General features: G+C 54.0%; 2 protein-coding genes and 1 long non-coding RNA gene across 5 annotated transcripts; 1 reads left to right on the top strand and 2 right to left on the bottom strand.

The window, feature by feature from the left end:
• The first annotated feature begins 5,401 nt into the window (after positions 1-5,401).
• On the top strand, positions 5,402-7,210 carry LOC141571376 (uncharacterized). The gene is made up of 2 exons (XR_012496127.1): positions 5,402-5,729; positions 6,726-7,210. It is a non-coding gene; the product is annotated as an uncharacterized LOC141571376 (long non-coding RNA).
• A 30,794-nt stretch (positions 7,211-38,004) lies between these two features.
• On the bottom strand, positions 38,005-87,340 carry ASS1 (argininosuccinate synthase 1). Of its 2 annotated transcripts, XM_019728853.2 has the most exons (16): positions 87,243-87,329; positions 82,346-82,417; positions 80,509-80,616; positions 78,518-78,586; positions 76,353-76,541; positions 70,123-70,179; positions 67,954-68,028; positions 64,662-64,732; positions 64,098-64,128; positions 59,021-59,111; positions 56,495-56,579; positions 55,829-55,893; positions 47,917-48,048; positions 43,187-43,343; positions 39,703-39,768; positions 38,005-38,296 (listed from the first exon to the last, which is right to left on the bottom strand). In XM_019728853.2, exons 1-16 carry the CDS (start codon positions 87,294-87,296, stop codon positions 38,251-38,253), a joined length of 1,368 nt encoding a protein of 455 aa, XP_019584412.2. In that variant the 5' UTR covers positions 87,297-87,329; the 3' UTR covers positions 38,005-38,250. The 2 variants fall into 2 exon arrangements, with proteins under 2 accessions (XP_019584412.2, XP_019584413.2); XM_019728854.2 differs by lacking the exon at positions 82,346-82,417 and having other exon boundaries at positions 87,243-87,340.
• An 8,094-nt stretch (positions 87,341-95,434) lies between these two features.
• Positions 95,435-232,023, bottom strand: HMCN2 (hemicentin 2). Of its 2 annotated transcripts, none has more exons than XM_074331183.1 (96): positions 231,516-232,023; positions 217,635-217,705; positions 216,288-216,446; positions 215,346-215,468; positions 207,532-207,703; positions 206,829-206,935; positions 205,814-205,934; positions 203,536-203,799; positions 200,806-200,950; positions 200,139-200,260; positions 197,949-198,221; positions 196,724-196,865; positions 196,107-196,234; positions 195,275-195,388; positions 193,249-193,398; positions 186,176-186,364; positions 185,431-185,526; positions 185,032-185,159; positions 183,244-183,388; positions 180,986-181,098; positions 180,704-180,863; positions 179,160-179,325; positions 172,426-172,553; positions 170,527-170,781; positions 169,683-169,769; positions 166,497-166,691; positions 165,568-165,698; positions 165,092-165,239; positions 164,557-164,683; positions 163,651-163,805; positions 162,413-162,691; positions 161,050-161,331; positions 160,411-160,519; positions 160,016-160,185; positions 159,020-159,174; positions 158,462-158,558; positions 157,684-157,779; positions 156,638-156,814; positions 155,127-155,284; positions 154,163-154,286; positions 152,965-153,140; positions 151,836-151,932; positions 151,543-151,662; positions 150,368-150,529; positions 149,290-149,571; positions 148,059-148,226; positions 146,815-146,928; positions 146,282-146,368; positions 145,302-145,493; positions 144,018-144,191; positions 143,783-143,899; positions 143,107-143,249; positions 142,597-142,747; positions 141,757-141,975; positions 139,957-140,070; positions 139,376-139,563; positions 138,607-138,703; positions 137,668-137,829; positions 137,403-137,516; positions 136,257-136,459; positions 135,495-135,576; positions 133,935-134,066; positions 131,529-131,672; positions 131,282-131,441; positions 131,068-131,192; positions 130,469-130,652; positions 127,104-127,201; positions 126,352-126,618; positions 125,663-125,853; positions 125,142-125,223; positions 124,910-125,046; positions 124,155-124,296; positions 123,923-124,067; positions 122,929-123,056; positions 122,157-122,313; positions 121,248-121,369; positions 120,248-120,412; positions 118,892-118,999; positions 118,459-118,593; positions 117,991-118,125; positions 116,815-117,005; positions 115,685-115,898; positions 114,661-114,795; positions 113,438-113,628; positions 111,750-111,831; positions 109,452-109,721; positions 106,249-106,398; positions 104,571-104,708; positions 104,351-104,472; positions 103,743-103,980; positions 102,556-102,618; positions 99,972-100,100; positions 99,141-99,461; positions 98,321-98,440; positions 97,279-97,405; positions 95,435-96,282 (listed from the first exon to the last, which is right to left on the bottom strand). In XM_074331183.1, the coding sequence occupies exons 1-96, from the start codon at positions 231,763-231,765 to the stop codon at positions 95,937-95,939; spliced, it is 14,967 nt and encodes a 4,988-aa protein (XP_074187284.1). In that variant the 5' UTR covers positions 231,766-232,023; the 3' UTR covers positions 95,435-95,936. The 2 variants fall into 2 exon arrangements, with proteins under 2 accessions (XP_074187284.1, XP_019584411.2); XM_019728852.2 differs by having other exon boundaries at positions 143,783-143,896.
• Positions 232,024-232,457: the final 434 nt, after the last annotated feature.

The following is a 232,457-nucleotide window of genomic DNA, read 5'->3' as shown; positions in this document are numbered from 1 at the left end:
CTGTTGTGCTTGGCTCAGCTCTGGGCCTGGAGACCAGGGAGAGAAACAATGACTGCTTCACTAGAACAAGGCTGTCGTGAAGCAGGAAAAATGTAAAGCTTCCAAAGAAAATTCCACCCCATGCGGCAGCAGGAAGTAACCTGGCTGCATTTTCACCAAAATGTCACTCCGGGTTAAGGGCATTTTCATCTCCAAGACGATGTCAGTGGCTGATATTGCCCCAGTGCCTGGGACAGGGTCTGATTCCAAGGCCGACTCACAGGCTGCTTTTGTAATGCTCGGATGTGTATTCTAGGCTGAGCAGTGACATGGGCCTTTCTGGTGTTCTGGTTCATTATCAAAGCTCCCAAAGACTCAAGGCTCAAGAAAAGTGTCCTTGACAACAGGCCTGGGCCTTGCAGCCCCTGAGCTGTCTTTCCAAAATCTTGCTGAGAAGAAATGATCGCAGCTCACAGCCCCTCCCACTGGCCAGAGTTGATGAACAGTCTGGCCCAGCTGAGTGGAGAAAAGGTTTTCATGTTTTAGAACCTGAGGGCTGAGGGGTCTTCAGATGAAGAAAGATTGTGGTTTGTTTGCAGAGATAAAATAGCTAAGCCGCAGGGTGAGCAAAGGCAAGCGCACCAAAGGCAAGCGCTCCAGTGGGCTAACTCGGAGGTTGTGAGCTGCAGGCTTTCGGTCCTGAAGCTTGCCCCCCTTCCAGACCTGGGATCCCCCTCCTTCTTCTTTCTCACTAATAGTCGTAAACCGAAGGAGGTGTTACTGAATAAAAAGGACAAGCAGGAGAATGCTGCGATCTGTCTGACCCCTCCATCAAAAAACAAGTCAGATGCACCGCACACATAAACCAGTCAGTTTATTTCAGAGGGTAAGCACACACTCCTGCAAATGCGGAGAAAAACAAGGGAGGTAGATACAGCAAACCGCTAACAGAATCACCCCTGCAGGGTGGGGGAAGGGACCGGAAGGGACGGCAATGGGGGAGCCTGCAGGGCAGGCAGTCAAAAGAGGCTTTAGCCTTACCTATAATGTTAATTTTTAAAAAACAAGTCGTACAGATTTGTGCATTGCTCCTGTCATTAAAAATTAATTTTAAAAAAGAGCTTATTCTTTAGTGCATAGTGAAGATGTCAAACTGGGTGAAAAATGTATTGTAGGTCAGATGAAGGAAGGATAGAAACGAGCATTTGTTGAGTGCCTCTCATTTTGCCCGTCATCTTTATAAGTGATGAGGGTGGTGACCATAGTGTCAGGTAATATTTATGGAGCTAGGCGCACCTGTGTTAATCCCTTTATCTATTATTATCTAACTTAAGCCTTTTAACCTTATGAAGTGGGAACTATTAATTATTCCCATTTTACAGATGAGGAACCTGAGGCTCAGAGAGCTAAAGGGACTTGCCCAAGGTTGGTATGTTGCAGAGCTGGATTTCAAGGCCGTGTCTGTTGGACTTCACAGCCTTAACTTTTAACTACAATGTTATATCACCTGGTAAAAATGTCCCCCTGCTGACTCAGACTCCCTAACCTTCCAAGGATGTGAAGAGTGGTGGGAGTGACGGAGCGAGGAGAAAGGGAGACAAGGCAGAATAAAGAAGGTGCTAGGAGTACTGTGGGGTGAAGCCTCAAGAGCCCGTGGGGTCCTGAGCAGACTCAAGAGCTTCCACCAGTGACACAGTGCCTAGGAGTACACGCTTTGGAGACAGACCTGGCCCCAGTCCCTTGAGCAAGTCCCTTAAGTCTGACTGAGCCAAGGGTCCTCCTCTGGAAAATGGGTGTGTCATAGGGCTACTCGATGGCACTCATGTGGACATGTCCCGGGCGTTGCAGCAAATGACAAGACGCTGCTCAGAAGTGCCTGTTGCTAGGATTAGCGTCTCCAGCGGGACTGAGGGCTGGGTCCCAAGGACTGAGCCACCAAACTGTGAGTAACGCCACTCTGTGGCAGAGACCAAGGTGAGGACAGGGCATGCAGCATGCCACAGGCAGGTGTTTCCATCCCAAGCAGGCCTGCCTCTGTGCCCTGAGCATTCTGAGAGTGAGCAGAAGTGCCTTAGGGCAGATGGGTGCTGGCCAAGGCACAGACAGGTTGACACCGTCCTCCCAGAGAGACAGCAGATTCTGCCAGCCCCTAGCTCTACAGCAGCTTCCCCATCCATCACACAGAGGTGCCAAGGGGCCGAGGAGTTTCCTTTTGGGAGGCCTGGATGGAAGCAGTCTGGGTGGCTGTCATGCGGGGAGGCCTGCAAGGTCTCTGCTCCCGCTCCCCATACAAGAACGCAGGATATGGTGAGGCCAAAAAGGAACACCCACGGAGCCATAGGTAGGGTAGTCATACCACTATGTTCTCTCTGGCGGCACTATACTCTCACTGGAGGCTGGATCCACACTGTCCGCAAACCGCCATCCACACTTGCCAGCCCAGCCACCATCTTCTTGCTAGCCCCCATTTTCTCTCTCTCTTCCTTCTTCTCTTCTCTCTAGCGTAGCCACAGCAGTTATATTAGTGGCCAATGGCTCACTGGTTACAGCTGACGGCCAACTAGCCACAGCTGATGGCCATGCAGTCACAGTTGGCCATTTACTACCTGAGCCAGCACCTGTCTATGTGAGGCTGAGAGCCTGGAAACTGCTTTTTGGGGTTCTGTCCCCACAGTGGCTAAGCCCTGGTGTCTGGCAATTACACCAGGGGTGTCAAATGGCCCACTACACGTTCACCCTTTGGAGGCCATGACGCCTTGCACTGTTAGGACCACACAGCATTGAGGTGACAGGCGGGGACCCGTGGCAGATGAGGGCTAACCTCCCCTCCGTTCCTACAGGCATGACTGTTTCAGTGAGAGACAGCAACAAACTAAGGGGGACAAAGTTCTGTTGACCAGTTTCCCTGCTACAGAATGGCCCCTTTGTCTCTGTTCTGGTTACTCTCACTAAATAACACGTTGCCCCAAATGTTCCCACTTTCGAACAACCATTTTGTTTTGCTCATGATCTGTAGATCATAGACATCTGGGAAACGCTCACCTGATATTCCTGGCTTGGGGGTCTCGCGTGCATGCAGCTGCAGTCAGAAGATGTCAAGCTGAAACAGTGGGAGTGGGAGCGGAAGCCGCTGCTGTGGGTGGGCAGGTCTGGGACCGCTGGGGGCCAGCCGAGCACCCTTTTCTCATCAGGAAGTCTCAGGTCCTCTCCATGGGGTCGCTCCACACCGGCTGCTTTGGGCTTCCTCACAACATGGCAGCCTCAGGGCAGTGGACTGCTCTCACAGTGGCTGATGGCTTCAAGAACAGGTAGGTATTCCAGTGAGGTATACCTGCAAGGTAGACATTGCATCACCTCTTTGACGTCCCCTGGAAAATCACCCCCACCCTTCTCTTTGAGTTGCAATCGTAACAAAAAGCCACTCAGATTCAAAGAGAGGGGATGCAGACGACACTTCTTGATGAGAGGAGTGTCAAAGCCACCTTGTCAAGCACCAGGGGTGGGAGACGTTGTTCCGGCTATCTTTGGAAGATTCAATCGCTCACATCCTGTCATATTCCTAAGCCATAATCTTAACCCCATCTGGGCTGGCCACCTAGCTGCTGTCATTCTCAGGCCAGTGGCCAGCCAGCTGCAGGTGAGATGTGGGACGCAAGACCTGCTAGTGGAGCATCACCAATTTCTTTTGAGGGAGAATGGGGGCTAAGAGGGCTCACTCATAAAAAGCCCCCTCCACAGAGGATTTTCTCCACGCCAGACACTCTGCTACATGCCCCTGACACTTAGTATCTCGTTTAAATCTCATACTAACCCTAGGAGGAGCGACCATTAGTATCCACATATAGATGAGGAAACTGAGGCTTGGAGAGGTTAGGGATTTACACAGTTAGTAAGTAGCTGAGTTGCCCCCAAAATAGACCCTGAAACAGGGATCTGGATGCAAGCATTGTGGGGGATAGGGCACTGAGACCAGGTAGGAGGAGAGCCTATGGAAGATCCCTGAGCAGCTGGGTTCGTGATTTTGAAAATGATCACAAATTTCTAGGAAGACGTGAGGTCTACTTCACTACTTCAGCCAAGAGGAAAGCGGAAGTGACACTATGTGACTTCCGCAGTGAGGTCATAAACGGCAAAGCAGCCTCCTGCCTGGTTCACTGCGACACTTACTTTGGGAGCCCTGAGCTACCGTGTGAGAAGTCTGATCCCGAGACCTCCATGCAATGAGGAAGCCCAAGCAACAGGGAGAGGGCACGTAGGCACTTTAGTGAACAGCGCCAGCTGAGCTGAGGCTTCAGTCACGTCGGCCCAGGGTCAGACACGTGAGTAAACACACTGTGCCAGATGATTCTAATCCCCAGGCATTGACGTTGCCCCCTGGCCTTTCAATATTCGCTGTTCCTTCATTCCATATCTGGAGTCCCAGTGTTATGCAGGGTCTCAGCTCCCGCTCCCCACATAAGAACGCAGGACATGGTGAGGCGAAAAAGGAACACCCACGGAGCCATAGATAGGGGAGTCATATCACTATAGTCTCGCTGGTGGCTGGGTTGGAGGCACAGGAAGCAGGAGCCACACTATCCGCAACCTGCCGTCTGCTTCTCTGCCAACCGACCAAACTTGCTAACTGCAATCCGTGCTTGCTGGTGCAGCCACGGCAGTTACATCAGTGGCCAATGGCTCACTGGTTGCAGCTGATGGCAAACTAGTCACAGCTGATGACCATCCAATCACAGCTGATGGCCATCTACTACCCGAGTCAGCACCTTTCCACGTGAGGCCGAGAGCCTGGAAACTGCTCTCTGGGACTCTGTCCCCACACCCAGACATCATGGGGCCGAGTCAAGCCTTGCCCTGAGAGCTGTGTCTGAATTTCTGATCCATAAATCTAGGCATAATAAAATGGTTATTTTGTACCACTGAGTTTTGGGGGGCTTTGTTCTGCAGCAATAGTAACCGGAAGAGGAGCAACCAGGGCTCGATTTTTCTGGGAATTCTTTGAGCGATTCCGTGGGGCACACCTCAGAATCGCCCTCCCTCCCGCCTCTCATCGGTTTCCGGTTTGCCTCTCCTGTGGGCTGAGTATGCTCTCCCAAGCACGGAGAGGAAGGGAGCCCATGGCCAAGCTTGGGAACTTCTGTGGGTAAGTGTGGAGGTGGCTGCCTGAGTGGGGGCCAGCCAGATAGTGCTGTTAAGTGGTGGAGTTGGGATTTGAGCCCTGCACTCCCTGTCTCCACGGAGCGTTTAGATTCCCGTGGGGACAGTGAGAGGCCCTAGATACAGGCTGGAGTTGTTCTGTGATATTTGCATGTTGCATGTGTGGGAACACACATCAATGAGCAAGGACCAGCCTGTCTGCTGACGCATCCTGGAACTTTCCTCTCTCCACCTTTGTCACTCTGTAACTACTCCAGTTCCTGTTCAGGGTCATGAAAGCAGGAAGCAGACCAAGGTCACATTCCAAGATGTGCTTTGCAAATTCACCTCCACATCTGTCTCCCTAACCAAACCGGAGCCCTGCTGGGCTACAAGCAGGAGTTTCAGTCCCTGCAGCCTTCTTGGTGCCCAGCTTGGGGACCCTGACACTGGCACCTGGTTGGCAGCTGTGTGAGGGCAGGGGCTCTGCCCGTCTTCTTCACCCTGCAGCCATGTGCCTGGAACAGAGCCCAGCACACAGCAAGTGCGCAGTAATTATTTTCAGCGAAGCAAGAAGAGTGGGTGCTCAATTATGTTCACTGTGAATAAATAAAACTGTAAGTAAATAAATGAAGACTTCTCGACAATAGCCCAGTCCACACAGCCTTCTCTCAGGAGGTCTCAGCATTTCCTGCTGACAAAAAGGCAAGTGTGTGAGTCTGTGTTCTGGTTTATCTCAGCAGCCTTGGCTTTGTCTCTGAAGGCAAGGTGCCTCCACAGCAGCGATGGCTTCCATGCGAAAGGGACTATCAATCACCGAAACATTTTAGTTCGCTTTTTTATATCTCCCATGCTTTCTACATAAAAGTACTGAACTTTTTTTTTTTCTGGACGATCAATTCCTGATGTACACACACAGCAAATTATTAGGGCAAGTTAGAAATGGCTGGTGCCAAATCCTGATTTGGGGGAAAATAATACATGGGTGGATGAAAATTGCCACATTTGGATTTGTGTCTTTCGCGTCTATTCAATAGGAGAGCAGTCTGTGGTTTTCCTTTCTGAGCTCACTGTGTTACCACTAAGCAAGGAGGTTGTGCATATTTCATAAGATACATTGGGAAGCTTCCATCCTTTTCTCTGCTGTGGAAGAGTCTGCATTTTGGGGTTAGCTGTCCCATGAATGTCTGAAATAATCCAGACGTAAACCTACTAGGGCCCGGAGACTTTCTTTGGGGAGGGAACTCTTCGAGAGTTAATGTGTTACTTGGTTTTCTACTTGTTTTAAAGTCAATTTCAGTAATAGAATTTCTTGGAAGTTGTAAATCATTCTTTCCATCCAGATTTTCAATTTGATTAGCCTAGATCTCCACATGGAATCCTCTACTAATTTTTAAAACCTTCTCCACAATTGCATTCTGTTTCCCATTCCTATTGTTGTATGTTTGTTCTTTTCTTCCTATTTAGATTTTTTAAAAATAGAACCTGAGTTTTCTTTTTAACCTACAAAGAAGTTAGAATTGTAGTAAAATATACATAACATATAATTTACCATTCTAACTTTTTTTTTTTTTTTTTTTTTTTGGCATAAACAACAATTATATTTCTCCCAGTTCTGGAGACTGGCAAGTCCAAGATCAAGGTGCTGGCTGATTCGATGTCCAGTGAGGACCTGCTTCCTGGGTTACCGATGACCGTCTTCCTGCTGTGTCCTCACATGACGGAAGGACATTCTAGACCATTCTGAAGTGTACCATCCAGAGGCATGAAGGACATTCACATTGTTGTGACACCACCATCCATCTCTAGAGTATTTTCATCTTGCAAAGCTGAAACTCTGTACTCCCTAAACCCTAACTCCCCTTCTTCCTTCCCATCAGCTTCTGGCACCCACCGTTCTACTTTCTGTCTCTATGGATTTGCCTACTCTAGGGACCTCACATAAGTGGAATCATGCAGTATTTGTCCTTTTGTGTCTGGCTTATTTCACTCAGCATAACGTCCTCAAGATTAATCTATATTGTACCAGGTGTCAGAATTTCCTTCCTTTTAATGACTGAATAATATTCCATTGTATGGATACACTACATTTTGTTTATCCATCATCTGTCACTGGACTTTTTCGCTATTGTGAATAATGCTGCTGTGGACACGGGAGCACACACATAGAAGCTCATTTTTGAAGTTCCTGTCATGGGGGTGGGGGGCGCAAACCGAGAACTCCCCCTACTGGCTCCTTGCTGGAGGAATCAGGATTAGGGAACCACAGGTTAGCGAAGACCTTATTACCTCTTCTGCAAGGAGAAAATGAGGCTCAGTGAGGACAAACAACGCACCTGAAGTCGCACAGCCAGGAAGAGAAGGAATCAAGGTTTGAACTCAGAGCACTAAGCACTGCTTCCTGCCGCCTGACACCTTTTGCCCGTCCCTCCCTGCTGGTGCCTGCTCGGTGACAGGCCTGTTGGTGGCCCAAGGTGATCTCGGAGAGGAGAGAGCTGCCCCTCAGTGCTGGGTGAGCCGGCTGTGGGAGTTTTGAAGCCCATTTTGTTCATTACAAATGAAAAGCAGATGTGATTATAAATGCAGTGCTTTGGCTGCCAGCGCCGAGTGGAACAGGGCCCCTGTGAGCAGTCACACCAAATAAAACATATTATTTAGGAGTGATTGGAAGGCAGACAAGCTGAAAACATTGTGCACGGAAGGGCTGCTGCTATCTGCTCATGAGCATCAAAATCACTTTCCCCAGGCTCGAATGTGGATTCACATTTCGGGCAATTTCCCTCATCGTAGCACAGCTCCGTCAGTGGGCTCGGCCTCGTGGACATGCCATTTCCCAGCCAAATGACTTCCAGCCCCGGCACAGAGCACAGGCTTGGTGGGGTTCGGCTTCCCCAGTCAGCCCCACGGCTGCCTGTGGAGACGCCATCTCAGAAGCAGCAGCTCAGCACCTGAGACTCGTCTTCCCAGTTTCTGTTGGGATGAGAATGTGGGAAGAGCCTTGACCACATGCATTGGCTCAGTTCTTACTCTGTGCACCACAACCAGGCTGGGCCTGGGAGCAGCAGAGCTGGAAACTGAGGCTCAGAAAGATTAAGGTGCATGTCCAAAGTCACACAGTCCCCCCAAGGAGCTCCTAAACACTAGGAAGGCAGGACTGGCTGGCAGGTGCAGTCTTGTGTGATACTGGTGCCCCTTGCACAGACGTGTAGAGGGAGAAGGCAGCGTAGCACCCCCAGATTATGGCACATGACCTAAGGAGCTCTCAGGCCCTCTGAAGCCAAATCCTAGGAGAGATCTTTTGACTCCTGCATAAGAGCTCCCAGCCAGGGGTCTGAGGCATGGCTGCACCCTGGTGCATCCTGCAGTGGGTGTTGGCACAGCCTCCTTACACTGTGGGTAGAGGAAGGGCTAAGTCTGCAGCTGAGAGGAAAAGGAAAGCTACGGAGGTTATGAGCCAGCAGCCTGAGGTGTCCCTGACAGGACAGGGAACCCAGGTCTCAGAGACCCAAGGCCGGGAATGGGAACACGGACCCAAACACCAGACACAGGCATTTGACATGGATTTATGAGCACCCAGCATGGACCGGGCCCTTGGAGCTCACTCGAGCAGAACGTTGTTGTGGAACAATGATGATAAATCATTATCCAGGGCTTACTAAGCACCAAGCACTGTGCTGAGCACTTTGGAGAGATTCACGCTTCAGTCCTCGTGAAAGCCTGATGGGGAATGTGTTCATAAGAGCAGGCTAACTACCTTAACAAATAACCCCACAATGAGAACTCATACCTTTTTATATCACAGGCCAGGGGTGTCGGGTGGGGCTCTGCTCCACGCAGCCATTCATGGGCCCAGGTCAGAGAGTGGGAAGCATGGTGCCGGCAGTGTTAGGAGTCAGGCCTAGGAGTTGGCGTCACTTCCTCCTACATTCTATTGGCCAGAACTCAGTCACGGGGTACCTATAGGGGAGCCTGGGAAGAAAAGGGGAACAGTATTTGCCACTGGTAGGAACCATTGGTATCCAGTTTTACATTGAGGAAACCAAAGCTCAGAGTGGTCCTGCTGCCTGGCTGGGAGGGGACAGAGCTGGGACTCAGCTGTAGGCTCTCTGATTCCAGGAAGCCTGTCCCCAACCTTCAGGCTACACTGTCTCTCTGAAAGTAACATTGAATTAAACAAACCAGGGCCCTCGTGGGGGCCATGTGTGTCGAGAGTGACGGCTCTGGCCTCCACTGCCTGGGGTCAGTTCCCTGACTCCACGTCTTACCAGCTGCGTGACTTTGGGCAGATCATGCAACCTCTGGGCCTCAGGTCCTCCTATTCCTGAAGAAGGGTCCTGGCCTTTTCTAGGCCCTTCCCTGCTCTCTCCCAGGGACAGCAGGGGCAGGAGAGAAAGGCCGGACAACACAGGAGAAAATCAACCAGCACCAGGGAACCTGAGTGGACCAAGGAGGAAGAGAGGGGACTGAGAAGTAGGGGCCCAGCCTGCACCTCATCTGCCATGGTCCTCGTCTGGTGACACTGGCCCCAAGGTGGCCTTTTCTCTTTCACACACTGGCTGGGGGGTGTCCCAGAGTGGACATATTGTCACTTGGCTGCCTCAGTTAACAGCGTTCTGTATACCAGGGTGCTCTGTGAGGGCTCTCTGTGGGGGACTAGGAGCTAGTTGACCTGTTTCTTCACCCAACAAACTCTGGTTGTGGCCCACGAGGGGCAGGCCCTGTCCTGGGCCCCAGAACCCACTGATGAGTAAAGCCAGGCCTTAGCCCCCAGAGGGTGTGTGGAAGAGGAAGGGAAAGCAAGGGAATGGGAAAAAAAGAAGTCTAATCCCCTCTGCTCCTTCCTCTGTCACCAGTGTGTGCTTTTTATAAAGCCCATCCCATCCACCCCCTTCTTGCTCAAAATGCTCCCACACCCTTCCCCCCCACACCCCACTACCCTCCACATAATGCCCCAATTCCGCAGGTTCTGGCCCCACTGCACTTCAGCCCCACCCTTTTCAAACTCCAAGCACCCACCTTGCTGAATTACATGTGCTTCTCAGAACCTGTTGTTTCTGGTCTCCACGCATATTAGTTGCCAGGGCTGCTGTAACAAAGTCCCACAGACTGGGTGGCTAAAACAACAGAAATGTATTGTCTCCCAGTTCTGGAGATCAAGGTGTCTGCAGGGTGGCTCCTTCTGAGGGCTGTGGCGGAGAACCTGTCCTGATTGTCCCCGCTGCTGCTGGCTGCTGGCAGTCCGGGCCGCTCTTCGGCTCGTAATACATTGTTCCCATCTCTGCCTCCATCTTCACATGGCCTCTCCCTCTGTGTGTGTCTTTCTAGTCATCTTGCATTAGGGTCCTTTCCTACTCCTGTTTGACCTCATCTTAATTAATTACACCTACAACGATCCTATCTCCAAATAAAGTCATATTCTAAAGTACTTAGGGTTAGGACTTTAACATAGGAATTTGGGGTGGGGAGGGGACACAATTCGACTCACATAGCATCAGCCTTTGCCCATGTTCTTCCCTCAGCCTGGAACTCCCTTCCTCGAGTTGTCCAGCATGCAAACATCCATTTGCTTCCAGAAGTCAACCTCGGTGAAGGCCTCGCAGTAGCTGAGCTAAAAGGGACATTCTCTGCCTTGTCCCCCACTGTCCTTGCACAGCTACTGGCCAGCACGTCAAATGCTTTGTACTAACCTGTCTGCCTCTCGGTCTCCCCGACTCCACTCAATTGTCATCACCTCCAGGACAAGGATGGTGCCTTACTCTTCTTGGTGTGCCCAGCACCCTGGCAGGACCGGGGCATAGGAGGTGGCCCTGGATCGATGCCCATGGAATTAAGGCATGAATTGAGAAAGAAAAAAAGAAAGATGAGGGAAAAGATGGGAAAGATGGAGCAGTGTGAGGAGTGGGGCAAGTCAATGACACTTGCCCTCTCTGGCCTTCCCCTCTACTGGGGAGACATACGTGGTTCTCCTGGTTCTGCTAGAACCTCACGAATCAACACTGTGTCTCAGGGCTGGATTTTCCCTAGTGGATGGTCAGGGTGGGGCGGGGGTCCCTGGGGCTCAGGTGGCAGAGGTGGGGGCGGTGCAGTGGCGAAGAGAAGCTGAAAATTGACAAGGCCAGGCCCCGCCTCCCGCAGGAACAAACCTGAGTCCTTAAACACTCCCCAAACAAATTGATGATATAAATCTGGTTTTGAAATAATAACAACAATGATAAATAAAAAGAGTGATCAGATGCAAGAGCGAGGGAAAGGGGGCTCAGCCAGGCCCCTCCCCTGGGACACCAAGGGGGGAGAGCACATGGAAAAATTGAAATTAGTTGTGACAGCTGAAATTCTCTGCTCTGCAGACGACATTTGACAGGGTACTTAAAAAAATAATAAGAAAAGGGAAAGTGGTTTGGGTCGCCCTCAGAAGGGGGAGGACGGGGGATTTCAAGTGACACAAGACGCATAATTCAAGCTTCTTAGATTGCAAAAGCTCTTCTTACCTAAGGGGCCTGCTGCCTTTATTTTTATCCAAATGGCTCAATTACCGCAAAGCCCCACAGAGAAAATTACGGATGTTTGCCTCTATTTTTCTCCTCTTGTCTCGACAACTGTAGATATTTTGTTTTCCTTCTTTCTCTTGCTCTCTCTCTCTCTCTTTTTTTTTTTTTCTGGTGGTAGGGGGGTAAAGAGAGAAGGGGGGTGTTCAGATGGGCTAAGGGGCTGAAGGCTTTTGAATTGCTGCTCAAAACCCGCATCTCTCTCTTGCACCCCCCCCCACACACACACAATCTTCGGCCATATCACAACTCATCTTGTTGTGTGTGTCCATTTTGACATTTGTCCTTTCTATCTGCTCTTGCTGTCCCTTGACTTCACTCCCCTCCCCCCTCTACTGGGGTCTTCCTCCCACCTGGACCTCCTGCTTGCTACACTGGTGGTGGCAGCTTCTTTGGGCCTCCCAGCTGCCCAGCAGGCAACCCCTCCTTGCATCTCTCCTTTCATCTCAGCTATTTCCGAACCTGCAATAGACACAGGGAGATGCAGAAGTGCTCATTTTCCAACCTTCTTATTGGGTCTCTGGGTGTCATTTTCAGAATTGGCGCTCCGGGGAGCCGGGCCTGCAGGCTGCTGTGTTCATACCCTCCCACCTGCCAGGTGACAGGTCTAAGCCTCAGATTCTGCAGTAGGTTCCAGAAAGATCCCTTTGGGGGGCTCTGGGTCTCCAATGAATGGTGTCTGAGTATCAGGACCATGATGGGTGAGGACAAATGGGGGAGGGACGCCTGTCAATTCATTTTATCTCTACTCACCTGTGGGTTTGTGCCTCTCTCCAGCCCACTTCCCTGACCTTGGTCCGGGCCACCCTCACCACCTGTGCCCTGGACAAGGCCGAAGCCCCCCTTCCCACCCACTTCTCTATCCCCCTCTTGCCCCTGCGGCCAAGCCAGGCCTTTCCCTTTCCTAGAACTCCTTCTGGCTCATTGATCTTGGGATAAAAACCAAATCCCAGGCCTACAAGGCCCTGCAGGTCCAGCCCCACCCTCCCCTCCAGCCTTAGCACAAATTCTCTTCCTTCACTCCCAGCTCCTTCCGCCTGTGGCCTCTGTATCCACCTGGCTTGTTCTTTGCCTCTCTCGCTTCAACCACCTCTCACTCAGCCTCAGGTATCACTGAAATCAGCATCCCTCTCTCAAGGAGCCTTGCAGGTCACTCGACCCCACCCATCAGGCCCGGCCCTGTTCAAAGCACTCGTAGCCCCTGCATGTAGGGTAATATACAAAAACATCGAACAGCTATATGGAATGGGTCCAACCAATCAGAATGGATGCTGGCTGCAGCCCTGCAGCAGGACCCTGCAGGTCTCCCACGCTCGGCAGGCTGTACCCCTGTAGTTGGTGGGCGTGGTGAGGCCCGTGAGGTGGGCCCCAGGTGAGGTAAATGGACACAGAAGTATTCCAATAGATTAACCATCGTTGCTGCCAAGGACAATTGGCTGCCCTGTCCCTGTCCTCCACGGGTCTCCACCCACTAGTGTCGATGGAAGAAATGTCCAAACCTGTAGAAAATTTTTATGAGTTTGTTTGAACCAAACTGATGACATACGCTGGGAGCAAGATTTCAAATGCTCCGGAGAATAACAGCTTTGCAGTTTCTTTTATGTATTTGAAATTAAGGAGGGAATGTAAGGAAGATTAAATGTAGATGGGAGAAGGTGGGGTTGGATTACCGCCTTAGAAGCCTCAGTCTGAAAAGAGGCATTTCAAAGGTGTGTTAACTAGATGCCCAGAGACAATGGACAGGGCTGGCTGGAGGAAGAGATAAGCCTTTTACTAAAGAGGTTATATGCCTGGGGCGTGAACACCCATCAGAACCTGCCCAGCGAGGCATTAAGGATCAGATCACTCAGTGAGGTCGCTTTCCATGGAAGCCCTCCTCCGTCAACACTAGTAAGTCTTGGTGTGATGTACTGATCGCCTCCGCTGGCTGCAAGACCCATGCAGGCAGACTGTGTTTTCTGCTCATTGTTGTATCCACAGGGTGGTGCACATAGTAGGTTCTTATAAAGAGCTGTGGGCAGACTGAAAGGCCCTTGGGACAGGGCCCTTACTGAAGACCCCTGACTTCAGTGCCCATCAGGGCCCTCCTGTCGTAATTTAGCCACGTGCAGGCAGCCAGTGGGGTTTGAGTAAAATCCATGTGGACCATGACATTGGTGGGGCACATGCACACAGTAGGGTTGTACTTCAAAGGCTTCAGGGTCAAAGGGCCTAGATGCAAAGTCCAGCTTCAGTGCTCTCTCTCTCTCTCTCTCTCTCTCTCTCTCTCTATCTCTCGGTGACCTTGAGCCATTTAGGGAGGTCCTCTGAGCCTCAGTGCCCTCACCTGGAAAAGGAGGGAGGGCAAATGCTAATACATGCAAATTACTTGACTCTTTGTGCCTGCATGTAGCATTTTGATTATAGATTTAGCTATTTTTCTTATCCCCTTGCCTTCCATAGTCTAAAGGGACCCCCTGGTTGATCCCTGCTTGTCTTTCCAATCCACTATCCACATCTCCATTTTCTCAACACACACTTTCTGAGTGTTTATTCTTTTCTGAGTATGAGGACACAGCAGTGGACAAATCAGACAAAAGCCTGACCCCTATAGCTATTGCCCGCTGAGCACCTCCGTGGGCTGACAGCTTCACACAGTGTCTCTCTAGCTCCTCCTCGCATCTCTCAGCAGTAGGAACTATGATGGTCCTCCTGTAACAGCTAAAGGAACTGAGGCTTAGAGGACTGAGCAATTCATCCAAGGTCACTCAGTGGCAGAATCTGCACTTGAACTCAGGCCCTTCTGAAGCCAGATCCTGAACTTTCATCTGCTACCGTGTTTCCTGAAAATAAGACCTAGCCACACCATCAGCTCTAAAGCATCTTTTGGAGCAAAAATTAATATGATTGGGTAATATAATATAACACTGGATATAATATAATGCCAGATATAATAGCGGGTATAACATAATATAATACCGGGTCTTATGTTAATTTTTGCTCCAGAAGATGCTTTAGAGCTGATGGTCTGGCTAGGTCTTATTTTGGGGGAAACACGGTAATCAGGCTACTCCTTTGCCTAAATCCTCCTCAGTAGCTTCCACACTCCTGCAAACCCCAGCATCCTGCAAGTCCTGACCCCCACCTTCATCTTCTCCCCCAACTCTCTCCTGTGTCCAAGCCCTTTCACCCAGGCTCGGTGTTTCGCTCCAGCCACACTGATCCTTCTAGTGCCCTGGGACCTCCTAGCCTCTGCACGTGCTGTTCCCTCCACCCAAAACACCCTTCCCCTCCTTTTGGTAAGGTTAACATTCCCTCTTCTCCTGATCTCAGCCAGGCCCAATCTCCTCAGGGGTGCTCTCCTGTCTCCCCCGGCTCTGAGCAACCTCTCTTCATGCCCCCCTCAGGCAGGGCTTGCCCCATCCTGAGGCTGTTATACTAACCACCTAATTCCCCCACTTCCCTGTGAGTGCCCAAGGCCAGCGCCTTCATCTTCCTTTTTCAAAATTACATCCTGGGTGCAGCGCGCAGGGCCTGGCCCACAACAGGAGCTCAACATACATTTGCCGAGTGAACAAATTCACGAAAAATTTCAGAGGTGGCTCGCCTGGCTTCCTCTCTCACCCAAGATGCAAAAGGGAGCTGTAGCCACAGAAACGTAGTGGATGTTTTTCATGACAAATGAAAATGGGCAGCTAAAAGAAGCAGTGATTTTCGTAGAAACTGGCCGTATCTAGGGAACATGACTCAAAATGAACATTCCACTAGAAAAAGTGTTTGAGGGAATTTTTTCCCCATAAAAAGAAAGATGTGAACAACCCAGGGAAGATCAATGAACTCCCTGTGCAAAGAGAACAGTCCATAAAAGCGCCAGCAACCTCATGCTTTGTAGCGAGTTTAGAGCTGTGAGGTCTTGCGCTCCTGGTGAGGGAACACAGTCTCTGATCGTGGTACCCCATGGGGGTGCCTGCTCAGCTTAATCAAATCGGGGCTGCAGAATAATGTGCTCCCCAGTCAGACTTACCGGAACACTGCAAAGCATGCAGCAGCCTGCCTGTGCTGGGGCTGGGGGCGAGTTCCCACAGGGGTGTCAGGATACCTCAGAGGTGCCCTGCACAGCAAAGGGAGAAGAATGTAGAGGTTGTCTCGCAGTGGGGGTGAGAGCAGAGATGTGGGGGGAGGACAGGCTTCTCTGGGAGCCCCCTCAGCCCAGCCACCTCCAGAAAAGGCCACAAACCCCACAGATGCCTGTGTGAGGCGCTCCACAGTGGGAGCTGAGGATGGGACTGGGGCTGCTATTGGACTTGCTGGGAGGGAAAGTGGACGCCACAGGCAGAGCCTGAGGTCGGGAGGGCAGAGGGCCTCATGCTGCCCCAGCTCAGCCTCTAGGGCCTACATCTGGGATTGGAAGTGACTGCCCACAGTCAAGGGCAAGGAGATGCCAGCAGACATCCATCAGATCTCAGAGATGGGGCACACAATTGGGAAGGAGGGACAGCAGGGGTCCCTCCGTGTGGAGCCCCAGATGCTGAGCTTACCAGATTCTCCTACAGAAGCCAGGATGGGCTGGGACCCAGGACAGGGGTCTTGGCCAATCTGTGAATCTCAGCCTGTAGGTCCAATGGGCCCATGGTAGAGTCAGGGGAGTGCCCAAAAGTCTGCTTCTACCTGGTTCCCACCTGTGGACACAGGACAGCAATAACACCAGCTCCTTCCTCTGCCCTTCAGCACAAACTTCATCCTTCCCCTTCCTTAGAAAGGCTTCCTGGTCTACCTGAGGAGTTGGTTGCCACCCCAGTGCACCTGGGAGCACACAAGTGGGAGCTGGGGCTTAGGGGTGGGTGGACAAATACTGGGGAATACGCTTCCCAGGTATTCACAGCTGGGAAGCACTCACTGGGAGGATGGTTGTAAATGTAGGCTCCAGGCCCTGGGTTCAAGTTCTGCCTCTATTGCTTAATCGCTGTGTCTTTGGCCGCTGACCTCATTGCTGAGCCTCAGTTCTTCCATCTATAAAAGGGGTGAATGTGAAGATTCAGTGAGATACTGGGTGTGGGGTGCTTGTCACAGAGGAAGTGCTGGGTCTTGGTCCCGGTGGTAGCTTCTGTGGTCATCACGGTTCTTTTCCCAACCGAGGAGACTGTTTTTGGCAGCCACTACAGGCTCAGGAGCTGACAGCTGCCCTTAAGAGAACTGGCTTAAGGGAACTGAGTAAGGTGATGTCCAGCCTGTGGTCATAAGCATAGATCATGCCCAAGGTCAAGGGCCAGAATTTCCAGACCCAGAGAAGGGAGACACTTTTGCAAGTTACAGGTAGAGCTGGGACAAGGACCGACAGATTCTGACCCCCGGACAAGGACACAGCATCCGAGATAATGCCAGATGCGTAAGAACTGCTGGACACACCCTCTCCAGAGCCTGGGGCAGGGAGGGTGGAAGGTGGGGCTTAGCCAAGATTTTTGAAGAACAAACGAATCATAAAAATTGGTTATGTCACTCCCAGCTGAAAACTGCCCCCAACCTGCAGGAGCGGTTTCAAACATGTTTGCTGCAGAACCCTTCACATGAAATCTTACACCGAAAACCTAAACATACAAGCAATGAAAGCTCAGCTGCCCTGTCTGAGACCAGGGTGGGGGCTGGGAGCAGGGCCTGTGCTGGGGCCACCTCCCTTTGGTTTATTTTCCTCCAGGTTGCCAGGGTGCCCCGAAGGAACCTCCAGAATTCCAGGGAGCTCAGTTTGAATTGTCCGCCTACAGCTCAAGTGGAAAATGCCTGAGCAGAGCGCACAAGGTGTATCATGATGCAGCCAGCTGACCACCCCACGCACCTCACCTCCCAACTTCCCTACTGCAATCCCCAGTCACTCAGCCGAACTGGGTTCTACTGCCCCACCCCCTCTGACTCATACCTTTGGCTCCTCCCATAAACTGTTACCTCTTCTTCCAATGTTTTCCACCATTTTCCACCTGTCTAAATTGTATGCATTCTTTAAAACTTAGTCAAGTATTGCCTCCTCCAGGGAGCCTTCCCAGGACCCTGTGGATGGTTTTACTGTCCTTCCTGTCCTGGGCATACCTTGCTGAGAGCCTTTATCACCTTTTTGTATGACCACTGAGTTGTGCAAGGAGGCAGTCCCCTGTAGGAGCTCAGAGCTGGGGCCCCAGCCTCCAAGTTCTGGGTTCAAATCCTGGTTCTCAGCTCAACCGCTGTGGTTCCTCGGGCGAGCTTCCTAACCTGTCTGAACTCCATTTCCTCATCCACAGAGTGACAGTAATAATGCCCACCTCCCAGGGTTGATGTGAGGCTCCCATGAAGGGTGTGTGCAGAGGGCTTGGCCCAGTGTCCAGCACATGCCGTGCACAGCAGCTGCCCTTCCTGCAAGGGCCTAGAAAGTCCCACTCGGGACCAGTAAATGTTGGGTTTGGGGCTACAAAGAGATAGAAGCTGTGGATCTGCCCTCAAGTTGCAGACAATCCAGGCTAGAGAGCAGAAGCCTAGATGTAGAGCAATTAAATCACACAAGTTAGATGCACGCATACAAGTTAAACACAGGGCAAGTTCATCTGGCTGGGTCACGTGTCTTGGCCGCAACAGACAGATGCTCAGTTATGTTTATTGACAGGACAAGACTAGAGCTCAATGGCAGGACAGAAGACCTGGGCTGTAGAGGTCTAGGAAACACTTGTGGGGAGCCAGAATCTGAGCTGGGGTTTAGCGGTGGGCAGGGTGTGGATGGGTAAGGAAAGGCACCACTGGGGCTGGGGGCGCTGGAGCCGGGGAGTCCAGGCAGTGCTGGGGGCAGGAGGGAAGCACCCAGTTTTGTAAAGGGGGGGCCTCTTTATTCCAGCTCTGCTACAAACTACCTGCCTGGAGGCTGCTTCAAAGTCCATTCATTGTCTTTCTCTTGTCTCCACCTTTCTGATTGTGTGGATGTTTTCTGTAATGAGCATGTGTTCCTTTGAAAATCAGAAAAAGCAATTAAGTTATTTTCATTTGCAAGAATTTCCCCCCCTTTAAATCACATTCACAAAAGACAGTTAAAATAAAGTTTACAAAGAAAGAACAGAGGGGGCATCAGAGGCAACTGATGAAGGGGGAGGTAATTACACCAAGAACCTGGGAAGAATGAGTTATTTTGACCAACGGTTCACTTTGAACTTCCAAAGACAAAGCTCAAAGGGAAGCTGGCAGACGCAGGAGATGGGGTGACAAAAATAGCTCACACCTTGCAGGGCAGAAAGGCGGAGCTAAGGAAGCCGGAATGGTGATAGCAGCTCCAGTACCCTCTCCGTACCCTCTGGGGAGGTGCCAACACTGTCTTCTCCGAGGAGATGACAGAATCCAGGCTCTGAGGGTCTGAGCATCACATTGGAGGCCCAGGAACAGAAAGCGACAGAGGTGGGCTTCAGACCTGACCTGCTCAGACCCCTGAGCCCATGTGTGCCAGCTGTGCCCATGGCTCTCCCACCTGCAGCATGGACCAGCAGACAGAGTTGTCCTCAAGTGCAGGCACAGGAGGGTGAGGACTTGTCACCCTCAGTGCCACCAGCCTGACAGCTGTGACCTGCTGCTGCCTGGGCCTCCCTAATGGAGTCCTGATACAGTGCTCTGGGGTGAGTTGAGCCCAGAGATAGCAGGGTGCATGGGCGCCTGTGTGACAGAAGGGACAGGCCACCGGCAAACCTGTAATACTCTGATTTCTGCAAGGCTGATGTGCTTAACCCCTGCTTCTCCAGGCTGGGCAGCGCCCACACCAGCTGGGCCAGCGAGTGAGGGAGGGGTTCCCAAGAACCAAAGCTTCCAGATCAGGGAATACCCACTTCTCCATCTTTCCATCCGAGGGAGGACTGGTCACTTCTGACACTCAGCCTGTGCCTGTTTGGGTGGTCGGAGCAGTGGACGGAGAGCTCCCTGCTTCTGCTCTCGACCCCCACCCGCCATCTCCTTCTCCACCTGGAAGCAAGAAAGGGGTCTTTGAAAAAGAGAAATCAAGTGAGATGGCCTTGCCCCTCTTATCCTTTCTGCCTTCAGGGAAAAGCCAAGCTCCTACCATGACGCAAGGGTCCTTCTGGCACAGCTCGTGCCATTTCTCCTCTGGGCTCCTTTCTGGTCCTCCAATTCAGCCCCACCCCAGGGCCTTTGCACATACCATTCCTGTCAATTGCAACCCTGTCCTGCTTCTGCCCATGCCCTGTGCTGGCTCTATTCTGATCCTCCAGGCCTCAGCTGCTCCTACTCTGATTCCTGAGAATGGGTCAGGGTGCCTTGCTTTGGGCCCATCCAGTCTCAGCTCTGGAACACTTCATAAGGCAGCCTTTGGGAGCTGGAAGAGACCTTAGAAGCCAGAGTACAAACCACTCATGGGGTGGATGGGGAAACTGAGGCCTAGAGATGGGCAGTGACCTCCCCGTACAGGGTCCCATAGCAATTTGGTGGAGAGCTAGGAGAGAATCCTGCCCTCCTGGCCATTCTCCTCTCCACCCAGGAGTGCCCCCCATCCAGTGACCGCTGCCTCTTCTCTCCTGGGGGAGCCTCCTGGTTCAGAGGCAGGGGAGGGAGGCGGCTCAGTACCCTTCCCCCAGAGTTAGGCTTTGGCGGAGAGCAGAGGGGCTTCTCCTAGAAGTGCAGCCTAAGGGCCAAGTCGGAGGCGGCTCGCCTCCCCTCCCCCAGTCCTGCTGTCAGCTGCTTAGCACAATTAGCCAACAAGTGGCTGTTTTGCGGGGTTACTGCTGATGTGTTTTAAGTGGCTTTCTGAGTGGGAAATATTCGGAAGGAGAGTCAGACAGACAAAGGGGAGCGAGTGCATTAGGTTTTATCGGTCTGTTTTGCACATATCTGACATGGCTCTTTGAAGCCAGTTCCGTTCAGCCCTGGGAAGACGATAAAGAGACAAGAGGGAGAGTGCAGACAGGCAGACACACTCGCTCGCGTGCACGTGCACCATCCAGCCCTCCGAGTGGAAGCATAATGGCCGAAGACACTGGAGCAAACGGTTGGACAGATGGGGCCTGCCCTGCTCCGGAGGGGAGGCTCTGGCGGCAAAGAAAGTCTTCAGGTGAAATAGAATAACTGAATTAGCCCACCATTGTGCAGTGAGAGGGTAATGCGTCTGCCTCTTCCTAATGGCCGCCCAGTTGCCGGAGAATGAAACCTCTTCTGATCACGCAGCCGATCCAAGGACAAAAGTCCGGAGAGAGATGGCAGAGGGAGTGGGGAGGAGGGAGGCCAGAGGAGGGAGCCCCCACCTCGGCTGAGGCTTGGACAAAGGGCTGGGCTCCTCACCAGCCTCAGGCCCCGGGGTGTTGCTCCAGGTTTGGTAAATGGTGAGCAAGGAAGTAGCTACTTCTGGAGTCAATGCTGAGGCAGGGCAGGGGGTCCTGCAAGCCTGGAGGAGTGTGGCCAGCAGGCAACCCACACAAGGGTGGACAGTGGGACATGGCCTGGAGGTAAAGCAGCTTTCCTCAGCCTCAGTTCAATGCAGCCATCTTTGTAAGTTCCCCTTTCTTTCTAGGCCTCAGTTTCCACTTCCTTAAAGGGAGATTTCATTTAACCCATTGTCCATCCATCCACCCACTTCCCATCCAATTATCCATCCATCGAATCATTCACTTAATAAGTTTGTTTTTGTTTAAGAAAGGTTAAACATCTTGATTTGCTGTGCCTAGTGTTTTGAGTCCCTGAAGCTGACACGTACGCGTGCTTTCCTACCTCCACTCCTGTGATCGTAGCGAGCTGGCCCTCTCCTCGGAAACCTCCATTTCTCCATGCTTGCTTTCCTTGCCTGTGGGTCTTGCCAGGGCTTGGTGTTAGGCACCATTAGGGCATGCAGGCTTTACTCTAGGGCATGGCCTCATTCCTGAGGGGGAAACTCTTTGGATATCAAAGCTGGATGCCCATGACATTACTGAGGTTTCCTCACTGGCTGGACCAGAATGCCAATGCCCGCTAGCACTGCGTGACCTCTGGTCTCTGCTCCCCCAGAGCAGCTGCTCTCTGGAAAGACCCAGGCAGTCTTGTCCTGAGGATCCGCAGCCCAGAGCGGGACCCACGGCTTCCTTAAAGACCCACGGCTGTGTAGCTTTCTCTTCTCCAGCTCCAGATTCCAGTTGCTTCCGTAGCATCACATCCTGACCTCTGCCTCCCCAGCTCAGTGGGGTGACTGTTGGGGCAGGGACCCCAGCTCTGATCTGTGCTTGGGAAACTGGCCCCAGACAGAGCTGGGGTGACTGTGGGCTCACCTCACTGGTTTCCTTTCTCTCAGGGATTCTAGTCTTGTGCTGCCTGATGACAGCTGCCTCGTGTACTTTGTCCAGCTTTATGGGTGTTTACGGTGCAAGGGCTAGTTGGGTGCCCATTACTCTACTATTGCCCGTAGCAGATGCTCGCCAGCAGCTTTATTCATTTGCTTCTCAAAAAAATTGTTCTTTTGGAATCATCTAGACCTACAGAGAAGTTGCAATGTTACTCCAGAGAGCTGCTCTTTACCCTTTGTCCACTCTTCCCTGTAGTTAACGTGGAAACATGGCACATTTGTCAAAACTAAGAAATTAACATCGGTATAACATTATTAATTAAACTACAGAGTTTAATCTGATTTCACCAGTTTTTCCATTCATGCCCTTTTACTCTTCTAGAATCCAATCCAGAATCCCACATGCTTGCAGCTCTAGTTTCACAGTCAGAAACCGGGAACTCAAATATCTGTCAACAGAGCATGGGTAAATAAACCATGGTACATTCATGTAATGGAATACTATGCAGCAGGGAAAACAAATTACTGATACAGGCAACAACATAGGTAAATGTCACAGATGCAGCATTGAGTGAAAGGCAAAGAGACACTGTGTAAAGTTCTAACTGATGCTAGAAGTCAGAGAGGAACCCTAGAGTGACCCCCTGGCCTTCACACCCTATGTAATCCCCTCCTCCCGACTGTGGGTGGGTCCAGTGATTTGCTTTTAGTCAACAGAACAGGACAAAGTTTTGCAGATGTAAGTCCCAAATCAGTTTGATTTTGCGTTCATCCAAAGGGTAGGCCAGACTTCATCCTGTGAAAGCCTTGAGAGAGTCTCCTGCTGGCTTGAAGAAGCAAGCTTCTGTGGCCAGAGCTGCTGATGAGAAGGTCACATGGCAAAAGGAACTGAGTAAATTCTGCCAAAAGCCAGGAGATCTTGAAAGATAGCCCTGCACTCCAGAAAGGAAAGCAGCCCAGCTGACACCTGAGCAGAGAAGCCATTAAGCCCAGGCTCCTGACCCAAGACACTGTGAAGTCATAAACCAATGCTGTTTCAAGTTTCTACGTTTGTGGTGATTTGTTATGCAGCCATAGGTAACTAACGCACCATTGGAGGACGAGAGACTAGGAGGCGGAGTCAGCGGGCTCCTGGGACGTTCTACACCTGGATTTGGGCGGTGGTTATGCAGGAGTATTAAGTGGTAAAACTTCATCAAGCTGTATAACTTACTGTAATGCAGGGACTCAGCTCCGGCTCCTCGCATAAGAATGCAAGATATGGTGAGGCGAAAAAGGAACACCCACGGAGCCATGGATAGGGGAGTCATACCACTATATTCTCGCTGGCGGCTGGTCGAGACACAAAAGCAAACATCTGCCAGTACCCCAACGAGGGGTCTTCCTGCACCCCAGTCTCACGATGGCCGGGCAAGACACAGGAAGTAGGATCAACACAACCCACAATCCTCGCAACCCACAATCCGTTTGCTAACAGCACTTGCTAGCTGCAATCTGCACTTGCTAGTGTAGCCACAGCAGTTATATCAGTGGCTAATGACTGGTTACAGTTGATAGCCAACTAGTTACAGCTGACGGCCATCTACTACCTAAGCTAGCACCTTTCCACGTGAGGTTGAGAGCCTGGAAACTGCCTTCTGGGACTTCATCCCTACACTTAAGATGTGTGCAATCGTGTAACTTACACCTAAATTAAACAAAAATTCCAGCGCCGAGCACAGAGGGTCACCAGCCCTGGTTTTCTACACCAGCCTCCCTCCTTCCCCGCCCCCACCACCCTCTCTTATCTATCCAGTCTCTCACCATCACCAAGGCCGCCTTGCTGGTGTCAGACATGCCCTCTCCCTTTCCCGCTGTTATTCATAAAATCTCACTCCGGCAGCATTTGGAGAGCAGGGCCACCAGCTCTTTTCAAGGAACCCTCTTTCCAAAATGTAAATCGTAACATGTCACCCCGTCCTGTCCAAAATCCTCCAGTGGCCTCAGATCCTGTGTGATTGGGGCCCTGCCCAGCCCACAGTCCATCTGCAGCCACCCTCGCCCCAGCCATCTACCTCCCTCTGCTTCTTTCAGGTGGGATCTGTTCTGTTTGTTTCAATGAGTTGCCACATGCTGCTCTGAAGTTACTTCAAATACTTTTTGGACACAGGCAGAGTATCATTCCCTTGCTCTCTGCCTCCCTCCCTCCCTCCCTCCCTTCTTTGTTCATCTCTAGGCTCTTTCTTTAGGGTAAAGATCTCAGAGTGAGCACACGTGTACACAAGTGCACCCTGCTCCTCATTTAACTCTAGGAGGTCCTGGATTCCAGCACTTCTCGAACCTTAATTAATGTGCATATGAACCAGCTGGGGACCTTGTTAAAATGCAGACTATGACCGTGAGTCAGGGGAATGGGCCGCTCTTCTGCCTTTCTAGCAAACTCCCAGGTGACCCTGGTGGTCCATGGGCCCTGCCTGGAGAAGGGAGTTTGTAGAACAGCCTGCTCCTCCTGCTGGCCCAGGGTGGGGTGTGGGCGGGTCCCAAGAGGACAGAGGTAACTTTGGACTCAGGGCCCTCCAGCTCTTGGTAACTGTCATGCAGGGTCTCAGCTCCCACTCCCCACATAGGAATGCAGCACATGGTGAGGCGAAAAAGGAACACCCACGGAGCCATAGATAGGGGAGTCATACCACTATAGTCTCGCTGGGGGCTGGGTTGGAGACACAGGGAGCAGGAGCCACACAATGCACAATCCGCCGTCTGCTTCTCTGCCAACCAATCAACAACTTGCTAGCTCAGCCATGGCAGTTATGTCAGTGGTCAATGGCTAACCGGTAACAGCTGATGGCCATCTAATCAGCGAGCCAGCACCTTTCCATATGTGGCCGAGAGCCTGGAAAGTGCTCTCTGGGACTCTGTGCCTGCAGTAAACTTCCTCCCTAAATAAAGGCTGCTGTTCTTTCTGGGGTTGAAGAGGTCTGAGTGCAGGGTGGCTCCATGCCTCTGGCCTCTGCCCTGCTGTGTGTTCCAGCTGACCCCAAAGATGTCCTGGGATCTGGTTTTGGCTGTACCTGGAGGCAAAGGCAGGGACTTCCACTCTGGTGGCATGTTGGGTCCACAGTGGTGCTGTACGAAGGCTTGGGAGAGGCAAGCTTGGCCTTCAGAGGTGCCAGTGATACCCCAAATACCATGCCTACCACCTTTGCCCGCAGGAGAGCACAGAAGTGCTGAACAGGGAGAGAGTGCGCCCAGGGGAAACTGGGGACCTCTTTGAATTGACTCTGGGACCGTGAGGAGCTCCCCAGTCTCCGTTTCCCCATCTGAACCTAGGTGGCTTGACTTAGTAATCCCAGCTCTTGCAGGCTTATCTCTGACACATTTTGGTGGAGGGTGGACAGCCCAGAGAGGTACTGGGCCCATGTGTGCACGCAGCCCTCAGTTCAGTGCCTGTCACAGTGGGATTCTGGGGGAGGGGGTCCTTTTCTGCTGTCCTAACTGGCCCACCTGGGGCTGCTTTTCATGGCACCATTGATGAGCTAAACCAGGGAGATGCATTACATCTCCTCCTGAGGTCAGGGGTTGGGCAGCCCAGCTGGTAAATCGCCCTCGGGCAGTGTTTTAAATCCCTGCCCTGTGTTTGGGCTCCTTGGGGCCTGGCTTGGGAGCAGCGAGGCTGGGGGGAGGCTGCTGAAGTTTGATATGGCTCTGGGGGCTGGCGGGGGCAAAGGGCTCCAGCCAAGGGAGGGACAAATAGATCGATGGGAAACTGCCATGACCTCATGACCTCAGGGACGGCTTCAAACCATGTTCTTAACATGCCCTAGTAAATCTGGGGGAGGAGGGTGGATCTGCCTTCCCTGGGGGGGCCAGGGCTAAGTGGGAAGTGAGGGTCCATGGCCCAAGAGGCTAGATGCCCAGCATCCCTTGGCCAGCATGGGTTTGCCTGGTCTCCTTTGTCATATGATGGGGACACACACATCACTTTACAGTTTGCACTGAACTCCCCAAGCCTCGTCCCTGCTGAGCAGCCTCTGACAAGGCAGGTGTCATGGACCCACCTAATGGTGGGGAAAGCTAGGTTCAGACTTGGCTCAGGTGGCCCAGCGTATTTATTTATTATTATTTTTTTGGCTTGGCTTTTGAGGTGAGCTTTTGAGGAAACACAAATGGGTTAGTCTGTCTGGGGGGATGAAATTTAAGCGGGTCCAGACAGGTGGGGGCGAGGCCACAGAGGTGGCCAGGGACCAGCTTGGAGCCACAGGTGGGTTCCACAGGTGGGTTTCAGCTCAGGTGAGGGAGGTCGTGACATGATGCCATTTGTGTTCCAGAAAGCTCACACTGGTCACCGTGGGGGCCGGCTTCTGTGGGGCAGTGTGGGCTGGCGTGACAGAGATGACCTTCCCTCCCAGCATCACTCCCCGGCCCCCACCACCTTCCCAGCCATTCACAGGTCCCGGAGTCTGACAGACCTGTGTTCAAATCCTACCTTTGCTCCTGACTTGCCGGTGGATGTGGGCAAGTGACTTCACCTTTCTGAGCCTTTTCCCCATCCTTTCCTCTATGAGTGTTGCGGGTTTAGCAGCACCTGGAGGTCGAGCAGGAAGTATGGCTGCCATTATTTTTCCATTCCCCCTGCCGGCTCTCCCGGCCTCCAGGCTTCTCCATCTGCCTTTTGGGGGGGGGGGGGTGCGCCAGAAGTAAAGACAGCACATATGCCTGGTGCCCAACCCAGATGGGCTGAGGGCACAGATGCAATGCAGGATCTAGGAGCACCTTCCCCTCTGCTTCCCCACTACCCCCACCCTGCGGCATTAACTGTCCTTGTTGGACCCTGCACAGTCCCCTGGGGTGAGGCACATCAGAGGTGGGCTGGCCCGGGGCTGTCCTGGGCTTTGCTATGACTGGCCCTGCATCTAGGGGCTGCCCCGTCTCTCTGGGCCTCAGTCATTTTGTACAGTGATTGGTGTTTTTCAGAAACAACAGGCACACCTGGAGGCCACAAGGTGATTTCAGGTTTTGCATATAATAAACAACATGGGACCCACTGTGATCAACGCCGCTGAATTCTCTTCCTTCCCCTTCTCTGTATGTGGGGAAGACGAGCTGGTGTCACTTTGTCTTTAGTGCCTCTTTGAGCCTCCCCCTAAACTCATTTTCTTTTATGTTTGAACATCAAACATTTTTTTAAATTGTGGTAAAATACACCACAAAATAACATCTTTAACCATTTTTAAGTATACAATTCAGTAGTGTTAATAACTCACTTTTAACAGAGAGCCAAATCCCTTAAAGGAAAAATAGTAAGCGAATAATGATAGTAAATTGGTCCCCTACAGGTGGCAGATGGATGACCAGGTGCTCCTCCTAATGCTTTTTTGGTTAGTAAAGTTACATAGGTTTCAAGTGGACAGTCCTATAGTACACCATCTATATATCACATTGTGTGTTCACCACACAGAGGCAGTTCTCCTGCCATCACCATTGTCATGCAGGGACTCAGCTCCCGCTCCCCGCACAAGAACGCAGGATATGGTGAGGCCAAAAAGGAACACCCACGGAGCCACGGATAGGGGAGTCATACCACTATAGTCTCGCTGGCGGCTGGTCGAGACACAAAGCAAACATCTACCAGTACCCAAATAAGGAGTCTTCCTGTACCCCAATCTCGCTGGCATCTGGGTGAGAACAGGAAGTAGGATCCCCATGACCCGCAACCCACAATCCGCTTGCTAACCACACTTGCTAGCCACAATCCGCCATCCGCTTTTCTGCCAACCAACCAGCCTAGCCATGGCAGTTATGTCAGTGGTCAATGGCCAACCAGTTACAGCTGATGGCCGCCCAGCCACAGTGGATGTCCATCCGATTACAGCTGATGGCCATCTAATAACCAAGCCAGATACTCTGGTTTCTCTTCAGATCGCATAAATCTTTCGCCTTTTAATAACCAAGCCAGCACCTTTCCACATGAGGCCGATAGCCTGGAAACTGCTCTCTGGGACTCTGTCCCCACAACCATATATTTGATTTCTCTCAGTTCTTACATCTTTATGTTCAAAGCCAAGGACAGAGCTGACGTGTCTTTTGCACACACTTGTTGTTGGCAGGTGGGCAGACCCTGTCCAGCTGGGAGCCCTGGCATTCAGGGCCTGGGTTCTAGCATCAGACGTTCCTGGGTTCGAATCCTGGCTCTGCTTCTCACCAACTGGGTGGCTTTAGGCAGCTATTTTAACCTCTTTGGGCCTCTTCATCCTGTAAACCGGTTCTGCCACAATGGGTCAGTGTGGACATTAGAGAGAATCCCCAAGGAGGGGAGGCTGGCAGCATCAACATTAAGCAAGACTAAGAAGGGGTGACAGAGACCCCACGCACCCCGGAAGAGGTTGCTCAGTAAACACTGGCCTTTCTGATATTTCCTCTTTCTGATTCTCTCCAGTCTGCCCAGTGGTGGCTTAGGGTGTAGGTCTTTCTTGAAGCTCCTTTTCATTTGGAAAGCTGCTCTCCTTGACGTTTGTTCCCAGGACCAGAGAAAGGGATTGCAGAGCAGGCCCAGGAGATCGGGTTACAGGTGGTCTGGCCTTACCTGCATCCTTCCTCCCACAGGGCAGGGGCTACACAAAGGGCCATGTCACTGACCACTGCGATTGAGTGGCCAGATTGCAGGGAGGGCGAGGAGGGCGGCTGTGCCTGTGGAGTCCTCTTCCTTCAGGGTGGGGCTTTGATCAACTGCTCCCCCAGGGTAACCTTTTGTCCCTGGCCTCTGTGGCTCTAGGAGTCAGGGCTGTGGCTGCTGCCTGGTCCCGTGTGCCAGCCCTGACCACCCCCTTCCCAGTAATCTGGCTCAGGACACAGATAAAGCCGCCTTTGAGAGCTCCATGCAAGCGGCTGCAGGGGGCCTGGGGAGGAGAGCTGGGATCCTCAGAGCGGCCAGACAAAGCCGCCTTGTTGGGAGGGCTAAGCGGGAGCAGGGACCCCCGCCCTGCTGAGACCATTCCCCTCAGGGGCTCTCAGGGTGCATGGGGCCAGCTGCTCCCAGAACTGGGGCCATTGGCTTCACTGAGCCCCAGACACAGGAGGACAGAGCGTGGGTGAGGCTGAGGGGCCTGGATCCCGAGAGCAGGACTGCTGGGTTTGTGGGTGCCCTAGCTGCCTCTCCTCAACCACAGTTACCAGCAGCTTCCCGATACTCTTAGAATAAACCCAAGGCCTGTGACACCTTGGGTAACCTGGCTGTGCCCGCCTTCCCAGGCCCTCAATTCTCATTCTCTCTCTCTCTCTCTCTGTCTGTCTCTCTCTCTCTCTCTGTCTCTCTCTCTCTCATACCCACTCAGCCTCTTTTGGTTCCTTGAACCTAGCGTCTTACTCATGCTGTTCCCTCTGCCTGGAAAGCCCTCCCAGAGCCTCTCACATGGCTGCCCCCTGCTCACCCTCCCTCACTCCCCTATCCAATGGCCCCCCCACCTCAGATCCCATTTACTTCCTTCAACGTGCCCTCCAGTGCATGGGGGAGCTGTGTGCTTCCTTTACCTCATGTCCCCAGCACCGAGAGCAGTGCTGAGTGCATGGGACCCATGCAATAAATAACTGTCCAATAAGCGTCCCTGATCCCCGAGGGGGAGTCACATGGCCAGGGGAAGTACTGGAGCCCACCTGTGTTTTATTGCAAAGCTTTTCTAGAGCCTCATAATCTCTCTCCCATAGCCGTACAGTGTCACCCTTGGGCCACTCCCACCCCAAGAAATGGTGAAGGGGCCCCATACCCCTACCTCTGTCTCATCCCCCCTCACTCATCCTCAGAGTGGTGCCAAAGGGCTGGGGGCTGCCTCCATCAGAGCCAGGGCCCGGGACATCTGTCTCCATGAATGGGGCCTGGCAGGGGCAGGGCGAGGCCCAGGGGAAGACCCGGGAAGACAAATGGGAGGTGGGGGCAGGGCCTGTGCATGTGTCACATGGATATAAATAAATGATCACACCATGCGCAAACAGCAGGAGTCCACACAGAGATTTCCCAAACCTCAGGCAGGAGTCGGGTCAGCAGGTCCCAGATGGAAAGGCCTCCTGTTTCACAGCCGCTTCATTACTGTCTTAACTGAGTGGCTGGCTGGGTCCCTGTGAGCCCCAGTGGGGGGTGGCTCATGTCACGATTAGTCACAATTGGTGTCTGCCCCCACCCCAAGGTCAGGGTGTGGGGGAGGGATTGGGGAAGAGAGTGCATGGGCTGCTGGCAGAATCTCCATAACCAGCAATAAAAGAACAACAGTTCTCATTTGTGAGCGGTTACCAGGTGCTGGCCCTGCTTTAAGCTCTTTATGCACAGGATTTATTCTTCAGGACAGCCTCCGAAGATAAGTACTAGTATTGGACCATTTTACAGATGAAGAAACTGAGACTCACTTGAAATGATCGGCTTCAAATCCAGGTCTGCCTGAGTTCTAACTGCTGTGCTCCCCAGTGTTACTGTGGCTGGGCAGGGTGCCCTCAAGGATCCCGGCAGCTCTGGCTCTCTTCCCCAGGGAGGCTGGTGAATGTGGCTGGTGTGGCCGAGTCGCAGTCCACATTGCCTGGGTCAAACATGCATGTAGGTCCTTGGCCCGTCCAGGTCCTACCGAGGCAGAGTGGTAACGAGGAACCTTCGTGGGGCCTTTTATCTGACCTCCCCTTCGGTAATCGGCCTCCATCTCTCCTGTGGTTTTCTTCTGTCAGTGGACATCAGAACCAACCAGGTAGCTTATTAAACAGGTGGATTTCTGCGTCCTAGACTCAGGATCTAACCTTTTAATAAGAAACACTCCACCCCAGTGCAGCCACTTCTGGGTTGTTTCGAAAGTCACTTGGGAAGTCAGCCCAGAGTCTTCTCAGATGGGTCTGCCCAAGTGTGCCTGGAACTCAGACAAGTGGGCTGGAACCACGTCTCAAGTTCTGTGGCTTTCCCCACGAGGAAGATGCTGGAGGGGCTTTTGCAGCCTCACAAGTTGTAAAAAGAACATTCGAAAAAGAAAGGGAACCTGAAGGTCGTTGAATCCAAGCACTTTGTTTTACATTTGGGGAAACTAAGGCCCCAAAAGGTGACACAGCAAGTTAGTGGTGAGTCAGTTCAGCAACTTCCCATGATGTCAAGGTGCTTGTGGTAACAGGTGTCTGGGATTCCACCACCAGAGGGTTGGTACTGACTGCCAAGTTCCCAGAAGCACCTAGGAAGGCTTTGTGTTAGCTGGGCTGATGTGTCCCCAGGGCCTGGCATACAGCAGCTGCTCAACAAAGGGTTTTGAAATGTGCCCTAAGCAGTGTCCACAGCAGTGGGAAAGATAGACGCAGCACTTGCTGTCATGGAGTCCATAGCCTGTGGGGCCTCCACGGCCTGTGAGCCAAGATAAGGAAGTCTGGGCCCCACTTCTCCAGGAGAGGAAGCTGGTTCTCTTTCTCTCACCCGACTATGCCAGCACCCCTGTTTTACTGATCCAAGGTCAGATAGGTGACAAAATGAGGGAAGCTGGCTGAGTGTGAGGCATTAGGGAGTGGGAGGGACTGTGGCCAACATGGATGGCATTTGAAATCTAGTGTTTTCAAAAAGCATTGAGCCAGCCAGCAGAAAACCCTTATAGGCCAAGTTTGGCTCATGGCCATGGGTCTGCCACGGCCAGCATCCTGTGTAGGACTGGACGAGGGGTCTGGAGACCAGAATTCAGTTCTGGCTCCCTCCCAAACAAGCGTGTGACCTTGGGCGAATCACTGGCTTCGGTCCCCCAGTATGTGCTCAGAAGGATGGGGTCACAGTCGCCGCTGAGGCTTTGTGCAGGAAGTTGCTGGGAAACCGGGATGGGCGCCAGCAGCCGTGAGGCTGCTGTGGCTTTAAAAGTGCCTCGACAGCCCCAGTGGCAGCGGTGAGCCGCACAGGCCACCTGCAGAGCCCGCCACAGCTGGGAAGATTAGTCTCTTCCACTAGACAACACCCATTACAATGTTCCAATAGCTATCACTTCCGCTAGGAGAGCTGCAGATGAGATATCGATTGTGTGGACCCCAGGCGAGCCCTTTCCCCAGCCTGAGAGGCGTGCAGATCAGCTCTGTGGCTGGCCTGGGCTGCCAGGGCCCCGCAGCCTCCTTCCCACAGATCCAGGTGAAGCCGACAGTGGCCCCAGGAGGTGGGCCGGTTTGGGCTGGCCCAGGCCTGGCCTCTGAACCTTTATTCCGTGTGCTCTTAGCTTTTAAGAAGGGCAGTTAGGGAGAGGGTTATTTCACATGTGTGTGAAGGTGGGAAAGGATGGTCAGCTTAGGGCCTCTCAGTGATATCTAGCCGGGCCATGGGGATGGGGAGAAGCAAGAAGCCTGGCTGCAGTTGGGGGAGGGCAGCCTGATGCCAGCGTTTGGGTGGACAGTAGAAGCTTTGGGGTCAGGAAGTAACAGATCTCAACTCCACCCTTGCCCCCTTAAGACCTTAGCCTCCTCCCCAGTCAGCCTGCCTGCTGGCAGCTCCTAAGGTCTGCTACTTCTCCCTCTATTCAGGCACTGGAGCACTCAAAACGGGAAGACCTGGGCCCTGGGGGCAGGCTCTGTGAGGGCAGAGGCTGTATCTGTCCCCTCCCTGCCCACGCTGCCATGCCGCCCCCAGCCAGGTCTGTGCACATTGCCCATGTGTAAGCCGGATACCTTCGTAGAAATCAACTGACTGAAAGAGCAGAGGCAGGTGCAGCCTCCTCCGTTCCCTTATTCATTCCTCGCTCAGGGAATCGCACAGGTCAGGAAGCAGGCACAGCCCAGCGCTCTCATCAGACAAGCAAGACGCCTTTGCTGGTCGCTGCCATCAGTGCTGTGACGGGGAAAGCCCAGGAAGCTTTGAGCTTCCTTATTTGCCCGACATGCCCCCATCAATTTTTTGAAAGAAGGAAGGTGTTTTCCTTCTCTCTTTTACCTCCATGATTTCAAACACTCTCAGCATGGCACCAGGGAGCCAGCTTTCTGGGGCACTGCAAAGGTTCCTGTCTTTATCTGAGTGGTGGTTACACAGAGGATACACAAGGGAAAATTCATCGAGCTGTCCACCTGAGATTTATGTGTGCACACTGTGTGTGCATACCTGTGTATGCGTGTGCATGTGTGTATGTGTACATGTGTACATGCATGTTTATGTGTACGTATTTTGTGCCTCAACAAAAACCCACTCCATATTCTGCCTTTGAATAGGATTGTTTTACTTCTTCCAAAGAGGCAGGAGGGGCCTGAAAGGAGGGGCCATGATGGCTGGTGGCTAGGGCCCCTCCTTGTCTTCCCAGCCCCAGAAGCTGAGAGGGGCCTGAGTTAACTTGCTCAGCCTGTCCTGCTGACACCCAGCCTCCCAGTGTCTGACTTCTCAGGATCCCGTCCTCCCAGACATGAGAAACCCTGCATCACTCAGACAGGAGCTGGGGAAGAAGGGCATTTAGAAATAGTAATAAAATGATAACCAAGATGGGATGAGAGAGTCTATTCATTCATTCAACATGATTTCATTGCGAGCCTCTTACCTGCCAAGCCCTGTGCTGAATGCCAGGTGGCACAGCTCTCGGAGCGCCTGTAGTCTGGAAAGTAGATGGAACCCATCACACGAATGTCCAGGGCTGGGCGTTTAGGGAAAGCTGGAGGGTGTGGTCCTCCACCTCAAGGGCCAAGAAAGTGGCCCTTGTCATGGCCCAGGGCTCATCAGCTCAGAGACAGGGCTGCCAATAATAAAATATACCCAATTGCCAAATTGTCACTTTATAACAAAAAGTTGAATTGTCACCCAGGCCAAACTTACATCGAGAAAGCATTGTTCCTTTGCAGGCATGTTACACAGGTCGACAAACCATGGTGGGAAGCCAGGAGCCCTGAGGCCCACAGTGGCTGTATAATGAACGGTGCCTGCAAGGTAGGCACTGCTATTATCCTGATTTTATATAATAGCTGAGGACCTTGAGGCCAATCAGAAATACTAAAGACGTCATCCCAGGTCACCAGTTAGGAAGAGGCAAGAATACAACTCAAGGGGCCGGCCCGGTGGCTCAGGCGGTTAGAGCTCCATGCTCCTAACTCCAAAGGCTGCAGGTTCGATTCCCACATGGGCCAGTGGGCTCTCAACCACAAGGTTGCCAGTTCAACTCCTCGAGTCCCGCAAGAGATAGTGGGCAGTGCCCCCTGCAACTAAGATTGAACACGGCACCTTGAGCTGAGCTGCCGCTGAGCTCCCAGATGGCTCACTAAGATTGAAAGGACAACAACTTGACTTGGAGAAAAGTCCTGGAAGTGCACACTGTTCCCCAATAAAGTCCTGTTCCCCTTCCCCAATAAAAAAAAAATCTTAAAAAAAAAAAAAGAATACAACTCAAGTTTGCACAGCCTCACCTGTACAAGAAGGGTTCTTCTGCCCCCTTCTTCCTTCACCATGATGGTTGTGCGGCTCCCCACCTCAGGGAGGGGAAGAAAGGGTCTTGTGAACTGTCCACGCAGGGCACACGTGGAGGGTGTTTTCTTTGCCTGACCAGTTTCTATGACATGCAGTGTCTCTCACGTTGTGGAGTGTCTCTCACGTCGTGCAGCAGTGACTGAGACGTGGCTCTGTCTCTGATGTGCCTCAGTGGGTCCTCCAGTATCCCTGGGAGGAGGGGCCTGTGATGAGTCCATCCTACAAATGGAGATACTCAAGCTCAGGGGAATGAAGTCCTTGCCGAGCTTCTCACAGTGAAGGGGAAGTCGCCAGGGTTTAGGACAGGTAGCCTAAGTCTGGTCCCTACCTGCCATCCCCTTCCCACCTGCCTTCCTTTGCTCCGCTCTGGCTGGATGCCTCCCCCCCCCCCCCGCCTTGCTCCAGCCTCCACCACCCCCTTTCCTAATCCATACTCTTCTCAATTCTTTATTTAATACTGGACATCTCTTTTCCATGCTTACATTAAAAACATTCATCTTAAACAGCTTTATTAAGATATAACTTATGTGTCACACAAGATTCACCCATTTTAAGTGCACAATTCAGGTTCATTATGAAGCCCATCAACAATGTGGAAAATTAATTATGCTATTATGTTAAGTGAAAAAAATGAAACAAACGTGAGGGCACACAGTGTAAACAGATTACATTACACGCATGAAAACAAAGGTGCATATGCAAAAATGACGAGCAGGAAGCATGTAAAAAACATATTAACAGAAATATTTTGGTTAGCATGTTGGATTCAGAAATGAATTTTTCTCCTAAGTTTTTGTAATTTTCAGTATCACTCTGGCTGAGCCCAGGTAACAGTAAGTGGGAGATACCAACACCTGCATCTACACCATGATATCTATTTGCATTTCCTGATTGACTTGAGAGCCGAGAACATGCCTAGAAAAAGACCTCCAATGTTGGCAGTGACCTGATTCAGATATACTCAACCTTCCCTGGTGGTCTGGGGGCAACGTCATGGAAGGCTTAGAGCTTATAGTTAGGGTCTCCCAAGGATAGGATGTACCTGGAGAGAAGGCCGAGTCTGTCCCAAAGAGCTAACACATGCAGTGAGATCTGAGAGCCGGAGGGCAAGGTGGCTCTAGTGGCACCTAGGGGCTGTTGGTTGGAACCATCGCCAACCCAGCTCATCTGGCTACACCCGAATGCCCGGGGGGAGAGGGGCTGTGTGTATGAAAAGCTGAGTTCTAACAGCTCGGTGTCAAAGCAACCCTACAATAGATCCCTTAAGGTGTGGTTTCCTACCCACTTCTCAGTTAGTGGGGTCTTAAGAGCAGGGGCAGTGGCGTGTCAATGTTGTGGGTAGTGGCTGCAGTGATATGACAGGAGTGACAAGGACGTGAGTGAAGGCAGGTACCGAACGGCAGCGAGACTGGATTGTAATGGTTCCTGAGTATTGGTTCATTCCTTGGCCTTCCAGAGCAGGGAGGGGGGGGCCTCTGAATCGGGTTCAACTTCCATGGTGAATTCTATCAAATATTTAGGAAAGAGACATTACCAATCCTGGACAAGGAAAAAACACATCCTTTTCTTACTTTTAATCTTTTAAAAATGATACTTGACTATCTAAAGCAAACATAATAGCAGTGTATTATGGGGTTTTGTAGAAATAATACGCATGACAACAGAAACACAACGTGAAATGGTCTAAGATTGTACTGTTTTAAGAGTCTTATATTACATGTGAGGTAGTGTATTAATTAAAGGTAGACTGTGGTAAGCTAAAAATATGTACTGTAAATCTTACCATGTTTCCCCGAAAATAAGACCTAACTGGACTATCAGCTCTAATGCGTCTTTTGGAGCAAAAATTAATATAAGACCTGGTCTTATATAATATCATAAATATAATACCAGGCCTTATATTAATTTTTGCTCCAAAAGATGCATTAGAGCTGATTGAATGGCTCCAAAAGACGCATTAGAGCTGATTATTTTTGGGGAAACAGGGTAGAGAAACCACTAAAAAGGCAAAGAGAAGGATAGCTAATAAACCAACTCCTGAAAATAACTAAACCAGACAAAAGGCAGGAAAATAATTTAGAATGTGGAAATAATGAAACCTATGACTAGGGAAAGGTTAAGTAAGGGGGTATCAACATAATGGAATATTACGTAGTTGTGGAAAGTGTTTAAGAAGTTTTAATGATGTAGGAAACTTTATGATATGTTAACATTTTAAGAGCAGGGTATGACACCTGGTTCTAAATTAGTTTAACCTAAGAACTCTGCAAAAATATTTGTAAGTATAGAAAAATATGACTGACAAGAAATACACTAAGTACACGCAGTGTTTGTAACTGGGTGGTGAGATGATGGGTGATCATTATTTCTACAGGATTGTTAATTTTAAAGAAAGACGCAGCCTATTGCAATGGCTAAGGACATAAAGACGTGAGATTTTGGGGGTCAGCCAGGCCAGGGTTTGGTCCTTGGCTCTGCCACTTGCTGAGTGACGCTGGTAAATCAATTTCTCTGCATCTCAGTTGCCTCCCCTACAAAATGGAGATAAAAGCGTCTACCTCACAGTATTGTTTTGAAGATTCAATGAGGTAGTTTGAATAGGGCGTAGCCATGTGTCTGGCACAAAGCTAATATTCATTGAGCAATTCATTTTTAACTTTTATAATCAGAGAAAAAGAAGTTTTAAAGACATAACTTTTGAAAGAAACCCTCATTGACAAAGGCAGTGGAGTGGAGGTCAGGAGCAGGGCAGGGACCAGAGCAACCAGCACTCAAGTTTTCCCAGTAAAGATGCTTTGGGCTGCAAGCAGCAGTAACCCTCTCACCAAGCTTAAGCCCTAAATCGTAATTGGTTATGAGAACACCAGGGTGTCTCAGAGAATCCAGGTTAAGAAATGCCATCAGCTTCCATGACACACAGGAGGATGGGAACTGGGATTCCAAACCCTGGATTCATTCTCCCCTCTTGCTTCTTTCTTCTTCCTCTCTGCCTTTCTAGGCACGGGGCATCCCATCATGCCTAAGTTTACCTGTCCTCACGTCTGGCCATTTTTCCAGGTGTAATTCCCGGGAGTGAGATTCTGATGGGCCCAGCTCTGGTCAGGTGTCCAGCCATGGTCCAATCAGATATGCTCAAGGGGGCGGAGTCACAGTACAAACGCGGCCTCTTTGGGCCCAATTTAGTGAAGGAGCGATAGAAGAACCGTGTAGGCCAGGTGGACATCCAAAGTGCCCATTCAATTCTGTCAGCTCTTCCCTCCTCTCTGCTCAGGCTTCTCTCCTTATTGGGGTTCTTGCCCCTCAAGTTAGGCTATTAAGGCCACTCAGCCACGTGGTCAGTCATGGCCACCATTCCTAGGCGTTCACTGTGAGCTGCAGGTAGGGCAGCTCCCACGTATGTCACCTAAACTCTCCTTGGTTTCCCTGGCACATGTCACAGGGCCACAGTTGGTGACAAATGCCAGGTGGCTGCGCTAGGGTTGGACCCAGGTGGGCACTTCTGGATTCCCTCTTTTTTTGCTGGTGGAGAGAGGGGTCGATTCTTCCAGATAAACAGATTCTCTGGCAAAAGGTGGCCTTCGGGAGCACTTAAATTAGAAAACACAAAGGTTGGTCTAAGAAAAGCACGATTGACTACACACACACACACACACACACACACACACACACACACACACTCTTACCCCTGTCTCTGCAGAAATAAAGAAACAAAAGACTCATGTGTCTTTTTTTTTAATTGTCATTTTACAGCTCCCCACTGTATCCACCCCCCCACCCTTCCCTTCACTGACCACTTTTGCAGGCTACAGAGGACCAGAGAATAAAGCTGGGGCCTGGCACCCCCACTACGCCGCCAGCCCCGCCCCGGAGAACAAGTCACAATTACAAATTATCACGACAATTAGGGCCTGTACTTGGAGATGGGCAAAGTGAGGAGGCCCAGCTCCTCATTGTCAGCTGGTCTATTTGCCAGTGACCTTGCTCTGGAGGCGATGATATTCCTTCAGCCTGTAAACCAGAATCAAAACAAAGAAAAATGTAAATTAACAATAACAACATGCAGTCAGTTCAATTAATTCAGGCAGAGCTGGGGTGGCAGGGCAGCTGTTTGTTAAGACGTGTGTGAAGTTGTCTTTCTTTCTCCCTCTATTTCCTCTCCCGCCCTGGCCCCTCCTGCCCTCCAATCAGGATAATGTAATTAATTTATCTTAGGGGGAAAACATTGCTTGTCATTGTTGAAGACAAAGCATTTAACTGGCAATGGGAGAAATGAAGAGGCCATTATGAAAACCCAGTGTGTTTGGAGTCATTTAAAAGGGTTTGTAGTCATACAATACAAACAGAGAGCAAAGCAGGCCGGGAGGTGGAGGTGACTGTCGGAGGGGAGAGTGCCCAGGGAAAAGAGACTGGCTCTGGACGAAGATGGTGGCTGTGTGCCAGGGCAAGTGTCAAGGAGAGGAGAGAGGCTCTCACAACCTTCTTCCCAACCCCAAGCCCCATGAGAAGGAAGCTGGTAATTGAGACCCAGCACTGGGCAGACAGCTTTCTGGACTCAGTGCTGCGGCTTCCTAGCTATTTGACCATGGGCAAGTTACTTACATACTCTGAGCGTGGTTTTGGAGTTGCAAATTTGTGTAAGAATTAAATGAGACAACTTAGGAGATGCCTGGGAGTGGCTTAGTCTACAGTAGCTGCTGGCATAAATGACCGCTTGCTTTTGGTGCATGCCAGCCTCAGGGCCACGCCCAGGCTGAGTATGTGCCACCAGGCACTGTGCTCTACCTGCATGCCAGGGTCTGGGCCATGTGCTTCCTTTCCACAAACTCATATCAAATTGGCCCTGTACCTATGAGGCAGGTATGGTTAACGGCCCCACATGGGATTCTCAGATGTCTGGAAGGGGTCTGAGACCACACGGCAGTCAAAATTTGAACCCCGGTCTGAGTGGCTTCAGATGTGTGCCACCCCAATGGGCCATGGAGATCCACGTGGCTAGGATGGTTTCTAGCTAGACCTGTAGCTCAGGTATATGAAGGCGGGAGCTACCAGGTGGTCATCTGGGATGTCCTTCTACCTCTCCACCATTTCCCTTTCTAAACTGCCCAGGAAAGGTCTCCTCATTGAGACCCTGCAGCTGGAGAGGGTGGCAGTGAATGTCAGAGGCTAAGGGGAGGACCCCAAAACCTGGAGCCCCGGTGGCCAGGATCCTTTTGGCTGTCACAAGTGTGCCTTCTGGTCCCGCTGAGAATGGGAGCAGGCTGGGTCCAAAGCAGGCACGGAGGATGCCACGAGTAGAGGGACTGGAAGGTGGGGCTTGTCTAGGGCAGGGTGGCTCAGAGTGGTCGAGGTCCCAGCAGAGTTTGTTCCCCTAATTTGGGGGGTCTGAGGACCCACCGGGGCCCAGAGTTTCTCACCTCAGGGCATTGATGTTGATGAAACCAGTGGCATCGATTGGCTCGTAATCGCCCTGCACATTCATGCTGCAAGGAGAGAGTAGAAGTTGGTCAGCACTCTGGGCTTTGCCCTTGGCACCCAAGGGCCCTCTGGGGCCAGGAACAGCTGTTGCATGGATGGGCACGTCAGGTTTCAGCCCAGCCAGTGCTCACTGGCTGGTGTCTTCCTATGACCAGAGCATTGCGTAGGTAAACTGAGGACAAACATCTGAGCCATCTCCGCCCTCGGGGCTGTGAGGGCTCCAAGGAGTGGTCAGGAACAGCTGATGATGTCCAGTGGCTGAAGGCCCAGGAGGCCAGGGGGTGCACGTGGGAACAGTCTCGATTTTTGTCCCTCAGGCTACAGAGGGGCCTCCAACATTCACGGCAAGATTTACCCACTGTGTCACCTTTCACCTTGTTTGTCCAACCAGTGAGACCCTGTGAAATTCCTCCTCAAACCCAGGCACTATTACTCACATCATTTATTCGTTCATTCATTCGTTCATTCATTCAGGTATTTATTAAATACCTCCTGCCTGCCAGGTGCTCAGGAAACAAGAGCAAGACAAGAACAGTGCCCACCGGGGGGAGCAGACATAAGCAATCTATCATCCATCTGCCTTCATTAATTACGACTGTGAAAAGCTCTTTGGACAAGTTCAGGGCACTGTGGTCTCAGATCTGACACTACAAGGCCACCGTCCATGCCTCCGGAGGAAAGGGGTTTGCTCCCCCGTTTCTCATGGGCCCCTCCTTGTGCCCAGCCTTGAATCAGCCTCTTGTCCTCATGTCTGACAAACTCCAGCCTCAGGACATAACAGTTTCCAAGGTTCTCATGACAAGGAGGTGGCCTGTCCCCTCAGGAGCCTTCTCCAGAGAGGTGAGACCGGGGACAGGATGGGGCAGGGCAGAGGGAATTTGCTGTTTTTCAGCTACCCCGAGGCTGTGCCTCTGACTGGTTCTTTGTGGATTGTGGACTTTCTACAACAAATGGGGTCTCTACATCCAGCTGCCCCGAAACTTGCTCAGGACTTGGGCTGTTGCCCTCCCCCTCCACGCCCTTACCCTGACCTTCATGGGGCCCTGAAGCTGGTGCATGGTATCCCCACACCCCCACCCCGCCCTCCACTCCCCTCCACCTCACCGGCCCCTCCAGTGCTCAGGTAGGTGAGGCCACCAGCGGCCAACCAGCAAGTTCCCTGAAAAGGGACAAGATGTCCAACTTCAGAGGGACTGCTGCTTGAGCCCTCACCGGTCAGAAGAAAGACTGGGCCAAACTAAAACACCAAATCACTTTTACAGACCTTGTTGGGAGTGACAATCCAAGCTTAACCTGACCCCCGTACACGCACACACAAACCGTGAATCAGCTAAGGACACCGGCCTCTCTCACTGTCTGAATTGCCCGGTCCCCTGTGGAAGGGCCCCAGGGAGAAGACAGGAGCCCCTCCCGCCTGTGCATCTCTCCTTCCGCCTCCATCTCTCACGTGTCAAAAGGAACTCTGCCACCCCCTCCCCAAATGGGCCCTTTTGGACTGGCCCACCAGACTGCAAGGTGAGGCCCATGCTCAGGGACAAACCTGTCCCACGGCTGCCGAAATGTTTCCAGAGGTGTTTCTCAGGAACTGAAAAACCTCTTTTTAAAACAGGTTTGGGGTTGGGGGGGGGGTGGAAAAAGAGTTTACAATGATTTTTTTTTTCTACCTCCCCTGACGGTCTACAGAAAACCTCTGTGCTTTTATTTTTGTTCATTCGAGTGGCTCTGACCTGCTCTATAATTACGTTACTTTCTACCTACTGTGCCGCGGCATTTCCAGTTCTGCTACCTCTCGCGGCTTCCTTGCTGGTCCCTGTGACGCTGTCACTCAAGGGCTTTCAAGTCAGCGATGTAGAAATCAAAAAGAAAAGGGAAATGGTCGGAGACACAGTGAGAATAAATGCTCCTGCTTTTCTCTCTTTTTTTCCCCTTTCCCTTTTTACTTTATTCATTTAATCTCCCTGAGTGAGACTGTAAGGCTTAATGAAGGGTTGGGCAGATTATTAGAGGCTGTTGATTTGGAGGGGGAGGGAAGAAAGAGCCAGAGAGAGAAAGAGAGAAGATAATTTGACATTTACCCCGACTGATCTAAACGGATTCGGTTATATTTATGGCTTATAAAGTGTTTAGAAAGATTGAAGTGGGGAGAAACTCAACACGGCGAAGAGAGGCAAAGAGAAAAATAATATTGACTACCAAACAAAACTTGTACTTTAATTCTCAACTGGCTTCCAGGAGGGGAGAGCTGGCCTCAGCCTGGGACTTGAGTCAGTTGTGGCAGTCTGTCCCACAGGGATCTGTCCCCCACCTCTTGTTTGACCAGGTGACCTCCAAAGAGACGCCTTGCTCCATGGTCAAGGCCACTCTCTCATTCACAATGCAAACATAGGCACAGCTAATAGGCAATTGCTACCTCTGACCCAGCCCACCAGGCCTCTCCTATTCTCCTCGCATCCTTCTCAGTGCCTTGGCCTGGCCCATCAGTGAGGAAGCCCATCAAGGTCCCCATCCTTGGCTCTCTATTCATCTCACTGACTCTCCCCTACAGTCTCCTCTCGACTTCAGAAAACATTGAGATGTCTACCACTGTCCAATGTCCTCAACCCACATTCTCCTCAACTCTAGACTCCTATGTCCAATGAGCTAGTTCTCCTAGCCTACTTCAAAGAAATCCCAACCTCAAGAGCATGAGCTTACCTCAAGAACATTCCCTTGGCTCAGTAATTGACACCAAAGTATACCCAGCCGCTCATGCCAAAAAAATCCAGGTGATTCTGGAGCTTTCTATTTCCCTCTACATCAAGCCCTTTTTAGTCCACCTCCTAAATATTTGCCAAATCCATCAACCTGGTTCAAGCCACCACAAACATGTCCCTGGGAAGCCCTTGTTTCCACCCTTGCCAGCTCCCACCTTGCTCAAACCCATTCTCCAGAGCAGCCAGAAGGACTCTCGAAACACACAGATCCAATCACGTCCTTCCTTTTCAGCTCTGGCTCCAGGACCCTCACACTCTGGCCCTTTGTCCCTCAGGTTCTTGTAGTGCCTGGGGTGTTCTGGATTCTTCCAAGGCTTAGAGCCTCTGCACATGACATACTCTTATCTTTTGGGGATCAGCTCAAAGAAATTTCTCCACACCCCCATTATTATACCCAGCCAGAGTATCCTATACCTCCTCATAGCCCGGTGCCACCCTTCCTAATTCTCCATTCAGTTGATCATTTGATTGGTGCATTTCTCCCATCTAGCCTGAAGGTTCCACAAAGGCAGAGGTGGTATCAACACTCTTCCTGACAGTTCCCCCCACTCCCATGTTCTGCACAGGACCTGACATGTGCTCAGGCACATCCTTGTTGAGAAAGCCAGTCAGAAGAGACACTGGACATGAGGACATGCACCAGCAGTAAGACAGGTGTGGGGGCACCTACCTCACCAGCTCTTCATTGTAGAGGGACAGTGGGGACTCCCGGCCAAGGATGTACACCTGACCCTTGAAGACAGACACCTTCACCTTCCCTTCCACATGCTCCTGTGACTTGGCGATGCAGTAGCGGACATATTCACACTCAGGGCTGTGCCAGAATCCTATGGGGAGAAAAAAGTGAGAGACCTAGGGAGGCCACCATGCTGCTGGCCTTGGGCCGGGGCGTGGGGGGACTGGGGTTCAGGAAGGGCACCAGTGCTACACCCCATCATGGCCTGGATCTGCCTTGTTCACTGCTGAGTTCCGGCACCATGTGCACTTGTAAACAGCCACATCAAGGAACAAGCCCGGGAGCCCCTCCTGTGACCTTGAGGGCTCCTGTGGGTAAGGAGGTGCTCTCCCTTGTCCCTGCCATCCAGTCAACCCCCCAAGGGTCAGGAGGAGGGGCGCTAACTCACTGCTTCAGGCCACAGACATTCAGGGAGCACCACGGACAGGCGCTGGGGACAGTGGTAAAGGGACCCCATCCTTTGTCCACAGGGAGCTCAGTTTTACGAGGGCAGCTTTTCTGGGTGAGGAAGTGAGGCTCGGGAAAGTTTAGCAACTTCTCCAAGATCACACAGACTGCAGTGGGGGGGCCTAGGCCTTCAGTTGGCCCAAGTGGAAACAACTCTGCTTCACATGACCACCTTGGAGCTTTCCTGATTATGTTTGGAACATCCCATCAGTGCATGAGATGCCTGAGAGATGGGGTACCTCCCTACCCCCAGGCCCTGTCCCCAGCACTGGCAGGCTCAGACCTGTGGACAGCCTGCTCCATTCTAGTCTCTGCTGAGGGGCCGGCAGGAAGGCTGGCCGGGTTGGGGGAGGGACAGGGGTGCACAAGGGGTAGGGTTTCTCTGAAATGGAGCTGGGAAGGTGAGCCCACCTGGGCAGCTGTGAGGCCAGATGGCTTGTGATCTCCTGCCCTGATAAAGGGCTGGGTCAGCCCCAGGTCTGTGGCTATTGTTGGAGGCCCAGGCCTCCAGGGGCACCTGCTGAAGCTCTCCGTGGGAAAGGGGAGCAGACCTCTGGGATGGGGGCTGGTGGCTTGCAGAGGTGGGGGAGGGCTGGGCAGGCAGAGAAGAGTTTGGGTCCTGGCTCTCTGGTGACCTGCCATGTGAGTTCACATCCCCCAGTTCTACTTTGACAAGCAACCTCTAGGTGCCTCAGTTCCTCATTTACACAGTGTGATAATATACTAACCACTCGCTGGGGGTTGTGTGCATTCAGTGAGGATGCAAGCTAAGCTCTGAGCATCTCATTTGAGATTTGAACACGGCCTCCATCAGTCCTCACTATATCCAGGGAGACAGACACCCAGAATGGCAAGAGCCTGTCCGAAGCCACACAGCGAGATCTTAAAGTGCGCAGACCCCGTGGGCGGGGACCCTGATGGCCCCACCCCCCACCATGCCCCTTGTCCTGGGCTTGGCCATCTTTCTGACTAAGTAGGGGTAATTACATCATTAAGTTCCCAGGCTGGAAGACAGGCAGTAGATGGAGCCAGAGATAGGGGGACAGAGACCCCTGTGGGAGCACCTGGCCTGGGCTTTATCCCAGGATCTCCCACCTCTATCCCGTGGGGGTCTGGTGCTCAGATTTCTTTTCCAAGCAGACCCAGCTTGGGGTGGCGGACAGTGAGCTTCCTGTGCTGCATGGGGTAGACCCTACGTGTCCCAGGCCTGTGGATGTGCTGTAGGTGGGGCCTGGGCCTGGGCCAACCACTTTCCTAATGGGGATGACAACCCTCTGTGTGAGTTGTACATTACACGCATTTTACTGCCGCAGAAACTGAGGCAAGGGGAGAGCAGGTGAGCTGTGCCCACTAAATGAGATGGGTCCTGAAGTTGTGGTCCTGCCAGGATGACCTTGTATGGGGGGGCAGGGTCTCTCAGGACCTGGAGGTGGGGAGCCTGTACAAACTCCATACAGGTAGACCAGGAAATTTGGGGGTGAGAGGACAGAGGTCACAGTAACCAGGGCATCTAGGACTGGGGCCAAGACAGAAAGGCTTCCTTGCCTCAGTGGTCCTATCTGTGCCCTAAGACCACAGGGGGTCCGAGGAAGCCAGGTGTCACAGCAGAGTGACAGTCTGTATCACTGAGGAGCTAGACAGATCTGGGAAAAGACCAGTGTCCCTTACTTTACAGGAGGGGAAACTGAGGCTCAGGGAGGAGACAGACCTACCCAAGATCATAAACCCAGCCAGAGGCGAGGCCTCTGTCTCCTTCCTCCACGCTTGGAGCCCACACCAGGCATTCGTGGTTATTTAACACAAGCTGGAATGGCGTTTCATGCCAGATACTGTTCTAGACGCTTTACAAATATTCATGCATTCAGTCCTCACTACAAGACAGGCAGGCTTATTATCCCCACTCTTCAGATGAGGAAAGTGAAGCACAGAGAGGTTAAGTAACTTGGCCCAAGCTAACCCGTGATCTATGACATTTATGTGAGAAATCACATCAAACAGCCCCTCTGAGCTGTTGGGGGACGACAGGCTGCTGCCTGAGGCCGATGTTGACATCTACAGGGGCCTGGACGTCAGGGGTCCCTGGGTAAAGTTAGTATTAATAGTAAGTGCACAGGATAAGCCTCCACTGCCCTCGTTTCATCCCTTCTCCTTCACCCTGAGGTTTTATTTCCTTTGAAGCCTCCTAACCACTGTAACTCATTTTTGCATTTAGAGGGCTCGGTGGTTGACAGAGCAAAGCTGCAACCCGGGTGGCCTAGCGTAGAGGCACCGAGTCCATAGCCAGGGTCCAAGCTGTGCTTCAGACACCCGGGGCTCCCCTGTGCATGCTGCCAAGGCCCTTGATCACCCCTTGTAATGGCCCATACGACCTTCCCTGCCCCTAGGATTTTTTAGAGTGGCCGAGAAGTTGGCTTTTGAAGCCGGCCTGTCCTGGGCTCACAGCCACCGCTCGGCAGCTATGAAACCTTGGATAAGTGTCTTCACCTGCTTGGGGCTCAATTTCCTCACCTCTGTGCAGCTGAGATTAGGTAACACCCGCCAGTGCCCCGCTCAGGGCCCCACAGCAGGAGAGGTGGCAGCCATGCTACCGTGGGAGGGAGGCTGGCTGCCTGCCCCCGCTCAGCTTCCTTGGACACCTCGGAGCAGAAGCAGCCCAGCCAGGTGCTGTTTCCCCCATTGCAGCCTGCCATGTCTTAATGACTCTCCCACTTTGTAACCGAAATCCACCTTTCAGCGCTGAAACCCCGTGGAGTAAGAGAGTCCGCAGGAGACAATGGTATTTAAACACCTGTCTGTACCTGGAAAGGGGGGACTCGGTTTCAAAGCTGCCGGAAACAATGGGAGGGAGAAGTGACGCCAGCCAATAACCAAGAGTCCTCTTAAAATCCCAAAGTGAGTTCCCATGATTAGAAGTTTCCAAAGGAAAGAGATCCTCAGGGTGGAGGACAAGGGAACTAGGTGAGGGCAGTGGAGGCCAATCCCGGGGAGTTATTATTAACATTAACTTTCCCGGGTTCCCCTGACGTCCACGCCCCCGACGTCAAGGTCGGCCTCAGGCAGCAGCCTGTTCCCCCAACAGCTCGGAGAGGCTGTTTGATGTGATTTCTCAAATTAGGGAGCTATGAATATTAGAGAGCAGGGTCAGCAAACATTTTCTGGAAAGGCCAGATAGTATTTTAGGCTCTGTGGGTCATGCTGTCTCTCCCATGCGGGGATCGAACTGGCAACCTTGGTGTTATTAGCACTAAGCTCCAACCAACTGAGCCAACCGGCCACCCCCAACGACTAGACTTCTGGGAGCTTAGAAGTAGCCACAGATGACCTGTACTTGAATCGAGCATGACTGTGCCCCCGAAAACCATCTGTGGACACTGAAATTCTTGTAATTTTCATGTCATGAAATGGTATTTTTTAAAAAAATTGCCCCCAACCGTTTGAACATATAGAAATTAGTCTTAGCTCATGGGCTAAATTATAGGCTGAATTTAGAGACCCCTGTTAGACAAGGTGAGGGATGGATTTGGAGTCAGGAGACCTAAATTCCAACTCTGTGATAATAGGAAAGGCACGGAAACTCAGTTTCCTCACGTGTCAAATGGGGAGCCACATACACTGCGTGCTAAGGTCATCCACCAACCATTCCACGCGTGGGCTGGCCATGTGTCTGGCTCATGTTCTGCCCAGGCGTGGGGCTGAGTTCTTGGCCATGGCAGCCTTCCCCCTGCTCGAGGCACTTCACAGAGGTTCTACCTGACCTGGAGTCAAACCCAGTGAGGCCACTTCCCGTTATGTAACTTTGTACAAGCTCCTTCCACGCTGAGCCTGTTTCTTCATCTATAAAAGGAGCTGGCTGCAGCTCTCTTAGGAAAGTTGGGAGGAGCCCCTGGGACGGCTCGTGTCCCCACAGTGCCCGGCACTGGCATGTGCGGGATAAAGGTTGGTTGCCCGGGGGATGACCCGTGATGCGTCCTTGGCCATGCTGCAGTCTTATAGATTGCAGGTGGCGGGCGCAGCGGACCCCTTGGGGGAACGGGCGCGTTTCCCTTGACGTCCTGTGAACAGGGTGGGTCCCAGCATCCCCTCCTCCCTTCCTCATCGCGTCCCCACTTGACCCCATTCAACCTGTATCTTTCGGGCTCTGGCAGTGGGAGGGGTGGAACTGGGGGCGGGTGCTGGTTGGTGAGGGAGGGGCGGGGGCAGCTGCGGGGCCTACACACCAGTGTACACCAGCTCGGCGAATTTCAGGCCCAGGCCTTGTTTGATTTTGCGCACTTCCCGGTCCATGGTGAAGGCCTCGATGTCTAAATGAGCGTGGTAAAGGATGGTCCCCGCTGGGGTCTCGTAGATACCTAGCCATTTTTCCAGGCAGGGGGAAAAGGAGAAAAAAGAGAGAAACGCATGAAACCCAAACTGTCAGCAAATGACAAAAAAAAAAAAATAAAAAAAAAAAATAATGACTCGTTTGACAGGAGACAAGCCGGTGGGACCCATTCACTCCCAGCTTGCTGCAAAATGCATCTGTCATTATGTTCATGCTGGGGCCACGACAGTCCACTCTGCGGCTTGTGGAGAAAATGTCTGGATGCCCCCCTTTGAAGAGGCCTGCAGACGTTAGAAAATGACAGGGTTCGGAGCTGCTCCCCCTCCTTCCCAACACGTGCCCACCGGCCTGCGGCTGAAAACCTGTAATTAAACCGACTACAGTGGAGCCCAGGGCCCCAAATATCCCTTCCTCCCTTCCACTGGGGAGCCGGAGGAGGGGTGGCTATGCATACACATACATACATGTGTACACGTGTGCACACATACGCCGCCTTCACCAATGGGTCCCCTGCAGCCATGCCTCTGCAGAGAAATCCTGACTGTTGAGGTGGAGGGCTTGCAATCACCTGCGCTGACCCCATTATGCAGGTGGGAAAACTGAGGCCATGAGAAGGATGGAACTGGGACCTGAGCCTAGGCCCCGAGTCCCTGACCAGTGCTGTCTGTGGCACTGTGGGTTAGTGGGTGATCGGGTCCCAAATCCATGGTCTTGCTGAATACACCCTCTGTCACCTCAGGTTCAGTTCCTTCATTTGCTAAACAATCTGCCTGGACCAGATGGGAGGAAGCCGACCTGGGAGGAAGGTCCGAATAGTAGCACCACGTGACATTTGAGGCACCAATTGCCATGCGCACACGGCCAGACTCCCTCTTGGCCCAGCAGTGTGGCCTCTTGAATAAAGTTCAGGTGAGCACAGACAGCTGACCTTGAATAAACCTGCTCCATACTCGTGTCCTGATGGAGGAGGGGCAATAACTGTCCCCATCCCCATGAATGCTACATTGAAAGGTTCCTTTCTTCCCACCACGTAATGTGACAGCATTAAAAGGACAAGTTTTCAGTTATCCTTAAAATGGACCACCATCGTCTTTCCACACTGGTTGCTCTTAAAAAAAAACAAACAGAAAAGATCTGCACACCCATGTTCGTGGCCGCATTATTCACAGCTGCCAAAAGGTAGAAGCAACGAAAATGTTCATCAATAGATGAATGGATAAATAAAATGTGATATATACACACCATGGAATATTATTCAGCCTAAAAAACACGGAAGTTCTGACACCTCACCCAGCCTGGAGGACATTATGCTAAGTGAAATAAGCTAGCCAGAAAAGGACCAATACTATATGATGCCACTTCCATGAGGTCCCTGAAGTAGACAAATTCAGACAGAAAGGAGAATGCTGGTTACCAGGGCCTGGGAGAGGGGAATGGGGACAGAGCGTCAGTTTGGGAAGATGACAAAAGTTCTGGACGGAGGTGGGGGATGGCTGCACGGCAGGGTAAATGTACCTATGCCACTGAGCTGTGCACTTTAAAATGGTGAAAACGGTAAACTTAATGTGATCTGTATTTTACCTCAGTTTTAAAGATCCTTTTAAAAAATGCAAAAACCAGAAAGGAGATTGTTTTCAACTTGAAATCCAAAGGGGATGTGGGCAAGACTGAGTTGGTGTGATGGGCCAGAAATTTCATCCTGACAGCTTTCCTCGTCTCTGACCTCTAAGTCTGGGAATCACAGAAATGTCAGAACTTGAAGGCAAGGCCCGTTAGGATCACCCTGGTGCTGTGGTCCCCTAACTTCTGGCTGCAAACCCAGTATTCAGTCTTAGGCAGAAGCCCAGCATATAGAATAGCTAGCTCAGGTCCGACTTGGGGGAGCAGAGGCCCCTCTGTAAACCCTGGGCTCCACCAAGCAGTCCTTAAAAGACTGATCTTGTCCAACATGCCAATTTTACAGATAAGGAGACTGAGGCCCGGGGAGGGAAATGACTTGCCCAAGACGCCCAGGACGAGCATCTGGGTCTCCCATCTCTGTTCCAGGTTGCCCCTTAGGGCCTTTGGCAAAGGGATCAGGGACTCACTGGAGCATGACAGGAAGCATGCAAGTCTGGGGTGCTGTGGCAGGGAGAAGGGGCCTTTTCACTGGGGCTCCGGGGTTCCCTGGTCTCAGGGGACGTATGTGTCAAAGAGACCAGGTGTGGATATGACTAAAATGAGCCACAGAAGAGCCTGTCCCATTTCACTTGTACGGCCGGCCGTGGCTGTCCTGAATCCAGCTGTGATCTTTGGGGGAAATGGCCTGCCCAGCAGGAAAACACACGAATCCCCAAGTGTATGCAAGAGACCCAGCCCTGGACTCCCTAAGAAGTTCCTCAGGCCCTCACTTGGCCTCATCCTTACTCTTGTAAACACAGTTCTAATGGGCTCAGTTTCTGCAGAGAGGCTCAAAGACATAACCCAGGAAAGGGGTGAGAAAGGCTGATGGAGGTGGAGATGAATGGATGTCTGAGAAAAGCCACTGCTGACAGCATGAGGGTGGGGGTGGGGGACATGGAAAACCTGTGAAAACAGACAAGAACTCAGCACCGGAGTTGTTGGGGCCACTCTTTGGGGGGCAGCATGGCACGACAAACAAGTGGCTCCCGATGGTCCTGGGCCACCAAGAGAGGCCCGACCGTTCAGCGGTCTATTTATAAAGACAGGTGTGTGCAGAACATCTAGAAATATCTGCCTCCAAAACGGCAGAAATAACCACAATGCTAAAGGGGTCAGTTTTCAATTATCCTAGAAACTATCACCAAGAATAAAATAATTTCCCAAGAGTCACCTATAGCAAGATCATGGCAAAGGCCTGCTGGTCTTATCCTGGCACATACTAGAAATTCCGTATTTATTGGATGGGAAATGGATTCGTTTTGCCACCTTTTGGAAAAACCCAAAGAAACTTTCAAAGCCCCTCCTTATGTCAACACAGACAGTAGCAACAGCAGCATCCAGGGTAGACCAGTAGTAGGAGCCGCCCACCTCACTTGCAGCCCCAGGGGACCTGGCTGCTTCCCTGCTTTCTTGTCCTTGGCTGGGCCAGCTGTGGGGCTTGGTCCAAACTGCATTTGCAGGGCCGGGGATGGGGACCAGAAGTCCCACACAACTTACACCTTTACAGAGAGTGCCCGGCTTTGCTGTGTGACCTGCGCCTGTCGCAGCCCCTCTCTGAGCCCTGGGCAACCTGTCTGGAAAATGAGAAGATTGCAATTGCCTGCGGCTCGGCCTTCTAACCTCCACCTTCCTGAAGGTAAGCACCCAGACACACTGTCCCCACACTGCGGCATGCAGACTGATGGTTTCGTCTCTAGAACACTGTAGCCCACTCCCAGCATCACCTCCCAATCGTCCAGAGGGAGCAACACCGGTGGTGTGCAGGGTTCGAGGACGACATCTGTACTTTCCAGCGAGGAAAGGCTACGGCTTGCCCAAGGGCCTGCTGCTGTCTCCCCAAACTCCGAGAAGAGCAGAATGCCTGGTGGGCACAGCCAGCTGCCCCTTCCCCCCCAGCCCTCGGAACCAGCCTTGTGGCTATCAGCCATTCAAGGCAGAAATAGGAAGAGTCGTGGCCCAAGAAGAAAAGCTGCAGCCATGAAACACACCAGCACAATTAATATTCCTGCTCCTTTTCTTAGAAGGTGTTAAAAGTTAATTGTGACTGATCAAAAAGCTTGTTTTCAGGTTACTGCTGTCGTGTGTGCGTGTGTGTGTGTGGCATTTTAAAGATCTTCCCTCTCCTTTCCACAGGGGTAGGGAGTACATGATTTCTATGCATTTCTTCTTGGGAAAAAAAAAAAAATGACTTAAAAAAAAAACCAGTGACAGAAACCTGATGCTAAAAGACTAGGGATTTGGAGCTTTTGACAGTCGGCATACAAACTACTGCGCAAAAAGGAGGAGGAAATGACAGTTGAGTCTCAGTGTCACTGTGGAAGAGACAACAGACATCTTCGGAGTGACACACACAGCAGCTCCAAGTGTCTATTTTCATCTCCCTGTGTTTACAGGAAAAAGACAGAGGTGTCAGCAGTTCTCTGTGGAGCAGCTTCAATCACACCATAATTACTGCCAAGGGGAGGGGTGGGGAAGAAGGGCAAGGAACTGGGGGGGGGGGGCGGGGAGAGTGGACCAAACACCAAGAGGTGGGGACCAAACCAGCTGCTGCCGCTGAAATTCTTCTCATGTGTTCCTGAGGCTGTGAGCTGTGAGGTTAGCCTGGATTGAGCAATTTGGCAGAATTGAGTGGGTTCTGCCAACTCAGCCGGGGGTCACGGGGTGGGGGTGGAATGAGGGCACCTGGACCAGAGGCCCTGGTCCTTTGGGAAGGCAGTGTCCAGAAGGAGGGATTTGGAGAGACCGGGGGAAGGGAGGTTGGCTGGAGCCCAAGGGCTCCCCTGTTAGGTACAAGGGCCAAAGAGAGAGGTGGTTGCCATGGTGATGGGGAGGCAAGTGATGGTGGGACACTAACCACCTTCTATGCCCCTGGTGCCCTGCAGGCCCCCGCTGGGAATCAGGGTGGGCCTCTGAGGCTGGCTACCCCAGGCCTCTGGGAGTGTGAATGCTTCTGCTTCACAGGTCTCCCTCCACTTTTCATCTGGAAGGTTCCATCTGTGCAAAGCCTCTGGTGGGTGGGCAGGTGGGTAAGCGGGCAGGCACAGCCCTTGTTCCTTCTTAGCTAGAAAGTAGAGAAGTAAGGAGGAAGTGAGAGAGGAGAGGAGAGTGGGACAGAGTGGAAGAGAGAGTAGAGGAAAGAAGAGGAAGCAGGCTGTGAGGAGGGGGCAGTCAGAGGAGGAAGAGGTGGCCGCAGGGGCAGAGGTGAGTCCTGAGAGGCAGGACTGGGAGGGGAGGACGGAGGGTGAGCGCAGGACGCGGGCTGGCTCCTTCCCTGCTTTCCTCCTGCTTGCCTTGCCCCCCCTTTCCTCCCCACTGATTTCATTTACTTCACTTAATTAGCCCCCCTCCAGAGTTAAAAAGATAATGTGATAATGACAATGTGAACAGCCACAATACAGCGAAAGCTACTCCATCTGCAGCTTCCCCAGCCCCCTGCCCCTCTGACCCCATAGCCTCTAGTGTCACTGAGCCGGCCACCCCAGACCCAGGGCACTAGCACTGCCCAACTCCCTAACCTCCCCCCCCCCCCGAAAAAAAAACAAGCCCTTAACGAATTTCAATTACGGGCTTTGTAAAATCAATACAAATGACATATTCCCTCGTACACTGAGATACGGACGGACAACAGCACCTTCCTGCTCTGGACTCAATATAATTGGCAATTAACAGCTTCTCCCGTTACTGTAGACTTAATAAAAACCTCATTGAGGGGGAATCCATAATGCCCCAATGTATTGTCCCACTCTTTACTTTCTCACTATGAATTATTGGGAATGGAGAAGTAAAAATAAGCTATCACCCTAAAATTAGGAAGCGATTTTTCTTCTCTCATCCCCCAACCCACAGCACCTACTGTGGGTCAAGAGCTCTCCGTGTTTGATCTGCACACAACCCATTTCACAGTGAAGAAGCTGACAACCTCAGAGAGGCCAAGCTGCTCTCCCCGTGGTGATGGAGCCAAAACGGGGACTCAAGCCTGGCACCAAAGCCTGGACCCTCTTCACCAGCTTCTCATGCCTCCCCAGGTCTCCAGGGGCTTGGTCCCCATCAGACCCAACCCACCACCCAACTGGCTATCCGGGGTGCCTCCTACCTTTTTCTACCACTGCTTTTCCCCACAGAGCTCCTGCTTCACCCTCTGTAGTCCACATCCTACCAGTCAAAGCCTATATACTCCTACCAGCACCTCCAGGATGTCTTCCCAGAAGAGCCCAGTCTAGGCTTTTTGTCACTACCTCCTTCAGCTCAAGTTTGCTTGGCTCTCCCCACCAAGCAGGATGCCATTTCACAAAGCGACCTAAGGCCAGTCCTTATCTTTCCAGTAAGGGAAGGCAATTCATTTTCACCGTAAGTGTCACTCCTAATTGATTGGCACTGACTGCCGGCAGCACAGAGACACATCCACAATCAATTCAGAGACACATCCACAGTCAATTCGTGATGTCTGCCACGGGCAAAGGAGGAACAGACAATAAGTGCCTTAGCGGACACCTCTGAGCCTCACTGACAGCTCCCAGAGGGGACAGGCTACCTTTGTCCTTTCAGTATCCCCCTGGGGCCACAGTCATTTATGGGGCACCTCCACGGCACCAGTTCCGGTTATTACACACAGGCTAGCACTGGATCAGCCCACTCCAGACTTAAGCTCTTATCCTCTCTGGGTCTGCGAGTCAGTCCTGGTCCTGCCAGGGACGTGCCTGTGACTTTGAATCTTGGTTTCCCAGTCTGTAAAATGAGGATACTGCTCTCTAGCTCCCCAACGTCCCTCCCATGTCTGCCTTGGATGCTCTACATTGAGCTGGCTCTCAAGGGCAGACTAAGACAAAGGGACATTTAATCAGATGTTAACAAAGGTAAGAGAGGATAAAAAGGAGCAGCTAATTAGTAATATTGTGCTCTACAAGGCCTTCCCCAGAGTTTCAATTAGATTGTTTCCATAATAGCTGTGTTGAGAAGAAACACATGAAAGAGGCCAAGGGCCCGCTTCCTGTTTCTCCTCCGCACACCTTTTGAGATAAATCCAAACAGGTCAGAGCCTGAAGGATCAACTCTGTCCCCCACGCCTACTATAATACATCTGGGAAACTGAGGCCCAGAGATGCTAAGTCCAAGGTCACAGTCAGGGCAGGGCAAACGTGGGGTGAGAACCACAGCATCTTGCCTCCCGCTCCAGCATCCTTTTCCAAAAGCTGAAATCTGGCCATCGGCTCTCTCTGGATTTTGGAATCTTAGTGAAAACACCCTGAAGAATTATACTTTGGCCTGGTTGTGTTTCGTTGTGTTATCTTTGTAAATTGACCCTAAACAAAGTGATTTAAACACCTGTCAAAACAGGGGACCTCAACCCCACCTCCAGTATTTAAAAATTCAAGTGCCCTATTCATGGGCTCTAACTGCTGAAAGCTTGCCCCCTCCCTCTTAGAGGTCCCCACGTAGCATTGCTTTATCACAGAACCACAGGGAGCTGAGATCCCCTGGGTGCAGATGGGGAAACTGAGTCCTGGAGAGGAGTGTGAGGTCAAGATGATTCGGTGAGTGACTGACAAAGGGAATCACAGGGCCCTGTGACTAAGAGAAGACAGAGGCACCTGCTTGGGGACCAACCTCGCCTCTCTCCTGGCCCAGCCAGAGGCAGACACAGGCCTGGCAGCCTAGCCAAGAGGGTAGCCCTTCTACACCCAGGCGGAGTCCTGCCCAGCCCTAGAAAAAGGCCCCCACGCCTTGGGCCATGCCTGACCCTGGAACAGGCCCTCAGGCCCTGGCCACTCACACTGCAGCCCACAGCGCCCACCGCTGGCAGCATTCCCCTGCCAGGCCAGCTCAGCGTGGCCTCCTCAGTGCAGCCCCAATGACCACGACCACAAAACCGGCCCTGCACAGTCTGCCACCAAACCTGGCTGACCCACCCGGGGCACAGCAGAGCATGACCTCCTCTCCTCAGAGCCTCGGGACAGCTCTTCTCATAAACACTCTCGGAAGCCAGTGGCAAAGGGCCGCCCATCCCCACCGCACAGGAGGGAAACTGAGTCTGGCGGGGTGAAAAGATGCCCAAAGTCACTGAGGTAGCACGGGTGTCACAACGCCCGAGTGGCACAGGGACCTCAGGGGGCTTCGGGAGCCAGCACACCTGGGGGGTGAGCACTCACCTCGGGACTTCATCCCAATGAAGCGGTTCTCCACAATATCAATGCGGCCCACGCCGTGCTTGGCCCTGTGGGGAGGACGGGTCACTCGGGGTCAGGCGCTGCCACAGGCCTGGTGTCACATGCCACCCACCCGGCTGCCACAATTTGGGCACATCTGGCCTGTGCCCACCCCGGGACCACATGCAGGACATCAGGCACCATCTCAGGATCCAAGACTTAGAGGACATCTGAGCTAAGTCACCTGGTCCAACCACCCATTGTAAGATGGGGAAACTAAGGCCCAGACAGGGAAAGGATTGCCTGGGTCACACAGCAACTTTAATTTCCAGCTTCCGTTACCTTCATCCTGGGTCCTTTCGTGGGACTCGCCCTAACCACTGCTCCTCTTTCTTTCTATCCTGGTCTTAGGAAGCCAAGCCATCTCTAGGGGGTAGTGGACCCTCTGGGGCTGTTACCTTCCAGGGCTGAGGGCCACCAGGCCTCTCCTAGCAAACTAGGAGACATCACACCTGTGGGATTGTGCCAAGGCTGCCTGTGGGACGCAGGCCTATACTCCTGGCCGCGAGGCCTCAGGCGCGACCATCAGCCGTAATGGGCCGGATCCGTGACAGTGGTTTCTGACTGGACACTGGTTTCCTAGGAGGCAGGCTGGGCTGAGACACTCACCCGATTTCATTCAGGTACACGAAGAGCTCCATGGACGTGCGGTGGGTGGTGCCATCCGTGATGTTGGTCACCTTCACGGGGACCCCTAGGGTGGGAGGAGAGGGCAGTGGGCCTCTGGGCCGGAACTCAGCGGAGGAGCCTGTGCCTGCCACCCCGCCCTCACCCTCCACCCGCAACGCCTTAAATGGATGTGACAGATATGGACTCCAAATGAGTCCCTGAAAAGCCCTGTGCAGGTTGAGGCCTGCTGGGGGGAGAGAAGGGGCGAGAAAGCCCCCCAGAATGAAAGGGAAAATGCAATAAAAACGCTCTCCCCCACCCTTCCTATTCTCTTTGCCCCTTTTGCATTTAGGGGCTGTGAAATTGGAACCAGGCCCTGAACTAATTGAATTTCACGCTCCACCATTGTCTTATGCCGGGAGCACCTTCTGTCCCACCAGTTACCCGGGGGCCGCCCGGCAGAGGTGCGGCTGAGCTCTCACACACACACACACACACACACACACACACACACACTCACTCATGCACACCCAGCCCCCTGCCACGTCTGTCAGGCGGACCCCCGTGCCCCCGACCCTGTACCCCAGACCCGCATGCAGCCATCTGATTAATGGGGGTGAAATGGTGCCCGCTCCATGAATTCTGAGAAGTCGGGTCTGGGGTGGCAGGAGGGCAGGAGGGAGGCGGCCGCTTCGGGAGGAAAGGGCCGAGTCAAGGGGAGGGTGGGGGGGCAGTGGGTGGGTTCGGGGTTGACTTTGAATAGCAAGGGGCACTTTCTCGAGCGGTGTGAAATGAGCAATAAATGTATTAGGGGACTAACAAGAGAGCTGTAACAGTGACAAAGAAAGGCTGTTCAAAGTTGGCGGCTAATCCCCCACCCATCTGCCCAGCTCATTACCATGGAGCCAGCGGATCGGGTGCCAATCAGGGCTCAATAGCGGCTTTCGAGTCTTTATTAGCCAGGCGCCGCTTGGAGGGGCTTCGCTCAAGGTGCTGTCAGCCTCCTCATTCTTAACCCCCATTTCCAGGGGTTTTATAACTTGGTTGTAAATTGCTATTAAATGTAAGTCTGCCCAATAATGAACCATAAGCCCCTCTTGCCACCCCCTGCCTCTCCCCTCCCTTCCTCGCCCGCCCCGGTCCTATTATCGGGCCTGCCCCAGAAAGGGGCTGACATTGTTGGTGCTGCTGCCAGAGAAAGCCTCTTAGCCTTTAAAATAGTTAATAATTAGATTAAAACTTCAAATAAATTAACTAGAGGATGAATGGAGGAGTCAGAGAGGGTTCTTCCCATCCATTTTTTTTCTCCAGACAGTCCTGAAATCATTAAAATGGATCACGTCTCTTCTCTGGCTCAGCCTCAGGGCCACCCTATTCCTGGACCAAAGGCTGCCAGAGCCTGTGTCCAGGACCCGCCATTGCCTCCTGCCCACCTCCCAGCCCTCACTGCTCTCCCGGGCTCCTGGGGGACCTTTGGGGGGAGCTGCTTGGGTCGTCCCATCATCTTCTTAGAGATGATGCCCAAACAGGCCACATGCCTGTGAACCAGGCCTGGCTCAGACAGAATGGGCACAAGAGGGACTTAGTGCTCTAGCTGCCTTTAGGGGCCTGAGACCAAGGACACTTAGGTCCCCAAGTGATGTGAAAGGCAAGGGTTTGAACAGATGGGGAGTGATGAAAATGTCCACTGTCTTGGCCAGGCTGCTGGGAAGAGGCGGGTCATTAAAGTACAAACAGCCTCCATGCCCTCATGCCCAGTACCACTTATTCCAGGAAGCCTCCCTGATTTCTGCAGCCTCCTGGAGAGGTCCTATCCTCGCACACCCCGAGCCTGCTCCTGCTCCTCCCATTACCAGGCATGCCTTGCCTTCCCCTCTACCCTCCAGGGCAAGAGGTGCCCCTGATGCCAGGCTCAAGGCTGAGCACCCAGGCCAGGCCAGCAAACACTCCTTGTTGATAGCAGTGAGAATGAGGAGATCAAGACACAAGCAAGCGTGGTGTGGGGTGCAACATCAAGTAGCCGAGGACTACTGAGGCTTTAGCTGTGGGTTCAGAGGGGCCCCTGAGACCAGCTCTCTAAGTCTCGCCATTTACTGAGCACTTCCTGGGGCTGGGGCCAACACTTCCCATTTAGACCTCATTCTACACCATGAAAGCATGAGGGTGCTGTTTTATCCCAGTTTACAGATGAGAAACCTGAGGCTCAGGCAAGCGGAATGACTCCCACAAAGTGCCAGAGCAGCCGGAAAGTGGCTGCTTGGACTGAAATGCTCAGTCTTTATCTGGGGCCCATGATCTGGCGGGTGGCAGCTGAGGGTGCCTTCCTCCAAGGCCTGGAGGCTTCCAGGGGTCTTGCTTTCTGGGGGAGAGTGTGGTGGGGAACGCTTGGAGCCCCTGCCTGAAGTCTGGCCTCCAGGAATGCAAGAGGGATGCAGACAGCTTGTGTCCAGGCTTCTCGGCAAGGAGGCGAAAGGACTCAGGGCCCCAAGAGTCCACTGCCTTGAGTCCAGATGGGTGGGCACCTACCTTTCTTGAACTCGATCTCCAGAGTGTCAGGGACACTGGGGGCTTTGGCTGGGTCCTGGGTCTTAGTGTAGAGGCCTGGGGGCGCTTGGTTCTGACAAAAGACAGAAAGAGGTTGGAGGCAGGGTGCTTGCTTAGAGCCAAGCAGGGCTATGCCAGTCCCTGGACACCCTGCTCCCCCCCTCCTGCAGAGATCTGCACCCCTCTCCAGAATTGGGGGGCTGCTGGCAGTGCAGGAGGCCTCTCACTCCCCAGCCCATGGCCAGCTCCACTTGCCAGGGGCCTGGGAAACAAAGGGCTAAAGAAATCAGACAATTTTTCCCCTCAACTTGATCTCATCTTTTTCTTTGACGCCCCCACAGCTGGAGGTAGAATAGCAGGAGAGGAACAAGTCAGGCAGGAAAAGTGTGACTTTGGAGGCAGAGAGGCGCAGGCAGCAGCATTTGGAGGGCTTTCCGGGAGTGGGCGCACACGCTCTCGCAGACTCCCAGGATTGGGGTTTATTCTGCATGGACCGCAAAGCTAATGACTACACATGACCCCAGCAGGTGCTCCAGCGAGCCGAGCCGTCCTCGGGGTCCCCAAGGTTAATACTCACAGGGAGAAAAGGGAAGAGCAAAGCAAAAACCCATTTGAAAACACATCAACCTTTATGTATATTTTTTTCTTGGGCGTGTTGGAAAATGGGCCTCTCGTCTGGATGCAGTGGTGGAGGGGCTGCTGGCTGCCTGGAACTCTCCAAGTTCCTGCCCGCCTTTCCAGCCCCCTCCCCACCAGGCTGTGACTTGGCCCCTTGCCACGGTGGGGCCTCTTGGGCCTGACTGCTCAAGTGCCCCCCCCCGCCCCCGCCCCGTAGACACCCCAGGCCCAGCTGTTGTCCACCTGCTGATATCCTGGAAAGTGCAGTCCCTAAATCTTTGCTTTCAAAACCCTGCAAATATTCACATGCCACTTTCCATCTGCAGTTTCTTTTGCATTTTCAGCAGCCCTGTTTGGTAAGAAGGTCAAGTGCTGTTACCCCATCTACAGATGAAGAAATAGAGGCTGAGGGGGAGGGCCTGTAGCTGCAGCTGTGAATTCTGTGCGGGTGTGGACCACTGGACACAGTGCAGGGGACCCGAGGCCCTCAACAAACATGTACTGGATTTCAGAGTCATGGAAAATACCCCAAAGTCAGGCGTCAAGACCTTAGGCTGCGGGGCCTGGGGCAAGCGGCCTCACATCCTTGAGCCTCGGTCTCCTCATTTGTAAAGTGACTATTTACCAGACATGAAAATCACCCACGAAAATGCCAGGGAGGCTGGTGCAGGAGGGAAGGACAGCTGGATGGACTTCTAGGGGTGCCCCTCGGGGACCTGAGGGCTGTCAGAAGTGCCGGGTCCCTCACTTGTGGTCACTTTGCCTGTTGGCTGGATGGAGGGGTGGATGACTATCCCAGTCCCTGCACCCCTGGGCCCACAGGGACAGTTGGTGCTTCTACTGCTGAGCTCAGACAAGGGCTCTGCTGGAGGCCCCCCACACCTCCAAAGTGCTGTGGGACTTGGGGCCAGCCACATCCCTTCATCTGTTTTTGTTTGTGGGGTGGGAATAAGGACCCAGAACCAACCTCAGAGACAGACCCAAGGAGGAGCAGTGTCTTTAAGGAGGACCCCCAGTCTGATGCCTTCATGGACCAGATAGAAAACCAAGGACAAAACAGGGGCTGGTTCAAATCATACTGCCCGACCCCACCAGCATGGGAGCCAGCCCTGGGGACTCTGGACGCCCTGTCCAGCAGTTTTCCAGCCGCTGTAATAAGCTGAGGGCCGAGAAACATCACACACAATGTGATCAGAGACAGCGCAGCATTAACCATGGGACGGGCACTGGGGGGTTTCAGAGAAAGGCCCAGCTCCCCAGCCCCCCGAGCCCTCCCAAACACCACATTCTCTGGGCACACATGGGTCCGGGCGCCATCCTCAGCCAAAAGGCAAAGTCAACCTGAGCTTGGGACTTCTGATGACCGACATGACTTTGCAGCCCCGTCCCTACCTGCCTGGGACTCCTCACTGGTCCCTCAGCCCAGGCTGAGCTCAAACCAGGTGCCAGCGCTGAGCCCCTACACTCGAGCAGGCCTCCCTCCCACCCCCACCTGCGCCGTGCATGACCCTCTGTTTTGAATCTGGTGCTTGTCACTTCTCCTGCCACACTTCTTAAAGAGCCCCAAATGGGATGAGAAGGTTTGCATGTGGAAGAGAGGAGGTGTGAGACCCCGCAGGACAGTGTCCCAGCACTAGGAGGCAGCTGTTGGAGGCTCCCTCCCGATACCCAGACAGCACCGATTAAATAAAATAACTAAATAGAAATAAAGTGACATTTGCTTTGCATTCCAAGATGGCTGGAGCCTGCCTTTTTCACTCTTCCCCATTAAGAGCCCAGTTCAGATGACAAACAGTTTGTTGAGTATCAATACCATCTATTTATCTATCCCCGCAGGAGGGCTCACTTCCAATGTTTTCTGGAGAGGTGTTCGGAAGGGAGGGAAGAGAGAGAGAGAGAGAGAGAGAGAGAGAGAGAGAGAGATACACTGGGGGGGGGGCGGGGGGAGAGGGCGAAAGAAAGCATGAAACAGGCCGAAGAGGAGAAATTGGAAGCAAATGGCCCATGAACTGAACCATGATGTAGAGGCATGATCGATGCTGCAAATGGTTTATTCATCCATCAGATATGGCGGCCGGCACTGAATGGACTCCTTCACTGTGGGCCTATGAACTTAAAGCAAGTAAATTTCTATCTTTCTTCGCATTAGCTGCCTCATTGCCCTTCAATCAGCCCTCACGGAGGCAGAAAAATGGCTCCGCCATCTGCCTTCAAACCCTCCCTTCGGCAGGTCTCGGGGCTTTTTTGGGAGAGGGGGAGGAGGCTTGGTTCCCTTAAGCTCTGTGTCCCCTGCTCCTCGGGGGCTGGGAGGCTCGGGGCTCAGCATTTCTCCTGGGCCCCTAGCCGCTGCCCCCTCGTTCCTGGGCTGGGAGGACAATTGCGCCCCTGGCACACGAGATCCAGAGATGCAAGTGAGGACTCAGAGCTCAGCCTGGGGGAGACCCCAGTCGGCACAGGCACCCCCGCCCTGCAGAGGGCAGGCTGGGAAAGAGCGGCTCGACCCTGGGCTCCTAGGCCTGGCCTTGCAATCCTCAGTGGAAATGAGGTTTTCACCCAGCCTAGCCTTCCCGCAGGATGAGAGGGCACCTTGTCCCCTTCCTCCCAAAGATTCTTAGCAGGCCTGAGGAGGAAGGGCTGGACCCCCAGCTCTATGACTGTGGCCTTGCCTTGTGCCAAGGTCAGGCCAAGTGGCTTTCGATGACCCAAGAGGGAGGTGCCGTGGTTTCCCACTGTGTGCATGAGGAATCGGAGGCTCAGAGAGGTTGGGTGACTTGCCCAAGGTTACAGAGCAATCGAAGCAAAGATGGGACTCAGACCCAGGTTTCCAATCTCTGGGACCCAAGCACTAACCTTCCCGCCTTCATCGGATGGCAGAATCCTTAAAAAGGCACTCTCTAGCACTTACTTATCCACCCATAACCCTCATGAGATAGGAGGCCTGACAGGGCAGGGGACCTGTCACGGTCACACAGGGACCTGTACCCCAGTACTGCCAAGGGGTGATTTCCCCTCTGGCCTCAGCTCTGCTCCCCCAGTCCTGAGATGAGAGCCCATAGGCTGCTTGGAGAGGGATGGGGAAAAGTTTCCCAGCATGCTTGGGGCCTGCAGGCCTGAGTACACCCCACCTTGAAGCTGCTATGCTCTGCTTAGCTTCTCCCGCCCTGCTTGGCGCTGAGTGACTGGCTAATTAGGGGTGGTTGGCCTGAGTGTCTCGGGGTCAGCAGAGCATGAACTGGAAAAACCTGTGGCCAGCAGGCAGCAGCCTCATGGGGCCATCAGCCCCCAGGGGGCAAGGGTGCCGGCTGTCTTGAGTGACACAGTTGGGCTGAGGAGGTGAAGGGAGTGGGGGGGCCATGGGCAGTGGGGGAACCACAGAGACAAGGGATAGCTCCTGCGACGGGGTAACCTGGGCACCAGCCCTACTTCCTTGCCGGGCCTCGGTTTCCTCACCCATAAAATGAGGCTATTCACAGCCAAGAGCCAAGGACGGTAAGCCGGCGAAAATCCTAAGCCCCAGCCTGGCTCCAGAAACGGTCACTGGCACGTGTTATATTATCACCAACACCTACCAAAAGGCCCGGTCCCTGCGAGGAGCCAACCCCAGACCACCGGCAGGGCTGCAGCTCTCCCCACCCTCACCCAAACCACCTGGGCACCCTCCCTCCCCTCCAGCTGGCCTGCTTGGATCCCCCAGGCCCAGCTGCCCAGCACCCATCCCCCAGCACACTGCTTCCCTAAGTCAGACGAGCAGCCCACCCCACCCCCAAACCAGTCACTGACTTGGGTGTGGGGGTGAACCAGGACATGGAGACACATTCCCTCAGGAACAAAGAGATTTTTCTCTTGCCAGGATAGATTTCACCCTGCCTCCCCCATTTCCCACAGTGGGCAGAGGGAGACACAAAGGGAAACCCCCCAGGGAGAGAAATCCTAAACTTCAAAAAGGGCCGAGGCCCAGCCCAGGAGGCTGGGATGGGATGGCCTGCCTTGCAGGCGTGGGGCAGAAACCCAGACAAGTGGGTCCTGAGGCTCTAATCTGTGCTCCCCCCACCCAATTGAGGTGGCAGCCTGAGAGCTGGTGAGCACAGGCTGGGCCCTCCCACAAGTGTCTCATCTGCCTAATTGCTTCTTTATTGTCTCACAATCACACACTCTCTCTCTGCTGCTCTGAAATATTTCCTTCCCCTATTCATCCCAGCAGCAATTAGAAAAAGAGCACAGGGAAGGGGGGGGATTTTAAAATGCAGCAGCAGCAGCAGCATGGAGTGGGCCGGCGGTGGGAGGCCCTGTGGGGAGGGTCCAGGACACAGGCAGGGCTCGGCCCTAGCCCCATGCCCGCCTCCCGTGAAATTTCAAATTAGGCTACAAACACATCAGACAGCATGGGCGCTGAGCAGCTACCACCAAAGGTGGCCGGCTCGGAGGAGGAAACAGAAATTACCTTGGGGTTCTCCAGGATTCCAGCCTCGTAGCTGCAGAAGGAAAGGGAAGACGGGGGTTAGTAAGTTAGTAAGGGAGGGGAAGAGAGACACAGCTGTGCCTTGACACACTCACCCCCCAACACAGTCTAGTCTGCCCTTTTCTCTCTGCCAAAGCAACTGCTGCCAACCCTGCCTGGAACATTCTGGACCCAACAGTTGGCTGTGGGAGCTGCAGGTTGCAAGGAAGAGCCTGGGGCTCCACATCTGGAGGGCCTTTGCACGTGCTGTTCCCTCTGCTTTAAATGCTCTTCCCTGCACCCTGGCTGGTCCCTCCTCATCCTTGAGGTTTTAACCTCAAATGACACTTCCTCAGAGAAGCCCTTCCTGATACCCCAGCCAAAGCCAGGTGCCCATTGTCTGCCCCTAGCCCTCAGCAGAGCTCCAATGAGAGCTGTGAATAAGTTGGGTATGACGTGGTCTGTCCTCCCTGAGGCCCCCACTGCATGAAGGCAGGGACCACTGCATCCTGGCCCCATGCAGGCAGGCGTTCACCAACGTCGGGCAGAACTGTGGACACGTCTCACCTGATGTGCATGAGGTTCTCGTCCATGCTCCATGGGTTCTTGGGGGTGACTGGGATGGGGATTCCGTGTTGCTGCAGGTAAGGAGACACAGAGCAGGCGTGAGGCAGCTTGAAGCAGATGCGAGGGCCAGGCCCAGCTGCCTTGATTTTCCTTCAAGGTAGCAGATAGCCCCCAACTCTGGCCCCCATGCAGACAAGACCCTGGACCACCCCATCTCCTTCTTCTCCCCTGGGCTGCCTGGGGGAGGCAGTGAGGGTCCCATTGCTGCTGGATGTGCCCATGCAGAAACTACAAGACCATGTGTCTGAGATGTGGAGTGACGCTGACCTTGGAGCTTCCTTCTAGAGGATTCTGAGCCTACCCTTCAAGGGCCCCTGAAGCACTTAGAGTCTCCCAGCACCACTTGCGGACGCCCAGGGTGACCCTATGAGCTGCACTGGACTGAACTTCCCCTGTGGATTTCACCCAAGGCATCTGTGCCCGCGTGGGGGCTTAATGTTGACCCAAGGAAAGGAGGCATGCCTGTGAGAGCTTCCAGCTCATGGCACTTATTTACGATATGTGGTGTGGCCCTTTCCAGGAGCCACCCTTCTCCCCTGCCGGGCATAATGGCCACACACATTTCTGCAGCCCTGAAAAGGAACAACCAGGCAGACCCTTCTTCCTCCCTATTGGTTCTGATTCTGTTTTGCTTCCCAAATGGCCCAATCCATTGTTCAGGAGAAAACCCATCCCCACTGAGATGCAGGGCCTGAAAAGCTGCTGGCCGCCACTTGGAAGGCCCACCTTACTCAGCCATTGGGATTAAAGACCAGGCTCGTTCCCTAGGTGACCCCCAGACACCTGCCCCCACCCCCCCGCCCTGGCTGACACCTGGTTGCATCCAGCACATGCATTATATCCTGCTCTCCCTTCCCCGCAGCTTCCCAGCACCGAAGGCAGCTCAGAGGTCCAGCCTGGACCCTTTAAGCCAGCAAGACCGGACACTGCCCCCAAACCCCCTTTTCAGAACCTCGGTGGGTCCCAGAACCTCGGAGCTCCTGGTCCATCTGTCCTGATGGGGCTTCTCCCCAGCTTGGCTCAGCTTAGCTCATTCCTACGAAGGAGCTGCCGTGTTTCCTTCATCAGCACTTTAAAATTTCAAAATAAATTAGACTAAAACCCTCGGGGGTTGTTTTTCAAGCTTCACTAGGAGACAGCCCACATCCAGTCTAGAATTTGTATGCTCTTCAATTTAAACCACACCGGCATATAGGGAGACCTCATTTAGAGGCTGCTCAATGTCAGGGGGCCACTTGTCTCCCCAAAGTTGCCAAGTCAAATCCACACACTCGCCCTGTGCTCTCTCCAGGTAAAGGGGGCCCAGCGTGGGGACCTGTGCAGACCGGGAAGAACCCCGGGGGTCCACACTCCCTCTTCCCTCATTTGGCAGCTGGACTGAGAAACCAGTGGCTGGTCCTGGAGCCTGTGTTGGGGGGGGCGGGTTTGGAAACACTCTTGCCTTCTCTTTCCCACTGGGCCTCTGGCAGAGCCAGAAGAGAAAGGAAGGGAAGGGAAGAAGGAGAAAGCAGGATAGGCAGCCCCGCTCAGCAGGGAGGTACACCCAAAAGCCAAAAATAGCGATAGTCCCTGACCAAAGAGATTTTTGTGTCCCCCTCTCCTCTGTCCTGAGGTCCCTCTTCCTCTGCCCCAAACAGAAAACTCCCCTTGTAATTGAGTACAGAAAATAAAACCATCTTCCACGTGCACACAGGACACTGCCCTGCTTTCTAATGCCCTATCTTATATGCTGGCTTTTTAAAACAAATATTAAGTATAAGGACAGTGATAAAGACGGGGTGATTCTGCGTGTTTTTCCCTTGGACGGTGGACTTGGAGGGAGATGGAAAGTGAAGCGAACGCCTGTTTTTTATGAGGCTCCTACAGCACCTTCTGGCCGCGGCGACAGGCAGGTCTTGAAAGCGGTGGTTTTCAAAGCCTCATTGATTTTTGTCTCAGCTCAATCAGATCCTGCCTGGCTCTGAATTTTGGACAAAGCCTGGCTGCTGCTCAGTGATTCTGGTCATTTCCTGGGTGCAGAAACACCGCCTCGCTCTAGAAAGTGCCAATTCCTTGGAGCTCAAGCCTGATACCAGCCTCCAAGGGAGAGTCAATGGCTGAGGGCCCCGGACTGGTTTTTCCCCGGCAAACTTTCCTGTCCAAAAGGCTATTTGGGACAGAAGCTGCGTGAAGCGCCTTCTCCCCCAAAGCAGGGAAGGACAGACGACACTCCTAAAATTCACCTTTTCTGGGGAGACCAGGAACGGCTTTGTTTGGGAGTTTAACGGATACAAAGGGCAATGTTTGGGTCAGCACTGGCCCTCCCTTGAACCTCGACTGCAGGCGTGAGAATGTCGACAGGGCAGAGGTTCCAATTCATTCTTCTTCAAGATGAAATGGGCTCTATATTCTGTATGATCAGGGAAAGGAAGGGGTGGGGGGAAATAGCCTTGCCAACCCCCTTCTCTTAATAGCTCTGCTATTTGACAATTTGTTTGGCAACATATGGGCTTGCTCTTGTAAACTCCCCTCTTAATAATAAAACAACAGATGGCAGAGGAGTTCTTTCCTCGGAGCACTCCAGGTCTTAATGGGATGCTGGCGGCAGGGCAGGGCTGCGTCCCTGCCGTGTCCCCTGCCACGCGGCACCTTGGCTGCAGCTAGAGCTCACAGCCAGCCCTGGTGACTGCTATTTAAAAACCTGAGCAATTTTCTGGTGTGTGCACCGAGTTGCTTTCCCCCCTCTGATTGATTGAGGCTGTTTGTCAAGGGCTGCCATCGAGTCGCTAAAAAGAAAGGGACCCTGGGGAGAGGCTAAGGATCTTGATGCAAAACTTCTAATATGTTTTATTGCAACTTGTACTTCAAAAGGGCCGGCTCAACACAAGCTTTTGTTGGCCACTGCCCCTCGGTGCGCCTACCTGTTCCTGGGAAAGCACTGGGGACAATTAGCAGCCAGGTAATTGAGGGGCAGAAAACGGACTGCGCATACCCCAGGCTGTCCCCTGAGTGACACGCACAGCAGAGGTAGCAGGAGAATGGGAAGCAGAGGGGCCCGGAGCCCTCTGGCTGAGGCGTGAGGCAGACCGGGGACTGCCCTCGGAGAGGCCCAGGCAACAGGTGCCGTGGTGGGGGGGACAGCCAGGACAGAGGTTCCACCCCCCAGGCATGGCTGCTGGCCCAGACAGCCAAGGAGGGATGTGTCCCCAGGGCAGTAGGCAAGGGCTGGGTGGCGCTGTGGGCTCAGCCTTACCTTCGCGTATTCCATCAGGTCGCTGCGGCCCTGGAACCGGTTGTAGAACTCAGGCATCCTCCAGGGGGCGATGACCTACACACGGGGCGGGGAGTCAGCGCTGGGGGGCCTGCTGCGGCTTCTCCAGGCCCTACCGCTGCAGAGGTGGCCTCGCTTGTAAGGGTCTGGAGACTCCAACGGTTACGTGGAGGAGTCCCCTGCGGCCCCCCCACCCTGAGCGGATGCAGGCCATGGGGGTGGGCAGTGGGACTCCATTAGGCAGCGAAGGACAGGGCCTACCATACCAGGGGTGGCTTGGAGCTCTATGGCAGAATGGCCATGTGTCCCCAGGTGGGTCCCCAACTGAGACCCGAGGGTTTGAACTAGACAAGCTTTAAGTTTCCCACTAGCACCCCTGGTCAGAGGACCAGGACCCCCTATCACTGGGTCCACAGAGCTACAGATGCCCAGCCTGGCCTTGCTCTGGGATGTAAGGCCCAGAGGCCACAGTCATCATCCCCTAACCCACTTTGCTCGTTCATTTCTTCCACGCCCCACAGCTGCTGTAAGTGGGGAAGGGACAGGACCCAGCTCATTCCACCAGCCTGGGTGGGGGTGGGTGTCAGGAACAGGTCCTCAAGATGAAGAGCCCCTACTCACCCCCAGAGCCAACCGGGACTCTGCCTCTAACACAACAGCCCAAATGGGGGTGGGATGTCATACAGATGGAGATGCCGGTGTGATTCTGGGCTGTGTAGCTGATGGGGCTGGGGTAGGGTGGGAGAAGGCCCCCCCAGCCCTAGAATGAGCAGCCCTGGACCAGGGCACTGGGAGTGTCCTCTAGCTTCCTCCCAGCTCCCAAAGACCAACTTGGACCCCTGCCCCCAGCCCCTGGGCTTGGCTTCCTCAGATAAAAACTCAGAAAATGACACCGCCCCCCCATCCCACCCGCCTGCCACAAGTCAATAAGCAGCTACGGTCCCAGCTATGTCCCAGGGCTTCCCAGCCACCCAGCGTTTAGGGTCAAAATGGATCATTAGAGCTCATTACTGCTCACCTCCAGGCCACTCTCACCCCCAAGCAGCCTCTGGCAGGTTAAAGGGGCAGAAAAAGATGGTCCATTTCAGAGAAAAGAAAATGGAAACCTCTTAGAGCTCCTTGGGGGCTTGGGAAGGGACACATCTCCTGTAACTTCAGCCTGAAGCTGCCTCAGAGGAGCTCAGACCCACACCTGTGCTGTCCACTATGGCAGTCACTTGTGGCCACCGAGACCTGAAATGAGGCTGGTCCCAACTGAGATGCACTGCACGTGTAAAGCACTCACCGGATCTTTTTAGTACAAAAAAAGAATGTAAAACATCTCAGTTGTGGTTTTTTTCTTTTTTTACATTGATGAAATGTTGAATAATACCCTTTTGGATACATAGGGTTCAATAAAATATTATTCAAGTAATGTCACCTGTTGCTTTTTATCTTTTTTTTTTTAACGTGGCCACTAGAAAAATTTAAATTACCCTTGGGGCTTGCATTTGTGGTACGAATTATATTTCTACTGTTCAGCCTGTCACTGTGTGCCTGGAGGCTGGAGCATGCGCTCAGTGAATACTGAATGATTGAATGAATGATTGAATGAATGAATGAATGGAAGCAGCGATGAACACAGGCTGGACAAGCCTGACATGTGCTGTCACGCCTGGGTGGCATCCAAGGGCAGAGGTGACAATTCCCCAGGATCCTGGTGATTCCCATCCCAGGAAAAGATCCAAGACACAGGGTGTCAGGGCTCAGGCAGCTGGGAGGAGGCAGGGCCTTAGCTGGGTGGCCCTGGCCAGGCCTGGGAGGGCTGTGGGCAGCCCAGAAATCAGCCGGGCCTGTCCCAGAACTGTCCATGCCTGTACCCAGGAAGCCAGACCCCAGAGCGCCAACGACACTGGCTGAAGGGCAGCGATGTTTTTCTGTCCAGCTCCCTGACCTACCCAGACACCTGGACAGCAACTGTGCAAAGGACAAATGGAAAGGGAGAGAGCTGCGCCCCTGTAGCTGGCGTGAGGGAAGGAGCTGTCCATGGGAAAGAAGGGCACGACCCACCTGGACAAGATTCAGGTGCCACTGTCCCTGTCACTGGAACCTCCCAGAACCCCGTGCCCTGCCCCTAGGGGCCCCCACTGCCTGAGAGGAGCCGCATCTTACCTTAATTTGCGGGGCCAGTGAGTAGCAGGTGAGCTCAAACCGGACCTGGTCATTCCCCTGGAACAAGGAACAGAGGTTGTGAGGAGCCACCGAATGGGGTGGGATGGGGGGTGGGGCAGGGGTCGCGCCCCGCGGTCAACAGGATGACGGCTGCCCAGAGCAGGCCTACTGGATAGTTCTCTTCTCACAACTGTGCTCACCTCCAAGCTCACAACCTTCGGAGGTGGCTACTATTATTAGCCTGTTTTAAAGACGAAAACTGGGCTTTCCTGGGGAAGAAATGCCAGCTCCTTCCCCACAGGTGTAGTCAGGACCCCTGAGTACAGAGCTGAGCTGTGTGGGCAGGCAGGTGTGCAAAACAGGATGCCCACGTGCCCAGCATGTGTGGCAAATGCCATGACTTTTGTGTGTGCACCGGTGTGTGAACGTGTGCATGTGGGCACGTGGCGGGGTGTAAGGGGTGCACTGTTGAAACACAGCAGGGTGGGGTGTGCACACATGTATGTGTGGGCATGTGGCAGGATGGGGGTGTGCTTGTCTGGGAACATGGCGGGCATGCACTTAAGTCATCATGTATGTGCACACGTGTGCAGGGCTGGGGGCCTGGCCCCACTGACTCCAGGCCCTTCTCCAGGCAGCCCGGAGCCACCCACACCTCATCCTCTTCTTGCAGTTTCCCCATCTCCACCTGCCCCAGCCCAGAGATCAAGTTCAAATTTCCGCCCCATGGTGCTGTACACCAACCCAATTACACCAAACTGGGAATCCTGTCTCCTCTGAGTCTCAGTTTCCCCACCTATACAATGGCTGGTTGGAGGGAGGGGGTGGAACCAGGTGACCACTGAGGGCCCTCTGCTCCTCTCTACAGAGAGGGAAACTGAGGCCCAGAGGTAGCAGGGACTAGTCCAAGGGCACAGAGCCCGGTCCAAGCCCAGGTACTGGGCTCCTTGCCCCACCACCCTGTGTGGGTCGCCCTGCCACTCTGCTCCCGTGTCCTCTGCAGTAAAACGACACCCCCGTCAGCTGTGGACATCACCCTAGAGACTGCCGATGATGATGGGGAGGAGGCGGCCCCAGCGCTGGCCTCAGCCACACAGCCCAGACCCTGAGAGACAATGGCTGCCAGCATCCTGCCTGCTTCCCATCAGCTCGGCGGCTCGGAGGGAGACTGAGCGCTGTGGAAATAACAGAGGGACCTTTCGCCTACTGTGAAAACTGCATGGGCACAGCGAGCCAGCGGTGGGAATAACATGTTATTTTCCAAAGTCTTGTCAGGCGACGTGGAAATACAGGTTTCAGCCCCTCTCCGCAGGGTCAGGAACTGAGGGGAGGAGGCAGCTCCTCTCCGATATCTTCCGGGGCCACAGGCTGCACCGGATCAACCACCCCACTCACCCTCCATCTAATCCCTTTAGTGAGCACCTACTATGCACTGGCTGTCACGCAGGAGAGCCACCGGGGGCAAGTAGGATTTTTAAACCTATTTTGCAAATGAGGGAAGTGAGGCTCAGAGAGGTGAAGTCACTTGCCCAGGGTCACACAGCCAGGAGGCAACACACTAATCCTAATAGCTCACATTCACTCAATAGCTCTGTACAAAACGAACTCATTGAATCCTTACGGCAGGCCCCTGAGGTAGGTTCTACTATCACCCCAGCTTATGGACGGGGAAACTGAGGCACAGGTAACACCTGCCCAAGGGCCCATGGCCAGCACAGTCCCTAGCGCAGTGGCAGCTATAATAAAAAGCAGGCTCATTCTGTAAGGCACATGATCTAGTGTTGCATATCCTGGCGATTTCTCCCTACGGCTTCACGTTTCCCCAGAACAATGGCAGTTTGTGCCTCCTCAGACAGGCACCCTTGGCTGGTGTCTGCCCATCCGGACCCACCACGGGGACATCCATCTGTTCCAGAGCCAGAGACCCTCGCAGAAGCCAAACAGGTTCCTTTGGTTCAAACTGTGTCCCAGCCAAGGACCGAGGCCTGTCTGGTCCTTTTACTCCCAAATCTCAGGACCCCGGGTCCAGGGCCGCCCCTGGCAGTACCCTAGGGTGCCGGGGAGGGGACAGAGCTGTCACTCACACCGTGTGCATCCACGTGCTAATATGTGTGTAAGTGTGGGTGCGGCACGGCCAGGACTGGGAGGGGTGGCAGGGGGTCGCCCATCTGTTCCCAGGCTAGCCATACAGATGGCGCCATTTACAAAACTCCTGCTCCTGTGCCCCTGCCGGAGTCTCAGGCTCGTATTTCCCAGCCCCTCCTTCAAAACTGGTGGGAAGGAGGAGGCCCCAGGAGGGCCACCCCAGCTTCTGTGCAGCTCTCTGGTAGGGAAAGGTCAGGGTTTCAGCAGGGCATGGAGCAGTGGACCTCACCTTGAGCTCTGTCAGAGGCCCCCGAGGCTGGGCCTTGGGAGGGAAACTGCCTCTCCGCTCCAGGCCTTTGCACAGGCTGTTCCTGCAGCCTGCTGTACCCTTCCCCCTTGGTGCCACTGGCGAACTCTTGATCCCCCGATGTCTCCGTGTCACCTATCCCTCACTTCTGCTGGGTCAGAGCTTCCAAGTCCCTGAGTCCATCCCCCGCCCAGCTGGACCGCGTCCGCATGCAGAGGAAAGCAAATGCTGGACAAATTACTTGGAACATGGACTGAATGAACAAATGCATGAAGGTGACATCTGTGAGGCCGGAACAAGGACTCCCGAGGACCTGCTTGCCTTCATGCCCAACTCAGGAGCCAGAAGCTGGGAGAGGCCAGTGGCTGACTTATTCAGACGTCACAAACTCAGGACTGGCCTTGGAGATCCGTGGCTGTGGGGGCCCCCTGCTGTCTGCTTACACCCCAGCTTTCTCTTCTTTGTGAACCCCTAGAGCAAGTTCTGCCACGTGTCCCACTGGGATCTCCCTCTGGGATTGCCAGCCTCCCACAGGCCCAGCCCCACACAGCCCTGGTTCTGCCTTCTGGGGTCACAGGGCCTCATTTGCTTGCTCAACGCACTCACCTTCAGTTATGTAGTCACTGATGCCAGCGCCCAGCCAGCGAGACCACCAACCCCTCCCTCCCTGCCACCTCCCTGCCTCAGACTTGACGATTCTCTGGACCACACCGCAGGCCTTTCTCGTCCTCCCCACTCAAACCCTCAGTTCTGGAAAATTGTCTCCAGAAGCTGTTGGGGGCTTCCTTGGATTCTGTAAATAGGTGGAAACTGAGGCACAGAAGGGGAAACAGAGGTACAGGTGTATGCCTTGCCCATCAGCCCCAAGAAGAGATGGCAGTTCCCAGGGAGCACTGCCTCCACTCCGCTGTGGCACCACCGCTGCTCTTAGAGGACCCCAGTGATGTTTCAAGTCTGACTGCTCCTCTTTTGGACACTGAGTATTAACTGCAGGGACATCCCCACGTCCCAAGGGGCCAAACAACCGCCGCAGAGGGTGTTGTGCTCAGAACCACAGCCCTGCAGGAACAGGGAGGGGAACAGAGGACGCTGGGTGGCCATCTCCTTCTCCAGCTGCTTCCTCCAGGGTCAGCCCACGAAGATTTCAAACACAAGCCTCTAGTACCCTCTGGTGGCCAAATGGAGCAGCGCACACGGCTGCTGTGGCTGTTACCGCAGCACACAGGCTCTTCTCTCCGTGGACCCCAAGAGCTATTCAAGCCAGGGCCAGACCTAACATACACCCACCCAGTCACTCTACCAGCCCTGAATGCTACCCATCCTCAGTCCTGACGGTACCCTTGGAGGGATCTTCTTCAGGCAGGAGCCATTCCAGAATCCTGATCTCCTGGTCTCGGCTTAAATACCTCCTGGAACGGGGAGCTCACTGCTCAGCTCATTTCATCATGGATAGATGAGATGGCTCAGAAGCTTCCTTATTCTGTGCTGACATTGATTCTTACTGACCTTCCTCTACGGGCAGGAGCCCTCAGTACAGGTCTGATAATCGCACAATTCGGGCACTAACCTCTCATTGAGCGTTCACTACATATCAGTCCCATGCTGAGCTCTTTATTGGAATTATCGTACTCATTACTTCTAACTGCGCCATGAGCTGGTTCTATTTTACGCCCATTATACAGATGAGGAAATGGAGACGCACGGCGGGTGAAGTAATACCACGTGAAAGGGGGAGAAGCCAGGATCTGAAGCAGCTGTGTGGGCCCCAAACCTCTGGCTTCTCCTGCCCCCTCTCCTACGATCCTCAAGCAGAAGGCTGCACACACATCTCTGCCCAAACAGCCCAGGTTTGCCCATCTCTCCCATCTGATTTCTCGTCACCCTGCTCAAAATGTGCTCACGACTGGGGTGTTAGTGGAAACACCCAGCAGTCCGCTTCCATCATAGAAGCCCACCATTTCAGTCCAGAACAATCCCCAACACGCCACTGGGGGCGTTGCTGGCCACCCCCATCCAGCCGAGCCCTCCTAATCTATCGCCCTCAGGAGGAAGCCAAACCCTTAGCCTGGCCGCGGCCCAGCCCTGATCCTGCTGCTTCTCTCCAGGCGATGGCTCTTGATTCATGCCCCTTGTGTCTCGGCCTTTGCATAGGCGGTTCCCTCGGCCTGGCACACTCTTCCTGTAGCCCGTTTTTCATTCACCTAAACTCATCCTCAGGGCTGTGCTCTGTAAGGCAGCCTTCCCACAGCCCCCTGCCCGCTGCCCCCACAGCTCCCCTGGCATGGACACTTCCCTGCCTTACTATGTACCCATTTTCCTAACCCTTGCTAGGACACAGGTTCTCTGCGGGCAAAGAATAGGCCCAAGAAATTCAATAGTTGCCATACCCAGCACGCGCTCCACCGCTTGCAGAAACCAGTACACGCTTGCTGACCTAGCACCCAAGTGAATGAAAGAACGCGTGAGCTTTCAAAGACCCGAACCACTGCTTCCTTGGTCATGGCTGTTTGCAAGGCCACCCTCAAATCGTGTCTCCATCATACTTAGCTGCAAGTGGCGCTATGGCACAGTGAGCCAGGGCCTGCTCCCCCTACCACTGCATCGACCAGCCCGGGGCGGGGCGGGGGGGGCAGGGTACGGTTAGCACATGTGTGCTGGCGAGGTAGTGAGTTCCCCGTCACTGGGAGGTTCAGAGTTTTCTGACTGCGGGGTTGTTAAGTAGCCATATCCTTTACCAGTGCCCATCTCCTGACTTTGAAAGCTCATGACTCAAAAGTCTTTATAACATCGCCTGACAGTTGCCAACATTGTAGGAATCTCATTTCCTCAGCACTGCCACCCGTGGGACAGCGTGCTGAGGGCTTTCCTGCCTTCTACCTCACAGTCTCTTCCTTCAGCCTGCACTGGTACACGCAAGGGTGTGTTGTAGGGTGAAGTGTGTCCCCACAAAAGTAAAGTTGAAGTCCCAGTTCCCAGTACCTGAGAATGTGGCCATATTGGAGACAGGGTCTCACAGAGGTAATAAGTTAAGACGAGGCCATCAGGGTGGGCCCTGATCTAGCCTCACTGGTGTCCTTATAAAAAGGAAAATTTGGACACATAACCAGACATGCACAGAGGGAAGGTGACATGAAGGGGCAGGGAGAATGCCATGCGATGACTAGGGACTGGAGGATCGGAGTGCTACCTCTACAGGGGACACCGGAGCTACCGGAAGCCAGGAATGGTGCAGACAGGCCTGCAACGGTTCCTTCCCTGGAGGCTTCAGAGGGAGCGCGGCCCTGCTGACACCTTGGTTTTGGAGTTCTGGCCTCCAGAGCTGACAGCACATCTCCGTTGCTGAAGCTGCCCAGTTTGTGGTGCTTTGTTACAGCAGCCCGGGGAAACTGAGGCTCAGGGAGGGGAAGGGCTTGCCCAAGGCCACACAGCTGGGATTCAAACCCGGTCTGTTTCTGACCCTTGCCACTACATTGCATGGGCAACACGCTCTGTGATCTTGGCAGTGGCGATGTCCCCAAGGCCCAGCCTCAAATTTGCCAGGTGGGGTGACATCGTTCCCACTGCACGTGGAACACACACATGGAAGTCACTGCTCATGGAGCTCAGGGCGTAGCTGTCACTACACCCAGATATTCACTAAAACGTACCACTAATATGCCTCTTATTCAGACCACACAGGCCAGTCTCTCTGCTGTGTACCTGACTGTTCTGGGGGGGAACTTACACCTGCTCAGGGGCCGTCTGTCCATCACTCGGCTGCTTGTGTCCCCCTTCACAGCCCCTGCCTCCTTCTCCCTCCATCCCCCCCCCCCCCCGCACTGTCCACCCTTTGCCTCACCTTTCCTGTGGCACCGTGGGACACATACTTGGCTCCCTCCCGCTTGGCGATCTCCACTTGTTTACGGGCGATGCAGGGCCTGGCCAGAGAGGTGCCCAGAAGGTAGCGGTCTTCGTACCGTGCACTGGACTGAACGGCAGGCCAGATGAACTCCTCCAGAAACTCCTTGCTGACGTCCTCGATGAACACCTATGGGGAGAGGAGCTCATGGGAGGGAGGCTCAGCAAGGCCAGGCCCAATCAGAAGGCAGAGCCCGAGGGGCCTCAAATGGCCAGTGTCTAAGGCAGGCACTGCTAATGGACCCTGGCAAGCTGTGCCCTCCACTCTTACTCCTGCATCTGTAGTAGACATCGCTAATCAATCCCAGCACATACAACGCTGGACAACTAAGTTCGCGAACTCATCCTAGGAAACGTGCTACATACGTCATTGCTGAATATCACTAGTCACCTTCAAAGTACTCCCCTTGGGAAGCTATGCACCGACACCAGCACTCAGTCCACCCTTCAAAGCAATTTTAGAACTCTTTTTCTGGAATGGCCACCAGAGCTGTCATCATATTACCCTTGATGTCCTGAAGGTCATCAAAATGTCTTCCTTTCAATATTTCCTTTATCTTTGGGTAAAGAAAGAACGTCTTTGGGGGCCAGATCAGGTGATTAGGGAGGGTGTTCCAATACAGTTATTTGTTTACTGGCTAAAAACTCCCTCACAGACAGTGTTGTGTGAGCTGGTGCGTTATAGTGATGCAAGAACCATGAATTGTTGGTGAAAAGTTCAAGTCGTCTAACTTTTTTTATGCAGCCTTTTCAGCACTTACAAATAGTAAAATTGGTTAAGTGTTTGTCCAGTTGGTACAGATTCATAATGAATAATCCCTCTGATATCAAAAAAGGTTAGCAACAGCATTGCAACAAGTTCACGAACTTAATTGTCCGACCTCGTATAATTCCATTACTCTCCCTCCTGCACTCAGGGCAGACATCACTAATCAATTGCTAAAACAATCAGCTAAAACTAGATGTGTTTGTTTGTTTGTTTTTTAATTGGGGAACAGTGTGTTTTTCCAGGACCCTTCAGCCCCAAGTCGAGTCGTTGTTCTCAATCTAGTTGTGGAGGGCACAGCTCACTGGCCCATGTGGGAATTGAACTGGCAATGTTGGTGTTATGAGCACTGCACTCTAACCAACTGAGCCAACTGGCCACCCTAGCTGTGGTCTTTAAGTCCCTCCCAGCACAGCATTCTGGGCCTGAGATGAAACTTAGTTGCCACCCTGGGCCTGAGATAAAACTTAATTGCCACTTAAGTTCTAGAGAGGCAGATAGATTTCATCTGTAAAAGTCAGGGGTGATTTTTTTCCCCAGGGCACAGCTGGCAATATCTGAAGATATTTTTCGGTTTCACAACTGGTGGGTTGGGTGAGGGTTCTGGCATCTACTGGGTAGAGGCCAGAGATGCTGCTAAACATCCTACAATGTGCAGGACAGCCAGCTGCATGTCAGTCAACAGTGCCGAAGGTGAGAAACCCTGATCTAGAAGAATGGTTCTCAAAATGTAGACCCCAGGGGTCCCCAAGACCCATTCCGGGAGTCTCTGAGTGAAAACTTTCTTTTACAATGATACATTCATTATACACAAAAGCAACAATGGGTGAAAAAGTGCTGGCACTTTAGCACAAATGAGCTGTTGTTCTTCATGCCTTGGCCCAGCACCCAGCACAGGGATTCTCACCACAGGATTAGATGCTCAGTCATTGCAAGAACTCAGCTGGACTTTCCTGATTCTGTTGAATCGGTGAAAGGATGGGTGGATGGACACAGAGATAAAAGAGGGATAAACGGGTAGGTGGGTGGGTGGGTGGATGGATGGATGCATGAGTGAGTGTGTCAGTGGATGGACAGAGAGATAAATGAGGGATAGACCCGTGGATGGGTGGATGGATGGATGCATGAGGAAGAGATGAATGGGGAGGAGGTTGAGTGGCTGGGGAGGCAGGAAGTCGATGGCACTTACACTGAAGGAATTGCTTTCATACTCTTGGAAGCAAGAGGGCCAGTTGGAAGGGACGCATGGGACAAGGAACTTGGGGACAGGAAGGCCCACTGCTGCCTCCACCACATCAAAACCGCGCTTCCAGCCCCAAACCCCGCCCCCCGTCGGTTACCTTCTTGGCCCCAAGCTTCAGTGCCTTCTTCCTGGCCTCCTCAAAGTCCTCCACTTGTCCGATGTTGGCCTGAGGAGCAGAAGCAGAGGCCCAACCAGTCAAGGGGCGGAAAGAAGAGGGTGAGGAGACTGCCACCCTCCCGGGGGGAGCCAGCGCAAGTGCTGTCCACACACACAGCAACCCTCAAATGAGGAGGGGGGGTCCATTTGATAGCCCAGGTCACAGTAAGGAGAAAGGGCACAGCCCGATGTCTGGAGAAGATGGCGTGTTTCCAGGAGCTAACACTTGGTGCTGCTGGGAAGCAAGCTCAGTGAGTTGAAGAACCAGCTACGTCTGGCCCCGTGAGCGGGCCTGCGGGGCCACACATGCGCTGTCACGGCCTTGAAGGCCGAGCCATTCCCTTGAGCCATCTGTCACTTCCTGCAAACTCCCCAAAGGCCAGGACAAAGGTTGGCTTGTCAGAAAGTGCCCACCCCCAGCTTGCTTCCCGAGCCAAGTACAGCCACTTGACATCTGAGCAGGCAGGAGGCAGAGTCCCCCGCCCGGCCCTCCCGGCTGCCTGGCGCTGCAGCCCAACCTCGGGTTCCGAGAGCCCCTGTCTAGACACTGATGTGTTTTCTGCTGGCTGCACCCTGGCCTGCTGCCCAGACCTGGGCCTTGCATCCTGCCCGCCAGACGCTGGAATCCTCCCAGAGCCCAGCTGCCAGTGCTCTTCTGAGGTCACTCGGCTTTTACACCTGCCTGGAAGTAGCCTAGGGTCTGGACTGTCCCATTGTGCTGCTGACAAGATGATCACCTGTGGCTCTCTGCATCCACACACAGCAGTGCCTCGCACTCCCCAGGTGACTGAGCAAGGTGCTGCCCCTCCCTTGGCCTCACGCTCCCCTACCTGAATGACACGGGGACTGGATGCTGTTAGGTATGGTGTATTAGCTTTAACTTTAAACAAACCACTCTTGGCAACAGCTGAACTTCCACCTGTGCCGAGTACCATCATTACTTCTTCTGGGAACAGAACCTTCTTTCCTGGGACCTCTTTCCATAAGGTTGGAGGGGAACAAATCATATCTCTTTCTCACTGCAGGGGTGGGCCCATGACCCAAGACTAGCCAATCAGAGCCCGCCAAAACACAGCCGTAGTGACCAATGCATGATAGGCCAGTGCGACTACCCCTGGGCTCTGCTGTCAGAGCCTCTGGGGAAGCTCTCCTTTCTCTGGGAAAGCTAGATTCTGATGGTGTGCATCTTGCCTGCTCTGTGGAGAGGCCAAGGCTGAAGCCAAGTACAGATGGAGACAGAGCTGGATAAGCACCTGGCTCTAGCTTTGCCTGAAGCCATCCTACCCCTGGACTTCTCAGTTACATGAGCCAAGAACTGTCTGGTTTTTTTTGTTTTTTTTTCCTTCAGCTACTTTGAGTGGGATTTCTAAAGTTTGCAGCCAGGAGTCCTGAATAGCACAGCCACACGGAGAAAGCTTCTGAGGCTCTGTCCAGCTTCATCAAAACTAGAGCTGTTTTGATTAGGGATGTCTGTCATGGACCCTGGGTGGGAGAGTGGCTTGATACATAACTTGTGGCCTGTGGCCTGTGGCCTGCTTGTCATTCCATAGCTAGGTGATCTCCAAGGGCTCTGCCAGCTCAGCTGCTGTAGGATTCTACAATCTGCTGAATTACTGGGGGCTGACCAGGACTCTGGAAAGGTGAAGACTGCTTTCGCATGGTCTCCAGCAGGCCGGAGCCCACGGTCCCTGTCCAGGCAGGGACAAGCTTGCTTCTGGTGTCCCCTTCCTGTCACCCGCAGGACAGCTGGTCTACTCCATAATCTGGGGGACATCCAGGGTGCTCATTTTACAGAAGAAAGTGAGGCAGTGCAATGAGCAGCATTTTGCTACAGTTCAAGACAGGCTTGGGAGAGTGACAGTAAGCAGATGGGCAGGCTGGGCGGGCAGCAGGGAAAAAGACAGACCAGTGCCCTGGTGGGCACCTGCTCACCAGGTAGGCAATGACGTCATAGCCTTGTTCCTTCAGCCACACGAGAATGCAGGAGGTGTCCAGGCCACCACTGTAGGCCAGAACCACGGCACCTTTGCTGGACATTGTCTGGAGGGAGTCGGGGAAGAATGTGAGTGACAGGGCCAGCCCATCCCCACCTGCCAGCCTGTGCAAACAGCTCCCTCCTGGCCTGGCCCCCAGCCCCCACCTCAGCCTTGGGTAGCCTTATCCCCTGGACAAGCTGCCACTGGGGACTGGAAACAGGCTGTTCACCATCATCAGAGCCAGCTGAGGAGCTGTTCCTCCCTTCAGCCATACCCCTTCCACCCCACTGCACCTGGGGACCCCGATCATGAATATTGTGCGTGCGCACACACACATACGCACACGCCACGCTGGGGCCTGGGAACGCTGACAGCAGTTTAGAGCTGCCAGCGGGAGGCATGTCTTGGAGCCAGTCCCCCACCAGCTAGAGAAGGCACCTGAGGCTGAGCTGTTTGGCCAAGGCCAGGATGCAAAGGACACAAAGCAGGGCCCTTGGCCCTGAGCCTCCAGCAGCCCACACACCCCAGTCAGAACTGCTCCTTGCTAAGCTCGGACGGTGCCAGGCAAGGTCCTGGAGGCCTTACCTGGGTCACTCTGCACCCCTGCTCTAACTCCATGAAGTGGGTGTTGTCAAGCCCGTTGGGGAGGCAGAGACAGGGGCTCAGAGAAGTCAGTGGCAGCTCAAGGTCAGAACACATGTCTGTGTCTGGCTCCAAAACCTGGGCTTTTCCCAGAATGCAGTGCTGCTTAGGTAGACTAGGAGGTGGGGGCAGAACCCCTGCCCCTATGTACCTCTCTCTCCCAGCTGGGGCCCCAGAATATCTTCACACATTGGGATTTGAGGATCTTTTACAATGCAAGCACCTCTGAGAGGGGAAACAGAGCTGAGCACCTCAGTGAACTCAGCTCTGAACAGGACCAGGTAGGAGGAACTCAAAGACCAAGCTCCCCGTGTGTGGAGGGAGAAACCAAGGCCCAGAGAAGGAAGGAGATGGCAGACGCACAGCGCCTCACTGTGACCTGCTACAGACGACAGATCTGTCCCTCGGCAGCAGATGTGCCATTTCCCACTCTGTCCCTCTCCTCGGCCACAATGAAGCACTTGCTTGAGGTCATATGGTCAGCAGGTGGCAGGGCCAGATTTGGACCCAGGCCATCTGGATGGGGCCCCAGCATCCCACATTTCCAGGGGATGTGCTTGTGTCTGGTGGGAACATTTAACTGCAGTCTGACCAAGGTCAGGGTCCTCACTGGACACTATTGGGAAAGGCTGTGGATACCTCTCCACAGATCCACGAGAGCCCAGGAGCGGCACCCCGCCATCACTACCACCATGATGCCGGTGCTTGTATACTGACAACTTTCCATGTGCCCAGAGATTCAGAGAGGTGAGACCCAGTGGCCCAGCTCTGTGAAGCAGAGCCTGGACAGAGCCCGGCCATGTGACCAGAATACACGTCCTCTGTGCAGTCACTGACATTTCACAGGCCCACCCTCAGGGTCCACACACCCCGACTGCCGTTGGACTTGGAGGGAAACAGCTCATGGGACAGTGAGGTTGATGGGGGGTGGGGTGGTTCTGATCAGTGGCCACATTCTCCCCTCCACTGGCCATTCAACCACCTGCCTCCACCAGGCCATTCAAGGACCTGTCACTGATGCTGGGCTGCTGGTGACTCACCAGACCCTGACCCTGGGACCAGCTGACAATGCCCACGGCAACCACAGCCAGGCAACAGGATGAAGGGAAGGAGGTGGGAGGAAGGCAGGAAGGAGTCAAGGTGGGAAGTACCTGGCGTTGGTTGGAGGTGTGTGTTCCTGGTTTCCGGAATCTGAATCTGTCTTCACTGCTCAACGAACCACTCTGCGGAATCAAAAGCTGCTTAGCTTCCTGGCACAGCAGCACCAGCCTGGTGGTTGGGGGGGTGGGGGGTGGGGTGCCAGAGGCCCTAACCAGCCTATGCAGCTGCTGGAATCCCCTCTGAGCAGGCTGGCTGAGCGGGGAGGTTTGGGGAGGTGTAGTTGGGGGCGGAGCGTGTATCCTGTGGCATATTTTTAAAATAGCTCTATTAAGGTATAATTGACACACAATAAACTGCACGTATTGAGGGTGTCCGATTTACTGAGTTTCAGCATATGTCTATACTCATGACACCAAAACCACAATCAAGATAACGAATACGTCCATGGTAAGCTGTCTTCCATTTGTGTTGTCCCCATTTTAGGGACAGGGAATCTGAGGCTCGGGTTAAGGAACTTGCTCAAAGCCTTGCTTGGCTGATAAGTGGTAGAGCCAGGATTGAAACCCAGATCGGCTGGGCTCCCAAGTACAAGGCGACCCCTGTCTAGGAAAGCGCAGGGAAGGGAAGCGCTAGGGCCAGGTGTGGTCTGCGAGACGCAGGTGGTTCCGACACCCTGGGGTGGCTGGGGTGGGCTGGAGACAGCGAGAGATGATGCGGGCCCGAGGTTCACCCAGCTCTTAGAGTCACCCCTGCTCTGTCACCTCCTAAAGGCACCTGGAGCCAAGAGGGTGGGCACCCGCGTTGGGGAGGGGTAGCTCCAGGGAGACAGATGCACTACAGACGTCCCACCTGCTTCAGTGATCCCACCGTACCTCATATGTGGCCCATCATAACACATGTCACACTGCATTCTAACTCCCCCGCCCACTGGCCCAGAGCTCTGGAGACAGGTAGTGCCTGGCACGTGGCAGGCACTCAGCACAACACTGCCCAGTCTACTGTCTGGAGGCCAGCTCTTCATCTACAAAAAGTGAGAGTTAAAATTCCCTCAAAGCCTGGAGTTGCATGCATGCTCTTGTCCAGAAACTAGTGAGGCCTCCTGCTGCAGGCTGTGTGCTTGCGTGGGCACGCAGGACCTCAGCCTCCGGGTCTGAGCAGTATGAAAGAATGCACGCACCTGGGAGTGTGTACCTGAGGGTGAACGTGTGTGTGCATACCTGCACGTGTGTGTGCACGCATGTAGCATGTTTTGGCCTGTGTGCATGCACAGAGATTAGCTGGGCGGGTGGCCTGGGAAAATGATGCAATCTGACACTGGCATCGCTCCTGCCCTCCCAGCACCTGGTGAAGCTCCTCCCCCAGCCAGCAAGGCCCCTGCTGCAGAAAGCAAAAGAAGGAGGTAGACGGGGAGAAGAAGGGACATCAGCCCCAGTCCACTATGGGTAAAGCACAGTGCCTGGGTCCTCCAGACCTGGGTTCAACTTACTTGAGCTGCTCATCGGCAAAACAGGGGTGAGAACAGCCCATTCCCCACAGGACTGAGGACTCAGCGAGATGCTGGGGGAAGGAGCCCAGAGCTGGGTCCAAAGCCTGTGCCCACTGAACTCTCCTGCTACTGCCATAGTTGACCTTTGGCAAACCCCTCCCTTGCTCTCCAGGACTCAATCTCACCATCCACACAACAACCTGAAAACCCTTCTGGTTCTGACACTGGGCTGCCTGTCTAGGGGAGGTGTCTAGCATATCCTGGCCGGACTCAGCTTCCCCCATCCCAGACTTGCCCCGACCCCACCCTCCATGAAGGGGCCAGGGCAGGTTTCCTGAGGTCCCAGTGCCAACTCAGACGTCCTTCACTGAAAGAGGGTTTCTGGGAGGAGGGAAGAAGGTGGCCCCATGCCAAGGTGCCTGTCAGCCGGGCCTGAGTTGGCAAGGCAGGGGGCATTCTCCATGGCCCCAGCCAGAGCCATCCCACCAGCTTCCAGTGGACGTGCCAGGCCTGGGCACTTGCTCAATGCTAAGAAAACGCATGCACTCTAAAACGTCAAAGTGGGGACGATGAGAAAACCAGATACTATGTTCGGAGCCACACATGCGAGACTATAATTACCACTTGAGGCTCAGAAAAGTTAAGTGACTTGCCTAGGCCACAAGCCAGTGGATGGCAGTGCTAGAACTGACGCCCGTGAAACCCAGGCTAACAGCAGAGCACCGGCTCTTTACTGCGGTGTAGCCTATACCTCTGACCTCTAGGAGACCACAGATCATCTCCTCCTCACTTTACACATCTTCCAGAAAACAAAATTCCCAACGAATCATTACAAATCAGTATTCTGTATGTCTATACGTCTGAGCTACAGCCTGGTGAATGCTCTTCTGGAACCCCTCCTTGACACAGTAACTCAGCTGAGCTAGGTTCATTATAGTTCTTAAAAACCCTAGCTCTACCTAGGCCACAAGAATTCTGGACTTTGGGGTTCCCCCATTCTAGGATTGCAGCTCCTATCACTTTCCCTGCCCTCTTTCGTGTCTGGCACAGCTGGGCTGCAATTCCAACTTTGGCCAGGAGGTGCCACTGTCAGGATTCAGCCTGAGCATTTGCATGACAGACCACACTCATTTCATCTGCAGGTTCTTGGTGAGTCACAGACAGGGGAGGGGTTTTCTTCCCAAATGACAGGTGAGGAAGCTGAGAGCAGGAGGCTTGCCTTAGGCTCCACACTGAGCCAGCTTTCAGCTGTGATTCCTGGGGCCTGAGAATGAAATCAGGAACACTGGGCTCTCATAAGGCCACCAGCACTCCAGAAAGCCCCCTCCACGCAAGGTTGAGGGTCAATTGGGGGTCTGCCTTGGCTTAGGAAGGTTGAGTCTCCAGTTTCAATGAAAACGCCCTGAGGTAGGTGGTAGGAAGACTAAGTAGATCTCACCAGGCCCTGGTGAGACACGCAAACCCTCTCCTAAGAGCCCTTGCTTATGGGGAGAAGAGTGCATTCATTCAATGTTATTCTAATAACATTGAAACACCTATGGATGCCTGGCCTATCCCAAGTCTGGGGAGGGATCCCACCCAAAGGAAGGAGGCAGCCAAGGCCTGGAAGATCAACTTTGCCCAAGGTGTTACAGCAGCAATCAGAGTCTCAGGCCCTGAATTCCCCCAGGTTATTTAGTTCCACGTAAGTGCCCACAGGCAAGAAACTGTCTCAGGGGCTTGTGCTCAGAGGAAGGCATCCAGCTGTCCTGGAGCCTCCCAGGACCCGAGGGGCAAAGATAAGATGGGCCAGGGGCAAGTGCCTGCACAGCAGGTGAGTGCGGGCCTGGTCCCCACCAGAGTCGGGTTCCTGGGGCTCTGGGCCCGGGAAAAGGGCTATCATCAGAGCCAACTTACTGCACAAGCCCAGAGCGGGCAGGCAGCTGATGGGGTTGCATGTGAGGATGCAGGAGAGCTCAGTGGTGAGTAGGGGCCGCCCGGGGTCTAGGGGCTCGGCAGGCAGGATGCATCATTCATTCACTAGCAGTTAGGAGAACCAGAATGACTTCTCAGCATAGCACACAGGTGGCTCTACCTGGGACAGCCCCCCACCCACACGTGGAGGATGGAAGGGGAGGGAGTTTAGAATGGAGATTCCTCCGGTTCCAGTCCATCACCAAAGTTCCCATCCCCTGTGTGGCAGCTTCTGCCTCTACCATCTCCCTCCCTCCCCAGAACCTAAGGTAAGAGCGCAGGGAACCTGTCTCCTCTTCCTGCCCCAGCCTGGCACCACCAGGCTAGCAGCTCCCCAGACTCAGTAAGTGAATGGACCCAAACACTGCTCACAACAGTCTGCAGAGACCTTCCCCTGAGCCGCAAGCCTGTGTCAACTCTGACAGATGGAGAAACTGAGGCTTGGGAAGCTGGGAGGCTGACCCAAGGCCTCACCCAGTGTGCCCACCTTCTGCTGGCCTCCAGAACCTGCCCTCCCTGTCACCCTCTTCAGGCGTGGGCTGGGAGGGAGGGGTCAAAGTCCAGGACCTATTTGATCCATCCCTGGGGGGAGGACACGTTTGTTCCTGCCCAGATGTGCAGCCAGACCGCGAGGCTCCAAAGGAGACGCCCCACTTCGCAGAGGTGTACACTGAGGTGGCGGGGTCGCGGCGCCTCCTCAGGAAAAGCCCAGGCAGGATGGGAGAGGAGTTTCCTCCATTTCACAATGACCCTCCCTCCCTGCAAGGCGCAGCCGCCCTAGGGGCCAAGGGCAACAGCCACCCGGACCGCGAACATTTCCTGAGGAGCGGCCCCTCCCACAGCCCCGAGCCCAGCGCCAGCCGGAAACCTGGCACCGCTGCGGGGCGAGGTCACTGGCCCCACCTGGACAGGAACGCAAATCCCTTTCAGGAGGCAGAAGGCGACTGACGCCCCCTGCAGGGGAAGGAGCCCTGTCACAGCCCAGGCACTGGGCGGGCAGCCCCGGTCTAGGAGCCGGTCTGCCCGGCGTAAACTGAGGCTCGGGGCTGTGCGAAGAGCCACGGTGCACAAGCCCCGAGGCAGAGGTGGGTGGGACTGTGGTTTCATCCAGAGAAAAAGGCAGACAGCGCCAGAGGAGGAGAAAGAGGCGAGAGAATCGGGAATACGCAAATCCAACTGCCAAGGTCTCCATTTGGGGGTTTCGCGCCATAGCGGAAGCTGGATCAGAGAAGGGAAATCCAGAAAGGACCTCGGTCCGCGAAGGGGACAAATAACCCGACCTGCTCCCCAGACCTGGGGCTCGGGCCCGGGACCCATCCCCGTGTCCCAAGGTACCCAGGAATCCAGCCGCCAGACATTTGAGCAACAGGAGCCCGGGCGTCGCACCGCTTCCCTCCCGTTCACAGAACTCAGCTGCGAGCCCCGGTCCCCTCCGCTTCCTCGGTTCGCTCTCGGTGGGATTGGGGAGAGGGTGACCTAGGCTAGGAGGTGGGAAGGGGACTCCTTACCGGAGCCCAGGCAGCGGTGGCAGGTGGTGGAGCAGGGCCGACTGCGGCGCGCATCCCGGGTTATAAGCACAGGGCCGGGGGCAGGGCTCGTGACCCGGGACACGTGGAGGTACGCGCGCGGCAGGCCCCGCCCCCGGGCCCGGCCCCCTAGAGGAGCCGCTCAGCGTTCGGGGCCACCGGCGGGTGGGCAGAGCCGGCCTCTCCCTCCCTCCTTGCTCCGCGCCCTTTTCCCCTCCTTTCCCCCATCCCACGGGTTACACCCCCCTCCAACGCTTTCCTCTCACTGCTGGCACACCCTTCCGAAGGCGCTAGCGGCGCGGGTCTCCCCACCCTGGCCCGGGGGACAGGCGGCTCCTGAGGGCGCCGCAGGGGCTGGAACCCACACAACTGTCAGGATGACCGCAGCGGTCCAGCCAGAGACTTGCAGCTGGGCCTGTGGGGAGCATGCAATCGCTGGGAGGCAGGAGTACCGAGTCCCGTACGCCCGTGTGTTTCATGCCCACTTTTGCTCCGTGCTGGTCTTTCTGCAGACCTTGAGCCCCTCCCTTACCCCCACACCTGCCCCCTGGGAGGATGGAGCCGGAGCCCAGTGTATGGGTGGGCACACCAGGGTGGAGGTCTGGGTTTCATCCCAGTACAGGGCTGGCTCCTGGCTGTCTCCCCAGAGCCTGGCACCTGACCAAACTCCTGAGGGCACCCAGTAAATACTGACAGACTGGCTGGCTGTGAACCCACTGGGCATCAGGGAAAGTTGGGGTTCACAGAGGTGAAGCTTCTTGTTTCAGAAAGAAACGGGGAGTTGTGACCTGGGGCTGGCCTTCAGAAAGTTTTGTGAGTTGGAAGTTTCCCAGCCTGGTTTACAGGCCGCAGAGTACCAATCACTGCAACCACAGCCCAGTAAAACCACAGGCCCTGACCGGTCCAAGGCAGTGCCACAGTTCTCACTGCCTCCTACTCCCCAGCTTCCCAAGTCTTCCCAGCCCTGAACCCCTGGGAGGTGGGATCCCTAAGGACGCACTGCTGGGTTTGCCATTCAGCTATCTTGGAAAAAAGTGTGAGGATAGGTGCTGCTAAGGAGGCAGCCCTGTCTCAGGCCCCTTCCTGCAACCAGGAGGCAACTGAAGATAGGGAACGAGGCTGCTGGCTGTGGGAACCTTTACTCCCTGCTGCAGAAATGGCTCCAACCCAGGGGACTGTCGCTTCCTGACACACAGCCACTGGTGACATGAGGGGTAACGAGATCCCAGCTCTCCTGAGAGGAAAACAGGGGCCCAACTGCCAGCAGGGGCCCTGCCCACTGGGCACCGGGGTGGATGTTTGCCCAGAGGCAGAGATCAAGGTGAGAGTAGACTGGCAGCTCCTGGATGATCCATTTTCCACCTCACCCCTCCATGTGCCAGGTGGACATCCGCATGCCCCCAGCCCTCACCCCGCAGAGCAGTTCCTGGGTCTAGGGCTGGGGCGAGACCAGAGGGAATCCCCTACCTGGGGCTCAGCCGCCATGGCTTTGCCTTTTACTCACACCTAGGGCAGGGCTTTTCAAGGAGCCTATCCACCTCCCAGGTAAGTGACCTTGGGTGGCACCTCAAAAAGCACCGCAGACCCTGGCTTGAGCAGGTGAAGAAACTGAGGCACTGGAGTCTGAGATGTCCATGTCTTCGAAATAGATCCAGTCTGCCCCTTTCCCTCCACCTCCACGTCTTCGGACGCACGTCTGACACCCTCTTATTCAGAGAAACCTCAATAACCTGCTTCTCCTGTTTCCCCCTCCCATCCTTTCTCCCACCGACAGCCAAAACGTTCTTAAAAACGTGAATCAGAAGAAGTCACTCCTCTTAAAACCCTTTGATGGATCATTTCCCCCCCCCATATCGATTCCCAGTTGTTCTAGCACCATTAGTTGAAGATTTTCCTTTCCCCACTGAATTACGTTGGCATGTTTGTTGAAAATTCATTGACCATATAAATGTGGTCTATTTCCAGTCTTTCTCTTCTGTTCCATTGATCTCTTTATTTATCCTTATGCCAACATCACACTGTCTTGAATACCACAGCTTTATAGGAAGTCTTGAAGCCAGATGATGTCTACCTTCCAACTTTGTTCAGTCTCAAAACTGTTTTGGCTATTCTAGGTCCTTTCATTTCCAAATAAATAGTAGAAGGCTTATCAGTTTATATAAAAAGGCTGTTGAGATTGGGGACAGTAACAAGTCTGTGTGTCAGCTTGGGACAGAATGGATATATTAATAATAGTGACTTTTTCAATCCATGACATTGGTATATCTCACCATTTATTTATCTTTTAAATTTTTGTAGCATTAAAAAGACACTTAAAACGGTTTATTCGAAAGTATTAATTGCTATTTACTTGAGCAATGGGAAAGAAACCCAAACAGTTGGGTCAATCTTGAATGATCTTCATTTGTGGTGAATTCAGTTTTTCTCTCTAAGATAATGTTGAAATATATGCCCCTGAGTGTCATAAAACAGCTCCTTTATTTGTTGTGAAATCCCAGGTAAGACTCTTTTAAGGATATAGGCTCGCAGAACCCAGAGCAAAAGAGCTGGAGTTCCATTAGGTCCCTGCAGGCGATGAGGGCTTTTAAATGTAGTAGGTGGGGACAGACATGCTCCAACTGAGGAAGAATGTGTGGCTGATATGGGAAAGCCCTGGAGTCTGGCATCAGTGTGAACAAGGTGACCTTTCATGCTGGAAGAGATGGGGCTTCTTAGGGTAACAGATATGGCTGCTCCAGAGCCCAGCTTTGAGATGGATATTTTATTGGACACCTTGGATGAATTGGCAGGTGGAGGCCTATTCTCGAGCAAAGGCCTGAGTCTTCTATCTAGAGAAGAGGAAAGAGGAAGAGCTGGCAGTTTGGGGCGTCTTTGATGAGTAGTACAAGTCTTCAATTTCAATAGGAGTGCTGAAAGTTCCATCTTGGCTCAGATGTCTGAGCCATGTTTTATAGTGTGCAGTGTATAGGTCTCGCCTATCTTTCGTTAAATTTATTTCTAAGTATTTTAAGCTTTTTTGATACTATTGTAAATGATATTTAAATTTTTTATTTCCCAATTGTTTGTTTCTAGTATATAGATCTATAATTGATTTTTGTATATTGGCCTTCTGTTCTGCAACCTTGCTAAATTTACTGATTAATTCTAGTAGGTTTTTGTAAATACTTTTGGATTTTCTAGGCTATTTCTAGACAGTTGTCCGTGAACAGAGAAAGCTTTCCTTTTCTTTTATTATCTTTGTGCGCTTTTTTCCTTGTCTTACTGCAAAGGCAAGGGCCCCCAGCACAAAATTGGTGAGAGTGGATGGATATCCTTGCTTTGTTCAGGATCTTAGGGGAAGTCATTCATTCAGTCTTTCAGCATTAAGTACGATGTTACTTGTAGGTTTTACATAGATGCTTCTCATCAGGTAAAGAAGTTCATTTTTATTCTTAGTTTGTTGGAGTTCTTATCAGAAGTAGGGGCTGAATTTTGTCAAATGCTTTTTCTGCATGTATTGAGATGATCTTATGATTTTCTCCTTTATTTTATAAATGTGGTGAATTACATCAATCTTCAGGTGTTGAACTGGCCTTGCATTCCTGGAATCATTATATCTCAATAAAGTTGATTTTTCAATTTGTAAGAAAAAAATGAGGAACTTTGAGTTGAAAGACACACAATCAGTCACAATGTGTTGACCTTATTTGGATCCTGAGTTTTTTTTAAGTGTAAAGGAAATGTCATCTTTATGAGCAGTTGGAAGTTTGAACACTGAAAGGATATTTAACAATCAAAGGAATTGCTGTTGATTTTTTAAATGGGTAATATGGTATTGTAGGTACGTTTTTTAAAAAAGATTTTTAAAGTTTAGAGATATATTCTGAAATATTCATGAATTAAAATGATTTTTAAAAAGACTCTATTGGTCGCCCATCACTCTTAGGATCAAACCTGTGGAAGGAAGCCGCTGCCCTCACCCACTGCTCTCCAGCTGCACCGGCCTGCTTGTAGTTTCTTCAATGTGTTGAGCTTTCTTGCCTTACAGTCCTTGCACATACTGTTCCTTGGAGAGACTGCTCTGACCCCTTCCCTTCCTCTACCAGATGAGTCCCTTATCATATCCTCTCTCTCATGCTGGCACGAGATGGTAGATGCCTGAAGTTTCCAACAAGAAAGTGGAGGAATATGATGGTTTTTGTCCCTTCTCCCTCTCCCCACTGCTGTTGTCTTAGCTTAGACCACCATCACCTCTCACCTGTCTCTCTGCAGGATACACCTCACCTGTCTCCTTACCTAGGCTCACCAACCCCTTCAACCCACCCTCCACATTGCAGCCAGGGTGGCTTTTTGAATGGCTGGCTCCGACTTTTGTGGCCACTTGTCTGAACTACTGCAGGGGACACTCAATGGATGTGATCTCGTTAAATCCCCCAGCAACCTACAGACATAGCTACAGCCTGTGCATCTAACCATGGAGGAGGCCCCTCTTATCTCCCCTGCCACTCGAGGCCTGTACACCTGCAGATTGTGGAGGAGCATAGGTGTGTAGAGACCCCAAACACCTCGCCATCTCATGGTTGGCACCAGAAGCCACTTTGCCACTGCCCAGGCCTGGGCTCTGGCCCCAGGAACAGAGAGTGTCCTCTAGGCTGGACCCCAGGTTGCCAGTCCCCACCCAGTGGGAACACAGAGTCCAGTTGTTGGGTTCTTGGAAAAGCTGCACCACAGAGTTTAATGAGTGACCCGCAGGCTTGTTTTCCACCTCTGATGGTTCAGAACAGCCTCGGAGGTCAGGTGGCACCAGGGGGCTGGGCGGTTGGACAGGGCCCTGGCCAATAAAGATTGGCAGCTGGAAAAACAGAAATGGGAACACCCCTTGGAGCTAGCTCCTGTACTGGATGACCATCCCTGTGGATGTGGGTGGGGTTGGGGGAGCACCAGACTGGGTTCCAGCAGCCTGGATTCAAGGCCAAGTCTGCAACTGGCTTGCTTGCTGCAGGACTTTGAGCAATCACTCCTTTCACAGCCTCTGTATCAAAGCTTCAAAGGGGGAATTTAGGAGAAGGTGGGGGAGGAGGGAGGCCAGACTGAACAGACACTCCCTTGGCCACGCCTCAGTTCTCCAATCTCCATGGTCCCTCCTCTTCATCCTGTTCCTGGCACTCCCTCTCTGCCCCATCCTTCTTGCTGAGTGCAGACAGGGCAGTCCAGAGCTTAGAGCCCCTGGACTATGGAGTCCTACAGGCCTGGGTTGAGTAATTCCCCCCCCCGGGCTGTGTGACCTTGGACAAGTGTCTCACCTTCTCTGAGCCCCGTTCCCTTATCTTTGAAATGAGCATACTATTATTTTTTGCCTCTGGAACTACTGGGGCTCCAGTATGAAATAAATAAACTCAGGTCCATAAAGTACCAGACATTTAACAAACGATTGTGTTATAAACACAAAGGGCCAGCGCGAGACTGAGGAGAAGAAGGCAGGAAAGAGCAAGGGTGAAAGAGATGTCAGCCCCTCCACTCTGGAGGTCTCACCTCTGCAGTACCTCAGCTGACCTTCTCTGAGGCTGCAAAGTCCTTGGCTCCATAAAAAATTAACAGCCTAGCAAAGGGCAGGGTTCGTAGGTCACGACATGAGTCCTATGGCCCCTAAGGCTGCACAAAGGGGGGGGGGGCATTCAGTCCAAGGAAGAGCCTCACAGTTGGGCCCTGGAGGAATGGGTGGGAAGGCCTGGGAAGCCCTGTCCCTACTTCTTCCCTCCTGCCCAAATCTCTCCTCCACTCAGCCGAAATTACGCCATTAGTGACTTCTATGGTTTAAACCACCTGTTTTCATAAAACCTGCAAACTAAGAATAGTTTCTGCATTTGTAAATGGTTGGGGAAAAATCAAAAGACTATTCCATGACCCGTGAACATTATATGAACTTGAAATATAAGCGTTCCTGGAGTTTTTTGGAACACAGCCTCGCATATCCTTTCATGTGTTGACCTGTGGCTCTGGGGCTGTACTCGCGAGGGGAGCAGTCTCCACAGCGACTGTCCTACGAAGCCCTAAATGGTCAGTGTCTGGCCCCATACAGAAAACGTGTGCAGACCCCAGATGAAAAGAAACTGGCTTTGAACTCAGCCATAAAAAAGAATGAAATTTTACCATTTGAGATCTCATGGATGGACCTAGAGGACATTATACTCAGTGGAAAAAGTCAGAGAGAGAAAGACAAATACCATATGATCTCACTTATATGTGGAATCTAAAGAACTAAATAAACAAAACAACCAAACAGAAATAGGCTCATAGATACAGAGAACAAGCTGATGATTACCAGATGGGAAGAGGGGTGGGGAGGGTGGGTGAAAAGGGGGAAGGGATTAAGAAGTACAAATTGGCAGTTACAAAATAGTCATGGGGATATAAAGTACAGCACTGAGAATATATTCAATAATATTGCAATAACTATGTATAGTGCCGGATGGGTTCCAGACTAACCAGGGGGATCACTGCATAAATTATATAAATGTCTAACCACTACCTGAAACTAATATAAAATAATATTGAATATCAACTGTAACTGAAAAAATACAAATAATAAAAATAGAAAAAAACCAGCTTTGAAAGTGGAAGCGCACTGGGGAAGATTCAGTTGGGGCTGTTAGAGTGGAGTCAGGCAAGTGACAAGGTCAGGTCCCTTCTCTGAACCTCCCTTTCTCCATCTGTAAAATGGGCCCAGCGATTTCTTCTCTGTTTACCACAGCGTTGCTGGGACACTCTGATTATCATTTACCCTGAAGGGGAAATAACTCTGACAGCAGTCTTTGTCATCACCCAATGAGAGAATGGGGATGCTAAGGGGGCGGTGACAGTGTCACACTGAGCAGGGAGGCAGGGAGAAAGTATCCCTCCTCTCCAAAACCACATGCAAAAGAGAGCTTCTTCCTGCCAGAGGCTGTGTCCAGGGGCAACTGGCAAGAGGGCAGTCAGTCGCTGAGGCAGGGGCTGCTGCCAGCCCAGGAGGGCAGGGCAAGAGGAGTGGGAAAAGCAGTGCTGAGCTTCTGCTGAGTCTGAGACTTGGACCCTATCCCAGCACCCTGATGACACGCCAGCACACATGGAGATGTTCTAATCTTGTCCCTCCCCAGCTTACTTCTGTCAAAGCCAAAGGCCCACAGGATCTGCCCTAACCCCCTTACCTTTCTCATCACACCTCCCTCTTCTTCCCCCCCTGCACCCCCACCCTCCCACCCCCGCTTCCCCCACTCCCACATCTCCACCTGCAGTAGCCACCCTCCCTCCACCCCAAGCACCCTCCTACCAGAAGGCCCTGGTATTTGCTGTTTCCTCTGCTGGGAAGGGAATTCTTCGTTCAGATGTCTGCATGGATTCTCCCTCACTTTCTTCAGGTCTTGGCTGAAATACCACCTTTTCGTGAGGCCTCCCGTGACTGGCCTACTAAAACTCGGCCCCAATTATATTGCGATAGCGTGATACAGTTTCAAACAGTTGCTGGACTTATTACGGTGATCACTTCTTTAGCACAGGGAATACAATCAATAATGTAATAACTCTGTATAGTGCCAGGTGGGTACTGTTGAATAATTATGATGTACCCCTGAAACTAATATAATATTGTATGTTAGCTGTATTTTAATAAAAATCCTTTTTTAAAAAAGGCCCCTAACCCCTGTTCCCCACCTTCCCCACTTGATTTTTCTCCCTTGAACCCCTCACTAACTGCCAGGTACACATTTCACTGTTCCTTTTCTGTTTATAACACTTTGCCATGAGAATGTGAGGTCCTGAGCACGGGATTTTCTGTTCACTGCCTGGCACATAAGTAGGACTTAATAAATCTTTGGGGGATGAGTAAATGAATGAATTTAATTAATTCATTAAAAAAATTTAAGAAATGTTCTTAATGAAGAATGACCTTTGCTACTATGTATTGCTATTGATGTAATGCATTTCATTCTCATTTAATTCTCCCCAAGACTCTATTGGGGGGTGCTATTGTCATATTCATATTTTTGGATGAAGAAATTGAGCCCAGAGAGGTACCTGGGCCACCCTACTCACACGAAGCCAGACTGCTTGTCCCCTACTCCAGTGCTCGTGAACCACTGGGGTGGGGTGGGGGGTGGGGGGGGTGATGTCCCAGCTACAGCCCCTCCTTACCAAAGCAAAGAATTGGATGAAGAAAATTGAGCTGGTCAAAAGAAACATTTTTATGGTATACATACACACACCGGGTCCAGGATGATAGAGCAGGTGTGGGCAGGTGGCAGCTCCTGCTGTCCCCACAGGGTCTGCCCCTCCCCTTGGGTGTCCTGGGACTCTGTGTCCCAGCCCAGGTCCCTCTGGGGCTTGGAGCAAGCCTGGAGGAGCTGGTCAGACATGCAGGCTTCTTCCCAGCGCTGCCTCCCAGCTTTGTCACCTATGGGCAGCCTTTGTCACCTGCCCACAGGGAATAGGGGGAGTAGGGTCAAGGCTACGCGCCGAGTCGTGTTTGCTGAAGTCCGGATGACGCACGGAGGTGGGAGAAGATGACGTCCCTTGCCACAGCAGTTGGCGTAAGCAAGGGCAACCCTGTCCCACCAGCAGCCTGGCCTGGGCGATGAAGGGTTAGTTCGGCTCCTTTCCGACCCGCCCTCCCCCCTCCCCCCAGGTCGCTGGCCCAAAAGCTGCTGCCAATGACCTTGCCTCTCAGTAGGGGTAGGGGGACACGGAGATGAGCAGGACGAAGACACTTTGGTGGCGCGGCGCCATGGCGCGCACAGTGAGCCGATAGAGGCCGGCGCGGGTGAGCGCGCGGCGGGTATAGACCGCGCCTTGGCCCGTGCGCAGAGGCCGCAGAGCGAACGGGCTGCGTGGGTCAGGCTCGAGCACGCTGAGTTTGGTGTGGTTGGTGGGTACGCCGGCCTCGGAGAAGGCAGTCAGGCGGGCCACATCGTGGTGGGCGCGCACGCCCAGGGGCAGCGGCAGCAGCCTGTACTGCAGCGTGGAGGGACCGCCCGTGCTGCAGTCCTGCGAGCAGCGCCGGAAGCACGTCCTGCAGGAGGGACGGATGCACCACTCGGGTTGCCATCCCGCGCTGCCCCGCGTGGCAGAAACCGGAATTCACCCCCCAACCCCCGCAGTTCTCCCACCTGCCTTTGTCTCCTAGCTCCCCCAAATGCCTTCTCTACAAGCGCCGCTGTTAGCCCATTTTAGAGATGAGCAAAGTAAGGCCTAAAGAAGCCACAGACGTGCACTTTCCCATTGGAGCAGATCCCCACAGCAGCCTTTCCCAGCCCACCCCCCAGGACAGGGAGCACACGCAAGGCAGCATAAAACCTGGAGCCTTCCAGGTGACCCCAGAACCTCAGGGCTGAGTCACCTGCTCTGGATTTGCACGCGCTGGGGGTGTGGGGGAGAAGAGCAAAGGGGGCTCAAAGACATATGGGTGCCCCACCCCCACCCACCGCAAAGCCCAGGGCCCAGGATACCCTCCCTAAGCGCTACAGGCCTAGCTCCTCACCAATGTCCCCACGTCTGCATCTTTATGAGGGTCTGTGGCCACAGTGAGTGGTGCGGTGGAAATGTGTTTCTTGTTTATCTGTCTGTGCATGTCTGAGTCCTGGGTTCTGTGTGTTTCTGGGTGGCATTTACGTATCTGTGTGTGTGTTCCTCTGTCCAGGGTTTTGTGTGTATTCATGTGTCCCCATATGTGTACATCTTCCACACCCCAATCCTCTCCCAGGTCTGGCCTCTCTAGGCCCCCAATGCTCCATGCTTCTGCTGACCTATCTCCATGCAGGAAACCATAGTGCCCAGGCAAGCTTATACCCAAGTGGCTGCGTGCAGGTACTCTTCATGAGGGCACACTGCCCTGTGGGCATAGAGGCCCTCGCCTGGACATGGCAGAGTGGGCCCCACTGGTCTTAGGAGGGCTTCTGCCTGAGACATGGACTGGAGGAGGGGTCCAGACACACATGAGCCAGAGTGTAAGCTGCCCAGCTCCCCAAGACAACATGCCACCCTCCCCCAGCCCCAACTCCGCCCTTACCCTGGGCTGGAGCCCTGCCGGTAGGTGGCAGGACATGGTGTATCCACACACTGGTAGCTGCCTCGGGTGTTGAAGCACATCTGGCCGGGCCCACACTCGATGCCATCCTCCTCACACTCGTTGATGTCTGCGAGGGCGAGGTTGGCGAAGAGAAGGGGGGATGTAAAGATGGAACAAAGGGGAAGTGGCGAAGGCAGGACTCAGCGAAGGCATGGCGGTGGGATTACGTGGGAGAGAAATGCCTTCTGAGGATCAGGGAGGTTGGCAGCCCCTCTCCGCTTGTCCCCAGCCAGCCTGACCCATGATGGTCCAGCCAGCAGGCCCCTAGCGCCCCCCTCCCCAGGGTGTGGTGTTGGGCCCCCTGGAGACCTGTGTGCCTGAGCTGGGTGGAGAGCCTGGGAGAGCTGAGGGCTGCCCTTGGAGCCAGAATGCCCATTGCCCGTGGGCAGAATGCCCTCATGCTTGTCTGCCCCAGTGGATAGCCCACTCTTTTCAGAGGACATTCACTGACCCCCACGGCACAGAGTGAGGGATGGAGACAAGCAAGGCGGGCCTGACTCCCACCATCCAGCAGGGGAAGCAGCATGGCCTGCCCAGCCTGGGAACACGTTAGGGAACGCGTGTGTGCTGACTTGTGAGTTAAAAGACTTCACTACCACTACAGCCGCCTTGCTGTGAGCGCTGGCTCTGTGCCCACCCTCCACATGTCTCAGCCGGCAGTTTAGGGGAGGACTATGTTAACTGCATTTCACCAGGAGGCTGAGGCTCACAGAGGTGAAGTGAGTTGCCCAGGGACACACAGCAGAGCGACGGTCAAGCTGCCCACGCAATCTCTTAGCTCCTGCTCGGAATGCGGGGCCCAGTCTGACTGTGGGCATGGGGGTGGGGGTGGGGGTGGTGGTTACTTCACCCCTCTGAGCTCCTCTTCCTGCCCCTCCCTCACAGGAGACGGTGGAGAAAGGACGGGAGAGAGTGGCCTGGGTGAGGGATGCTGCTGCCCGCAAAGCCCTGCCCTGGCCCCTCCAGTGTATGCGCAGCTCACCCTGGCAGTTCTTCCCACTGGGGAGGAGGCGGTAGCCGGTGGGGCAGAGGCACTGGTAGCTGCCCTTGGTGTTCCGGCAGGCATGCTGGCACAGGCTCCGCACGCGGCACTCGTCCAGGTCTGGTCCCGGGCATTTGTGGGGGAGGGGGTGATGGAGACAGAGATACATGCTGAGTCACAGATGCCCAGGTGGCCAGACGCCTGCCTGTGGGGCTCAGGACAGGCCCAGGAAGTCCCTGATTTGAGGGAGCCACCCCTTCTTCCTGCCCTGCCCCACTCAACCCTGGATTTGGGGGTCAGGAGAGTCCTGGGGCTTGGAGAGAGTAGGGAACTCCGCTCTGCTTACTTCACACTCACCAAGGCCTTGGGGGAGACCCTGCTCCCAGCACAGAGCGCACTGTCCAGGCGGGAATGCTGAAGCATGTCAGCCCTTGAGCCTATCGCCCCTTCACCTCTCTGCAGCCAGAGGGCTGTCCACAGGGTCTGGAGTCTGTCCCTAGCCCATCGGCCCCATCCCCACCAGTCTCTGTTCCGCCTCATGTCAACCTGGAACAGACTCCTTCCCTCCTGAAAATCTCCCTCACTCCTGCTTCACCTCTGGGCAGTGTCTGAAGTCAAATGGTTCGGAAAACACTCCATCCCCCTCTTGGAAGCCCCTTGCCCATGTACCAAGACTCCGTGTATCAAGGAAGCAACGCCCACCCTGCCTGCGAGCCCCGGATTTCTGAACACCGAGCGCGGTGCCCACATATCCAGCCCAGGAGCCCGAGACAACATAGTGGGATGTGTCCCCAGTGGGTTGGTGGGGGCTCAGCCTTACCCGTGCAGACTCCGTTCTGCCGGATGAAGCCAGTGGGGCACCAGGCCCGGCTCATGCTGCTCAGGGCTCTGGGGCCCGGTCGGAGGGAGACCCAGGCATGGTAGGAGCCATTGGGGACGGGGGCGCGGGGCTGCAGCCAAGGCACCCAGGGGCCCCGGTGGCTGACAGTGGTCACATTTGGTCCTCTCTGCTCCAGCGGGGTACAGGCCTTGCCATCTCGGAGGAGGGTGTGGCCGGGCGGGCACAGACAGCGGTAGCTGCCCTGGAGGTTGTGGCATTGGTAGGCGCAGGGCCTGGGCAGCTGCAGGCACTCGTTAATATCTGGAAGGAGCAGGGGCCAGGCGGCATGTCGAGGGCTCGCTGCAGCTGGCCGCCTTCCCCAGAATCCAGCTGCCTCACCCGCTGCACGCAGACCTGCCTCCAAGCCTTCCCTCTCCCGGCACACCCCAGCCTCCTCTCCCACTCCAAACTCTATTGCTCAAAGAGGCCTCACCCCCACCCCCAACCCAGCTCAGAGCCTCATCCCAGACCTCAACTGTCCCTCAGACCCCTCCCTTCAGGGTCCTAGTGGGGCTCATCCTACCTCCCAAGCTTCTCTGAGACCCACCCACTTCTCTCCGCCCTCCTTTTGGGCTCCTTGGGAAGGTGACCTTGCAGGGTAGGGGTGAGGTTTGGAGCGGGCAGAGCATGGATCCAGGCCCATGGTGAGCATGCAGTCAGCGCTGGCTGCCCTTTGGTTATTCACAGAATATTGCCCTTGTCATAAACACTCCCTGCCCCTGAGCCAGGGGTGCTGACCAGGGTTCCAACTAGGGGTGGGTGCCCCCATACCTAGGCAGGGCAGGCTGGGGCCCTGGCTCCAGTACCCCCTGGGGCAGCCGCAGTGGTGTCCGCCTGGGGTGTTCTCACAGATCTGGTTGTAGTGACATTCATCCAACTGCTCCAGACACTCATCCACATCTGGGGAGACAGGGGCATGGGCAGGGGCAGGGCTGAGCTCAGAGCCCCTCCCCCAAGGTGCCTCTCCACCTCTGAGCCTCATCCTGCCCCCTTCTCTGATGTCAGTGCCACCAGGTGGAACGCCAATGTTTGCACCACCCCTCCCAATTCTACCAGCTTTGCAGGGTAAAAAGGTTTTGGGTCCAAAAGAAGGAAGGGGCTTTGGAGGCAGAGTCCCAGGTATGGACCGAGCTCTGCCACATCTCTTGGTCCTTGAGCAAGTAACTCTATCTCTCAGCCTCAGTTTCCTCATCTGTAAAGAGGGCTCAGGATGGGATCTTTTCATGGGGTTGTGTTGAGAAAATTGGGTCCCTCATGTAAAGGGTCTAGGAGCCTGGTACATGGGAAGAGCTAAAAAAAACACCAATGAGGATGGAAGGGAGGAGAGAAGGAAGGCAGCAGGCGGGAGAGCCCTCGAGTCAGGAGAGCCCTCGAGTCAGGAGGGCCCTGCAGCCACTAAAGCAGCATGATTGCCTGTCCTGAGCTCAAGTGCCACAATGCGTTTCCCCCTCCACGCATGGCCTCTCTCGGAGGAGTCAGGAAGACCCACGATTGTGAAACCATAGAATATTGGAGCAGGAAGGACCCTACAGGTCACCTATCCAGCGTGGCACCTACCGTGTTCCCCCGAAAATAATACCTAGCCGGTCAAGCAGCTCTAATGCATCTTTCGGAGCAAAAATTAATGTAAGACCCAGTATTATATTATATTATATTATATTATATTATATTATATTATATTATTATATTATATTATATTATATTATATTATATTATATTATATTATATATTATATTATAAAGACCTGATCTTACATTATAGTAAAATAAGACCGGGTCTTACTTATATTAATTTTTGCTCCAAAGCATGCATTAGAGCTGATGGTCTGGCTAGGTCTTATTTCCAGGGAAACACGTAGATTTCATCTCACAGGTCAGCTGCAACCGATTCACAGCGGCTGCTGTGTTGAGAAGGATTCAGGGGCTGTCTCCAGGCTGGGCCACGGCCCAGGAGGGGAAACAAGAGAAGTGGCAGATGTAGCATATGGTTGCCATCCCTGACCTGGTCCACCTGCATCAGACAGACGCCATGCCTGAGGCCCAGAAAGGAGACCCTCGTCAGAGGGACTAAGCTGCCAGCAGCCAGGCCACCAGGGCTCAGACCTCTTGAGGCCAGCGCAGATTCTCTCCCTGGCCTCACTGCACTCCTTCTGTCAAGAGAGTGCCCATTTCCCTGAAGGCCTAGCGTCCTAGTGATGCACAGCACCCCCTCTGCTGAATCCTGCCAACAGCTGGGTTCCCAGGAGTCTGGGCAAGCCCACACTGTGCCCCTGTCACCTTCACAACCAGCCCCATCAGTGGCCACTTGGAAGCCAGGCCCACAGTCAGGGGGGCAGCGAGAGGACCCAAGCAGGTTCACACAGTGCTGTCCCACTGGGCAAAGGCCGTATCCCAGGCACACTCGTCCACATCTGGGGACGACGGGGACAGGGGCTACATGAACGCATGCCCCGAAGCGCCCTCGCCACCTGACACTGGCCCAGCCTCCCCACATGGGTTTTGTCCCTAGGGCCCACCCCTTCTGCTAGCTCTGTCCACCATCTTGGGACCCCCAGAAACACAGAGTCCACCCCAAGGGAGCCGAGGGTGGTATCTAATGTGAGGTTGCAGACAATGACCCATGGGCTCCCAACAGGCGTGGCAGTACCAGGTCCCACTGGTGGGAGTGGAGGGATGCTGACGGGGAGGGGTGGTCAGTGTCTGGACAGTGCCCCAGGGCCAGATTTGTTGTCTAGCAACTCCACTGAGGGGACGTGTAGACCAGTGGGGGCACATGGGTGTCAGCTCACTTCCAACCCCAGTTGACTAGAAATGGCCGCTGAGTGTAGGGAAAGCTTCTGAGGCTGTGCCTGGGCTCGGCGGCTACGCGTGCCATGAGTACATGATGGTCACGCGTATGTCTTTGGAGGTCCCCATCACCCCTCAGTACTTGACCTTTCCCTTCTGTGGCCCTCGTAACAGGAAGTTCCCAGTTGGAACAGGGCATCAGAACCCCCAGGCTGGCATCCAGTGCCCTCAGGAACAGACCGTTCCCTGAGTGTATGTCCCCCATCCAGGGTCCTGCACACACCTGGGCCAGGCCAATGTGTCCCCTCCACTGGGCCCTCCCCCGCCCCCCGCAGTTCCTGTTGTCCCTGGCCAGGACAAAGCCAGCTGGACAGGAGCAGAAGCGGCCAGGTGTGTTATGGCAGGAGTGGGAGCAGGGGCCGGGGCCGCCCGAGCACTCGTCCCTGTCTGGGGGGTGGGGAGAGCTGGTGGTCTGCACGCACAGGACCCTGCCAGCTGGCCTGACAGCTCGTCCATCCCAGGCTGAGAGGCCTCCCTTGTCTATGCCAGGGTGGGGAGAGGGTGCTCACCCAAACAAAACTCTCCCTGGGCGTCCAGCTCGAAGCCTTCCGGGCAGCTGCCTTCATTCTCTTCTGCAAGGCAAAGACAGGCCCTAAGGTCAGAAGACGCCCGGGGACGAAGAGCAGCCCTGGCCATCACCCAGGCTCATCGCTCCTTCCCGCCAGCTTGGCCAGGCTGAGGTCCCCTCCACCACGTGCGCAGCCCCTGTCCTGAGCCTGGCTGGTGCCCAGTGAGTCAGTGAGTCCATTCCCACCCAGCCCAGTGTGTCAGAGGCATTGGCTGTGGGTCACGCCATGAGGGGCTCATGGTGGGCTAGCCAGACCATGGATGGTAGACAGGAGAAATCATAGTGACAAGTACAAAGCAGGGGGACCACACATGTAAAACTGCGCTTCTGAGGATCCAGAGAAGTAAACGTGGCCACCAGCTATGGGTAAAGTGAGGGCATCTGACGGGGGCAGCAAGCCCAAGCCAGGGTGGGGGCAGACTGTTCTGGAGACAGAAAGGTAGTCAGACTGCCTGAATTATCGGAAGGATGGCACCCTTAATAAAGCAGTCACTGGGTGCAGGTTGAGGGTTTCAAAGACAGCACCCTACTCATAACACCCTGTAAGGCAGGCCATGCCATGCCCATATCAGATGGGCACATGGAGGCTCGAGAGGGCCAGGGCTTTGCCCCCAAGGTCTCACGGCCAGGAAGTGGGGCAGCTGGGTTTGAACCAGGGTCTGCCTGACTGCAAAGCTGTGCTTTTACCACTGTCCCATGTTCAATGTTAAAAACATGTTGGCACCTCAAATAACGATAACAGGCATATTTTTAGCACCCATTGGTTGAAAATATATGGCTTGTTCATGCGAGTCTCTAGGGGTTCCAAGAGTGGCTGCCATCCCCCTAGGTGGGGACTCTGGTGCAGGTAACCTTGGGAAGAGGGGGGGTATGAGTCGTCTTGAACATCAGCCTGGGGGACAGGGGTGGAACCTCCCTTTGGGAACCTGCGGAAAAGCTCTGGAGGGTTTGAAGAGGAGTGGCCCAAAGAGCCATGTCCCACTTGGGGTATGGATGCACGGACGGGAGCAAGGAGGTGAGCTGTCTCAGTCCCGAGTCTCCGATCCATGATCAGGGGATGCAGGGGTGGGCTGTCACCTGGGCTTTCAGCGGGGGCAGTGCGGGGTGGAGACAGGAGGGGGCCCTCACCGGCTTGCAGGGCTGTGGTGAGCTGGAAGCGCAGGGCCTCAGCCTCGGGGTCGAAGGCCGAGCTGATAGCGGAGGCCCGCAGGTGCTGCACCAGCTGGGGCTGGGGGCCCCGGGCTGCATCGTACTGGATGCTGTGGTTGCAGCGCAGGGACACCGGAAGGCCGTCTTGCAGGAAGCGCTGCGTGGAGCCCACAAAGAGCCGGCCGGGCCCTGTCTGCACATAGCGCTCCTGGAAATCCTAGAGGACGAGAAGGAGGGGAGAACATCGGGGATGTCAACTTCCCAGTGACCTGGGACTTGGGACCCTCACCCATAGGATGCTGGGGGGTGCGGAGGGAGACCTGGGGGGCCTCTCAGCTCTTCCTCCAGCCAGCTGGGCGGCCTTGGACGGGTCACTGCCCTTTGGCGTTCTCACCTATGGAGTGCGGAGGACAGGTGTCCCCGAGAGGCTGGGCCCAGAGGATCTTCCCACTAATTCTCCCCTAAGTCCAAGGACAAGCCTGCCCCAGCCCCTGCTGGGGTGCCAGGAAGGAAAGTGGGCCTGGCTCCTAAGGGATCGTTGTCGGCAGGACGTCCCAGTCTCTGTCACCCCAGGGCTCACCCCACACCTGCGCTTGAAGATCTGCCTCAGCTAGGCTCTCGGGGACGACGCCATTGATCTCCACGTCGAGGAGCAGGAGGCCATTGGGATCCAGGCCCTGGGCCACCTGGGTCATCGTGAGCAGCTCCCCTGCAATCCATCCCCGTCCAGCCTGGAGTCACCACCAGGGAGAGGCCCTGGGCTCAGGCCCGCCCCACCTGGCCCACCTTGGGGGAGACCCCACTCACCTGTGGCAAACTCCATGTGTGACTCCTGCCGGAAGCTGCCACCCGTCAGCGAGTAGCCGTTCAAGGCGTCTCCACTCTCTCCGGCCAGTGCCCAGTAGATTGGGGCGATGGTGACCACGAGGACCCGCATAAGAGGCCCTGGAGAGGGTGGGGCACAGAGGAGAGGGCGGGGCACAGAGGAGAGGGCGGGGCACAGAGGCCAGGTGAGGGCCGGACGCTGAGGCCGCCAGTCTCCTGCTGAAGGTCCCTCTGTGGCTCCCTGTTACCCCCAGGAGAGCTCAGCCCTTTCCCTCCTCACCCATACTCAGTGCCGAGATTACCTGGACCGGCTATTGGATCAGAACCTGCGAAGTGGTAAAGGCCACTATCTACTTCTTGGAGGAGTTGTGAAAATTAGCAAAATGTGTTTATACAAAGAAATGCATGTAACTTGTTGATATCCAACTCAATTCCACAAATATTGCGGGCTACTGGGCCACTACAGAGCCTGGGACGCAAAGACTGTCACTATATACTCATATGCTGGACCGAGTTGAAAATTAACCAAGTCTCCTGCCTTGCAGACCCCTTCCAGAAGAGCATGGGAGAAGGAGGATTGTTCTAAAACACTGACTTTGAAATAAAGAACTCCAAGTTGCCTTGGACATGGATATTTCAGAATGTCACACAATGCCCAGCCCTCCTCCTGGGGCGGGTGGGCATTGGACTAGGGAAAGGGAAACCCCACTCGCTTGGGGTCCTGACAGTTGAGCTTCTCAGCTCAACTGCGGGCTCTCAGAAGAGAGATGTCGGAGAACTGAGGTTCAGGGGAGCCAGCTGGGCCCCACACATGGGAGCAGAACCTTCTCAACCTCTCCGCGCCTGTTTCCACTAGGCACAGCCTGGCCCACCTGGCTTGGGGCCAGACATTTGTCCACGGTTTCAGCTCCTGCCGCTGGAAGAGGGGGCCACATCTGGGCAGCTTCTTGCTTCATTCACTCTCTGCTGACAGCCAGCTCTGAGTGACCCCCCAGCCCCAGCCAAAGACCCCACACTCTTCACACAGGTCTGTGGTCCAGGACAGCCTTGGAGGAGCTGCTTTTAGGAAAGACCCTGTCAGCACTGCCCTCTCCCTGCTCTGGACCCCCACCAAAGGAAGCAGGGTGCCTTGGGAATGACGAGGCAGCAGGCTCCATTACGACAGGGTCTGCAACATCCCTCCAGAACATTTCATCTGCTTAGGACATGCTATTTTGTGAATCTGTCTGCAAGCGGACATTTCTTGGTTCTCTGGGCCTTGCAGCTCATTTTACTTTCTCTGTCTCTCCCTTCCGTCCCCTCGTGCCCACATCCCTTAATCATTACTGGTGATGCCTTCACTTTTCTAACGGTGGAAGAAAACCTCACATAGCAGCCTGTGGCTTCAAGTTCATGACCTGACCTACGTTCACACAGTCTGATCATTTCACATGCTCTTGGTCTGACTTTCATGCAGTCATTTTGCTTTGTTAGGGGGTGTGGGGTGGGGAGGAAGTGGCCTGTCCCCAAATTCACTTTGGCTTGGACTTTGCTCTTAGAGGCGGTCGGATTTCCTCTGGGAATCAGGCCAGGAGCAAGCCTCAGAACACAGGTTTTGTCTCCTCCTGGCTCTAGCACGGGTCGGAGGGTCTCCAGAGACAGGAGACTCTGGTCCACTTACCCACGCTCGCAGGGATGTGGCTGATACTGCTTTCGATGGTGGTGACCCCAGAACGTGCCTCCTGTTGCACACTGGTGTTGAGGGTGGCCATGCCAAGTTCCTGGCCATTGATGACCCCAATCACGCTCCCCCGGCTCCCCCGGGGCTCCTCTGGGAGGAAGGAAGAGAACAACAGTGATACTATCCACCTCCTTGCCCTCAGTATAAGCAGGTACTGTCACCCATTTCACAAAGGAGTAATCTGAGGCTCAGAAAGGCGAAGTAACTTGCCCAAGGGCACACAGCTAATGGGTGATGGCACCAGCTTCTAATTCTGGCCCTGCCATCGCCTTCTTGGAAACTTGGGCGAGTCAGGCCCCCAAACCACACTTGAGTTGGCTTATCTATAAAACAAAGAGGTGGGATCACAGGTACGCCAAAAACCTGTTGCGTTCTAAGACACCAGGAGCCCATGATGGCGGGGGCTGCTGGGAGGATGAGGGTTGAGGGGCAGGGCACCAAGCCAGGAATTGAATGCCACCAGCTGAACGACCCCCTTTCCAGCAGTGGCCCTGGGTCCCGCCGCCCTGCAGCTGTCCTGGCTGGGGTGGGCTGGATTTCCAGGAGCCGCCAGGCAGTCTGCAAGCACATGCTCTTGGGCACTAATCAAATGGAGGGCATGGGCTTGGGGGTTGCTTCCTCTGGCTAATGGGCCAGCTGTCTCATTTGGACAGATGGCATTCCAGGGGGCAAGAGACAGAAGCTAGCCTGCCTCTCCGTTCACTGGCTCTCAGGGGAAATTAGCAACAAACTGCCCAGGATCTGTTGAGAAAAATAACATAAAACATTGTACTGCCAGGACCCTAAGTGGGTAAATCAGGGGGCTGGTTAATTTTGGATTCCAGGAAGCAATGTCATTTCCTACAGCCCATAACTGGGGTGTGATGAAATTTGATGCCCATCTGGGATGTCTCTTGTCAATATCTGATGATCTGGGTTTATGGCAGGGACAGGAAAAGGCCACTGAACCTGCCCCTGGCTTTGTAATAAAGGAATGAGAAAGGAATTGGGAGCTGCAGATAAGAAGGCAGCAGCATGGCCCCTGGCAACTTAAGAAGGGGACAAAAAATTGGAGGCCAGGAATGACAAGCCACTGTTGACTTTCTCAGACATGGGGTGACTTGTTTCCCACCAGGTCAGGATGCCCCACCACCAAGGCTGAAGGTAAAGAAGGGCAAGAGATAAGTCCATAGTTAGGGGGCCTCAAAACCTTTACACACCTTCTACCTGGCAGTGCACCTGGAAGGAATTTACCCTACAGAAATATTCAGGCCAGCACACAAAGATATGTGCTACAGCATGGTTTTGGAGCGGGAAGTGGAAAAAACCCTGTTGCATATTTTACAAATCCAACAACAATTAAGTTTTAAAAATGTTCCTATGGAGTGATATGAAACCATTAAAGAAGTATGGACTAGGTTTATTGTCATGGAATGTTGTCTGAGACAGAGTAAGTAAGAATGGCAGGTTGTAAAGACAACCTATACATTCGATCTCATTTGTAAAAAGAAAAATGTGTACCTCTTTACACTAAAAAAAAAAAGTGTAGAAAGATATACCACAAATCATAATTGCCAAAGCTATTTCTGATAATTGAATCATGGGAAATAATTGATAATTAGTTTTTCTTCACAGATTTTTCTAAATGATCTGGCCTTTCTACAATTAACATGCATGAAGTAAAAAATAATTATTTCCATTTAAAAAGTAAGAAGGCCGCTAATGTTTTTAGAGGTGTCCCCCTAAAAAGAGATGCAGAAGCCCTAATCCCTGGACCACAGAATATGATCTTATTTGAAGATTGGGTCTGTACAGAGGTAACTAAGGTACGTGAGGTCAGGAGGGTGGGCCCTAAGCTAATATGATGGGTGTCCTAAAAAGGGGGGAGTTTGGACACACACATGCACACAGGGAATGCCACATGAACATGAAGACAGAGATGAGAGATGACTTTGTAAGCCAAGGAACACCAAACAGCAAACCACCAAAAGCGAGGGGAGAAGCATGGAATCGATTCTCTACCACAGACCTCAGAAGGAACCGACCCTGCCGACACCTTGATCTTAGATTTCCAGCCTCCAGAACCATGAGACAATAAATTGCTGTTGCTTAAGCCACCCAGTCTGTGGTACTTGTTATGGCAGCCACAGGAAATGAACACAGCGGCCATGTTCAGAGCTCTGTGGTTTGGGTTGGGGGCTTTTCAATGGAAGAGGGTAAGAAGTGGTGCCAAGCTCTGCAATGAAGGGAGGATCTACTCAGACCTGCTCCAGAGACAGCATCTGTGGTGGGTGTCAGAGGACCACTGAAGTTCCAGAGTTGCATGTGTTCGTGTTCTAGCCCTGCCTACAGGACAGGAGGAGACGAGGGGCCAGAAAGGGACCCACAGTTGGTTGGCAGTGCATTTCAAATGGGGTTTCAAGTGGCAGAGTGTCAAGTCCCAGTTCTAATTAGTCTCAAGCTGCTGCCTGGAAAAGGGTTCTATGGAGAAGGAATCTGATGTGTGCGGTGATAGATTAGTGACGTCTGCCGTGGACAGGGATGGAGACACAAAGCCACAAATATGGAATATTTACTTCATAGAGGCACAGAAATAATATTCAGTGACTTTCCATTAGTCAGTGTGAGTCACTTTACTGTGGTTTCTCAGGATAATCGTTTTCTCAATTTTAATGTTCGGTCTGACCCAAGGGAGAAGGGAACTGATTGAGGAGACCCGAGATGACAGGGGTTAGTAACAGTAATTAGCACCCACCACAGCCAGGAAAGCTTGGGACAAGCACTAAGCCACAGACTTTTCATAGCAACCTCATGGAGTCCCCTGTTTCACTCTGCCTACTTCACAGGGCTGTGGAGTGTCCAAAGGGAGGACACATATCTGTGCCAGGTAAGCTGGAAGAGCCAGGGTCCCCTGTCCAACACAAGCTGCAAACACTTAGCATCTCAGAGCCTCAGATTCCCAGTGGTATAGAGCAGGGTCAATAAGATGATGATGAATAAGGCCCTCCCAGCTCGTTCATTTGAAGTTTGCGACTCTAAGTAAAGAGAAGACTCAAGGAGCTGGCAGGGCAGTGGGCCAGGTCCCACGCAAACAACACACAAATCCCCATTTTGCAAATGATCCTGCCTCCGTCCAGAAAGGTCTGGGCAGAGCTGCCCCGTACCTCTCACAGCCAGGAAAGCCCGGGCTGTGGCAGAGCCCAGGAGGTTGTGAGCGACGCATTCATATGTGCCTGCGTCCCTAGTCTCCACTCGCTGCAACCACAGGCTCCCATCTGGCAGGGTCTGGAGCCGCCGGCTGGCCTGCAAGGGCTGGCCCGCACGCAGCCATTCCACCGTGGGCACTGGCCGTCCAGTGGCCTGGCACCGCAGGGACACGTCATCCCCGGATCTCACGGTCACATCCTGGGGCTTCACCTGGAACACCGGGCCACCTGTGGGAAGCCCCAGGGCAGTTTTTAGGAACATTTTATTATTTTTATATATTTAAGTGGTACATATTCACTTAGACAAATTACAAAATATAGAGGCAGAAAGGAGATATGTTTGCATGTTCACCAACAGACATGCATAAGAATGTCACCGCATACCTTCCCCTCACTGGAGACTAACCTACCGCGGAATATATAAATACATTTTGGTATAATCTGCATAGTGGAAAAGCACATGGCCACACGCATGAGTAAATGAATTCCACGTACAATCTCCCAAACAATGACATGCACCAGGAGCCTGACACAGAGCATGTATGACAGGATTCCATTTAAGTCCAAGTCAAAGATCATTCGGCCATGCTGAGTGAGTCAAGAGTCAGCAAGGCAGCTTCCCTCAAAAAACAAGCACGACAATTGACAACATTGTCAAAACCAACAGTCCTGGGGCTCTAGAAATCAACTAAAGGGAAACAAATTGAGAACCATTTAACCATGAAGACTTCTGGAAATTTGGGTAAGAGTGGGGTCTTCCTCCCGGGGCTGCTCCGCTCGCCCACCCCACCCCACCTTGGTCATCACAGCAGTTTTGCTCTCACAAGGGACCGACTGGATTTGCAGGAGCGGATGGAAGTGTGTACTCTGAGAAACCAGGGTGTTGTCAGGGAAAGGAGCAGGACCAGTTGGAAGCACACGGGGAACTGGCACCTCTGCCGGCTTGAGGGGGTGGCCCTGGCTGAGGAGACCAGGGGGCCCCCCAGAAACTGAATGAGAACCTGAAAATGAGGGAGCTGTGCACGACCTGAAAATTGCCTGAACTTTTTTTTTTTTTTTTAACATCGAGCATACCTCAAAAAAGTGGTTTGAAAAGCCAATCTTAATGAATATTAAAAGTTTGAAAACAATAATAATTGGTGGCATTTATTGATTGCTTACTACCGTGTTTCCCTTATTTTACTATAAGATCGGGTCTTATAATATAATGTAATATAATATAATATAATATAATATAATATAATATAATATAATATAATATAATATAATATAATAATACTGGGTCTTATATTAATTTTTGCTCCAAAAGACGCATTAGAGCTGATTGTCCGGCTAGGTCTTATTTTCGGGGAAATACGGTATGTGCCAGGCACCGTGTACTAAGCATTTAAGCCTCACAACTTCTTATGACACCTGTTCTATCATTAGGCCTATGATAAAGATAAGAAAACTTAAGTACTACAGAAAAGAATTAAATGATTTGCCTAAGTTCACAGAGCAGATGGCCGATGCAATAACAGTCCCAAGTGGACTGAGTCCGGAACCTGCCCCCTTAACCACAAGGATTGAAGCAAGTGTGGCTCCTTGCTGTGTCAGAGCCTTTGCATTTGCTATTCTTCCTGCTTCAAACAAATTCACCCAGATTGTCACCCGGATGCCTCCTTCTCATCAGTCAGACCTCAACTTAAATGTCACCCCATCAGCAAGGCCTTTCCTGATCACCCCCAAAATTGCCTGAACTGTGAATTACAATCTTGTTTTCTTTGTCTTTAATTTTCAGTGAGTTTCATTGTGATGTGTCTGGGTGCAGACTTCTTGCAGTTTATCTCAGCTGTTTCAGTTTTGCTCAGCTTCTTGAATTTGTAGGCTTATGTCTTTTGTGAAATATTTGGCTAGTCTGAGTCTCAGAGAGTGCTTTGTAAACTATAAGCTGCTGGGCAGATCCAAGAGCTGTTACTATGATCCCAAGGATAGGTTTGAGTTTTGAATAAATGGTCCCCCCAGGCCTGGCTGTTGGCTCCCAGGTGGTCATTAGCCCCGAGCTGACTCCCTTTATACCCTAGGAAACATTGCACAGGACTTCAATTCTGTGTTCTGAATATGTATTTGCAAAAGGATTCCAAGTCCCCACCCCGCCCTGCCTCACTGCCCTCTGTTCTTATCAGATAGCCTGGGTGGCTGCAGCCACAGCTCTCCCCTAAGGGCCCACTTCACACTGTCCCCACGCAGGACCAGGGAGAGGGGAGGGAGACTTACTCTGCAGCATGACCACCAGCACTTTTTCCACTGTACCCAGCTCATTCTCTGCCAGGCACTGGTACTGTCCCGCATCGTCCATCTGCAGGTAGGCATAGGAGGGGGAACTCAGTGCTCAGGAGAGGAGAACGAAGGGGAAGGGAGCAGCTCGGGACAGCTGGACAGAAGGGCGGCTGGAGCAAGACCCAATTCACAGGAAGTGCTCAGAGCCTAAAGCAGCTGGGGGCTCGTGGCCTCCTCACAGGGCTCATCAGAAGGGCCTCCGTGGCCACTTGTCAGCACACGTCCAGAGAGAATTCAGCCCCTTTCACACCAGGAACCTGGAGGTGGGGGCGACTAAGGGCATGGACTCGCTGCCCTATGTGGAGTTGTACACTGCTAAAGCATGATTTAGACCTGGCTCTTCCGAACTGTGCACATTGAGTTGTTATCCCTCTAAGGCACCTTATTCGGGAGTCCTTGAAATAAGCGTTCTTGATTGAAATGCGTGAGAAACACCGAGGTAGACAGCAGGTATCTGAATGGCACACTTTCTCAGGCCTTTTACTGGGCCTGTGTGCACTGCCAGTCTCCGGAGGGGAGGCGGTTTGCAGCATTTCCCCAGCCTAGTGAGAGGCAAGCTGTTTCCCCAGGCTATCCACGACGTGGACAGTCACAGGTCTCAGGAGGAACACTGGCTCAGACTCACTTCTGAGGGGCAGCACTGCCATGAGCTGGAGCTGGGGGCAGCCTGAGGCCACCACCATCCACACCCAGATGACATCCTGGAAGCCGCTCCCAAGGGACCCTCAGGGGGCAGCAGCATGCCATTAAGAGTGTAGATTTGGGGGTCAGACCAATATAACACTGAATCTCGGTCCACTGTTTACCGTACTGAACCCACTACTAGGACATCATCATGTTTCTGGAGCCTCAGTTTCCCCATCTCTAAAATGGGGACAATAACTGCTAGGATTGTTGTAAGCATCACATGAAATCATACTCATTAAGTGTGAGGCCCAGAGGCTGGTCCACGGTAAATCCTCAGGTCACAGCTGCCATTATTATTGCTGCTATTACTACCAGTCCTATGATTCTTACTATCTAGAGACAGGCTCCCAAACGGGCAAGGTCAAGGACACCTAACACGAGCTTGATAGCACCGAATTGTGGATGTCTGTATGACCAGTGGGACTTGGGACATAGAAAGGCAGGTGAGTGGGGGCTGCCGCAGTGCCCAAGGAAAGCGCATAAAGCGGGAGTCAAGAGAGCTGGGGTGCAGTCCTGCCTGGGGTGCTTACTGGTTGTGGGCCTCTCTGAGCTTCAGTGTCTTCCACTATAAAATGGGCCACTCTTACCTTTCCACCTTGCCCTTGGGATTGTTATTAAAAACATTGATTGGCATTACCCAGGGGCCAGTTACTCTTAAATACCTGGTATGGGGTCGTCTCACTGATTTCTCACTGTAAACTAGTGAGGCAGAAACAATCAGTAGCCTCACTGAATGCATGGTGTAATTGAGGCAGAGAGAAGTTAGGTCACTGGCTGGAGGTCACCCTAGTTAGTGCAGGGAGTCTCTGGGTAACAGGCAGGAAAGTGCTCTGCAGACTGTGGAGGGTGGTGCCAACCTAAAGAACCCTCTTGAGCAATCACAAGAAGCTTAGGGTTGTCCCAGATGGCCCCACCCAAGGTGCCAGGCCCCTCCTTGCCTCTGTCCTGCGGATGGTCAGCGAGCCATTCTGCAGCCGGTGCCGGAGACGGCTGCCCTGCAGTGGGAGGCCATCTTTGATCCAGCGGATGTTGGGCACTGGGTCTCCATGGACCACACAGTCCAGTCGGATGCTGCCCCCCACAGGTCCCACCAGGTAGGAGAAGGCTTCTCCTTGTAGGACAGGAGCCTCTGTACAAGGTGACATCAGATAAGGGGTCAGAAAGGAAGTTCCCTTCAGGCTCAGCCTCCCGTAATCCTGTCACCAAAGGCCTGCCTGCCAGACCCCAGGGGCCTACAGAGGCTCCTGCTGGCTCAGCATGGCTGTGTATAGTCAATGCATCATGGATGGCAAATAGCTGTCATGTCGTGGGTCAAGTGAAACAGACTGGCAGCCCCTGCCAGGAATACTGTGCTGAGAAGGATTTGAAGCTGAGTGGGAATAGTGCTGTGATTGATTAGTGATGCCTGAGACAGGCACAGGAGGGAAAGCTGTGTTCTGAGTGTCATACACCCGCTCTCATAGATTATTTAGCTGCAGAGTACTTGCCGGGGACTTTGGATAACAAGGAATACGTGATCATTAGAACACGTCCGTTGTACACAGCAACCCTAAGATGTCCCTGATCCTCACATCATGCAAAGCTTAAACACTCTTGGATGCCTGTACCAGTTTCTAGCCTTCCTGCTTTCCTGAGGCTGACTCTACAAACAGCTGCAGTGGTGTCCTGGTGCCTTTGGCTGCTCATTGCCCTCCATCAAACCCCACCCCACCCATCCTGAAGTCAAGCAAACTAAGTCATGGTGTCATCCATCGAGGGTTACTGTGCTGCTCCTGGCTGAGCAGGGGACAATGGGTAGGCTGGCAAGCTTCATACATTTTTCTGTCAGAATGCCCTGGCCCTCATGCCCACCTCCCACACTGGCACCGTCCAGAAGACAGTAGAGCTGTAAGATGATCGGTCAGATCTCAATTCTACCTGTCGCTGGGTCATGGGGGAGTGTAAAAAAATACTGATGCTGGGGCTCCACCTCAGAGAAGCAGGTTTACTGAGTCAGGGTAGAACCTGGGCCTCAGTATTTTAGAAAGTCCCAGAAGATTCTAACGCGAAGCCAGGGTGGAGAAGTACTGGTTCAGAGATCAGGAGGCCAGTTTCACAGACTTTCAAAGAAAACCCAATAGATTGAGTTCACAAGAGAAAGGCCACATGGCTCACGCCCTACCCTTCACATGGACAAAGCTGACGGCCTGCACGCGGCCCACTCTGTTCTCGGCCCAGCAGGCGTAGGTCCCACTGTCTTCTCTGGTGACTGACTCCCGCTGCAGCGTGCTGCCCCCGTCCTGTTCAGACACCCCGTCTGTGGCAGAGAAAGAGACATCCCAGGCGGCTCTGGGCCCAGAGTGCTAGGGACCTCCTGCCCGGAGTACATAGCAGGTGCTAAGTACTCAGGTGCTGAGTACTCAGACCTGAGTACCCAGCAGGTGTTTAACAAAGACACAGAAACACAGGTGGCTCTTCCCCCTAGTGAAAGCCTGACCCAGGGGAGGCACAGGCCACATTGGAGGGTGTGGTTGAAGACCCTGTCCTTTTTCATTTTCAGGTCCACATCGTGAATCTGATGAGTGGACAAGGTTGGTTTGGGGGGCCTGTTAACACGCACGTCCTAATGAAAGCATCCTGCCCATAGGACCCCTGTTATCTCCATTTTAAGATGAAGAAGCTGGGCTCAGAGAAGCTGAGTCACCCACACTCCCTCCCCACGAAATGCTGGGAAAAGCCTTCTCATGGCTTCAGGAGGGCCTGAAAAGATCATTTTGCAGTGATTTTTTAGTTTAGTGATTCAGCAGACATTTATTGAGCACCTACTATATACCCTGCAGGTCCTCTGCCTCCCTAAATATTATCTGGGGCCCAGGTGGAGAGACAGAGCCCCCAGGAAAGGAGTTTGCTAAGGGGCCCACAATGGGAACAGCAGGGCTGGGCCGGAATTCAGGCCCCTCTCCTGGTCCTGATGTCTCCAGGGTTGAGTCTTTTTTGCAGGTGGCTTCTTACCTGGTCTGATATATGACTGGTCACATTACGGCCACATGTGGGTTTACATAGGGCCAAGCCTGGAGACCCAGAACCCAGTGCACCGACTAAGACCCACTTCCTCTCCACCAGGTTGGGGGGTCTCCACCGGCCTACTCTCCTCTACCTCTCAGGGTCCCAGATCCCCATCCACCGGCCTTCCAGCAGTCCCACACCTGTGACTGGCCAGTCATTGACAGTCCAGCCAATGCGGGGGGTAGGGCTGCCCCGAGCAGCACAGCGAAGCCACAGCCTATCCCCGAGGCTCAGGCTGCGGTCCCCAGGCAGGGTGGTGAAGACAGGCAGTGCCAGGATGGTGAGGTGTACACGGCGGCGGGCGCGGCCCACAGGGTTCTCGGCTGTGCAGGTGTAGGTACCAGCATCCTGGCTCTGCAAGCAAAGGGAGGGGTCAGCCTGAAAATTGCCCCTACCCCCAGCATGGACCAGAATGCTCCCGGGGACCCATTCTCCTGTAGGTTCCCATGGAGCAGCCAGCCCAGGGAGGGGAAGCGACTCGCCCAAGGTCACACAGCTAGCATACAGCCTGGCTTCACCACTGTACCACTGCACCTCCCACAGCCTTCCTGTGGCTCTGCAGCGTCATAATCTCAGCCCTGACCACAGTGGCCACTGTAACAGTGACCATTGACCGAGCACCTACTGTGTGCCCGGCCCTGCACCAGCTCATCCATGCTCACAGCAGCCTGGAGGCAGCTCCCGCTTCTGGTGCCTTCTCTGAGAGGAGAAGTTCCACGGTGCTTTCCAGCAGGGCCGCTGCACTCACCACTCCACTACCTGGCCTCCTGTGCGGCAGGGTCCCAGTTCTCTGTGACCCCCTCCAGGTGAGCCCACTGAGCCGCCGCACATCCGTCTAGAGAGTGGCCCGTTTTGTAATTATAGAATCTGATCAGTGCTGACAGGGAAGGGGGTTGGGGGCCCACCCAGACCCCTGGCTCAGGTCAACATCAACAGGAAGTTGAGAACAGCCGGGTGCAATTTGGGAACACAAGGCTGCTGCCACACCCCCGCCCCGTCCAGCTCCCTCCCTCCCCCTAGCACTGGTCATGGAAGTGCAGGTTCAAATCTTGGGTCTGCCTCTTGGGAACAGCGTGTCTTGGGAACACTGGGTGTACTCTAAGGCTCAGTTTCCTCATCTGTGCTTTGGGACAATAACACCTATTTCTCCAGGTTCCTGGGATTAAAAGCACTCGGCACAGAGCATGACAAACAGGGGGTGCTCCGTAGATGTTTGCTGTGTTACTACTCGTATGATTCCCCTCTGTGCTCTGTGGGGCCGGGGCCTCACCTCCGAGTGCTTCACCAGCAGCTCCCCGGAAGGCTGGATGGCGAACTTGCCCTCAGCTGCCGACACAGGCTGGCCGTCTTTTTCCCAGGTGATGTCAGGCTTGGGACTGCCACTGGCCATGCAGGGCAAGAGGGCGTGGGAGCCTTCGGTGGCGGACAGGTCGGGGAAACCAGCCTTGATCATGGGAGGGACTGTGGGGACAGGGAGGTCCACTCAGGGATTGGGGCTGGCGTGGGGTGGGCTGCCCCCGCTCCCATGCCCTTGGCACTTGGCACGCCCTTCAGCCTCTTCTTCCACCCCTGTCTGCTGCTCCCACCAACTCCCTGGACATAAGCCACTGGCCGTGGTCTGGACAATTGGGGGACTCCTGAGTTTGGTGCAGCTGTGACAGAGTGACATCACTGCATACACGTGTACACACACACACATACACGCACACGGCTAAAGCTTCGGGAGAGCCCTCCCTAACCAGGCTCCTGTTGGGCAGCCTCCAGACCACAAAGCCCGTGTGCTTCCCTGCTCAGGGGATGAGCTCCACGGAGGCAGAGCGCAGGTCACTGGAGGGACAGACTTGGTGACCAGCAGCGATACTCTGGCCACAGGGAAGACGCGCCCACTGGACAAGGAGGCCCGGGAGGAGGCATGGAGCCAGGAGCCCTTCTGGACTCGTAGCCCAAGTCCAACCCTGCCGTACACAGCCGCCTGCAGGGACAGTCACTGAGACACACACCAGAGCAGGCCCTGGGGTCAAAGCAGGTCTGAATATTCCAGGATACCTTGCAGATTTGGGGCCAGTCTCCTTTTTCTCTGGGGATAATGATTGGTCAAACTAAGGGAAGTTCACATTTAACTATGTGTGTGTGCAGAAGGGACAGAAATGGCTATTGCTACTGGAACGCCGAAATGAAGGCAGGATTACCAGACTCGTGTTCCACAAGGGGCTGGGGGAGGCAGAGGGGCTGGAGTTGTTGTCTAAAGCCAGACCTCTGCACAGAATGGGAGACGATGATTGTCCCTCAATTCCTTCCCGAACCACAAGCAGTGCTGGGGGAGGGGAAGACGCAGGGACATGCCCCACCTGGGCACAGAGCCAGGCAGAAAAGAGACAGGCTCTCGGGAGCCTCAAAGCCCCTGGCTCACTGGGTCCACCTCAGTCCCCCTCTCCCCCCGGCCCACCTTGTACCACCAGCCGAGTTTTGCCCACGGCGTTGCCTGCGCTGTTCTGGGCGATGCAGAAGTAGTTTCCAGCATCCTCTGGGCTGGCGTGGAGAATCCGCAGCTGTCCGCTGGGTAGGACCTGGGCACTGGCTCCTGGATTGGGTGGAAGGAAACCGGGAGCTAGTGGCTGGGACCACAGGACCCCCGAGAAGGGCAGGGGGGCAGCTTGGGCTATTCTGTCTGATCGGGCAGCAGGTGATTCGCTGTGGTCATAGGGTGTTGAGGGGACAGAGTGAGCGCAAAACTGGACTCAGAGCCCAGCCAGGTTGTCCCCTCCCCGACCGAATCCAACTACTGAGTGCTCAGGTAGACTCGGGCTCTGGGTGGTGAAAGGAGGCAGAAGGTGAAGAGGGCGCAGGGGCTTCCTGGACCTCCGAGCAGGAGGAGGCCCCCAGGCCCTCAGGCACTGGCTCAGCAGAGACTCACCTGTGGGGATGCTGAGCCCCTCCTTCTGCCAGGTGATGCTTGGCCGGGGGACACCTGAGGCCTCACAAGGCAGCACCACCTCTTCTTCCGCCAAGGTCCGCACCACGCTGGGCAGTGGCTTCACCATGGGGGAGGCTACAAAGGAACGGAGCTGCAGAGGTTCCTGGGCACGCCTTAGCACCCAGGCTACTTGAACCAGGGGGCCTAAAAGCGCTAAAGAGAACGGGGCTTCTGGAAACCTAGGCACAGAAGATGCAGGTGGGCTGATTCTTCTCTTCCAGAGTCCCATCAGGGAGTGAGCTCAGAGGCAGGCTGGGCATCTGGAACCCCAGTCTTCACCTCGCTCCCCAGCCCCACCTGCCTCTGGCACTCCACCCGCTGCCCTGCCCCAAGGGCCATGGCTGTCTGGACCAGAGGACCTGGGGACCCTTACCTTGAACGGTGAGGACCACGTGCTTTCGGGCCATGCCTGCAGAGTTGCGGGCTGTGCAGGTGTAGCGGCCGGCGTGGATGGGGAGGGCCTGCCTGATCTCCAGAGCACCTGTGGGTGAGAAAGGGGCATGAAGAGGGGTAAAGAGACCAGGGACAGACGTCCTCAGTGATGACGCTGGCAGGGCTCTTACACCCTGGTGCCTCTGGTCCAGGCCACTCAGTCTGCCTCCCTGCCCATTTGTAAGCAGCATGGCGAAAGCTGGGTACTAGGCATGCCTCTGCTCCCTGCCCAGAGCATAACTGTGGGCAGGACCCATCCACTCCGAGGGCCTCAGTTCCCCATGTGCATAATGAGGAATCAGACAGGATGGTCTTTAGACCCTTCTAGCTGTGATGTTCCCCGATCTGCCACTGCCCCACCTGGAATCCCTGGCCCACCCATCACTCCCCAGGCCTCACCCTGCTATTCTTGCCGTGCTCTGCTCAAAACTCGCCCCCTCCAGAAAGCCCCCTGGATTACTGCTGCCTCTGTGCTCCTTTTGCCCTCTGTCCTTTGGCCTTGAGTGCTCAAAGAACACCATTTTAGCCTTTCCAGACTACAGGCTGCTTCTGAGCAGTTAAGTGAAGTGGTTTCTGAACTGTCCTCCGGGGAGCTCTGAGGGCCTGCTAGGTGGGCAAGAGGAGGGAGGCCCACTGGACTCTGGACCATCCCACAGTCCCCACCCCAGCCCCAGATCCATCTGGAACCTCAGCTGCTTTACATGTTGGGACTCCCCATAATCACTTGTCAGAAGGAAGGTTTCTACTGCTTCAGAAGCATTTGAAAAATGTAAGTCTGGTCCGTGGTCGTCAGACATTAGGATTTCACTAACTAACCAACAAATAAATTCAATTTGACTCCCCATGAAGTTGCCAGCTTTTGTTTTGATAAACAAAGACATTTTAAAAGTCATCATCTACTATCACCTTAATTTCGTAAAAGAAACTTTAAACATCAAAACATTAAGAAAAGCACAATTTCAGCACAAAGGACAATCCTTCTAATGAGATAAAACTAGCTTTATGGAAACCCCCACACAGCTACTATTTCTCTCACTTTGCCACAAAGCAGCACTGATTTGCCAAATAGCATCAGGGAACCACTAAAGGGTATCAACATTCTAGTGCCTGGATGGGGGTACTGTGGCCCAGAGAGGGCAAGGGGGTGCTCCCAGGTCACACAGCGAGGGAATGGCGGAGCCAGGCCTGAACTTTCCTCTTGCTCTACCATGTGGCCCCAGTGGGCTGCTTTCACCCGTCTGCCCAGTTCCCTTAGTCTGCCCTCAGCAGCAGCTCTCTGTGGTTCCCCCTTACTTACCAGAAGGTGAGACACGATAGCCATTCCCCCGCATCCCCAGCTGGGTGCCCGCCTTGCTCCAGGACACCACCGGGGCTGGCACGCCCATGCTATGGCATGTGAGGACCACAGGTGCCATCTTGGTCACAGTGAAGTCTGTCTGGTCATCGGCAATGGTGGGAGGCACTGAAACGCAAGACCAGGCTGAGGCCCCGCCGAGGTCCTCTGGGGAACACAGGGCCACGGGCCAGGCAGATGAAAACCATAAACAGTGACTGAGACCCAAGGTGACATTAGTGACAAAGGGCCAGGGAGGGAGGTGCCACAGAAACAGAAGTCACATTCATTCACTCAGGAAACGGTTTTTGCTGGGCATGGGGATAGTTGTGAACTGCTGTCTGTAGAGATCCTACCAGGCACCGCAGGGAGCGTTTCACTGCAAAGGGAGCTGGTGGGAACTCAGAGTGGGAGAGGGGCATTTAACTGGAGATCGGAAGAAGCAGGTCATTGGCTGGGTGAAGGGTGAAGGAAGAGTGTTCATGGCAGAAGGAACAGCATGTGTGAAGGCCCAAAGGTGAAGAACAAAAAGCTAAGCAGCGCGACTGGATTCCAGAGCGAGGCAGGCCATGGGCTGAGCTGAACCTGGGTGGGGGTCAGTGGAGCCAGCCCCCAGGCTACCTTGTGGGCCCACGTGACACCCTGCATTCTATCCTGAGGGCAGTTGGTAGTGGAGGGAGGGATTTCAACCAGGGCGACAACAAGGTCAGATTTGGGTTTAGAACATTCTGGATTGGGAAGGGGCCTCTCTTTCAAGTTCCTATGTGCCAGGAACCGTCTGGGAGCCTGGGCTATGTCTGCGTGGGTGGGGCAGGATCAGAGAGGGCCTCTTGGAGGAGGTGGTCCACGCAACACAGGAAGGCTGAGAAGGAACCAGCTCAAGTCCTTACGGGTGGAGACAGCCCAGGAAAGGAGGGTGCTGCCCACATCCCAGCTTCCTCCTCTGTCTCCCGCCCCAACTCACCGTGGATGGTCACGTGGTAGAGCCTGCGGGCCTCGCCCACCTCATTGCTCACCACGCACTCAAACTGGGCTGAGTCCTGGGGGCTGGGGGCTGCAAGAAGCAGGGCATTGGAGGGCAGGAACCTGGGGCGGACAGACAGACGGCTGGTTATTAAGTGTCTGGCCTGGCTGACCTGAGACCAGCCAGCCATGGCCTCCTTGCCTGGGGAATCTGGAAGGCGGCGGGTGTCTCATGACTACTTCTCTTTCCTGTATCTGGCCCCCAGCCCTGACTCTAAATCCTTCTTCTAGAAGTTTCCACCTCCAAAGGTCTAGCTGTGGAGTTTGAGGGCGATTTGCATTTTCATCCCTGTTTCTCTACGACCCTGCATGTGTCCTATACTCACCATCTACGACAACTTTGCTAATGGCAACCACATCCAAATCCCTAATCAGAACCCATTGCGTCCACTGGATATGTGCTTTAGCCATAAAACTCCACGATGACCTGGCACCCGACACAGCAAATATGTGGTGACTTCACTGGTGAACTGACTCCTTTAATGCTCCCCAGTGACCGTTCCATGATCAGCTGCATTTGAGAAGCAGGGAGACAGAGTCTCCTGCAGGGGCCAGGGGTTCCGGCTCAGCCAGCATGAACTTGAGCTTCCACGAATGTTTTTAAACAGTGACTGTAATGGTTTTCAACACCATACATTTTCTGTTTGGCTGTGTGTCCCAAATGTCCCCACCCCCTGCCAGGCATCTCAGTGGCCCACCGAGGTCGGGATGCAAGTTCTGGTGCTGGCTTTGCTGACAGCCCCAAGTACGTTCCTGCCTTGTTTCTGACCTGGGTCCCCCTCTGTGAGATGGGCGTGCCCTTCCCCACCCCAGGTGTCTCATAATAGTACTGGAAGGACCAGCTCAGTACCGGTAGGCGCCCTGCTGCAGGCGGAAGTCCAGCTTCTGTCCGTCCTTCCACCAGACCACAAGGGGCTTGGGGGAGCCGCTGGCCTCACAGGGCAGTGAGGCAGCAGTGTGGGCGGTCAGCGTCAGGTTGGAGGGGCTGGGGGCAATGGTGGGAGGCTCTGGGGAGACACCAAAGGTAAGGAGACAGCATGTGGGATGGGGGCCAGGCCAGGGATACTCCCACCACCTTCAACCCACCCCCAAAGAAGCAGAGGAGAGGAGGCAGAAGAAACTTCCCAAGGGGATCCCCACAGGCTCCCAAATGTGGGGCACTGGGGCCTCTGCTCACCCCTGAGGCTGGTGTCCCCCTAAGCACCTCTCCTGGAATGAAGTCTCCAGGGCAGAACTCCCCCTCAAGCTGCCTGAGGCCAGGCTCCCCAGGCCGCCTCCACCCAGGTAATGGGTTGGAGTGGGGAAAGCAGACTGGAGCGCTTGGCTCAGTGATTTTGACGCTTGTCCTGCTTTCAAGCATTTCACATTGTTTGCGTGTTTTATCATTCACTCAATATACCAGTGCAGTAGTGAGTAGACGTAATGTTTGCATGAAAAATAAACATGCGTCTTTTGAGTGTGACGTTGAAAACTTTTTACTAATGAGCTTCCTGGTCAAAACCATTTGGAGACCATTGCTCTTGGCTCCTGGTAACTAGAATGACCCAGAAATTAAGCAGCGCCCAGTCCAGACAGGGGGTAGATGCTGAAATCAAGGAAAAAACCTTCCCTCATTCACCTACCGAAGACCTGGAGGTCACGGCCTTGCCGATCGGAGCCCGCAGAGTTGGACGCCAGGCAGAGGTAGTGTCCAGCGTCCTGGGCGAGAACTGGCTGGATCCTCAGGGAACCCTCGGGCATCATCTGCAACCTGGAATGGAGGGAGGGTTTGCCATGGAGACTGCAGACCAGGGAAACCTTGCAAGGGGGCTGGGCCCCTGGTGGTGTCTCCAGCAAGACCCTCCCCTCTGCTTCTGGCTTTCCCAGCAAGAGGGTGCTAACTCAGGAGTCCTGTATCCATGAGGCAGAGGTCAGCAAGGTCACAGCCATGGGCAGCCACCCACACCCCAACCCAGCATCAGAAAGGGCAGAGGGGCTGCTTCGGGCCTCCCATGTTCCTGCCTGGGCCCAGCCTCTCCCCAGGAGGCAGCAGCGCCCCTACCTTTCTGAGAATGGCCCCTAGATCTGAGAACTGCACCTTTCCAAAGGTCATGTCTGTTCTGTGTAACCTCACCCCCAGCCACAGCCGATTGGACTGGGGAGGAACACGTCACTCAGGCTGGGCCAATGGAATTCTCTGACCTGGGAATTTGGGACTGGGGTTCACAGACAGCTGTCTAGGTTCTGCAGGTTGTGTGAACTGAGGAGCTCTGACTTGGGGTGCCAGAGGTGGTGGTGGGGCATCTCTGCCACAGACAAAGAAGGTGTAGAAAATTGATGAGAGAGAGAGACGGGGGGTGGGGGGGAGAGAGAGAGAGAGAGAGAGAGAGAGAGAGAAAGCCCAAATACACAGAAACACAGATTAGCAGCCAAGAGTCAAACCAGACAGACAGACAGACAAGACAGCCAGCCAGCCACCAGGGCTTCTCAATGGCCTTATCAGGTAGGCATGCCTGCCCTTGGGGACTGAGAAGGCCCACGTCCAGATAATAGTCACCTTCTGCTCCAACTGCCCAGGTTGGTTTCTGTTTACAACCTGCAAAGAGGTACCTGAGGCCCTCCCCTTCCAGGTCTTACCTGGGGCTCCCAGGATACAGGGGGACCCCGTCCTTCCGCCAGCTCACCAGGGGCGGGGGTGAACCATCCACCTGGCAGGGCAGCAGGGCGGTCTGGTTCACAGAGGCATTTACTGTGGGTGGTCCCGACTGGATGGTGGGCACCGCTGAAAGAAGGGCACAGAGGGAGTGGGTGTTGGGAGGCTGTCGCTCTGAGGGGGGTGGGCAGGGTGAGTGGGAGGGGGCCCACTCACTGTGGATCTCCACGTGGAAGGCCATACTGGTGCTGCCCGCGGCGTTGCGGGCTGTGCAGCTGTAGTCGCCGCCATCGGCCGTGCTCAGGGCCTGCAGCTGGAGGAACCTGCCTTGCTCTGGGAACTGGGTGTGGGCATCTGCCTGTAGAGCTCCCCAGGTTGGAGAGACCCTCATCAGCACCGGGCTGGGCCAGGCCAGTCCCCAGGCACCAGCCGAGGAGGACCAAGGAACTCGTGGGGCCGGACAGTGGCCTCTGTCCCATTGCGGCTGGCTGGCAGCCCCCACTGGATTGAGGACCCTCCCAGGGAATAGGTCCCTGTGGGAGGGAGGGAGCACCCTGCCTGGAGCTCTGCCTGTCGGGGAGGCTGCAGAGGGGCCTTATGCTCAGATCAGGAACTGTAGCTTCCACTAGAAGGTCTACAGTCCTCGGTCCACGGCAGCAAACTTCCCATTTCAGGGTGAGCACAGAGAACCCCAGTCACCGGCCCCGGGTCACAGCCACTAAGTGTAACTCGAAGTAATAACGGGAAGAACACAGGTATGCATCAGAAGTCCTCCGTGCAAATCTCAGCCTTGCCTCAGTGTCCCCATCCATTATAGGGGGTGGTAACAATAGGGGTGCAGAACACCAGGAGAGCAGGTGTGTAAAGTGCTGACACAGAGCAGGCCCTCAGCAGCTGGGATTGTCTGGTCAGGGTCTGGGGCCTGACAGGGACAGAAGGAGATGTCCCTGGGTCCCCAGCCTGGCACCTACCTGCAGCAGGATGCCATCTCGGTGCCACTCAATCTCGGGGGCTGGATCTGCTTGCACCGAGCACTCCAGAACCAGCTGCCCTGGGGCCAGGCCAACCACAGAGCGGGGGCCTCGGGGCCCAATAATGTTTGGAGGGGCTGGGGGTGGGGAGGACAGAGAGGGCATGAGAGATGCACTCACCCCTGCATGTCCCATCCTGTCTCCCTCTCCTCCCCCACCCTGACATCCCTACCTTGAACCCTGACCCGGAAGCTCTTCTCAACTTCGCCAGCAGGGTTCTGGGCCAGGCAAGTGTATAGCCCAGCATCGCCCACCTGGGGATGGAGCAGGGTGAGCAGCTGCCTCTGGCCCCAACCTGCCTACCTCCTGACCTGGTTTCCTTTCTTCACAACTAAGGACCCTGCTGAGTCTGCCATCCTGATTTTCTAACCATCCCTTTTGTGGGATGTTTCTTCTCTACCTCCGTCTCACCCTTGCTTCAGGGATAGGGCAAAGCCTGCCTCCTCCAGGAAGTCCCCCCCCCCCCCCCCCCGACTGCACCAGCTCTTCTCTGGCAGGGTAGGAAAGTTATCTGGTTTCTGCATCAGCCTTGGCTCTGACCTGGCTGGGAGTTCCCAAGGGCATTTCCCAGGTGGGTCATTTCCACATCCTTACCCCACACAAAGGAGGAGATTGGCCAAACCTTGCCAGGTGTTGCAAAGCCCTTCCCTCTACTCCCCCAGACTCATCCCACAGTGGGCTAGACAGCAGTACCTGCACGGCCTCCACCTGGAGCCGCCGCCCAGCCTCTCTGCTGTCCTCCTGGCTGCTCAGGGCCTGCCCGTCCTTATGCCAGGTGATGTTGGGCGAGGGGGTGCCTCGGGCATCACAGTGGAGCTCCAAGGGGGCGCCAGGGGTCAGCGACAGCTCTGTAGGCTGGCCTGAGTCCTCGATGTGGGGAGGATCTGCGAAACACCCCACCCTGAGTCAGCTGTGGGGGCTGTGCCCAGAGCACTGGGAGCTGGGGTTCTCCCCTCCTCCACCATCCAAATGCTGACAGCGGCAGGGCGACAAATAGGCAGGTGAGGGTTGTGTGGGAGGGCCCCAAACAAGAGAAACTGGGGGCCCATCTGCCTGGGAAAATGATTTCTGCTTTTAAACCAACAAGGACACACTATGGAGGAGGGGCACAATTGACACAAATCTTTCTGATACATACAACGCTTGCAAAATCTTGTGGTCAAGACTTAGGGCTCTGCTCCCAGATTTCAGTGGCTCTTGTCCCATGGTTTGGGAGACAAGACTGCGGGGTACAGCCCCAGGAAAATGAAACACCCCAGCTGCAAGTTCCCCAGCCCAGGCTTCCAGGGCGCTCACCTCCCTCAAAGTCTTCCACAGTGCCCCCCCAGAGGCACCCCTCCCCTCCAGGGCCCAGGGAGCTGGTGTGGGGGCAGATGACCCACCCATCACTGTCAGCTGAAAATGCCTCCTTGCTTCCCCTGCCTCGCTCCTGGCCACGCAAGAGTAGGTCCCCGAGTCCCCGGCTCCTGCTGTCTCCAGCTTCAGACCTGGCCCATGTTCAAGGCTCTGGGGCAACAAGGGCTCCCCATTCTTCATCCATGACACGAGGGGCAGGGGGCTGCCCCGGGCGTCACAGGGGAGGACCACCGGGGAGCCACGGACCACTGCCACGTCATTCTGGAACTCCACGGGCTCCAGGACCGGGGGCACTGTTCAAGGCCAAAGAGTGGGCACAAGTCACGTCGTTCCATGCAGGCAGGCCTCACCCCCGGCCCTTTGTACCTGGACATTTCCTTCTCCTGTGGAAACCTCAGCTGAGCCCTCACCACCTCCTCCAGCAAGCCTCAACCCAATCCCCCAAGGCCAGGTGAGGCGCCCTCTCCTTCCTCTGGTAGCACTAGTCACCTGGAATTGTGATTGTCTCTTTACAGAGCTGTTTTCTGCACTGACCTCCTGGTGGCAGGGGCCATCTCTGCTTCCTGACCTATCCTGGTGCCTGGCAAGGCCCTGGGACACCAGACTCCAATGACTACTTGTGAGATGAACAAATAAGCAACTGAATAAATCAGACTGAGCCGCCATGTTCACCCAAAGGGCCTGGATTTTCACACCCTAAGGCCAAAGGGCAGGATTATCCCCCACCCCCCGCCCTTCCATTCATAACCCCCCACCCCGCCCTGCCCCGGCTTTTTACCTTGTACCTGCAAGGTGAAGTTTCTGTCAGCCACACCAGCTGGGCTTGCAGCCACACAGGTGAAGATGCCAGAATCTGCCACCTGCACCTGGGAAATCCTGAACCCCTCAAGAGAAGGGATAGACAGAGGAGAGAGAGGGAGACGGGCTCAGTGGAAAAGGTCCCTCCCCTTTTCCATCCTGTTTCTCAAAGGCTGGCCGGCCAGAGGGGCAGCTCTGAAATGCAAACTTGAACAAATGCAGCCTCTGCTTAACCCCCTTTCCTGGCTCCCCAGTGCCCCCAGAATAAAGCCCCAGACTCCCTGTCCCTGCACTGCTGCTTTCTCTGACCCATCTCAAACCGCAGCCAGACTTTCTGCTTCCCCAATTCTGGAAGCTCCACTGTGCCATCCGAGGACAGCCTGCCTATGTTCCCCGCCCTCCCATTCTTCTAGACAATTCTTCCTTGTCTTCAGGACTCAGCAGAGTCATCTCCACTCACTGTCTCCACTGTCTGTCCCCACTTTCACCTCAACCACTCCTCCTGGGCTGCCTTTGTCAATGGCCGCAGTGACCCTGAACCATATTTTACACAGCTCTAGCACTAGAGGCCGGGGGCTGCAGCCTGTCCTCGCCCCCAATACCAGCCGTTTGCTGACAATCCCCAAACGTCCATCTCCTGCACTCCCGAGCGGAGTAACAAATGCCTGGGAGCCATCTTGTCTGGATGTCTGAGAACCTCTGAAACCCCACGTGTTCAAACAGAACTCGGGTCTCTCCTGTCAACTTGTCCCTCCCACAGGGGACTCATGTCAGAAAACCAGGACCTCAGCCTTCCAGGTGCCTGGACAAAAGCCTCACAGTCATGCTCAACGCTTCCCTGTCTCTCCCCTCTGATCACCTCCGCCACGTCCACCCCTGGCTCTGATCCAGGCCATATTACGTCTCACCTGGACTGTTTGCCGAAGCCCCTAACTGCCCTCCCTGCTCTGCCCTTGGCCCCACAGTCTCTTGTCCATACGGCAGCCAGAAGGATGGTCTAAAAACCTGAGTCATAGCCCAAAAGAATTGAAAGCAAAGACTCAAACAGGTATTTGTACACCAAATTCACAGCAGCAATATTCACAGTGACCAAAAGGTGGAAGCAGTCCAGCTCTCCATCAGCAGAGGATGGATAAGCAAACTGGTCCCTCCACACGATGGACTAGTATTCAGCCCTAAAAAGGAAGGACACCCTGACCCAACATGGATGGACCATGAGGACATTACGCTGAGTGAAATAAGCCAGACACAAAAGGACAAACACTGTATGATCCCATTTATATGAGGTCCCTAGAATAGACAAATCCATAGAAACAGGAAGTAGAACTGCGGGTGCTGGGGGCTGGGGGAGGGGATGGGGAGTTCGTGTTTAATGGGGACAGAGTTTCAGTTTAGGAAGATGAAAAAGTCCTGGAGATGGATGGAGGTGATGATTGCACAACAGTGTGAATGTTCTTAATGCCACTCTATATTTAAAATTGTTTAAAACTGTTAACATTAAAAATGGTTAAAATGGTAAATTTTATATTATGTGTATTTTACGGTGATAAGAAAAAAATGTAAGTCACATCATAACGCTTCTTTGCTGAAAACTCTCCTAGGGTGTTCTATCTCTGTTTAGGAAAACCCAAGTCTTTCCAAGGACTTACAAGGTCCTATGTCATCTGACACCCGCCCCCCCCCCCCCAACACACACACACACACACACCTCCCTTCCTCACTCTATTCCTTGCATACACAGCCATATAGCAACCTCAGGGCCTTTGAACCTGCTGTTCCCTCTGCCTGGATGCTCTCCCCCACAGAACCCACTCACCTTACCTTCTCACCTCTTTCAGTATCTGCTCATGCAACCTTATCTGAGTGCCTATTACTGACCACTCTAAAATACTGTGTTTCCCCAAAAATAAGACCTAGCTGTACAATTAGCTCTAATGCATCTTTTGGAGCAAAACTTAATATAAGACCTGGTCTTACTTTACTATATCATATATCATATCATATCATATCATATCATATCATATCATATCATATCATATCATATCATATCATATCATACTGGTTCTTATATTAATTTTTGCTCCAAAAGATGCATTAGAGCTGATTGTCCGGCTAGGTCTTATTTTTGGAGAAACACGATAGCACTCTCTACTACCACCACCCATCCCTCATCCTACTTTATTTTTCAGAGCACATATCCCTTGTGAAATTTCATTTTTATATCTGTTTATTTTCCATCCCCCTCCCTCCCTGCAGCTGCAGGGGCAGAGGCTTCATCTCGCTCACTTCTCTATCTCAGTGTTTGGAACTGCAGCTGGAACAGTAAGCACCCAAAAGTGTTGCTGAATGCATGTAGACTTTGCTCATGCACCTTCTTCCAGGAAGCCTTCCCGGATTTCCTCTACCCCAGGTCAGGCTGAATCAGGTGCAACCAGATGTTATCCCCTGGATCTGTGCCTCCTCCATTGGACTGTGAGAGCCTAAGGGCAAAAGCCCCTTTCACCTCTGGAGTTCCATTTGGGGGTGGAACTTTCTCCATCATAAACCTCTGTATGTTTATATTATTTTTATTCTAAAAACCATTCAGAACTATTTTTAAGCCTGTAAGCAATAATATAAACAGAGCCACTTAAAAAATTTTTTTTAATTGCTTTATGAAGGGGTGGGGGCTAGTCCCCAGAAGTATCTGGTATATGGCAAAGTGATGTATTTTATTTTATTTTACTTATTTATTTATTTAGGAGGGTGCAGCTCACAGTGGCCCATGTGTGGATCGAACCGGCAACCTTGGTGTTATTAGCACCATGCTCGAACCAACTGAGCTAACTGGCCACCCCAGATGGAGCCACTTTAAAATGGAGTTGGAGCTGCCATCCCAGCGGAACAACCTTGTACATCTTACGTCTCATATTTTCGGAATGTTAAAACAGGGCAAAGGACCTTTGTTCTGGGCCTAGGGCAACATTGTGTCCCAAAGAACAGTTTGCAACCATAACCAGAAAGCAGTTATTATGACTACTGGACCGAAAGTAAAAACATCGTTTAGGATTAACATCACTATATTATGTTTTCTGTGCCAATAGAAACCCCTTCCTTCTAGGATGTAATTGTTCCCCTTTCCTTTCTCATAAATGTCCCTTGCCTTTGTCTTCTAATCGAAACACTATTTGGGCTTCTGCCTGAATTGCTGATTCCCAAATAGCTGTTCTTACTGATCTCAATAAATGCTTGTTGCCTCTCTCTCGGAAAGCCTTTTATTTTTAGGTTAACAAGCCCACGCTGCCTGAAGAGTCTGTCTGGGGCGTGTGAGCCGCTGGCCAGCGGGCCAGGGAGCTGCTCCCTTACCTGAGGATGCGGCCAGAGCCATGGAGGTGGGTGCGCTGGGAGAGTGCAAGGGGCAGGCCGTCCTTGAGCCAGCTCATGTGGATGGGTGGAGAGCCCCGGACAGGGCACGCCATGCTCACCAGCTCCCCAGACCTGTGCAGCAGGGTCCCTGTGCCCTCTGACCTTTGCTCAATGGTGGGAGGCACTGGTGGTGGGAATAGAGAAAAAAAAGGAACAGTGAGAGGGTCTGGGGAAGGGCCCTGAGGAGGGAAGGAGTCTTCTCTGAGGGAAGTTCCAGGAGGCAGCTGCCTGGGAACGAAAGTCACTGCATGGGGAGCACAGCCTCCCCCTGGCTCCTTCCTCATCTCCTTTATCTCTGACTCTCCCGCTGCACCCCTGGGCTGCAGTGGTGGTGCCTCTAGTCTGAGGATGGAGCAGAGGCCCAGAGAGGTCACCCCGTGGCCAGGCCCAGTGTGGGCATGGCTGGGTCTTGAACCAGGCCTCCCGCACCCGCCCTCTCATCGCCCTCCAGATTCCCCAGGGGAGGCCCTACGAGGGCCAGGCTGCTGCAGTCCTGGGACGGTGAGGCCACTTGCTTCTCCTCGTCCCTGGCAGCTCACCCAGCACATTCACAGTGTGCAGCCTGGCGTCCTCCCCGGCCACGTTCTGGGCCATGCAGGTATATGCGCCCGAGTCCGAGGCCGTCAGGCCCTTCAGCACCAGCGAGCTGCCGTCCACGTAGAACCTGCCGCAGGGAGGGAGAGCCAAGAGCAGGTGCGTGAGGGCCAGGTAGGCCCTGCTCCTGGGCTGGAGAGGGCACAGGCCAGGCCTTACCTGAGGTGGGGGCCCACGCCCTGGCCCAGTGGGCCACCGTCCTTCAGCCAGGCCACCTCGGGTGGTGGCTGTCCATCGGCCTCGCAGTCCAGCCGCACATCCTGCCCCTCCAGGACACTGTGCTCCTGCGTGGCACCCGAGCTCCGGATCCTGGGGGCCACTGTGGCAGGGGCTGTGGTGAGGCCCAGGGCAGTGACAGGGGCCGGCGTGGGGGGTACACAGGGGAGGGCGCAGGGCACAGACGTACCCAGAACAGCCACCGTGAAGTCCTTTCGGGCCTCGGCCTGGGCGTTCTCAGCCACGCAAGTGTAAGTGCCAGCCTGGGCTGGCTGCAGGTGACTTAGCTGGAGGCGACCCCCCCGGGAGACCACGCCATGGGCCACACTGCTCTCTGTGGGATGGATGGGCGTGCCAGGACGTCACCGGTACAGACCCACTGCCCAAGGGGCCACCACTGGGCCGAGACACAAAAGTCCTGGGACTCCCTGAGGAGGACCTTTCCCACACACAAAGCTGGAAAGACGCCAGGAACCTTGAATCATGCACCCCCTTCTGATGCTCGTAGGGAAACTGAGACCCAGGCAGAGGCAGGGCCTCTTCCCATCTACATCACGACCTTCCTCAGCCTAGTCTTTGTTCTGTTCCTTACAACCCTTCTCTATTTCCTTCCACTGGGACATTTCTTCCCAAGGGACCCCACTCCCTTTAGTATCTAGGACTTGGTCCTCTTTCTGTCACCTCTCAGGCTGACCTCATCCCCCCCCCTTCCACTCCACCCCCTCCCACAGATCAAGGTGAACCAGCCACTTACTGACCCTGAGGCAGGTCAGCCAGGGGCTCGCCCGGGGCATTGCTCAGGCTGCACGCCCACCCCCAGCCTATAATACCTCCCCCTTCACTCTTTGCAGCTGCACTGCTGCTCCGAAGCCTTCTCTACCTGTAGCAGCCCAGGCTGCTCTGCCCTCACCCGGATGCTCATCCGTCCATCCAGCCCTTCAACACAAAATTGAGTAACTACTACACATCTTCCCATGAGCTCGGATATGAAAGATGAGTGAAAACACAGTGCCTGTCCTCAAGGAGTTCCAAACTCGTCAGAGACTGAAACAGGCACGATCCTGTGAGACGAGCCCCGGGAAGCCCCTGACGGAGCCAGGGGTGATTGGGCAAGACTTCCAGAGGAGGTGAGTCTCACCTGAGACTCACAGGTGAGTACGAATCAGCCAGGTGAAAGTGGAGGTGGTCAGGGGAGTCCGGGCTGGGTGTTTCAAGGAGGAAACAGTGTGTGCCAAGAGCTGGAGGCTGGAGAGAACCGGGCCCAGGGCAACTCCACTCCCAGGTGTAAACCAGAGAGAAAGGAAAGCAGACGCCCGCATGGACCTTGTGCACAGATGTTCACAGCACATTGCTCATCAAGGCCAAAGGTAGAAACAGCCCAGAGGCCCATTAACTGACGAAGGGATAAAGAAAATGTGATATAGCCACAAAATGGAATACTCGGCCATAAAAAAGACTGGAAAGAAAGAATTTAACTTAAAAAAGGAATGAAGCACTGACACACGCTACAACGTGGATGGACCTTGAAAACATGATGTTAAGTGGAAGGAGCCAGTCACAAAAGGCCACATAGTGTGTGACTCCATTTATATGAAATGTGCAGAAGAAGCAAATCCATAGAGACAGAAAGTAGGCTAGTGGCTGCCTAGGGCTGAGGTGCGGGGGTCAAGGTTTGGGGGGAAATGGGGAGTAAAGGGTAGTGGGTATGGGGTGTCCTTTGGGTGATAAAGATGTTCTAGAATTGATTGTGGGGATGGTCTGTGAATATACTAAAAATAACTGAATTATACGATTTAAATGAATTATATTCTCAATAAAGTCGTATTGATGGGGGCAGGGGCGGGGGTGCAGACACATGCATGGGGAGCCAGGAACAGCTGGGTCTGACTGCAGCACGCGTGGAGTGGGCAGGGAGAGGTGGGCTGGCCCCTGGCCCCTCAGACTGTGGTTCTGAGGACAACAGCCACAAAAGGATTCTCAACACACAAATGACGCACTCAGAGCTGCACTTTGAGGTCTCTTCCGCCCTGTGTGGGGCCTGCACTGGAGGCACGGAATGGGCCCAGGGGACCAGTGTGGGGGCTGCTGCCCTCATCCAGGGGCTGACAGTGGTGGCGGTACGGGAAAGGTTGTGGGTGGAGAGCAGTGGGCTGGGACCAGAGGCGTTTAGCAGCTGATGAGACAAGAGATCTGCTGACCGACCATCAGGAAGAGAGAGGGGTAAGGGTGAAGGCCTGAAGGGGGGACCAAGGGCCCAACCGGCACGGAGCTGAGTGACTGGAGAAGGAGCAGCATTGAGGGACAATGCCCGGCCCAGAGGTGGGCCGCTTGGGCTCTCAGCACCCATGCTGCATTTCTGACCTGAGGGAGCTAAGGGTACAAACACAAGGAACTTTGGGCCCATGGAAGCACTTCCCAATGCTGGGATTTCAAGGGCCAATAATGTTGAAAGACAAATAGGGGGTGGGACCAACGTGGCCCTGCCAGCCTTTGATTTTGCCAAGTAAGAACAGTTAACAACCAACAACTCCCATTGTCATTTCATTAAATAAGGAATATTTAGCACTGAAAAAATAAGAAGGACTGATGCACTCACCAACGGGCATTCTATCCTTCATCCAAGTGACAGTGGGTGCAGGGACCCCGGTCACATCACAGGTCAGGACCAGGGGGCTCCCAGCCACCTGGCTCACTGTCTCCGTCTTGGGGTTCTCAAATGTTGGGGGCACTGCAGGAGAGAAGCCAGATTCCCAGAATCTTAAACTGCTCCCACTTCCTTCCTCTCAGGCAGATCAGGAATATTTGAGAAAACCCTTCCTGATGGCTAAGAGTTGACATTTTATGCTTTGCCATTGATGAAGATATGTATTGCTTTATTTACAAATAGAACCGGCAGCTGGCTGTTTCAAAATATCTACAGAGCAGAGTCAAGGAGAGGTCTACTTAGCCCAAGGAAGGTAAATGCATGCCTCAGGCACCAGCAGTTCTTAGCCTACTCCAGAACAGACATCACTAATCAATCCCCAACACTCTCTCCTGCCCCACCAGGATGAAGTCATGCACCCCAGGCAATGGTACTCAATATGGCCCAGGGTTGGATCCTTCCACTGTTCGCCTGGTGGGGAGGCTACTGCTTTGCCATTTGTGGCCAACAGCTGGTATCCCTCCAACCTGTCCCCCCCCCAGCTTGCACAGCAATTTTAGTTGTACACCCAGTGACTTATGTAGAAATTACATTTCCCAGTTTCCCTTGCAGCCTGCTGTGGTCAATTGCCCAAGTTCTCACTAAATGGGATACAAGCAGAAGGGGCAATACAACTTCTGCATCACTCATTTAAAATTAAAATGCTTGCCTTCTACTTCCGCTCTTTTCTGCTTTCTGTGGGCTGGGACAGGATGTATCGTGCCCCCACTTCAACCACGTGAGCAGGGACAACACTCTAGGGGATGGGAGCTCAGCAAGATGGAAGGATCCCGGGTCCCTGAATTTCCACATGGAGCCGAGCTATCCGCCAGCCTAGACACTCACCTCTGGGTTTATGGATGAGAGAGATAAACTTCTCTCTCATTTAATCTACTATGTCTTGGGGTCTCTTTATTATACAGCTAAGTCTATGCCCTAAATGAGACAACATCTGACCCCAAGAAAATCCAGCCAAGGCTTCATCCTTTGGTTCCCTAGGCAGCTCCAACAGGCTCCCCCCAACCCTCAGCCTGAGCCACACCCAATCAAATGCCATCTATGTTCCATCCTTGGGCTGATGGGACTGGCTCCTCAGGACTCACGACCGAGGTGACATGGCCCTAGGCTGCCCAAGTGCCTGGTCTCTCTGGGCTCCCATCCTAGTGCTCACATGCCATGCCCTGTGCCCAGCCCTTCAGGGACACAGTCATGACAGTGCATTGATTGAGGGCTTCCTGTGTGCCTAGCAGGCAGGTACTGCTTCCAGCATCTTTTATGGAAGATAAACTTGTGGCTCAAAGGAACAAAGTCATTCTGAGCCCCACATAGCGAGTCCTATTCAAATCCTGGTCTTTTTCATTCCAGATCTTGTGCAACCCCGCCTCTTTCCAGCCACTGCCCTTCCCATCCCTGGCAGCCTTGGGTGCTGCTAGGTGTCCCATAGCAATGCTCACAGGCTGGTCCCTGGCTTACCCTGGATAAGGAGGACGAATGTCCTCATGGCTTCCCCGGCCGCATTGTTGACTTTACAGCTGTATAGACCTTTATCTGACACCTGGGAAAGAAAAGACACAGTGACAGTGTACATGTGGCTGGGGTACCTAGGGCTCCCCCAAAACATCCAGGTATCCAGGTACCAGAACCTTCCAGAGCAGGGACTCCCCAAATATGCTGGTCCTGCTGGGAACCAAGGGGAGACCCAACCCTCTGGCCTTTCCCAAGAGCCTCAAGAAGCAGGAGGGCTTCTTGAAAAGTGAGTGCACAGGCTCCAGGCCCCCACCCTCCCCTGGGCTGCGTGGCAGCTGAGCCTGGAGGGGAGGCCCCCTCGCTGATGGGATGGAGCTGAGCCAGGAGGGACGGGCCAAGGATGCGTTTCCAGAGGAGCAGCAAATATCCAACAGATACTTGCAAGTGTCTAACCCAGACCAGGGAGGGAGGGCAGAACTGACTCCCAGGCAGTCACCACTAGAAGGGCCTAGAATAAGCTTCTAGATCCTGGGGAAACTGAGGCAGGTGACAGACAAAGGACCTGTTCAAGGTTGTTCCATGAGTCCGTATGGAGCCAGATCTGGAGCCCTGTGCTCTTCCTGTTCTCCCGCCCCAGAGGTTTGGGGTCTCGCAGGCTGAGAAGGCAGCAGCCCCTACACCTTGCCAAACAGCCACCCACCTCCCGCAGGTTCACCAGGGCCAGGAGGTGACATTCCCATGGCCTTACATGGCCGCTGGATCACTCGCCTGGGTGTCCAGGATCTCCAGCCTCTGCCCGCCCTGAAGAGCCTGGGTCCGCTGTGCCAGGACCAGAGGTTGCCCATCCTTGTACCAGGTCACGGTCGGCTCCGGGAGCGAGTCTGTCTCACAGCTAAGGACGGCCTTGTCCCCTGCCCTCACCAGGAATGCAGCCTGGGGGCCACCGGGAGCTTGCCTGAAGGTGGGGGGAACTGGGGCAGGGGACAAGCAGCGTGAGGTGCTATAGCCTTTCCCATGTCCTCCCCAGCCCCAGTCACAGGTAAACAGCCTCCAGAGGCCCACGGGGGTCCCACAGTGCACCCCCACCTGGAGGATGGCACAGACCCAGGGGGTTAGAGGAAGAGAATCCAGGCCAGCTTGCCAAGGACCTGCTGGGTGACCTGGGAAAAGCCTCCCGCCCTCTCTGGGCCTCTACCTCCTCGAGGAGGGAGGTGCTCTGACCCTCCTGGGCTGTTTCCTATACAGGGCAGGCCCCACAGGGTTAGAACCCTCCATGGGGTCTGCACAGCCCCCTGTCCTCCCAGTAAACCAATTTAGAAGCACCCTCCCCCTCAGCTGTGAACCCACAGGATCTGGCACAGGATCCATCACACAGTAGATGAACACACACAAACGAATGAACCAGCCCCAGGCTAGAAAGAATCTTCCAGTGAGTCCTGGCTCATGACATCTTAGGCCAGCTCTTCCTCAAGAGGACTCTGAAGACCAAGGGCCCCGAAACAGGCTCCATGCAGAGAACCACGTGAGCAATCAGGCTTGGGAAGGGGCCTTCCCTTCTTCAGCTTCAGAGCTCGCTACCCACCAGGCACTGAGCTAAGCGCTCCTATACCATCATTTAATCCTTATACCAACTGTCACCCACAGTTGAGAGACCTGAGGCTCAGAGAGGGGGAGTGACTTGCTAAAGGTCACAGAGCAAGGAAGTGCACAGCTGAGTTTCAAACCCAAGTGCGTCCAACTCTATAGACCATGACATAGGCCACCACACTGCCTGGACACCGTAGCTGCGGGAGGGCGTGGGGCATCCAGGCTCCCCCGGGGCCTCCCTTGGCTGTGCTGCCTGAGGGCTGTGGGGCTGAGGGGCTGAATGAAGGGGCAGGGGGCAGTGGAGGGGGGGGTACAGACAGGACGTACCCAGCACGCTAAGCTGCACCAGCTTCTGGTCTCGGCCGGCAGCATTGAGGGCCTCACACATGTAGATCCCAGAGTCCGAGGGCTGTGCCCGTGCCAGCTGCAGTGTGTGGGTGCCTGCCGTAGGGGGGTGGGGAGCCAGCCCCTTGCACCAGCAAATGCGCCAGCCCCCAGGTCCACGCCCTCCCAGACTCACTGCCCGGTCCCAGGCTTGGGGAAGCAACTCTGGCTCCCCACAGAGCTGGGTCCCAAGCCTCAGTTTACCCACCAGGCAGGAAGAAGACCTCTTCTCCCAGGGTGAGGGCGCGGCTGTCCTTGTACCAAGTGACCTCAGGGCTCGGGTGAGCAAGGACATCACAGGGGAGGGAGACGCTGCTGTTGAGGATGGCTGTGACCTGTTCTGAGTTCAGGCCTGCGATTCGTGGTGGCACTGTCCCCATGGCCACCAGGATAAAGAAAGACCTTTGAGAATGCGTCCTGGCAGAGGAGCAGAGAGCTACAGAGTGAAGCCCAAGGCCTTTGCGGTCTCCTGGCTCTTCACAGATGCAGCTGCAAACACCTCTGTGCAGCAGCCTCTATTTGTCATAACTATGCCACAGCTGAGAAGGCAGGGGCTTGGAGATCAGCGAGGTAGAATCACTTCTCCAAGGCCACTCAGCTGCTCAGTGGCAGAGCCAAAATATCAATTCATATTTGAGTCTTAGACCTTCATTCCTGAGGCCACAGCTGCCCCACATCTGGAGGCAGAGCTCACGGCCACTGCGGTACATTTTTCACAAGAGAGCAGAGATGGAGAAGGCCGCCTTTGGGGCGGTGAGACCCCCACTGGGTGTCCCCTCTGAGTTTGTTTCCACAGCTGTAAGATCGGGCTAACCTCCTACCTCTGCTGGAAGGAGTCAGCCCCATGCCAGGTACACAGTAAGTGCTTTATAATGGTGCTGTACGGCCTCAGAAGAGCCGTTCCCTGACTGCCCCCTAGTGGGGTTAACCCTTAGTGATCAGGGTTCCCCAAAAGCTCTCTGTCCAGGCCAGGATCCCAGAACTCTAGGTGCAGCCCTGGAGCCTCGGTGGGGGTACGGGTGGAAGCACCGGGTGGTGCCTGTCTGGGGGGGACCAGGTGCTGTGTCTGCCTGCACGGTTAACTCATGGAGCGTGCGGAGCTCCTCGGCTGGGGAGCCCTGGGGGCTGCCTGCTCGGCCCAGCTCACCTTGCACCCTGAGGGTGAAGAGCTTCTCCGCAGAGCCTGCCGCGTTCTCGGCCACACACATGTAGCTGGCAGCGTCGGCCACCTCTGCCGTGGAAACCTGTGGGTGTAGGGAGGGGGTGTCTGGGCCACGTCACAGGCCTGACGGCTCTGGCTCCCCCCCCCCACAGGAACTGCTGGGAAGGCTCCCTCCTACCACACCAGGCACCAGGGGGACCCCCTCAGAAGGCCACCTTTGTCTACAGAGAGCAGCGCTTAGGGGCGCCACTGATGGGCATGTACACCCCACATCCATCTAGGGCTTTCTGTGACATTTGGGGGTGTGGGGTTGATGCTGAGTGATTCCCTGTAGCAAACTAGATGGCGACAACGTGTCCCCCAGCCCCAAGGAGGGCTGCTCTGTGCTGTGTTGGGCTCCAGGGGTCCCGTGCAGCTATGTTTGGACACCGGGTGGCCGAGGGTGCTGCCTGAGGGCCTAGGTGCTGGGCACGGCTGTGTCCCACAGATGTCGCTCCCACAGAACGCTGTCTGTGTGGCATTGGGCTGTAGGTGTGGCCTGCAGGCACGTCCTTTTCAGGCATCACCAGAATTTCTAGGTGTTTCTGTGAAGCCCTGTGCCTGCCAGCTAGGCATACTATGGTAGGCTGAATTACATCCCAGGGCCTCCACAGAGGCAAAGAACCTCATGTGGCACAGATAATGGCAGCTCCTTGGTTCCCAGACGAGCAGTACTCAGCTGCTGCCTTTCACCTGCACCGCAGAATGCCCTCACCTGCAAGACCTGTCCGTCCTCCAGGACCTGTAGCTGTGGGCTTGGGGAGACAGGCAGCCCGTTCTGGAGCCACGAGATGGTGGGCACGGGGTTGCCCAGGGCTGGACACTGTAGGCTGACAGTGCTGCTGGCATTGACGGTCACCTCTTCTACCAGCTCCTCCGTGTCACCCAGGATCACAGGTGGGGCTGGGGTCGGGGAGAGGAGAGTGAGGAACAGGCAGCCTCGCTGGGAAAGGTCCCTGGGGAAGGGCGTGGGCATGGAGGCGAGAGTAGCACTTGGTGCCAGGCGCTGCTGGGGCTCCTTGTGCCCTACTCACCACCCCCTCCCAGGCTCTGATGCAGCTAAGGATTCTGGGGCACAGAGAGGGCTGTGAATTGCTCAAGGTCACACAGCTAGGAAGCAGCTCACTGGGATTCAACCCTATTCCTGTCTGGTTTCAGAGCTCAAGCTCACAACTCCCACGTTATCAACATCCAAGTACAGCCAGACTGAACATGCTCTCCACCGTGACCCCTTTCAGGGGAGGCTCTCATGGCACCTGCAGACCCAAGCCCCCTGTCCCCAGGCTGGCCACTCACTCAGCACCACCAGCTCATAGTGCAGCCAATCCTCTCCCACCTCATTGGAGGCCTTGCACGAGTACCTCCCGGCATCTTCTGCACGTACCAGGGGGATCTGCAGGACCCGGCCTCCTGTGGGGACAGGGGCACCGCGGCCTGAGCAAGAGCCAGGAGAGGACCTGGGACATAGCACTACCCCCACCTGTGAAATGGAGAGAATCAGCCTGCTCTGCCCAGGTCACAGGGCGAGGGGGTCAAATAAAGCACAGGAAGGCTGCTGTGTGCCAGGTCTGGATGAGCATTTCCTGCTCTCTGACTGTGTGCTATAAACACTCCCATGTTACAGATGGGAAAACTGAGGTTTCCCAAGGGTATCCAGCAGTGCTGAGCCCAGCTCCCTGATGAGGGCAGAGGGAAGGCCAGATTGCTGGGCAGGGGCTCTTAGGAGGCAAAGAGGCAGCTCCGGGCTGTGATGGTTGGGGGTGAGGGGGTGTCACCTGGGACCCTCTGTGATCCAGAGTCAGCCAGGGCCAGACCCTCATATTTCTAGGGGCTGCAATTGGTCTCAAGCAGGGGCCAGGTTAGAGTCGCGATGTACTTACATTCTGGGGTGGGAGATTGTTGGCCTAGGCTGTGGTGGGCTTGTGACCAGGGTTAGAACCAGGGGCCCATTACGTACAGAACCAGGAGACAGTGGTCGGGATTAAGGAGGGAGTGGCCACGGCTGAGGGTCACTTGATGGGTGAGGTTAATCTATGTGCTCAGGATTAGGAGTCCATGGCCAGGGTCAGAGGTCCGTGGTAGGGTTGGGGGTTAATGGCTAGGCCTGGGGGTCAGTGGCTGTGGCCAGGGTTCAGTTGATGGCTGGGATTAATCTGCGGTCAGCGTTTGAACCAGGGGTCAGCACGTGACTGAGATCACTGTGTACCCGGGATTTGGGTCAACGTCCACATCAGAGGGCAGTTTAAGGCATCAGTCCAGGGGCTCCTGACAGGAGCAAACAGCCTTTAGTAAATGTTGCTTCTCTCAGATCTCCAAGAGGCCACCTTCTTTTGCAAGCTCCAAAGTACAAACCCTGGGATGACCCTGCTCCTTCACTGGCCTGTACAACCCACCTTAGCTCCCCTCCTCCACCCCTGCCCCCGACGGCCCCACCATTGGCCCAAGCCTGGCAGGACACGGGGGAATCCTGAGCCGTGAGACCACCGAATCCCCCACAACAGGGCTCCATGCCTGGAATTCTTCCCAGTTCTGGTCTACCCAGGGGGCGGAACCAGCACCCATGGAAGCCAGACGTTGCTAAGCCCTACGCCAGAGCCTTTTAATTCAAAATTGTCCACAAAAATCTATTCTAAAAAGGATGGTTATAAAAAGCTAAAATACTGAAAGAAACAAATATTTAAAGCAGTTTAAAAAAAAGTCACATGAGCCATGAGCTTGGACCCCAGTGTGGTCCTGGGCTGAGTGAGAGGTTCTTTCACATTAGGGTCAGATGCAAATAAGGGGAATGGCTCCCCCTCTGGAGAAAGACTCTAGTTTTGGCCAGTTGTTTCAGGACATCACAGATCTTGAAGCCCCCAAGTGGGCACAGCCCAGGTAAGAACTTCTGCTCTAAAACCAGAGAACTCTAGGCCCGGTTTACAAAAAGCAGCTCAGGTCCAACGTAGTCACGGGCCCTGCCCAAGGTCCCACAGCACGCAGCACACAGGAGAGCTCAGAAGGCTTGTAGGAAGGCGGCTGTGGGACCGGCTCTGAGGTGAGTGTGCCCCTGGTCCCTGCCTGCAAATGCCCCCCCTTCTCTGAGCAGCCCTGGCCTACCTTGCAGAACAGACACCCCGTCCATGGCGGAGAGGGGCTGGTCCTCCCTGTACCAGGTGAACTCGGGGGGCGGCACGGCATTTGTGTCACAGTGCAGGTATGCAGAGTTGTTCTCCACAATCTCGCGGTATTCCGTCACCCTACCCTGGACCTCCTCCTCCTGGGACAGGAACTCGGGGGCTGCACTGGCATCACCCACCTTCTGGAACATGGGGGGCACTGTGGGGGTACAAAGCCATTAGGACACACAACTGAGGGATGGGGAAACATGTCTGTTTGAGGAGCCACACCCAGCCACCCCCCAAGACTAGAAATCCCACCGCTGGAGCCAATTCCTTAGGTCAAGGTGTTTTTAAAATTCACTCACTCGTTCAACCAGTGTTTACGGAGCAATTACTGTGCTTGGAACTGGGATAAGGTCCCTGCGCTCTACTCAAGGCTAATGGGCTCAAAAGACTTCTTGTGACATGGCGTTATTTTTCAGGGGAGGAAGGCAGATGCTAAGCTTTAGCTGCTTTGTTTACTAGAGCATAGAGGCACAAAATGATCAGCTTTTAGAACTGGAGGGGCCCCTCAAGACCGCCAGACTTGATCACCCCCATTTTACAAAGGCAAAACCAAGGCCTACGGGGCAAAGATGTTCCCGGGTCACGAAGTCAGTTAATGAAAGAGCCCAGGCCAGGGGCCTGAGGGCCATACCCGCCAGACGGCGGTGAGAAGGGGTACAGGCAGCCCGGAACAGAATCGCCCTGCCAGGCCACTCCAGAAGCACCGACACTCCCCAGCGCCGCCGTGCCACCCCAGTCCCACACCCCACTGGGCCCTGTTGGCCCCACACACCCTGGATGAGCACGGTAAAGTCCTGGTCATCCTCTCCGGCCACATTGCTGGCCACGCACAGGTATCGCCCCGAATCTGAGACCTGCGTGGGCTGGATCTGAAGCAGCCGCCCTTCACCCAGGATGTAGAACCGCTCATTGGGGGTCACAGGCTGGGGGCAGGAAAGAGGGGACACAGGGATCACAATGAGGGGCAGAAAGCACCCAGACAAGTGTACTTAGATTTTAATAAAGTTTTAAAAAGGCAACAAAATGGCAGGGCACCCTGATAACTTAGTAAAACCAAGTCCATTTAACTTAAAAATGGGAAGAGACTTGAATGGGTGGATACAGGGTTCACTGTTGATGACATTTGTTCCCTATTCCCTAAAAGAGTAGGATTTCGGATTAAAATGTAAAGGGTGAGACAGGGCCCGGCCAGCTCTGGGGCCAGGTGCTTTGACTGTCTTTTCTGGAAGATTCCAAGCAGAACCGGGGGACCCAGAGGTCGCCCAGGGGGTCCTGCACTCACCCGTCCGTCCTTGTACCAGCTGATGGTGGGCGGGGGCGTGGCCCAGCACTCACACTCCAGGCTCAAGGTACTGTTGACCTTGGTCTTTACTTCCTTCACACCAACCTCCCCTGCTGGCTCGTCCTTGGAGATGGAAGGGGGGACTGAAAACCACAAGGGGGTCTGAGGAGCAGGTCTGGGGAGCGGGTGCTGAGACCCTGCGCTCACCCGGTCCCATGGCAGTCCCAGGAATGGGGTGCCGGCTCTGGAGGGTAGAGACCTGGAGACCAATCTACTCCTGGGGCTGTTCCCCTAGGGGCAAGAGCGTTTGTCAGCGATGGTTACGGGACATCGCAGATCTGAGGCAGGGGAATTCCTGGGGTGACCTCTGGGGCCCTTCGGGGGTCCCAGGTCTTAAGTTGTGGAGCCTCTGGTTGCACCACAGAACAAGTGGCAGAAGGAAGCCAGGATGGGTGTGGGCCTGGGCATCCACGTGGCCCAAGTCCTAACTCACTGGCCCCTCCTCCTGGTGTCCTTGGCCCTAAAATGGGGACTGACCCAGCCGGCCCAGCTGCCTGCTGACTGTCAAAGGAGACAAGTCACATAAAGGCGCCCGGGGTGCCCAGTGTGGCCCAGGTGCCAGGGCTCCAGAGGTCCGGCTGCCCACCCGGCCAGTACCCCACAGGTCTCCACTCACTGAGGACTTCCACGTGGTAGTTCTTCATGGCCTCCCCGAGCTCATTGGTGACCACGCAAGTGTACTGGCCCGCGTCTTCCTTTTGGGCATTCAGGATCTGCAGCCCGTGGGTGCCTGCTTGAGGGGCAGGGCCAGGGTCACCCCCAGGCATGAGCTCAGGCTCACCAGTCCCTTCCTCTGACCCAGTCCATAACGTGTCACCTCTTCCCTCCCTCCTCCCCACAGAGGGCATCACCTGGGAGCAGCTGGATGTTGTTCGAGGCCTCAAATGGGGTCCCGTCCTTCATCCAGGTGATGGTGGGGGAGGGGAAGGCCAGTGCCTCACAGATCAGAGAAATGGGGTTGTTGATGGTGACGGTCACCTCCTCATCTGCAGTGTCCTTGGTCACCCCCAGGATGGTGGGAACCACTGTGGTGGGGGGTAGGGAGGGTACTTGTGAACAGAGATCCCCAACCCCGGCCTGAGGATCCAGGAAAGTCTGAGACCCTGATGTTTAGCTGTGGTGCTTTGCTATTTGCATTACACAGATGGGAAACAGGCTCAGAGGGGCCCAGGCACAGTGCAGTCAGGTGTGAATTCAGGCCTGGGTAACCCAGAGCCCCGACTCTCCACCACTAAGCAATACCATAGGGGGAAGCTGGACAATTTCTGCCTCAATTTCCCCAATAGCCTCTTTTTAAAAAAATTTTATTGGGGAATATTGGGGAACAGTGTGTTTCTCCAGGGCCCATCAGCTCCAAGTCATTGTCCTTCAATCGAGTTGTGGAGGGCGCAGCTCAGCTCCAAGTCCAGTCGCCGTTTTCAATCTTTAGTTGCAGGGGGCAGAACCCACCATACCATGTGGGAATTGAACCGGCAACCTTGTTGTTAAGAGCTCGCGCTCTAACCAAGGGAGCCATCTGGCCACCCTCCCCAATAGCCTCTTAACATCTAGATTATCTACTAATGTAACCAGAGCCTTCTCAATTGTTTGTGTTTCCAATTTGTAGTGGCGGGCAGAATGGGCGGTGGAGTTTTGTTTCCTGCTGAGAATAACTGTTTTAATTGGTCCTAAAATGTCCTCTTTCAGCCCCTTCAGGCGACTGTCCCTTTTACCATCAGCACTTTTAGAAACAGATTTTACTAAACCAGTCTGTCCCTCTCACTTGCTAGATCCCTGTTTCTCCAGCCTAATACCACAGTTGGTGCTGCATCGCCCTCGGGAGATGGGCGGCCTGGAAGGCATCTCATCACCTCTCTAAGCCTCAGAGCTTCATCAGTGACATGGGGACAAGCACATTATCCATCTCCTAGAGTCGTTGTGAAGATGCCAACCAATCAGGCCTGTCCAAATGCCTGGCTTATGATAAATGTTCAACCAATATAGCCACTCTTATCATTTTTGTTGTTGTTGTTGAACTTGGAGAAGTGGAAGGAAATACAGTAGAGTGCTTTGCAGGAAGCTGTATGTCAGGAGCTGGTCACCTTGCTTCTTTCTCCTGCCAGCATCCCGTGTAGACAGAGACGCCCAGCACTTACCCAGGACGCTCAGCTGGAAGTGTTTGGTCTTCTCCCCCACGGCGTTGGCTGCAATGCAGGAGTAGTGGCCGGCACTGGACAGGTTGGCCTGGAGGACCTGCAGCAGGGCTCCATCTGGAGAAATGTGGTAGGCCCCTCCACCAGCCAGCGGCCGGCCATCTTTGAACCACGTGACCTTGGGCTGTGGGTGGCCTGTAAGCAGAGGAAGCAGCAGGTGAGAGTTCAGCAGGGTTTGACCAGGTTGGCCTAGAGGTTGGAGGCTGCTCCAGGAAGGGGCAGGGGACATGGATCCTCCATCTCAGTCCAGAGGCCCATACACCAGGGCAAGACACAGAAGCAAGCCCCAAGCCTGTCCTGGGCCCTTTCCTAAGTGGTTTGATTGCCTTTTCCTTACCGAGGAGTGGGCAGAGATGGCTTAGTACAGACAGGCAAGAAGAAAAGCAAATTATTCTTTCTATCCACCCATCCATCCACCTATCCATCCGTCTGTCCGTCCATCCATCCACCCACCCACTCATCCATCCAGCCCAGCCCACAGGCATTAATGGGAGCCTACTGTGCCAGGCACTGGGGGAACCATAGTGACAAGGTAGCCCTTGGGTCCTCAAGGAGCTCAGAGCCTAGCTGGGGTACACAGATGTCACAAGGCGTCTATGGTCCAGTGTGCTCAGTGCTGGCATGAAGAAGCACTGGGGCCTGCGGGAGACCAGTGAAGGTCGCCAGCCAGGCCGAGGAGTCAGCCAAGGACTCCTTGTGGAGAGTCCTGGGGGCTGAGAGCTGGAGTCAGGTGAGGAGTGGGGAGGAGGGCTTGGGGCAGGGCCAGCGAGTGCGAAGACGAGCAGGAACGTGGTGCCGAGTTAAGATGTAGAGATGCTCTGTGGGGAGCAGCGGGGCTGGGAGTCGGCAGGCCGGAGCCCCAGCCCCCCTCCTTCGAGCTGCCTTCTCACCCTTCTCCCAGCCCCACCATGTGTGGCCCTTACCTGTGGCATTGCACGTCAAGTGGGCTGTCTGTCCCTCAGGGACCTTAAATGCCTCCTCCAGGTCCTCGCTCTCGATACTGGGAGGAACTGGGAGAAGCAGGGAGACAGACGGTTACTGAATGAGGTTGGCCCACGTTGGCTGAACAACGACTGAGCAGGAAACCAAGAGCCCACAGCACCTTCAGTTTCCTGTGCCTTGTTTTCCCCAACCCCTCAAGCTTGCTTCCACAGGGCAGTGAGCTTAGTAAACATTTGCTGCTGGCGGAGGGAAGCACCAGTGCTATTGGGTGGTGTTGAACATATTTGTCCCCTTCCTCTTTGGGTCAGTCCTTGCTATTTCTGGAAAGGTCCATGGCGGCCTCAGAGCAGAGATTGCTGATGTGGCAAAGAAAACAAGCCTGGGCTTCTCCCTCCTTCCTGGGCTGGGCCCCTGCCACAGCCCCAGCCCTTAGCCTCGGACCTCACCCCTGGAAGCTCCCAGGTGGGAGGAAAAGGATTCGTGGGCTGCCCATGAGAATGGGGCTGTGACATACCCAGGACCTCCACACTGAAGTTCCTCCACGCCACCCCAGCCTCGTTGCTTGCCACGCACGAGTAGAGGCCTCTGTCTCGCTCCTGTGTCCGGGTCACCTTCAGCATCCAGCCACCTGGGATGGGAGGGGAGTGGGCTCCAAGCACAGCTAGGAGCAGCCTTCTGTCCCAAACTGAGCCCAGGCTGCACACCAGGAGTCATAATTAGATGGTACGTGTCGGTCTGTCCCAGTGTTCCATTTCATAGATGGGAAAACTGAGGCCCAGGAGGGTAAATGGATGGAGCCCCCTGGACATTAGGGTGAGCTTGAGACCCTGTTCTGATAAGAAGGATCTGTCACCTGGCTGGGGCTAAAAGGACAGCAATGGGCTATGCAGTTCTGGCCCAGGTCAGACTGCCCGGTACTACTTTGATGGACCCTGTAAAAGGCCACTTCCTCCCAGGGACCTCTCCGAGGCAAACCAGCTCCTCTCAGACAAACCCAAGGATCTTTGAGACGGGCTCAGAGAAGGCACATACACAGGACGTAAGTCATTACTGCTGCTCCTGCAGCCAGGGCAGACATCGCTAATTGAGCGCCATTCTTCTTTCTGCTGGGCCCACATGCAGTCCCTGAGTCCACATCATCACGATGCACCTGGAGCCCCTACTGAGCACTCAGAAGTGATACACAAGTGGAAGCTTATTTTCCATCCCAGCTTTGGAACAACTGAAACATCCATGTGAGGAACGACTCATGGGTCAGAGACTGAGCTTCAAGGCACTTTGAAGTACTTGCAAGGTTTGGATGGGACACCGCTTCTTGGGCCTCTGTTTCCCCATTTGTATGCCAGCAAGAACCATCACAAACCAACTTTGTGAGGAAGATAAAGATCCAGAGGAGAAGGTGCTTAGATCAGTATTTCCAAAAGCGTGTTCCCATTCTGTGAGATGACATGTAAGTGCCATGAGAATTTCAGCTGCAGGACTTATCAGAACCTTGACCATGCAAATGGTCACTGTGACTCTCTAGGAGGAGAGCAGAGCAGGAAGCCTTTTCCAGACTTAATTAAATCCATTTTTTTTTTCTGGAGTACATCACCTGACCAGTGTTTGGAGGTGCACTCTTGGGGAAACCAACAGCTGAAATGGTTATCCCAACCAGGCCTGGAAGCTCAGGGACAGAGGTTATGGGCATGTGATGGACAGAGGCAGAGGCCGAGGGCCAGGCCTGATGACCAGATACTCCCCTGGCTGGCACCTTACCTGCTAAGAGGTAGGTGTCCTCCCCGGAGCCAATGGGCTCCTCCCCTCGGAACCAGCGGACCTCCGGAGGAGGGATGCCTGTCGCTTCACAGAGCAGCGTCAAGGGGCTGTGTAAGGCAGCGGTGACGTTGGTCAGTGGGTTCAAGTCTCCCACAAGCTCTGGGGGCACTGAACACAGAGAAAACCCTCATTCAGGATGCAAGGGGCTGTATGCCCCTTCCTCGACCCCTCACCGACTGCCCTCCCCGAGGACCCCCACTCCTGTCAGGAGAGTCTGAGGAGCAGAGCTGCTCCCGCTGAAGGGAGTGAGTGGCGGCCACAGGCCGGGCTTTGGCATCCGGCAGACACTTTGGGCCTCAGTTTCCCCAACCCTTCACAGGGATGCCAGGATTCAACAAGCACGTGTGTAAAGCGCTTAGTACAGTGCCCGGTATGGAGCCGCTGTTGAGCGAGCGAGAATGGAATTAGAGCAAAAGTGAACACAGACGTGTTCCCGAAACCCACACATCAGAGGTAAGGGCTATCCTGCAGTTTCTAAAGGATCCAGTCACAAACGTCGCCATATTCCATCAGGCAGGGGTGAGTAGGGGTCCAGCCACACTGGAGGCACGAGGAGAGGGGCCTCCTTCCAGTGACCCCTGCCCACTTCTCCCACCTTGCCTCTTACCACTCCCTGCCTCCACCCTGAAGCATACAGTAGGAGCTCAATAAAAGATTGAAATCACGAGGCTGTGTCACCCCTCCAGGCCTCCGGGGAGTCTGTTCCTTCGGCCTGGCACACTCCTTCCCTCACCTCAGCACCTCGTTAACCCCTGCTCAGCTTTTACATTTCAGCTAAAAGGTCACCTCCTACAGGGGACTGCCCTGCCCTGACTTCCCACAACAGTGTTTGGGGTCGTCCTGGTCTCTCGGGCCCCGGAACTGCCCCATCATGTATAACTCATGCAGGAGAGACACTAATCCCAGAGGCTGGAACAGAGGAGGGAACAGAAAACAATGGAGAGCGGGAGGAACAAAGGGAGGGCAGCAGGGCTGTGTGAAGCCAGTCCTGATTTGAGAGCAGCGTTGGACGCTTCCCCCAACAGCAGCCCTCACCAAGACCTTACTCCTGGAAGAACAAGGTGTGACACCAGGAGCACAGCCCAGAGCTGTGCCTGGAGATTGAACTGGCCTTGCCTTCTCCAATCTGGCCCCCCTCCCTGCTCTCCTCCAGCAGGCCTCCGGTCCTCACCCAACACGGAGAGCGCAAACCTCCTCTCGGCCCTCCCGGCCACATTCTCGGCCACACAGCTGTAGCGTCCGGCGTGGGCAGCCTGTGCCTGTTCCACGTACAGGCTTTGATCCTGGTTCTGCAGCCGCAGGCCAGGCTCCGCTCCCACTGGCTGGCCGTCCCGCTCCCACGTCACCCTGGGTGGGGGTTTCCCTGTGACGTTGCATTCCAGAGTGGCCTCCCTGTCCTGGACCACGGAGACCTGTGTGTGGGGCTCCTGGGGGCCAGTGATCTGAGGGGGAACTGGGGTGGGGGGGAAAGCACGTTAAGGAAAGCTGCTGCAGCTGCAGGGCACCAAGCACTCATGCCAGGCTCCAGGCTGGCTCCCACTTATTCCCCTTGGTCAGGTGACCTCACCTCTCTGGGCCTCCATTTTCCATCCCTATAATGGGGTCATAACAGTACCCCCACGGCCCCCTCCCCCCCAACCTGGGAATCCCGTGGTGGGGGCCTGCTCTTTGGAGAACAAGCTCACGGTACAGTCCTTAAGATTTGTGAGGGGTTTTCTTCCTCAGAAGCCAGAGGTTTCCTGGAGCTTAGACAGCCACTGGGACTGGCTGGGGTGAGGGGTTCTTCTCCCCAAAAATGCTTTTCTTGGTTTTATTTTCTAGAATGATTTTTATAAGGCTGGGATATTTCATCACTGCAGGAGACTTAGGTTTCTATTATATATAGGAGCTTCATAGAAAGTTTATATTTCTTTCAGTTTCCAACTGCTTCAAGATGTGTTTTTTACCCTCTGGGCCATTGGGGGTTACTTGGGATCACATCACACACACACACACACACACACACACACACACACACACCACACACACACACACACATAGTCGTGCTTGGGTCAGGAGCCGCAGGAAGCTGACTGGGAGGGACAGTTAATAAAACGCCGGAAATCCAAGAGGCACCGTGGAAGTGTTCTCATATTCCTGTTTCTGTCTTGGCTCAGATTCTGGGGGGTGAGGTCTGCCCTGCCAGGGTGCCTGGTTGCCCACCCTTCTGGCCCCTTCCGCCTGGCTCAGGTCATCCCAGCCCAGCTCACCATGCACCTCCAGCTGCTGGTCCTGGCTGCTATTTCCTGCCACGTTGCTGCACTCACAGGTGTACGTTCCCTCCTGGGCTGGCTGGGCCTGTCCCAGGTACAGCAGCCGCCCCACAGCCGACACCTGCTCGAGGCCAGCCCCCTCCCCGGGCACTGGCTGACCTGGAAGCAGCAAAAAAAGCCCTTGGTTCCCTGTCTTTCCATTTGGAACGTGTGTTCTCCCACCATCCTGGCCAACTCCTACTCACCCTGCCACGGAGACATCACCTCTGCCAGGAAGCTTCCCTGAGCACCACATCTGATGCTGGCACTCTTCTGAGCTCTCACCACCCTGAGCTTCTCCCCATCCACAGGTTTGCCTGCAGGTGTCCCATCTGAATCCCACCCCACACTGGGCCTCTGGGAGACCAGAGCCTGCCTCACTTTCCCCCTGGGATCCTTAGGAGGCTCAGGGCCTGACACAGAGTAGGGCTCAATGAAGGCTACTGAACGACCCATCCATCTAGCTACAGTGGCCTGGGGAGGAAAACTAGCAGTGGGTGCCCCTAGCAGCAAGAAGACCCTGATGCAGGAGAAGCATTTTGTGAGACTCGGGGTATGGGTTCAACACTAGCCTGTCGTCTTGTACCTGTGTCTAGAGGACCAGTCCTGTGGGGCAGTCATCCATCAACTAGTGTCCCAGCAAAGGGGAGCCCTGTGGCCACAAGTTTCCGCCCTGTCACGTTCTCTTCTCTGCTTTCTCCCTTGGTGGTCTCAGCCTGTCCTGCCCTGCCCACCAGACCTCTCCTCTGAGTTCCATCACCCACCTCTGACTGCCCACTAGGCATCTCAGGGGGTGTCTAACAGTCATCTTGAAATGAACATGCCCCAAACTCTGAGTCTGCCCTCCAACCTGCCCCCTCCCCCACAGCCTCTCCAGTACCACTCGTCCGACTGTCAGGCCCAGACCCCACGTCAGCTCTGCTCCCTCTCCTTCCCAGTCCCCTCTCCACCCCTCAGGAAATCCTGCCCAGCCCCACTCTCATTGCACCACACAAGGAGGCTGCTCCCTGCCCTCGCTGGGTGTCCCCACCCCAGAGCCTAGCGGAGATGGAGATGGGTGGGCTTATGGCCCTTCTCTGCTCAGCTCCCAAGACTGCTGGGCACCCCAGTCCCTTCCCAGCCCACAACCCTACCGTCCTTCCTCCAGGAGATCTTGGGGAAAGGGACACCTCGACATTCGCAGGACAGCCTGGTGGGGTGCCCCTGGATCACAGTCAGGGTATGGGGCTCCCGAGAGGGGAATCCTGGAGGGACTGAGTAAGAGAGAGTGTGAAGTGAGTGGTGGGCTGGGAGCAGCAAGGACGGGTGGAGGAGGCCGGTACCCTGGGATCCAATCAAGGCAGCACACCCCCCACCCGCCCGGGGCGTGACAGCCAGCCTGGAGGTGCAGACGGAGGGGCCCCAGCCCAGCCCAGGAGACCCTCACCCCAGACATTCAGGTTGTAGTGCTTCTCCGAGTGGCCTGCCCGGTTCAGTGCCTCACAGGTATAGCGACCTGCGTCTCGCACCTCGGCTCTGCTCACCTACAGAGAGCAAGACAAGCCATCAGCAGGGGCGGCACAGATGTGGTTACCCCTGGACAGACTGTGTGACCGTGGGCGTGTCACTTCTCCTCGCTGGCTCCCAACCTCCCCACCTGGAGCCTGGGGGCAATGGTAGCACCTTCCGGACTTCCTACACCGTGAAGTCTCCAGAAGCCCGTGCCTGTGGTGGCCTGACACGGGCCAGGGACCTGGAACGGGCTCCCCAAATGGCAGCCCTGCCAACCTCACCCCGCTTCACATCCACAGCCCAGCTCTGCTCTGACAGAACAGCCCAGAAGGCAAAGTGCAGAATGAAGAGGGTGGGTGCAAGGGGCCCTGTCCCCAGGGGTCAGCCCAACATGGTGGCCAATGGAGCCGGGCAGCGGCTTTGAAGAGTAAAGGGAAGAAGAGGCAGGCATTCCGGGCGGAGGGAACCAAGCGGAGGTGCCCAGAGTTGAGAATGATCTTATCACAAGGTGCAGAAGGGTGGGAGAAGGTGCAGGCTGGAGGGAAAGGCTCTCCCCAACAGCTGGAGAGGCACCTCACGGGCATTCTCTCCAAGAATTCTCCCAGCCACCCCAGAGGAAAGGTGCCAATGTGTTGACGGGGAGAGACCTGAGGCCAGTGCGGTCAGGACATTGCCTGAGGTGGCACAGCAGAGGAGGCCGAGCTAAAACTTAAATCCAGGCTTAACCCACAATCCCTGGCCCTAGTCACCCCGCCTTCCTGGGCCAGAGGCCCGATAAAGGGCCTTAAACGGCCAAGGGCAAGGAGGCTTCGGAACAAGGAGTGAAAAGCACTTGTTCTGAGAAAGAGAACAGCTCAGCTTCATGGGGGGGGGGGGGACCCTGAGGGAGGCACTGAGGGCTCACTCCTGGGGCTGCACCCTCCGTCCCCACTTGGCTGGAAGCAGCTCCGACCCTGAGCAGGCCAGGAGGACGTGCCCTGGTGTAGGGACTGCACTGAGCACACTGCTGCTGCCCTGCTGCCCGGGGCTCAGCTCTGCTCCGGGGAGGCCCAGAGGCTGCACACCTCCAGCACGGCCTTGTCTGCAGAGAGGTGGACTCCAGGCCGCGGCTCCAGGGGGCGGCCATCCTTCCGCCAGCTCAACACAGGAGGGGGCACAGCTTGGCTTCGGCACTCCAGGGCCACCGATGCGTTGGCCACCACGGACACGTTCAGCTCTTCTCCGAGGATGCTGGGAGGCACTGAGGAGGGGACAGGAGAGGCTGTCTCAGCAGGTGACGTGGGGCTGGGCCAGCCACACCCAGCAGCGGGAGCCAACCCAGGGGATGGCGAGGGATGGGGGCCGCGCCCTGAGCTGCAGCTCTAATCTTCCCCTCAGCGACCTCTGAGATAATATACAATTATCTCAGCATCTATTAAAAATTACTAATATTTTAATTTTTTAAAAGGTTTTTAAAAAGCTGGTTCCCCCAGCCACCGTTTCCCCTGAGACAAAAATAACCCATGCAGCAGAGGGGTGAAGAGGCAGGGCCCAGAGTCAGAGCTGTGGGGTGGAGCCCTGCGTTCCACCATACGGTCACCGTGTGAGGCCCTGGGGACGTTACTCGGCCTTTCTGGGGGTGATGAAAGTACCCACCTTGTTGGGCTGCTGGGAGATTAAATGCAATGACACAGGTGCGTGCTTGGGCACACACTTGTTAACTATTATCGACTCCCTCATCGGGAAAGAGCTGGGCGCGAACGCTTCCTCACCTCTCCTACCTGAGACTCCACCTCCAGAGATCCCCACAAAATCCCACACGAGGAACGAGGTTCCTGAGTGTAGTGAATGTCATGACAACCTAATGCCATCTTTGTCCATTTCACAAATAAAGAAATTGAGGCAATGTGACTAGCCCAAGGTCACGGAGGTAGGAAGTGGTACAGGCAGGATTTGAACTCCAGGTCGGTGACACTCCGGAGCCGGTGTTCCTGACCACTACCCCACACCACCTTTCCCAAATGGACTATTGCCTTTGGCCCAGCACATTATGCTCCTTCCACCTGTTCCCTGACCTTGGAGCTCCTGGCTGTGTGGGGCCGCCCGCCTGCCCACCTCTTCACGATGTGGGGGCTGACACTCCCACTGACCTCCACATGAAGGTGGCCACAGTCTCAACACCCAATCACCCCCTCTCCCTCTGGATATGGCTGGGGATGCCCCCAGCCCCATCTCCTTGAGCCACTGGCCTGGCCCAGGTGGCCTCCCCAGCCTGAGACTCACTGTGGACGTGGAGGATGACGTCCCTGCGGTCCTCACCCACTGCACTCACGGCCACGCAGGAGTAGCGGCCAGAATCAGAGGCCCGGGCACTGGCCAGCATGAGAACCCGGCCCCCAGGGAAGACCTGTGCCCCCAGAAGGAAGCCCACATGAGCTGATGCACCTCAAGGGTCAGCTCCCATACCTTCCCAAGCTGGCCCTGCTGCCAGGCACGTGAGGGCAGTCTGCTCCAGACCCCAGAGCCACCCAATGCAGGGCAACTGGTACCCAGACCTCGGGAGCTCTGACAGCTGGAGGGCAATTACATCGGTTCTCCTGAAAGGTCCTCTAGAGCTTTCCTGTGGCTAGTGAGCCGCTGAAATGGGGCTGGTCTCCAAGTGTAAAATACACAACAGATTTCAGAGTTAGTACAAAACAAATGATACTTTTTGGATATACTGGGTTAATGTATTGTTGGATATATTGGGTAAAATTTATTATTGGAATTGGTTTCTTAGGGCAGCCGGATGGCTCAGTTGGTTAGAGCGCAAGTTCTAAACAACAGGGTTGTTGGTTCGATTCCCACGTGGGCCAATGAGCTGCGTCCTCCACAACTAGATAGAAGGACAACTACTTGGAGCTGATGGGCCCTGGAGAAACACACTGCTCCCCAATGCTCCCAAAAAAAATTTATAAATAAATAAATAAAAAAGAGTTCGTCCTTTAAAAAAAAAGAAATTGGTTTCTTTTTACTCATTTTAATGCAGCTACTTGAAAATTTGATATCATTTATATGGCTCACATTTGAGGCATGCATTACGTTTCTGGAGACCTTGTGCTCTAGACTCTCCACTCTGCAGCTCTCCTACCCACTGCCCTTGGCGTTCTCTGCTTCTTCCTCACCGTGGAGCTCCCAGGGCCTGACCTCGGCTCCCAGCACCCCCTGAGGCACCAGGGAGGTGAGCAGGGGCCACCCAATCACTGACCTGGAGGCCAGAGGCCGCTGCAGTGGACACGGGGTTTCCATCCTTCAGCCACATCAGTGTGGGGCTGGGGGTTCCAGTGGCATTACAGGTCAGCCGGACGGGGGCGTTGAGCAGCACGGGGCCTGGCAGGTTGGGTGGCAGCGTGATGCGTGGAGGCACTGAGGGTGGGGACAAAAGAACACAGGCTGAGCCCCACTGAGGGTGAAACAGGGAGGGCCCCTGGCTGGGCAGCCCCACAGGCCACCAACAAAAGCACAGGGTCAGCCACTCTCAACATGGCATTGCACTCCACTGTTCTCAAGGCTGCTCATCTCCTCCTTTCAAGACCATCCTGAGGCATCTGCAGAGGGGAAACAGGCTCAGAGAGGGCAAGTCACCTGCCCAAGGTTGAGCAGCTAGGCAGTGACAGAAGCAGCACTTGAACTTGGGCCTTCTGGTCAGCATGAGGTCATTACCATGGGGGTGGTGTGGGCTAAGAAGAGTTGAGGACCCCTGGGCAGGTTTTGTGTTCCACCTCAGAGGTATCACATGAAACACTATCCTGCAGGCAGCCCCTTGTGGACAGAAAATCACTAGAAGATTCCATCGTTTCTGCGAGACATGAGCCACAGTGCCCAGGGCTCCCGCCTCCTGCACAGCTACCCTCTGTTCTTAGGGTAAAGACCCGACCCTCCAGCTTCCATCTGGCCACAGCCCACCTGGGCCCTCCTCCCCTTGTTTTGTGAACTCCAGGTCCCCAGCCTCCTTTCTGTTCCTCAAATTCACCAGGTCTCTGCAGCCTCAGGCCTTGGCAGGTGGTCTCTATTAAGGCATCCAGCTCTCAAAGACGCCTCCCAGAGTCCCCAGGCCAGGCCAGTGCCCGGTTCCAGGCACTCAGTTGTACCTCACCTTTACCAGCTCTCATCCCAATTGTCAGGAAACAGTACTTTGGGTAATTGTCTGTTTCCTACAGAAAGCTCCTGGGTCTGTCTTGCACAGGACTGCAGCCCCAGGGTCTGTCCCAGAGCACGTCCTCAATAAACGTGGTTGGATAGATGAAGGAATAGATGGTTGAATGGATGGATAGGTGGGTGTGTGGACAGAAGGATAGTTAGATGGGTAGGTGAATGGGCAGAGCATTAGATGGATGGTTAGGTCAATGGATGGACATTTGGCTGTTCCCATGCATAGATGGAAGGAGGGATGCTGATAAATGGAAGGAAGGAAGGAAGGAAGGAAGGAAGGAAGGAAGGAAGGAAGGAAGGAAGGTGGATAGATGACGAATGGAAGAAAAAATGGATAGATGTATAAGTGGATGGTAGATGGATGGATAAATGAATGGATGATGGATGGATGCATGGATGATGAAAGAAAGGAAGGATGGATGGATAATGGATGGGTGGAAGGAAGGAAGGAAGGAAGGAAGGAAGGAAGGAAGGAAGGACAGATGGATGGGTGGATGATGGATGAATAGACTGCCAGACAAACTGATGAGAGACAACTTTCGGAACTTTAGTTCCAAGGCAGCTCACCGTTGACCCGTAGGCCATACTGCAGCTCTGTATCACCTGCCTCATTGGATGCCACACAGCGGTAGCTCCCAGCATCAGAAAGCTGGGCTCGCTCAATGAGGAGAACTCTCCCATCAGCGGACACCGTCACTCCCTTGTGAGCAGAGACAGGCTGGCGGCCCTTGAACCAGGAGATAGCTAGGAGACAGAAGAGAGATACAGGGGTCCTGCCAGCCTCTCAGAGAGTGCCTGTGTAACGGGCCTCTAAGAGAGGCTGTCAGGGTAGCCACGTGGTGTGCCTTAATTTCAGGCCCTGGAGAAAGCCAGAGTTCTTCAGAAAGGGGGCGGAGGCAGAACTAAGGGCAGAGAGGAAGCCCCAGGGAGTGGAGGCTGTGACAGCCAGGACCAAGCAGACCTAAAGCCAGCCTGGCCCCTGCCAAGAGACTACTCATGAGGGAGAGCATTAGAGAAGAGCCTGGTGTACCCCAAAACAGCAGCCTCGTGAGTGTGGACCAATTGGATCTTCAGTTTCCTTATATCCGGCCAGGGCCCATCCCAGAACAGGGTCCCCCCTTGATGGGAGGCAGCAAGTGCCTCCAGGGCTTACTACCCCAGCAAAGCTGGGTGGACCTGGTTCAGATGGGGGATAGGAGATGGACCCCCCTCCTGGGCTCATCCTGACTGCGAACACACACCTAGCCCCAAGCTCCCAGCCTTTTCCTCAGTTGCCGTCTAGAGAAGAGGCCCAGATGGATAGTTGCTTAGAGGGCCTGGTCCTCGCCCCCAGCCCCAGGGCAGCCCTGTGAACTTAAGCTCTGAACAGAAGCCCCGCAGGTTTGCTTCTGACGCCAGTACAAAGGCTCTGGGCCCTGGAGGTGACTGGACATAACAGGCACTGGGTAAACAGCTGTTGAGAAGGGAGAGGAAATGCACGAAGCAGGGAGAAGAGCCTGCTGACTTTATCCTGCTTTGTCCATGGCCAGAGTGGTACCTAGAGCACTGACCAGCCTCACTGATGGGGAATTGGGGCAAGCGGGAGGCAGCTTCAGCCAAGAGAGGGGTCTTACCGGGAGGGGGCACGCCCGAAGCCAGACACTCCAAGGTCACTGAGGCATTTTCCAGCACTGCCTTGTTGGCTGGGCCAGGCTCAATGTTGGGGGGCACTAAGGGACATAAGCAGCACCCTGGTTTGGTGGGTATGGGCTCCAGTAGCTCAAATCTCAGTCATCCCAGATGCCCCTCCCCAGGCTTCCCAAAGGGTCCTGGGCAACAAGAGCCCCCAAACGGCTCATGCCCTCCGACCAAGGAACCCCACTCCTGAACCGAGGGCAAGAACAAAGGCATTGGGCTGCAATCTTCATTGCAAACGTACAACAAGGACCCCCCAGCGCCCACCCCCAGGAGCAGCCGACACCCAGCATGGCAGGGAGGCAGAACCTCAGACAGCCACGAAAAGTGCCAAGCACAGGGATTTGCCCACACTGCAAAGACGTGAGGGAACCCCCAAAACAAATAAAATAAGCAAAGGCAAATATGATTGCAGACAAGGGCGTCCTCTACAAATCCTGCAGAAAATATCCAAAAGGGGCCACAGGGCAAATGAGTTTCTACTTCTAAAGTCAAGTACGTGACTGATTTTTTTTTTTTTTTTTAAGGAGGGCGCAGCTCCCAGTGGCCCGTATGGGGGTTGAACCGGCAACCACGGTGCCATCAGCTCCAACCAACTGAGCTAACTGGCCACCGGGTGCATGACTGAGTTTACAACCCCATCTCCCCACTATGGCCCCCCACGGCAGTCCCGAGGGCCCTGAAGGGACCACCCCCATCCAGCGCCTGTGTCCTCACCCATAACCTTGAGCAGCACGTCCCTCTTACTCTCCCCAGCCAGGTTTGTGGCAGCGCAAGTGTAGACACCTTCATCCCTCAGGTCCACCTTCTCAATCTAGGGCCGGGAGGAGGAAGGGCAGTGTATCATGGGGACCTGGGGGGTGGGGACACGGGGCCCGGAACTGGAGGGCAGTCAGAGAGATGCTAGGACATGGCGACACGGCGAGGGGCTGCTGCTGGCCCCAGGGGCAGGAGAAGTGAGACACGGGGACAAGTTTGGCTCTGGGGGTGAAGTTTTGAGCCATGCATGCAGATTCCAGAAAATCCCCTGATCATGGGGATACTCCCCTTCCCTCCAGTGTCTCCCTCTGACGCTGCTGCTCTGGGACCTGACTAGGCTAAGGGCTCCCTCCCCTCATCAGGCTCAGCACACAGGTCCCCTGACCATTTTCCCAGGCTGAGTACTCGTCCTGCCTCCAGGCCGCCAGGGCCCCACTGGGGTCTCCAGGGCCCCTAAAAAGCGGCCCCTCCCCCTGTGCAAGGTTGCCCCACCAGCCCTAGGACCCCTGCACGTACCTGCAGGTTCCCCCCCGAGGATGCCAGGGCCACCCCATCCTTCCACCAGCGGAGGCTTGGGGTAGGCACCCCAGTCCCTTCACATCGGAGGGTCACAGGCTGCAGGAAAGGGGCTGTGATGTTCTCACCCCCAATGATGACCACAGATGGGAGCTCTGGGCAGGGGAGAGGCAGGGAGGGCCGAGTCAAGATCAGGAGGGGTGCAGTGGGCACCCAGCAACCCCCTCATTGCCTGGGGAGGAGGGAGTGGCCTTGCAGGCTGCCCTCTAAGGTCCCCCAATCAAGCCCCTAGACACCTGGCTTCAGGGAAGAGTGCCAGACTGGGAGCCAGTAGGGCAGGTCTTTCCTTTCTTTAAAAACTCTCCCATCCATCCATCCAGCCATCCATCCATCCATCCATCCATCCATCCATCCATCGAGCTTCTACTCTGTGCCTCGAACTGTATGGTGGCCACTGTATATCCTTCTTAGAGCTCCCAGAGCCAGGCCGCAGAGATGGACAACCAAACAAGCACTCTCAATACAGTAGATGGTGAGCTATAGCCAGCAGAGGATACGCAGTGTGGATTAGAACCATAGTGGAATCCAGGAGGGCTTCCTGGAGGAAGGGGTGGTTTAGGACCGACCTGAAAGACAGGGAGGAGCTAGCAGGCAAAGAGGGAGACTGTTCCACGCAGGGAAACAGCATTTGTAGGCTTGGAGGTGAGAGAGCTAATGTACTGAAAGAGCTGAATGAAGTTTGTTGTGGTCAACATGGAGAGAGGAAAGACTGGGGAGGAAAATGAGGGCTGGACAGATAACAAGTGTGGTAAACAGGTAAGACCAGCCTGTCATCCTACATCTCTTTGGGGAGCTGGGAAGTCCAGCCCAGAAGCACTGTTCCGAGAAGACTAGCCCCCTGTCCTTCCCAGGTCCACCAGGCCTGCCAGAGGCACAGATGCACACGGCCCTCTGGCTCTACCCACCCTGGCCTGTCAGGCTGCCCATGCCCCTCACCGTGCACTGACAGCTCCACCTCGGCCCCAGCAGTGCCTGCTTCATTGGTGGCCTGGCAGGAGAAGAGGCCCGCATGGCCTGGCTCCACATGGTCAATGTGCAGTGTGGTCCCCTGGGAGGCTACCTGCACCCCCGACAGCTCCTCAGCTGGGCGGCCATTCTGCAGCCATCTAAGGTGGGTGGGGAGGGGGACAGGTCGGCCTGAGCCCAGGGAAGGCAGGGCCGGCAGGACAAGCCAGGAGGCCTGGCAGCTCCTCCTGCCTGCTCACACGGTCCTGGCCTTTGTCATACTCCTGAGAAGGGGCAGTGTCTTCTGTCCCCACGCACCCCCAAAGCATGTGCTCTCTGCCCACAACCTCCAGCTCCAGCCCTGGTCTCTACCACCCCATACGCACTGGATAGTGGGCACCGGGGAGCCTGAGGCCTGGCAGGGAAGTTCCAGCCGCTGTCCCACGAGGGTGGTCACCTGGCCCAAGCCTTCAGCCACCAGGAGTTGTGGGGGCACTGCAGGCAGGAGCCCCCCATTGAGTGTTTAGAGGTAAGCAAATCCCGGCCGAAAGCCCTCCCAAGTCTCCAATGCCCCCAGAGCAAGGCCCAAGCCTCACCTCACCCTTCAAGTTCCCCCATAAATGGTCCCTCCTCCGGGAGGCCTTCCAGGACCACCCAAGGCCTGGACCCCCTGGCCTCCCCTCTGGCTTGTCCTGTTTATTCAATATCTGTCTCCCCACCAGACCCAGGGCTCCAGAGTCCTGCCTGCTTTGTTCCCTGCCTTATCTCCAACACCACACGGGCCAGAATTAATGACTGAGAAATGTCTGCCCAATGGGAGAGAGCAGGGGAAGGCCCCACCCCACCATCCCGAGGACTACTGCCCACAACCCGGCTTTGGGCCTCAGGGAGTTCTCGATAAACGTCCATCCTATTGATGGGAAGCGACTCCTGAAGGGCAGAGGGCTGTGGGGGCTGGCACAAAGTAGGTGTCGGAGGAGGGCTCCACAGTCCTGGTGACTCAGGTGGGACGGGCCTGGGCTCACCCTGCACGTCCACGGCGTATTGCAGCATGGCCTCCCCAGCGGGGCTGCTGGCCACGCAGCTGTACAGGCCTCCAGATGCCTCCCCCACACTCTCCAGGCTCAGTACGCCACCGCTTGCCTCCAGCCATGTCCCGTTGCTCTCCGCCATGGGCAGTCCCTCATGGTGCCAGGAGAGGGTGGGGGGTGGGTAGCCTCTGGCCACACACTCCAGCGCCAAGGGCCTCCCAGCCACGGCTTTTACCAAGTGAGGCCCTGCGCCAGCGCCCTCGATGGTGGGTGGGACTGCGGGAGAGGCACGGGGCTGCTCAGGGACCAGAGTGTGACACCCGGCCCTGGTTAGGCCCCTGGCCAACCTCACAACACGTGACAGCCTCTTCCCTGACCTCTACTAGCTGAAACCCTGTTCAAATATCAGCTCCTCCAGGAAGCCTGACCCAGGCCCCTGGTTGGAAGTACTCTCCCCCTCCTCAGCACCGCTTGCATTTTCTCTCCATCTCCTGCCACCCCTGTGGGCTCGTCACAGGCAAAACAACAGCTTGTCTGGGTCAGAGGCCCCAAGCTGGCAGCTGGGCTCATCCTCAGAAGCTGCCCACAGACGCCTCACAGCCCAACTTCCCTTTGGGGTCTTGGGGCTCCAGCACCCAAGCCCTCTGCATCTTTGGGGGTCAGAGCTCCTGAGCCGACTCAGCTTTAAGGGCCAGGAGGACCCCAGTAGCCTGCATTCTGCCCTCCAAACCTCACTAGGCCCTGCTCAGACCCCATCCCTGCCACCTACACACACATTTTCCTCCAAGTTCTCTGCAGGGCCTCACAGCCAAGCCCCTGGTGACAGCCAACGCCAAGGTTAACAGGGCAAGACTGATGGTGAAAGCCCCGGGTCCCATCACCTCCCAGCAGGGTGCCCCGGGCAGCCTCTGCAGCCCCAGAGCCCACTATGCTCATCTGTAAGTGCGGACACCAAGGCCCAAGGCCCTCCAGCCAATTAAAGGGGCTGAGCTGCGAAGGGCCCCCGGGGGTCTGGCTCATGGTGAGTAAGAGCAGTTAGTTCTTAGCAGTGGTCATGGGGGTCTGGGTGTGGTTTCGTAAAAAGCCCTAAGTCATGAGAGGAAACCTGTTCTACTCGGCCCTGCCTGGGCCCCTAGATAGGCCCTTCCACTCCTGGCCTGTTTTCTCGCCTGTAGGAGGGAAGTTAGACAAGATGAGATGACCCTTTTCCCTGGCTAACTCCTTAGTCCCATTGTCCTGGGCCTCTGGCCACTCGCCTCACTGACCTGTGGAGACAGGCAGAGGCCATCTTGCCCAGAGTCCCTCCCTCTGCCCATCCCGCTGACCACTGCTCGCTGCTGTAACCCCAGCCACTCACCGTAAACCTCCAGCCTCGTGGCCTTCTCCATGACCCCCACAGGGTTGCTGGCCTTGCAGGTGTAGACGCCAGCATCCGAGACCTGGGCCCTCCCCAGCTGCAGCTGCCGGCCACCCCTGGTGTAGACAGCCTCAGGGCTGGGCTGGACCAGGGCCCCGTCCTTGAACCAGGTGATGTCCGGAGCCGGCACTCCTCGGGCCTCACACAGGAACCACACCAGGTGGCCCTCCATGACGGCCACCTCGGTCGTCTCGTTGGAGCCCCAGATGGTGGGAGGTGCTGAGGACAATGGGGGGGGGGAGGTTACAGGGAGCCCCCCCAAAGCAGCCAGTGTTCCAACCCTCAGAGTGGCATACACATGCCTGTGAGCCACAAGCACTTCACGTGTCACACGCTTCTACTGCAGGGGAGAGGTGGAGAGTCTGGGACAGACGGGAGAGACCAGCTCGGGACATGTTGACATGGAAAGAAAGCCAGGTCATCTGAAGAGGTACAGAAGGTGGGGGTGGTCATAGCTGGGGCTCTGGACCCCACTCTGCCTCTGACCGGCTGCATGACCCAGGTAGGTCACCTCCTCTCTCTGGGCCCATCGCCCCATCTATAAAATGAAGGGCTGAACTAGATCAGGGTCCCCACGGGGCAGGTCACACACTGCCAGTGGTACCAAGGTGACACTCGGGGGGTCTGGGCACACGGTATGAAATAACTGCATCTCACAGCGGAACAGCTATGCCCCTTCCAAATTTCCTTCCATCCTGATTACGATAAAGGAAAGGCTCTGTTTGTGTGGCTATGTACTCAACCTTTCCCGCACTTTCTCCTCAGCCCTTTCCCACAGAGAGCAGACACAGCTCAGCACCCTGGCAGGCAGCTCACTCCTGAGCATTTCCCACCGGGCTTTCTTTCATTGCATTTGATCTCACAGCTTCCTCCCATGAGGGCCACTTACAGTTGGGATATTAAATATCCTTTTAAATAAATGTGTTTCAGTATAAAGAAAAAGTTAACGAAGCAATCACCCCAGTGGTATCAGGAATGTAAAGCTTGCGAAGCTGAGATAAGGACCATGGGATTTGGAAGACGTTGGCAGGTTCCCTCTGTCCCTCCCTCCAGCTTTATGGACTGGGGGCTCACTCCTCGAGGTCCCCATTCTGTCCTCGTTCTCCCTCCATGCAGTGGGCAGCAGAGCGAAGCTTGGTGAGGGCCCAGGGTGGGCGCTGGGCAGAGGCCGGGCTCACAGTGGATTCTGAGCTGGAAGTCCTTCGCCTGCTGGCCCGCTGGGCTGAAGGCCACGCACTGGTACCGCCCCTCGTCCCCCAGGTGACTGCTGGTGATTCTGAGAACCTGGCCATCCTCCTGGAGCTGGATATGAGGGTCTCCCGGAAGGACAGGCCTGCAAAGATGGCCAGGAGAACAGCGCCAGTCAGGCCGAGGTGGTGGCAGGGGCCGGCTGCTCTCAGGACAAGCAGTGCTGAGAGATTCAGTCGCCGAAAGCTGCAGACAGTCCACGTGCCCATCGACAGTGAATGGATAAACCAAGTGGTCCCTACAGTGGAATATTATTCAGCTGTTTAGAGGAAGTACTGACATACGCTACAGCACAGGTGAACCTCGGAAACTGTGCTAAGTGAAAGAAGCCAGACACAAAAGGCCACCGATTGTGTGAGTGCATGAAATGTACATGAAATACAGGTAAATCTACAGAGACAAAAAGCAGACTGGTGGTTGCCAGGGGCTGGGGGGAAAGGAGCCGAGGGAGTGACGGCTGATGAGTATGGGGTCTCCTTTGGGGTGATGAAATGTTCCGGAACTAGACAGAGGCGATGGTTGTACAACACTGTAGGTGTGCTAAATGCCACGGAATTGTGTACTTTAGAATGGTTAATTTCAGGTTATGTGGATTTTACCTCAAAAATATATATTTTAAAAAAAAGGAAAAGGAAGGCTGAGTGATGAGAAAATCCTGCTGGGTGAGAGAAGCATCTCAGCTGGGGGGTCCCAGGCTGGGTGGGAGGGGCCCACACTGCCCTCTGCCTGGGCCCTGGTGGCACGTGCAATGCCTGTCAAAGCCCCACAGAGCCCCCCATCTACTCGGCCCAGGTCTGGGCACTACCCCCACACCATTTGCCAGGGTTGCCACTCACTGCCTGTCCTTGGTCCACTCCACCTGGGGTGTGGGGACCCCTGAGGTCCGGCACTGCAGCTCCACCTCAGCACCAAGCAGGCCCAGCACCTCCTGGGCAGCCCCAGCTCCGAGCAGGGAAGGTGGAACTGGGGCGAGAAGGGGTAGCGGTGAGACTGCTCGAACCCTGCAAACCCTGCATACTGCAGGGCCTTTGCCTGGGCAGGTCCCCCTACCTGCTGCACCCTTCCCTTCTGCCATCAGTCCTGGGAAGCTCCCCCATGACCCTGGCTGGACTGGGCCCCGGTTTTGCTTCCTCTGCAGCCTGCACTACTTTCTTGCAGCCTATGACACAACAGTCATTACTTGGGTAATTATGTGATTGTCTAATGTCTGCCTTGATAGCTCCGTGGGGACGACCATTGGGTCTGGTGTGGGCCCCTCTGTGGCCCTGCTCTCAGCAGACAGAGTCTCCCGTTTCCCCTCACCTACCCCAAAGGGTAGGGGCTGCAGGGCCAGACACACTTAAGAGCTGTGCAGGCTCCAGCCTCACTCACTGAGGACGAGGAGATTGAAATCCTTCTGGGCAGTCCCCGCCTGGTTCTCCGCCCGGCAGGAGTAGAGGCCAGAATCGTCCTCCTGGATCCTGGGGAAGTGGAGGGCCCGGGCCCCGTCCAGGAGCCGGTGGCTACCCACCTTGGGCATCTGGGCAGAAGAGGCCAGATGGAGGTGGTGAGTAGGGTCTGGCCACTTCCTAGCATCAGCAACAAGGAAACTGAGGCCCAGGGAGCTAGCTGGTGGTGACAGGAACCTGGGGCTTCTGACTCCCCAACCAGTCCCGTGCCCTCTCCACCATGCAGTCCCCCAGGCTTCATCATGGGACCAAGTCCTCACGTGCCCCAAGCCCCAGTGCATCCCTAAAGACACCTGTCACATCTCCCTGCCACACCTTGGCACATGCAGGAAGCTGTCCAGAAGGCCTGTATTCTCTCTACATCCCACCAGCAGCCGGGCCGCCCCAGAGGACACCCACCGGCTGCCCGTCCTTGAGCCACACGATCTCAGGGGCTGGAAAGCCGTTCGCGTCACACTCCAGTGTCAGGGACTGCCCCGCCATGCCTGACACGTTGGCCCTGTATCCATCCTCCCGGATGTTGGGGGGCACTGGGAGAAAGAAGAGGCAGAGGAGCTTCCCCCCCTCCTGGAGGGCCACAGCTGCCTGGGCTCGTCTGGCCGCTCTGCCTGGCCTGGACAGGCAGCCCCAGATTCTGGGGTCCCAGCCCCCCGCTTGGGACCCGCACCCCCGGGGCATGCCCGGGCACAGATGCTGCTCTTTGACAATTAGCTTCGCAAGATGCCAGAGCTCCAGATCCATCCAGTTCTACACTCAACCTGCTGTCATGGTCACCTGCGAGGGTCTCGAGTCAGAATCTCTGAAGTGGGGCCTGGGTTGTCTTTGGAACAAACTTGCCAGGCAAGTCATGACATGGCAAGCCAAGGTGGCTGGTCACAGGGAGGTGGGAGGCGGCCCATTAGTGGCAGATAAAACCACTTCTCCCATCCACCTCCAGGATGGCCAAGTGGAGGGGAAGGGCCCCCTCCCTCTGCACATAGCACCGTGGATAGGGGGCTGAGGAGCTCAAGGGAGCTGACAGGAAAGATAGGAGCTCGGGGCACTTTAACCAGCTTTCAGTGGAGGCAGGCCATCTGTCCTCACTTTAAAATGAAGTCACCTACGAGAGCATTTTAAAGCCACTGATGGAGTTCCAGCTTCCTCCCCTCACAGTCTGCATGGGGTCTGAGGAACGGGGTGCCCGTGTACCCTGCCGCTCTCCCAATGACACCTTTAGGCCCCCCACCCCCACCCTAAGCACAGAGTAGCCTGCAGACTCCCCCGCGGAGCCCTCGGGCCCTGGGCATTCTGGGGCACCAGCTGCCCAAGCTCGGGGGGCCCCTGCTCACCATAGACCACCAGCTTGACTCTCCTGGAGGCGGAGCCCGCCTCGTTGGTGGCCTGGCACTCGTAGTCTCCGCCATCGGTGGGAGACACTGAAGCCAGGAACAGAGCGCCTCCGTCCAGCACTGCCAGGCCTGGCCGGTCACGCAGGGGCTCCGAGGACGGACCCTTCCGCCACGTGACCTGTGGCTTGGGGTTCCCTGGCCGGGCACATCAGTCATCAGCATGAATACCCCCCACACCTACCCTGTCCCCTGTGGTCATGTCGCTGACCCTGGCCACCCAATGCTGCGTGTCCACACTTGGGGGCCACAGGCACAGGGGCTAAGAGCTCCTTTCTGGGTCCTTCTCGGAGGCCCCACCTCATATGGAATTGTACCCCACTGGCACTCCCAAGACCCTGGCCTGCCCTGAGTTTTCCTTTGTGCCATCACCTCCAACTTTCTCATTGATGTAAACACAATAGTTTAGGTTTCTTTGTCTATTGTCTGTCTTCCCACAAGAGCCGGGGTCTTTGCTTTGTTCCCTGATGCACCCCTAGCTGCAAACCCAGTACCTGGCACATAGTAGGTCAGCACCCTGTATCACCATCCATATCCTCTGCCACCACTACTCATTGGGACTCGCGACCATTGCTAATTCTATCATTGCTAATACTATCTTCAACAACGCCGCCTGCTTTATCTGCCACCCCCTGGCAGGGTGGGTTCCCTTTGGAAACACACTCGCTCTGTATATAGGAAGCGCTGTCGGAGGGCAGGGTGGGCCGCCCCATGTGGGTGGGCTTGGGGGGTGGGATCACCATGTGGGACGCCCAAGGCACCCTAGGTGTCATCTTTCAGGAGGGTCCCTGGCCCCATTCTACCTTGTACTGGTCACTTCTTAAAGTGCTGGGGACCTTGCCTGCTGGCCGTGACAGAAAGGAAGTGCCCTCTGCCGGCTGCCCCCTCTGTGTACCTCTGGGCAAGCTACTTAATCCCACCCCAAGGGCTGTTTCCTCATGGAATCCTCTGCGGCTTCCTGTCCTAGTGTCCCACTGCCAGGGCCTGCTCCTCTACTGTGGGGACATATGCATGAACACGCACACACACACACACACACACACCACATAGGACACACACAGATGCACCACAAGCCCCCCAAGCTCCTCCAGCTTCTCTGAGAGCCCGACCCACTCCCATCCCCTCACCGCCCAGGACTTCAGAGCTGCTGGCCTGGAGGGGCACTGGGTTTTGAGCTCTGGAACTTTTTTTTCTCATTAATTTAGTTATTGATTTATTTGTATTTATTTTTTTGATCCAGTCTTACAGAGGCTAGAGGACCCCTGGAGCACACCAGAAAGGCAGCCTTTGGAGAGCTAGAGGGACGGGCGGTTAGAGGATGGAGGTGAGAGGGTGGGGAAGAAGAGCTTTGTTCTTAATACAAAAAGTCCAACCTGTAAGAGAGCTCTAACCACAGAGCAGCACTGCAGCTCTGCAGGGGGAAGATTTGGGGGACTCAGAGCTGTCCCTGAAAATACCTCACCTCACCTCCCCACTCCCATTTCACAGGGGCCAAGAGAGGAGCAATGAGGTCTCAGCATCACCAGCAAGTCGGTGGCCAGGCTTGTGGGCACAGTCCCACGCCACAAGGAGGAGGCAGATGGTGTCACCCATGGTACCAGGACTCCCACATTCCAGCGCCAGGCTGGACACTTTCTCCTTTCACCCTCTGAACTCACCAAGCCCAAGGTCACGTGGCTGGTGAATGCCAGGGCCCAACATTACCCATCAGACAGCCACCTGCTTGAGAAAGAAGGCCAAGGGCAGCCAGGGTCAGGCGCTGGCCAGGGCAAGGCAGTGTTTATTGGAGGGGCTTGGCTTATGCTGGCGAGGCTGAAGTCTGGCCCAGAGGACTGGCCCCTGAATGTGGGCAGCCCTGAGACACCAAGGGCAGGAGGCAGGGCTGCGTGGGTCCCACCTCCTGAGAGCGTGGAACCGCTGCTTGCTGTCACCAGAGACCGACACAAGGTGGCGCCATGGTCAAGGGCCAAGGCTTCAGGCCCCTCCAGGTGGGCAGTTCTGCAGACTGGACCCCACAGGCTCCCACAGCTCCCAGCCAGTGCCTGCCTCCTACCTGCCTCTCCTTCAGCCCTGGTCCAGGGAATTCCCTGGGCCCTGTGGCCCCAGCAAGCACAGCTGCGACTGGAACCAGCTACTCAGTTCCTCTGAGGCTTTTGGCAAGCAGCCCCTGACTGCTCAGAGGCCCAGACACCCGGCCTTAAGCTGTCCCTGATTCCTCAGACGCCCAGACACCCGGCCTTAAGCTGTCCCTGATTCCTCAGATGCCCAGATACCCGGCCTTCTAGAGAGCGCCATCCACACACAGGGCACACAGCGCGTTCTCTCAGCAGTCACAGAAGAGCCCAAAGCCAAAAGAAGCCACTCAGAGGGGAGTGGATCCGCCAGGCGTGGCAGGGTAAATCATTCATTCACTCAACATTCATTGACTCCGCCCATTTCCCCGAGCCCCCTGCTATGTGCCAGGCACAGTGCTGGGACCTAAAACTCCGGTCCCACTGAGCCCTCACAGCAGCCCTGAGTGGAGGGACTGGGGTGACACCACTCTACAGGCAAGAAAACAGAGGCTCAGGAAGGAGGCATCAAGTGCCCCAGCCTGGGAGCGCCAAAGCAGGGTTCAATGCTGGACAGCTGACCATAGGGTAGCTATCTCGGCCCCACAGAACGCTGCCACCCCTAAGGGGTCCTCAGAAGGCTGGTTTGCCCAGGACCACGTGAATCCATCCTCCATGAGAAAGTCTGGGGTGTGGGGAAAAGGCAGGGGCCACTGAGCTCCAATCCATAAGGACCGTTGGGCCTTCCCCGGACCCAGCTGTTACAGTGCCCAGGCCCAGAGGGGCCCAGGGTTTAACAGGCTCTTGGGGCTGAGGTCAAACCACACCCCACTTCGTGAGTCACCTTCCCAGCAAGCTGCTTAACTATGCCTGGATTGCCCCTGATAAAAAAGAGCTAATGCTAATACCCAGCCTCTAGGGTGTCGATGGGATGAAGTACTTGGCATGGCCCTGGATAGAAGTCAGGACCCCATAACCATGCATAACCCATGGCACTGCCCACAGTGTGTGACCCAGGGCACTGGAATGTGGGCGGGGGGTTCCTCCCCAGCCTGGCCCACCCCCAGTCCAGCCTCACCTCTGGCAGGGCACGGCAGGCTGGCATTCTCTCCCGCCACTCTCTCCAGCAAGCCGTTGGTCTCATCGGTCCCCCAGTGTGGTGGCTCTGGTGGGAGGCGATGTGGCCACACTCACACCCCAGAGCCCAAAGATTGGCCACACTCACACCCCCAGAGCCCAAAGATTGGCCTCACTCACACCCCCAGAGCCCAGGGACCCAGGGCCAGCGAGGAGGGTGCCCCCCACCAGAGCTCTAGTCAGGCATAAGGGGGTACAAGTCCTGTGCTCCCATCCTCAGCCTCAGGGCAAGCGAGTCAGAGCAGCCGGCAGGGCTACATGACTCCATAGGCTCGAGAGGCTGAGCTTGGGATCTCAATGACTTGGGGCCAAGCTTCGTCCTGCCCTGCACCTCCCTTCCAGCAGCATCTTTCCAAGTTTGTTTTAATTAAATTCATAATAGTGAAAATGCTAGTGCTATTAGTCCAGAACTTTCTATGCACCAGGTGCTTCACACACATTCTCTCGCTGACCCTCCCTCACATATTATTGGACCCATTTTACAGGTGAGAAAACTGAGGGTCAGAGAGTGTACATAACTGGCCTACAGTTGTCCAGCTGGTAAGTGAAGAAGCTGGACTGGAGCCCACGCCCTGCTCTTCAATCACTACCCACACTGCCTTCTGTCCACCCCAGAGGACAGAGTACCCACAGGACAAAGTCTTCCTGACATCTCAGGGCTGGGGGCCCAGGAGGAAGGCAGTGGTCAAGCAGGCCCCGAGCCCAGAGGGCAGACGAGTATCTCAGAAGCCCAGGTTGCTGTTGGGGAGGTGGGGAGTGGTGAGTTCTGGGGTTCAGGGACTCACCCAGCACCTTGAGCTCCAGCTCCCAGCTGTCCTCCCCAGCGTTACTGGAGGCCTCACAGCGGTACATGCCAGCATCAGAGGTTTGGATGGCTGTGAAGTGGATAGAGCCATCAGGCTCCCCACCATGCAGGGTCACCCCGTCCTTGGACCAGGTCAACTTGGGCTCTGGGGTGCCTTCGGCCACGCAGTTCAGGTCCAGAGCTTCGCCCGCCAGGACCTTCAGGACCCGTGGGCCTGGCTGCACCTGGGGGGGGACTGACAGGGCCACGGGGAGGGCTGTCAAGGTGGGGGCCTGGGGTGGGGAGTGTCAGAGCCCAGACTCATGGTGTCATGGCTGGAATCACTCTCGTCACTCCATCTCCATCTCTCCCTACCCTGGGCTCTGGGAGGACGGTGGTGTTCATTTCTTTCTCAGTGTTTTTAAGTCGCTTTCCCACCTTCCATCTCATTTGGTCTTTCCTCTGGGGAGGTGACGCCATGCCCACTGGGCGCATGAACACACTGAGGCTCTCAAAGGTTATGTGACTTGGCCAGAGTCACTCACTCCCTTGGCGGATTGGAGCTGGAACCAGCCCCAAACCTGGGTCTGTGTGACCAGGAGTCTAGGTGGCCTCCTGGGGATTTGGACCACGTGGGCCCAGGAAAATTCATGGACCCCACGGGCCATCCGACTCCGGGGCTGCACGGGACACTGGGACAAATATCCTGGCCCCTCAGGGGAAGCTGAGAAACACCCACTCCCTTCCTAGCTCTGGAGGAGCCCGAGAAAAGACCATGCATGGGAACCTGGCACCTGGGCAGAGGTTGGCCTCTTGGCCCAGGGCACATGCCCTCTACTCCCCCCCACCCCCAAACACACACACGCTGAAAACATTAACAGCTTGCACTGTGCTGAGCGCCTGGTGTCAGCAATATCCCCTCTACAACTATGGGATAGGCATTTTTGTGGTCCTCACTTTACAGAGGAGGAATCTAAGACTCAGAGAGGGCAGGCGGCTGGCCTAAGGTCACACAGCCAGCGGGTGGCAGGATTCAACCCAGCCCTGCTCATCACCCTTTCCCCGGTTGCTGTGTCTCTCTCATGTGCTCATGCAAATCTCAGCAAACCTTTGAGCCCCCTTCCTCTCGGAGCCTCAGCCTGTCCACCTGTAAAATGGGGAGTCAACTTAGATCAGGGGTCAGATTTTTCTGTAAAGGGCCAGATAGTAAATACTTTAGGCTTTGCAGGCCAGATGGTCTGTCTCAACTACCCAACACTGTCAATACGGCGTGTAAGCAGATGAAACATAAATGAATGTGTGTAGCTGTGTTCCAATACAACTTGTATTTACGGACACGGAATCTTAAATTTCATATAATTTTCACATGTCACAAGATGTTATTTGTCTTCCCCATCCCCCCCCCCAATCATTTAAAAATGTGGACACCATTCTTTACTCGTGGGCCATATGAAAACAGGAGGTGGGCCAGATGTGGCCTGATGGCCATATTTGACTAACCCTAACCTGATTCCTCGGGGCTCTTGGAGATGACAAGCTCCCTGTGTCTTTGGTGGCGTGACTCCACCGCTGGCTTCTGTAAATGGGATCTAAGTCCCCAGACGGGCTGGGGTCCCCTTTCTGACCCTCAAGTCCCCCCACTGCCCTAGGCCCCTGCCGGCTCAGCCCTCTGTGCTCAGGGGGCCACTGAAGTGTCTCCCCAAACAAGGGGTATAAGAGAGTGGGAGAAAAGGGGGGAAGGAGATCCAGCTTGAGGAAGACAGGAAGTCGGGGTGATGGAGGAAGTGCTGGAGCCATGAAGAGGTGACAGAGTTGGCATGTGGAGACTGGGGAGGACACTGAGAAAAACAGAAGGAAGGGCAGGACAATAGGTATGACAGAAGCCACAGCTTGGCCCTACCTTGTACCCCAAGAATGTAGTGCCGAGAGGCAGACCCCGCAGGATTACTGGCTGTGCATTCGTAGAGACCGCTGTCACTGGCCTGGGCCTGGGCCAGACGCAGGGACCCCGACGGGAGGAGGTGATGTCTATAGGAATGAGGGGCACTAGTGAGATCCCAACCGACCCCTGCCTGCAGGAAACGCCTCAAGACCCAACTCAGACCAGCCATCTCCCCCAGGAAGCCTGCCAGGACTGACGCAGTGCCCACCACCCACACTTTATCCCTGTCCCCTGCTCCATCTCCACTTCCCCAGACCTCTAGGCCAACTGGTGAAACAGAGAGAGCACTGGATTAGGAGTCAGCCAGCTTGGGTTCAAGTCCAAACTCTGAACTCTTCCTAGTTTAGTGAAGCAAGTCACTTCACCTCTTGGAGCCTCCATTTCCTCATCTGCAAAATGGGCTTACGAAGACGGCCTGTGTCTGGAGCTGGTGAGCAGAGTCCTCGTGGGCTGAGCCCAGGGCCCGGCACCTGTCCAGACTGGATACCTGCCAACTCCCCTTCCTCGGACACATCTGCCATTCCTTGCCCTGGCTCAGAGGAAGTGAGTGTGTGGGGGGGGTTCTATTTGGAAGCCCTTCCATGTCGGGGAGAAGCTGCCAGCCCAGAGGCCCTCTGCATCTAAGTGCCAGGGCCGGCCAGACTCTGAATCCAGCGCTTTGCAATGTTCTGTTGCCCAGCACTGGGTTGGGCCCCTAGGAGGAAGCTGTGGAGGCTCCCATCACTGTCCTCCCCAGTTTGGCCCACCTTGCTGAAATCACCTGGCTCCATCCCACAGGGATCCGGAACCCCCAGCCAGCCTTCTGCAGCTGGGCTGGACCCCAGGGGCCCCCGCAGCATGATGTCACTGCCCATATGTTTTGGCTCCTCGCAGCCTCTGCCCCCATAAAACAGAGAGGGGAGCTGCGGCCACTGGCCCTGGCTGGCCCCAACTGCAAGTTCACCTGGACAACACCTGCTCAAACCTCGATACTTAGATATCACCTCCTCCAGGAAGGCTGCCTTGATGCTCCAAGGCTGGTAGGTATAGCCTACGGACTCCCACAGCTGCCTGGGCTTCCCCCATCGCAGCCCTCACCACACTGTCTTGTGACCCAGCTCTCCCTCCTCTTTCCCAGCAGCTTCAGCAGATTTGGAGACTGCAGCCCAGGGGTAGGTTCAGGGGAGGAGAGAGGTGGGAGGAAGTAGGGAGCACACTGTCACTGTGTGCATATGGCGTAACCAGTGGCAGCCACTCCATGGTAGTGCGAGTGGCCAGATGGCTCCGTGTGGCGCCCAGATGAGAACAGGGGAAGCTTTGCGGGGAATTTCCTGTTTATGACATCCATCGGGCTTGAGCCTTCGTGGTCGGCTTCAAGATTCACAAAGCCATGCAGATGGCGGGGTGTGGGTCTGAGAGGGATCCTGTGAGCTCCAAGGGGGACCTACCGTCCTCGAGAGACCAAAGGGCTCCCAACAGAAAGAGCTCAGAATCACGCAAATCCCCAGGCCACACCGTCCCCCTCATTCCTAGTACACACCTTTGCTGCCACCCCCCCCACCCAGAGGTCACCTTTTTGGCCCCCCCTCATCCTTTGTGGCTCAGGGAAGCCACTGCGGCTGCCCCAGATAATGCCCTGCTCCCGGTTACACGCACCTGGAGTCATTATGGCATTTATCACACCTGTGACCACTTGTCACTGTCAGATGGCTCCATGACAGGAGAGGCCAGGTGTGCGCGGTTCCTGCTGTGTCTCAGCCCTTAGCATAGGTCCTGACTCACAGTAGTTACTCAATAAATAGTTGACGGCAAATCCCAGCAGTCCACGGACACACACCCCCCTTCTCACTTGCGTTCACACTGCTTCCTGCCCGTGACCCCATCTCAAGGCCACTCTCCTGCCCTCCAGACCCCCTTCACTGGCTTTTCCCTTACAAATCCAGGCAGGCCAGTTCAGCCAATTGCTCATCCATCCATCTATTCATTCATTCATTCATTCATTCATTCATTCACTCACTCACTCACTTGACAAAGAGCCCTTGGGAGGGCCGGCTGCCACAGGGGTTGAAGACACGCTCCTGTCCTCAGATTGCTCCAAGCCCAGGTGGTCTGTCTGCGCCCAGTCCCTCTGGCTGTAACCCATGTTGTCTGTCCTGCTGCCCCCATTTTTAAAGGACCCATCTGCAACCTCACTGCGCAAACACTGGGGGGGATCAATGGTTGTGGCTGCAAAGCCCTTCCTGCAGTTACCCAACCCGCCAGAGGGCTGACCCTCACCCACAGACGCCCACTGTGTGCCAGTGTATGCCAGGCCCATGTGTCCTGGGGCCAGAGCGGGGTCTGAGCCTGGGCAGGGCAAGGGCCCACCCACTAGCACCAGTCAGCTGGGACCTTCACCCACCAATGGCTGCTCTGAACCTCATCTCCTTGCTGGGGCCTCACCCACAACACAGACCCTTGTAAGGAAGCCCCACATGAAAAACCAAACAGGAGAATTCCGGAAGAGGGACCCAATACCCACCAAAGGGCCAAGCACAATATATGGCAGAGAGGGAGAAGGTGCCATCCCTGTGGACCCGTAAAACATACACCCAGCCATGCTAACGGGTGGCTGTCAACTATCGAGTGCTTCCTGTGTGCCGCCACACAGCTGAGTGCCCTCCCTGGGGGGAGCACAGCAGGCAGGCCCCACGGTCATCACCCCATTTTGCAGAGGAGAAAACTGAGACCAGAGAGATGGAGGCCTGCTGTCCAAGCCCACCCAGCTGGTCAGGGCAGACCTAGGACGCGCCCTGCAGACTCTGCTATGGCACTGCCAACCATTGCGGTGATCGAAACGTCCAGCTCAGAAGTTTAGTTCATTGAAGGTTCTCCAGAGAGAGCTGCTGGCTGTAGGCTGACATAACCCGACCTTGGAGCCATCAGGCCAGGAAGCAGCATGAGATATGAGACCCACCAAGATGAAGACCCCACCAGGGGCCTCTAGACAGTCCAAGCCTTGCTGCTGAGGGAGCAGCTTGTCTCCTGGGTTACCAGTACCCCAGCTGAAGCCCCCATCTCTGCACCGTGGGGTAACTGGACCAGAGAGTGGGTGGGGTGCCGACTACTCATCCTCTCACTGTCCTCTCCTCGCCAGCTGCCCCCTCCTTACCCCCCTGATGCGGCTGGATTTGGCCCCATGTGGGACCCTGGCCAGCTGCCCCCCGGGAGCCTCAGCTGGGCCAGGAGCACTCGCAGCTGTCCCAGCCACACATCAGAACCACAAACAAACATTGTTGCCTAGAAACACCGCCTCGCCCCAGCATTCCCGGGCGGGTGGAATCATGGGACCAGAGCCGGAGGCGCTCGCTGGCCACCATCGCCTGTGCAACCCTTTCATTTCTCAGACAGGAAGACTGAGGCTCACAGAGTCAGCAAGCGTCTTGCTCAAGTTCACGCAGGTCATTGCCCCTGATCTCACGCACAGCAGAGCTTGTGTCTTCTCTCCCCAGTGTGGTTTCTGCACCGTCCTGGGCACACAAGTTGCTCAAGGAATGCTGCTGCCTTCAATTGTGAATTCACAGTCCCTGGGGGCTTTTCACAAACATCTATCCCTCCGCGTCAGAAGCACTCAGTGACCATTCCCAGCCTTGGACACAGTCGTTTGCTTTCGGGACTATCCCTCAAGGAAACGATCAGAAGATAAAGAGAAGCATTTGTGTAAAGATTTCCAACAGTCCCATTTATTACTGCTGAAAACTGGCAACAGAGCTCATGCCCCAAACAGAGGAACCGCTTAGCAACAATGACAGATGAACGCCCTGGAATGTTATTTTGTCCTTTAAATGAAAAGCAAGTAACATGGGTCAGGATGAATCAAGAAAATAGGTAAATGGGGAAAAAATATCCCTGATGAGGGCAGAATAGAAGATGCACTCAGCTTAATTCTACGAAAGCATCTACAGGACCCAATTGGAAGGGGTCGTGGACACAGGAGGTGGTTTATATGTCACGGCTACTCAAACTCCCACTATGTTTTCTTTCTACTAGGACTTTTTGACTCAGGGGTCAAGGGTCCTTGAGAGCTCAGAAGACTCTAGACCCTCCAGAGAGAGCGGTGGCCCAGAAGCCTGAAGGGTGTGTGGCTGTGTGTGCTTATGTCTGTGCGTGTCTGTGTGTATCTGTATCTCTGTGTGCATGTCCGTGTACATCTGTGTGTATCTGTGTGTATCTCAGCCACGTTATAGTTATTATTAACCTGACTACACCACAGAGTTACCGGGGACAGTAGGAAGGGGCCACCACAGAGAAGGGGGCAGCTCAATCAGGTGGAAGGAGCATAAGGCCCAGACTAAGGGAAAAAGAAGGGGAAGTGTGGTCGGCAGCTGGCACCTCCCATCGAGAGGGAGTGAGCGGGATCCTGGAGGGTGGACAAACATCTAAGACTCACTGAATTATTGGAGTAAGTTCTCAAGCTTCCAGAATGGCAGCTTTGAAGCTGAGCCTTGCGAGGCAGAGGAGCAGGCAGACAGCCCTGCCCCCCCCACCATAGCACACCCCCCCCCCTCAGTGTGTGTTCTCTGTGGGGTTTCTCAAATCTCCACTTTCTGGCTGAATGATCCTGGGACGGCAGGAGCTGTGTGTCTGTGAGAAAGCTGAGCTTTGCTCTGTGTGGGGAAGCTGTCAGAACGCGCCAGGAAGGCCCTGAAAACCCGGGACCCAGAGCCTGCGGATGAAGTTTGAATACAGTTTAAATACAATTCAAAGTCGGAGAGGTTACCCACAATTGCCGGCAAGGGGCAACAACCCAAATGGCATCAGCTGGTGAATGGAGAAACAAAAGGAGGTCTATCCACACGGTGGACTATTATTCAGCCACCAAAAGGAATGGAGTTCTGACCCACGTTACAACGAACTGGATGCTAAGTGAAAGGAGCCAGACATATACAGCCACATACAGTGTGATTCCATTTATACGAAATGTCCAGAAGAGAGAGATCCAAAGACAGAAAGGAGACTGGTGGTGCCAGGGGCCGGGGTGGGGTGGGGCAGGAATGAGGACGGGATTTTGGGAGGCAGTTCGGAAATGTTCCAAAGTCGGTTGTGGTGACGACTCTGAATACACTAAAAAAAACCCTAGACTTGTACAGCATGTGAATGATATCTCAATAAAACTTTCATATCAAAAAAGCGGGTGAGAATGAAATGGGATAACAGATGTGATATTGTTCAAAAGCTGGAAATGATGCTTCAGTTCGTGAAGAGCAGCAAACAAATGATGTGAAGGGGAGCAATTTTCAGGCGCTTACGACGCACTCGGCATGGCACATCCATCACTGTGTCACATAAGCATTATTTAAACAATGTCCACGCTACAGACGGAGCAACAGGCCAAAGAGGAGCCAGTGGGCCCCTGAGGCCACACGACACACAAGGAAGATGGAACCAGCTGGGACCTGCACTCCCGTCTGACGGGCTCCAGGGTCTGAGCACTTCACCCCGGTCCCAGCCTCAGGCCTAGCTTCCTCCTCATTTAGATAAACTCCCGGAATCGCATAAATCTCCAGAGAAAGCTAGAAGCCAGCAAGAAGCGGAGAGGGCGAGAACAAAACTCTAGGATTGCAAAAGCGGCTCTCACAGATTTATGGCTCCCGGTTGATCTCTTCAAGCATCACAACAAGAAGGGGTGAGCCTGTGGGAATTGTGGTGCCCCACTTCGGTAACAAGTCATAAATAAATAAGCACGTGGCTGCCGGCCACCGCCCAGTCAATGAGTTGCAATGAACGGGCTTTCTGGGGAGAGACGCAGGCTCCCACGCCCCCACCCCCACCCACGACACGGAGCTGCACAGACACCAGCAGGGCAGGGGGTGGGGGCGCTGTAGACCCAGCCCAGGCACAGGACCCCAGCCCGTTCAGATGTGCAGCCTTCATGGTTTGGAAGTTCTCACCAAACAGATGTTCTGAGATGCAGACTCACGTGTGGGTGTCAGGGGGGTGGGAGCGGTACAGCAGACTGCTCAGAGACCTTCTCAGTCTGGAACTTCTCAAAGACGTTGCCAGGACTGATGTCATTGGCCAGAGATGCAGCCATCCCCCCACCCCCAAGGGTCAAGGACCCCAGGAGTTTCAAGGCCCTCTTGTCTGGAACCACCATCCCCCACACCCCTGCGGTAGGGGTGGAGGGGGCGGGGGCGGGGTACAGCCTGGCTTTGAAGGACACCCAATCCAGCCTCCTCCCACTCCCAAGATACCTGCGGGTTGGAGAGAAGCTAAGTCAGAAAGCCCGGCCGCCAGACACATGCTCTGTAGAGCAGGCAAGGACGTACATGTGCATGTCCCAGTCAGGACGCCGTCCTGACCATGGCATTGCTTGCCATGACCACCCGCACTCACCCCACTTCTCTGAGCCTCAGTTCAGCTCAGATACCGAGGGCTGCTGTGCAGATTACAGGAGAGTCTGCACCAGCTCCCAGTGGCTGCTGAGTGAAAGGCTGGGTGTGTGTTATTTTAGAGGGGTCTCACCCTGGGCGTCCATGGACTTTTTAGAGGTCTGCTGAGAGGCTTCAGGGGACCCAGGACAAAAGTGCTGTGTGCAGAAGAGAATGCACAGCCAGCTGGGAGTGTTCACAGGGCCCCTCACACCCTCTGGGCCACTGGCCACTTGGAGGCCAATTTTCCCTAAACATCGGCTCTGCCTCTTCCCCACGTCAAGGCCATGCAGGTGGGGTTACCTGTCAGTGACAGGCAGCGCAGGGCGGGAGTCCTTCATCCAGGTGACCAGTGGGGGTGGGGACCCCTGGGCCTCACAGTCCAGAGTCACCTCGTCACCGGCCTTGGCTGTGATGCTCAGAGGCTTGTCTGTATCATGGGAGCCGTTCACATGGATTCTGGGCTTGGCTGTTGGTGGAAGCAGTTAGAAACTGTAAGCAGGTCAGTAAGCAGGTCCCGGAGGGGACCCGGCGCCCCCAGGCGCTGGTGAGGATGGCACCCCCAGGAAGCAGAGGTGGTACTGCCACCTGGGTGGTGCCAAAGGTAGGTGTGGCTCTCAAAATGGGAGAAGGCAGGTGTTGGGATGGGCTCAGATCTGATGATTTCCCCAGGACCCGCCCCCCTCTCTCCAGCACCACTCTCCCTCTGGAAGCTCGTGCTCCTGCGATGACACTGATGGCTGCTCCTCTAGCTCCTTTCCATCCTGGGGACATTCGGGCAGGTTTTGCCCTCCTCCTCTTCTCTCTCTACCTGCTTCCCGTGGACATTCCACTATTCCCAGGTCACCATGCGGCTGATCTCCCTCCGCTTTCTCAAACCCCATCAGGGTTTATATTAATCTGTGCACAAGACCTCACTCTCCTGTTAAGCCAAAGGCTCCTGATGGCAGAGATTACCCCAGACTCCACCTTCCTGATGCCCCCCTACATTTCCAGCCAGGTACACATACACTGAAGGCACCCACAACTAAACAAGCCCACCAGCCAGGGACATCAAGACCCATGTAGCCCTCATGGGGACACCTGATGTATCACGAGTCAGACAGAAGTCCCCACTTACAAAAAAAAATGTTTCCAATATGAAAATATTGGCTCGAAGTATAAGACAGAAGATTGGCCGGGCATCTCCTCACTCACCCAGACATCGACTGAGTGCCCAGCTCTGTGGTGACTGCTGGGAAACAGGTCCTGCCCCATCCTCACAGCACATAGGGCCCACAGAGGACAGTGGTACCAGACAGCTCATACACAGCTAATTATTTACTCACAGTTGTGATGCGTGCTACGGAGGGGATATTCCACCTTCCCTAGCAAGGTGACTTGACCCAACCCAAGGGATCAAGGAGAGCTGAGAGCTGATGGATGGGAGAAGTCATTTGGGCCAAGAGCTGAGGGAAGGGCATTTTAAATAGAAGAAACTGCACGTGCAAAGGCCCTGAGGCAGGAGGAACCATTCAAGAAATTGAAAGGAAATCAAAGGATCTGGGGCACAAAGAATCAGAGAGGGAGGTGGGCAAGGGGCTGCCAAGGCGAGGAGGTCCAGTGTAGGGTCGTGTGTCTTTCCAAGGCTTGTTAATTCGTTACAAAGGACTGAGTTGGAACCAGTAGAACACGTCCACACTACTGGGGACAGTGATCTGAGAGAGGACAGCTTTGGCCTACATGTCCTTCACATGGGAAGAATTTCGAGGCAGGGTACAGGGAAGATGCAGGAAGGTCAGATTGTCCATGCCCCTGCCTCCATGCCTGCCAAGCCCACTCCCAGGACAGGGGCGGCCATCACTCACTGTTGACAGAAAGCCGCATCTCCTGGCTGGAGAAGCCCACGGCGTTGGTGGCCGTGCAGACATAGGCCCCTGCATCCCGGGTGGATGGCTGGGCAATGACCAAGGTGCCATCCTTGCTCACATTGTAGTGGGGACCACTGGAAGCCAGGGCATTGGTTTCCTGTGAGAGTCACAGGTGACATCAGCAGAGCCCACACCCCGTGGCAACATGCGTCATTCCCCTCCCCATGATGCACTGGGCCTGGCCCTCTGGTTACCCTCATGGTAACAGGCTCCACTGACCTTGGTCCACGTGATGGTGGGGGTGGGAACTCCTGACGCCACACAGGGGAGAGAGGCTGGAACCCCTTCATTGGTGACATGGTGGGTGGCAGTGGACTGGATTCTAGGTGGCACTTTTAAAAACAAACCAATTTCATAAACCAAAGTTCATAGCAACATTATTCACAGTAGCCAAAAGGTGGAAACAATCCAAATATCCATCAAGGATGATGGATACACAAAATGTGGTGTGTAGATGTAGAATATTATTCAGCCCTGAAAAGGAATAAAAGTCTGATGCATATACTGCAACTTGCTCAACGTGAAAACACGTAAACACGCTCAATGAAACAAGCCAGACACAGAAGGACAAATACTGAATGATTCCACTTGTATGAGGTCCCTGGAGTAGTCAAGTTTATAGAGACAGGAAGTAGAACGGTGGGTGCCGGGGGCTGGGGGAGGGGAGGGGGAGTTTGGGTTTGACGGGGACAGAGTTTCAGTTTGGGAAGCTGAGATGGATGGTGGAGATGGTGACACAACAATGTGATTGCCCCTGGATTGTGCACTTAAAAATGGTTAAAATGGTCATTTTAATGTGATGTGTATTTTATCACACACACAAACAATTTCAACAGAATACAAATGGCGTAGTATCCCCAGCCATCACTGCTATAAATTCAGGGCCCAGACAAAGGGCAGCCTGTGCCTGAGAACCCACTGTGCCATTTCTTTGCTCTGAGACTTTAAACCACTTAATCTTTTGCCACCCAGATTCCTTGATCAGCAAAAAGGCCGAATTCACCTCAATCCGTTCCCCAATCTCTGGGGATGGACAGATGAGAAATGGCAGAAAACAGTACTCACAGAACACAGTGAACTTGCAAACAAGTGCCAAACCCATTCTAGGTACCATTCAGCTTTGCAGTCTCCAGGAGGGTGGGGGTGGGGGGAACTGGGTGTGGACAAGTCAGGAGGGGAAGCAGAACAACAGCCTGTTCACGCCACCCCCGCAGGAGAGGCTGTGCTGGCACAGTGGGAAATCAGGGGTGACACACTCTGCGGAGGCAGCCTGGTTTGCTGACCCTGTGGCTTCGTCGAGTTACTCTCCTCTCTGAGCCCCAGCTTCCTTCACTTCAGGACGGGGGCTCTTTAAATACCCAGGTCTTGGGGTAGTTACGACAATGAAGTGAAACATACACAGAACCCCATAGAGGTCTCCAACCTTCAGTCGCTATGGTTCATGGGAATTATGGGGAAACAAGACACCTGGGCGCTAGACCCAGCCTCCTCTTGAACTTTGGTTTTCCCCTAAAAAATGGGGAACAATGTGTTCTTCCCGCTCATCCCTTGGGGGATTTTATAAAATAAATTTAAAAGCAAAAAGGATATTAACATGCTTGGTAAATTGCAAAATGTTACCAAACTTCCTTTAAACTTCTCAGTCTTACATTAGAAAGAAGGGCAGTACCTGGCTGGGTGGGTGAAAGGAAACAGGGATTCTCCAACGCTGTGGGTGGGAGAGTAACTGGGCAAAATACATGAAAAGTCCTCAAACTGTCACTCTCCATGACCCCTACTCAATTCCACATGAAGGGGTTTATGCTAAGGAAGGAATCCATGACATGGGCAAAGTTGCCACAGGACATTTCTGCCCAGGGTCTTCATGCTGGTGAGAAACTGGACACGAGGGGACAGGTTAGGTGCTTGTGGTGCATCCATGCAGGGACACGCCATCTTAAACCGATGCTTCTGGGAAGGTACTGACAGAAACAGTCATCACATATTGTCATGAGAAACACTCAGGTTGCAAGACCGCAATAGAATGTTCCCAGCTTGGTTTTAAAATATTTATCTGTGTTTATAAAGAATTTATAGATAGATGGATAGAAATATAGATACATATATAATACATAAAGAGTATATTGTATAAATATAATTTATATACAACTTATGTAAAGCATATATATAATTTATATTATATACAGTTTATTATAGATATATATAGGAGGTGTGTGTGCAAATGGGAGCTCGTGTGTGCATACAGTATGAAAGATACACACCAAAATGTAAAATGATTCGGGTTCTTCTCAGCTATTAGTACTACAGGAGTATTTTTTTTCTTACTTGTCCAATCTCTACATTTCCTACAATGAATATGTACTATTTTCGCAATGTTTTTAAACAAAGGTATTCAAGATCAAGTTCCCTCACCAGGCTTCCTCCATCCTGTCCAGTCCCCAGCCCCACCCCCACCACCTTGGGGCCCCAGGACTCACCCTGGACAACCAGCTCCACATGCCTTTGCTGAGAGCCAGCTGTGTTGGTGACCACACAGCTGTACCTCCCTGCATCTTCCTGCAGGGCCCGGTCAAGGTGGAGACTGCCGTCGGCTCGGACGGAATGCCGGCTGCCAGATGGGAGCTGGTAAGGGTGAGGAAGCACCAGATTGGACCACAGGCCCATTCCAAGCCAGCTAAGAGAGAGCCTACAGAGACCGCACTGCCCGCCAGGCAAGCAGGGAGCAGGTTGGACTGAGAAGGTGGGGGAGCTGGCAGGGGGTGATGCCATGACTGCCCAGCCCCAAGCCCCCTCCCCTGAAACTCGTCCACCCCCACAGACCTGCAAGGATTGGTGGGCCGGATCCCCGGCATAATTCTGACCCCACGCTCCCATGGCCAACTGGATCAGGGCAAGACGCCTGACCCAAGCCGGGCTGATGGAGGCCCCTCCTGGGAGTGTGGGGTTGGGACCAGAGCCTTTACTGAGTAGAGGCTGGGGCTCCAGGGCCCTTCCCTTCCACTCTGAGGCCACAGAGAGGAGGGACAACCTGTCTTCAGGGAGAGAACAGAGCCATGCAGGGCAGAGCAGAGGTGGTCCCAGAGAGAGGCAGGGACAGTGGCTCCTGGTGGCTGCCAGGCCGTCACCAGCACCAGGAGAGGAGTGCTGGTCCAGAATGGGCCCTCCATAAAGATGTCCAGCCAGTCAGTCCATCCTTGGTGAGGGGCCTAAAACCTTTCCACCTGGCCTGGCCCCTCTGTCAGCCTGTCTCATGAACCTGAATGCACATCCTGTTCTCAAGTTCAGGAGACGCTCCTGGATGACTCAGTACCAGGCCCTTTCAGGCTGAGCAAGCTTAAGGGGATTTCTGCTCCTTGCACTCGGCAGCTGAGCAGGCAGGGCTCCCCTCGGTGTCCCTTCATCTCCAGCCACTCCCTGACCTGGCATCAACGAGGCCCACAGCCACTCCTTCCCCCATGCCCATCGGACTCTACTCAGGAAGGCTCCTCACCACCCAGCCCACGCTCCCGACAGGGTCCCCCTCGGGTCATGTCCAAGTACACAGGCTGACAGTGAGTCACGTCACATCAGCCTCTGCAAAGCCTGCACACTCGGCGAGAGGCACGCTGTCTGCCTTGTGTGAGGGGCAGGGACGGCGGGAACAGATGACCACGCGGTCACTACCTCTTTAGGTGTCCAGCGTCCACCCATCTGCTGGTGCTTTGAAGTCAAATGGGGGGTGAGGGCCCCTCTTTATAGCCTCAAGGGCATAAGGAACCCAGTATGTCTGAGGACAGGGCAGAAGAATTGAGGGGGAGGGACGCTAAGGTAGGAACAGGAGAGGGGAATAGAAGACAATGAGAAAACCAAATCCATAAGAGCGGATAGAGTGGCCACTGCGTGCCCAGCACGGGGCTAGGTAGTCAGGCACAGATTCAACTACACAGGTCACATCTCTGCTCTGGATCCCTCAGAACGGGGGTGACCAGTGTATCGTGTCTGTGCCTCCACCAAATTCCTGCTCCCCAGCCCTCTGCACTAATGGAGGCCAGACCCTCCTGCTAAGCTCCAAGGAGGCCGGCAGCCACATCGAGCCTTGGCAGGACTTTAGAGGGTGATGATGCTACAGCAAGTTACCAAAGAAGGTTCTGGAAAGAGGCAGCAAAGAGAGGGAGGAAAGAAGAGAACATTCCAAAATAGGGGAACAGCAACGTAGAGACCAAGGTGTGAATGTGACAGTCTCCAGGAGCCACTGCCCACCATGCCCAGAGGAGCCCAGCACTCACCGGCAGACCGGCCTTGAGCCAGCGCCTCTCTGGGAGGGGTCTCCCGGCCAGGACGACACAGGGCAGGGACACAGGCTGCCTCTCCAGCACCCGGACGGTGGAGGCACTGCTGGCGATCTGCGGGGGAGCTGTGGGGAGAGGAGACGGTGCTGAGCACACTAGATTCCTGTGGGTAGTTATCTGGGGGACAGAGGCCCCTGCTTTTCCCCAAGGGAACCCCAAGAGGTCAAAGGGCACATTTCCTGGGGCACACTGCCTAGCAAGCAGGAACCCAGATGCTCCTCTCGGAGAACCTGGCTGTGGACACATCTGTCCAAAGGATGGGTGGCCATGGGGGGGCCTCCCTGGGGGTGTCCCCGCCTCCCCACCTCCCCCGCCTCTCCAGGTCCACCAGCGAACCATGTCCAGTCACCACGAGCCGGGCCTCCACCTGGACCTTCCCAAAGATATTTTGAGCTTCACAGACATACAGGGCCTGGTCTTCAGGGACCACACCTGAGGGGCAGAAAAGAAGGATGCCTGACTGCCGGGGCACGCCAGGGCGCCAGGCCCCACCGGCTCCACTCCCCAGTGCAGAGGGAGCCCTCAGCACAGCCTGGCCCTGCAGAGGTTAGGTGGGAGAGCTGGGATGGCAGAGAGGAGAGGGAAGGGGCATGCAGCCGGGATCTGTGAGGGTGAGAAGGCCTCAGTCTGCTCATCTGTAGAATGGGCATAATCTATCAATACCTGTATCTTATAGTGTGATTGAGGGGATCAATAAGATGATGTGACTACTGCCCAGCATCCAGCGTAGCACATTATAAATAGGAATAGTAGCTTTAGTAGTAGTGACGATGGGGATGACGATGGCTAACACATACGTGTCAGGAACTGTGCTAAGCACTTCAGGTGTATTACCCACATGGCAACCCCTTAAGGTAACCTGTTATTAAACCCACGTAGTAGTACTGCCGTTATCATTATTACGGCCTATTCAATTTACTGAAATGACTTGACAAGAGTCACCCAGCTAAACATGACTCTGCATCACCCATGGTCAGTGCTGGGTCTCCGTCCTACTCCCAGCCACCCAGCCTACAGGCTCAGGGTGTTGGAAGCCATCCTGTCTCCCCTGCCCACCGTCCCCCCAGCCCCAATCTCCTACTTTCAAAAAACAGCACTCCTGAATGGGGCTGCCCGGTCCTGCTGCCCCGCCTGGGCTCCAGCAGCTGGCCGTCTCCACGGCGCCAGGTGACTGTTGGGGGCGGGCGGCCCACAGCCCGACATGCCAGGAGGGCACTCCTGCCCAGCTCCACAGTGACATCCCGGGGCAGCTCCATCAGCTGGGGCGCATCTGCAGAAGGTGACCAGTCAGCCACGCCTAGCGGCTTGACCCACCCAGCCCCCAGGGGACTGTTCCCAACGCCTGCCTCCCCTCCCATTACTGGGTGGTTCCCCCTCTTCCAGCCTGGCCCTCGTGAACCTGGGAGCTGACTCATATCCAGGGCTCTGAGGTCAACCTGAGCTTTGCGGGGTCCACCCCTGGAGAACTCTCAGGGATGAGGTGGAGGGAACAGCTTTTGGCGGCATGAAGCTGCCGACACGCCTTATAGGCCTTAGGGTCACGGGGACCTCGCTCTGCCCGACGTGTAGGGGAGCCACACACATGCTCCTGGCAGGGACTTTCTAGAGCCCACTCTGACGGGCTGCAAGTCACGCTCTGGCCCCCTCGCCCTTCTCCTGGGCCACAGGATGCTTCCTCGTGCAGGTGTCCTGGATTTGGGCAACCATTTCCACAGCCCCTTCTGCATACACCACCCCAGAAAGCCAAGTTCATGGGGAGTTGACAGGCCATCTTTAATCTCTTCTCTACATCTTTCTCTGTTGCTGAACTTTTTGTAATGAGCATATAAAGTACTATTACAAAATCAAAGCATGCTTATTATACAGAATGTGACCTTACACTTTATGGTCCAAACGGGGACACTGGAGAGTGAAACGGGCCATGTTAATAATTTCACCAGGACAATAAGCCTGAAAAAGGCTGCCCTGCTCACCTGAGTTATAAAAAAATGAAACACGCACAATAGTGTATTTCCCTAATTTTTGCTGCACACATCTCCAGACCTCATGCCCCTGTCCAAGGTAACCCCAGCTAATGGTTTGTAGTGTTTCTTCCAAACTTCTCTTGTTAGTATTGTCTTACTTTTATAACCAGGGAGGAAAGATAAGTTATTTCCCCAGACAGACTCTCATGATCGTTTCAGCCCTTCGGCAGGCCAGGAGCAGGTCAGCCTCCAGACAGGCCCAGACCCTGTCCTCTGCAGCCTCTGGACGCCGTGCTCAGGTCCCCATCCCAGACCCATGGCCAGGAAGGTCCCCCTGCCTTTATTAACACTTCGCATCCAGCTCCATGGAAAATCCTCCTCTTTGTTCTTTCCATCTCTCTCCAGAAATCAACCCCCATCCATCCAAATCATGACATCAAATTTCCCTCCAGGCCTCAAGGATTAGGGAAGTTCCAGGGAGATATAAACAGAACTTGGAAAATCACTACACAGAGGAAGGCAGTCTTGGACCCGACCTCAGACACCACCCGCACGCCTCTTTTCTTTTTCATCGGGGCCTGGCAGCTGCCGCGGTTCAGAATCCCAGAAAGCCTCTGCTCCTGGCTCGCCTCAGACGGGGTTACTGGTCCTGCAGAGCCCTGGCCCCGGGACACAGCGCTGCCATCACCCCCACCCTGGGCAGAGCTGTGGCTCAACACCAGGGCCAGGTACCCTCAACATCTGCCTTCCCCACTCCACCCAGCCCACCTGCAGGGCCCAGCTCACACCTCCCTCCTCCAGGCAGGCCTCCCCTCCACTGTCTCTCTCAGATTGCTTCCTGACCCCCTCCCTCCTTAGCCCCCAAACAGCCCAGCTTTTGTCCCTGACTCTGGGCCATCGCAAAGCACAGTCTCTTGCCCCATCATCCTCCCCGGCCTGAACTTCCCCCTGAGAAGAGAAGGACCCTTACAATAATAAGCAAATAATAAGTATAAAGGGTGGCATCTGGAATGCCTACTAAGTGATGGGCGTGGAGACGGTGCTTTTAGGAGCATGATTTCATGAATGGTCTCCATAAACTCATGAAGTGATAGTATTACAATCCTATTGTATTGCTAGTAATACAGATGAGGAAACTGAGAGTCAGGGTAATTAAGGAACCTGCCCAAGGGCACAGCTCAAAGTCAATGGCAGAGCTGGACTCAGAGGCCATGTCTGGCTGCTGCTAAGGCCCAGGCTCTCCACCACTGCACCCCTGCGTCCCCCTATGTACTCGCCCCAGCCAGAGCCACACCCAGCTCTTCCATCCTGTCTCAGGGTGAATCCCACAGCAGCCAGATCCCAGACTCAGACCCTGCCCAGAACACTGCCTCAGCCTCCTCTGTAGCCATCCCCCCCCCTCACCTGGAGTCCCCAGATAATGTGGGACCCCAGAACCCTCACATGCCAGAGTTGACGGTTCTCTGGTCCCTTTGTTGGCCAGAAGAGGGGGTGGGACAGTCCTGAGGGCTGCAGCACATGGGGGGTGGGGGGCTGGGCTCCCAGCACAGTGTTCTTCCTAGAGCCCCATCCACGGGGCTCAGCCACTTCTGCTTTCAGCCCCCCTCACAGTCTCCCAGGTGACCTTCTGCAGTAACCCCAGGAGGGACCACGAGCTGGCTCTGCCTGTCTGCTTTTCCCAGGAACAGCCCTTTAATCTTGGCCGTGGGCAGTTTCCTGGGGCAGAAACTGCAAATGCCCACAGACAGCTGGATGTCACAGCAGCTGCCAGGGCTCCCTGGAGAGGCCCAGGTCTCATCAGGTGAGGCTGCAGCGACGTTGCTTGTGGGGAATCTGGAGTACCCAGAAAACTGGCCCCTCCGAAGCATGCTGGCCACCAGCCTGGAAGGGGCAGGACAGGAGCGTCTGGCCACCTTGGAGGCTGCTTCTGCCTTCCCCCATGCCCCTGTCATCAGAGGAGCTGGGGATGGGGTGAACTGGACCCAGCAGGTTGAGCCATACTCCCCCCAACCCCAAGGCCCCCATGGATGCTAACAGCCGCAGCCAAGTGGCCATAACAGAGGTACCAGCTTCCCTTCCACCTACTTGGCTCCTAGGGCCGGGGCACCAGCCTCAAGGCCCACAGCCTGGGCAGGGGTTCCCACTCTGCCTCTGCCCCACTGGGCACCCCTGGATGAACCCCTTCACTACTCTGGGCCTCAGTTTCCCTATCCAGAGAGGTAACTCTATTCATCCTGGTTCCAATACCTTAAGGTTCCAAACCCAGCAGCCCCCCAGTCTCCTCTGCCACACCCCCACCCCAGCGCGTGCCGTTCTTGTGGCCCAGAGCCCTGGGGCAGGGCCATTGGGGATGAGCCAGCTCAGGAAGGAGAGCTCGGTCAGCCTTGACTCAGTTTAGCCAGGAGCAGGGAAGGAGTCTCAGACCAAATACTGTGTGGGTGGGCAAGGTGACCACAGGACAGGCCGGCCACAGGCCCAAACCTACATTCAGAGGGAACCCCAGGGTGACTGAGACTGAGTCAGGCTGGGGGAGAAGGGTTTCTGCACCCCAAGGACTCCTTTCTCCATATAAAGATGCTGCAATTGGGCCCGGAGCCTCAGTCCACTGGCCAGGGCTGCAGGATGACTTTCATGGGTCTCTTCTTCCGAAAAAAAATATTAAAAATTATATTTTATGACTGCATTGGTATAAAAACTAACAGAATCCGGCTGGATTCACTTTTATCTAATCATTGTCTTTCACTCTTTTCTTCTGATTTTAAAAGACATCAAAATCAGAGCTTATCCCGGGCCCCTAAAAGGACTGCAGGCCCTGGGCCCGCTGTACCTGGTGGGGAAGCCCCCTCATACCATCAGAGCCCAGTTCTGCTTCTCTCCTGCTCCCCCAGGCTGGCTCCCCCAGAGGGTCTTTGTACCCACAAAAGCATTCCCCCTGCTCCCCTGTTGTTCACTCAGCAACCCGGGGCTTCCAGGCTGGGAATAGGAAGCAGGGACTGAAATGAGAGCAGAAAGAGGGACGGGCGCACATCCATTTAACCAGAAATCCAGCAGGGGCTCAGGGCCATTTTTTTTAATAGAAATGGCACAGAACTTGGGGAGGGGTGCCTGCCACAGAGCCCAGTCACCAGCCGTGGGACAAATCACTCCACCTCCCTCAGCCTCAACGGGCCCTTGTCAGCCTGGCCCCGCCTACTGGCTGCAAGTGTACTGAGTACTGAGCCCATGTGAGGCTTGAATGAAACACATTATCTCATTATATCTCTCAAGGACCCTGTGAGCAAGGCTCTATTATTACCGTCCCCATTTCACAGATGAGGAAAGCGAGGCCCAGAGACGTAAATAACTTGGCTGAATAAGCTGCAGGACCTGGACAATGATCCAGGACTCAGCTGCCAAATGCCAGGTCCAGAGCTGACACAAAAGCCCCTTGCAGGCTGGTCTACAAACGCTGTCCTACAGGAGGAGGCTGTTCTCCTTCAGATGCCCCCCAAATGCCACCAGGAAGCCAGTTCTCAGCTCAACTGCAGGAAGGGGCATGGCACCCATCCTTTCCTGGCTCTGGCAAGCTCTGCCAGCCTGGCCAGGAAGGCTGGGCCACAGCTGCCACCCAGATGGGCAGGAAATTCAATTTCCCACCTCTGCTGCCAGGCCGACTTGCCCCAGACACACAGATGCTGGGCCATTGTCCACCCCTCCCGTGACCTAAAAGCCAGAGGCCACGGTGGCCCAGTGACCCCAGAAGCCCAGCTTTAGGATGTGAGGCACCTCTACCCTCTGACATGAGGAGATGGCCCCAAGACCAACGCCTGACAGGTGAAGAAACAGGACCAGGTAGCCCCTCAGCCTGGGCCCATGGAAATAAGGCTTCACTGAAAATAAATCAGATGTGGAGCAAAGGACGACAGCCCGTGAGAATACAGCCCGCCCCGGGCATCCTCTGCTCACCCAGAACCTACCGACAGTGGCACTGAGCGCCGCCCAGGGTTCCAGGCCTTTTTTATGTCCCACTCACACATCTTAGCTGAGGAGCCTGAGGCTCAGAGTGGACAAGGAACGTCCCAGCTCATCCTGCTGGTGAGCGATAGGATCAAGTCCAGGGGCTAAAGGCCAGGACTCTGGGTTCAGATCTCAGCTCTGCCCACTTGCCAGCTGTGTGACCTTGGGCAAGTCACTTCACCTCTCTGTGCCTCGTTTTCCCCAGCTATAAAGGGGATCACCGCCCAAAGCGTTGTGAGGATTACATGTGAGCACGTGAACCCTGCTTACAGCTGGCCTGGCACTTGGCAACTTCACAGAAGTGTTAGCTTGTTTTCATTACCAGGCGCTAAGCCCATGGCTTTCCACGCCCACCCAGCCTCACTCAAGAGGCCAGCCACGCTCTGCACTCCCTATAGGGAAAGTCTGAGCACACTCACACCTCCTTAGAACCTCTCACCACCCCGCAGGACAAAGCCCAGACTCGGTCCAGCTCCCGAGGCCAGGCCAGGAGTGACCCAGGGCAGGTAGCAGCCACCTTGGCACCCTTCTCCCCACCCTCTCTGTGTCTCACTCGCTGCCTCACTTCTCTTGCCACTGGGGGATGTGCACATGCTGTTCCCTTTGCCTGAACACGCATCCCCAGCTTGTCATCTGACTGACTGTTTCTGGATTCAGCTGGACATCACTTCCTCCAAGGAGCCTTCCCGAACCCCCAGCGTTGGGTTAGGCTCCTTCCCTGGGCACCCACAGCCCCCGAGGATGCCACTTCCAAATACCTGGCACACTGAGTATTCTCAGTGACCCCACCAGCAACACAAAGGCAGATGCCAAGTTCTTGCCTGCCATTGTGTCCCTAACACAGGGCCTGGCCTGGAGCACAGGGCCTGGTCACCCAGTCACCACGAGTTGGAGGAATGGCTAATGGAATAAATGAATGAAGGCTGAGGGCACCCCAAGCCTGGGAGGATCCCAACCCTGAGATGGTGCCGTCACCCCAGGGCCAGACCCTCCTCACTGGGCCTTCTCCACCTAGGGCTCGCCTCCTTGGGGAGCCCCAGGGCCATCCCACCCAGATCAGACAAGCACATTCTCGATTCTCTGCACTTCCCCAGAAGCCCAGCACCTGTCTCTCCAGCTGAGGCTGCAGCAAACCCTCCGAGCCCAATCTGTCCCAGCTCAGCGTGCCAAGAAGCTGTGCCCACAACGTCCGAGCAGTTCCCAGTGCCCGGGATCCAGGCCTGGAACTTAGACATCAGGGGACTCACAGCCAAGGCCACATACCGCGCGCAGAAGAATCCTGGCTCCCTGTCTGTGAGGGGGACTGTCGCCCCTCGTTTGCTAAGCACTCATGATGGGTCAGACCCTGTGCTAAGCATTATGTGTCTGATGTCACTGAGCCCTCACAGCTGCCTAATGAAGAAAGTGGCATGGTTAGCCCCATTTCACAGTTGGGGAAACTGAAGGTCAATCATTTGAGCAAAGCACACAGATGGTAAGTGATGGAGACAAGACAGGCGCTTGAGTCTCAGGATGACAATGCCCAAACTTGTCCTTGGGGCAGGTAGTCTCCAGGATGGTCCCAATGACTCCTGCCTCCTAGTAGTTACAGACTGGTGTAGCCGCCTCCATCCTCATGTACCAGGACTGGTCTGTGACCAATTGAACATAACTGGCAGAAGTGATGGCATCTCACTTCCAAGACTGCAGCTGGTTGTAAAGACTCATATTCTCTCTCTCTCTCTCTCTCTCTCTCTCTCTCTCTCTCTCTCGGCTCCCTTGCAGTCACGAGAAGCCCACATGGTGAGGAAGTGAGGCCTCCTGCCAGCAGCCACGTGAATGAGCTTAGAGTGGCCCCCTCGCCCCAGTCAGGCCTTCCGATCACGCAGCCCCAGCCAACATACAACCTGTAATCCCATGAGACACTGAGCCAGAACCACCCAGCCGAGCCACTCCCAGAATCCTAACGCTCCAGAACTGAGGGATAATAAATGCCTATTGCTTCAATAATAGCAAATGCTTAGCGTTTGGGGGCAATTTGTGACACGGCAAGAGGCAATGCATACACCATCTCCCTTTGCCCTCCATTGTCCCCAGTGCGGGACCCACGTGACGTAAACTCCACAGTGGCCAGCTACCTGGTAGAGTTCTTTCATCTCTGCTCAGAGATGGGCAAAGGGTGGGGCGGGGCAGGTGGTGACAGGGGTACACTCACGTCCAACCTCCAGGAGGATTTCCGCAGAGGCGTCACCCAACTCATTGACAGCTTGGCACGTGTAGATGCCAGCATCCCTCTCCTGAGTGGCTGGGATCCTCAGTGTCCCAGAGCTGGAGGCCTCAGGGGCCAGAATCATTTCAAGACCTCCTGGATCAAAGATAAGAGACATCAGGCAGGTGCCCATGGTCGCCATGGGAAGCTCGGGGCTCAGGCTGCCTCCTGACCCTGGGCTCCTGCAACTCACAAGGCTGGAGCCTGGCGGTGGTGCGGGAAGGTTCCTGGGGGCAGTGGGGGAAAACAGCTCTGGAGATGGCTGGTGGGAATGGTTGCACAACAATGTGAATGTACCTAATATCACTGAACTGTGCACCTAAAAATAGTTCAGACGGTAAATTTTATGTTATGTGCATTTTATCACAAGTAAAAAAATTAAACTAAAATTTAAAAAGGAGTTCAGAATCAGGGGAGTCAGTCACAGAATATTTTTATTTTTTCAAACTGAAACTCTGCCCCCATGAAACACGAATGCCCCCTTCCTCTCCCCCAGCCCCTGCACCCACCATTCTCCTTCCTGTCTCTATGAATTTGCACATTCTAGGTATTTCCTACGGGTGGAATCGTATAGTATTTGTCCTCCTGTGTCTGGCTTATTTCACTTAGCGTCATGTTTTCAAAGTTCATCCATGTTGTATCAGAATTTCATTCCTTTTTTTCAAATTAAGAATTTATTGTGATAAAAAACATATAACAACATTTACCATCCTAACCACTTTTAAGTGTACAGTTCAGTGGTGTTAAGTATATTCACATTTCGTACAACTTAAATTGCATTCTTTTCCAAGGGTAAATAATATTCTATTGTGAGGTACCTATTATAAAAAGGGGTTCAGGGCTGGGCTAGTAGGGTTCTCAGCCACAAGATGCAGTGACACAAGCACTGAATAAGGGGTCCCAAGACTTCTGCCGCCCACTAGCTTGTGTCCTTGGACAAAATACTCAAACTTGGAGCTAATACTGCCTGCTAGCATTCTGAGTTAATACCTGCCTTTCTCAAAGTCAAGGTGAGGCTCTGAAAAGATCGCAGACAGGTATTGCAAAAGATGGAGTACATCTAGGTGGGAGGGAGCCATAGTGGTGACCCTGGCTGATACATGACAAGGAGCCCCGCATTCTGCTCCTAGAAAAACTTGGGCGACAGCCCCAGCACCCACGTCCACCGGTGTGGGCGCAAGAACAACTCTGGCCAATCAAACTCCACCTCGGTGATCAGCACAGAGAAAACACTCTATATTTGTTAACTCAAACGCACCTCAGGGGCGGCCGGATGGCTCAGTTGGTTAGAGCAAGAGCTCTCAACAACAAGGTTGCTGGTTCGATTCCCGCAGGGGATGGTGGGCTGCGCCCCCTGCCCCTTACAGCTAAGATTGAAAACAGCGACTGGACTTGGAGCTGAGCTGCGCCCTCCACAACTAGACTGAAGGACAATGACTTGGAGCTGATGGGCCCTGGAGAAACACACTGTCCCCCAGTATTCCCCATAAAAAAAAGTAAAAATGTAAGAATGGGTGAAATATTCATGTATTAAGGACAAAAAGCGCCTCTGGACAACCCTATTGCTAATTAGTCCCGATTCTCAGGTAATCACATCACTGCGTTCAGCACCACTAAGAACGCGGAGCCCAGCCCGTGTGCCGGGCTCGTTCTAGACACCGCACCTATGTGGACTCAGTTAATTCTCACTCAACCAACTTTGATTTTCCCCATTTTCCAGATAAGGAAGCCGGCTCAGAGATGCCAGCTCACTTGCCCAAGGTCACCCAGGGGAGCCGGTTTTCAATCCTGCTCCTAACTCCTGAGCCGTCCTGCATCAGCTGTGTGGACTCGGGTGGGGGAGAAGGGGTGCTGCTGAAGTGGGCCATTTCTCCGACACCCCATTCAGAGTGTGCGTCCAGTAACCATTCTGGGAAGCCGACCCTCCAGGCCCCAGCGGGACAGTTCCCCAGGCCCCTCTGCACGCACATACCTCTATACCAGATGACCCGGGGCGGGGGCACCCCCGACACCTCACACACCAGCACGGCCTCCTCCCCGACGGCAGCGAGCACCACGGCACTGACGGCGGAGACCGACGGTGGGTCTGTGTGGGGAACAGGTGGGGAACTTGGGACCAACCCACAGACTCCCTAGGATGAGAAAGTGGCTTTCCACAGCTGGAGACGGGGGCAGGGAGGATACAGGTGGAGCTGAGTACCCCGCTCCTCCTATCCCCCACCAATCGGGGACAGTCACCCAGAAAGATCTGGCCACAGCTGGTTTTTAAGAAACTTCCCATCCAGTCACTCCTGGAACTAAAGCTTCCTTATTGTTCCGCATTGAACTTGCCATAAAAATGGAAACCGGACAAGGTCCTGAAATGCCCTACGTGGGCTGCCCGCCCCTCCCCTGCCCCTCCCTCCACCCCACTCCTCCACGAGGCCTCCTGGCAGTCCCTTGAGCACCCCAGGCTCATTCCGGCCCCAGGGCCATTGTCTCACCGGTCCCTCTCTCTGCCTGTAGTGCTGTCCCATTCCCGTCTGTCACGGAGGCCTTGGCTGGCCCTGTGTATGGCAGCCACTGCCCTCTCGCCCCTCCTGAACATTACCCATCATACCACCCTCGCCATCCAAACGTGCTTCATTAGTCTGCTTGCATGTTTGTTTTGTGCCTCCCACTGGAATATAAGCCCCACCTGGACAGGCAGCATGCAATCGCTGCTGCGTCCCCAACACCTGGCCCATAGCAGACGCTCAGTTAGTATTTGTGGATGGGAGAGAGGGAGGGAGGTCCCTCTCCTGAGATGCCTGTGGCCCGAGTACCTGTATAGTAGAGGGTGACCGTCTCCTCGTCTGTGCCGACCTCATTAGCAGCCTGGCAGCTGTAATTCCCAGTATCCTCTGGGGCCACTTCCTGAATGACCAGGGTTCCCTGGGCGTCCACATGGATTCTGCAGTCGTGCCATAAAACAATACATTCAACAACAAGGGGCTGGTTGGGTCGGGGCACACAAGGGTAGCTCCAGTCATCAGTAATAACAAATGAATTAACAGCACCACTAGTGACCACCATCCTACACTGACTGCTTGCTCTGTGCTGGGCTGTGTGCTCAGCACTTTGCATGGTCTTTTCTCATTCATGAGGCTCAGACAAAAGCAAGGTGACTTGCCGAAGGTCACATGGCCTGAATGGCAGAGGCGGGATTCAACCACAGGTCTGCTGGATTCTGTAGCTGTAGCTCCTGACCCCAGAGCCACACTGTGGTAGCATTACATTTCCAAAGTGACCGCACTCCTGAGTCTCACATGATCCCAGGAGGAAGGCGGGGCACGTGCTACTTCCCCACTGACGGGTAAGAAGACCCAGGCAGGGAGCCGTCCCCTGGGCGTTCTTGTCCACTAGCTCCCCGTCCCAGAGCCCCAAGCCCTGGGCCCCTCACCTGTCGTCCTCTTGCACAGCATGACCGTCACGGCTCCAGGAGATGCGGGGTGCAGGGTACCCAGAGGCTGAGCAGCTGACCCTCACTTCCATGCCTTGGGAGAAGCGTTGGGACCTGGTGTGGATGCTGACCTGAGGGGCCTCTGTAGTTCAAACAATGGACAGGCAAAGAGCCTGTCAGAGCAGCCGTGCGCCCCAGGCCCCCAGTCTTGGACCCCCATCCCCTCCCATAGCCACAGATGCCAGAGACATAGAAACCAAAGGCCCTGAAGAGGCTGAATCCCCAGAAGGGGCTTCCTTGGGGGTTGGGTTGACCAGGCGGCTGCTCAGCCACATCCCCAGAGCACATGGGGAGCTGATTCCCCAAAGCCCCCAGTGGGAGCCTCAAGTTCCCTGGAGTTCAGCTCTGGGCTGAGCACCTCAGAGAGGCGTAGGGAGATGTCAGGCAGATGCCAGGGGCCATGACTGTGAGGGGACCCCAAGGCCTGCACAAGTATTGGCCCCAAACTTAGGTTCCGTCCTGGCCCTCAGAAAGCTCACAGTACAACAGACTTGTAAGGCTCAGACAGACCTTATGGGCCACCTCATCTAGAAACAGTAAACGTGCCCCTTCCATCCCAGTGGCCTAGATATGGCCTCAGAATCCTTCTCAACACACCCCAGGCAGCCAGTCAGGGGAGAACACTTGTCTCAATACACTCACTTTTACACTTGGGGCCATAGCAGCTCGGGGGGTACATCTGTCTAAATCCTGGTGGACCTGAGGCCACGTCTAGGTCCTCAAACTCCCAGGTGGGTCTCTTCCCACTGTCAGATGGAGGCATTCCCATCTGGTCATTGCTGCCCAACCCCTGACAAGCACATCTGATGTCTGGGCTTTTGGAAGTTTCCAGTACTCCATCCCTGTCCTACGTAATGGCAGGGGGTAGACAATGGAGGTGCTCAATGGCACAGGAAAAGGACAGGACACAATGAAATGGGCTTGGCCTACAGCAGTAGAAATTTAGGTTAGCTATGAGGATGGACTTCCCAACAGTGAGAACCACTGGACTCAGGCCAGCAAGCTATAGACTCCTCTTTCTCTGAAGGTTCAGAAACACTGCAAGGGCTGATGCTGCCTGGCAGAGGTGATGCCAGACATCAGGGGGATGGATCGATGGGCTTTGGGGGTAAACACCAAGTAGTACATGGAATTGGGGGGACAGCAGTGGCAGGAAGTACCTCACCTTGCACCAGGAGCCAGACGGACGCCCTTGTGACCCCGTTGGCATTGCTGGCCATGCATTGGTACCGCCCGCCGTCACTGGGGACGATGTCTCTGACCTCCAGGGACAGGTCGGCCAGCTGCGCGACTCTGCCTGTCGAGGCCGATAGGACTCGCCAGTCCCGCACCCACGTCAGGTTGTAGGGGGCCTCTCCCAGGACCTGGCAGGATAGGACAGCGGTCTCCCCCGGCGACACGGTCACGTTGGGGGCAGGAATCAGCTGCGGCGGGGGGTCTGCGGGGACATGAGCACAGGAGGCGCTGAGGGGGTGTCACGGGAGAGGGCCCCATCCTATAGACCTGGTGGTGTCTAGATGCCAGAACCCAGCAGTGGGTCCCTCAGGACACTTTGGCCAGCAGAGCGGTTAACCAGCTCACCATCCCAGAACGGTGCCACCTGGGGCCATTCTCCCACCGCCATCACATACAGCTGCCAACGACTGTGTGCGGTCTGCGTACTTTGCACACAACAGCCAACTGCAGTATTTAACAAGAGCTACATCACTCTTCACACCCTTTGAGCCCATATTTCCACCCTGGGGAATAAAGCCCAGATTTTAAAATAACCCTCAAGAGGGAAAGAGTAAAGAGTACAGAGCTATTCTCTGCACAAACAACAGGCCTCTTATAACTTCCAAATGGAGAACTAGGGCCTCTGCCCCAAAAGAGGGAAAAGCAAAGAAAACTGCAATCTCGACCAGAAAAAGCCACAAGAAGTGACAAGATCAGAGACGGTCTAACCAGGGACGTGGGCCTGAAAACCCGCAGGGGGAAAGCTGGAGCCACAGAGGCTGCACGTGCCCGTGGCTGTGACACGCAGGCACATGCGTGCTCAAGAAGAGCATCTGACCTCCGCGGCCTCTGAGGACAACACAGAAACCAACTGGAAATGCCACTCTGGGGCAAATGGGGAAATGTGACTGTGGACAAAATTAAATAGCACTAAGGCATCGCTCCGTTTTATTAGGTGTGATCATAGATCTTTTGTTATACAGGAAAATCTACTTTTTAAAATTGAGATAAATTTCACTAACAATTGTCACCCCAATAAATTAAAAAAATATTGAGAAAAATCCTGAAATATATTTATCTCTTTAAATACATTTACCCCAATGTACCCCAATATGCCAGCATATGCCAGCATGCATATTGGGGTAGCGGTGTGTTGGGGGGAGACCTGTAGTCGAAGCTGATTGTGGTACATTAGACGATGACAGGATTTGGACTCTGAAGCTCTGAGTTTGAGTTTAAAAGAGTTTAGCCCAAAACTTTTGAGTTTAAAAGAGTTTAGCCCAAAAGTGAAAAAGAAGAGACGGTAAATGATTGGCAACTGTTATGTCTAAGGAATGGACGGACACGTTTCCTCACACTGTACTACTTCTCTGTGGTTTATAAAAAGTAAGCTTTTGTTCATTCATGCCATAAGCCTATTTGCTGACATGCTCTATTGTCAGATGATAAAAAATCAGGTTGCTATATGTTTGTATAGCCTCCTCCCATTTTTGTTAAAAACGCACACAGAGAAAAGGGTCTGAGAGGAAGTAAAGAAATCAAAGAGCCCTCGCGGTCATCTTCACGGTGGAGGGAGTAAGGTCTCTCTATCGTCTTTGCTTGTTCGTGTGTCCCAGTCTGCCGACGGGAAGCATTGTGCTTTTGTGTACGATTAGAGAATGCAGAGAGCCTAATCTTCACGTGCTTGCTGGGCTTCTTTTCTTCTCTTCAAGACAGAGGAGTTTCAGAGTTTAAAAAAGAAAGCCAATTTCATTTTGAGACAGTCGGTAGCATTTCCGACCTTCTTGAGCTGGATGGTGGAGGCATGAGGGATTGGGACTGCGAGATGGACAGTGGCCCCTGGAAGGGCCTGGGGGCTGGTCAAGCTCTGAAGGCCAGGCCGAGACGCCAGGAGTGGGGCCAAGGCTGGGAGGGGCAGCATGGTGGCCTGAGTCAAGGTTCTCAACCTGCCTCCAGCGGAGACCCACAGGCCATCCTGGGTGAGACAGCCCAAACGGGGGGCCAGCAGGCAGGTGGCGGCGTGGGCAGCCAGACTCTGGATGATGGACAGTTTCCAGCCCTGCTGGCTGGCATGGTCCCCCACAGAAGGAGATACCCTGGGAGGAAATCCTAGAGGGAAAAGTCAGGAAGGGGGTCAGACCTGTGACGACAATCTGGGATTCTGCTCGTCCGGTCCCAGCCCTGCTGACCGCTGTGCACTCGTACGTGCCTTCCTCAGCCTTGGAGGCCTGTGGGATTTCCCAGCTGCTGTTTCCTGACTCCCTGTCAACACATAACAGTTGGAGATACACAATCACACTGACCCCACTCAGGGTCCCCCAGCCTCATCGGGCCCTCAGGGGGCTCACTGTCCCGAATCCTGCCCAGAGGGGAGGCCCCAAATCCTCTTGGAGTCTTGGTAAGAAGAGGCAGGCAGCCAAGGACATGCAATTCCATGTTATGCTGTGTGACTCTGAGCAAGTTCCTTCACCTCTCTGAGCTCTGGACTTATGAACCCATCCATTAAGGAGGAGGATCTCAGAGGGTCTTGCCTGCCATGACTCCCTGCACAGGTTGAGTTTTTTGGAAACTAAGGAAGGCTCACAGCTCCGTCACAGGTGCTTACCCAGCAGTGGTGGGAGCCTATGGGGACCACCCTTCCCTATCCCTGGCCGCACTGGGAGGTGCCCAGGCTGGGCTGCCCTGGAAGACAGTATAACCGAGACCAAGGTCTCTCTTCTGCCACGTACTCCCCTCACATCCCTCCAGGGCATCAGGACCCCAAGAGCCCTGTGGCTGGGGACAAAGGCCGGCCATCAGCCACTCACTGAAAGTGCCTCTCCTCGCCCAGCTTGGCTCCTTTCCGCCGCAGCTGTAGCCGGAAGGGGAGGGCGCTGTGCACAGAGCAGGAGATGAGCAGGGGCTGGTGCAGGTAGCCATGGATCCTGGGGGGCATGCTGACAAGGGGGGCACCTGGAGGCAAGGACCAGCATTCAGGAGCCTGCCCTGTCGCCCCCACAGCCTGCCCTAGCCACACCCAGCAACACAGAGACCCATAGGGATGAGCCAGGAGCCAGAAGGCCAGATTCAACCCCTTGCTCCACCGTCGCTGGTCACTGAGAGCAGGTGGCGTCACTTCTCCAAGCCTCAGTTTCCACCTCTGTAAAGTGGGGTTAATCGCAGTACTGACTTCATTGTGTTGTCGTGAGGAGCTGATGAGAGGTGGTGCTGTGGAAAGCATGTGGCATGCGAACAGGGCATGGCAAGCCCATCAATTAAAGCTCGTGTTCTCTTTACGGTTTGTGTGAAGACTGCCCCCATGGTCCAGTCTGTGCCACCATTTTAGCAATTGTATCAGAGAAGTTGGACCAGTCCTGAAATCTGATGAAATGCTCCCCAGACTGGGCTTGCCGGGGGTGGGGGTGGGTCTGCTTGGAGGGTCAGTTCTACCCAAAGATGTTGGAGGGAAGCCTTTTTTACTTAAAAATAAGCATAGTTGGAGCATGGCTGTCATCAGTGTAAAATTCACACGAATTTTTGAGATAAAATAAGAGACTTCAATGAAATCTCACAGCTTGTGATGAGCCCCTTGGGGCCTCCATCAGATGACACTGCCCCTCCCTCTCCTGACCCTGGTCTTTGGGTGACACATTCTCTCCTTGGCTATAGGAGTTACTTCAATGGAAATGTCTGAGAACTGCCCCCCAGGGTCAGTGGCAGCACGTCAGTGTCTCGCTGGGTGATCGTGGGAGTGTCCTCAGCCCTGTATTGCCCTCTCCCTCATCCCCACCAGAGATTCTCTGAGGGTGAGACAACGTGCCAGACCTCCTCTGAGCACAGAGCTGAGGGTGGGAGGGTGGCGGGTGACATCATGCTATAGGCTTCCCGCCACCTCCCAGGGGACAGGGATGTTGGACCATCCAATCACGTCCTCAGCTGTGTGCAAAGCAGCCACCACTCACTCTCCCACACACTAAAAGCCTTTGCAAGGCCCGCTCAGGCTCTCTTCCATGAGCTGAAAGGGCCCTGGGACCCCAGGCCCAGCCCTCACCGCCCCCCATGTCTCCAAACCTAGAGCCTCCTGTTCTCAGCCAAGCTCCCAGCTTCCCGAACCTGGAAGGTGGGAGAGGAAGCAAAAACCCAATACACCCCTCCCCCACTCCACACATACACTTTAATCGAGAGCTGAGATGGAGACCAAAAGCCAGAGCTACACTCCAAACTCTTGGATCCATCTGAACGCACAGGGGAGAGAGAAAGAGGCTGTTATTCCCCTGAGGAAATTCTTTCCTGAAAATTCCTCTCAAAGCTGGAAAGGCCAACAAGGGGGGACCATGGCGATGGGGGAGTGGAGGGCAGGAGGCTGGAAAGAAGGGTTCTCAAGTCCTTCTTTGGCACCTCGGTGCCATCCTTGCACCCCGACTGAAGTGGACAGTATCGTCTGCCCCTTGCTGAGATCCCCATGTCAGTGACATCCACCTCTGTGAGCTCCTCCCAGGCCACCACCATGGCAAAGGGGGGAGGGAGCAGGAGGAGAGAATGGAGCCCAACCACCAGTGAACTCAGACACCCCTGCTAGGACCAGAGGCAGAGCTGGAAAGCCAGAGACTCCGCCCTCCCCTCTGGGAGCTTCTGGCCTGGACGTGAGACTTCAGGGACACACGAGAAACCAGCAAAAAGCCACCACATGTGGGAACCAAAGATGGGACGACAAAATAACCTGTGCCCACATGGCATAACAGTAACAGTAGCTGCCACCTGTGGAGGGCCCTGGTCCATAATTCCTACACCCAGGGCATAGCCTGGGAGCTGTCTTAGTATGCGCAAAGCAACCTGGTGAGGTGGGTGGCCTCAGTTTCTTCACCTATAAAATGGGGACTCACCTCAGAACTGCTATAAGCATTCAGTTAGCTAAGGCATGGCAAGTGCTTGGCCCAGGACTGTCCCATGGGGAGCGATGGCGAGATTAGTATCACCATGATTATAATTATGATGCTGATTATGATAACGGAAGACCATACCCATACCCGCTGCCTGCCCGCTGCTGTGTCTACAGTGCCTAGCACTATGACTGACACAAAATAAATGTTGGATGAACAGGTGGATGGATATTTAGATAGGTGGGTGGGTGGATGGGGGGGGTGGATAAATGGATAGATGGATAGATGGGTGGATGGATGGATGGATGGATGGATGGATGATGGACGGATGGATGGATGGAGGATGGATGGATGGATGGATGGATGGATGGATGATGGATGGATGGATGGATGGATGGGTGAATTGGGGGGTGGATGGATGGGTGAATAAATGGATGGATGCATGAGTAGGTGGATGGATGGATGGATCGATGACTTTGTACTAAATCTTTGAGCTGAGGGCTACATCTGAAGCATCTCAATACTTAGCATAATACCTTGCAGAGCTTGCTGCCCACAGAAGTTTAATGAAAAACATTCCTAATCTAATCTACTCGAATCTAATCTGGAAGGCTTCCTGGCAGAAATGGGTCTCCAAGTGAGCTAGAAATCTGGGGATCGTACGAGCCAATCACTCACCTGGGGCCACCCCACTATAGGCAACTCCAGAGACACGGAGGAGGGGGTTCCCCTCATGGTCCTTGCCCTTCACCTTGAGGTAGAAGCGCTCCTGGGGGGCATGGAAGGGCGGTCCGCTCCACAGCTGATGGGTGGATCCGTTGGAGAGGGGCTGCGTGGGCAGAGTCAGGAGGGGCCGCCCTGAGCTGTGTGAGAGCTCCACCGATTCCACGCGGCCAGGGGCCTGCAGGCCCGTGGAGTTGATCACCAGGGAGATGGGCACCCCTGCAGACGGAAGGGCGAGGAAGGAGATACTGGTGTCAGTGCCCAGCATCCGCGCTCCATGATCCTCCCCAAGAAGGGACCCTAGGACCACAGGTCAGGACCAGCCTGCTTGGCTCTCCTTCACCCACTCCAGCTCCCTCACCTTCTTTTCCCTGTGACAGTTAATGCTGGGGGTGGGATTAGGAAAGGGGATGGGGGAGCTTGTTACTGTCCATGGTCCTGAAACACCACTGTCCATCTAACCCACGGCTTCCCATGGGGCATCAGCTCCGTTCAGCAGCCTTGGACTCTCATGGAGTAGAACTGGGAAGAGGCACTCCCTCCACCCCCACCCATTAACTCTGGTGTGGGCCATCATCAGGCAGGCTGTGGGCTCGACCTACAGGCCCTAGTTAGGGAATTCTGACTCTCTGACTCCGCCCTCAGCCCCGCTCCCCGTGCTCAGCTTTTCTTTGGTTTTCTTTTCTATCTTGTTGGAAATGGACTTTTCACACTATCCCAGAGAACACAGAACTGGACTTGGGTTTCATAATTGTCTTAGTTAAATTGTGAAGTTCTGTCTGGTCTCTTCCTTTTCAGACAGTTATTAATGTTTTTTTCTCTCCGACATCATGAACTGGGGACCAATGGGTGTGATTGGTGTGATCCATAAAATGCCTTGACATTTTTGAAGAAACATGGAACACTCTGGAAAGGGCACATAAAAATCTAGAAGTCCAGATTCCTCTCAAAAATCAAGCGTGTCAATGCGGGGTCCCCACAATCAGCCAAAGGCCTGGTAGCGGCTCTCCCTGGGGTTCAGGCACCCACTGTCCAGTTAGCCACAGCCTCCTCCCCGCCCCCTCCCTGAAGCTCCTGGCACTGGGACCAGGTACCAAACACTATTTATCATTTGCAATTGCTTGATCTTTCTCTTAAAAAAAAACTGTCTTGGACTCACTTCTTTATCAAAAGCAGAAACCCAAGAGGGTCACTTGTGATGCCCTTCCCCTTTTCCATGTCACCAGGGGGACTAGCCCTGGTGATCATTTAGTTTTCAGCCCCCTGTCTAGCACTCCGTTAAGGATTTCTTTTCTCACCTGGCTTTAAAATAGGAACTGAATTTCCCCGCCTGTCCCCCTTCCTGCTACTGACAAAAACAAACACAAAATGAGTGAGCAGCTGCTCTTTTAAGATCCTGTCAGGGAAACCCACAAGCGCTGTGAAGAATGACAAACAGGAGAGGAGATACCGACTCGCCAAAAGCTCTAAGCGTCTGGCACGCACCATGTTTGGTCACTATTCAGCGGTCCAGCACTTGCCCGAGCTGCTCTAGGGCCCTCTCCACCTCTCTTCTGAGCTGGTCACAGCAAAACCCTCTGAATAGCCGCATGATGAGGGAACATATTTTGCAAACTATACGTTAGGACCTCTGACCTGGCCAGCAGATGGTATTTTCTGACCTGGAGCTCTGGCCGCCTGAGCCAGCGCCCCTGCCTGGTCCAGATGGAGCCGTCATGAGGCATGACAGCCACCTCCGGTCGGAAAACTGACCCTGTGCCTCCAGGGTCAACATGCCCCCAGGCTACCAACCCTCGTCAGCCTCTAGGGCATCGAAACGTCCACCAGGACATTCCTTTCTCAGAGTAAGACCCTGTTCTCCTGTTTCCGGAAGCTATCAACTCACTTGTACCTACTAGTTTATTGGACGAGACTGATGTTCGCTGGAAAACTGAAGAAGTGGGGTTATAGACAAACGAGTTTTGATAAAGAGAAAGGGGAAGGTGTGAACTCAGTAGTAACAAGGACAGCATAAGGTCCTGAAGGCCTTCGGAGGCAGGGATCCCTGTTCTAAAGGTAGTGGTCCCAGTGTCACCTGGGCTGAGACCAAGGGAGAGCGTGCTGGCTCTGGGGCTCAGTTCACTGTGCTGTGGGAGAATGGCTGCACCCACACTCACGGTTGGGTCCCCAGGGCTCCCACCATTTCCCAGAGGAGAGCCCGTCCCCCCAGAAGGCAGCTCCAGGAGCACGGTACCTTGCAGGGGCCACTCAATGGTGTGGTTGAGGTCCAGGGAGGGTTGAGTGGAGAAGCCGGCTCGGAAGTTGATGTTGCTCACTCCCGTGATCCTCACCGAGTGGCGGCCGCTGCTATAGACCTAGCACAGGCCCGGGCCCACATCACTGCGGCGTTCCACCCCAGTGTCCCAGGTCAGGACAGGAGGCGGCCAGCCTGACCCGGCCCCGTCAGAGCCTAGATTTTTCCCACTTTTGCAGATATGTGGGCCACTTACCTACTACTCCTTGGGGGCCCAGCCAGACGCTCCCCAAATGAAGTAAAAGAAGGCCCAGCTACAGCACTGTTCTGAGTAGGACTCGTGAGGCCATCCTGCCTTTCCAGCTCCACCCCCAACATTCGCAGGGCCTGTCTGTCCCCCATTCTCATCTAACCCCTGCTTTGCCTCCCCCACTGGCATTACAGATCTTGGCTCAATGAAGGGCAGGGAGCGATGCTGCCACTTCCCCCGTGGCACTGAGCACAGAGCCTGGCACCCTGTAGGTGCTCCCTCAGTGTGTGCCGATTAGTAGGAGCTCACGTCTTTCCAAAGCAGCGGCGTGTCCCGTCCCAGGACACTCTGTCGGAGTCCAGCCTGCCTCCAGCACCTTGCGTATCAGAGCAGGCCCCCCTCCCCCTGCCGGCTCTATCCCCATGAGCCCCCTGACCCCCCCAGGGTCATCCTTGCTTCTTTTTTACCTTCTTCATTGGACAGGGTTCTGAACCACAAGCTGGCTCGGTCACCCACCGCTGGACACTCAGATTGTTTCTCCAAGTCCTTTTTGAAAGTTCCCTAACTAACCCCAAACCATTGTACCTCCTCTTGCTCGTGCAAAGCAGCATACTTCCCCTCTGTTCTTGACCCTTTGCTTCTATTGCTATGCCCACACCACCACCCACGCGCCAGCCCTCGGCTCCCCAGGGCAGGCAGGAGGGAGATGGCATCTCAGCGACCAGAAACTGGCCTCCCCACTGCCCAGGAACCCAGGGCCCCCACCTTGATGGACCACAGCCCAGGATGCTCAGGCTTGAAGGCCACGACCTTAGCCGAGTCGGGGATGTTGAGAAGCACGTTGAGGCCCTCGTCCTTCTGCAGGATCCTCCCTGTGGAAGCCCCAAGGACTGCTCAGCCCCTGACCCCTTCCTGGGGGTGACAGAGGCCCCACCCTGCCCTCCAGGAATCCATGGCTCTTCCAACACCAGTCTCAGGCTTGTCAGAGAAACTGATAAGACGCCTTTGGCAGTGCTCAGGCCTCCACCTCATTCTGCACTCCCACCCCAGGTGTGAGCTGTACACCTGGCCTCTAAACTGGGGTACTCATGACATCCTCGGAGCACCATGGAGCCAGGTGGTCAGGTCCAAGGCACACTGATCCTGGGTGACCCTGACAAGTCACTCCACCTCCCAGAATCCCAGCTTCCCATCTGTACAGTACACCGCTAATTCCTGCCCTGACTGACCCGCCAGGCCACTGTCGGGACCCTCTGAGAGCGTGGGGGGAGACAGCATGGGAGCCTCGCATCCCAGGGATTGTCCTTATTTTATTTCCCCCCACTCAGCTTCTACAGGGCCCCCAGCTACCTCACCCACCACAGGCCTCCGCCACCCTCCTTGCTGCCCGAGCCTCTCTCCTTGTCCCATCCTGACTTCCAGCTCAGTCTCAGGGCCAAAGAAGAGGCCAACCCTGGGGTGCACATACCCAGCGGGTCTCGGACTTCGATCTCAGGCCCGGGACCGCTCAGGGAGATGGTGACCTCCTTCAGGCTGGAGTCGAAGGGGATCCTCCATGTGTGCTCGCCCTCCTCCCCGTGGTCCGTGGACAGCAGGTGCACTTTGGAGGCCTGGATCGCTGACTCCACCCACTTTAGCACCTGAGAGGGACGTGTGAGAAGCTGATGCCAACAGGTGCCCGTGATGTCTTGCTTGTGTCTGGGCCACCCAAGGCAGGTCCCTAACAGGCTGCCAGCTGCATGCAGAATCTTCCCTCCCCCCACCATGGATTTTAGGCAGCATATAGGCTGTCCAGGTCACCTGAGGTCACCCCACACACCCCTGGGCCACACCAGGCCCAATTCACACATCTTTACCCTCCTGGCCTGTGGGCTCAGAGCTGTGACACCTGAATTGAGGCATCCAGAAGACTCAGCTCAGAGGGAAGGAGCAAGGAGTGCCCTTGTGCTGGAAAGGCTTCCCTCCTTCTTCACCTGGTCAGCTTCTATGGAACCAACAATTTCCTCCAGGAAGCCCTCCTGTGCTTCCTACACATGGACAAACCCTGGAGATCTGGAATCTCCCCCAGACCAGTGTAGTCCACCATCACTCCAATATTGTGAAAAGGATCACTTCTCCTGATCCTTTTCACAATATTGAGAAATCATAAATCCTTGGTTTCTATCATTGCTTATTCATTCTAAAATCTTACATGGTTTGGGTGGATCCCATTGAAAACAAGGTAACAGGTAAGAACTCTCTGCAGAATACTATACCACTTAGATACACATTTAGAGTATGATTTTAGGGGGTTCTCCAACTCCCTCAAAGACGGTCCCCCATGAGTGCATGGACCTCATGTTTACAATCCTGGATCCAGTCTAAGATGATGTGTCATTAAGTACAAAATTATTTAGTTTCTCCAAATCCTTACCATGGCCTCTAAAAGCTTGTGTTCTGTGGTTCACCTGTCCAGCCTGACCCAAGGCCACTGTGGTCCTGACTGTCCCCTGCTTGCTGGGCTGGACCCTCACGCCTCCCTGGGGAGCCTTCATCACACACATGTTCCCTTTGCAGAAATGCCCCACCCCCTACCCCCATCAACCAAATCCTGGTTATTCTTCACCTCTCAGCTTGAAGAGGTTTCTCCAGTCCCAAACAGGTGCGGTTCCCTGGTATACGTCTACACGTCTTGAAGCAATCTGTACCCCAATTATTCATATTCACTAGATGCAGGCCTGTCTGCTCTATTAGCCTGGGAGCCCCATGTAGGCAGAGACTCTATGCTGAGCCCCAGATCAGTGGCTGGCGCACAGTGGGTCTTCAGGAAGCATTTGTTCCCTGTGTGTGATACAGCAGGACACATACCTCCTGAACACAGTCACAAGGCTCGTCTCACACACAGACGCCTCACTCAATTCCACCAGCCCCCAGCCCCAGCGCACGCTTCTCCTTGGCAGCAGCCAAGCCTCTCAGGTTCCAGCATGAAAACCAGGAAAGAGGGAGAGGAGTGGGCCACTCCCGTCGGAACCTCTCTTTCCAGGCCAAGTTACTTCAGGAAGCATCTTGTTCAAACCCGGAAACTGAAACAAAATGAAGCATGAACCTGACTGTACGACAAATTGGTACCATAACCACAGAGAGAAAAGAATAACTCCTGGTGAGTTGAAAACCCAGGGTTTCAATTGTACTTTCTCAGTGGGCGGCACCCTGAGGACACAAAGAACAACAAGGAAACCTTCACTTAGTAGTTTGAAGTTGGGAAAATTATTGGTATTGTGATTATGAAACTGTTTTACATATCTTATAGGATAAAGCAAAGAAGTGAGGATGGGAATGTTTTCTGAACCAAGATTTTCCCTTACGGCCACGTGTAAGAGAGAGCTACTGGTATTTTATTTATATATAAATTCACTCCAAGTGAATTTAGAACCCAGTGGTTTCTTAATACCACTCCCCAGTAGGGCTCCTTGGCGAAATGGCTTATTCCAGGTCTGAGGCAGGTAAGCCTAAGACAACTGGTAATTCCATAAAGTAAGGAAGTTCCCAAAGACTAATGGGGACATATCCAAAGGACACAGAAACCAGGTTGGAAAAGCTCCCATTGGCTAAATTTGGCACAATGTGAGCCCAAAATAGAATAGTGACTCTAGTCAATTGAATCACGTTGAATTGTGCAATCCATGTGCTCATAATAATACTCAAAAAAGAAATGCAAAATACACAGCAATAAAACCTCATTTGCTACCAAGGAAGGCAACGTCTTAATTAAAGAGAAAAGAATGAAGTGTGATCCCTGCCTTTTCAATAGGAATTGTGCTTCACCCCTTTTTTGATGAGCAAAACCTTTTCTCCACAGAAGAATGCCCACTGATAAATGTGGAAGGAATGATGCAATTAGGAAATCATCATTTTGCAACTTCCAATGAAATAAGTGTTTCAGGCAAGCATCCTCAGTGGATGCTAAAATCGTTACATGAAAAGTTAATGGGGAACTGGAGGTCCACATACATGACTTTCCAATGCAGACGGCTGGCTGTCATCAGCTTAACTCAGTAATCAAACAATCATCAGTAATAGTAAGACAATCAGACATTATTCGCCTCCTGGTGTGATGTAATAGAAAATAGACACAGCACCAACTATGAAATATTCCTGCCAAAAATCTTGGCTTCCATCTAATCAGTCATTTAGAGTTAATTCCCAGTTTAGGGGAAATATGGGGGACAGAGCAACAAGTTAAAAACACCATAAGGAAACAATCTGATGAATCTGGAACATGGGCTACTGTATAATCAATGCCTCTTCAACAAATTAGTGGCATATAAAAAAGGGTAGATGGCTCCAGATGCATTAAAAAGATTTAATATTCATAACAACCAAATAAAATATACCTCCTTTGATTAAATCCCGATTTGACAAAAAACGGTTATAAAAGACATTCCGAGGACAATGAGAAAAATTTGAATATGAACTCAGCATCAGATGATACTAGCAAAATACTATTACTGAGATGATACTGTAGGTTATGTTGGAAACTATCTTTAAAAAAATCCCATGCTGAATTATTTATGGATAAGATGTCATGATTCAGCAAAAAGGATAAAAAGAGAGAGATGGAGCAAAACTATAAATTGCTAAATCTAGCTGGTACATACGTGCTTTTTACTTTTCTATGTCTTTGACATTTTTCATAGTAATTTTTTAAGTAAAAGTCACTTAAAAAGAACATGCACATGACTTTAATATATACCTCAGTGATCATAGTGGTATCCTGTTGCTTGGCAACTAACCAACTGGAAGTGGCTTCCTGGAAACTGTTTGAGGAAGAAATGAGACGCCACGTTCCATCTCAATTAGAAAACATTCTGTGATTGATTAGCAATGTCTGCCACAGATATGGGATTAGAATGCGGTGTCTTGAATGCTACATTTTGGCCATTCTTGCTCTAAATCATTGTCCTTCAGCTCTGCCTACCATGCAATCTTCCATGGAAGGGAAAGGAAAAGAAGGGAATTGGAAGAATTGCCCAAAATTTAGAAAATGTATATGTTTTGTTCAGACTGAGCTGGAACACATGTGCCTAGATTTTGTAGCTGGGTTTCAGTCATCGCAGGATAAGAATTCTGTGTTCTGAAAACTCATCTGTTTTTATACTTGGAGCTACTTCACTCTTCTGTTTTGCCTGGCTTTCTAAGTAATGTTTTTCCTGAAAATGTCCCACCTGTCTTCACCAAGGAATGGGAACAAGATTCTTCCTCCATGCGGCGTGGAGTGGAAGCAGTAGCCAAGGCTCCTAGCTGGACAGCAGCTCACAAAATAAGAGAAGCAAGTCCCCCAACTGCAAAGCAACAGCTCTGTGACCACTGTCCTCTTCCCCCGGGGCCAGGCCTTGTCAGGGGTCAGGAGGAAATCATAACTGAGCAAAGCTGCCAAGAGGTGGTGGCAACACCAGTTGACAATTACCCAGACAAATTACACCGCTACTGTGTTACAACTGTCATAAGCTCATTCTACAATGCTGTGATGGAGGGAACAGGCCCAAGAGTTTAGGCTACTGAACATGGGGAGGGCTAAGATGGGACAAAATGCCAGTGACCTCACCAGAAGGTGGCCTGCCCATGGGGCCTGTCCCTGTGAACACATCACCACTTGGAGGCGGGGGGGGGGGCTGACCCGTATAGGAATCAGGCCCCTATAATCCCAGGCTTGGGGGCAAGGCCTTCCAGCCCCTGCAATGCCCCCAGGGCTCAGAGTGGAATCCAGGGAGCTTTTCGAAAAGCGAGCCTTCATCAAGCAAGCTTAGTGTTTATTTGGTGAAAGCAATGACTTCCAGATGTTAGCCGGGACCGGGACGGGGGTGGGGGCTGCGCTGGGAGCCAGCAACGCATTGAGGCTTATCTCTCTGTCGCTGGTGGGGAAAGAATGAAAGAATCTGGCGCTGCTGTCCCAGCCAGATGGCTGCCACTCAGCTGCTCGCGGAAGATAAATCATTCCATGAGGCTCCTCCCAGGACACTTGACAGCCAGGGAGGCTGAGGAAGCACAGGGGCGAAGCCAGGGCCCAAATGGGCCTCAGAACCGCAGATCAGAAAACTGAGGGCCGGATCCCAGGTGCTGTGTCAGGAAGCTCATGGGCGCTGATAGACAGAGAACAGTAGCCCTGCCAGCTGGGCAACCCAGGCACTGGTCCCAGGCTCTACCCTCCTGAGAACCTTTCCCACACACAGCTCTTACCCTTTGGGGGCTTCACTGAAGCCACAGGGTGTATTCTGGGCTCCACACCAAAGCTGAGGCTGGAGTCACGGCCACAGCCCACCCTCACCAGGGGTTCCCAGGGCCCAGCCTTACACTGAGGGCTTCCCACACACTGTTTCCTTTCACCCTCACTGCTGTCTCACTAGGCAGGGGCTCTCATAACCCAACTGTGCACACGAGGAAGCGGGCGCCCAGAGAGGTCGACACTGAGCTCAAGGTCACACAGCAGGCAGGTGGCAGGGCTGGGATCTGAAGCCGGCATGTGGCCCTAACCCTTCCCACACCTCCTCCTCTGGGAAGGGTCCAGGATGAGGTCATCTCCCGAGCCTGTGCCGCCTGGTCTGTTAATGAGAACCACCTGGTCAGACCTCCCTCCCCCTTACTGTCTTAGAAGGCGGTTCACCTTTCCCCTAGTTGATGCACAAAATCTGGGCAATTTGCCATATTTGTACCTGCTGGTGCTAGATAGGCAAAGGGTCTGAGATCCCAGAACAGGACTTCCCAGGACCCAGAAAGGCTGCAGGGTGAGGGGGTTTGCCCAGCAATTCTGACCCATTCCACTGGGGCTGGTGACAATACACTGAGCTTGGAAGAAGCCCGTGGAACAGCTGTGCTGGGGCAAGGGGGTTCTGGGACCTAGCTAAGTCTTAATCAAAACTGCACACCTCGGGACAGGCCTCAGGGACTGTGTCGCCTGCCCCCCCCATCTGCTGAAGGATGATGGCAAAGGCTCCAAATTACCCGCCCCCCCAGGGAGAGGGGGTCTTTATTTTCCTTGAGTTACCCTGGAACCAATGAGGCCAACCCCACAACTAGAAGAAGCACAATACGCAAAAGCACTGGGGCCTGAGCTTGATGGATGGTCCCTCTGCTGCCTGGCACCGCTGGTGCTCAATAAACAACAGGACGGCAGGTAAAAGGAATAACCACACAGGCATGGTCTGGGGACTTCTGCAACTTCTGAGGACTCCTCCAGCTGAAGCCCCTCGGCTGGGGCAACGGTACCGTTTCCTCTCCTGGAAGGATGACCACAGCCTCGGCTACCCGGGCCACTTTCCCAGGCATGTCGAACGTCTGGGAACATCTGGAAGGGGCCAGGTCCAAGGCATTAAGCTAACAAATGACAGAGCTGTGTCCAGGAAGGAAACGGATCCAGCCCCTTACCCAGAGGCGGCCAATCCTGGCCGGTGGAGGTCCCACTGAGTCAGACACATATGTCCAGCCAGGCTCCCAGGGCAGAAGGCTGCCACCAGGGCCAGGAGCCAGTGCATGCCCCCACTTTCCCTGCCTCAAGGGAGAGAACAGGGGAGCCCAGCCCCACACCTGGGCAAGCCATCCTCCGCCAAGTCGCCCAGCGGCCCTGCCATCTGATTTGCCCCTGCCAGGAACCCAGTTCCTATGCAATTGCCCAAATAGGTCACACACACACACACACACACACACACACACACACACACAGGATTAAGCCATCCCTGTGCTCTGAAATGCTTTCTACGCTCACTTGGCCGGCTCAGGGCCAGAATAGGCAGACATGCCAAAAAGTAAAGCCTAATGTGTCACAGAGAACCATAAACGCCATCTGTCAACAGGGAGTTAAGGCACGCTAATCTAAACATGGCCTGGACCGTTCTCTTCAGTCCATAAATATACAACTCACGAAACTGTCTTCAGGAGGTAAGAGCAGGGCTGGCTCCCGGCCGGGCCCTCTCTTGCCTTCCTCTTCCCAGGGACTTAGGCGCAAGGGGCCCTGTGTTGTCCACTCCCCGGTTATTTACCGAGCACCTGCTATGTGGTGGTGGCTGTGACAGTTGTGGGGATACAGTAGCAAACGGGAACCATAACGGCCAGGCACTGAGGGAGCTCACAGCCTAGTGACATTAAATAATTGCACAGTTGTAAAATTACCATTATGTAGAGGAGCTGGGAGAGGATATGAAAGGAGACTCAGTCCTTATGGGAAATCAAGGAAGGTGACCCTAAGGAGGTGCATTTCAGCTAAGACTAGGAAGATGAGAAGCAGCCAGAGGAGGCGGGGAGGGAAAACAAGCCGCATGAGCAAAGGCCCTGGGGTAGGAAAGGCGTGGGACACGGAAGACACAGCAAAGAGGCCAACAGAGTGGCAGCAATGTGCAAGGGGAGGACACAGGCCATGGCACCAGAGAGGCAGAGGTCAGGTCAGGGTCTGGACCTTCTCCATGGGGTGATGGGAGGGACACGGTCATGTTTGTTTCAGGAGGATCCAGTGGGATGCTGGTGCCAGCTCATTCGGGCTCAAGAAAGTCGGCTTCCCGACTCTGCTCAGTGAGCTCATGATGGCAGCTTGAAATCAGCCCAGGCAGGAGTATTTACGCCATGGAAATGAGCGATGTTGTTCTTTCTAGGGAGATGGCTGTGAAACCTTTACTAGCCCTTCCCTGGAAGGATGCCTGTGGCTCCTGAGAAGGAAAGGACATGTAGGGCAGAGAGAAGTGGGCAGAGCCCTGAGGGAGCGGCCAATGGAGCCTGGAGGAGAGGAAGGGCAGGGCCTGGTCCAAGAACAAGGGAAGGATGCACACACGTGGTGAGCGCCGGCTGAGCAAATGCAGACCATCCCCAGCCCTGCACGCTGGGCCACAGGGCCAAGCAAGCCCCAGCCTGCAAGTCCCTAAGCAGGATTTCCTGTCCCAGCAACACAGCCTGAAGCTGGCGGCTGCCAGCGCTCCTCCACCCACGCCTGGCTTCCCTGACTCTGCGGAGAAGCTCATCCCACACCCCAGTTCTGCCAAATTTGCTAGGTCCATCCAGCCAGCCAGACCAGCAGTGGTACCAGGCTAAAACCCAGGGTGCTTCTTCAAGCCCCAGCCTCTTTGCCTGCAAAATCAAGAAACCCGTAGCACCTGCCTTTGGGGTGGGTAGGAGGGTAGGACGGTTTGGTGAGACAGTGACATAAAGCCTTGAGCACAACACTTCCTGCGTCTGCTCCGGGGTGACCAGTCAGCACTGCTCCTCTATCACAGCGACCCCGTCACCATGAGATGCAGAACGGTCGGGTCGGTTAAGGCTCACCTCGGTCACCTGCTGCTTGTCCAGGTGGAACACCTGCCCAGAGCTGGTGGCAGCGATCTCCTCGTAGGCCAGGTAGCCAGGATGCGTGCGGTCACCACAGTCCCCCGTCAGCACAAAGACCACCTGGAAAAAGGATATGCAGCCTGGCTCAGGGCTTCCCGGCTACTAGCCAGGTGTGAGTAGCAAGGACGAAACCAAGGAAGAGTGACCGTGACGAGCCCTTTCCTCCCTCTGGGCTCAGCTGACACATCTGTAAAACGGGAGTAAGAAGATCCACCCCGCGCGGATCAGGACTGGTGCAGGTCAAAGGGTCAGCAGAGGACCAGGAATACAGTAGGTGCTCAAAAAATGGAGCTTTTGTTAAATCTTCAAGAAGGGAGTGGAAATCAGCCCTGCTCCGAGTGGCCCCTGGAGGCTGCAGAGTCAAAAGAACTGAATTTGTTCTAGACGGGAGACCAGAGAAGCTATGCCAGCCCTTGAGATCTGATCATAGGATGCCCAACGGACAGCCCTTCTCCCTTCCCCTTGCACATCCCTTCCCCCACCCCTCCCAGGAAAGCAAAAGCCCCAGCGCGTCTTCCTGAGACAACAGAAAAAGGGTGACGTGTGTCTGCAGCAGAGACGGGGAGCAGAGGTGATGCCAGGAGGAAGATAAATTGCACGGACGCTGACAAGGTAAGAAAGGCGAGGATGGTGTGGTCGGTATCAAAACAGCCTCCTCAGGGAGGAGAGAGCCCTGGTCGGCGGGGCCCTAGAGCATGAGGACACATTTGGAATTCACTAGACCAGCTGGCGGCTGAGGGCTGGCCCCCAGGAGGCGGAATGAGAAGCACCCAGCCTCCGCTCCCCAGGTAGGGGCTCAGGGCTGCCTGTGCTGGGAACCCCAGCTTCCTCAGAGCCCCCTGGCGGCCCCGCACTAAGACCCCAGGTGGGTTCGCTCACCTGCGACTGTTTAAGCTGCAGGAGCCGCAGCACCTCCTCCTTCTTGTTGAAATCCTTGGCGCGGGCGTCCGAGAAGACGTAGATGAAGGAGCCCGGGTTGGCAACCTCCACGGCGGCCTTGACGGCCCCCACACTCATCTCGGGGCAGTCACCGCCTCCCTGGAGAACAGGGGCGTGTCAGTGGCTGCGGCCCACCTCGGGCAGGGGGCGCCCACCCAGGGATCCCGCCAAAACCCACAGGAAGGAGGCAATCTCCTTGCGCTGCCCCTGTCCTGCCCATCCAGGGCCCAGCCACAGCCTCCCCTGAGACACGATGCAGCATCCAACCTACTTTAGCTTTAGACGAGCCGCACCATCCCGTCACTCACCCATCCCGACTGACAGCGCCTCCCATGGGGTCTGGTATGGGAGGCGGACTCTCCATTAGTAAGTACAGCGCGATGATTTAATTACCATTGCGATGAGTGTCACAAGTGGGGGAGGAGGGGTGGGAGCCACGGGGATATGTAACAGACGCCCCAAAGAAGCCACGTGTCGGCCGAGGCGCGGAGGATTGGGGGTCAAGGGGCGGCCAGGAGAAGGAAAAGTGGGCTCTGGGCAGAGGAAAGCATCCAAAGCCACCTCCCCAAATCCCCTTTGTAACCTGCCTGGGAGCGGATCCCAAATAAACACACATGTCCCCCTCTCTGCCCAGCAGCGGGGAGTCTCTGCGAGCAGGGAGCCTGCCCGTCTCACCCAGGCTTGTATCTCAGCCCCTGCAGCAGGACCTACACGTGGTACCTTTTCAGTAAACGCCTCTGTCCTGGGATCACTCACGCCCCCACACTCACCTTGTCTGTGCTGGGCCCCGTTCTGGGCCTTGGGGGACCTGGCAGTGAACTAGACCAACAGGTGGGGTCTTTGCCTTCAAGAAGCCGCTGGTCTCAGTGGCCGAAGGACCCAGGGGAAGGATGCTGAACCAGGGTGGTCAGTGTGGCCATGGGGTGTCTGACCCAGTCTCAGGCCTCGTTTTCGGGGTCTGAACTACTAAACCCTCTCGCACCTCTCTCAGCCACCACATGCTCCTTCTGCCCCCATCCGTTCACTAAATCATAAGCACCTACTATGTGCCAGTCACAGGGGCTCCTGTAGGTACTTGGTTTACTGAATAAAGGAGGGAACCCCAGGAAGTACAGAATCTCCGGGACCCCCCAGCTGGGATGCAGGCCACAGGCAGAGCTGGGCAACAGGTACTGGCAGTGGCAGGAAGCCACCACCTTGGTCTCTGGTGGAGCAAAGACCTTGGCCTCTGGCAGGGACTGGGAAGAACGGCCCAGAGGGCCAGCAGCCTGGGGCAGGACAGCCCACCTGCACGAAGAGTTCTCTCAGCTCCCTCTGAAACACCGCTGGGTCCGCCGTGAGGGTCACTGGGCCAATATCTGTAGGGGAGACAGACGGGTCCAGGTGGGTTTGGACTCCCAGGTGCATGGCCTCCACGGGCTGGGGCAGCAGCTATACGATGTGCCTGCCACCAGAAGTGAGAGGAGCTGAAGCCTGGGCCCAGAGAACCCCACAAAACAGGACGTGGTTAGGGAGCAGCTTCCAGGCCTGCCAGGGTCAGGCCATTCGGCCCCTACCCTGCTCCTAAGGAACCCAGCGCTCCAGGGCAGTGCAGCGATGAGCCAGAGGGCAAAGTCCCGGTTCCACCCTTAGCACTGAAGTTCCCCATCTTTTGTGACCATGGCTCCCTGAGGAACCTCCCTGGGAAGAGAATTCTGGGAAGACAAACAGATAATCAAGCAAATAATGTTTTGGACCTCACAGCAACTGTGGGACACCAGACTGATTGATCAAGAAGAGTAAAATCTTCCAGAAACTCCCCCCATGTATTAGCTCATTTAAAAAGAGTAGAATTAAATGACCAAGGTTGACTACACCAAAAGTTGGCGAGGATACAGAGCAACTGGAACCTTCATCCACTGCTTGTGGGAATGCAAACTGGTTCAACGACTTTGGAAGACAAATGTAAATTTCCAAAAAGTTAAACGTGCATCTACCATATGATCCAGTCCTTCCACTCCTAGGTATTTACCCAAGAGAAATGAAAACATATGTCCACACTAAGACTTGTGCTCAAATGTTCAACAGTTGTATTCATAATAGCCCAGAGCTGGAAAGAAGCCAGCTGTCCATCACTGGTGAATGAATAAATAAACTCTGGTATACTCATATAATCAAATACTACTCACAAGGAAACAGAACAAGCTACCAATACAGGCAACCGCATGGACGAATCTCACAGACGTCACGCTGCAAGAGAGAAGCCAGACACCAGAGCGCACGCTATGTGGTTCCATTTATAGGAAGTTCTGGAACAGGCAGAATTCCCCGAAGGTGAAAAAAACCAGAGCAGAGGTTGTCTGGAGGACAGGGAGATGCAAAGGAACCGTCTGAGACAGCAGAGGTGTTCTGTATTGTGATACGAATGTGGGTTCCACGGGTGTATCCGTTTGTCAGAAATGTGAAGATTTGTGCATTTCAATGTATGTAAATTTTACCTCATAAGAAAAGAACTATAAAAATGAGTGGGGGGTGGCAGGTGGGAGGAGGTATAGATGAAAGAGCAATGGCAGCATTCTTTTTGCCGGGTGATGGGTATGTGGGAATTCATTACACCATTCTGCTTACTTTGTATATATTTGAAATGTTTTCTAGTAAAAAGCTTTTTTTTTTTTAATAGCAGTAATTGAAAGCCACAGCTATGTAACACAAGACTGAAAACGGGGCTAGATTTCCAACTCACCATGTGGACATGTGCTTAATGGGGGGTTTGCAAGATTGTGTGGACATCAGGTTGCTTAGGAAAATAGTTCATTTCAGTCTATGGTGAACTCTATCTAGTAATGGACTATTTTTAGTTCGAGAATTCTAAATTCCAGTCACCCTAAAAGAAATTCCCATACTCGGCAACTGGTCAGCAGGCCTGGATCCTTCTCAGAAAGGGCACCCATGGAATTCTCCAGCAATCATCCACAACTATCAAGGAATAGAGTCTCGACACCAGTTTTTCTGCCATACGCTTTAAAAGTCACCTGCTGGCGACCCCAGCCTTTCTGTTCTGTATTTATTTATCACATCCTACACCCCCTTCCTTGCCTGCTCTGGACTCTAGCAAGCCTTCCTCATGGCCCCCCTTTCTCTGAACTCTGCAGCAATGAATTCAGCCAAACTCTCAGCCTTTGACCTCAGACAGATCTGTTTGGAATCCTGGCTCCATCCTTCACCAGCCATGGGCCTCTCAGAGCTTACTTCACTGTCCCGACCTTCAGTTTCTCCATCTGTCATACGAGGCATACAGCACCAGCTCTCCTAGCCGAGAACCATCACTGGGAGAATTCAGTGAAGCCAGGCAGGGAAATACCTCGCAGGGAGCTTGGCACCGAGCGAAGGCTCAGCGAATGGGAGCCAGCACTGCTGATATGAACACGCATTGTCTGTGCTCCAACCAGCGGTCTCACACGACACAGACAGGCAAAGACAGCCTTGCTCCAGTATGAGGGCCTCAGATTCTGGTTTGACTGAGAAGAGCAATAATTTCATTCAACGTTTGTTATTTGTTTATTACATAATAATACATGTTCATTGTAAAAACATATACAGAGTGTGCCCAAAAAAATGTATACACATTTTAAGAAAGGAAAAAACTATTAAAATTGTAATACTCAGTATATACCGATAACAAACGACGAATACAAGTCACGTTTGACTTCTGCAATTACAAGAGGTGCTCAAAGTGGTTACCATCAGCGTCCAGACACTTCTGATTATGGCAAACTACTGCTTGAGCAACGTTGACCAAAGTGTCCACTTGTGCACATTTTTTTGGCAGATTTTTTGGTAGAGATACATTTACTAAGCACTTACTAAGTACCAGGCCATGTGCTGAGATGCTTCCTGAGTATTGTTATTAGCTCACTGAATCCTCCCTGGCACTGGTGGGTCCAAGTCTTGGGAACATTTTACAGAGGAGATAATGGAAGCCCAGATAGGTTAAGTAACTTGCCCAAAGACACACAGCCAGTAACCAGCAGAGCCTAGGTCTGTACAACTCCAGAATCTGAGCTCTTGAGAACTGCTCCCCATGAACTGTACACAGAAATGCCTGACGGGCAGAAACAGAAGGGGATTCTACCAACCAAAATGGTCATTTTAATTTCTATATATAACCTTCAAAGCTTTTATGTGTGTTTGTAAACATATCTCTTACATAAATGCAAAATATTATAAGCAGGATTTCTATTAAATATAAATAAATACTATTTTTGACTTGATTCTTTTCACTGAACAACATACTGTGAACGTCTCTCCAGAAGGTCAAATACTCCATTTGAAATCATTTTTAATGGCTACAAAGTATCGCCTTTGTATAAATCTCTAATAATGGACTTGCCCAATCCCATCTTGTGTTGTTTCCAAGTTTTATAATGAACAATGTTACTAAGAACGTCTTTATATCCATTAGATGTAAGCACTACTTCATTTCCTTGGATACATTCCCATAAGCAGAATAGCTGGGTCAAAGGCAAAGCCATTTGTAAAGACTTTGGATGCAAAATCAGTGACTCCATAACTATCCTTCTATCCCCAGATGTTCCTGTCTCTAATCCGACTACGTGCCAATGGGGAGCCGCAGCCCCTCGAGCCTGGTTTTGCTCACGTGGCCCCTACTCAAGAATCAACAGTGACGGCTTGTGGCCTGGAAACTGAGGGAGGCGTCCACAGTGCCCAGTTGTGAGTCTGTCCCCCCACGTCATGATCTGTCAGCGATGTCAGCCAACCCCGATAGTTCCCAAGGCTGGACCAGTGCTACGCTAACCATGTGTTGTCCCCCTCACAGCAACAGCAGAAAATGAAGTTGGTGAAACAGGTTATCATAAATGAAAGGTGCTGCAGTTGGAAGACTGTCCTTCTTCTACGACCTAGGTGCTTTCTACTTGGGGAAGTGGGGATTGAGGGTGGTGCTTTGTTTCAGGAGAGGACAAGAATAGTCAAAGGGAGTTGCTTCTGGTCACGGTTCTGGCTGGCAAGATAAAACGTTCCTTGACTTGTACACACATCATCACTCCAAGTCTGCTGGCTGTCACAGGGCCCTCGCCCTGGGCCTGTCTCTGTTTCTTCTCTTCTCAGGAGAACACCAGTCGTATCGGCCCACCCCACTCCAGTATAACCTCATCTTAATTAATTACTGCTTCAATGGCCCTATTTCCAAATACGGTCCCATTCTGAGACTCCAGGAAGGACGTGAATTTTGTGAGGACGCCACGCAACCTAGAACAATGTCCAAATGTACATGCTTGGCTCCAAAGCTTGTGCCCTTTGCCACTAGCTACACTGCTTCTAAACACAATGGTGACAATGACGGTGGTGGTGATGATGATGATGGCAGCTACCATTATTTTAATATTTACTAAGTGCCAGATTCTGTTCTATGCACCTGGCATACATTCACTCAGAAAAACCTTACAGCAACCTATGAAGTCTATTATTTATTACCCCCATTTTATAGATGAGAATTTGAGGCCCAGGGAGGTAAAGTGACCTGCCCAAGGTCTTATGACAAGGAAGCAGCAGAGATGGGATTCAAAACTGGGTCTGTCTGACCCCAGATCCAAGCTCTCCACCACCATGAAGCTGCAGCTGCTCAGAACTTGTACCCCTGTCCCTCATTCCTGATCCTGGAGGGGAGGGGGCTTCGTGACTGGAGGAGGGCATTTGCCAAACAGCTGGGCAGATGTAGCGTGCAGTCCCTCAGCGCAGAGCCCGCTGGCCACAGCAATGACTAAACCCATGACCTTGACTCTATTTCTGCCACCCTCGAGCATATGAGCTCCAGAAGCCTGGCCTGAAATCATCTTTCAGAGGCAGATTTTTTCCACTCAACGAAAGGAAGATGGAGATGGAGCCTCAGGGACATATGAGAACTACACATACGTGGCACCACCCTGCCCCTCACCCAGGTGGCGCTCCAGCCCCTCACCCAGCCTCACGTGGCCCGATGGAGTTGGTCAAGACCACAGCCAGGAACTAGGGGTCCAGTCTTGGAAAGACCTCACATCGAGGACTGTTCCCAGGGCCTGCCCTTCCTTCTCCTTCTCAGAAATGGGGCTTGGATCCCGGGGCCACCTTTGGATACATGCATACATGCTCCTCCAGCGGCACTGGTCCCTCAATCTGCCACCATTGTGGGCAAACTGCATCCCCTCTCCAGAACTCAGTTCTCCCATTTCTAAAAGACAGGGGCTGGAGAAAATGACGTCCAGCCAGTTCCCAGCACAGGTCTGGGGGAGTCCCCTGAAGACACTCCCGAGGGCAGACATGGTAGGGCAGGAAAACCAACCGCGCAAGTGGCTCTGTCCAAAGAGCCACGATGGCCCCAGAACCTTCTTCAGCCTCCTCCTTGGAGCCCAGGAGTGCAGAACCCATGTCTCTGAGCACCTCCTCATAAGGGCCACTTGCCCTGAACATCCAGTGGACTCTGGCTCTGCCTAGAATGTCCATGTCAGCCATTCCTCCCTTTCTCCAAGAACATGTTCCCACCCACATTCCTGCCAGCCTCAGAGCCACCGCTTCTGCTGTTCCCTCTGCCCACCTCCCCGTCTTGTACAGACCCTCTCCCACACACCCAATTTCTCTCCAGCTCAACTCAAATGCCACTTCTTTCTCCCCACCTCTCAGAGCAGCATGCGACCACACTGTGGCTAATGAACTTGGCCCTTGCCTGTGGCCTGGCTACTGAAGGGGCCATGGCAGGCTGGCACCCTGCCCGGCCATGGTAATCTCTCAAGAGGTGCCTATTGAGTGAGTCAATAATGGGGTCTACCATGATGGATAGATTCATGACGTAAAGACGACCCAACACACCCAGCCCACCCCAGCCTCTTTGGGCAGCCTCCACCCTCCAAGCCACTGTGTCCTTACCTTGCTGCTCTTCTCAAAGGCACCCCAGGCTGTCTCCCCTCACACCCCTGCCCTGCACAAACTCATGCCTGTAAAGCCCAGGCAGGAATGTTGCCCTTTGATAAGCTGCCATTACAGTGACAGAGGTGCCTAATCCAGCTCATGGCTCAGACCTCCCGGCCTCCAAGGAGAGAAGCACTGGGGCCCGGCCAAAGGGCTGCATTTGCCCCTCAGAGCAAGATCGATTGTACCTAGTTCATGATGAGAGGCTGGTTCCTGCCAATGCCACTCCAGGGTGACAGTAAACGCACACACAGCAAAGAACGCAGCTGGAGGCAGAGCCACCCTAGCTCACAGGGGATTCCTGCCTGCATCGTCACTCCTGACCGACTAAAAGCACCTGTTACCTGAGGAAAGCTGATGGTGTACCTCGGGACCCAGACAGGATGCTCAAACTCACCCACGATCAAACATATGCAAATTAAAACGGTCATCATTTCTCACTGATCAGTTGAGCAAAAAAGGGAAGAGTGATGTCCCCAGATGCCCACAAGGGTGTGAGGAAAATGCCATCTCATACTCTGTTGGTGGAGGGTGAGATGGTACAGCATTCTTGGAGGACAGTTGGTGATAGCTACCAAAATTGAAGATGCTCTTATGCTTTAATAAGGCAATTACATCTCTGAGAGCCTAGCCTGTAAGGACCGGCGGCACCAAAAAAGTGCATATACATTTTAAGAGGTGTTAGCTATGCATTACTTTTCGAAGTTGAATTGAATTACAGTAGCAATGTGTAATTGAAGAAGTCAAACATCTCTTGTATCCATCTTTTGTTATCGGCATATATTGAGTATTATAATTTTAATAGTTTTTTCTTTTTTCCTTTCTTAAAATGTGTATACATTTTTTGGCACCCTCTGTATGTTTGCAAATGTACAGAAAACTGAAGACCTATTTATTATTGTAAAGAAACTGAAAGCAACCTATTTTCCACAATATGGGAATGGCTGGATAAATCAAGATAAGATAAATTGAGATTCCTCTTGTAGCATCTTATGTAGTGATTAAAAGTAGTGAGGTGGACCTGTATTTCCCGACATGGAAACAGATCTACAGTATATTGTGTGGCGGGGGCAGGGGGGGAAGCAAGTTGCAAGCAGTGTTCATAGCATAATCCCATTTTTTACATAATACAAAAGTATGTGTATAAATGTATATGAGGGAATCACACACACGGTCTGGAAGGACACAAAATTATTAAAAGTGTTTGCATCTCTTGAGAGTAGTATTATTAGAATATTTTATAGGCATGTATTAATTTTGCAAGTTTGGGAGGAAACTTAATAATTTATTAACTGAAAGAGCTAAGCCCGGATGCTAAAACTTACAAAAAAGTACAAAGCAAGAGTCACTTACTGATCATACATACTGCAAAACTCCTAAACAACACACTAGCAAATAGAGTCCAGCTGTATCTGAAAGAAACATCCATGGAGACCCAGCAGGGCTTATGCAAGGAATGTGGAAAGAGTTCAGCACGAAGGAATCCCGCCAATGGGTCAACAGGAGAAAGATCTTAGGAACATCTCAACAAAGCCAGAAAGTCAATGGCTAAAATTCAGCACCCATCCCTGTTTGGGTTTGTTATGTTTTTGGATTTCGGGGTTTTTTTCCCCCCAACCTTTAGTAAATGAAGAATGAAAGCATCTTCCTTCACCTGATGAAGAAACACACAAATAAGAGCCCACATCGCCCAACAGTGTCCAATCAGAAGCAAGACAAGAATGGCTGCAGCCACCACAGATTAGCAGTTTCCGGGAAATCCTAGCTCATGAACACCATGTCCCCTTTCAAACCAGTGAAATCTTTGAAAGAGGAGACAATACCGGGGATGCCAAAAAAAATGTATACACATGACTTATATTCATCTTTTGTTATCGGTATATAGTACGTATTACAATTTTAATATAGTCTTTTCCTTTCTTAAAATGTGTATACATTATTTTTGGCACTCTCCACATTATAATTTGGACAGGCTGAGCTTGTCGAGAAAACTCAAGACATTACCCCCAAAATTAGAACTAGTTAAAAAAATAATAAACTTCAGTAGGAAAGTTGGAAGCAAAATAAATATATGAAACTGAATTGCTTTCCAACATACTAGCAATAGTCATTTGCAAAAAATGTAATGGAAAAGAAATTCCTGGTCAAAATAGTAACAAAAAACCAAAATATTTAGAAATGATTTTAAAAAGAAAGGAGCGGAGAAAAAAAAACCACATCTATAAATCTTTACTGAAGGAAATAAATATATGAACAAAGGAAGAAGCATGGGTCCTAGGTGGAAACAATTGAAATTTTTTTAATGATAGTTTTTCCCAAAATCAAGACTTAACACAACTCCAAGCAAAATCATGGTAGGAAATTTTTTCTGGAATTTGATGACATTTTTCTGTTTGTCATTGGAAACAAGAAATGTTCAAGAGTGTTTTGAAAATGAAGAAGTTGAATAAATAGAATATGAATAAAGTTCTGGCCTAAGTAACTCTGGAAATGAGCAGAGTCTGTAAGATGCAAGGCGAAAGAACTATACTCCAGTTAAAACGTTGTTTCTCAGGCGGTGTGAGCTAACAATGCCAAAGCCATATATGTGTGTGCTGGAACGGAACCATTACATGAAGGGATGGTGGATGGTGGAAGCCAGGTTTGTCACTGTTAAATTGGAAAGTTATCGATAAGCCAGGGTAGGAGGGGAGAATGATCCACATGTTAATCAATTAGAGACAACAGTGTAAATTCATGTTCAGCTTAATACAGATGGTTACATATGGAAATATTTTTAGATATAGATACATGAGTATACACAGGTTATACATACCACATATATCTCCTTGCTCTGCCAGCCAAGACTCTAGAAACTCTAACATCTGAGTAGCAACAAGAATATCTAGCACTCAGATCCTGGTTTCTAATACCATTTTTCAATAAAAGGAACCAGGGCTCCTTAGAGGAATTGCTAATTCTAGGACTAGGGCAGGAAATAGATGAATCTGGAACATCGAGTCATGTCAGAAAATAAGAGAGTGTTTTTTTAAAAATACACTACAATGAAGGTGCGTCAAAGGCACACAGGAGCCAACTGAAAGAGCTTCCAAAGACCAAAGATGGAAAATTTTGAGCAACAAAATAAAGTGGTATTGAATTATAACCCAAAGTATACAATAAATGTCCACGAGTCCATAGTAATATACATATAAAGAAAGGATTGAATAAACAAATAAGTGGGAGAAGAGACAAGTTTCTTGGGCAAAAGAATTCTAAAAAAGTTGTAGAGATTCTCTACCCTCAATAAATGGAACACACTTCTTACGTGTGGGCTGCACAGAGTGGCGTTCTTCCACAGAGGACGGTGTGGAAAGGGAGAAAGTAGAGTCACCTCAGAATAGAGACACCTGACCATCTCAGCCAGGTGATCAAGGTCAACATCACAGTGGGAAGTCCCACTGATGGCATGTACCCTGACAGGACATGAGAATGGCATCGTCCTCTCTGGTCTTCCTCCCATTACCCAACCCACTGGAGGAAAACATCAGACAAATCACAACAGAAAAAATATCTCAGCAATACTGGGCAAAACTGTCAAAGTCATCAAAAACAAAGTCTGAAAAACTGTCACAACCAAGAGGAACCTAAGGGGACATGAGAACTAAATGTAATGTGGGATCCTGGAACACAAAAAGGATACCGTGTTGCCCCGAAAATAAGACCTAGCCAGACAATCAGCTCCAATGCGTCTTTCGGAGCAAAATTTATATAAGACCTGGTATTACTTTCCTATAATATAAAACTGGGTACAAACTAATCTAATCTAATATGGGGTCTTATATTAATTTTTGCTCCAAAAGACGCATTAGAGCTGATTGTCAGGCTAGGTCTTACTTTTGGGGAAACAGGGTATTAAGGAAAAACTGAGGAAATGTGAATAAGTTATGGAGTTTAGTTAGTAAAAACATATCCATATTGGTTGTTTGTGATAAATGTACCATAATGACGTAAGATGTTGGTAACAGGGAAAACTGGGTGTTGGGGAACTTTCTTTGCTATCTTTGCAATAATTCTGTAAATGTAAAGCTGGTTTAAAATTAAGTTTATTTTTTAAAAATTTAACCATCGACTGAGGAATGGATAAAGAAGAGGCGGTACATATACACAACGGAACATTATTCAGCCAGAAGAAAGGACATCCTGCTGTTTACAACTCGGGTGGACCTTGAGGGCATTACGCTCAGTGAAATACGTCAGACAGAGAAAGACAAATACTGTATGATCTCACTTATATGTGGAGTCTAAAAAAAACCCAACTCAGAGAAACAGTGAGTAGAATGGTGGTTACCAGGGCTTGGGAGAAATGGGGAGATTTGGTTAAAGGGTACAAGCTTCTAATTATAAGATAAATAAATCCTGGGGAATCGAACGTACAGAATAGTGATTATCTGATTATCGTTAGTAATACTGCATCAGAAACTTAAATGTGGCCAAGAGAGTCCATCTTAAATATTCTCACCACAAAAAGGAAAAATTAATTATGTGATGTGATGAAGGGGTTAATTAACACTATGGTGGTAATCATTTTACATTTTATAAGTCTATCAAGTCAGCACTTACAAACTTAAACAAACCCAACAGTATGTGTCAATCACATCTTAATACAGCTGGGAAATTTTTTTTTAAGGAAAAAGAATATGAGGAAGGGTTTGCCTTATTAGTACGTATGCTAAAGACAAATAATAAAATATAACGTGCTCCTGGGGGAAGAATTGTCAGACAGGGGGACAAAATAGAAAGCCCAGATAAATTCTTAACAAAGTAATTTGGGATGACGGCAGGATCCAAATGAATAAAAAAGAATTACTCAATAAAATGCACCGGAACGATTAATTTTCCCATTCTAGAAGAATCACATTAGATGATTTTTAACCTCATGCACCAATTTTTTAAAAAAGTTTCCAGGTTAAAAAGAGGGGGAAAAAGTGAAAACCTAGAACATGTATGTACTTAACTGATTTTGTGATAGAAAAAAAAAAGAATCTAAGCATGAAAGTGAAGAAATTACAAAGGGAGAAAGTCAAAAACCTTTAAAACTTCAGAATACCAGGAATCACAAACAATACTAAAAAGCAAACAACCAGGAAAAATACTAACCAAATAACAAAACCCAGTTAATACCATCAATATAAAGTCCTCATACTGACTGATAAGAAAACAATTACAACCACAGTGGAAAAATGAGCAAATTAACTGACAATTTACAAAGAAGAAATTCACAGCCCCCCCCCAAAAAAAAAAAAAATCTACTGACACTAGAAAATGTACTGAACCTCATTAGCAATTAAAACAAGAAGATACATTTTCCATCTGAGTGTGTGGCAGGGGGAGTGTTTTTATCCTAATTCGCAGTGTTAGGAGCAGCTGCTCTGAAATGAGCCCCTCAGATGCCTCTAGTAGAAGATTAAACTCCCAAAACATTTTGAAAAGTAATTTGAAGAGTCGCCTACCCCACTCCGTGTATTAAAAATGTCCTAGGAATTCCACTTTGGGAAACTTAATCCTACGGAAAAACCAATCAAAGACGCAAAGATTTACACACAAGGGTGCCTTTTGTAACATTTTAATAGAGAAAAACTGAAAACAACCTAAATTTTTGGCCAAAATAAAACCATTAGCAAAATTCTAATTTCCAGTTTGGGACTATTCCACTTTTTTTATTTAAACACTTTAAAAACTATTTCCAAAGCACCGGTCCTGGTTTATCTCCAAGCATGTGTTGTTCAGAACCCCGGATATTTGCCCGGCAAAAATTGGTCCTTGGGGTGCAGGATGGGGGTTTCCTTTAAGAGGGCCCTCCCAGCAGGCAGTCCTGGGGGGCCTGAACCATCAGCTGGAACCCCTGTTTCTCAGGCTCCTCTTCCAGTAAAGGGAATTCCATTGGCTGATTCAAAAGACGCAGCCAAAGCTAAACCACAGCTCCAGTCCCCGCTCACAGCCCATAGAAGGAAATCTGAGTGTTCTAAAGCCTCGTAGCCTGGACCCATCTGGCCCCTCCCTACTTTCCCATGTCACTCTTCCTCCGCCCTGGCTCCCACACACACCTGTCCCTACCTATCAGCCACTACCCAGGGAGCACAGGGAGACCTCCACCCCAAAAGGTCACGGGCTGATAAACATTCACTCCAGTTCTTCAAGCCCTGCTCCGAGGCTGCTTCCTCTGAGAGCCTTCAGCTAGCCCCTCCCTCGCTGACCGCTGTCAGGAGCTGGTACCTGAGCCAGCAGGTGACACTTTCTACTCTCCCCTGGCCTGGCCCCAGCAGGCGGCCAGCTCCTGGGTGTGAACCCTGCCCCCTTCACACTGAGAGCCTCACAGGGCTGTGCACACAGCAGGAGCTCAATTAATGCTGGGGTCCCCTCCATGCCCGGACCTGGGGGTGTCTGTAGGGAAACGGGGAGGGGGGGTCAGGTTTTTTGTTTCCTAGAGGATGGAGTGAAAGTTAAGCACACTCGTTCAGCGCCCAGAGAGGACAGGAGAGGTTGGGGGCTGGAAAGGCTTTTGGAAGCTGATGGCCAGAAAGGGGACAATGAGACTAGCCTCAGGTGCCCCAGCCTGGGCCCCAGGACACGACGTCTGGTTCCAACAGGCTGCTATGCTGCCCTGCAACTGCAGCCAAGCTTTTAGAAACAAATACGGGTTATGAATCAGAAATTACATCACCCTGGCAGGTGGCCCTGGGTAAGTCCCATCCATGTCCTGAGCCTCAGTTTCTCCAGTTGTAAGAGGAGGGGGTAGATTAGATGGTTTCTAGGCTCTCTCAGTGTGATGTCACCGGAAGTCCAAGAATCATCCAGAAACGGAGAGAGTTGGAGGGAAAAAAGGGATGCTGGTGTTTCAGCTGAAGCCCTGGGGCAGACCTCACACCCCCTGGCTTCACAACTCCCCCAACCTCGCTGACCCCCAACCCTGAGGTGGGAGCTGTCTTTTTGACTTTACCAGAAATCTTTTTGTATACCCCCGGCTTCTGGGCTTTGAGCTGCAGAGCCCTAAGGAACCCAGACATCCTGGAAGCTGAAGGACCTCCAGACTCAGCTTGAGGACCTCCTGGGAGTGTCACACCCACCGATGCCCACTTTGAAACATCTGTGATGCAGTCGTGATGAATAAAGACAAATTCCTCTAAAAGGACTGACCATCTCATACAGCCTTGGGCCGCTGCATTTCCTCAGCAAAGAACACCTGTCTGTACGATTCGGCAAGGAATCTGCCATTTTCATTTCCTTATTTGGCTTTATAAAGCTATCCTTCTGGATAGAAAGGTGGAGAGATGGCAAGGTATGTGATAAAGCCGAGTAAAATAGTAATCATAGGTTCTAGACCACGGACAGAAATAGACCACAAGATGTTCATTGTGCTATAACTGAATTTTGTCATTAGAAAACGTTAGAGAAAATGTGCTGCTACTCAGAAGCTTAGGAATCGTACTCAGCAGCTGTTTGTCCGCAACTCCCCACAATGGGGTCTCCCAGGAACCCTTTTCAAGCGTATGCCTCTAATACAGAGCTGAAAAGCTAGGGGTTGCAGGGGAGCAGGTGCTGCCTGCTGGGGAGAAGTGTGAGGCTGGGGGCGCGGGGGGTGGGGGGGCGGCAGTGAGAACAGAGAAGCTGCCACCGGGATCTGCTGTTTTCCTAGAGAGAAGAAGTGAGGGGCCAAGACGCGGCAGGGGTGAGTTCGTCTGCCTTTGCGGGCTCTTTCGGCCTCTGAAGCCCAGGCTGAGAGCGAGTTCTAAGAATTAAGAAGAAGTAAAAATGCGAACCCCTCAAAGGCTCATGCGTGTCAGGCCCTGGACACGATGCCTCATTTCAACGTCTCAGCACGTTTGGGAGGCAGTTCTCAGCCCATTTCATAACCTGGGAAAGGGAGACTTAGGAAGGTGAGGTCTCTTGCTGAAGTCGCACAGCCAGGAGGTGACTGCACGGCATTTGAATCCAACTCTCCGTCTCTCGCCTGACAAGGCAAGGCGAGCGGCGCGGGACACGAGGAGAGCAGGTGCCCGGGGAGCGAAGGGCGGCCGCCAGGCCTGCCCCAGGTGTCTGGGGTCGGGCAGCGCTACCGCGTCGAGAAGGCGCCCCCGCCCGGCCGCCGCGCAGCCCTCGGGCGTCCAGATGAGCCCGGGGCGCAATCGCGGGCGGCCGGGCCAGTGAGCGCTGCGACGGGGCGCCCAGCGGGGCCGCGCGGGACGCTACCTGGGTCGTGGAAGGGCACGAGCGCGTAGTTGACGATGGCCTGGCCGCGGCGGCTCAGGCTGCGCTCCAGAATGCGCGAGGCGCCGTCCATCACCTGCATCAGGTCGTCCCACATGGAGCCGGTGACGTCGAAGACGATGGCCAGGGTGGCGTCCCCCGCGGTCTGGGGCAGCGCCGTGTCCGGCTCGCCGGCCGCCGCCGCGGTGGAGACCGCCAGCAGCAACCGCAGGAGCAGCTCCCGGGACATCATGCTGAGCGCCGCCGACTGGCTTCAGCGGCTGCGGTGCAGGCGCAGGTCGTGGCGTGCGCGACCGTCCCGAGCGCCAGCAGCCACCCAGCACGCAGCTGCAGCGCCGCGCTCCGCTCCGTCGGGCAGCGGCCGGCGCGCTCCGGACAGGGGCTCGCGGCGGGGTCCCCCTGCTGGGAGCCCGAGGCGGGTCCTAGAGCCCACCCCGTTCAGGGTCACGGGCCCCGCCTCCTCCGCTCCCCCCACTGTGACTCAAACTTTTCTGGCCCCGCGGCTCGCCCGTCCAGACCCGAGGTTAGGGGAGGACGCGGGGCGGCCGGCAGAAGGGAGCTGAGGCCGCGGCCAAGGCGGCGAGGCACGGGGACGCACGGGATGCAGCGGACACCTGTGCCTGCTCGGCGCGCGCGCACTGCAGCTGGGGCGGGAGAGGGAGCGGGAAATGCGTTGGCCACTGACCCTGAGGCTTGGCCACAGTGGGGCCCTGGCTTTTGTTGCTGCCTCCACCAGCTCCCTAAACGCCAGCCTCACCACACACACGAATTCCAACTCCTTTTCTTTCCACGGGAATCTGTGCTTCCCAGTTGTACTTATTACTGTTACTAAATCAAGCACTGTTATGTTGAGCACCTATGTGCTAAGCGTTTTCACATCGTTGTCATTTCCTCCAATACTCGCTGCAGCCCTAGAAGGAGTCA

Source organism: Rhinolophus sinicus, linkage group LG04, assembly GCF_036562045.2.
Source record: "Rhinolophus sinicus isolate RSC01 linkage group LG04, ASM3656204v1, whole genome shotgun sequence".
Taxonomy (NCBI): Eukaryota; Metazoa; Chordata; class Mammalia; order Chiroptera; family Rhinolophidae; genus Rhinolophus; species Rhinolophus sinicus.
Note: the sequence above shows the minus strand (reverse complement) of the source record. Positions and strands in the feature narration are given on the sequence as shown.

What these genes read in the sequence shown, in the direction of transcription:
- ASS1 (XM_019728853.2), bottom strand. Translation starts at nt 87,296, where the DNA reads ATGCGCGCCGCAGTCGGCCCTGCTCCACCACCTGCCACCGCTGCCTGG. An exon ending in GAGAACCTCATGCACATCAG is followed by an intron (nt 64,129 to 64,661) that starts GTGAGACGTGTC and finishes TTCCTTCTGCAG; the next exon opens with CTACGAGGCTGGAATCCTGG. An exon ending in GAATCCTGGAGAACCCCAAG is followed by an intron (nt 59,112 to 64,097) that starts GTAATTTCTGTT and finishes GTCTTTTGTCAG; the next exon opens with AACCAAGCGCCCCCAGGCCT.
- HMCN2 (XM_074331183.1), bottom strand. Translation starts at nt 231,765, where the DNA reads ATGATGTCCCGGGAGCTGCTCCTGCGGTTGCTGCTGGCGGTCTCCACC. An exon ending in TGAGAGAACTCTTCGTGCAG is followed by an intron (nt 216,447 to 217,634) that starts GTGGGCTGTCCT and finishes CCTGTTCTCCAG; the next exon opens with GGAGGCGGTGACTGCCCCGA. An exon ending in CTACAACCTGAATGTCTGGG is followed by an intron (nt 151,663 to 151,835) that starts GTGAGGGTCTCC and finishes TCTCTTACTCAG; the next exon opens with TCCCTCCAGGATTCCCCTCT.